Raw genomic sequence first — 288,358 nt, 5'->3', positions numbered from 1 at the left:
TCAAGTGTAAGTGAATTGATAATGGTGTAATAAGTAGTACTTATTGCCAAACAACCTCTCTGACACTGAAAATTAACCTGTACAAGTGTGCAGTTTCACCATTCAGATTTTATTTATTGCTGGAGATTTTTGAAAATTAAATTTGTTTTTTATGGTTCTTTTCTGTTTTTTTTTACCTCACTTTCTAGATCCCACCTTTTTTTGTTTACCTCTATTTCACATTCTGCACATAATTTTCCGACCAAATTGTTACGATCGGGTGAGGAAGAGTGTACCCACTCCTCGGTTTTCCCCACTCCTCGGTTGATCATAACAGGGCTTTTTGTTAGAATATTTAGGGATGAATATGCCAATTCAGCGCACGTACTTAACTGTTTACTTGCCGATTGCAAAGAACTCAGTCCAACAGGCTTTCTTGAGTTTAAGTGAAGTTAGTTTCTATTGTGCTAAAAAGCCACCCAAGTAAGATATTGAAAGGTAAACGTATATCCCGACTATTATGCCACATGTACAAGAATGCAAAAAGTGCAAGTGATGCAGTCCCGAAAGTTAAATTTTTGCTAAGTTGAATTTAAATGATAAGAGGCAAAGCTATACAGGGCAGAATTTCACCCTTGTTGGGAGGGCACAGGGGGCATGGGCAGATGGGAATCTGACCGCTGCCTGCTGATCGAGGCTGGAAGGTGATTTCACGCTGGCGGGTCAATTACAGCTGCCCATGTGGGTGCGGGGGTGGGTGAACAGGACAAGCACGAACTTTGCGCATGCACACCAGTGAATGCTTCATAATCTCCCTGAGGCACAGCGAGTTAAAGGAAGAGTTAAAGGAAATAATAATAAAGGAATTAAAAATGTTATAAAACATACACCCCCCCCCACCTCATGTGACTCTGTCACATGAGCAGGAACATGTTATTAATTACATTTCACATTTTTAAATTTTATTTTTATTTGTTTTAGGAAACCTCAACCTGCCTGTGGATGAGGTTTCTGAAAAAGTGCAAAGGCTGCTTGTCCTTTTCGCCTGCCCCGTCAACCCTAAGGTTGGATGAACAGCAAAAAATTCCATTTAATTGTTCCTTTAATGGCCTCAACAGGACTTTTAATTGCCGATGGGTGTGCTGCTGATTCCAGTGAGCGCCTGCCGAATGAAATATCGCGCAACTGCGTACCGAGGTTCTGACACTCGCCCGTCCTCAACATGCATCATTTTACGCTCAAGCGTGTCGGGTGCGCGCCCACTCGCTGTGCGAAAAATTTTGCCCTAATAGTCTGCTTACTATGAGTCATTCTCTGTTGCTCATGGCTGAGGCCATTCTTAAGCTGTAGGCCTTGGTTTCCCCCCGATAACATTGCTGTGGACCTTAACCATAACATGACAGAATTCTTCCTTAGCTTGGAAAGTGAAGTAGTCCAATCAGAAACTAAGGTCCTAAACCTAAACAAAGGAAATTACAAATGTATGAGGTTTGAGTTGGCTAAGAAAGATTAGGGAACTTCATTAAAAGGCACGATGCGAGATAAGCAATGGCTAATATTTTAAAAACAAATGTATGCATTTCAACTGTTATACATCCCTTTCTGAGGAAAAAAACACAGCAGGAAAAATGGCCCAACCTTGGCTAACAAAAGAAATTAAGGATAGTATTAGATCCAAAGAGGAGTCATATAAAGTTGCTGGAAAAAGTATCAAGCCTGAGGATTGGGAGAGGTTTAGAATTTGGCAAAGGAGGACCAAGAGATTGTCTAAGAGGGGAAAAATAGAGTATGAGGGTAAACTTGCAAAGAACATGGAAGAGGTCTGTAGAAGCTTCTGTAAGTATGAGGAGAGATTGGGCTGACTAGGCCTGTATTCACTGGAGTTTAGAAGATTGAGAGGGGATCTCATTGAAACATATAAAATTCTGCACAGTCTGGATGCGGTGATGGTATTTCCTCTGGCTGGTGGGGTTCCAGAATGAGGGGTCTCAGTCAGAGGATACGGGGTAGGCCGTTTGGGACTGAGATGAGGAGAAACTTCTTCACTCAGAGGGTGGTGAACCTGTGGAATTCTCTACCACAGAGGCTGTAGAGGCCAAGTCACTGAATATATTTAAGAAGGAAATAGATAGATTTCTAGACTCTAAGGGCATCAAGGGGTATGGTGAGAGAGCGGAGGTATGGCGTTAAGATAGAGGATCAGCCATGATCATAATGAATGGCGGAGCAGGCTCGAAGGGCCGAATGGCCTACTCCTGCTCCTATTCTCTATGTTGCTATGTATTTTGTCTCTGGGATTTCTTTGTCTGCTGCACACAGTCTGATATGTGAAACCCAGGATCCGGCTCAGTTGAAAGAAAGAGAGAGACAAGCAGCCTTTTTGCTGCTTTCAGATGTTCCTTCACAGATGACTCTAGAGGGGGAAATGATGTCGTAGTATCATCACTGGTCCAGTAATCTGGAGACCCAGGTTCATACTCTGGGGACCTGGGTTCGAATCCCACCACGGCAGATGCTGGAATTTGAAATCAGTAAAAATAATGACCATGAAACCATTGTTGATTGTCGGAAAAGCATCCTTTAGGGAAGGAAACCTACCATCCTTATCTGGTCTGGCCTACATGTGACTCCAGATCCACAGCAATATGGTTGACTTTTAAATGCCCTCTGAACAAGAGCAATTAGGGATGGGCCATAAATGCTGGCCGAGCCAGCACTGCCATCAGCCTGTGAATGAATTTTAAAAAGCAGCATTTTGTAATAAAAAAGAACATTTTGATGTGACCCTAATCACGTGACCTCTCTCTTGCCTATTCCACAGAAGGTAATCGATTAGTTCATGTCTGGACAGACCTTAGCTATTGTGTTATGGCCTGGGTGATTAATCTTTGAACATCCAAGTCATCACTTCTGGATGGCCCATTTTTCCACGTAATGAGCTAGGAAGAGTTGTCTCCGTAGGCTCCCTGCCTCCAGCCTGATAGAATTGGAATGTCGCTGTTGTAGTGATGCAAATGGCGGCAGACATTTTAAATTTTAGTCCATCTATGAAGCAATCCTTGATATCAGCAGGTGTGAAATTCCACAGAGGGGTCGCCTGGACATGTCTTAATCCATGTTGGAAATTTCAAGAAACTTGACAAAATTGTAGTTGCAGACACATCAGGTGACCTCTGGCAGCTATCTTAAGTCAGTGTCTTTATTTTAACAGTTGCAACTGCCTTTTAAAAAAAAACAAAATCCATATCTAAGTCCCGCGGGTGAAATTGAAATGTAATATTTGACATCAACATACTGTAACAAAATCAACCATTCTAACTTACACTGGTTTAGACTCTGCCTGTCTCAAGAATGATTCTTCCATCCGATTGGATGAGGAAACATGCCTTTGCTTGCCCATACAAGTCGCAAATGTCCTGCAGAGGATTTTGTAATTCCTGTAAATCACAGTATAATTCTCTGGGAAAGTTTAACTGCAAGGAACAGTGAGCACAATTGGTTTGCCACTGACCACAAAATTGGGCCCAATGTTTTACAGTTGTCAACATAACCATAGATCCAGTGCACCCCACCAATGCTTGTTCGTTTAAATAACAGTCCAGTTCTACTGATAATGTGGAACTCTGTTGCATCGTAGTTTCCTGTTTGACCTATAAAACAATCTGGCTTGAGCCCTTTCAATGTGGGAAAACTTGGATGAAATGGATCAAATATGCCATGATGAATGTTTTTACTATCAGTATTACATGAAAGGCAGCTTTGTTTTTACATTTTTGGAAACAAAATTTGTAAGATAGATTCAACCTGGTGTCTGGCATTGGAAATGATGCATTCAATGTGAAGGCTATGAATGTTCTAATTGATCTTTACATCTCCAAGAAAAATGCAACATATGAATGAATTCTATTTCAGAAGGATGCACAATGAAGGTTAAAATAAAAGCAAAAGACTGCAGATGCTGGAAATCTGAAATAAAAACAGAAACTTCTCTGAAGAAGCGTCACTCTGTTTCTCTCTCTACAGATGCTCCCAGACCTGTTGAATTTTTCCAGCATTTTCTGTTTTTCCTTCAGGAATGAAGGGTTATGTGCCGTTGACAGGTGCTCACACTGACAAGCAGAAACCCTGATTTCGCTGATGCAGTTTGTGAAATCACAGATTATTGAAATATATTAATGTAAAACTTCATATTACCAAACATTAAAGAAAATGTGCATCTGTGATATGCTGTTAGCCCTTCGAGCACTTCATCTAATTGAACATTTTGCTGTAGAAGTGGAAACCAAACTAAGCAAAGTGTATCTGTCATTGGACAAGTGCAAACTGCATGGATTCAGGGCAAAACTGCAATGAAGATAGTCAACTCCTATCATGGGCATTATTAGTGCAGTGGAATATCTTCCCCCTGCTGGTGATTGTCCAGCAAAGCAGGTGGCACATGGGAATCAAAATCACTTCTCACTGCGCTTTTAGTCATCCGACTATAGACCTTGATAAAATGTAAACATTTAAACATGGAAATGCAGATATCATTATTCTGGTATTAATCAGTGCACCCAGCGATGAATTTACTGTTTGTTGGTTCTTCATCTCAAATGAAGTTTCACCACACAGATTCAATTATTTCTGTTCGGTGTGTATAGACCTTCCCAATGCTTTGCCATCTCACCTGTGCCACCCACCCCCCCCAATTCTATACCTCCACTATCTGCCACCTCCCCACCCCCCCACCACAATCACCAGTCTGCCAATTAAAAGTCTCAGTCCGTGTGTTGATTGTGAAAGGAAAGCCTTGTTGTCTTCATTGGCCTACACTCCACTCAAGCACTATAAATCATTCCATTCAATGTTGGAGAACAATTGATGATGTTATCCTTGGGTCTCACCTCTCATAATCACACTCAGCTCAAGAATTTTAACAATAAATGCATTTTCCAAGACCAAGCAGAAAATGTAAAAAGGTATGAAAAATAATGTGCTTGAATCATAAATGAGATCCTCGCAGTGATAAATGGATCATAAATTTTCTCAAAGCAATGACAGAAACATTGGTATTAATAGTTTGAGCTGAACAAGCAGAAACACTACATTATATACATGTGTACATGGTTTTATGCTAATTTGCAGTATATTGTTAGCAGCTGAGATATGCATATGCAAACCATTAAAGGAATTCCAGTTTCCTTGATGTCACTCTTGAGCAGATGTCACTTGGTCTTTTTGTATTGTTTACTCAGTATCAGCCAGACTGATTGCTTTGATTTTGGAATTTTGACCATCGATATCCATGGATTCCTCAGTTGCTTTCATATAGCATTTGGTGGCCTCTGGATCAGGATGTGAGGGCATTCAGTTAGCAGGATTAATCTGCTCAAAGGTGATCGGTGATGATCCTGTCATCATATTGGCCTCTCTGTAACGAGAGCTGGACCAGAAGGTTCGCTCTGTGACCTGCAGCATATGAGGGGATTGCAAGTCTGTGATGTAAACACAGGTAAACTGTCAACCGCAGAATTGTTACACAGGCCATGCAACTGCTAATGCTTCGCACTCAGTCAGAAAGTTCCCTCACCTCTGAGCCAGAAGGTTGCAGTTCAAGTCCCATTGCAGTGGCTGGAGTGGAAATTCCAGACTTGATGATACTTCATGACAGTCCTTTTTTACCTGCATCCCCAAGCCTTAGCTGGTGACAAGGAGAAAAGCCTTACACTCAGACACAGGTGTGAATTTGGGGAGTACCATGCAGAATATTTTCACCTTGCCCTCACAAAAGAGAAATGCCATCTGCCCTCAAGAAGATGAACACAATCTACAATGATTCAGCCTGAAGTAATTCATCTGAATTCTTCAGTTTCGTAGACACACTTATTTTCTATTTGTTTTTATTCTCAATTTAGCTCCACTTATACAGTCATTGTGAGAAATAACAACCGAAAACAGTATTTTCAAGTGAAAAAACATGCTCTCACTGTATTTCAAATTAAGCAATCACTTTCTAATCTTACAGTGATGGCTTATATTGATACTAATTATCCTGATGTTATTCCTGTGTGCATAGAATACATCCCTGTGCAAAAAAGAGTATCAACCTATCAGTTATGCTAGCTAGTCACTCAATTCCACAGAGCAACACTATGAGGAAGAAAGTAAGAATTTGTACTTTCATAGCGCCTTTCACAACCGTGGGATGTCATGAAATACTTCACAGCCACTGATGCAATTTTGAAGTATAGTTGCTCTTTTAACATACAAAGCATGGCAACCGATTAGTGTACATGAAGCTTCTAACATTAGCAACGTGATAATGACCAGATAATCTGTATTTTTAGTGACAAAAACAGAATTACCTGGAAAAACTCAGCAGGTTTGGCAGCATCGGCGGAGAAGAAAAGAGTTGACGTTTCAAGTCCTCATGACCCTTCAACAGAACTCTTTTCTTCTCCGCTGATGCTGCCAGACCTGCTGAGTTTTTCCAGGTAATTCTGTTTTTGTTTTGGATTTCCAGTATCCGCAGTTTTTTGTTTTTATCTCTGTATTTTTAGTGATGTTGGTTGAGGATTAAATATTGGGTAGAGCACCAAGGAGGATTCCCTTCTTCAAAATACATTTTTTTTTAAATGTCATCCTGAGATGGTACATGGGGACTCAGACTAAAATTTTAACATGATAGCTAATAGTGCAGTATTACTCAGGACAGTATTGAAGCATCAGTCTGGATGTTCCACTCCAGTCACTGCAGTGGGACTTGAACTGCAACCTTCTGGCTCAGAGGTGAGAGAACTTTCCGATTGAGTGCAAAGCATTAGCAGTTTTGTGGCCTGTGTAACAATTCCACGGTTGACAGTTTACCTGTGTTTACATCACAAGCTGATGATTCCCTCATGCTGCAAGTCACAGAGCAAACCTTCTGGTCCAGCTTTCATTGTAGAAAGGTCAATCTGATGACAACACTCAAGAAATTTGACACCATCCAGGACAAAGCAGCCCACTTGATTGGCACCCCATCCACAAACATTCACTCCCTCCACCACCCCCAGTGGCAGCAGTATGTACCATCTACAAGATGCACTGCAGCTACTCACCAATGCTCCTTTGGCAGCACCTTCCAAACCCACGGCCTCTACCATCTAGAAGGACAAAGGCAGCAGATAGATGGGAACACCACCATCTAGAAGTTACCCTCCAAGCCACTCGCCATCTTGACTTGGAAATATATCGCTGTTCCTTCACTGTCGCTGGGTCAAAATCCTGGCACTCCCTCCCTAACAGTACTGTGGGTGTACCTACACCACATGGACTGCAGCGGTTCAAGAAGGCAGCTCACCACCATCTTCTCAAGGGTAACTAGGGATGGGCAATAAATGCTGGCCTAGACAGCAATGCCCACATCCCATAAATCAATAAATAAAAATGATCATCACCTTTAACGGAGATAATCCTGCTAACTGAATGCTGTCACATCCAGATCCAGAGGCCACCAAACCTTATATGAAAGCAGCTGAGGGATTCATGAATATTGCACATCACAATTCCAAAATCAAAGCAATCAGTCTGGCTGATACCGAGTAAGTGGATTCAGGGATAGAAGGTACTGTTGGTAAATTTGCAGATGACACCAAAATAGGTGGGAAAGTAAGTTGCAATGAAGAAATAAGAAATTTACAAATGGATATGGACAGGTTAGGTGAATGGGCCAAAATTTGGCAGATGGAGTTTAACGTGGATAAGTGTGAGGTTATCCATTTTGGTCAGAAGAATAAAAAGGCAACTTATTATTTAAGTAGAGAGAAACTTCAGAATGCTTCAGTGCAGAGGGATCTGGGTGTCCTCGTGCATGAGTTGCTGAAAGCTAGTATGCAGTTACAGCAGGTAATAAGGAAGGCAAATGGAATTTTGGCATTTATTGCTAAAGGAATAGAGTATAAAAATAGGGAAGTGTTGTTGCAACTGTACAAGGCATTGGTGAGACCGCACCTGGAGTACTGTGCACAGTTTTGGTCCCCTTACTTGAGGAAGGATGTATTTGCAAAGGAGATGGTTCAGAGGAGGTTCACTAGATTAATTCCAGAAATGTGGGGCTTGTCTTAAGAAGAGAGATTGAGCAGTTTAGGCCTATACTCACTAGAGTTTAGAAGGATGAGAGGAGATCTAATTGAGGTATATAAGAAGCTAAAGGGGATGGACAAAGTAGACATGGAGCAAAAAAAAAATAAAAACAAAAAACTGCGGATGCTGGAAATTCAAAACAAAAACAGAATTACCTGGAAAAACTCAGCAGGTCTGGCAGCATCAGCGGGAGAAGAAAAGAGTTGACGTTTCGAGTCCTCATGACCCTTCAACAGAACTAGTTGAATCCAAGGAGAGGGGTGAAATAGTGAAATATTTCACCCCTCTCCTTGGATTCACCTAGTTCTGTTGAAGGGTCATGAGGACTCGAAACGTCAACTCTTTTCTTCTCCCGCTGATGCTGCCAGACCTGCTGAGTTTTTCCAGGTAATTCTGTTTTTGCTTTAGACATGGAGTGGATGTTTCCCCTTCTGGGACATTCTGGAATGAGAGGCCATAGTTTTAGGCTAAGGGGTGGTAGATTTAAATCGGAGATGAGGAGGAATTACTTTTCTCAAAGGGTCGTGGAATTCACTACATCAGAGTGCACTGGATGCCGGGACGCTGAATAAATTTAAGGAGGAGAAAGACAGATTTTTAATTAGTAACGGGTTGAAAGCTTATAGGGAGAGGGCAGGAAATTGGAGTTGAGGCTGAAATGAGATCAGCCATGATCGTAATGAATGGTGGGGCAGGCTCGAGGGGCTGAAATGCCTACTCCTGCTCCTAGTTCTTACGTTCTTGTGTTCTTATGTCAGTGACACAAAAAAAAGACCAAGTGACATCTGCTCACAACCTCACCTTGAGGTAAAGGATACCCTTCCACACATTAGAATATTGCGATGTTTGAAAGCGTGTTTATGCTTTGGAAGGTCTGGGTATTTGTAATTATTTTTAACAAGAGAATATGTAGTCAGTTTATTGATTGAGATAAGATAGAGCTGAGAATTATTCATTATTTCCATACTTGGAGGGCAGAACTTGGATTTTAAGGTGCAGCATTGACACAGATGATGTGCTAGAAATTTGATCATACTACTCTTGCTTTCCAAATGTAAAGGTTCCAATATTCTGGGTCTGCTGCACACGCATATTGTAGCCCAGAAGTGTGCTGCTCTCTTTATTAGTGTACACATCTGTCGAAGGGGCCATGATCTGAAACAGGCATTAGGTCTTTTGCACATACGGATACGGGACTGAAGGTCTGTTTCATGCTGCTTTTAGCAAGTTGCTTTACCTGAATGCAGCTGGTGCCAGGCTGGCTGGGTTCAGTGAAACATGGGGCAGAATTTTCCCAGAATTGCACTATGTGAGGCAGCGGGAAGGTAAAATGGAGCCCTACCCGCCATTTTCAATGTTGGGTTTCCTCAGCTCGCCTCATTTTATTATTCATTCCTGGAAAACGTGCCGTCTCCATGGTGACCGGGCTCTCATTCACCCGCTCGCCGTCGCCCCCGCTGTTACATCACGCCGGCCGCCATCTTTAAAAGGCAGCCGCCAGCGAAGTGCTCATTGCCCATTGCCACCAGGAGATATGGCCAGCAAAGGAAAAAAGACTGCAGCCCCCTTCCCCCCCCGCCCCCGCTTCAACAACGGGTCCCTCGAGTGACTGCTAGTTACCATGGAGATGTGCCCTAGCCCCGCTCTGGCCGCAGGTTGGGTAGCAATGTCATCAACCCAGATCGGGAGGGAGTGGCGGTGGTGGTCAGTGCAAACACCCTGCAGAGGAGGACAGGCACCCAGTGCCACAAGAGGATGAATGATCTCCTCTGTTCCACCAGGGTAAGTTACTCTTCTCATCACTCCCAACTCACACACTCAAACCCATCACACATCACACAGGGCCCTCACTCACTGTCAATGCAAGGGACATCACCATTCACTCTTTCACACACACCAACATTATCCTCACCCTGTCCATGGGACCAGTCACCACCCACACAGGCCAGGCATACTTATCATCTGGCCAGGCAGGCGCCCTGATACACTCTCCCCATCTCTATCCATGCAGGGCAAACTGGCTCACAACAGGAGGGAAAGGTGGAGGGATGCCAGAAATTAAAGTTCTGACAGAATTCAAAAACAACCATCCGGCTGGCCAGCGATGACCAGGACTGTTCCTGTGCTGATGGTGAGGTCAGCGATGCTCTAGTAAATGAGGATCCAGCAGTGCAACATTCACCAGACAACCATGTGTCTTCTTTCACAGGCCCCTGCCAAACACTAATTATCTCTCCTTGCTTCCGCAGGCACATCTGCCAAACAGCTGACAGAGTCCATGACCCAGGGCCTCCAAACAGGTTCCAAAGAAACCTCGGAAGAGGAATCTGAAGGCACCCTCCCTGAAGTCCCGTCACAGCGCTCACCCACACCCTCCACCAGTGCAGAGACACACACCTCGGTGGGACCTGGCTTTAGAGTAGCCTCAGGATCACAATCTGGTGAGCACATCGCACTGTCTGATCCACAGCAGGTGGAGGCAGGGACTTCCCAGGTCCCCGGCACTTGGAGAATTGCTGGAGGCCAGAATGTTGCTGAGTCCGAGTCAGATGAGGAGCCTCTGGACTCAGTCATGTCACAGTTGCTGGAGCTGCAAAGGCAAGCTTGGGAACATCAGGAAGGGATGTCCACTGCACTCCTCAGATTGGGCCAGGATGTCGCTCCTGCACTGCTGCACGGGCTGAACTCCATCATTGATGCCGTACTTGGCCTCGAACAGTATGTATGCAAAAGGGGTGCCAGGGAGCTCGATCTCACTCCAGCTACCCCTTCCGCTCACGGAGTCAGCCAGGGGCCCCTCGGACACCCATAGGGAGGAGAATCAGCAGGTGTACACTCCGGGGCCATCCACTCAGGTGACTCTGGGAGTGACCGGCCCATCAGATTCCCCTCTTCCTGTGACCTCCACAGCTCCAGCTCCACAGGCTGAGGAGGGTGCCATTGCCACACAGCAGGACCCCATAAGCAGGCCAGGGCCCTCCAGGTCTTGGTCCTCCAGAGAACACCCACTAAAGTCATCACAGACAGGGCGTAACAGTCAGTAGGCTGCCTCCACCTCTGGGGAGCACCAAGAGATAGCAGCAGGGTTTCGAAAGTTAGGTAAAAGTAGTTGCACAACCTGGGCACGGGTGTTAATCACTTGTACATAATGTTCACAATTGTCAATAAACTTCTAAGAATGTCTCCCTGCCTGTGGCTCCTTGGTCTGATGAGCAGTGTTCTTGTCACTCAGATGTGAAACCTTTCTGCACAAGATAAAGGCAGGTGTCTCAGTCCAGGGCCTCTTCCCTGTGTCTGTGCAGCCTTCAGACCAAAGTGATGGTCCAGCCTCACACTCCCTGGAAACATTACTGATACCTGCACCTCGATGGTGCTGGTCATTGCTGCCAGAATGTCGTGGGCAGGCACCACAGGGTTCCATCATTCTCTCTGTGTGGCTCTCAGCACCTTTAAGATGGGGCTGGCCCCCATCACACCAGCTGACCAGTGATGCTGTGCACCAGCTCCTGAAGGGCTGAGGTGCTGAAGGCGGATACAGCATCAGATGCATCTAAAGTTTCATGGCTGCATTTCTGAGATGGGCCCGGATCATAGAACACAAATGAGATTTCCTTGGCCAGACAAGGGCCAGACATTCTCACAGCCTGTGTGAAAATCGATGGAGCATCCTCACTGCATGTCATCATCATCCTCCTGCAATCGAGCGACTATTAGGGCCTCCACTGTGTCTCCATGACAGGAGCATTTTTAAAGAGGGTATTGGTGCTGCCACAAGCCAGGCTGGAGTCAAACGTTCACAGATGCAATGTGAGCATCTATAGAGTCACCTCACTGCATGTTGTCATTATCCTCCACAAATATAGCAGGTATGAGGGCTTCCTGAACACACTTGCCTCATCGAACCAGTATGAGAGCCTGATACCTGTCATCATCACCATTGAGGACCCCTTCATCCTTATCCCTGTCAACATCCCCCTTTTTGGAGGAGACATACAGCTCCTCCATCTTTCCCTTCACCAGCTAATCTCCCTCTGCAGCGCCAGGTTGTAAAGGGCGCAGCAGGTGACGATGATGCATGACACCCTCTGCGGGCTGTATTGCAGGGCTCCACCCAATCAGTCCAGGCACCGGAACCACATCTTTAACATCCGAAATGGTCCTCCTGCAACTTGAAAGAGACAGAGAGACGTTTTTATCATGGCTGTACTTAGCACCTTTCCTGACCCCGTGTGACTACCCTGAAACGCTTTCCGATAAGTGCTGGTCACCGCTCGGATGGCCAGGGTTGAGTGCGCTCCATGGCTGCCCTGTCACCCTGCAATATGGGTGACGCTAGTCCAAGCCAGGATGCTGAGATTGCAAGGGGCTGTGAGCATCTCCAGCAGTGACTGCTACATGGCCAGCATCGGCGAGGAGATTGTACAACGTGTGCAGTCCAACTGCTCCGCAGTCCAATAAAGTAGTGGCAGACTCAAAATCTGTGCCGGAGGGGTGGGAGGGCAGTGGGGGGTATGGTATGGAGCACTTGGTGGCCCTTTGGTGCCTCTGCATTGCCTGCATGGGCGGGCAGACTGGGAACCCGACCCCAATCACATCACTGCGGCTGTGCATGATCTGTCTCAGTTACAGAGGAATGGTCAGTCTATACAGGTGTCCCTAAAGCGCAGCCACTTCTCTCACTCACCCTGATCCCACCTCAATTGCCTGTGCAGGGGGTGCAGCACCAGGGCAAGCACTTGACGCCTCCATTCCACCAACAACGGTTGCCTCCAAGGCCAGCCAGCACTTGCTACTAGACAGCCCCCCCACCCGTCAGCAGTCGCCTCCAAGACCAGGCATCAGTTTCCCCTCCGCCCGGCACACCTGAGGCGTGTAAACAATGGGCGAGCTGTGGAGAACGCTGCTGCCCACTCACCTCAGTTCCCCGCCTAGTGCATGTCACCTGCGTGCTGCTGTGAAACACGTTGGCGTGCTTTCCCACCAGTGTGGACGGACAGTGCAGCAGGGTTACCAGAGTCTGGTGGGATGCTCTTTTAATGATGTGCTTAGGTATTACAAATAGCTCCCCGCTGACTGATGGCTGGAAATGTGACCCGGCGTGGGTGGGCTGAGCAGACGATTGCGACCTGCCTTTCATGACGTTGTGAAGTGGGTCCGGCAATATTTTCTGCACAGGCCACCTATCACGCCCCCCCTGTTAGAGGCCTTGGAAAACTCTGCCCATGGTCCACAGGTGGCCAACTCAGTGACCCCACCATCAAAAGGATAGGTTTTGTAAAATGTACTTCGCTGAATGTGACGCTGGGAGGTGAAGTGGTTCTCCTCCCAGCTCCATTGCTGCTACAAGAATATTATCAGCTTCTGATGCTCCCAGCCACACAGCCACCTCCTGATGGCATCTCTTACAATCTCCACAGAGAGTGATAACTTTTAAAATTAAATTTGAACTTCCATCTAATAGCTGAAAGGATGAAATGACAAGATTCCACGTTTTAAGATGTTCACTTTAACAAAAAACTAAACACACTATTGGCTGAACAGTGGGTAGGGGCGGGTCCATAAAATGAGGCGAGCCATTAGAAAGTCCATTGATTTTGGTGAGACCGAAAAATCCCACCAGCAGGAGGGGCTGTAAAATTCTGCTCACTATCTTGGCAGACATCTTATTTTTTAAACCATCGAATGGAATGCCCAGCTTTGTGCTAAAATAAAAGAGCATGGAGAGTGGGGAGACTTCATTTTAAAAAAGCGAGACTTCATAAAGAGGCACGAGAGGGAGAGAGCAGTGAGACTTGATAAGAAGGGTGAGAGGAAGAGAGCAGTGAGACTGCATAAAGAGCGCGAGAGGGATAGAGCAGCGAGACTTCATAAAGAGGCATGAGAGGGGGAGAGCAGCGAGACTTCATGAAAGGGTGAAAGGGAGAGTACAGCGAAATTTCATAAAGAGGCATGAGAGGGGGAGAACAGCGAGACTTCAGAAAGGGTGTGAGACAGAGAAAGTGACGAGATTTCATAAAGTTTGTGAGAGGGAGAGAGCAGCGAGACTTCATAAATAGCAGGAGTAGGAAGGAGGAGACAATTGGTGAGTGACGGGTGAATAAACACTTCATATAAAGTTTAAGACATATCAATGCTGCTCGGTCTTGTGGAATGTGCATCCTGCAGGATGTGGGAAGCCGTGTAGGCATGAAGTGCTCCTGATGACTACATCTGCAGGAAGTGTCACCAGCTGCAGAAACTTGAGCTCTGATTTGTGGAACTAGAATGGTGGCTGGAGTCATTGTGGTGCATCCGCAAAGCTGAAGATTACATGGATAACACGTTTAGAGAGGTAGTCACACCACAGCTAAGAAGTACACGGGCGGAGAGGGAATGGGTGACTGCCAGATTATCTAAGAGAAGCAGGCAGGTAGCGCAGGAATTCCCTGAGGCTATCTCACTCTCTAACTGATTTTCCATTTTGAACACTGATGATTGAGGTGGTTCCTCAGAGGACGGTAGCAAGAGCCAAGTTCGTAGCACCACAGGTGGCTCAGCTAGACAGGAGGGGAGGTGGAATGTGGAAGTGCTACAGTGATAGGGGATTCCATAGTTAGAGGAGCATTCCTGCGGCTGAAGACATGACTCCAGGATGGTATATTGCCTCCTTGGTGCCAGGGTCAAGGATGTCACAGAGTGGCTGCAGGGCATTTTTTGGGGGGAGGGCGAACAGCCAGAGATTGAGGCCCACATTGGGACCAATGACATGTGCAAGGAAAGGGATGAGGTCCTGAAAGCAGATTTTAGGGAGTTAAGAAGGAAATTGAAAAGCAGGACCTCAAGAGCAATAATGTCAGGATTACTCCCAGTGCCATATGTTAGTGAGCATGAGAATAGGAAGGCTAAGCAGTTCAATACATGGCTGGAGAAATAGAGTAAGAGGCAGGGCTTTTGATTTGTGTGGCACCGGGACCGGCCCTGGGGCAGGTGGGGCCTGTACAAGAAGGACGGGTTACACCCTAACAGGGCTGGGACTCTGCCAACGCATCTCTTAAGGACTACCTGAAAGCTGCTGCTGGTGACCGAGCACCCTGATGATTGTGATCCTCTTCACCAGCGAGCTGCCTGGGGACACTCAGTCAGTGTCTGCCATCCACTGGACACACATTAATGAAGTTCGGGGCTTAATACTGGGTGTACCTCGAGCCTCCAGTTCCAGTGCAAGAATTGTTCCCTGGTCTAATTCCTAGATTGCTATCTTCTGGACTAAGCTTTAAACCAAGACCTTGTCTCATTGTTTAGGAGCATGTAACAGATCCAATTGCACTGTCCAAAGAGAAGCAGGGTTCTCGAGGTGTCCTGGCCAACATATATCCTCTGGCCAACATGATGAAAACACATTAACCTGTCAATAAATATCATTACTGTTTGTAGGCCTTGCTGTGCACTAATTGGTTTTTAATTTGCCTTCGAAAAAATATTCATTGGCTGTGAAGGGTTTGGAACATTCTGAAGAGATGGAACGTGTAATACAAATACAGCTTCCAGCCTTCACTATACACTGCCATGCTGGCATTGCAAAAATTGAGGATGTTTCCTGCAAATGAACATAAAAGTAAATAAATGAAGACCAAACACAACAACAATCATGTGCAATTCTGTTCTCATCTGATACCTGTGTCCAGCCACTTTGGTCGCAATCAGGTTTGTGATTGGAATGATTTGCAGCTCCTTTACTGAAGGTGCTGAGTTTAATTGCAACATTCATTCATTTTTTTATTCATTTTTTTTATTCATTCAAGAGATATGGATGTTTGTGGCAAGGCCAATATTTGTTGTCCATCCCTAGTTGCCCTTGTGAGCCGCCTTCTTGAACTACTACAGACCGTGCGGTAGATTCACTCCCACAGTGCTGTTCAGCAGGCAGTTCCGGGAATTTAACAAAGTGACATTGAGGGAAGGACAGTATATTTCCAGGTCAGGATGGTGTGTGACTTTGGAGGGGATCTTGCATCTGGTGGTGTTCCCATTTTCCTTCTGCCGTTGTCCTCCCAGGTGGTAGAGTTCAAAGGTTTGCGAGGTGCTGTGAAAGAAACCTTGGTGAGTTGTTGCTGCAGTGCATCTTATAAATCATACACACATCACCAAAGTGGAGGGAGTGATATTTATTGTTGTGGATGGGGTACCACCCAAGCAGCTGCTTTGTGTTGGAGGGTGTTGAGCTTCTTGAGTGTTGTGGGAGCTACACTCATCCAGGCAAGTGGAGAGTATTCCATCACACTCCTGACTTGTGCCTTGAAGATGGTGGAAAAGGTTTGAAGAGTCAGGAAGTAAGTCACTCTTTACAGAATACCCAGCCTCTGACTTGCTCTTGTAACCACATATCTTTGTGTGGATGGTTCATTTACGTTTCTGGTCTGACCACACTCCCCTCCCCCCAAATACCCTTCTGCCCAGAACTTCCGTGACATAATGGTAGGGAATTCAATTATGGCAATGTCAGTGGATGTTAAGAGGAGGAGACTTTCACTTTTGAAGATCATCATTACTAGGTTTTACCACATGTGGACACAGACTGCTTCATCAACTGAGTATCTGTGAGTGATACTGAACACTGCACAATCATCAGTGAACATCCCTACTTCTGACCTTAATGGTGAAGGGAAAATCATTTGTGAAGCAGCTGAAGATGGTTCAGCCAAGGACATGACCCTGAGGGACTCTTACAGATGTCCAGCTGAAATCATGTAACTTCACCACAGAGCAAAGATAAAACCAATCGCCTTCCTATTCATATTTCAGTAGCAAACCAGACATGGTCACTTAGACATTAAACCTTTGAGAACTTGCATCAAGAAGATATTAATATCTACTGCTGCCAGAAGATCTCTATATACATTTATATTTTATTTATGTATACATTCATTCATATTATATTTTAGTTTTATTTATTTATAAATTTATTTTACAATTATTTTATATTTACTGTTATATTATATTTATTTATTTTATTCCTATATACATTTATATTTATACAGCTCAAAGATATTAATATCTACTACTGTAAGTATATCGTCAATATCCTGGAAATGTGAAGTTCTCATTTTTATGTTAATTGCATTAATTCTTTAACAACATGAAGATATCGCCGATATAAAAGAGCTTAAAGTTGTTATCTGTATGTTAACAGGATGCGGATATCATTAGCATCATAAAAAAGCAAAATAATAGCCCAGCATCTTCATGATTAAACAGTTAATTTATTTCTTTAACTGCACATTGACTTAATTGATATAATTACAGTCTAACAATACCAATAATATAACAGCACAAAGATATCATTAAAAGAACTGCATAGAATAATTTCAGTTTACATAGCTCTTTTGAAATTAGAGTGTTCCCTGAGCTGCAGGGCTTCTCTTATTTGCATTTTAAGTTTGGAGCAAGGGGCTCTCGATAATTGCATTTTTCGTGCAGATGTCACCTCACTGCATAATCTTAGGATATGTGCAAAGCACTTGTTTAAATCGATGTCTGCTGCACATCTGGTGAAACCACTGAATGTGGCCGTGTGAGAATAAAAGTGAGGGGGAGGGGAGGAGGGGCAAATAGAAGAATTGAAAGCATGACCATAGACAAGAAGGCAGAGACAGCCAAGAAGAGAGAGGAGGGAGAGCGATGAAAAGGCAGTATTATGGAGGACAAGAAGAGACTAGGAGAATGCTACATTGTCGTCTGTGCTGTCATTTGGATGAGTTTTTAAATCAAAGAGTCAAGTATTGGTGTAAGTTGTTTTTTTTTAATTATTCATTCACGGGATATGGGCTTCACTGGCTGGGCCAGCATTTATTGCCCTTCCCTTGTTGCCCTTGAGAAGGTGGTGGTGAGATGCCTTCTTGAACTTCTACAGTTCCCCACCCACACCCACAGTGCTGTTAGGAAGGGAGTTCCAGGATTTTAACCCAGCAACAGTGAAGGAACAGTGATATATTTCCAAGTTAGGATGGTGAGTGACTTGGAGGGGAACTTCCAGGTGGTGGTGTTCCCATCTATCTACTGCCCTTGTCCTTCTAGATGGTAGTGGTCATGGGTTTGGAAGGTGCTGAGTAAAGAGCCTTGATGAATTCCTGCAGTGCATCTTGTAGATGGCACACACACTGCTGCCACTGTGCGTCACTGGCGGAAGGAGTGAATGTTTGTGGATGTGGTGCCAATCAAGCTGGCTGCTTTGTCCTGGATGGTGTTAAGCTTCTTGAGTGTTGTGGGAGCTGCACTCATCCAGGCAAGTGGAGAGTATTTCATCCCACTCCTGACTTGTGCCTTGTGGACAGACTTTGGGGAGTCAGGAGGTGAGTTACTCATCGCAGGATTCCTAGCCTCTGACCTGCTCTTGTAGTCACAGTATGTATGTGGCTAGTCCAGTTCATTTTCTGGTCAATGGTAACCCACAGGATGTTGATATTGGGGGATTCAGTGATGGTAATGCCATTTAATGTCAAGGGACGATGATTAGATTTTGTCTTATTGGAGATGGTCATTGCCTCCTCCACCATTGAGGATGGGGATATTTGTGGAGCCTCCTCCTCCACTGAGTTGTTTAATTGTCCACTACCATTCATGCCTGGATGAGGCAGGACTGCAGAGCTTAGATCTGATCTGTTGGCTGTGGGATCTCTTAGCTCTGTCTATCACTTGCTGCTTATACTGTTTGGCACACAAGTAATCCTGTGTTATAGCTTCACCATGTTGACATCTCATTTTTAGGTATGCCTGGTGCTGCTCCTGGCATGCCCTCCTGCACTCTTCAATGAACCATGGTTGATCCCCTGGCTTGATGGTAAAGGTAGAGTGGGGGATATGCCAGGCCATAAAGTTAAAGATTGTGGTTGAGTACAATTCTGCGGCTGCTAATGCCCCACAGTGCCTCATTGATGCCCAGTCTTGAGTTGCTAGATCTGTTCAAAATCTATCTCATTTAGCGTGGTGGTAGTGCCACACAACACGATGGAGCTCAATGTGAAGGCGAGACTTTGTCTCCACAGCGACTGTGCAGTGGTCACTCCTGCCGATACTGTCATGGACAGATGCATCTGTGGCAAGCAGGTTGATGAGGATGAGGTCAAGTATCTGTTCCCTCTTGTTGGTTCCCTCACCATAGTCTAGCAGCCACGTCCTTTAGAACTCGGCCAGCTCGATCGGTAGTGGTACTACCAAGTCACTCTTGGTGATAGACGTTGAAGTCCCTCACCCAGAGTACATTCTGCGCCCCTGTCGCCCTCAGTGCATCCTCCAAATGGCGCTCAACATGGAGGAGCACTAATTCGTCAGCTGAGGGAGGGCGGTACGTGTTAATCAGCAGGATGTTTCCTTACCCATATTTGACCTGATGCCATGAGATTTCATGGGGTCCTGAATCGATGTTGAGGACTCCCTGGGCAACTCCCACCTGCCTCTATAATACAGTGCCACCACCTCTGCTGGGTCTGTCCTGCCGGTGGGACATACCCAGGGATGGTGATGGTGGTGTCTGGGACATTATCTGTTGCTTGACTAGTCTGTGAGACAGCTCTCCCAATTTTGGCACTAGCCCCCAGGTGTTAGTAAGGAGGACTTTGCAGGGTCGACAGGGTTGAGCTTGCTGTTGTTGTTTCCGGTGCCTAAGTCGATGCCGGGTGGTACGTCTGGTTTCATTCCTTTTTTGAGGTTTTGTAGTGGTTTGTTACAACTGAGAGGCTTGATAGGCCTTTTTTAGGGCATTTAAGATTCAACCACCTTGCTGTGGGTCTGGAGTCACATGTAGGCCAGACCAGGTAAGGACAGCAGATTTCCTTCCCTAAAGGACATTAGTATTGAAGGAAGCAGATTAGAGATATAAGTGAAAAGAATGGTAAATACACTACTTACAGAATGTTTTAAAACATTGGGTTAAGCTTTGTATTTATTTGTCAGATTTCATTTATCACAAGAAATTATGATGAATGTGTTCCATCTGCATTTCCCTCTCGTTACTATGAACATATCGGTATCCACAGAATGAGTGAAAGCTTTATGCGAAATAGCTAGGGTATGAACCTTACTGGTAATGGCAGGTTCAAAATAGTCCAATACAAAGAAACAATTGACATTTAGTCCACATGTATCATAGTTATAACTAGACTTTGACAATGCTCTATGTTCAAAATCTTCACAGCTTCAAGATTTCTTTTACAATATGTCAAAAAAACAAAGTGGTTGCTAAAAGACTTGGATAGTCATAGGATGAAGATGTAAAGAAAAGAAAAGTGCACAAGAATAGCAGCCAGGAAAGAAAGCAAAGAGACTGAAGGAAAATAGACAAAAGAGGTAACACTTAATATTCAGTATTAGAATGTAATCTTGCATTTACATTTCTCTGGAGGGACATGAATCAGAAGCATTTTATACTCAATGTGTTTATGCTTGTGTCTACATAGCAAAGCTATCAAACAATGCAGGATATATGGGAAAAATCTTAATCGCTATACATGAGCACCGAGATGAATATTAACAGTTTAACATTTACAAAGGTTAAAGTCAATAGAGTGATTTGACTACTGTTTAGGCTAGCATAACGCAACATTAGAAACAGACAATATATTATCCTTTTAAAGAAAAAAGTTAAGAATTTTAGTCTTTAAATATTTATTTTTATATTTCTCCTTGATCCAATAATTTACTATTTTCCTCAGTTCAGGCAGTAGGGAAGTCCACTCCAAGAATGTTTCCATGGAGAGTCTCAGTGTGATTCCTGTTTTCCCACTGTACCATGAGGTCTTCTGAAGCAATTAGGGGTGAAAATTTCTTCCCTCTTAGGCACTTTCCCATCTTCCTTTAAGGGACTAAATTATTCATTCTGAAGTATACAAAATGCTTTCTCAATACTGTTATTGGAGTAGTGCAATCTTCATATTGAAGCTTCATTATGAAGGTCAAATAGTTTTATGTATTCATTATTGAATCGATTATAGCAGTCGTACGTGGTCAAATTTACAGATGTTCAGGGATAGCAGTTCAAAAACTATTGTATTGCATGAAGTAAATATCTGATAGGAACAATATAGACAAAATGTAACACAGATAAGTGCAAAGTATTGCACAGGGGTAGGAAAAATAGGGGCGAAGTACTCCTTTAATGATGTTGAAATCGCTTACAAAGAGGTTGAAAGAAATCACAAAGTCTTAGGGCAGAAATTTTTAGCTCGGCAGTTGGACGTGCGCCTGACCCGCTCGAGCGTGAAATGACGCACGCTGACATCGGCCGAGCCTGATGACGTCAACGCACAGCCACGCGATAGTTTGGTCGACGGGTGTGCGCCGGAACCAGCAGCGCGCTCGCTGACAATTAAAAGGCCTGTTAAGACCATTAAGTTATCGATTAAAGTTAAATTTCCGCTACCCATCCAACCTAACGGTAGGCTGGCAGGTGAAAAGGCCGAGCGGCCTTTGCATTTTTTTTTGGAAGCCTCATCCACGGGTGGGATGAGGTTTCCAAAAGCAAATAAAAATAAAATTAAAACTTTAATTTTCCATTGATCACATGTCCCTGCTCATAGGGGATGTGGTTCATTACAATTTTTTATTTTTTTTTTAATTACTTTTTATATCTCTTCATCTCCCAGAGGCAGCTCTGTGCCTCAGGGAGATTATGCAGCGTTCGCTCGCGGGTGTGCGCCAAGTTCACACTTGGCCCTCCTCCACCCCTCCCCTCCCCAAAGCTGCACTCAGCGCTGCCGCTCGTGTTTCACGCTGGGCGGGCCTTAATTGGCCTGCCAGCGTGAAATTGCGTAACGGTGCCGATCGCAGGCAGCTTCCTGACTGTCCCTGCCGAGCCCGCCCACCAAGGGCAAAATTCTGCCCTTAGTGCATTTATGCCTTAACATTCCCAATCAATGCACAGCCCGAGTGGAATATAATTCACAAGAAGCCACGATGAAACAGTACGGTGCTCTAGTTAGACTACACCTTGATTGACTGTAACATCCATTTCTGGTCACCAAGGCACAAGGGAGGCATTCAAACACTGAAGGCAGGTATGAGAAAAGTGATGAGGCTGTACCCTGGCGTGAACTATCCGCGTCAGTTAACGGAATGGGAAAAAGATAACCCTGGAATGTGCGCTAAATTAATTGTGAGATGTTACTGGGAGATGGAAGTTTAACGTTAGTAAAAAGTCAATTTAGAGCTGAGTTTGAAGCTTGTCTTCACACAAACGGTGATCAACACATGGGGCTGCATTTTACGGCCACCCGCTGGGCGTGTTTGCGGTGGGGGAGTGGGGGGGGTGGGGTGGGGTGGGGGGAGTCGGGTGGGGTGGGGGGGGTGCGGTGGGGGGGGTGGGAGTGGGGTGGGGGGGTGCAGTGGGGAAAGGGGGGTGGGGTGGGGGGGTGGTGGTGTGGGGTGGGGGGGGTGCGGTGGGGGTGGGGTGGGGGGGTTGCGGTGGGGAGAGGGTGGTGTGGGGGTGGGGTGTGGGGGTGTGGGGCATGGGGGTGGGGTGTGGTGTGTGGGGGGTGGTGTGTGGGGTGTGGGGGGGGTGTGGGGGTGGGGGTGTGGGGGGGTGGGGGTGTGGGGGTGGGGTGTGGGTGTGGGGTGTGGGGGTTTGGGGGGGTGGGGTGTGGTGTGTGGGGGGGTGGGGTGTGGGGGTGGGGTGTGGGGGGGGTGGGGTGTGGGGGGGTGGGGTGGGGGTGTGGGGGGGTGGGGTGTGGGGGGGTGGGGTGGGGGGGTGGGTGGGTGGGGGGTGGGGGTGTGTGTGTGGGGGGGTGGGGTGGGGGTGTGGGGGGGTGGGGTGTGGGGGGGGGGTGTGGGGGGGTGGGGTGGGGGTTGGGGGGGTGGGGTGTGGGGGTGTTGGGTTGGGGTGTCGGGTGTGGGGTGTCGGGGTGTTGGGGGTGGGGTGTGGGGGTGGGGTGTGGGGGTGTGGGGGTGTGGGGTGGGGGGGTGGTGTGGGGGTGGGGTGTGGGGGGTGTGGGGGGGTGGGGTGGGGGGGTGGTGTGTGGGGTGGTGGGGTGTGGGGGTGGGGTGTGGGGGTGGGGTGTGTGGGGGTGGGGTGGGGGGGTGGGGTGTGGGTGGGGTGGGGTGGGGAGAGGTGGGTGGGGTGGGGTGGTGTGGGGCGGGGGGGGTGCGGTGGGTAGAGGGTGGTGTGGGGCGGGGGTGCGGTGGGTAGAGGGTGGTGTGGGGCGGGGGGGGTGGTGTGGGGGTGGGGGTGCGGTGGGGAGACGATGGTGTGGGCATGTAGAATTGACAGGCGGCTCGCCCACAGCCTTCCCACGCACTCCAACCCATTCTCCATAAAATAGTAGGCGGGCTGACACCATAATCAGCAGCCCTGCTGCCATTTTTAAAAAGATAATTAATGGGCAACTGAGCCTGTTAACAAGCCAATTGATGTGAATCTTACTCTATCCTTGCCATGATACTGGTGGCATGGGCAGGCAGGAAGGAGTGGGTAGGCCAGAGTAGTGGTAATGTCACTGGACTAGTAATCCAGAGGCCCAGTCTTCTACGCTAGGGACATGGATTCAAATGGCAGCTGGTGGAATTTAAATTCAATTAATTACAAACAGTCTGGAATTGAAAGCTAGTCTCAGTGATGGTGACCATGAAACTATTGTTGGGTGTTGCAAAAAACCCATCTGTTCATTAATGTCCTTTAGGGAACAAAATCTTCTTACCTGGTCTGGGCCTACATGTGACTCCAGGCCCACAGCAATGTGGTTGACTCTTAAACCAAAACAGAAAATGTTGGAAAAACTCAGCAGCTCCAACTGCATTCATACAGACTCAAAACGTTAAACTCTGCTTTTCTTTCCGCGGATGCCGTTAGACCTGTTGAGTTTTTCCAGCGTTTTCTGTTTTCAGGTTTCTAGCACCTGCAGTATTTTGCTTTTATCTCAGTGGTTGACTCTTAACTGCCCTCTGAAATGGCCAGTTGAGCCACTCAGTTCAAGGGCAATTGGGGAAGGGAAACAAATGCTGGCCAGTGATGCCCACATCCCATGAAAACTTTACAAAAAATTGGCCGGCAGTTCTCGAGAGTGGGACCTCCTCCCTCTCAGCAGCAGAAGTCCCACTGTCACCTACTTAAAGCCACCCACAGTGCATTATTGCTGCGAGGTGGCCTTGTTTAACATGGGTCGCCTGGCGTCTGCCATTTCTTCCAGGGGTTGCGGGGGGGGGTCATCAGCAGTACAACCCCCTATAAAATACAGCCCATGGACCAGACTTCCAGATAGAATATTGGAGGCAGTAACCCTGAAACCATTTAAGAAGCAATCAGTGCTGCAAATAGGAGATGAGGATCTTGCCAGATGGATGAATTTAGGTGAGCCAAGAAGTGGTCTTCCTCATTCATATCTGTCTTCAGTTGAATCCTATCATTGCTCATGGCACAGTTTCTCCTGTTAGGTCATCCTAAGCCCTTATTGTGATTGTGCATCTTAGTATTTTCCCCACTGGGATGACACTACCAACTTTAAATGCATTTTCTGTGTAAAAAAAATACAAAGCAATTCTTGAGCTTTTATTACATGCAAGAATGCTTTCAGATTGTGTTGGCTATGATTAATCAGCATACAAACTGGGAATAGTTTTCCATTATGGTTCCACCTGATGTAGCAGTGCTACCTAAACATTTCTAATAAATAGAAAACTGAATACTGTTTGAAATCTTTGCAGTGAGTTTAAGGAAGGATCACATTGACAATTTTACGTTGAGAATTGTAGTTGATGGAGATTGTGTTTATATGAATCACATGAGGTAGACAATGGAGCTAGAAACTTCCAGTTCCTCTTGTTTTGCGCATCGAGAGATGGGGTATAACTTGTGAGATTTTATCACTGCGTGGGATGGTTGAGGCATATGGCATTGTTTCATTTAAAGGGCAGCTAGATAAGTACAAGAGGGAGAAAGGAATAGGAGGATAAACTGATAGAGTTAGATGGTGCAGAGTGGGTGGAGGTTTGTGTGGAGCATAAACATCCACGCAGACCAGTTGTATGAAATGACCTGGTTCTTTATGGTTAATTCTCTGGAATTCTGTCATTTTATTGGGTGTGTCCTAACTTGATGGTGTGAAAATAGACAAAAGTAAGGTTTTCTGTAAACAAAGGCTTACATTTACAACTTCATCCAAAAACAAAGTTTGAAGTATTTCACTTTCCGCAAATTCTCTCTCTGCAATTCCACCCCCCGCCCCACCCTCCCCTCCCCCCTCCCCTCCCCCGCTCCTTGTAATCTGAATGCTGAATTTTGTTCATTGGTTGAGCTTTTGTTGCAAATTCCAATTAATTAACTTCTTTTATCCTGTCTGAAAAATCTAACGTTTTCACCAGATTGTTTATCGGGTGAGAACTGTGTACGACATCACGCTTTGCTAAAACTGTGAGCTGTTGATTCGCTTTTCTATCAAGTTCCTGATCTTGTTCTTGCTGCTGAAGGGAGCAATTTCAGTCACAAACCTCTGAACAGTTAGCAGAAGAATGACATCAGAGAAACCCTGGAGTCAGATGGGTTGATCTCTCTCTCTCTCTCAACCATATGAAGTCTGTGGACCAACAACTGTTTGTACTTCATCAGCATTCAGTTCATAACCTTCTCCACGATCAGTGTACACATTTTGAAGAGATGATGGGTAGAGATGAGTGGAATATAACACTTAATTTCGCAGGGGCTAAATGTATAACACACCAAATCACCAAGAAAGTCAGATGCATGGGTAAATTATTATTTTAATCTCCATGGCTGGAAATGTACTGGTGCTCTGGAGATGAGAAAGGAGGTGAATGGGTTATTGAAATGTTGGCAAAAGGCATCAGGAGGGAAGGTTGACTTCTTCCTGCCACCATGGGATATTCCGGAAAACAAAAATGCAGCAGCTCGGCCACCTGCTGAATGGATGCCAATCTAGTCAATTAAGTGGCCTATTTATGGCCACTTTATGCCTCACCAGTATTTTCAGAATGGCCCCCTGCCCCATAGGGTGACTGGTAATACCACAGGCAGCCTCCCAGTGGCCTCCCCGGGCAGAACCTTGCTTCCCGGAGGCTCCCTACCCCACAAAGGGATCCTCACGACTCCAATGGCACCATTTCACTGACCCTTCGATGGCATCTCAACAAGGAGGCACCCACCCCATCTCCCTCAGGGGCAGCATCTTGTACAAGCAGGCCGTCGCCCTTAATTGGATAGCAGTCTCAGAGCTGCACCTTAATTGGTCAGTAAAGACCCATCTGGCATCCTGCCATCCCCTCTGGGATCCTGCTATTTGCCAGTGCAGGCTCAGGACCCACTTTTTGTCTCAGCATCGGGATTCATGGTGTGCCGGTAAAATTTAAGCATATGTGTCATGCACCCACGAGGCCTGGATTTGCCTGGTATTGAGTTGGAAAATTGGCCTTTACTCTGGATCTGTATCTTTGAAGATCTACCTGCTCACTGATTCAGCCAAGTGGGATTGAATTCTTAATTCAAACTGAAATAATTTATCTCATCCAATTATAACAAAATTCTAAGGCTGCATTCCTCCTAACAACCAGCGTTTTAAAAAAAATGTTACATTACTATATTCCCTTTTAATTCTGCCTCATAGAACTATCATCCTCAAATTAACCTCTGCCGGTGTGCGGCAGGTAAAATCAGAGCTGTGTGAAATAATTGGAAGGTGCTGAAATACTGCTGAACATGCATTTCAAACACAACGCCTCGGACAAGACAGATGTGCAGCGACCCTTTGTGTAGTTGGAATTTACACATGGTTTATCCAGGAGGATAATGTTTAATGGCAAAGTCTTGGCAGAATCATTAGCATTACTGGTCAACCCTAAGGTATTGAAGTTGGATCTCTAGTCCAGAATATAAATATAGAATATATTGCTGTTGCTACTCATTAAAACTTGTCCTTTAGTCAACCTGCATTTGAAAAGAAATGAATGGTAGAGAAAATGAAAAACAACATTCAAGAGCAATCAAAAGATGTGAAAAAAAATAGAAATTGCAGTTGAAGAATCCTCGTGTTGACAAACTCCCTCTCGCTGCCCTCGTCACAGGAAGCAAAGTCCAAAAGCAAAACGCAAACAAGAACTCTTACTGATGCAATAGTGAAAGGATGTAGAGACTATAAGTTCCATTGGAGCACATTGTTTGTTGCAACATCCAGCCAGGGCTCAGGTGATAATGAAAGAGGCTAGGAATCCTGTGGTGAGTAACTCACCTCCTGACTCCCCAAAGCCTGTCCACCATCCACAAGGCACAAGTCAGGAGTGTGATGGAACACTTCCCACTTGCCTGGATGAGTGCAGCTCCCACAACACTCAAGAAGCTCAACGCCATCCAAGACAAAGCAGCCCAGTTGATTGGCATCACATCCACAACATTTACTCCCTCCACCACTGACGCACAATAGCAGCAGTGTGTATCATCTACAAGATGCACTGAAGGAATTCACCAAGGCTCCTTCGACAGCACCTTCCAAACCCATAACCACTCATCTAGAAGGACAGGGGCAGCAGATAGATGGGAACACCACCACCTGGAAGTTCCCCTCCAGGTCACTCACCATCCTGACTTGGAAATATATTGGCCGTTCCTTCACTGTCGCTGGGTCAAAATCCTGGAACTCACTTCCTAACAGCACTGGGTGTACCTACACCACATGGGCTACAGCTGTTTAAGAAGGCAGCTCACCACCACATTCTCAAGGGCAACTAGGGATGGGCAATAAATGCTGCCCCAGCCAGCGAAGCCCACATCCTGTGAATGAATAAAAAAAAGAAATGCTGAAGCTTTACTCCTACAGTAAACAGTGTCACCTGATCACCTCAAGGTGTATTGCCACCTTAACATTGGCCTATGCATCCTTATTCTCTGTGTATAGCCACATACACAGGTCTTCTATATGTTATAATGACTCAGACCTCCAGGTCTCCGGATGGCTGGAGACCAGACATAACCTGGAAGATGCAGTACGGGGCTCTTTGGAATTCCCAACGCATGGACACCATAGGAATTGCCCAGGAAATTTAACTTCCGATGGGCAATTCCTCTCTCCCTGGGACCCTCTGAAAATCTCTCCAACTATGAGTTAGAGTTGGACACTTCAGGCAGTCCCAACTTAGTTACCTGGATAGTTACCCAGGAAATGTTCGGCAGGAAAAAGCTGAGTCTAACCCCTGCTTAACTACATAACTGGCCACCCAATCACTCACACTGACCACCACTCCCCCCCCCCCTCCCCATCATGCCTCGACCCCTGACTACTCACTGGACACCCCAATTACAGCCATGAACCTCAACTCCCTGCCCAACCTGACCAGAGTAGCCCCCAAAATGTCAACCCCTCTCAGCCCAAATACCTCCCTCACCCACCTGCCACTTACCCACCTGTCACCCTCCCCCTTTACCAATTTATCTCACCAAGCCTATTCCCTTATCTACCCAACTTCCTTACCCACCCTACCCTTTACCCATCCTACACCCTTACCCACCTGACCCCCTTACCTCTTACCTTCTACCTGTAGCTTTACAAAGAAGCTTTGGAACATTTAAACTCTTTACTTACCAGAACATGGAAACTAGTGCTGTAAAAATGGGGCATGGCTCCTGCATAGATTGTCTCCACTGCTCCCTCAGCAGTTTGCTGCACTGAGCCAGTTCTGTCGGATTCTCCATTAGAAGATGTTGCATTATTGGTTTATTTGGGGTCTCATTGATGAGATCTTGAGGCTTGTACGTTTAAACACAAACCGCTTATTAGTAATCCTTAACAATGTACAGATCCCAATTAATGCCATGCAGGGCGCTGCTCCCATGCTGGTACCTTCTAGATTGTTCTCTGAGTCTAATGCCATGTGACTCTATACATCATACTGTGGGCGGTGCTATTATCCAGTCCCACATTAACCCTTGCTCTGCCAAGCATATTTACAATACAGCGGCATGCAGACACACATAACAGAAGAATTGCCAGAAAAATCGGATGAAGGATGTGTGCATTTTTTTGTCTGACCAGGGCTGGAAACAGAGGTCCCGATTCTGATTGGAAGATTTGGGCCAATGTCTTTTAGCGCCGGTGAAAGGCTTATAGAGAGGAAACATATTTTACATGACCATATCAGAAATACTGAATATTAGAACAAGTCTCATTAAGTCTTAATTAAACGTAACGTAAAGATAAAACAGCAACAACAGATGCTGTTTGCAGACAAAATAAGGAAATGTTTTGTATGTGATGGCCTCATTTTACAAGTAAGTTATGGTCTCAACGTCTAGCGAAAGGAACTTCAGTTGGCATGAACGTGTTTATGGGAGTCATCACTCTTACTTGCACCCCCACCCTCCCCACCCACCACCCCCACAACCACACACCATCAACTGAATATTTCTCTCATCTCAGTTTACTCAGGGAACAGCAACTGAATTATCAGGATATTCTATGATTAAGACAGTGTTGCTTATGTCAGAATCCCTTGCGGAACACTGTGAATTTCAGCCTTTGTTCTAAGCCTTTGAACTAAAAGAAAGGAAATTAATATATTAATTTATTTACATCTGTTTACATTGATTTTAAGAACAATGAGACTAAAGCTAATTTATTTGCTAGGAAGGAATAATTTAACCTGGATATCTGGAACACACTCTGATGTATGTACAGCGGTTCAAGAAGGCAGCTCATCACCACCTTCTCAAGGACAATGGGCAATAAATGCTGGCCCAGCCAGCGAAGCCCACATCCTGTGAATGAATTTTTTAAAAATATAGACTGGGGTACAGAATAACTTATGGAAGTCATTTACGTAGGAACGGCTTGACAATACGCAGGCATCATATGAATGGTTAAGTTTTTTATGCAGTCCAATCAGCAGAAATGTGAACTAAAATTAATGATCACATTTAAAAACAGCTTTTAGAAACAGACCATGTAGCGACCATTAGCGTGACATTGTAAAAAGGTAAATGCTGATTGGATAACTCACAGGCGTTAGAATTACAAGTGGGTTATGATTACCTCGTTAGTCTGGCTGTTGAGCATTTTCATAATTAAATGCTTCTTGAATTTGTTTCTGATAACAATACATGGGCAGAACAATGGCAGGCAAAATTTATTATAGACAGCTGCATCAAGTGGAAAGGGAAAAGAGGTGGATGGTACTGACATAATTAACGATGAAGTTGAAAAAGACCTTGGAGTCTTTGTATACTCAGTGCCTAAAATGACTAACCAGCGCAGGACAGCAGTCAACAAAGCTAACTGAGCGTTGAATATCTAAGCAAACCAGTGCAATACAAGCCGCAAGAAGTCATAATCAAATTGTACAGTGCTTTGGCCACCGAAAACCTTGTACAGTGTATACTCAAGAAAGCCAGGTAGTGAAGGATGGAACTAGAGCCAAAACTTACTCATTTTGTAAGCTTTTATTTACAGAGATACACATTGCAAACATGCACCTCCAATCCTAATGATCACAGTTTCAGTCTGCTCTTTTACACAGGAGCACAAGTGAATCCCCACTTAATTCCCATCACCTACATACAATTAAGCATTCAATTACTTTGCAATTAACATCCAGTTTTGGTCAATATGACTGCCCAGGAGCAAAGAAGAACCACGGGGTGATCACCAGTCTTGGAGCTCTTAACTGTCAGTAAAGAGTAGAGAAACTTAGGCACTTTAGCCCTGAAATGAAATGTCTGAGAGGTGATATTTTAGAAGGATGCAATGTTGTAAATGGCACAGAAAAGTTAAATTCAGAAAATTAAATAAGTTTGTAAAACTAAGAGAAGGGCATCACAGATTTCAAATAGCATATGGTGAATTAGAAATAATATTAAGCAAGTTTTTTCTTCACATAGAGTGAGCAACATGTGTAATGGCTTTCCAGATGGAGTAATGGAAGCAAAAATCCTGCAATCACTTAAAGTCCAATTGGTGTTGCAATTGGGAGATTTTAGGGTTGTTCTGGATAGTTGAGCTAAGATTTCAGCAACAACTGGCGATAAGTTAGCTACTGAAAGATCAAAGCAAGAGAGAATACTACATGAGAAATGCAATGCATTGCTTATGTAATGTGTGCTTGTGTGTGTAAATAGTGTGGCGAGGTGTTTCTATTTTTTTTACACATTTGAAAGGAAGCTGATTAGAGAAGGAGATCTGTGTTGCTAGCGACCATCACCATATGCAACAGTCATGTTCATTGACATGAATAGTGAATAGGTGCAAGAAAGTATTTCAACTGTGGTTACAATGACGAGAAATTGACGTGTGCAAACCCACATTTAATGCTTGGCTGTTTTCAACACAATTAGCCACACAAAAAAATGTAAACTGAAGCATAGTTTTAATTTTATTTTAATTGAAAGTGGTGCTAATCAAGGTTCCTTAAATCAAAACCACCTAATCTTGGCTAATTTGTTCAGTTAATGAATTCAGATTGAAATTCTGCTTATAGACAAATCTTGATATAGCTTGATAATTGCATGTTTCATGAGAAAACATCTTCATTTAATCTTTAGAACAAATGTTCCTGTTATATTACAAAAAAACTTCATGAAATGAACACTAATAATTTAACTCTCCGCTTTTTAGATTGTGTATTTTGGACTCCTAATTCTCTAATGATTTATATGTTGTTTCAATACGATAGAGGAGATCTCCATCATTATAAATTATTTTGATTGGATAATGTAATCTATTGCACTTTTCCATGTGCATTTTTAAATTATTCCTTGCCAAGTTGGAAAATAATATTTGAACCCAATCAACTTTAGCTTGAAATAATCAGAAATAGCTCATTGACCCTTGCTGAAAAATGCTGATTTGAGCAAAGGCACATCACAGTCTCAGCATTCTATATATCAGAGAGCCACATCAAAATCCAGGATTCAACAAACTGCTATATTGACATACAGTGACCTCAAATAGTCTTGTCAGATCAGTAAAACCTTTTAGCATTTGAATTTGTCTGTTTTTATTAAATGAATGGATGTCACTAACTTCAGGATGGGGACATCTCGCAAGATTGTACATTCACCTGATATTGGGAATTGGGAAATTTCATACACCACTTATACCTAGTGCACATTTGGTTTCTGCATTTCTTTTTATTATAAAAAAATTCATGTTACAACTACCCCACATGCAGTGGCACACTCCCAGATAAAATTGGTCATTGTTGCAAGTTTTCACTAACTGTGCCCATTCTTGATTCATCAAGGAAGCTCTTGGAATTAAATTATTTTTTTTAGGTGCAAGGAAACTAATAGGCATATTTTTAAAACTTTTTCTTAAACATCTACTAAGAAACTGACTACTGAACACCACTGAAACTTTAAATGGGTCTGTATGTTTTTTTTTGTTTTTCAGTCATTTTCAGTAATTTAAAATTGGTTTAGTCAAAAGTGGTTTAACTGATGTTACAGCTTCAGTCTGTTGCTAGCCACGGGTTACATACACACCTGTGTATGATCTGCACAGAACATGCTAATGTCTCACGACAAAACCTGGCTTTGAATTATCTTGGAATAATCCCCATCCCCCCTCCCTCACGCTATTGGACCAAGTCCCTGCTCTGCCGAGACTGTCTTGTGGTCGGTGTGTAACGATCACCCCATTTTTTTTTTTAAATCACACACAGACATCTTCTGCTCGTCAAAATGAAATTTGGGATCTGGAACGTCAGCAGCCTCATAGACAGCTCCAACTGTGACAGACCTGAGCGCAGCACCAACATCATAGCTCGGGAAATCAGGCGCCTCGACACTGACATTGCTGCCCTAGGTCAGACATGACGTACAGGAGAAGGCTAGCTGAAGGAACAGAGCAATGGGGCACCTGTTCCTGGAAGGCCTTCCAGAAGAGGAACGATACTTCCACCGGTGGGCTTCACCTTCAAAATGAGCTTGTCTGGCACCTCAATGCCTCCCCCTGTGGGTAAGCGAGTGCTGATTGCCTAGCCCATCCTATGAGGAATCAGCATGTCACTATCATAAGCCCATATGCTCCTACACTTGAGGCAACAGACAAGGCCAAGGAAGGATTGTACACAGACCTTGAGTAATCCCTAGCCCAATCCCAGCGGCAAATAATCCTCCTCAGAGATTTCAATACCAGAGTAGGCAAGGATGCAAATCTCTGGAAGGGTGTAATAGGCAAGGGAGGAGTAGGGAAAGCAAACTCCAACAGAGTCCTCTTCTTGATGCAATGTCTAGAACATGACCTTGTGATAACCAACCAAGCACCTTCGAAGAGGTCCTTGGCCTTTCTACCTGGAAATATCGGGCAGAATTTTCTGCCTACCAGGTGGGCGGGCCCAACCCAATCTCCGGCGGGCGGGGAGCTGATCCCTGCCAGAGAAGCGGGCCCCGCCGCCATTTTAAGTGGGTGGGCCAATTAAGGCCCGCCCAGTGTGATGTCCGGTGGGAAGCGCTATGCGCTCCCTGTGCGGGCGGATTCCCCAAATGCGAGAGTGCGCTCTTTCATACATGTGCATGAAAGAGAGCACATCTCCCTGAGGCTAGGTGCTGCCTCAGGGAGATTGCTGGAAGTTTTTGAAACATTAAAAATAGAAAAATAAAAAAATCCTTAACATGTCCCCCTCATGTGACAATGTCAAACGAGATGGAACATGTTAATCAATTTCACTAAAAGTTTATTAAAGCTTTTTAAACCCTACATGAAACTTCATCCCGCCAGTGGATGAGGTTTCATGTTTTTTCAGAAGCCCCCTGTGGCTCCTGGCCTGCCCACCAGCCTTAAGGTTGGACGGGCAGGTCCTTTAATTGTTTTAATTATCCTGTCGATGGCCTCAATTGGCCGTTGACAGGTCGGTTGGTGCACAGCTGATTGCGCTGTGCCCCCACCTTCCTGAATATTTAAATGGGGCGGGATGACATTGGGGGTTCCCCCTGACATCATCCCGCATCGGCGAGTGGGCCCCACCCCCTGCCCGCCGACGGCAAAATTCAGCCCATCGTGACTGCTTTGACGGAAGTGAGCAAGAGATACAGGGATCTAATCAATTGTAAGTGCAGAGCTTTCACCAAGTGGAAACTTCACCACAGCTCCAGAGAAAGGCAGCAGTCCTCCAGGTGGCTGAAGGCAGTGTTGCAACATGAAAACCGTGGCACAAAGAACAAATGCTGGGTAGAAAGAGTGCAGGAGATCCAACAACCTGCAACACCAATGAGATGCACGGTTTCTTCAGTGCTTTAGAGACTATTTATGTTCCAAGCACCGAAGGGCCAACCTGCTGTGAGCCAAGCATGGAGGGGAGATTATGAAGGACAGAGAGGCAGTCAGTGCCCACTGGAAGGAACATTTTGAAGAACTTCTCAACAGAGACTCTGTCTTCAACTTGAATGTCCTCATCTTCATTCCTCAATACTGTGTCTGGCTCAATCTCAATGCTAGCCCAGTTGAAGTGAAGTTGAGAAAACCATTTTATGGCTGGAAAACTGGAGCAGATAGAATCCCTGCCAAAACTCTGAAACAACATGGAAATGCATTTCTGGCACAGCTGCACAACCTCATATCCCTCATCTGGGAAGAGGAGTTCATGCTGGGAAATCTCAGGGATGCTCTGATGGTGATTATATTCAAGAAGGGAGACAAACATGATTACAGTAACTACAGAGGAGTCTCCCTGCTGTCTACCACAGGTAAGATCATTGCAAGGATCCTCCTCAATTATCTCCTCCCAATGGCCGAAAAAATCCTTCCAGAGTCTCAGTGCAATTTTCGCCCATTGAGAGGCATCACAATGCATGGCAAATTCAAGGCCAAATGCAGGGAACACCACCAACCACTGAAGATGGCCATTTTCAATCTCACAAAAGCCTTCGACTGTCAACGGAAAAGGCTAATGGAGTATTCTCATATTTGGCTGCCTTTAGAAAAGTGTCCCAATCCTCCTCCGACTCCACGATGACACGTGGCATGATCCTCACAGCAGAACCAACACAAACCCATTCTCAGCGAAGACTGTGGTCAAACGAGGCTGTGTCATTGCACCAAAACAAAAACAAAAATACCTGGAAAAACTCAGCAGGTCTGGCAGCATCTGCGGAGAGGAACACAGTTAATGTTTCAAGTCCGAATGACCGTTCAGCAGAACTAAGTAAAAATAGAAAAGAGGTGAAATTTTGCTTTTATCTTTGTGTCATTGCACCAACTCTCTTTTCCACTTTTCTCACTGTAATACTGCCCCTCACCTCCAGCAAATTACCCACAGGCGTGGAGATAATCAGCACATCAGATGGGAAGCTGTTCAACCTGGGTCCCTTCAATCCAAAACCAAAATCACTCCAACCCCAGTCATTGAGCTTCAGGGTGCAGATGACGCCTGTGTGTGTGCTCACTCAGAAACTGAGCTCCAGGCCATTGTCAACTCCTTTGGAGCATATCGAAAAATGGGCCTTTTGTTAAACACCTTCCACAGCACAATGCCTGCCCAAATTGATTTACCATCAGTGGCAAAATCTTGGAAAAGTGGATCGTTTTCCGTACCTTGGGAATCTCTCACAATGAAGGCAGACATAGGCAACAAAATTTATCATCACCTCCAATGTGCCATCTCAGACTTTAGCTGACTGAAGAAAGAGTACTTGAGGATCAAGAGTTCAAACCCAAGACTAAGGTCATGGTTAACGAGGCAGCAGTGGTTCCCCACGCTCTTAAATGCTTCAGAGACTTGGACAACCTACAGCAGGAAGCTCAAAGCCTAGGAGAAGTATCATCAGCAATGCCTTATCGAGATGCTCCAAATCCAGTGCCAAGAAAGATGCTCCAACAGCAGTGTCCTCACCAAAGCCAACATGCCCAGTGTTGAGGTATGGATCGCTATTTGGGCAGATCTTGCCATTCATATGCCTGGCACCAGACTCATGAAGCAACTGCTCTGCTCAGAACTTGGTTGCAGCAGGAAGCTCCCAGGAGGACAGTGGAACACTTTATGGGTGCCCTCAAAGCATCTCTGGAGAGCTCAAACATCCCCACCGAGTCATGGTAGACCCTGGCTTGTGACCCACCAAAACGGAGAAGGCTCATTCGGGAAGGCACCGAACACATCAAGAGAATTCGTCAGGAACACACAGAGGTGAAGTCAAGGTGTGGGAGAGAGCACAAAAATCTCCAGGCAACTCATCTATCTGACCCTTCAAGTACCATCTGCATCATAAGTGGCAGGGTCTGCAGATCACACATTGGACTTATCAGCCCTCTCAGAACCTCTGGAACCGGAGTGATCTTGAGGGATTACCTGAGAAGAAGACTAGTTACTCAGATTAAAAGTGCTAATTTTTTATGGTAAACCCATTTTCAGCTGTATTCATGAATTGTGACAGGTTATGACTTGAAATCAAGGATATATTTTTAATACAAGTTATTGGTGTTGCAATGATGGCGAAACTGTGAACATTCATTGCTATTTTACTACGAAACTGACAGCAACTTCTTGAGTCCACCCAAGCACAGTTAACTGCAGAACAAAAGTTGCTGTTAATAATTCCTCACTCCTCCACAGAGAGCCCTGTTCAATTCCTGCATGTGTAAATCAATTAGCAATCACTGAATTGATGTGACCTTCAGCTTTGTACACCATTACTCTCTGTATAAAAACTCTTGAGGAAATTATGCCTTTCTTTGATGAGATGGATTTAAAAAAAATTATTCATGGGATGTGGGCTTCGCTGGCTGGGCCAGCATTTATTGCCCATCCCCAGTTGCCCTTGAGAAGGTGGTGGTGAGCTGCTTTCTTGAACCGCTGCAGTCCCTGTGGTGTAGGCTCACCCACACAGTGCTGTTAGGAAGGGAGTTCCAGGATTTTGACCCAGCAACAGTGAAGGAACAGTGATATATTTCCAAGTCAGGATGGTGAGTGACTTGGAGGGGAACTTCCTGGTGGTGGTGTTCCCATGTGTCTGCTGCCCTTATCCTTCTCGATGGTAGTGGTCACGGGTTTGGAAGGTGCTGTCTAAGGAGCCTTGGTGAGTTCCTGCAGTGGTATCATGAGTTTTTAATGGTATTCTAAGTCATAATTTACTATTCAACAACCACTCTGGTCCTGGAATTTTTTTTTACATTTGTGGAATGTTAGATTTGTTCTTCCATGATGTTAAAAAAAATCCATCAATGTTTTAAATAACAAGTTTCAACTTCATGATATTTTAGCTTCTACTTTTTTTCTGTATACCCCAATCTTTATTTCCTAATCTGTAAAATTATAAAGTGATAAAACTTGTCTATTACTTCTTGGTTTGCTGCCTATGAGGATTCATCAGTGTGGTCAGCGACTTAGCCTGCTTGATGACATCACTGTTTCTGGACACTAAAGATCCATGTAACTTGTGCCAGAACTAAATTAACATTGGCTCACTAGATCTTTGTGAGCCGCTTTTCTTCAAGGTCGATGGCAAACAACATCACTTAGCCGCTGGCTGCAAAAATCAGGACATAATTTGTTAACATTCTGTCCTAAAACATTGTCCAATTACTTTGGTTCATGGCAGAATTCATGTTTGATATGTAAATGAGACTGAGCAAAAGCGTCTTAAAACTGACACAGTTTTAAGCCTATTTCTTGCTCAGATCATTGATTACGCTCAAAGCAGGAAGTCTCGGGTCATTTATTTATGGTGATTTCAGGATCTCCCATGAACATATGAGACAACTTACGAGGTAGGATTATTCTACTTCAACAGAATGTGAGAGGAATGTAGTCACAACAGGAATTTTGATATTAACCAGAAGGGTTTGTTGGAAAGGAGAAACACACATCCCCCACCCAAGGAACTTTGAACATGAAGCCTTGAGCTATTAGCCAAGCATTAGTCCACAGTGGGATAAAATATTGTGTCAATCCAGCAAACCTCAAGTGTCTGACTGGGTAAAGATTCAGCTTCTATTCGGAAACCAAAAGTTTAGTTTTGAGGCATCATCTAAGATTCAACAGAATAAAAACCTGATCTGTGAAGTACACAGTGAGAGAGATTGACAGCCTTAAGGACATCCATGAAGATGGGATGCTCGGCTTTGTGTATAGAATTAATACAGGTTATTAGCGATTTTTTTTTTTGAGTGGCTAGCAATGAAGGTAAAAACAAAAAACTGCGGATGCTGGAAATCCAAAACAAAAACAGAATTACCTGGAAAAACTCAGCAGGTCTGGCAGCATCGGCAGAGAAGAAAAGAGTTGACGTTTCGAGTCCTCATGACCCTTCGACAGAACTATTTCCTACTTCTACATAGTTCTGTCGAAGGGTCATGAGGACTCGAAATGTCAACTCTTTTCTTCTCCGCTGATGCTGCCAGACCTGCTGAGTTTTTCCAGGTAATTCTAGCAATGAAGGTAACTTCATTGGAAGGTTGCTTTGACACTCAGCTGTGAATCTGAAGTTGAATTTGAAGGTTCAAACTTGTAAAATCAAATTAAAAACCTGTTCCTGAACCTGTCAGTCAATATATAAATCCTTTCAGAATGTCAAGAAGTATGAATATCTCTCCTCGTTGTAGAATCATTAGAATCATTACAGCCCAGGAGAAGGCCATTTGGCCCATCATGTCTGCACTAGCTCTTCTAAGTAGCAATTCACTCTTTGCCACTCTTCTGCCCCCTCTCCCCACATCCCTGTACATCCCCCCTCTCCAGGCCATTCTGCTCATCATGTTTGCATTGAAAAATGAGCCCCCGGTCCACACACCACCACCACCACCCCCCCCCACCCCACCGACTATCTCCCGAGACCCAACCTGACCTCCCACCCTGATCTGTAGAGGTTAGTGATCTGAGCATTTGTATTGTTTCAAATCAGGTACCTTAATGGACTGCACTGTAATTTTATTTTGTAAAGGTAGCAGTATGGGTATTATATTTTAGTATTAGCAGTGGAGAAAGGGAACAGATTTTTTAAAATTCATTTATGGAATGTGGGCATTGCTGTCTATGCCAACATTTATTGCCCAACCCTAATTGCCCTTGAGAAGGTGGGGGTGAGCTGCCTTCTTGAACCTCTGCAATCCACGTGGTGTAGGTACACCCACAGTGCTGTTAGGGAGGGAGTTCCAGGATTTTGACCCAGCAACAGTGAAGGATGGTGAGTGGTGTGAAGGGGAACTTCCAGGTGGTGGTGTTCCCATGTGTCTGCTGCCCTTGTCCTAGATGATAGTGGTCATGGGTTTGGAAGATGTTTGGCCTCCAGTTTAATAGGCACACCATTGGGGACAAACTGGTCAATACAAAGCCATGTTTGATTTAATTATTGAGTCTTTAAGTAAACAAGGCATTCATTTTAACTCATAACCACATTAGCATCAGTTGGAAACAAATCAATATATGCATGAACTATGTCCTTGTCTGCAAGCTATATAAATATTTTCCAGAATGGGATTTTTGGAAAACAAAAGGATTTGACAGACTGCAGAAAAACCAGCACAATTTTGTGCTTAACTTTTAATAGATCTCAGGAATCCATGAATGAATCTGGTAATATAGCAACATGCCAGTTTAAGTACAAAGCGCTTGGCAAAGTCACCAGACTAGTAGAAAACATAGAGGTTTATGAAAAGGACAGGTTGCATGAACTTAGCTTATATTTCTTTGAGTGTAGAAAATTGAGGGGTGATTTGATCAAGGTGCTTAAAATTTTTAAAGGATTTGATAGGGTGGATATGGAGAATTCCTCTGGTGGAGTATTAAGATGTTCATTTGCTCTTAAAGTTAGATCTAGGTTATTCAGACGCAAAATCAGGAAACACTTCTTCACAAAAAAGGATAATCGAAATCTGACATTCACTTCCCCAAAAGCCTGTGGATACTAGAACATTTGGGAGATTTTCAGACTGAGATGGGTAGTTTTCTGTTCAGTAAGGGATCAGGAATATGAAACAAAGGCAAATAAATGAAATTCAAGTGCACATCAGACAGGATCTAATTGAATAGCAGAGCAGGGTCAATGGGCTGAATGGCCTACTCCAGTTCCTAATGTTCCTTCGCTCAGAAAGCAGCTGAAACTCCTCCAGATTAGATGTTCGTGTTGCTGTAAGGAGATTCAGTCCGTATGTGGTTAAATTCCACATTTTGAGGTTACTACTGAAAACTGCTCTTGCATCAGAAGCTGCTGGCTTCCAATTCTGAACTTCCAGTCCTTCCGAAATGTCACTGTGCAATGTTGCTGAGACGACGCCCAGCTGAATATATGAAAGTTGACTGCAGATAGATTGAGTTCACGACGTCTGGTAGATTAAACATAGCTTTGGATTATAAAAAAAGAGTAAGGTTTTCATGTTGGTGTATTTTTATGAAGATCTGCCCTTCAGATCATCCAAAATTATATTTAATATAAAAATCACAACAGATTTGATCTGTCTGCTGTCATCTTCAATATTACTCTGTTAGCTGCTTTCTCAGCAACAACTTCATGATTTAATAAAATTTTGCAAACTGGAATATTTAGCTGGCAACCCATAATGTCCTGTTAAAACAGGAGTCTTTAAATTGCAGTGTCCTTTTTCCAGTCACCTGTCTTATTTTATTAACTTCATAAAATCTACCAGGAAGGAATCTCTTTATATTTTCGCATATTGCATTTATTCAATAATAGATGGCAGCAAAATTTACTTGGCTGAAAGATACCAGTATTATTTTTGATTCCCCCACTGAGATATGTTTCCATAGGTGCCAGGGAACCCCTCCCCCCTCCCCTCCACCGACCCCCACCACCACCCCCCCCCCCCCCCCCAACCCCCCTCCGCAATTCCATCTCTATGCGACTGTTCTTCGTTTATGCGTCTGAGTCGCAAACAGCTTGATGGGCCTTTTATATTAGAGAGTGTATCACAGCCAAGTAAGAACGTTCACACTTTTACACAGGCAATTTTCCCAGAAAATGAAGTCACTCATTAACAATCAGAAGAGGGATCCCTGGCTGATTCATCTCTTCCGCCACCCCCCCCCACCCCCGCACCACCCCACTCTGCCCAGTCTGAGGATACTAGACCATCTGCAATACACACACTGCTGCCCTCTTTTAAATAGCATGAACTAATGTGGATCAGGGATCAAACCTGGAGCATTTCACATTTGTATGCTTTGGTATCATACCAGGCAGTACATTTGCTGAAAATCTGGGAGAATCCCCGAGTCACTTCAGATCTGGCCAAAATCTTTTTCATCGCTATGTTTTAATTGACACCAATGGAAAACAGTTTTTTGCTGAATTATGCCAGTGGGTCAGAGAAGAGAGACTGCTGCCTGTTTTTCTTAAGAAACTCAGACGTCAGCATAGATTGAAATATTTCTTGGCTTAAACATCAACTTCATCCAAGTTTATAATAAAAGAAATATCAATCTTAATCAACCAAATGTTGGAAATACTCAACTGGGCAGCAGCTCCTGTGGAGAGAAGAAAAAAACAAAGTTAACACTGTTTGTCAGACAATGTAAGTAACAATGCATAGTTTTGGAATAAACCCATTTTCAGTTGTGTTAGTAAAACTGCACCATGTTTCCACTCTTAAATTAACCAAAGGATATTGTTGTAGAGTGGCCGAGTTATACTATTAGTAATAGAGTTGATCTGCAGACAACTTTCTAAGTGGAAGCGTTAGGTTTATTTATAATATACTCAGCAGCAGCGACACGTGTGCTTTCAACTCCAACTCTATCTCCACGCCGTCTGCTGAGGTAGCCCGTGCTACTCCCCTATTGGTTACTACCGATCATGTGATCCTTCCTAACACCTATTATTCTTAAAGGTACATCACACTGAGGCCAGGATTTCGCCCTTGGTCGGGCAAGCTCAGCGAGGGCAGGCGAGAGGGTTCAGGAAGCCGACCGTCACCCGCCATTGGGGGCCCAACCGCGGTTTCACGCTGGCGGATCAGTTAACGGCTGCCCAGCGTGAAACTCATGCTGCAGCGCTCAGCACTGCCTGTGTTGGGGTGGGAGTGGGGGTGGGTGGGGAGAGAAGGGCAAGCGGGGAACTTCGCACATGCGTGCAGGTGCACACAGGGGAAGCTGTCACTTGAGCAGGGAGATGTTATGAATTAAAGTTTAAAAATTTTATTTAATTTTTATTTGCTGTTGGAAGCCTCATCTCCACCTGCGGATGGGGTTTCCTGAAAAAAAACCCAAAGGCCGCTTGGCCTTTTCACCTACCCGCCAACTGTAAGGTTGGGCGGGCAGCGAAATATTGAAATGAATTATTACGTTAATGGCCTTAATAGGCCTTCTAATTGTCGGTGGGCGCGATGCCAACTCCCACGCAAGCGCCTGCTGACCGAAATATCTCGCAAATGCCTGCATTAAACGTTTGAAACGCCCTTTCAGCCAGTCAGTTTGAGGGAGGGTGGTACGGGCAGTTTTTACATGAGTGATACCATTGATGGCGATAAACTATTGAAACTCGGCATTTGTAGATACTGACCCGTTATCGGAAACGACTACTTCCGGTAGTCTGTGAATGGCAAAACTCTGACGTTGTTTCTCAGTCGTGGCGCCCGACATTGGTGACTTCACCTCACATATGTCCAACCATTTTGAATGGGCATCGACAATAAGCAGAAACATTGTTCCCAGGTAAGGTCCAATAGTCCATTTGTAACCGCACCCAGGGTCTACCTGGCCACTCCCATGAGTGTAATGGTGCGGCCACTGGCAATTTTTGTAGTTGCTGACATTTCACACAGTGCTTTACTAAACTCTCTATTTTGCCATCCATCCCAGGCCACCATAGATAGCTGCGTGCTATGGTCTTCATTTGGGAAATTACTGGAAGGGCACTGTATAGTTCAACTAAAAGTGGCTCTCTTCCCTTTGGAGGAACTATCACTCGTGCTCCCCACAATAAGATGCCATCCTGACTGGCTATTTCACGTCTCCTGATGAAGTACGGTTTCATTTCATCAGATATGGGCTCCTGTGACCAACAATGTAGCACTTGTTCTCGTGCTTGAGATAGGACTGGGTCCCAACTTCTCCAGTCTCTGATCGGTTGAGAACATACTGGCAAGGAATCTAAGAAATGTACCAGCAAAACAATTTCCTGTGGAACTGGGAGTGCTCATCATTTTCTTGTAAAGGCAAATGACTGAGGGCGTCGGTGTTTGCGAAGTGATAGCCAGAGCTGTGTACGGAAGTATATTCGTATGCTGCCGGAAATTAGTTTTCCTGTCTCTTCTTTCTAAGTGCCCTCTTCTTTCTAGAGTAGACTTTAATCTCGGCCGTCTTATTGTCTTCACTATTGGCCAGACTTGTCTCAGATGCCAGCTCAACTTGTCTAAGCTCAGTGGCTCAATCTCCCAGAATTTCATTATCTGTCGGCTTCTTGGAAAATTCTGTGAATTTTGCTGCCAAAGCCTCTTTGACTTCATTTAGCTGATTCTTCAGCTCTTCCGTCTCTTTTTTGTATTCGTTTGCTGCCTCCTGGAAAATTGAACATTGTTGTGTCTTCTCTGCCAACTCATTCTTCAGTTTGTTCAGAGAGGTGCTGAATTCTTTCTGTTTCTCTTCATACTTTTCCAGAAGTACAAACTTTGACTTGAGGGTATCTTGTAGTGTGTGCAGGTCTTTCAACAGGTTTTCTTTTTCCCTGCAAAGGTTGCTCACCTCGTCTCGAGCTCTGTCATCAAGCAAGGTCTTTTCAAGTTTTTTCTGCTGTTCTTCCAGGTTTTAGCTTAAGACAGCCCGCATTTCTTCAGGTTGTTGAGTCCTTACACACTCCTTTTTCAGAACAGGAAAGCTTCTAGCTTCCTTTTGGAATCTCAGTGACCAGCCAAGGTTGTTTTCCCTTTGCTAATTTCTCCCTAGAAGGCTTGGTCCCCTGCCTCTCAATACCGACACTGGTAGCTTTGCCAATTGGCTTCCATAATGGATGGTTACTCTGTTTATGCCCTTTACTTGAATGTCTTCACCCATGAATGTTTTTAACTTGATAGCTGTTTCTTCTAAACTTAATTGATGTTTACCATTATTCAGATATCTGAAGGTCTGTTCCCCAATTATTGTAGTGGAAGCTCCCATGTCCACTTCCAATTTAACAGGTTTGCCATTTACGTTCACTCTGACAAATAGTGGTTCTGTCTTCCCAACTTTCAGTTTAAAAATGAGTGAGTATCTGAATTTGTTGTTTCCGGCTCTTCTACGTTGTATATTTCATTGGGCTTCTTCTTTTATTTACAAACCTGCTCAAATCTTTCCTTGCACTGCATCATCATATGTCCATCCCAGTGACAATAGTAGCATTTGATTTTTATAAACTGCCAATCACTAAAAGACTGGTTGTTTCCACTTCTGTTAAAATTATTCTTCGATCTTGCTGCAAAGTTATTTTTCTTTATTTTTCGGCTAGCAGGGGCTATTTCCCGCTTCTCGGAGGCATTCTTGCTTTCTCACGTCACGTTTGCTTGAGGTTTTCCACCCAATGTGGAGGATGGCACCATTTTGCACACCTTGTTTTGCTTTTGAATCTCTTACTGCACTTTCCATGACCAGCGCCATCTCTAGCACCTTCTTGAAATCCAGATTCACTTTGGACAATAACCTTTTCTGAATAGGGTCCTCTTTCACACCACACACTAAACGATCTCTGACTATGTTGTTCAGAATTATACTGAACTCACAACATTCTGTTAAATGCTTCAAATTTGCCAAGCAGCATGTAATTGTCTCACCCGGGGTTCTATTTCGCGAATTATACCTGAACCTCTGCATTGTGACTGAGAACTTGGGTTGAAAGTGACCCTTTACAAGGTCCACCAATTCATCAAAGTTCTTCTAATCTGGGGCACTGGGTGCCATAAAACTTCAAATCAAACTGTAGGTTTTTCTCCCACAAGTACTCAAGAAGATTGCTCGCCTCATCTCTTCTCCTGAAATCTCTTTCACTTGAAAAAAGAACATGAGACATCCTATGTATTGAGAGCAATCATCTGTGGCTGGTTCAAAAGGATCAATTTTCCCAAATTGTGGCATTTTGAGAGGGGATAACTTCTTTAAATCTAACAGAGCTTGCTACTTACAATCACTGGGTGATATACAGTGTCAATTTCACTTTAACTTGTTTTCTTCTGTTCAATGCTGTTTTATCCTCATTACTAGTTTGTTGTTGGGTGGTTGTATTGTACTATTAGTAATAGAGTTGATTTGCAAACAACTTTCTAAGTGGAAACATTAAGTTTATTTACAATATACTCAGCAGCAACTACACATGTGCTTTCAACTCCAACTCTATCTCTACGCTCTCTGCTGAGGTAACCCGCGCTACTCTCTTATTGGTAACTACAGATCATGTGATCTTTCCTAACAAGGCACTGTACCTCAGTGAAAGGTAAATTACACACTAAATAAAACCATAATTACTGCAGATATATTTAATGCAACTTTATTTTAATGAAAATTATGTTTTAAAACACTGACTAATTGCACTGGTTCAGGAAGACTTTATGGTTGGTGAAATAAGTTGAGTGGAAACTTGAGTAAGCAAAGCATCTTTTAAAGCTAGCACAAGTTTGAGCATGATTTGTACCTGGATTAACTGATTATGTCCAAAGCGTAGTGATAATGTCACTGGATTAATCACCTAAAGCTCAGGCTGATGCTCTGGGAACTGGGTTCAAATCCCACCATGGCTGCTGGTAGAATTTAAATTCAATTAATTTTTTAAAAAATGAAAGTGGAAGCTAGTCTCAGTAATGGTGACCATGAAACTATCATTGGTTGTTGTATAAACACATCTGGTTCACTCATGTCCTTTAGGGAAGGAAATCTGCCATCCTTACCTGCTCTGGACTACATGTGACTCTGTATCGGCAGCAATGTGGTTGACTCTTAACTGCCCTCTGTTATGACCAGAGCAGGTGTTAATTGCTGCATGAACAACATCCCAGATGGAAACTGGCTTTTGGGCCATACATTTTTTTTGTACTCTGAGTACTGATCTCAGCAGCAAGAAGCCCAATAACACTTTTGGGATTCTTAAAAATTAAAAGTAGAAATGTTATTAACAGGAATAAAAGAAAACTTAAACACACAAGGCTACAGTTACACAGTTAAAATTAGTCTTACAAAACATTCCCTCAAAAGACTCGCTACTTGGTTAGTCCCACAAATAACTACCTTCCAGGCAACACTCCCTAATAAAAGTTTAACTATAAAAATCCAGTAATATTACAAGGCAAACTGCTGTAGCTTTGATAGAGGCATACCACATGACCTGTAACTATCTTCCACTCTGCTGGGGAACTCCAAACTTTACAATAAAACTGCTTGACTAGGTGGCTGATTGAAACCTGCATTTTTTCTTAGCCCAGAGCCACAGCTCCCAACCCAGCTCCAGCTCAACAGCAACTCTAAAATATATTTTTACCCTTTTTATCTCAGATTCTGTTGTTCTCACACCTCTTTGAAAATCAAATCTTTCCAAATATAAAATCTTTCATGTCTCTATTTAATCTTTGCTTTTGAGTCAATAAACTAAAATACCCCCACTTCTGTTTACCTATGGGGCTCCTGCAAGATGCAAACACGTTTCTTGTCACCTCTGACTTCCCTTAGATAAGTTAAGAATTTGTCTGAATATCACAAAATGTAAATTTTACATCTAACCTATTCACCAGTATCTCAAACCTAACATCTCCATTCTTTTCACATTTTAACCACCCCACCACCACCCAACCTGCCTCCTATTAATCTCTGCCCAGATTAATTAAATCATACGCACACACACACTTCACAGAATAACACAATATTACCCAAAAATATTTTTAAAAATAACATCCATTTCTCACACCTCTGAAATGGCCTAGCAAGCCACTCAGTTCTAGGGTAGTTAGGGACGGGCAACACATACTGGCATTGCCAGTGATGCTTACATTCCTTGAAAGAATAAATTTAAAAAATCAGGAACTCTTGGCTTGCATATTTAAGTGTGCAGGTGTAGACATATTTTGCTTTCTAACGTAACAGATTTTGATGCCATAGAAAGCATTAAAGATACAGGAAAGAGTGCAGGTCTCAGTGATAAAATACCAGAAACTGTGACATTTGGTTCTGCCGCTACTAAAATTTTGGGCGCAATTTAAACAATTTCAGAATGGTGTTAATGCAGGAAGCCTAAGTTCTTTTGACTTTTAGCTAGTGATTGGAGCTATGTTAATGAACCTTAACATCCCAAATTTCTTCACATCCAATGATTTGCTCTCTGATCTTGAGTTCCTGTTAAGTATTTGTGGCAGCTGAGTCATAATGAACCACAAATTGAAATAACTGGTCAATAACCTATATTCGATTATATTGATTGAGCGAGGAATGTTAACTGGGTGATCAGCTGAATCTGTGACTAATTCTCTCTCTCCTCTTTAAATAGTGCCATGGAATCTTTGCATCCACATTAGCAAGCAGACTGGACCTTTGCTTAATGTCTCTTTTGGGAGACAATATTCCCAAAAAAACATAGCGCTCTGTCAGTACAGCACCAGAGTGTCACCTGAGATTATGTGCTCAAGTCTAGGGGTGGGATCTTCTGACTCAATGGTGAGAATGCTACCAACTGACTCAAGCTGGCATTGCAAAGCTGTTGCATATTATTTGTGAGGAGAAAGGTCAAAGAGATGCAATTTATGCAACGTGCAAAAGGTGTAGCTGTGGTTTTCTGTTTATTTTTTCTGTGTTACGGAGACACTAGATCTGAATAAAGAACCAGAGTGGTCATACAAAAAAAATGCTAAGCCTTTAAGCTGTGAGAGAGCAACTGGAGGAACACCTTATATCAAAGAGATGTAAGTGGTGGAAAAAGAAATCACTTACCAATAAAAAAAACAAGAAAACGCGTTTGTAATATAATTTACTAATTTGCTTACTGATATTCTTGCTTTACCTGCAAGTTATTTTAACATCTAATCCAGCCACATGACTATTGTTGAACTTTATTTCAAACTATGTGAAATATGAGGTGCATTGGGAGGCATTCAAGAGAGCATTAGATGATTATTTGAATAGAAACAGGGGTACAGGGAAATGGCAGGACAATGGCTCAAAAGCATTACGCTCATTTGGAGAGCCGGTGCAGACATGATGGGCTGAATGGCCCCACTCTGTGCCGTTAAAATTCTGTGATTCTGTGAATCATACTCATTCCTTTTTTCTCATCATCTCGCTCTTGCCGCCCTCTCGCTATGTCTCATTGTAACTCTTAATTTTATTTCTTTCTCCTTCTCTCTGTCCTTCTTTGTTTCCTCTCATCAGATATCTCTCACATTCTGTTACTGCTATCCCACTTCCTCCCCTTCTCTCTATCATTGCTTCTGACTCTTGATCTCACTAACAATCTCCTCTTTAATCTCCCTTTCTTTCCTCTTTTCATTCCCTTTTTCCTATATTGGATGAGGAAGGCTTCAGTTATCCTTGATGGTATGCAATGAGGTCTCAGTGAAATAAGTGTCCATTGCCTATCGAAGGACATTTTTCCCCCGCATTAATTTATGTGATTACTGGATTTACCAACTCTTTATCCTGCCCAGTAAAATTTGGGGCCAGCAGTTGGCAATAGGCTGCATCGGTGATATTTGAGGGATCCTGCACTTGGTAAGATTCTAGCTAGTCTGTTTAGGATGCTTTTGGACTTGTAGATCTTCTTCTGTATACCTGTGAGATACTTTCCTGGCAATGGCCATTTACAACAAGAGGGGGTAGAATTTTCCAGTCTACCCACTACAAAAAACATCACTGGTGGGACAGAAAATTTGACAGGCCAGCAAAAAGTCCATTGACTTGTGCAGGACCAGATAATCCCACCTGGAGAGTCTAATCGGCTCAGTTGAGGTTAAATGGCATTACTGTCACAGAATCCCCGCTATCATAGAGGTTCAATTGACCAGAAACTTACCAGAGCCAGCTACATAGACACTGTGACCAAGCAGGTGAGAGGTTGGGAATTATGTGGCAAGTAACTTACCTTCCGACTTCCCAGAGCTCGTCCATCATCCTCATTTATTCTTTGATGGGATGTGGCAAGGCTAGCATTTGTTGCCCATCCATAATTGTTGTTGAACTGAGTGGGTAGCTAGGCCATTTCAGAGGACTGTTTAAAAGTCAGTCACATGTGGGCCAGTCCAGGCAAGGATGGCACATTTCCTTCTAGGAACCATGAAGGAAAGGAAATCAGGTGGGTTTTTGCAATCGTTTCAAAACTAGCTTTAAATTCCACCAGCTGCCATGAGTGGTTTTGAACCCATGTCTCCAGAGCATTCGTCTGGACCTCGGGATTACCAGTTCAATGGCATTACCACTAGTCCACCATCTCCCCAGGGAATGGTGTCAGATCACAGTCAGTGAATTGTGTGCAGATCTCCATAAAAGAACAATGATAATAATTCCATTCTTAAAGAAAATGAGCCATGAGGAGGTGTTAGAAAAACTGAATGTCTACAATATAGAGAGACAATTGTTAAGGGAAACCTAGTTGAAATGTATAAAATATTGAATGAGTTCAGACAAAATCAATTCAGAGTATTCCTTTAAAGTAAATTAACCTTGTAGGACCAGTGATCATAAATATAAATGAGCAGAATTAAATTTAGCTAAGACAAACTGTTTCCCCATTTTTGATAGGCATTGATGGATCTTGGAACAGGGGTGCAGAAACTCTTATCGACAAGAATATCCTTATCCTGAATGACACATTGGAAAACTGACGGAATCAGAAAGTCCACAGTATTTTACACGGTGTCTAATTTTCCTTTCTATTGAGTTGTATCGCTATTGGGTTATAAAATGGACAGTTTTTCTCAGCTCTAGACATGACTTTTCCTGTAGCCTCCAAGGTGCTTTCCCAAGCTCCACCTTCACAAGCTCCCGGTTCATTCAAACTCTACCGCTTGCATTCTGTACCGCAACGAATTGTGCTCATTCATCACCCTCACCTGCGCTGACCTCCACCGATGCACTGCGCTGCCATTGTGTTGAATTCAATATCCTCATTCTCAATTACAGGACTTCTATGAACTCTAACTGCCCTATCAGCTGTCACTATTGATCCTGGCCTTCTGCATCCCTGCCAAACTCAACTATTTTTTTCTTTTTATTCATTCATGGGATGTGGGCTTCGCTGGCTAGACTATCATTTATTGCCCATCCCTAATTGCCCTTGAGAAGGTAGTGGTGAGCTGCCTCCTTGAGCTGCTGCAGTCCATGTGGTGTAGGTACACCCACAGTGCTGTTAGGGAGGGAGTTCCAGGCTTTTGGCCCAATTACTGTGAAGGAACGGTGATATATTCCCAGGACAGGATGCTGTGTGACTTGGAGAACTTGCAGGTGGTGGTGTTCCCAAGCATCTGCTGCCCTTGTCCTTCAAGGTTGTAGAGTTTGTTGGTTTCGAAGGTACTGTCGCTGGAGCCTTGGTGAGTTGCTGCAGTGCATCTTGTAGATGGTACACACTGCTGCTACTATTCATCGGTGGTGGAGGGAATGAATGTTTGTGGATGGGGTGCCAATCAAGCAGGCTGCTTTGTCTTGGATGGTGTTGAGCTTCTTGAGTGTTGTTGGAGCTGCACTCATCCAGGCAAGTGGATAGAATCCCATCACACTCCTTACTTCTGCCTTGTAGATGGTGGACAGGCTTTGGGGAGTCAGGAGGTGAGTTACTCTCCACAGGATTCCCAACTTCTGACCTGCTCTTGTAGCCACAGTATTTATGCAGCTGGTCCAGTTCAGTTTCTGGTCAATGGTAAACCCCCGGGATGTTGATAGTGGGGAAGTCAGCGATGGTAATGTCATTGAATGTCAAGGGGATTCTCTCTTGTTGGAGATGGTCATTGCCTGACACTTGCGTGGCATGAATGTTACTTGACGTCATAACCTTCAATCACCTTGTGACTATTATCTTGAGCTTCATTCCTAAACTGCTTCAGCCTTACTACTTTTTCTCCATGGGAAGAATATTTCGCTGGGCACGCACCCGACATGCCTGAACATAAGGTGACGTGCAATATTTTGTTCGGCGGGCACACACCGGAGTCAGCTGCACACCCATCGGTAATTAAAAAGCCTATTAAGGCCCTTAACAATCTAAGTAAATTCAAATCTACGCTGTCCATCCAACCCAACGGTTGGCGGGCAGGCAAAAAAGCCAAGCGGCCTTTACATTTTTCCGAAAACTTCATCCACGGACAGGATGAAGTTTCCTAAAGCAAATAAACATTCGAAGAAACTTTATTTTGTAACTAAAAACATGTCCCATCTCATATGACAGAGTCACACGAGGGGACATGTTTTATTAAAATTTTACTGTCTTTATTCGTTTTTTTAAAAAAGCGCTTCAGTCTCCCTGACGCAACAGCTCCGTGCCTCAGGGAGATTGAAGTGCTCTTTCGTGCACATGTGTGAACTGCGCGCTAGGCCCGGTTCTCCCTCCTCCCCCCACTCGCACAGGCAGCGGTCAGCACTGCCACTCGCGATCCACGCAGGGCGGGCCTTAATTGGCCCACCCGCGTGAAATTGTGGTGCAGAGCCGATCCCAGGCGGCAGGCGGTTTTTTGCCCGCCCCCACCAAGGGCAAAATCTTTTCCCATGTTTCCACAAGACTCCTCAATGTTATGTTCAGTCACTTCCCTTAGCCCTCCAGCATCAACTTCTCCTCTGTGGGATGCTTTCTATATTAAAGATGCTAAATTGTTGCAGGTTTTTGTTACTGCAAATAGAAATGGATTTATAACCCAGTCATTGAGCAGAGCTCAATATCATACTTTCAGCTGAACAAAGTTTAGTGTATAAGATCACTTTTTGCAATAGTGGCAACAATAGCCATCAGCAATCGAGAATGTAGAAAGAGCAAACCACAGGTGTGAGACTAAACAAAGATTGCACAGATATCTGACTGTGAGTAATGAACTCCATCAATATTCTTCTCAAAATGCTAGGGGAGAACTCAAGTATAATGATGTTGACTTGCATCTGAACACAAAAGGGATTTGTGTTATGAACTTGAGTTAGTGGCACCAAAACAGTGCATAACTGAGATGATTGACTAACACCATTTAGAACACACTGTGTAGTATCGAGTGGCAACAAACACAAATGAGTCACACATCTACTTTAAAAAAAGGTGCATTTAGATTGAAAAAAAAGGGAAACGTTTTTGGAATATTGGATGAATATTGTCTGAAGTCCATTTTCCAAAATTTGAGTTTGTTCTGCAAACGTAAATATTGACCATGTGATCAGCACGGCACAGTTGTTGATAGCGAGTACTCTGTCAGTGATTTATTTACCTTGAGAGTTTTTGAACGCAGCTGAGTAAGTTGGTGTAAACGAAGGAGAAAAGTTATTGAATGAGTCAGGCTGCTCTTTTCTAATGTATTTCCTAGTGTTTGGCTAAAGAATAATATACATGAAGCTTGGCAGCAGTGACTACATAATCTCCAAAAAAGAAAATATATATTTCTCAAGGTAAGCACTGTTGACAGTGAGACTGACTCAGCAATGTTCCAGGAAGGCAACTACTAATTGGGCACCTCCAAGCCAGCCACCTTGTTAAGGAAGGCAGATTGAGTCCCTGCTGTAGGACCAATCAAGAGGGGGCCGGCAACCCTTGAGCCTTGGCAGCCTCATTGGACAGATCGATGCCCACAGAGTTACCTCCACCTCAAGATGGGAGATGCCCTTGTTGGCCTGCACAGCAGTGTGAAAATTAATGAGATCGAGGCCAGTAGGTCCATGGTGATGGGTGCGGAGGGGGGAAACCTCTCCACTGCAACAGGATTGGCTGGCAACTGTGGCCTTCCGTCAATGGGACATGGAGACTCCAGCTCTGATGCACCACCCCCCCCCCCCACCCCCATTCCAGCGTTCCGCAGCAAGGGTGCCTTCAATGAGCTGGCAGGCTACACATGCGGCCAGAGAGAGTACAATACCGACAGTGCCAAAATGCCAACGTAGCTGGTGTCAAGCTTCTTGAGTGTTATTGGAGCTGCACTCATCCAGGCAAGTGAAGAGTATTCCATCACACTTCTGATATGTACCTTGTTTTAGATGGTGGACAGGCTTTGGGGAGTCAGGAGGTGAGTTACTTGCCACAGGATTCCTAGCCTCTGACCTGCTTTTGTAGCCACAGTATTTATATGGCTAGTCCAGTTCAGTTTCTTGTCAATGGAAATCGCCAGGATTTTGACCGTGGGTGATTCAGTGATGGTAATGCCATTGAACGTCAAGGGGCAATGGTTAGACTCTCTCTTGTTGGAGATGGTCATTGCCTGGCACTTGTGTGGTGCAAATGTTACTTGCCATTTGTGGATATTGTCCAGGTCTTGCCGCATTTGGACATGTCTTCAGTATCTGAGGAGTCACGATTGCTGCTGAACACTGCACAATCATCAGCGAACATCCCTGCTTCTGCTCTTATGATGGAAGGAAGGTCATTGATGAAGCAGCTGAAGATGGCTGAGGAACTCCTGAAATGATGTCCCGGAGCTGAGATGACTGACCTCCAACAACCACAACCATCTTCCTTTGTGCTAGGTATGACTCTAACCAGTGGAGAGTTTTCCCCCTGATTCCCATTGACTCCAGTTTTGCTAGGGCTCCTTGATGCCACACTCGGTCAAATGCTGCCTTGATGTCAAGGGCAGTCACTCTCACCTCACCTTGGGAGTTCAGCTCTTTTGTCCATGTTTGAACCAAGGCTGTAATGAGGTCAGGAGCTGAGTGACCCTGGCAGAACCCAAACTGAGCATCAATGAGCAGGTTATTGCTAAGGAAGTACCGCTTGATAGCACTATTGATGACCCCTTCCCTTACTTTACTGATGAGCGAGAGTAGATTGATAGGGTGGCAATTGGCTGGGTTGGATTTGTCCTGCTTTTTGTGTACAGGACATACCTGGACAATTCTCCACATAGCTGGGTAGATGCCAGTGTTGTAGCTGTACTGGAACAGCTTGGCTAGGGGCATGGCAAGTTCTGGAGCACAAGTCTTCAGTACTATTTCTGGAATATTGTCAGGGCCCATAGCCTTTGCAGTATCCAGAGCCTTCTGCTGTTTCTTGATATCATATGGAGTGAATCGAATTGGCTGAAGACTGGCATCTGTGATCCTGGGGACCTCCAGAGGAGGCTGAGATGGATCATCCACTCGGCACTTCTGGCTGAACATTGTAGCAAATGCTTCAGCCTTATCTTTTGCACTGATGTGCTGGGCTCCTCCATCATTGAGGATGGGGATATTTGTGGAGCCTCCTCCTCCAGTCTATTGTTTAATTGTCCACCGCCATTCATGACTGGATGTGGCAGGACTGTAGAGCTTAGATCTGATCCATTGGTTGTAGAAACACTTAACTTTGTCTATCAATGGCTGCTTATGCTGCTTAGCATGCAAGTCATCCTGTGTTATAGCTTCATCAGGTTGACACCTCATTTTGAGGTATGCCTGGTGCTGCTCCTGACATGCCCTCCTGTACTCTTCATTGAACCAGGGTTGATCCCCTGGCCTGATGGCATGGTGGTAGTGCCACACAATACGATGGAGGGTATCCTCAATATGAAGCGGGACTTCGTCTCCACAATGACTGTGCAGTGGTCACTCCTACCGATACTGTCATGGACAGATGCATTTGTGGTAGGCAGGTTGGTGAGGATGAGGTCAAGTATGTTTTTCCCTCTTGTTGATTCCCTCACCATCTGCTGTAGACCCAGTCTAACAGTTATTTCCTTCAGGACTCGGCCAGCTCGGTCAGTAGTGGTGCTACCAAGCCACTCTTGGTGATGGACATTGAAGTCCCCCACCCAGAGTATATTCTGTGCCCTTGCCACCCTCAGTGCTGTCTCCAAGTGGTGTTCAACATGGAGGAGCACTGATTCATCAGCTGAGGAAGGGCAGTACATGGTAATCAGCAGGAGCTTTCCTTGCCCATGTTTTACCTGATGCCATGAGACGTCATGGGGTCCGGAGTCGATGTTCAGGACTCCCAGGGCAACTCCCTCCCCACTTTATACCACTGTACCACCACCTCTGCTGGGTCTGTCCTGCCAGTGGGACAGGACATACCCAGGAATGGCGATGGTGGTGTTTGGGACGTGACCTGTAACATATGACTCTGTGCGGACAACTATGGCTGTTGTCTGACTAGTCTGTGTTTAAACAGCTCTCCAAATTTTGGCACTAGCCCCAGTTGTTAGTAAGGAGGACTTTGCAGGGTCGACAGCGCTGTGATTGCTGTTGTTGTTTCTGGTGCCTAGTTTGATGCCGGGTGGTCCGTCCAGTTTAATTCCTTCTTTGAGACTTTGTGGCAGATTGGTACAACTGAGGGGCTTGCTCAGCCATTTCCGAGGGTATTTAAGAGTCAATGACATTGCTGTGGGTCTGGAGTCATACGTAGGCCAGGCCAGTTAAGGCCGGCAGATTTCCTTCCCGAAAGTACATTCGTGAAACAGATGGGTTTTTACAATGACCGACAATGGTTTCATCAACTTTTAATTCCAGATTTTTACTGAATTAAAATTCCACAATCTGCCCAAGTCCCCAGAGCATTACCCATGGTCTGTGGATTACTCGTCCAGTGACAATACCACTACGCCATCGCCTTCCTAATGCACTAATAAAACCCAACACTCTTGCTTTTGGCCCTCTGTCCACCACAATATTACTGCAGTGACTGAGCAGCTCAGCAACACCCCCTCCTCCACCTTAAAACCCAACACTCTCGCTTTTGGCCCTCTGTTCACCACAATATTACTGCAGTGACTGAGCAGCTCAGCAACACCCTCTCCTCCACCTTTGTTTCCTCAGTTGCCCATGAGAAACATTGTTCCATCTCACCTTGTTGCTCCATGTGGCCCTCATCTCTACTCCCTGGCTAGATCACAGGAAACACCTTTAGGCACCGCTCTCATCTGCTAAAATTGCTCCATCCTGGAAAGGAAACATAAACCCGGCTTCTTTTCATGACTATAAACCATCTTTTTAAACCTCTCTCCCTGTCTCTTCCACTCTCACCTCCAACAAGTGTCAGGAGCTCATAAATGTCTCCGTTGCTATGATTAAGAGCATCCCATCATCTACGTCTAACATCTCCCTCCTTTCCCTTAGCCCACTGGACCAAAACTTCTCCTCTGCCCCAACCCTGAACTCACATCATTCTCTGGCTTTTCTCCTATCTCCCCATCCCTCTCCAAGTTCATCCTGTCCATGAGTCCCACTGCTGCTCCCTTGGCCCTATTCCCAATACACTGCAGATGACCCAGCATCCCCTCCTGGCTCCTGATAATGTTAACAGTTCCCTCTCTTCAGGTACTGTCCTCCTCTCCTTCAAATCTGCTGTCACCACCTCACTCCTTAAAGGAAAACTTGAACTGCCCATCCTTGCAAACTACGACCTTATCTCCAACCTCGCTTTCATCTCCAAAGTTCTTGAACATGTTGATGCCTCTCAAATCTTTGCCCATTTTTCCCAGAACTCCATGTTTGAACACTTCCAACCATGTTTCCACCCTGCCGCAGTCCAAAACGACTTTTATCAAAGTTGCAAATAACAATCTACAAAGCTGTGACAAAGGTAAACAATACTTTTTCATCCTTCTCCATCTGTCTGGAGCCTTTCACATGGTTAACTACATCATCCTCCCCCAGTGTCTCTCCACCTTTGTCCAGCTGTGTGGGGCTACACACACCTGCTTCCATTCTGTCTATCTAATCGGAGCCAGAGAAGCAAAATGCAATGGCTTCTCTTTTTGCTTCCACACCGTTCTCTCTGGTTTCCCCCAAAGATCCCCTCTATTTCTCACTTACATGCTGTTTCTTGGCGACATCACCCAAAAACATAGCATCGGTTTCCACATGTACACTGACAACACCCAGTCTCCCTCACCATTGTCTCTAAATAGCCAGATTGGTTGTCCAACATCTAGCACTGGATCAGCCGAAATTTTCTCCAATTAAATGTTGGGAAGACTGATTATCTTCAGCCGCTCCTGAAAATCCCGTTCCCTAGCTACAGACTCCCTCCCCCTCCCTGTCGGTAGGTAGGTAGATAATGGGGTTATTGACAAACGATCATATGACAGTTGCTGAATTGTGATGATGATACGAATAAAACAATTAATCATAATTCATAAAAAATAAACTAAAATAATAAAAGGATTGCACAATTATGATCATTTCGGTATACAAATAACTACAACAGGTTGCAAAATGCAGATTTCCTTACTTTACAGAATAGAAATGGAAGGCACCTGCACTCTGTATTTTGTATTACAGCCCCTGGGACCTATGTTGTCAGTTTGAGTTCATTAAATTCTCAATCATTGATGTACTATTTATGAATTTTACAAAGTTAAGGATTGGGCTGCCTCATAGGCTATTCATTCTATATCTTATTTGTGGAATGGTGTCCTTTCTCCTTAATTCCATTGCACGTTTACTTTTGAGTGGTTGTGGCAAAAGATAGAGGCGATGGGAGATAGGATCCAAGAATATTCTAGAAAAATCCAGATATAAGACTGTTAGCAATGTTGGGGTCATATTTGACCCTGAGTTGAGTTTCCGACCACATATTCACACCAAACCTGAGACTAGTTACTTCCTCCTTCTTAACAATGCCCGACTCGCCTCAGCGGAGCAGGCTTGAGGGGCTGAGTGGCCTACTCCTGTTCCTGATTCGCATGTTCATATGTAGCTCACCTGCTGCTGAAACCCTCTTTCATGCCTTCATTACCTCCAGACTTGACTATTCCTTTGCCCTCCTAGCTGGTCTCCCACATTCAACCCTCATAAACACGAGGTCATCCAAACCTGTGCTGCCCTATCCCAAAATCCCAGAATCACAGTAAGTCCCAATTCCCCATCGCTCCTGTGCTCACTGACCGATTCTGGGTCCCAGTCCAACTACACCTTCATTTTAAAATTCTCACACTCATTATCAAATCCCTGCCTTCAGCTGCCTTGGTCCTAAGTTCCCAAATGTGTCCCCCCAACTGCCCCCAGCCTCTCTACCAATCTTTCCTCCTTTAAGACAATCTTTAAAATCAAACTTTAGCCAAGCTTTTTGTCATCTACTCGATTATTCCCTTTTGTAGTTCCATGTCAAATTCTGTTTATAACGCTCCTCTGAAGCACCTTGGGGAGGTTTTCTTCTGTAAAAGGTGGTATATAAATACAAGAGGTTGCTTTTGTTACTTGCATCACATAAAAGCAGTGTTGCTAGCATATTAATCGGGGGATTTTCTCTAATAAAGCTAAACTACATCAAACTAAAATAATTGCTACATAAATATTACTTGCTAAAACAAGAAGCTATTTGATCATGGAAGCTTTTTGCACCATAATCTATTCTGCTTTCTGAAACTGGGCTGGATCTTCCCATTCCCAAGAAGATGGGGTTGGAGGCAGCGAGGCCAGGAAATTACTGTGGGGAGTCACATCGGGCCTCTCCATGATTCCTTCGTGCATTCCCATCACCAGGGCATTTTCCAGGGATTAGGGGGTGGGTGGGGGTGGGGGGGTTGCTGGTTGTTTAGGAGGCGATCAACGACTTGCACCTGAGCAGAGGTAGGCATCCAGCTCAGGTGACTGAGACCCCAGTAAGGGATGCAAGTAGTTGATCGCCTCCTAAACAACCAGCAACCCCCCCACCCCCACCCACCCCCTAATCCCTGGAAAATGCCCTGGTGATGGGAATGCACGAAGGAATCATGGAGAGGCCCGATGTGACTCCCCACAGTAATTTCCTGGCCTCGCTGCCTCCAACCCCATCTTCTTGGGAATGGGAAGATCCAGCCCAGTTTCAGAAAGCAGAATAGATTATGGTGCAAAAAGCTTCCATGATCAAATAGCTTCTTGTTTTAGCAAGTAATATTTATGTAGCAATTATTTTAGTTTGATGTAGTTTAGCTTTATTAGAGAAAATCCCCCGATTAATATGCTAGCAACACTGCTTTTATGTGATGCAAGTAACAAAAGCAACCTCTTGTATTTATATACCACCTTTTACAGAAGAAAACCTCCCCAAGGTGCTTCAGAGGAGCGTTATAAACAGAATTTGACATGGAACTACAAAAGGGAATAATCGAGTAGATGACAAAAAGCTTGGCTAAAGTTTGATTTTAAAGATTGTCTTAAAGGAGGAAAGATTGGTAGAGAGGCTGGGGGCAGTTGGGGGGACACATTTGGGAACTTAGGACCAAGGCAGCTGAAGGCAGGGATTTGATAATGAGTGTGAGAATTTTAAAATGAAGGTGTAGTTGGACTGGGACCCAGAATCGGTCAGTGAGCACAGGAGCGATGGGGAATTGGGACTTACTGTGATTCTGGGATTTTGGGATAGGGCAGCACAGGTTTGGATGACCTCGTGTTTATGAGGGTTGAATGTGGGAGACCAGCTAGGAGGGCAAAGGAATAGTCAAGTCTGGAGGTAATGAAGGCATGAAAGAGGGTTTCAGCAGCAGGTGAGCTACATATGAACATGCGAATCAGGAACAGGAGTAGGCCACTCAGCCCCTCAAGCCTGCTCCGCTGAGGCGAGTCGGGCATTGTTAAGAAGGAGGAAGTAACTAGTCTCAGGTTTGGTGTGAATATGTGGTCGGAAACTCAACTCAGGGTCAAATATGACCCCAACATTGCTAACAGTCTTATATCTGGATTTTTCTAGAATATTCTTGGATCCTATCTCCCATCGCCTCTATCTTTTGCCACAACCACTCAAAAGTAAACGTGCAATGGAATTAAGGAGAAAGGACACCATTCCACAAATAAGATATAGAATGAATAGCCTATGAGGCAGCCCAATCCTTAACTTTGTAAAATTCATAAATAGTACATCAATGATTGAGAATTTAATGAACTCAAACTGACAACATAGGTCCCAGGGGCTGTAATACAAAATACAGAGTGCAGGTGCCTTCCATTTCTATTCTGTAAAGTAAGGAAATCTGCATTTTGCAACCTGTTGTAGTTATTTGTATACCGAAATGATCATAATTGTGCAATCCTTTTATTATTTTAGTTTATTTTTTATGAATTATGATTAATTGTTTTATTCGTATCATCATCACAATTCAGCAACTGTCATATGATCGTTTGTCAATAACCCCATTATCTACCTACCTACCGACAGGGAGGGGGAGGGAGTCTGTAGCTAGGGAACGGGATTTTCAGGAGCGGCTGAAGATAATCAGTCTTCCCAACATTTAATTGGAGAAAATTTCGGCTGATCCAGTGCTAGATGTTGGACAACCAATCTGGCTATTTAGAGACAATGGTGAGGGAGACTGGGTGTTGTCAGTGTACATGTGGAAACCGATGCTATGTTTTTGGGTGATGTCGCCAAGAAACAGCATGTAAGTGAGAAATAGAGGGGATCTTTGGGGGAAACCAGAGAGAACGGTGTGGAAGCAAAAAGAGAAGCCATTGCATTTTGCTTCTCTGGCTTCGATTAGATAGACAGAATGGAAGCAGGTGTGTGTAGCCCCACACAGCTGGACAAAGGTGGAGAGACACTGGGGGAGGATGATGTAGTTAACCATGTGAAAGGCTCCAGACAGATGGAGAAGGATGAGAAAGTATTGTTTACCTTTGTCACAGCTTTGTAGATTGTTATTTGCAACTTTGATAAAAGTCGTTTTGGACTGCGGCAGGGTGGAAACATGGTTGGAAGTGTTCAAACATGGAGTTCTGGGAAAAATGGGCAAAGATTTGAGAGGCATCAACATGTTCAAGAACTTTGGAGATGAAAGCGAGGTTGGAGATAAGGTCGTAGTTTGCAAGGATGGGCAGTTCAAGTTTTCCTTTAAGGAGTGAGGTGGTGACAGCAGATTTGAAGGAGAGGAGGACAGTACCTGAAGAGAGGGAACTGTTAACATTATCAGGAGCCAGGAGGGGATGCTGGGTCATCTGCAGTGTATTGGGAATAGGGCCAAGGGAGCAGCAGTGGGACTCATGGACAGGATGAACTTGGAGAGGGATGGGGAGATAGGAGAAAAGCCAGAGAATGATGTGAGTTCAGGGTTGGGGCAGAGGAGAAGTTTTGGTCCAGTGGGCTAAGGGAAAGGAGGGAGATGTTAGACGTAGATGATGGGATGCTCTTAATCATAGCAACGGAGACATTTATGAGCTCCTGACACTTGTTGGAGGTGAGAGTGGAAGAGACAGGGAGAGAGGTTTAAAAAGATGGTTTATAGTCATGAAAAGAAGCCGGGTTTATGTTTCCTTTCCAGGATGGAGCAATTTTAGCAGATGAGAGCGGTGCCTAAAGGTGTTTCCTGTGATCTAGCCAGGGAGTAGAGATGAGGGCCACATGGAGCAACAAGGTGAGATGGAACAATGTTTCTCATGGGCAACTGAGGAAACAAAGGTGGAGGAGAGGGTGTTGCTGAGCTGCTCAGTCACTGCAGTAATATTGTGGTGAACAGAGGGCCAAAAGCGAGAGTGTTGGGTTTTAAGGTGGAGGAGGGGGTGTTGCTGAGCTGCTCAGTCACTGCAGTAATATTGTGGTGGACAGAGGGCCAAAAGCAAGAGTGTTGGGTTTTATTAGTGCATTAGGAAGGCGATGGCGTAGTGGTATTGTCACTGGACGAGTAATCCACAGACCATGGGTAATGCTCTGGGGACTTGGGCAGATTGTGGAATTTTAATTCAGTAAAAATCTGGAATTAAAAGTTGATGAAACCATTGTCGGTCATTGTAAAAACCCATCTGTTTCACGAATGTACTTTCGGGAAGGAAATCTGCCGGCCTTAACTGGCCTGGCCTACGTATGACTCCAGACCCACAGCAATGTCATTGACTCTTAAATACCCTCGGAAATGGCTGAGCAAGCCCCTCAGTTGTACCAATCTGCCACAAAGTCTCAAAGAAGGAATTAAACTGGACGGACCACCCGGCATCAAACTAGGCACCAGAAACAACAACAGCAATCACAGCGCTGTCGACCCTGCAAAGTCCTCCTTACTAACAACTGGGGCTAGTGCCAAAATTTGGAGAGCTGTTTAAACACAGACTAGTCAGACAACAGCCATAGTTGTCCGCACAGAGTCATATGTTACAGGTCACGTCCCAAACACCACCATCGCCATTCCTGGGTATGTCCTGTCCCACTGGCAGGACAGACCCAGCAGAGGTGGTGGTACAGTGGTATAAAGTGGGGAGGGAGTTGCCCTGGGAGTCCTGAACATCGACTCCGGACCCCATGACGTCTCATGGCATCAGGTAAAACATGGGCAAGGAAAGCTCCTGCTGATTACCATGTACTGCCCTTCCTCAGCTGATGAATCAGTGCTCCTCCATGTTGAACACCACTTGGAGACAGCACTGAGGGTGGCAAGGGCACAGAATATACTCTGGGTGGGGGACTTCAATGTCCATCACCAAGAGTGGCTTGGTAGCACCACTACTGACCGAGCTGGCCGAGTCCTGAAGGAAATAACTGTTAGACTGGGTCTACAGCAGATGGTGAGGGAATCAACAAGAGGGAAAAACATACTTGACCTCATCCTCACCAACCTGCCTACCACAAATGCATCTGTCCATGACAGTATCGGTAGGAGTGACCACTGCACAGTCATTGTGGAGACGAAGTCCCGCTTCATATTGAGGATACCCTCCATCGTATTGTGTGGCACTACCACCATGCCATCAGGCCAGGGGATCAACCCTGGTTCAATGAAGAGTACAGGAGGGCATGTCAGGAGCAGCACCAGGCATACCTCAAAATGAGGTGTCAACCTGATGAAGCTATAACACAGGATGACTTGCATGCTAAGCAGCATAAGCAGCCATTGATAGACAAAGTTAAGTGTTTCTACAACCAATGGATCAGATCTAAGCTCTACAGTCCTGCCACATCCAGTCATGAATGGCGGTGGACAATTAAACAATAGACTGGAGGAGGAGGCTCCACAAATATCCCCATCCTCAATGATGGAGGAGCCCAGCACATCAGTGCAAAAGATAAGGCTGAAGCATTTGCTACAATGTTCAGCCAGAAGTGCCGAGTGGATGATCCATCTCAGCCTCCTCTGGAGGTCCCCAGGATCACAGATGCCAGTCTTCAGCCAATTCGATTCACTCCATATGATATCAAGAAACAGCAGAAGGCTCTGGATACTGCAAAGGCTATGGGCCCTGACAATATTCCAGAAATAGTACTGAAGACTTGTGCTCCAGAACTTGCCATGCCCCTAGCCAAGCTGTTCCAGTACAGCTACAACACTGGCATCTACCCAGCTATGTGGAGAATTGTCCAGGTATGTCCTGTACACAAAAAGCAGGACAAATCCAACCCAGCCAATTGCCACCCTATCAATCTACTCTCGCTCATCAGTAAAGTAAGGGAAGGGGTCATCAACAGTGCTATCAAGCGGTACTTCCTTAGCAATAACCTGCTCATTGATGCTCAGTTTGGGTTCTGCCAGGGTCACTCAGCTCCTGACCTCATTACAGCCTTGGTTCAAACATGGACAAAAGAGCTGAACTCCCAAGGTGAGGTGAGAGTGACTGCCCTTGACATCAAGGCAGCATTTGACCGAGTGTGGCATCAAGGAGCCCTAGCAAAACTAGAGTCAATGGGAATCAGGGGGAAAACTCTCCACTGGTTAGAGTCATACCTAGCACAAAGGAAGATGGTTGTGGTTGTTGGAGGTCAGTCATCTCAGCTCCGGGACATCATTTCAGGAGTTCCTCAGCCATCTTCAGCTGCTTCATCAATGACCTTCCTTCCATCATAAGAGCAGAAGCAGGGATGTTCGCTGATGATTGTGCAGTGTTCAGCAGCAATCGTGACTCCTCAGATACTGAAGACATGTCCAAATGCGGCAAGACCTGGACAATATCCACAAATGGCAAGTAACATTTGCACCACACAAGTGCCAGGCAATGACCATCTCCAACAAGAGAGAGTCTAACCATTGCCCCTTGACGTTCAATGGCATTACCATCACTGAATCACCCACGGTCAAAATCCTGGCGATTTCCATTGACAAGAAACTGAACTGGACTAGCCATATAAATACTGTGGCTACAAAAGCAGGTCAGAGGCTAGGAATCCTGTGGCAAGTAACTCACCTCCTGACTCCCCAAAGCCTGTCCACCATCTAAAACAAGGTACATATCAGAAGTGTGATGGAATACTCTTCACTTGCCTGGATGAGTGCAGCTCCAATAACACTCAAGAAGCTTGACACCATCCAAGACAAAGCAGCCGGTTTGATTGGCACCACATCCACAAACATTCACTCCCTCCACCACTGATGCACAGTAGCAGCAGTGTGTACCATCTACAAGATGCACTGCAGGAATTCTCCAAGGCTCCTAAGCACCTTCCAAACCCACGACCACTACTATCTAGAAGGACAAGGGCAGCAGAGAGATGGGAACACCACCATCTGGAAGTTCCCATCCAAGTCACTCACCATCCTGACTTGGAAATATATCGCCGTTCCTTCACTGTCAAAATCCTGGAACTCCCTCCCTAACAGCACTGTGGGTGTACCTACACCACATGGACTGCAGCGGTTCAAGATGGCAGCTCACCACCACCTCCTCAAGGGCAATTATGGATGGGCAATAAATCAGAATCACAGAGTGCAGACTGCACCAATATGTGAGAAATGATGGCCCAGCCAGCCAAGCCCACAACCCAAGAATGAATGAAAAAATAATACTTTCTAAGGATAGACACAGAAAGAAGGAGGGGGCAGGGAGTATCTGAGGAGAATAATCCAATGAAGTAATCTGAGATGGCTTTATTTGTAATTGATATGATAGTAATAGTGAGGCCACATGAAATGGCAAGGTCAAGGGAGTGGCCATGAAGATGAGTGGATGAGTCTACATCAAGGGAGAGACTGAACGAGGATAAGCGCAGTGAACTCAGAGGAGATAAAGTATGATGAGTTGAGATGGAGGTTGAAACACTGAAGATGAAAAGTCACTCAGTGCAGAGGCTGACAGAAGAAAGCAGCAAAAGGAATCAGTGAGAAACCTTTAATGGCATTTTGGTGGGTGGTAAAGAACCAGGATAGTAAATGAGGAGTGATACTAGGTGAGAAGCTCAACGGAGGACCAAGTGTCAGAGGAGTAAATGGACAGACCAAGATGTGATTTGTGCTAAGAACCAAATTGGTGCTGCAATTGGTGGAAGATACAGACAGGAAGAGAGTCTTTGTTTAAGGGAAAAGTATCATCGCCCCTCAGCCAGGTTTCTATCAAGGAATAGACAGTCGTTTGGTGGTACAAAACTTGGGTATTTCCAGGAAAAAAGAAGACTTGTTGAAGCCTTTTGTCTTGTACTAATCAGAACACTTCGCAAGAATACCAAAAAAGCAGAAAACAGCAATTTATACAGTATGAGAAGAGAATGCTGATTGGTTGGCAAGTGTACTCTTATTGGTAGAGACGTTGTCATGGAAAATGCACCAGTGATGGTGACTGACAGTTAACTCAAGCTTCAACGTATCTCTTTTTTCAGCAATACCCAAGGCATAGATGTTGATGCAATCATCACAAGCGAGGGAATGGTCAGACAATCTGGAGAGAGATGCAGAGAGGGGCAGTGATAGCTGAAACCCTGGCAGAGTCCACAGGGTCAGCACTGAGAGGGAAGAATTGGTTGGATAGGGAGAAGATTGGCAAGATTATCCACCAGTGGGCGCACTGGGTGGGATTGTCGGGTGAGAGAGTGGGATGGGAAGTTGGGTTGCTGCTTGGAAGGAAGAAGCACTGAGTTCTTTGAATGGTTTTTCAGAGGATGTCAAAGGAGACGCAGAAGGAAATTGTAGGCTTATCTGAGAGGTTGTCAAGTCTGGTATATGGCAGGAGGGCTGGAAGGTCAAACATTGTTGAAGGAATGGGGGAATGTTTGGGACGAGAGAGTACCTGATGGGAGAGAAATGAAAGGAGGGATTATAACAGGAGAGAGGGGTCTATGAGGGATAAAGCAAAAAAGTTTTTTTAAAAAGTGGGAGTGAAAAGAAGTGGAAATAGAATTATTAGGCTTGAAGCCAAAATCTACACATGAATGAACACAGGGAAAACTCAAGTTACAGAGGCCTGGTTGTGCAGTACATAGTATACATAAAACCTAATAGAAAAATAGAATAGACAGTCAACAATCGGAGGAATATTGAAGAGTGCTTACATTAAAAACAATGGGATCATGACTGTGTATGTAATGTTACACCAAACGAACCATACTTTTCCCATGCTTCTTACAGCATGCTGCTCATAAATCATCATCCTGAGAATGTATGAGTGTGGCGCGGTGTTAACTGATGCTCTGATTTTCCCACTATATGACTAGAGAAGGGTCTTGGCTTTGCTTTATGCTTTTGTATAAAAGCAGCAATTGTGTTGGGGGATAGAAAGACCTATCATGGGATCCTGCCTAAATAAATATTACTGCTACACTTAGCAAGGTTGTTCATTATATCAAAGTGAAAGGAATATAGAAATAGAAGCAGTTTTCCACAGGAAATTTCTACTCATGAAATATCTCTGTAGTTATAAAATGCTTTAACGGATCAGAGAAGTTCATATTTGTGCCCACTGGTTCGTTGGTTTCAACCATAAGTTAGAATGTCCCCAGAAATATATTTTGGGGAGCACAATTGTACCAACACCGTTTGATAAATTGCTAATGGTTCGTCTGTGTGTAATTCCCTCTATGGTGAATGTTACACAATACTGTCAATATTAAATTAATATTAAAAACTAACTAGTGATGATACAGAGGTTAAATATTACACAACTTTGGTGACTTGTAGTCTATTTATTTAACAAGCTCAGAGCCAATTTAAAGTGGTATCTTGTGTACAGGTGTCAGTACATCATTGTGGGTAGGGTATTGATTTAATTGTCAGTGTTTCAAATGTGCCGCTAATGCAGCGGGTGCAAATTAGGTCATTTGGACAGTGACTTGTTTTAAATAGTGATAAGAACAAGTTGCATGGTTCCTCGCTTAAGAATTCTGCAACAGTGACCTTTCTTTATGGTAAATAACAGGTAAAGAATATCCACTGAAATCTGTTTGACAAACAGTCATGTGTCATTTAAAAGGTCAATTTTTTTTTGCCCTTTTTCTTTCTTGAAGCTGAACTCACTGTTATGTAGGTATTTTGACCCATTTATACCTAGGACACCAGTTACATTAATTGGTCTCAATAGCAGATACCGGAATAGTTTAATTTTCCTAAATGTTCATTTGGACTTCCTGGTTTGGATGTTCTTTGTTTAATTGTTATTCCAATTATATGGGGACATTTTTTCAATAACAACAGTTTGTATTTATATAGCACCTTTAATAGAATAAAGTGTCCCAAGGCTTTTAACAGAGCCATTATAAAACAAGACATGAGACTGAGCCACATTAGAAGGACAGATGAACAAAAGCTTGGTCAAAGAGGTAGGTTTTAAGGAGTGTTTTAAATCAAAGCAAGGTAGAACTTAAGAACCCAAGAGAGGCCATGGAGGGATTTGAAAACCAGGATGAAAATTTAAAATTGAGGTGTCATTTAACAATGAGACAATGCAGGTCAGTGAGCACAGGACTTATGGATTAAATGGCATTTGGTGCAAGTTAGGACTGGAGTGATGGAGTTTTGGGTGACTTCAAGTCTACAGAGGCTGGCCAGGAATGTGTTGAAATAGCCAAGCCTGAAGGTTACAAAGGCCTAGGTGAGAGTTCCAGCAGTACAGGAGCTGTGGCAGGGGTGGGAATGGGTGATTTTAATGATAATGCAGATAGGTGGCTAAAAGCTCATCTTGGGGTTAGCTATGACACCAAGCTTTTACCTAACTACCGGGTGGAGAACCCATAAGTTTCAGTGGAATGCTGGTTTTTCATCCTGCTCGATATTACACTCTGTTAACCGCGATGCTTGGTACCAAGGATAAAAAAATTCACTTAGGTGGAGAGGCTGGAGAGGTTATCTTCCTTGAGGAAAATGAGAGCACGTGCTCTGTTCCTAGCAACAAGCCTTCTCTCTCTCTCTCTCCATGAAGCATCATCGTTTTCAGAGAGCTGCTGATGATGGGCCAGCATTGAAGGGTCTTCGGCCTGCAACACGAACTCTGTTTCTCTCTTCACAGCTGCTGCCTGACCTGCTGAGTATTTCCAGCGCTTTTTGTTTCTATTTGATAATGAACGTTATCGAAGCACCTCCCGTCTGTGGGAGTAATTAGATTACTCTGATTATTACTATTAAGAAAGAAAGGATTGTATTCATGTAGCACTTTTCATAACCTCAGGATGTCCCAAAATGCTTTACAGTCAATGAAGTCCTTGTGAAGTTTGGCCACTGTTGTCTGGAGGAAAGGTTTGCACAATAGCCATCACGGTTTGTCAGATGAATGTTTTTAGACATGATTTCTTTAACAATGTGTGTCATTAACTCTTTTTTTTGGTGGTGTTTGTTGACACTGTTCTTGCACACACAGCCTCATTGATTTTTGTTTCGAATGATCGTTTGCAGCAACAGCTTCCTTATTTCCTGCACACCCACCCAGCCAAAGTTAAGAACACACGGGGCAGGATTTTACAGCAGCGGGATTTTACGTTCCCGCCGTCGTCAGTGGGGTTTAGAATGTCTCGCCTCGTTTTACCGCCCCGTAAAATTCTGCCCATGGGGTGGGCGAGTGGGGGCGGGGCCCACTCGCCGACACGTAAAATGACACGCGGGAGACGTGGGGCGTGTGTCCCCACATCACCACGCGTCATTTAGATTTCCAGTTCGGCGGACGCGCAGCCAAATTGGCTGTGTGCCAGCTGAACTGTGAAAGGCCGATAAAGGCCTGGTAAAAACCATTAAAATAGTTAAATGAGCTGCCCGTCCAACTTTAAGGTTGGCAGGGGGGCAGGCAAAGAGCCCAGGCGGCCTTCGCATTTTTCATGGAACTTCATCCACGGGCGGGATAAGATTTCGTTAAGTTTTTATAAATTAAATAAAGTTTATCATTAATGTTTCTTGACATGTCCAGCTCACGCGACGCTGTCCCATGAGGGGACATGTCTTTAAATATTTTCTTTCCTTTATTTAGCTTTTAAAAACTTTAACTAATCTCCCTGAGGCCCCGACTCAGGTAACCACCCCCCCACCACCCCGCCCAGCCCACCCTGCCCACACAGGGAGCTCACAGCGCTTCCAGGAGCGCGTCACGCTGCGTGGACCTTAATTGGCCCGCCCACGTAAAATGGCGGCGCAGACCCGGGTTCAGCCCACTCCCGCCTGCTGCCTCACAAACCCCCCCAATGGGGGGGGAGCATTCTGCCCATGAAATGGGAATTGGAGTGGGCCACTTGCCCCTTTAAAGCTGCTCGAGCGTTCAATATGATCGTAGCTGATCCAGCTCAACTCCTGTACCATATCCTCAGATCTCATCATTCACTTAATACTCAAAGATTTATCGACCCCTGATATGACATGGTGCCTGAAGGTAGAGGAGGAGCATTTTTCCTACTGTTAGGTTAACTGGCCAAGAGCTTTCTGTTTTCTCTCTTCCTTCTTTTTTCAATAAAAGGGTTACGTTTGCTACTATCCAATCCTTGGGCACTGTTCTAGAATCAAAGCAATTCTGGAACATCAGAACAAATGCATCCACTAAACCTGCAGCTACCTCTTATAAAACCCTAGGATACAGGTCATCAGGTCCAAGAGATTCTTAGCCCTATTAACTTCTCCAGTACTATTTAATTATTTAAACTGATGTCTTTAAGTTTCTCATCCTCACTAGGTCTTTGGTTCCCTATTATTTCCAGAATGATTTTTGTGTCATGAAGACAGATACAAAGATCTGGATTCTTGGCAGGGACATGGGAAACAAGAGCCAGATCTGATTTTGGGTCAGAAACTCACCCCTAGCAATGATACCCTGCATCTGGGGGCATCCAGTGATGGAGTGAATCCCAATGCCGACTGTCCCTGCACACCATGTCTGTCATTAAAGGAATGCACTGCCCAGCTCTGCCAAAGAGGGTATCAGTGACCAGTGAGCCTGCAGTGGTGTGCAGCCATTTCTTGAGCAAGTCCACAGCTGATCATTGGCAGGAGGCAAAGTTCCTGCCTCCTTTAGTCACTGGCAGGACGTAGCGAGATTTCTGCAAGTTGTAAACTCTTCAGCGATGAGGGCACAGGTCTCTGAAAACCATCTGCTTGGAGAGTTACAGCCTTCTGGGCACTGGGCCTCAGTCACCTGCAGGTACGTCCGTCTTCGGGCGATCATTTTGGCCTCTGATTTGTTCCTGCTCCTGTGCACACCTGATGCCCAGGGTTCTGCCCTTCCTGTGAAGGGTGTTGAACTTCATTGCCAAAGAGCCCAAATCATTGCCAGCTGGAGCCATCCTTCTGACTGGGTGACTGCCAATGTCCTCTTTGTCCCACTAACCCACTTATGGTGTTGGGTTGATGCTCTGCTGCAGCCTTGACTGGCTTTCTACTGTGAAGCTGCCTTCCCGAAACTGACAGCTTCTACAACCTTCCATCACATTAAATACCCCACCACCTTCAAATAAATACCCCACCATCTTCAAATAAATACCCCACCACCTTCAAATAAATACCCCACCATCTTCAAATAAATACCCCACCACTTTCAAATAAATACCCCACCATCTTCAAATAAATACCCCACCACCTTCAAATAAATACCCCACCACCTTCAAATAAATACCCCACCACCTTCAAATAAATACCCCACCACATTCAAATAAATACCCCACCATCTTCAAATAAATACCCCACCATCTTCAAATAAATACCCCACCATTTTCAAATAAATACCCCACCACCTTCAAATAAATACCCCACCATCTTCAAATAAATACCCCACCATCTTCAAATAAATACCCCACGATCTTCAAATAAATACCTGCCACCTTCAAATAAATGCCCCATCACCTTCAAATAAATACCCCACCATCTTCAAATAAATACCCCACCACCTTCAAATAAATACCCCATCATCTTCAAATAAATACCCCAGCACCTTCAAATAAATACCCCACCACTTTCAAATAAATACCCCATCATCTTCAAATAAGTACCCCAGCACCTTCAAATAAATACTCCACCACCTTCAAATAAGTACCCCGCCACCTTCAAATAAATACCCCACCATCTTCAAATAAATACCCCAACACCTTCAAATAAATACCCCACCATCTTCAAATACCCCACCACCTACAAATAAATACCCCAACTTCAAATAAATATTGCACCACCTTCAATTAAATACCCCACCACCTTGAAATAAATACCCCACCACCTTCAAATAAATACCCACCACCTTCAAATAAATACCCCACCATCTTCAAATAAATACCCCACCACCTTCAAATAAATACCCCACCAACTTCAAATATCCCTTCCGAAGTTCTAAATGAGCTTGTAACAAGTATTTCTTTGTTTGGGATGAGATTGGTGTTCCTGTCCCACCCTTCCCCCACGCAGCTCTTTATTGCACTGGGATTGCCATCTTGAAATCGACATGCTGCCCAGAACTGGTATTTTCGGGCCCACCACCCCATTCACATCCTTTGTCATTATAACTTCACCTGTCTCGGCCTCGTGGCCACATATGTTTTCACTAATCTCTTCTTATTCACACCCCTGTAGAAATGTTTATTTTAAATTCCTTCATGAGATGTGGGCTTTGCTGGCTGGGCCACCATTTATTGCCCATCCCTAGTTGCCCTTGAGAAGGTGGTGGTGAGCTGCCTTCTTGAGCCGCTGCAGTCCATGTGGTGTAGGTACACCCACAGTGCTGTTAGGGAGGGAGTTCCAGGATTTTGACCCAGTGACAGTGAAGGAACGGCCGATATATTTCCAAGTCAGGATGGTGAGTGACTGCAGGGGAACTTCCATGTAGTGCTGTTCTCACCTATCTGCTACCCTTGTCCTTCTAGATGGCAGTGGTCGTGGGCTTGGAAAGTGCTGCCTGAGGTGCCTTGGTGAATTCCTACAGCGCTAGCAGATCATTGCTAGCAGTTGATGACCCCTTCCATTACTTTACTGATGATGGAGAATAGACTGATGGGACAGTAATTGGCTGGGTTGGATTTGACCTGCTTTTTGTGTACAGGACATACCTGGGTAATTTTCCACATAGCTGGGTAGATGCCAGTGTTGTTCGCTGTGCTGAAACAGCTTGACTAGGGGTGCGGCAAGTTCTGGAGCACAAAACTTCAGTACTATTGCCAGCATATTTGTCAGGGCCCATAGCTTTTGCACTATCCAGTGCCGTCAGCCATTTCTTGATATCAGGTGGAGTGAATTGAATTGGCTGAAGACTGGCACCTGTGATGCTGGGGACCTCCAGAGGATGAGGATGGATCATCCAATCGACACATCTGGCTGAAGATTGTAGAAAATGCTTCTTTTGCACTGCTGATCTGGGCTCCTCCATCATTGAGGATGCCGATACTTGTGGACCCTCCTCCTCCAGTGAGTTGTTTAATCGCCCACTACCATTCATGGCTGGATGTGGCAGGGCTGCAGAGCTTAGATCTGATCTATTGGTTGTGGGATTGCTTAGCCTCGTCTATCACTTGTTGCTTATGCTGTTTGGCATGCAAGTAGTCCTGTGGTATAGCTTCGCCAGGTTGACACCTCATTTTTAGGTATGCCTGGTGCTGCTCCTGGCATGCCCTCCTGCACTCTTCACTGGACCAGGGTTGATCCCCTGGCTTGGTGGTAATGGTAGAGTGGGGGATATGCTGGGCCATGAGGTTACAGATTGTGTTCGAGTACAATTCTGCTGCTGCTGATGGCCCACAGCGCCTCATGGATGCCCAGTCTTGAGTTGCTAGATCGGTTCAAAATCTATCCTATTTAGCACGGTGGTAGTGCCACACAACACGATGGAGGTTGTGCTCAATGTGAAGATGGGACTTTGTCTCCACAACGACTGTCCGGTGATCACTCCTACCAATACTGTCATGGACAGATGCATCTGCGGCAGGCAGGTTGGTGGGGATGAGGTCAAGTATGATTTTCCCTCTTGTTGGTTCCCTCACCACCTGCTGCACACCCACTCTAACAGCTATGTCATTTAGGAGTCTTGTGTCTCGGTCAGTAGTGGTGCTACCGAGCCACTCTTGGTGATGGACATTGAAGTCCCCCACCCAGAGTACATTCTTTGCCCATGCCACCCTCAGTGCTTCCTCCAAGCGGTGTTCAAAATGGAGGAGCACTGATTCATCAGCTGAAGTTGGGGGAGGTGGGTGTGAGTGGGGGGTGGTGGAGATGGCCGGGGCGGTATGTGATAATCAGCAGGAGGTTTCCTTGCCCATATTTGACCTGGTGCCATTAGACTTCATGGGATCCCCAGAGTTGATGTTGAAGACTCCCAGGGCAACTCCCTCCCGACTGTATACCACTGTGCTGCCACCTCTGCTGGGTCTGTCCTGCCTATGGGACAGGACATATCCAGTGATGATGATGGTGGTGTCGAGGACATGATCTTTAAGGTATGATTCCGTGGATGACTATGTCAGCTGTTGCTTGATTAGTCTGTGAGGCAGCTCCCCCAATGTTTGCAGTCTGTTTTTATATCTCTTGCCAGTTCACTCTCATTTTTTTCTTTCCTTATCAATTTCTTGGTTTTCCTTTACTGAATTGTAAAATTTTACCAATCCTCCTGACTGTTTTAGGCAACATTATAAATCTCATCCTTTGATCTACTCCTATCTTTAACTCTTCTCGTTAAGTTGCAACTATGGTCGAGTTGTTCCTGATGCTTGACCAATTAAGTCAGCAATGGCCATTTCGGTCCTACTTGTCCCCTGATTTACTGGTTTATCATTTTCCCCACTTGTTTAATTACCTGCATTGATAATGGGCCAAATCTTCCATGGAGTTGAATCACCGTCAGATTGCCACGCTCTTCCTATTTTCTGACCTTGGACTGGAACTGCACATTTCTTCCCTGGACCGGCTGAGAAATGTGGAGCACACCTGTTCAGTGCAGTCTAGGAGTGTCAGAGCAAACAAAGACATGCCCTCTTTTTGCAGCACAAGCTACTGTATTGTGGTAAGTTTAAATGTCCCTTTGTTTAAATGTCAATTTGAAGTTAGGAAAGAGTGTAAATGGGTGAGGGTTAGGGTGGGTTGGGGTTGGGTGGGTCAAGTGGCAGGGGTGTTGGGGGGGTTGCTGGATGGGGTCAGGCAGTTGTGAGGGGGGGGATGTTGAGTGGTGGAGTGGGTTAGGGGCAGGGGTTTGGGGGCTTATTCAGGATTGGATGGTTGGGAGGGGCAGGGGATGAGGGGGAGTCGTCGGAGAGTCGAGCCGGTAGTCACAGGGTAATTGCCAAATGAAAGTTGGAACTTCCTGGGCAATTCCTGTATAGTCTTTGCCTGGGGACACCTGAGGGGTATTTCAGAGTACCTCCAGGGTATGATCCTCTGGGGCCATTTCTCCCACAAGCATTCAGCTCTGGGACTAAATCATTTTCACAACAGAACTGCTTGTACTAAAACCCCAAACATTAGGCAAATCGTTAAAAATAATTGTTAGAATGGATTTGAAAGCAATGGCTTTTGAAAGAAAAATGAATTATTTTGAACTTAAGTGATCAATGTAAAGTACATTTTCATAAAACTTTAAATAGTTCCATTAGCTAATCAAAATGGATGAACCTGGTGAAATTATTCAAGCTTAGTGACTATATGGTGAAGGTAAATATTGTACTTTAACAATCCTGGCCTGAAGTCTTGCTTGCGGCAGTACAAAAGCAAAAGATATTAATATGTTATGTGATGCAATTTCTGTATTTGGGCATAAAATTATTTTACTGTCTTTCAATAAATTTAATAAGTTAACTTGTGCTACCTGTATTGCAAATAAATCGAGATGATGTTTTTATGAAAAAGAATGGGAATTCTTTGAAAGATAAAAAAAGAAAGACTTGCATTTACATAGCGCTTTTTTCATGGGTACCATACATCTCGAAGCACTTTACAATTCAAAAGTACTGCATTGGCTATAGTCAATAATGTAGGAAAGGCTGCAGCCAATTTCTGCACAGCAAGATCCCACAAATAGCAATGTGATCCAGATAATCAGTTTCTTTGTGATACTGACTGAGGAATAAATGTTGGCCAAAATACCAGGGATAACTCCTCTGCTCTTCTCCAAAATAGTGCCATGGGATCTTTTACAATCCATACAAGCAAGCAAAGGGGGCCCTCGGTTCAACTGAAGGATTTCACCTCCAACAGTGCAGCACCTGCTCAGTACTGCACTGAAGTGTCAGCCTTGACTTTTGCACTCAAACCCCAGAGTGGGACTTGAACCCAGAACTTTGTGACTCTGAGGCAAGACTGATAGCAGCAGCGCCACACCTTACCGAAGTGTTCTTTGGAGAAAGAATTTCATTTCATGTGCTGTGTGGAATGCTTATCTTTTGAATTACCAAAAAAAATTATAAAATGTGATTTTATTACTTTCATGCAACAGTAAGGGAGTGCATTACAGAAACGTAATAGCATGTGCACTCTCTCAATCGCACAGACACACATGGACATATGATCAATTCTGCATGATCACCATCATTGTATCAAATTTTGAACTTGTGCAGTAAAGTAGAAGCTGAGTGATTTTTATTTCATATATCATCATCAGCCCCAGTCCAGTGATCACTTGTGCAACTAATTACACCTTTGGAGGCTTTTAAAATACTAGAGAGGCAAATCTACAGTAATAAATTGTGCTGCACAGATCACTCTGAGTTTTAGCCCTGAAGTCAATATCTACACTCAAAAAGATGTACCACTGGAATTGAATGTCTAAATGGCAGGTGTAAAGGTTAAGTTGTTTAAAACAATGTTAACAATCTACTTATTAATAGGGAAAGTACATTTGGCTATTTTATTTTAATTTCCCATACTTACCCTTGAAGATAAAGGCTCATGGTGAGGCATTGTTTCATAAGCACCAACATTCCTTAACAGAGACTATTAATAATGAAATAAGCATCAAAAACAACAATGGTGAATGGCCCTTCTTCATAGAAAAGCCTGGACAGTTATTGTTGGTCGGCTTTCATGGAGACTATTGTCATCCAAACTAATCCAGCACTCGTTTTGTAAATAAACATGTACAATTAGAGCAAAGGTTTCTAAATAGTGATCCAGAACAGGAAGACTAATTACTGATCTTCCCCATACACTTTCAACTCTGAGAAAAAAATCAGTCAATCATATCACCCACCACTACACTAGCTTGTTACATTGCTTGTTACAACACAAGCCAGAAATGATATCAGGAAGCTCCCTGGTTTGCCTCGCTCATTGTCATACCATGTTGTATACTGAGCCAACAAAGGGGTCAACAAGGGCATATTAATAATGAGCCACAACATACATTGCAGTGGACTAGATGTAACAAAATGAAAAAAAAAATCAGTAGCTGAATCATCAAGGCCAAAATACTACATTTATCAATGTGTCATGTTGTTGGTATAACAGGTATGGAAAATAAAGCACCACTGGAAAACTTTGCATTTTTCACCAGTGCACATGCATATTGCATATTATCTGTATTAAGTACCTTGGATCGCTTTACCATGTTAAAGGTGCTATATAAATGCAAGTTATTGTTGGTCATGCTTATTTTATTAGATGTCTGTTATTTTTCAATTGAAAATTGATTTGAATACCAAATTATTTTCACTTTATAAAGACTAAGGTTTAATATTTTACACTGAATAAACATCAGAGACTGAAACAACTTCACAGAAACAACAGCAAATTTTCATAGCGCTTTTCAAATAGGAAACATCCCAAGAGGGCGAGAATGAACAATGAGCAAAAATGAGGAGCAGTAACTGCAGCTTAAAAAGCTTTGAAAAGACCTTTAAAGGTGAGGAGAAAGGAAGCGAAGCAGAAGGGTTTAGGGATGGAATTCCAGGACAGCAGCAAGATTTGCCGCTGGTTGTTTGACAGTGAAAGGGGGATTCACTAGAGACGAGCTTTATAGGAAAGTTAGGTACAGAATGACAGTAAACTGCCCACATCCTGTTTAGCTTTTCCTTTGCTCCTTCTTCCTCTTATCTGCCTCCCTACCCTAAACATATCAGGATCTTTATCTTTAGTTATCGATGCCAGCATTACCTTATCCCAGTCTTCCTCTGTAATGTCCTCCTTACTTGTTCACTGTGAGTTTGTACCTAACTCTCATATCTCTCTGGCCTTCAGCGCTAGTTATCCTGTCACATCCTCCTCCTCTTATCTACCCTCATGCCCTCTCTGAGTTCATCTTGTCCATGAGAACCTATCCTTACTAAACTGCTGACCACCCAACCCCCCTTCCTAGGTCCATGTTAGCGGACATTGTTCATGGTTCTCTCTTTTCAGATACTGTCCCACTCTCCTTGAAATCTGCCACCATGAGCCCCTCCTCGAAAAAACAACCCTTGACCCCCCTCCATCCTTGCAAACTACAATCTCATATCCAACTTTATTTTCTTCTCCAAAGCATTGGAACATTTGACATCCTGCAATTCCACTTTTGAATCCCTGCAGTCAGGTTTTTGACCCTGCCACAGTGCTGGAACTGCTATTATCAAGGTCACAAATGACATCCCATGTGACTCTGTCAAAGGTCAACTATCTCTCCCTGTCCTTCTTGATTTGTCTGGAGACTTTGATACTGCTGACCACACCATCCCCCTCCAATGCCTCTCCATCATTGTCCAGTTGGGTGGGACTATGCTAACCTGGTCCCATTGTTATCTGTTGAATCATACCCAGAGAATCACCTGGAATCTCCCAGCTCCCACAAAATTACTCCTGCGCCCCAAGCATCTATCCTTGGCTCTCTCCTATTTCTCAACTACCTGCTGCCCCTCGGTGACATCAACTGAAAACAAGTCAATTTTTACATGTGCTCTACTAACACCCAGCTCTACCCCACCACCACATCTCCCAACCCCTCCACTCTCTCTCAATATTTTCAGACTGCTTATCTGGCATCCTGTACTGGATGAGCAGAACTTTACCCTAAAAGTTATTGGGAAGACTGGAGCCATTGTCGTCAGTTCCCATAAAAAACTCAATTCTGATCTTTAACCACAAACTCCTCCCCTCTCTGGATGAAACCACTTGCAGACTTGGTGTTATACTTACACTATCACTAATACCACCTGTTTCTACCTCCATCATATCACTCGAATCCATGCCTGCCTCAGCTGCTGCTGAAACCCACATTTATGCCTTTGTTACCTGAGGATTTTGAGTGCTCCACTGCACTCTTGGCCAACCTGCAACATGTCACCCTCTGAAAATCTGATATCATCCAAACCTCTGCTGCTCATGTCTATACCGTGTATGAAATTTCATTCACCCATCACTCCAAAGCTCGCTCACCTGCATTGTCTTCCTGTTAAGCAATATCCTTGGTAAGCAAATTCTCATCCTTGTTACCAAATCCCTCCTCCCCACCCACCGCCCCCCCCCATCTCTGTAATCTGCGTTCTTCTAATTCTGACTATTTGACATTTCCCAATTTTATTGACACCAGCATCAACGGCCATGCCTTCAGCTGCTGGGCCCTAAGCTCTGGAATAACCACTGTTAACATCTCTGTCTCTCTTTCCCCCTTTAAGATCCACCTTAAAAACTCCTCATTGAATAAGGTTTTGGTCATCTGCCCTAATATCCAGAAACTCAGGGAAATGTTCTGGGGAACTGGGTTCGAATCCCATCACAGCAGGTGGTGGAATTTGAATTCAATAGAAATCTGGAATTAAAAGTCTAATGATGACCATGAAACCATTGTCGACTGTTGTAAAAATCCATCTGGTTCACTGCTGTCCTTTAGGAATTGAAATCTGCCGTCCTTACCTGGTCTGGCCTACATGTGACAGCAATGTGGTTGACTCTTAAATGCCCCCTGAAATGGCTGAGCAAGCCCCTCAGTCGTAACAAACCGCTGCAAAGTCACACCAAAGGAATGAAACTGGATGGACCACCTGGCATCGACCTAGGTACTGTGGGTGTACCTACACCACATGGACTGCAGCGGTTCAAGAAGGCAGCTAGGGATGGGCAATAAATGCTGGCCTAGCCAGCGAAACCCACATCACGTGAATGAATTTTATAAAAAATCTCCGAACGTGGCTGGCTGCTAGACTTTCTTTTATAGCGTCCAAGTGAAGCACCTTGGGACGCTTCACTGCATTAAGAGTGCTATATGAATACAAGTTGCTGTTGTCATCCTCTTCTATCCTCCCCTCGACCCTACACTTAGACTTAGATTTAGTTCCTCCAGCCCCATACAGGACAATGGGCAGCAAGACTCTGCCACCTGGCCCCTATCCATCGCAGTCTCTTTCGGTCCAGCCCAGGCTGGGTCCTGCTCCTGGAGGTCCACCTTCCATGTACTTCACCGGGGTCCTCTTTGACCTGCTGTTTTTTTTCCATCTGGAATGTGTCCATTCCACTGCCACTCTGGTACATCCAGGAGGCGAAACACGTGGCCCTTTGACCACACTGCTAATAAACTTGCTCGAACTCATACAGATCTTTTAAAATGGGTGGGTGGGTGGGTGGGGGGGAGTCCAGTAACCTGCGATTTAAAGGGAATGTGTCTTTTTTTCTCTCTCTAGATCCATTATTGTCCCCACCCTGTAGCTGCAAATCTCAGGAAGCCGCGGTGCTCCCCATTCCAACATTCTGCCTGTCTGAAGAGTAAAATGCGAGTTCCGCTCACATTGAGAGCAACAAGAAAATGGTCCATGAAAACGGCGGGAGGGAACCTAACTCGCGCGTTTTAATGTCAGCCTTAAATCCTGGCAGTCTTACAAAGAGCCTTGGAGGAGAGGTGGTGGGGGTAAGAGAGGAGGGAGGAAGAACTTCAAAGGCTCTTGGAATCCCGGGCTTCGAGTCTGTAAAGAGAATGGTGCCTCTGAAAGGACCTGCTCAGATTGCCAGCGAGGGGGCAGTAGTGACTCGGTGTTAGTGAGCCAAAAATCCCCTTGCCTGACGTCAAGTGCTAATACAATTGACCAATCAGTGCTAAGATGATGGGAGGTAATTGGATAATTGCATTTTTTTTAACCATCGCAAGGAGAGAGAGATAGAGAGAGAGAAAAGAAAGTGAGTGAAACGGGAATATTTTTTTTTAAAAAGGAGTGCAAACAGGCAAAGTGCACAGGGGACTTAAGACCTGGATTTAAATTTAAAACGTCGAAAATCCAGGGGCTGGAATTCCGTCTGTTTGCTAAGAATCGCAGTCCTTCTGGTTAGAGAGGGGTGCAGATTTGGAACTCTTTAGGTTATTTCTCTTCCATTCACCACCACCCCTCTCTCCTTCCCCCCCAACACCACCACCCCACCCCACCCCCATTCCATCCCATTCCATCCCATCCCATCCCATCCCATCCTATCCTTTGGAAAACTAATTGACATTTTAAAAGGTGTCAGGCAAAGTGATTATGTTCAGAGGAAAGATCAACTTGTAGATGACTGTCTGGGAGCATATACTGTGAGACAAGGACTGCAAAGAGAGAGATAGAGAGATGGGGGGGTTGAGCAGAGAAGTCGAAACCTTGAAGCGTGAAAAAAAGAGGGAAGGGAATTTTAGGATCGCGTTGAGCCTTGTGCACCCAGAGAGAGAGAGAGAGAGAGAGAATGGAAAAAAAGGAATGATGGGAATTAGATTGCTCTACAGCTGAGAGAGAGAGAGAGAAGAGAGGAGAGGAGAGGGGGGGGGGGGTGGAATAAACATCTCTGCAGTGGGCTGGCATTGAAAGCTGTGGGATACAGGACTGGAGGTTTCAGAGCCGGAAAAGAAGATGGATTCAGGATATATAGCGGTGGGGCGATCTGATCTGTGATCTGAAATGATAGGAAGGAGGGAGGAATCCCAAGGCAGCGAAGGAGAAAAGGAAATCTGACCGCACCGCTTTGTGATTGGAAAATATAATCAGCTCGGAGGAGGAAGGAGGAAGGAGAAGGAGGAGGAGGAGGAGAGGGAGGTGGGGTGGGGGGGGGGGGGGGGAAGGAAAAAAGTTATTCCGGCAGTCACATATTTTATCTATTTTTCTTGGGGTGTTTTTTTTTCCCTCTCTCTCTCTCTCTCTTTTTGAGAAGAGGCTTGTTAGGATTCCGAAATGAGCGGCTGGGATACCACGTTAAAAGAGCTTGATTGATCAGGTAGAAGAAATGTAGTTGAACGGTGACGCTTCTGAGTTTTTGGGGGGGAAGAGAAGAAATGGATATTTCTGTTCAACGCGAGAAAATTTAAGGTGAACGAGGTTGGGGGAGGGGGTTTGATTTTTTTTTTTTAAAAAAAAGAAGTGTCGATCGCCAGACAAGGACTGGAGTGAATGAAGAACGTGCCTTTTTGGATATTTCTGGGGGAAATGCCTTTGGCGGAAATTGATTCGAAATTGCAGATGTGCAATTTCGCTGAGCCGAGAGAAAATCCTGGGAACTTAAAAAGAGGATCGGGCAACGGGACCGGGGGGCAGTAACCTGTGAGTTCAGCTCGATGTTTCTGTTTCTGAATTTTGCTGTGTTTAGTTTATTTTCCCTCTTCCCCCGAAAAGGGGGGGGGAGGGGGGAGACGGAATTGGGATAAAAGATAAGTTTCATTTTCCACAACCCTGTCTCCCCGGGTTTTTTTTGGGGGGAGGGGGGATTTTGAGACACTGAGGGTGCGGGATGCACTTTCCCTCTCTGGGAATCCCGCAGGTTTACTGCAGTTTCCTAATGGGCTGCAGATAATGAGACCTATCGGCTGTGCTAAAGCCGGCTTTTCACTCTCTTAGGGCTGTTACTACACATAGGCGCCAACTCAAGCTGGAAGTCATCCCACAAAGCGTTAATGGAACAAAATAACTTGGCTTTCCAGTACCCCCCCCCCCCCCCCCAAACAAAAACTGAGATGCCTCCAGTGAGGGAGATGTTGTTTCGCATTTGTTGAAGTGTTCCTAATATTTTGGAGGTTTCACATGCGTGGGGCTGTCTTGTGTGTGTGTGTGTGTCTGTGCTGAGGGGAATTAAACATGAGCCTGTTGTGATATGAATATGTAAGGGGTGTGTGTGTGTGTGTGTGTGTGTGAACTGCGATAAACGGTTGAGTTTCAAAATACCATTACAGCACTTGGCCCTTAGCATCTCCCGATTGTTTCACAACACCCGAACGCAGACTTTCTCTATCACACCTAACACTGCAATATTTTCGGAGCCCGTACGGTATTTGCACTCCAGTTGAAATAAGCAACAATTCGAGTGCATGGGCGAAGCGAACACCCGGCCGTTTATTAAATATCAGTGGTCATCGCGGATTTGCTTTGAGTTTACATATACACTGGTGGGTGTGTAAGATCAGGTTTGAAACCGTACAGCGAGGGAATAATGACAGGCCTTCATTGGCACAGGACTGCTGTCTAGTTAATTAAGAATGTACCAGCCATAGGAAAAGATATGCAGTTTCTCCAAAGTCCGAGCCACAAACCATTGTTTCGAGTGCTCCAGGATTATGAGGAAATGAACATCACTAAATACCCATTAAGAAATATTTTACCTCAACAACTTTTCGAGTGTTCAAAGATTGAGAATGGCATTAACACTGTCAGGAGGTGCTGTGTGTGTCATAAACTGAAAATTGTGACTAAGTTCATACATGATTAGAAAAATTTTACGTTCCACATCTTTGCAGAAGGAAAGATTAGATATTAATGTAATACTTGGCAAGAATTAATCATATCTGGCAGTTCAGCTCATGAGATGCCAATGCAATTTAATAAAATTTATGATACTTTTAAATATTTTAAATACTTAATATACGAAAATTTAATAAGCGATAGCCAGAATATTTGTATTTGGTTGCACATTTGTGATTTTTTTAAAAAAATGTATTGGACTTTTAAAAATGGACAAGTCTTTGGTGTAATGTAAAAATTACTGCTGCTGAAGTTAATTTTGTAGTTATTTCCCAAGGGTATCCTGTTTTTCTTAATTATTCAGTGTCTTAAGAACTCTATTCTTTTTAGTATGTGTGCCTGATAGCGATTGTTATTGTATAATAATGAGACCAGTACCACAATATAATACTGTATATTCATAATGAACCCTTTAGGATCATTGTTCACCATTTTGCAGAAATGTGCAGAACTACATTATGAAAGAAATATAGAAATACAAGGTTATAATTAATCAGTATTTTTTCCCATAAAAAACATACAAATTAGGAGCAGGTCCAAGTCTTTTAATGAATTAATGAATGGGTGAGTGAGTGGCTAGGTGGGTGCATGTGTGACATGGATAGTTGGGTCAGGGGGTACTCAGGTCATGGGGGGCTAATTGAGTGGTCAGGGTGGGGGAGTTGTTTGGTTCGGGGGAGTAGTCAAGTGGTAGTCTGGTCGGACGAGGTAGTCTGGGGGTGTCGGTGGGGTAGTCAGGTGGCTGAGAGGGCATGGGTGATTGGAGCTGTGTCAGTTGTGGAGTTATCCAGCAGTTGGACCTGGTTTTAAATCGCCTAACATTTTCAGGGTAAATACACAGTTAAGATAGGTGTATTTCTGAAAAAAAAGAGAGATTTTCTGTTGAAGCTTTTCATTTTGCACTCATCAGACAAGACAAAAAGCTTAAAAAAAATTCTCTTTATTTCAGCAGTACTCAAGTTCCAAACTGCCAAACAACTATAAGTTACGGGGTGTCTGGCCGAGTCTCTGCCCTAAGCTCAGGGTTGGAGACATTCACAGAAAATCTTGGGAAATGGGAATCAGCCCATCAGAAGTTTAAAATTCCCAGGCGATTCCCACATCTGTCTACACATCAGGACTTCCAAAGGGTCCTGATGTGCATCTCCTGATATACTTCCCATCTCTGATAATCCTGAGACAGGAGGGTTTGGGTTTCTATCTCATATCCTTACAATAAAGTGAGCAACAGCATCCAATGGAATGAGGTGCTGTGGTCTCTGCATTTCAAGAGATTTGAACTCCAAGGCAGGATTATTAGAGAAATATATGGCAGGAATTTGGCAGCCAGATGAGGTGGGACCTGAGGTGGGTTGTTTGTAATTTCCCATCGCCAGCCATTGTGCCAGTTTCCAATGCCTTTCTGCCTGTCAGTGATTTTGCTGAGGGGGAGGGAGGTGGAACCTGGTAACCCCCACAATTCTGACAATCCAATTCAACCTGTTACCGAACTTCTTGTTAGCTTGTTAAGAGTGAGTCTGCAAGTTTTATGAGAATGCAAGGAATCCACACTGGATTGGGAACCAGCCAAGGGGATGGAGTTGGCACACAGCCATGTGGCCCCATTCAATGAGATGGGCTGATAAAAGGGTGCTTGTCTGAATGGGGCACTCGTCCATTGGCACACAGTTGCCATTGGGTGAGCAGAGTTAGTAGAGCAAGTGGCCTCTGTGCACTATGTCAGTTGAGGAGGTCGTAACCCTCTAGGGATCATGGGGCATTAGAGGGTGCAGTAAGCATTGTAAATGCAGTTGCCTGCAAGCAAGGCAACAGCTGGGTCTAGGCTTAAGGGACTCAGAGGTAAGGGTGCCATATATAAAAAAAAGTTGTTGTAGTAATATTTAAAGAAAAATCAAAGCATATCACAGGCACCCTGTTAGCAGCCTAAATATCACTGTCTTGGTTAAACATTGCTCTGATTTTGAATAGCTTTGAGTTTAAGATTAGAAAGCTTTCTGTCGGTAGGTCATGCTGCCTTCCTTGACCTTACCACCCTACTTCAGACCACTGTGTATACTTACCCTTCTGTTTTATACCTGGACATGATGTCAGAACATTTATCTCTGACTCCCTTTTCTGCTTTAGTTGTGTCAGCATCACATACTAATTTTCGTATTCCGCCAACGTTTATACGGTGGTTTAACCAGGAACGACCTCATAATGAAAACTTATGAATGGAAATAATTTAAAGATGGGTCCTGAAGATTTCCAGCGATGGGGCTGTGACTATTTCCCTTGGCAGCTCTTTCCATTATGGGACTGTCCTTAGAAAGAAAGACTGTTGATACACTGTCTTGGAAACAAATGGTTTTTGTAGTTTATGTGGATGGCTACCTTATGTTTTATCATTGCCGGAGGGCACCAGGAACTCGTTTCTGTCAGTTCTCACCATTCCATTCCATATTTCCATATTGCCTCCCTGTCCAGGGTTGGCAATTAAACTGGTCAAGGTTTCCTGGCAACTAATTCCCACTGAGCCTAAATGAATAGGGTTATCCCAATAGTAATAACTGTGGAAGATTACTGGGCTGTTAAATGAATTTCTTTCATCTCAAGCGATCTGGAAAGATGTTTCTTCTGGTTTCCAAATCACATTGTTCTGCCCTGCTGTTTGGATTTTAACCCTTGGAGCAAAATTTAGCTTACTAGTAATATTTTAAAGTAAAGTGTTTAAAATTCCTCCTGTGGCCACACACTGAAAAATGTCAAAACATGACAATGTAATTGAGGGGGTCCTGCGAACTCTCACAGCCTAGAGGAAGGTGAAATCTCCCATGGGTTTGGACACACTGGTTTTGACCCCAGAGTTTTAACTCACCCAGTAAAACTGTATTCATCAGCCAAGATTGAAAATCGAGTCATTGATTTTAGTTAAATGAACAGTTTAGATTCAGACAGGAAAAACCGGACTAAAACTGAATGATCTCCAAAGAAATTATTTGCATATTATTGAATTAAGATAGCTTGAACTAACGGGCTGAGATTATAACTTCACAGGATGAAGTACATTAGGAAAATCCTTCAGATTATGGGCAAATAAAACGCTCTGGCCTTCTTGCAGTATAATTGGCAGTTCTAAGAAGAGTTATGGAATCTTATAATGCCTGGGTTTTTGGGTCCAAAGAAGAACTACAGAGGTTAGCAATATGTAACAGATAATCATTGAAATTAATAACCTTTTCAGAAAGGGATTGTTTTGGGAGCAGATGTTTTTAATGGCTTTACATTACATGAGTTAAGGGTACATGCCCTGAAGTCTCAATATTCTAAGTACTGAACACAATCAACCATTGGATTATGTGATGTGGGTCTCAAGCATCTTAAAATGATTCAAACTGACTGTAGAAAGTGAATTTGATGAAAAGAGAGCCATGTTGTGAAGTTTCTCATCTTGCACTCATCAAACCAAATGCAAGAATGCAAATGATCGCAACAATTTTATACTACAGGAGAAAAGTGTGCTGATTGGTTGGCAAGTCAACTCTGATTGGTTGAGGCATTGCTATGGAGAAAGCAGTGCGTACATTCAGCTCCCCAAGCTCAAGGGTAATTCAAAAAGACACAAGCAGTGAACATATTCATTTTGGTTGCAAAGAACAGTTCCTGTGCATGAATGTATGTTCTTCTAGCAAGGGTGAATAAGCCAAGTTGCGAGCTCAACTGATTATCTTAAATTGGTTTGTTTGTGCAGCTATTAGCACAATCAGGATTGTTCAGCAAGTGTTGCTTAATCGCAGAATCATATCTCACATTAGATGTTTTGTTTTGGGTTTTGCAAGTTTGGGCTGGTTGAATACAGTCTGTTCTCTGCCTATTCCAAATAGCCGAAGGAACATGCAGTTTGGTTTGATCAGGCAATCGCTGGGACATAGGGTCTTTGTACCTGGCATCACACTGACACTGAAATTCATACACGACATTGCTCAATTGTGTGGTAGTCAGAATATTGTCTTGGACTGATGGCTGATGGAAAATGCCTCTCACATAGTAACAGTGCAAATTGGCTTTCTTAGCTTGCTGTTCACATTTTTGAGATGCTTTACTTTTCCAGCATAAGCACTTTTGGGGTTCAAATTGGTAGCCTTTGGCCTAAAGGCCACTGTTTTAAGCTGCTACTTTGCAGATAATCAACCGAGCTCATAACATGGCTCATTTACACTTGCTAGAAACAACATATATTCACATGCAGGGACCCAATCACTGCAAACAGAAGGAATATGTTCAAGCCTTGCACCTTTTTTGAATTACGTGGGAGGCTGAGGAGCCTAAGCTTCTCTATTCCTTTCTTCGTAGTAATGCCTGGGCCAATCAAAGTCGACTTGTCAACCAATCAGCACCCTTTCCTCCTGTAGTATAAATTGTTGTGAATGTTTAAAATTTGGTGTTCTTGTGTTTGTCCTGAAGAGTGCAAGATGAAAAGCTTCAGCAACATGTCTCTCTTTTCAGCAAGTTCAAGTTCTGTACTACCATATTAAGATAAATTAAAATGTAGGGCAAGATTTTGTATAACCAATGGCAAATTATCCAAAGAGTAAGTTAGTAGACAATGTGGTAAAGAAAACGAAGTTAGTAGAACATGGAAATTAAAACAAAAGGATATTACAAGGAACTTTAACTTCCATAGCTCAGTATGAAAGAGAAGATAAAGGAGTTAGCAATTTTCTCTGGACAGTTAATGAGAAAGAGGATTGTTTCTGAGGATCCTCTTGGAGGTCCTGAAAAATTAGCTCCAAATTTCAACTGTAGGGAAGTTCTGATTGATGGATTGCAACCCCAAAAGCTTGTCATCCACACACACACACACACACACACAGAGAGAGAGAGACAGAAAAAGCTGCCACATGAGCCAGCCACTTTGAACTTTCTGAGAATTTGTCAATGATGGATGAAAAGCTTTGGCACATTTTGAAGAATATCTTGAAGAAGCTCTTGAAATGTTGAGCATATGAATGCAAGAGCACCAAAACACTGTTGTTGAGTCATTCTTTTGAAGTAATCCTGGCATTACACGTGTATGGAAAGTGCAAATTTGATGAAGTTTTTGAATCTGCAACTTAAAAAAAAATGTACAAGAGAAACGAGCAGTAATCAGGAGTGGAAGAAATTGAGTGACTCTATAGAAAAATCATTAAAAGTATGGTGAAAGATGCTGGGGACCCACTTACAGCCTTAAAAATATAAAACAATGCAATGCATTAGTAACACCGCATTAACTATACTCTCCTGAATGCAAAATCTTATCAGAAATACCATTTTAAATTCTCTGGCTGTGAAATTCAATAACTCTTGAAAATTGTGTGTGGGGGTTCATGATGAGCAATTAACCCACACCCATTGCTTCTGTTGTAGGAAGCTTGTAAACTTTGCACTATCTATTCATTTAAATGAGTGTAGTATGCAACCAGGCTTAGTGCACTGCTAGGTGACTGCATGCCTGGGCAGGGTCTGCCAAGTGGTGAAAGGTGAGCACGGATTAAAACCAGCCTGTATCTCTTAAAGGATAGGTGCATTTTGGCTGGAGTAGGTGCTGCAAGTCATTTTACAACTGATTCTGACCTGGAAAAGACGCAAGTTGAGCAGAACATTGTATAAACCAGGCTCTATGATTTTCCAACATTACACTAGAAGCCTCGGAGGAGGAGAGATCATCTATCTACAAGGATCAAGGAGGCCCACCGGACAGCCTCTGCAATAACAATTGGGACCAGATAGCCCTGGGGATTAATCCAGGATTCTAGCCACAAGGATCTGGATGAGGTTTTGCAAGAAGTTTGATGGCTTCATACATTGTCAAGACCTGTGAATATACCTTCAATGCTATATCCTGTGAACTATAGCACAAATAAGCCACTGCTCAATCCACCACATCCAATCACTCACCTACCAACAATCTTATTGACCACAGTTCATACCTAGTGCTCCTAGCTTCAGCTCACCCTCATACTTAATAGCTTCACACCCATATCTCACACCTTGCACACAACTGACAGCTGTTTGACCAAGACAGTCACATCGCCCACACACGTTGCACCATACTCACTAACACACTTCCTCTCTCTTGCAAGATAAGGTAGAGCATAACCAGAGGCAGCAGCTAACTGGCAGGGTCAGGCCTGTTCTCAGCCTGATGGAAGAGATGGTGTTGGCCATCATTGGAGCAGCCATGACTGAAGCCTGAAGACTGAAATCATCAAAGGCGATGACATACTTATCCCGGACCTTCACTTTTACATCCCACTTTCCCTTCATCCCAAAATTCCTTCTGCCTTAGAAACTGCATTGCATCTCTTGCTTTTCCCCATGTCCTCATACCACAACCCTACCTTTGTACCTTTACATATACAAGAACGGCACCTGGCTAGGCACTGGTAGAAGAACAGGAAGACATTGATGATAAGGAAACACCATCACTGCTCTTACACTTGCAGCCACCAGTTCAGATACTGGCACTGCACAGGCGTGACCAGCATGTAGTGAGACAGGCTGAATGGCCGGCAACCAAAGCAGGGCAAGGATCATTTAGGTGCCAGTTCACCAGAGACTGAGGTCACACAGAAGATCGACTGCAGACAGATCAGCTGAGGACTTTGATGTGTAGAACATGCACCTTGCAAAGGAAGGCGCTAGAGCCAGTCTGTCTTCAACAGGTTTATTCTCAGTAGTGCAAACTACATTCCCTTTCCACCCACTATTTCCCCACACAGGTGGAAATGGGTTCTTATACCTGGGCCCTAACCTTTCCCCAATTAGAATCAGCTGTTCTTAATAACAGCTAGAGTATGCACTCAACTGTTGCAGCACTGGCAGTATTAACATAATGGGCTGGCTAACAGATAAAGGCAGATAGGGGTGCACAATGAAATGCTTGAGACTTTGACTGCAAGCATTCAGACAGGCCTATTAATGTCAAAGAGTATGGAGCAGCCTGATATCAACATGGCACAGGGCTTTGTGCAGAGGTTGGAGCCCAGTTCACATGGAAGTGGTGGCCAACTCCATTAACACACTTGCAGACCCAAACATGCAGCATCTGATGGCCGACATCTCAGCTCCAATTGCAGCATGAGCAGAAGCCCTCCCCCATGTCTGGGCTCTGCAGTGAAAGCTCAAAGTCCTGCATTTGTAGCAAGGAGCAGTCCAATCCTCTTTGGGTACGAATGCAAAATGATGTCACAAAATTGCAGAATTGTTATGGTGCAGAAAGAGGCCATTTGGCCCATCGTGTCTGTACCAGCTCTCCGAATCACCATTTCACCCGGTGTCCGAATCACCATTTCACCTAGTGTAAATCTCCTGTTCTCTCCCTGTAGCCCTGCACAATGTTTCTTTTCCAATAATCATCTAATTCCCTCTTGAATGCCTCAATTGAACCTGCCTCCACTGCACTCTCAGGCAGTGCATTCCAGACCTTAAACACTCACTGCGTGTAAAAGTTTTTTCTCATATCACTTTTGCTTTTTTATCAATCACCTTTAAATCTGTGCCCTCTGGTTCATGATCCTTCCACTGATGAGAACAATTTCCCCCTATCTACTCTGTCCAGGTCTCTCATGATTTTGAATATTTGTATCGAATCTCCTCTCAGCCTTCTTTTCTCCAAAAGTCCTAACTTCTCCAATCTATCTTCATAAATTAGGCTTCTCACCCCTGGAATCATTCTTGTATGATGAGTGTGAATTTAAGAAGTACAGGCTAGGGGAGAGGTAATTTGCTACTTCTGTAAGGATTCCAGTGCAATAAAATGTGTGAGGAATAAACAAGGAATTAAAATAATTCAGTCCTCCACAAAGGGATTTTCTCACAGATTTTACCTTGTGAACGGAATGCCTTTAATTAGTATTGACTATTTAAGTTTATAATTTTCAATTATCTGACAATGGTAAAGTAAGTCTAATCATTAATTATTAAGTCAAGCTTATTGGAATAACTGGTCATTGTGGACCTCACCTTCTGCCAGCATATTTTTGGAGGATTGTGGTGGATTTCTGATATTCAATAGACAAGGTTGTCCATTGCCAGTGCATATTTGGAAAATCATCCCATGGATATATTTTATCTATTTATATATATTGAAATAATGTGCAATATTGACTGCAAAATCTATTGCACCATTGTAATTTGCATGAAGTTTTAATGATGATATGCTGTATGTAACTCTTTCAATAAATGATGAATAGTTTACTTATTACATCCAGTCAAATGAATTCAGTCTACATTCTATGGAAGAACCAACATGAATAAACATATGGGGTGTAAAAGTATTCTGCAAACTTGTACCCATTAACAGTATGCTTACAGATAAGTGTGAATATGAAGTAGGACTGTCATTTAATTAATACATACTGTAGCAACAAAAAATGAGTATTCCAAGGACAATCTGAACCCTGACATTAGTTTGGTGCCATTTCTAATCTACCATTCAGAACTGTGTATGAGATATTTGCTAGGTTCTGATTCCTTTATAATTACCTTGTAGCAATGGAATTAGTTTCAAATCCTGTGCCAAAATTTCAGAAGAGCTCAGAGTTAGAGCATGTTATAATTTTTACTATAGGCCATCTAAATGTGATTTACATAAAATATGGAACATGAAATTATTGTGTAGGCTTCAACACATTTGTGGTATAGATAGAGGAAAAATTCAGAGTGAAAGTAGTAATTAAAACGCAGAACAGACTGGCATGACTGGCCCTAGGTTCTGTAGGCTCCACTGGATTTAAAGCCATGCCAATGGTATAAAATTATAAAATGTCTTGTTGAGGTGTGTTATCTGGAAGGTTCAACACTATTAAAAGGGTTTATGTGGCAAATGCGTTCAATGTCAATAAATATCAAAATTTAGAGTAGAAACAAGGAACTACAATTGAATAGAGCAGAGAGCACTAATTAGAAAAAGCAAACAAGTAATTGCATTGTATTAGCACTAAATGCAAATCAGAGGCGATGATGTTTAAAAAGAAACACTGCTTAGATCCCCATTTGGAAAACTCATCGCTCTGATAAACAAACATGGGAATTAAGTTTTATCCTTGAGAGAATAAAGCATAGGGAAGTTGCAACTGCTTCAGAGATGAGGAATTATAATTAGTTGATCCAGATTGTTCTAAAACTAGAATGTACGTTCTTCATTGGTTGGGCGAATTGATCACACCACTCACCCCCAACAAAGCTTCCTGGAAGACCCAAGCATTTTATTTGTAAAAACTGGAAATGCTCAGCAGGTTCGTCTCTCTCCACAGATGTTCCCTGATCTGCTGAGTATTTCCAGCATTTTCTGTTTTTATTTCAGATTTCCAGCATCCGCAATGTTTTGCTTTGGCAACCTTGGCTCATCTGCAGAGCGGAGCAAACATAATGTTGTGATGTGAGGGGCAGGGAGGGCTGGAGCATGGGTAGGACTATACAATAATGGCAACTTGCATTCAGGGATCGCCGTTAACATAGTGAAACATTCCAAGCTGCTGACTCTAAATTTACAATGTTGTAAAAAGCTTCAAATTAATTCCTGGTAACAGTACATGACAATGTCAATAGAGGGATATTTTAGTCTCGAGCAGAACACGCAGGCAGATAGATACTCCAGAACATGCAGTAGGGTGTCTGCCTCATTTCAGCAGCTGGGCCACAGCTACTAAATGGAATTGCCAAGCTGCTCACCCCAAATGGGTATCCAAAGGCTGCTGACCAGATTTGAACCAAGACAACATGGGACAATCTGGTATCTTATCTGAGGACTGCGGTGGGATTATTGGAAGGATTTCCGGTAGAGGTGAAATCCTAGCTGAACTTTTACGAAGGGGTTGGAACACCATTGCTGGGTCCCTTCGATAAGAAGGTTTCTGTTAACTCACATTCGAATCTGGCAGCTTCTGTTGACCCGAAAGTCCACAATGGACCCTCTGCCCATGAGGATATAAACCTAAATTTAAGGTCCTATGTCATTAATGTAGCCGCAGCGTGTTGAAAGAGCAGTTAGTGGAGTACTTTAATTTTTAACTCCTGACCACTTGGTTTCATCTGACTACCCAGTTATATTGAACACCAAATTTCTGCTTGTACCAATCAAGGTACAGTGGCATCTCTATATTATGAAAAAGACATCTGAAACCAAGACAGTTGCAGACAGATTTTACCACTCTAGACAGATGCGATGAGGCACTTAAAGAATCAAATGTGAAAAGGATTTGTAGCTGATAACCATGAAAAACTAATGGACTGCTAATATTTTAGATCAGAAATTCCCAAATTTTATTTATTGCATATCCCCTTCCAGATCTTCCAGAAGCCCGTATACTCCTACCAGCAAATAGATTTAATATTTTAACTCCTTTTAATATATAGAGTAAAATGTACAAATTACAATGCACATATACAGTTTAAACGATGATCTAATAGTACAAAAACAGAATTACCTGGAAAAACTCAGCAGGTCTGGCAGCATCGGCGGAGAAGAAAAGAGTTGACGTTTCGAGTCCTCATGACCCTTCGACAGAACAGATCTAATAGTACTACTGACTGTTATTGTGACAGGTGAAGATGTTTGTTCGCGCAATGCTGCATAACGTTTGGAGTGATAGTTTGAGTCGTTAGCTGTTATATACACAAAAGCACTGACAATACATTGATCTCATTTCAGTGAGTGGAGAACCACTTTCACACAGAAAAGTTGTAGCAAATCAGATCAAAACCATGGGTTACGAACTAACCGTGTGATTGTATGCAACAAATCCTGACTTAGTTCTGAGCTCAGTTACTCTAGACTTTTGCTGAGTAACTGAATCTATGCAGCAGCATATGGAGATTGGAGATGAGGGCTCTGTATGCCATCATTTCTGTGTATGTGATCTCAGTACATCTTGACGTAAATTAATTACTTGAAAATATATAACAAATGCCCACAGAGTTTTAAAACTTTGTCTGAGCAGCTTTTATAAAATAAAGCTGTAAATAAATAAAATCCACCCACCCCCCACCTCATGCCCCAATGTACCCCCAGCAATATTTCATATATTCCAAGGACTGTGTGTACTACAGCTTGGGAATCCTGTTTTAGATGAATTCCAATGACTGCCTTTCTTGTGTGAATCTTTGTACCAAACTGCATGCTTTCCTACATTAGCTGTTGGTTCCCAACTCCAAGATTAATTCCTGGAATTGAATTTATAACTATAGTACTGGAGCGCTTTGTGTCTGTGGGTGAGAATGCTTAGCCTATGCTTTTATCAATATTAACACTGTATGGTTTAAATTGGAAGAAGATTGAGTCAACTCACAATTTCTAAAAGGTGTTTGAAGTATTTGAAAGGGAAATCTTTGTATTGGAACTTCAGTGTTAAGCTTGTAATTTTGATAGTTTGCATGCACTGTATTTTGGTAAATATATCAGCTGATTTGTAGGCTTGTATTGACCTTGGCACACCTATTGGTCAGCAGCCGTCAATGGATTTAAACTCATGCGCGCCCCTGGCCCACAGATGTTGCCACTACACTGTCTCGCCACATAACACCATTAAGTTAACTCAATCTCGCAGCAGTTCTTGAGTTATGAACTACATCATCAACAACTTCTACTTTGTATAGTACGTTTAATGTTGAAAAATGTTCCAAGGCACTTTGCGAAACATTACGAGACTAGCCATTGACACCAAACCAAAGAAGTGCTGTTGGGGTTGGGGTTGGGGTTGGGCGGGGGGGGGGGGGGGGGGGGGGTGGGGGGGATGGGGTGGGGGGGCACTAAAGCTTAGTCAAAGAGGTAGGTTGTATGGGTAAAAACTGAAAATTTCTGGAAATAGCAGCTTAGACAACGTCTGTGGAGGAAAAAGCTGAGTTACAGAGTTAATGCTTCAGGTCAATAACCTGTCGTCACAAGTGAAAAGTTAGAAATGTCGAGATGTTTAAGCAGGCGAACTGGCGAAGGCAGGAAAAGAACGAAAGGGGAGCTCTGTGATCGGGTGGAAGGTGGGAGAGATTCAGGCCCGTATTTTCACCAGGATGTTCTCCATGGTGGCAAAAATCCCAGAAATGGCCCAGATTTAGAAGTCCTGCCCCCAAATCTGGCATTTCCGATCTTCATGGGGGGGGTGGGGGGGGAACTGGAGTCAGACTGGGATTCGCACTTGCGTGACTCACAGAGGTAGCTGACTATTAAATCACCAGCTGCCTCTACTGAAGTGGGATTTTTGGGAGGCCAGGAGTGTGGAATCTGGAGTGTACAGATTAAATCAGGTAAGAGGAGGTCTGAACTTGGTGGTTTTGTTTAGATAGCCAGGGTACCCCTTCGGAGGGGAAAGGTACTGTTTTGGATAGGGTCCCAGGACCCCTTCAGGAGATGTCAGGCACCCTTTGCTATTGTTAAAAGTGAACATGATTATACAGCTTTTACACGCAGACTCATTGGAGCTGTCCAGCTGTCATGGAATTGACCAGCTGTCGAGGAATTCTTAAAGAGCTGTCAACATTGTCCAGGAAGTGTCAAAGCTGTCCAGGAAGTATCGAAGCTGACAAAGAACTGGCCAAGGATAGATATTAGGTGAGTTGGCATGGAGGGGGTAAGGACAAAGGGGGATGGGTAGAGGGGCAAGTGTTGTCATAGGGGGTATGGGGCAATGAGGAGTGGGTAGAGGGGCATTGCATGGCATAGGTTATCAAGGGTGGGACATAGGGAGTGTTTGGGGCTGAGGGCCGGAGAGCTGCTTTTTGCTTTATTTTTCATTTCAACACAGCGCTGGAGCACAAATGAAGTCCTTGGGCCCAGCCTGCCTGCACGCCCAGCAGCCTTCGCACTCATTTTGGGGACATGTATCCCGACTCCTATTTCAGCCCATTTCCACCCCCCCACCTCTCGCCCACCCCACCAAAATTCCGACCTATGGGTGACCATTTTTAAAGGCTGGGCTCGTTGAGCTGGGAGCTCTCCCAACTCTGTGAGCCCAACCCGGGGACAAAAATTTGGGCCTAAATGTCAAAAGAGTAGCTGGTGCAGGACCAAAGGGAGTGGTGACAGGACAAGTAAAGGACGAAAGGTGTGTCTAGAGGAGGTGTGAATGGCAGAATAACCTGAAAGCAAAGACCAGAGAAAAACAAGAGGAATTCCAAAATAGGCAATGATGGGGAAACAAAATGGGAACAGGGTATATGGTCTGAAATTGTTCAATTCAACATTGAGTCTGCAAGGCTGTAAAATCACAGAATTGTTACAATGTAGAAGGAGGCCATTGGGCCCATCGTGTCTGCACTGGCTCTCTGAGCATTTTAACTTGGTGCCAATCTCCTGCCTTTTCCCCGGTAATCCTGCACATTGTTTCTATTTAAATAATCATCCAATGCCCTCTTGAATGCCTTAAGTGAACCTGCCTCCACCACACTTCCAGGCAGCGCATTCCAAACCCTAACTACTCGCTGTGTGAAAACACTTTTTCTCAGCTCACATTTGCTTCTTTTGCAAAATACTCTAAAACTGTGCCCTCTGGTTCTCGATCTGTTTACGAGCAGTTTCTCCCTATCGACTCTGTCCAGACCCCTCATAATTTTGTAAACTTCGATCAAGTCTCCTCTAAACCTTCTCCTCTTCAAGGAAAGCAGTCCCAACTACTCCAATCTTTCCTCATAACTGGTTCCAGGATGAGACACTTCATTCTCGTAAACCTCTTCTGCACTCTCTCCAATGCGTTCACATCCTTCCTATAGTGTGGTGCTCAGAACTGTACACAATATTCCAGCTGAGGTCTAACCAGTGTCTTATATAAGTTCATCAAAACTTCACTGTTCTTGTACCCTGTGTCTCTGTTAATGAAGCCTAGAATACTGTATGCTTTAGAAACAGCTCTCTCTACCTGTCCTGCCACCTTTAATGACTTATGTACACATACACCCAGGTCTCTGCTCTTGTACACCCTTTAGAATATTATCCTTTAGTTTATACTGTCTCTCCATGTTCTTTGTACAAAGTGCATCACCTCACACTTCTCCGAATTGAACTTCATCTGCCACCCATCTGCCCACTCCACCAGTGTGTCAATGTCCTTTTGAAGTTCTACACTGTCCTCCTCACAGTTTACAATTCTCCCAAGTTTTCTGTCATCCGCAAACTTTGAAATTGTTCCTTGCACACCAAGATCTAGATCATTTTTTTAATATATATCAGGAAAAGCAAGGGTCCCAATACCGACCCCTGGGGGATTCCACTACAAACCTTCTTCCAGTCCAAAATTACTCATTAACTATTACTCTGTTTCCTATCCCTCAGGCAATTTTGTATCCACTTTGTTGCTGTCCATTTTATTCCATGGCCTATAACTTTATTCACAAGTCTGTTGTGTGGCACTGTATCAAAATCCATTTATAAGACATCAACCATCTCTGTACCTCTTCAAAAAACTCCAAGTTAGTTAGACACGATTTTCCTTTAACAAATCCATGCTGACTCTTACGAATCAATCCACATTTTTCCGTGTGACTATTAATTCTTTCCCGAATAATTGCTTCTAGAAGTTTCCCCACCACGGAAGTTAAACTGATTGGTCAGTAATTGCAGGGCAGATCTTTACAACCTTTTTTGAACAAGGGTGTAATGTTTGCAATTTTCCAGTCCTCCGGCACCTCCCCCAAATCCAGGGAACATTGAAAAATTATTGCCAGTGTCTCTGCAATTTTAATTCTCATTTCCTTCAATATTCTTGGATGCATCTCATCCGGTCCTGGTGCCTTATCAACTTTAAGCACTGACAGCTTATCCAATACCTCCTCCTTATCGATTTTAAACCCTTCTAGTGACTGAGTTTCCTCTTCTGTCACCATGGCCTGGGCAGCATTACCTCATGGGTAAAGACAGATGTAAAGTATTTATTTAACACCTCAGCCATGCCTCTTGCCTCTAAATCACATTTTTGGTCCCTAATCAGCCCTATTCCTCCTTTTAACACCCTTTTACTATTGATGTGCTTATAGAATACTTTGGGATTTCCTTTTGTGTTAGCTGCCAGTTTTTTTTTCATTATCCCTCTTTGCTTCTCATATTTGCTTTTTCACATCCCTTCTGAACCTTCTGCAATCAGCTTGATTCTCAATTGTACTTGCTATCTGACACCTGTCGTAAGCACACTTTTTCTGCTTTAACTTAATTTCTATCTCATTTGTCATCCAAGGAACTCTGGCTTTGTTTGTCCTACCCTTCCCTTTTGAGGGAACATACCTTGACTGTGCCCAAACCATCACCTCTTTGAAGGTAGTTGTTCAGCTGTTCAACTATTGGTCAGCTACTTTTTCTCCCTGCAAACTTTCCAGTCTATCTGGCCCAGCTCCGTTCTTACCCCATTGAAGTCTGCTCTGTGCCAGTTGATTATTCTTACTCTGGATTGACCAATGTCATTTTTCACCGTCACCCTAAACCTTATGATACAATGATCACTTTCCATTAAATGCTCCCCCACTGTCACTTGACCTACCTCATTCCCAAGAACCAGGTCTAGCAGTGCCTCCTTTCTTGTTGGACTGCTGTAGGAAATTCTCTTGAACACAACCTAGGAACGCTTGCTCCTCACTGCCTGTTACACTACCTCTATCCCAGTCTGTATACAGGTAATTAAAGTTCCTCCATTACAACTACTCTGTTGTTTACACCTGTCTGTAATTTCCTTGCAGACTTGTTCCTCTATATCCTTCCCACTGGCTGGTGGTCCATATATTACACCGAGCAATGCAATTGTACCCTTCTTATTCCTTAGCTCTAGCCAAATCAGTTCTGTCCTTGAACCCTCTGACACATCCTCTTTCTCCAGTACTGCAATATTCTCCTTAACCAAAAATGCCACCCCTCCTCCTTTATTCCCTTTTCTGTCTTTTCTGAACACTTTGTAATCAGGAATATTTAACACCCAGATCTGCCCTTCCTTAAGCCAGGTCTCCATTATTGCCACAACATCATAATCCCACAAGGCAATCTGTGCCTGTAACTCCCCAATTTTATTAACTGTACTTTGCATTCACACACATGCAGTGTAACCCTGATTTAGACCTTAGTATTTACTCCCTTACTCCAACTCCCTCTATTAACTTACTATTCTCTATTTTAGTGCCATCTGCCTCTGTCAACATTCCGTGCACCCTGGTATTACTTTCTGATATTTTCTCCTGGTGCCCACACCCCTGCTGAATTAGTTTAAACCCTCCCCAACAGCACCAGCAAAATGACCCTCAAGGAACTCGGTCCCGGCTCTGTTCAGGTGCAACCCGTCCGGCTTGGACAGGTTCCATCTCCCCCAGAGCCAGTCCCAGAGTCCCAGGAAACTAAAGCCCTCCCTCCTGCACCATCTCTCCAATCACACATTCATCTGCCTTATCTTCCTATTTCTGTACTCACTTGCACTGTGGCACTCGGAATAATCTGGAGATTACTACTTTAGCTCTCCTGCTTGCTAATTCTCTACCTAGCTCCCTAAATTCCAATTGCAGGGCCACATCCCCCTCCCTACCTATCTCATTAGTACCAATGTGGACCATGACCTCTGGCTGTTCACCCTCCCCCACAACAATGTCCTGCAGCCTTCCTGTAAGACCCTTGACCCTAGCACCAGGGAGGCAACAAACCATCTTGGAGTCATATTGACGGCCGCAGAAACTGCAGCAGTTCAAGAAGGCAGTTCCCCACCACCTTCTCAAGGGCAACTAGGGATGGGCAATAAATGTTGGCCCAGCCAGTGAAGCCCACATCCCGTGAATGAATAAAAAAAAAGAAAAGTTCCCGCAACTAAAGAATCCCCAATCAGCACTGCCCTTCTGCTCTTCTTCCTCCCCTCATGTACAGCTGGGCCACCCATGGTGCCGCAGACTTGACTCTTGCTGCCCTCCTCCAAGGAGCCATCGTCCTCACTGAAATCCAGAAAGGAAAACCGGTTAGTGAGCGGGGGACCTCTGGGGTCTCCTGCGCTACCTGCCTGTTTCTCTTGGAGTGTCTGGTGGTTACCCATTCCCTATCTGCCTGTTTGCCCCTAACTTGAGGTGTGACCACCTCTCTGAATGTGCTATCCACGTAGCTCTCTGTCTCACGGATGCACCTCAGTGACTCCAGCCGCTGCTCAAGCTCTGAAACGTGGAGCCTAAGCTTGTGCAGCCGGTGAACTCTTCCTGCACATGGGATCGTCTGGGTCGCGAGAAATGTCCACGACCCCCCACATGTCACAGGACGGACATTCCACTCGGTGAGCTGTTCTGCCATGTCTTATCCTTAAACTTTTAAATCAATTTAATTACTTTGATTGTGGTTACTTTTACTTTAACCTTACTTTTGTACTATTAACTATAAACTGGAGATGAGTAGAAAGTAGAAATTCTTCACCCTTACTCACATATCAGCTCCCTCTTCTGTGCCTATAAATTCTTACTTTCCCTGTGTTTGTTTAGAAATTTACATTTCTGTACTCGCGCTGTCTTCAATTCCCAACTGTCTCTCCACTTGGCTGCTTCGTCCCCCCACCCACCCCCCCCACCCCCCCGGACGCTGGCTGTTTTATCCAAGTAGAAAATTATTTTAGTTGGCACTACTTAATCAACCTTACCAAAAAGTACAGTTCCTACTTTACTTTAAACGTTAGGAAAAGAATAAACCTTAAACAATGACCAGATGCTCACCAAACAACTAGCTTCTTCTCCAACCAATCAAATTGCTTCTATCCTGTAATATCACAATTTGTTTTTTTACAATCTCCTTTCGAACTCAGTGTGGGCCGGTTCCGAGCAGCTGACGGGTCCACCTTTCCGACCGGTGATGTATGCTGCGCTCCATGGGCTGTATTTATTCTCTCCTGGCTCCGTGTACCCTCCCGCAGGTCTGCCTCTCCGAATGCTCTTCCCGACGGCGAAATGGAAAGTTGTCCAGATTGTTCTAATTAAAGCGAGGTGAAAAGATGGGGATCTTGAGAGAGAAAATACCAGAGTTTACATTCTAGATGAATGAAGGAAGCTCCCCAATGTTGGAGTGAAGAGCGGGGTCCGGGGGGTTGGGGGGGGGGGTGGTTGGGGTGCGGTTGGTGTGTGGCCCAAGTTGGACAAATGCAGAGTTTTCAGATGTTCTAAATCTGGGAAAGATTACACAGACAGGGAGTGGAATGACAGAGACAGGGATTTGAAATATAGGAAGTGACCCCCAAGAAATAGATGCAATCTGGTTAAACTGTCATTTATTAAATGTCATGAATAAACTGCCATTTACTAATTTAAAATTAAACACATTTAGTTAATTCAATGATTAATAAATCCGGAATATAATGCTGGTCCGGGTAATGGTGATGATGAAACCATTGTCAATTGTCGTTCACTAATGTCCTTTAGGGACGGAATCCTGCCGTCCTTACCCAGCTTGGCCTGCATGTGACTCCAGACCCACAGCCATGTGGTTAACTCTTGACTGCCCCCTGAAATGGCCTAGCAAGTTACTCAGTTGTGCCAATTAGAGATGGGCAACAAATGCTGGCCTTGCCAAAGGTGCCTGCATCCCATGAAAGAATAAAAAAAATGTAAATGCAAATTTTTTTCTTCTCCATCTTGATTATTGTCACACAAAAAAAGAGGACCGAACAAAGTGGAAAATTAGAAAAATAGCTTTCTTTGTTCATAATCGGTTTCCGCTATGGAGTTTTTCATTGCACCTGGTTGATAATTTACTTTGAGGATGCTGCTAAGCGCAACATAAAGGATCATAGGTTACAGTGTCCTCTAGCACAGAAGGAAACCACTTGATTCATTGTGACTCTGTTGGTTCTTCCAAAAACCTGCTTGGTTAGTTCCACTCGCCTGCTCTTTCCCCAAAGCTCTGCAGCATTCCCCCTTCAATGTCCAATTTGCTTTTAAATCTTAATTTTAAATCTGTTTTCACCATCCTTCCAGGCTGTGCGTTCCTCATCATAGGAACTCATGGAGTGAACCAAGTTTTGTGTTTCTATTGAACTCCTGTGTTAAATCTCTCGTTATCCTTCTCTGCTCTAGGTAGAATAACCTCAGCTTCTCTGGACTTCCCACATACCTGAAGTCCCTCAATTATTGCAGTTCTGAGCAGTCGGCTTTCTCTTTAATTGAACATTCACCAATAGTGGAAGGAGGAAATAATAATGGAGAAGACTATATGTTGGGTCCTTTACTTGGCCTGCTTTTCAGTGTCTTGATCTAGTAAAGATGGAGTTGCCATGACTGTTCAATCACAGTTTGAACTGCAGGTCAGGTTTGGTCCTCTGCTTCTTAATAATTTCTCTGCTCGTGAACAACTTTCTATTGAAATGCTGAAGAGGGAATTGGTTAACACCCTATCATGAATTGAATTCCCTTTCTAAGGGTCTTCTGAATCAGGTTTGAATTTAGCATTTTCAGTCAGCAAGAAGACTATACTTTTAACTGCTGTAACCAAATATAATTGTGTATTTAAGACCGAGATAGATAGGTTCTTGATTGGCAAGGGAATCAAAGGTTACGGGGAGAAGGCGGGAGAATGAGGTTGAGAAACTTATCAGCCATGATTGAATGGCGGAGCAGACTCGATGGGCCGAATGGCTTAATTTCTGCTCCTATGTCTTATGGTCTAATTTCTAGCCTATAGTGAATGTTGAATTGTGGTTCCCTTCAGGTTTGTTCTGTTATTTGATGAACTGTATTACTCCTTTAAAAAAAACACTGATCTGTATGAATCCTCTGCACAGAAAAGCAAAAGCTGACTTAGTGTGTGCCTTAGTCAAATCTACTATAAGATCTGATACAAGATGTATACAAGCTAGACTTGCTTGCAGTAGAGGGATACCACTTGGTAGCAGGTAGGTTTTCACTGGGGTAGTATGGTGGAGGTGGTGCAGGGAAATTGATTTTTCGCCCACAAGAATGGTACTACTTGTTTATTGAACGGGGGCTGACAGTGACATGAGAGATCATTGCACCCAGCTTTGGTAGAATACTCATTTTGCACCATTTGTAAGGAAACCCCTGACAATTGCAGTTTCATCAGTATTCTATGAGCAAACAAACTGATTTGCTTTGCTCTGGATAAAATGAATGAAATTGCAGAACATGATTTGTCCCAAAGTGGTAATAATTTTGAGTCTTAATCTCATGCGATAAAAACAGCATTTGATTTATTTAGTCAGCATTAACCAGTGGGCTGAATTGCAGAATGCAATCCTCAAAGCACCAGTCAAAATAGAATCCTATGTAATCAAATGGATTTTGACTTGCTCTATCTCAGCAAAGCAATGACTCCGTTTTTGCATTATCAGACCTTCGGAAGTTGTGGAATTTATTCATTTACACGGGTTAGGAAAAGCAGCATCTTTCATTCAGTGAAGTATATTTTTTGTTAAGACTTTATTTTCTTTATGAACAGTGCATTGTTGGAAGTTGCAAACAACTACCAGCAGTTTTGCAGGGTCCCGTTGCAAGCTGTTGAAAATGATTTTACAGCTATCAGAGCAAGGAGTTCTGTTGAAGGGTCATGAGGACTCGAAACGTCAACTCTTTTCTTCTCCGCCGATGCTGCCAGACCTGCTGCTGAGTTTTTCCAGGTAATTCTGTTTTTGTTTTGGATTTCCAGCATCCGCAGTTTTTTGTTTTTATCAATTAAAATACTCACCATTCCCAGAAAACCCAATGAAACAATTCTCTCAGGCACCAGCGTCGAGGACAAAGAAGCAGCCCATACAAATCATGAACCTTAAGGCTATCTTATTCTGTAGGGCAATAATAATTCTTACCTCCATGTCAAACCCTTTCACCAGCTTTTAGAAATGCTGATATTTCTGTTTATTTTTAGTTGCTGCATTCCTTTAAAGCTCACTGACAAAAGCATATCACCAACCTATCCGTTGCACTATTTATCGTAATGACATGTAATTGTCCGGCACGTATTAATACTGTTGCTTGAGAAATGACTGAATCAGAAGTTAGTTGAGGATTGGTGAGGATTTGCTGTGTCAGGAATTTTGCAGGAATGGTTTGTATCAGAATTACATAGTGTGCGTATGTACTGCGCAAGCTATTTCTGTTAAACGTATTCATAGAGTTTTCCCCGCATCCTAATGACTCTGTCCTCCATTCATGATCTTTATCAAAGAGTAATGAATTGTCTGTTCAGTGCCTTTGGAGGGAATGTGTACAGTGCAAAGCTTTCTTAAAATAATGGGTTTGATTTAATGTTTCAAATTAAAGCTGTGCTGCTCAGGGTGATGAGCAAGTCAAGAATTAGATTGCTTCGAAAAGTGGCCACCAATGAGTAATTTTATCCCACTGTCCAAGGTAAGTGATTGAGCTATTATGGCCTTTAAACTGACTCTTTTAAGTTCTGCCTGAAGACATGTTATCAGGGGTAGGTGCTACAGTAATTGTTTTTTTTAAATTATCAAACAGTGTTGGAACATTTCTTGGGGACGACTTAAAGCAAAAAATATTATTTCCAATTTCCAAATGTCATTCTACGAACCCTAGGTTGTACGCAAGACTGTAACTGAACCCCCTGTACATTTGTTGCCATATTAAGTTTGTGCAGCTTCAGAAATCACCATCTCCATTCATTGAGGAAGATGAGGGCTAGAAGTTCCTCTAAGTAATAAAATGTATTGCTTTGTGTTGGAGTAGCAATAACAGCTGCCAGCATGTAAAAATGGTTTTCTTGCTGGTTTTAGCCTTGGCATTAATAATTTAGTACCAAACAGTTGGAGTCAAGAGCAGGTTTGTGAATTTTCAACAGTCTCAAGGCATCACCGTGTGGTGTAAGTTGTCTTTTTTTAGAACATCATGTTATTTCCTCTCAAAGCACAGCTGGAGTCCTTCAATCCTGCTGAGCATGACATGACTGCAGCCACACGTTCAAACAGCACTGGGAAGTTCTTGCAATAAAAGAGGTTTCATTTTTGCAACCTGACCCTCTGCTTTACCTGTTGGCTGAACGACCTACATTCTCCTTGCCTCCTAGCCTCATGTCCTGAGTTTCTGGTGCTACTGGTGGTTACTTAAATAATTTGAACTTCCAATGACTGAATATAGTGGAAATTATCTGGGACAGGGTCTGCACTCTATAATGAGAGGGAACAAGATAAGAGATTACAAAAAAAGAGGATAGACTATGAGACCTTCAACACCTCTTTGTCCTTTTGTCTATGACATCTTTTGGTTATCTCCACCTATCACTGGCCCTCTATCCAGCTCTACCTGTCCCACCCCCCCTTAAACCAGCTTATATTTCACCTCTTTTCTATTTTTTCTTAGTTCTGTTGAAGAGTCATATGGACTCAAAACATTAACTGTGTTCCTCTCTGCAGATACTGCCAGACCTGCTGAGTTTTTCCAGGTATTTTCATTTTTGTTCGGGATAGACCATCAAGCTGATACCCTCTGCAAATGATGTATAACTGTCCCTATTATACACCCTCCTGACCTACGTGAACAAATCTCCAAGAAGATAACGTCTGTGAGATTATTTGCTGACCCCAAAATTTAATTATCTGAAGCCTCAATATATTCATGCATGTTTACAAACCACACTATTCAACTGTGACATTGTATGGATGACACATGCATGGTACTGTCAGCCCGGGAGCCAGCACGCTCTCCAAAGTATTTGCACATAATTGCCTGTCCACATTGTTTAAAAGCTCAGTCCCATTTTTGAAAAGATAATTATGTAGCTCCTTTTTAAAGAATGTAGTTGACTAAGCTGTAACAGTTAAATCATTATTAATTGATTTTACTGTGTATCTGTACCTCATGTCCAATACTACATAGGAAGAGTTGAAAGACTCTTCAGTGCTTGAATCTTATTAATTGATGTTCTTATTGTACATGTTCACTGGCTCTGCAATCAGATTCCATGTTAAGTAAACAGCTTACAGCCACATCATGCATGTTCCTATGGATTTGTTATGCCTGCTTCATAATTCATGTAGCCATTTCTCCACTGAAAACAAATTTAATCCCATGAGTTTTTTTTTATAATTTAGAGCCCTCAATTTTCAAGTTATTCTTTCCATTTGGGGTGAAATCAGGAGGTACTTTGTCATAAAAATCATAGTAGAAATCTGGAACACACTGTCCCCGAAAAGATGCTAGTTCTGTTTAATGGCATGGATCAAGAAAGTTTTGTAGGGTCAGGTTATAGGTCAAGTTCTAGCATTGATCAGTCTTTCTCTTTAATGAGTGTTGCAACCAGATCCAAAGGCTGGTTGGCTTATGCCTGTTTCTATGTTATTGCACACACAGTGTTAGTAACACTTTATAAACTGTAGTTTCAAAAAAACTTGAAGTAAAAACAAAATATTGAGAATGTTGGAAACACTCAGCAAGTAAAGCAACATCGGTAGAAAAAGAAACAGAGTTAACGTTTCAAGTTGGTAAGCTTCCTCCACCCCTTTCTGCCTTGCACTATCATAACTTTTGTCATTTAATCATTCCTCTCTTCCACGCTTTCACAGACCTTTCCCTTTGTCCCTTCATCCTTTACTCTGTTTACCCAGCTCAGTACTTGTTATAAACTGTTGTAAATCTCTTAGTTTAGATAAATGGTTAGCGACCTGAAACATTAACTCGGTTTCCCTTGCCGCAAATGTTGCCTGACCTACCGACTGATTCCATCACGTTCTGTTTTTAAGGCAGATTATTTGTTAAACATTCCAGTTTGGAATGTGAAGCGTAGGGGAAATAGGTTAACAGTGTCCAACCTTCTCTTCAGAAGAATGAGTCTTTGTTGCTCAGCATTTCATAACTCACAAGAGATTTTGGTGAGGTTAAATACTGTACTTTACCCACAGCTTCCTGGATAAGCTAAAATCGTGGGGAATGGGCAAATATTTCTCACATGTCCACTTCCTTGTCCCACCTGCCATATAAAAAAAAAAGCAATTTTATAAGTTTCATTAGTTTCTGGCTGATGTTTTGCCACATCACATTGGTTGGGCAGAGGGGACACCCTCCACTTATCTGTGTAATGGGTCCATCAGCACACATCATTGACCTTCCGGTCTTGGATGTTAATTCTGGTGCTGCAATGTGAAACAGTCAGGACCTGGCTGTGTTTAATGGAACTGAAATGCCTGCCACAATGCTAAAATCTTGCCATTAAATATTGCCAGAATTTATGTTAAAATATTTGTGTTCCAAAAGGTCTGTAAGGTCAAGGCTGTCCTTCACTGTACTTTAAATGGGCTAAACATAACTGTATACCATGGGTAAATGTATTAAAATAATTGAAAATCAATTATGCATTTAACAGGAATTCAACTGCAGGAAAGAGCTTCAATCAAGAGCCTGAGCAGGGGTCAGGTCAAGTTGGTCTCTGACTTTTCATAAAGCTGCCACCAATTTTCCATTCAGATTATTTAGTACTGTTTTTGATACTCTCCAATGGGTTTTAGATTCTTTGAGTAGAGCTCTATTAATAATTCATTAGGAGTGATCCTGGGAGTGATCCCTCTGTGAAACTGACATGTGTCAGCAACATCTTGCTGCATTTTAATCATTCTTCAGACACTGCCGATTGACAGCTAGTTCTAGGTTGAAGGTAACTTGAAGGCTGCATGCGGCTTATGAAGGTAGTTTGTTTTCCATAGTTTTTATTTAATCTGGTGAGTTAGGCCCCCAAACACTAGAGACTAGTTTGCTTTATGAGACCTAAGGGTAACGGTAAAATAGATTGGAGATAATGGAATTGTCTGTATTCAATTAAATGTGGTGCACACAAATGACATGAGGATTGGTGGCTCTGCCAGCCTATTTGTGTGTAAGAAAATCTACCGTGTTTGTGGGAGCCTTTAGGTTCCAAAAAAGGAACCACAAAAGCTCATGTAAATCATCCGGAAGTAAGTTTAGGAAAATCAACATTGATCTAGGCTCTCAGTATTTTACCAGTCACATTCTGCGATTGCTTCTGTTAGTGTGGGATTCCATTCATTTTAATTAGGTTCTAATTAGGAAAATGAATAATAAGAATTTTATAATGAAAGTCTGTCATTTAATGTCATGGTTCACATGCAGACAGTAAACCATATGGCTTACTGTTAGGATTTCTGATGTCAGCTGAACTCTTAATTAGATGATAATGTTTTTACTTCCCTTTAGCCATATTTTTTTTTTAAATATTTATTGGGACATGAGTGTCATTGGCAAGGCCGGCATTTATTGTCAATCCCTAATTGCAGTTCAGAAGGTGGTGGTGAGCTGCCTTCTTGAACTGCTGCAGCCTATATGGTGTAGTTACACCCACTGTGCGTCAGGGAAAGATCCAGGATTTTGACTCAGCAACAGTGAAGGAATAGTGATATCGCTCCAAGTCAGGATGGCCTGTGGTTGAGAACTTACTGGTGCTGGTGTTCCTATGCATCTGCTGCCCTTGTTCTCCTAGGTGGTAGAGATCGCAGGTTTGGAAGGTGCTGTCAAAAGAGTGTTGTTGGTGAGTTGCTGAATGCATCTTGTATATGGTACACACTGCTGCGACTGTGCGTTGGTGGTGGAGGGAGTAAATGCTTCAGCTGGTGGATGGGGTGTCAATCAAATATGCTGTTTTATCCTGAATGGTATTGAGCTTATTGAGTGTTGTTGTAGCCGCCCTCAGCTAGGCAAGTGGAGTGTATACCATCACACTTCTGTCTTGCGCCTTGTAGATGGTGGACAGGTTTTGGGGAGTCAGGAGGTGAGTTACTCGCCGCAGAATTCCCAGCCTCTGACCTGCTTTTGTAGCCACAGTATTTATATGTCTGGTGCAATTCAGTTTCTGGTCAATGGATGTGAGGTGGTTAGATTCTCATTTGTTGGAGGTAGTCTTCACTTGGTACCTCTGAATATTGTCCAGTTTTTGCTGCATTTGGACATTAATGCTTCAGTATTGGAGGAGTTGTGAATGTTGCTGCACATTGTACATCATCAGCAATCATCCCCACCTCTACCTTTATGATGGAGGGAAGTTCATTGATGAAGCTGCTGAAGATGTTTGGGCCTAGGACACTACCCTGAGGAACTTCTGTAGCAACATCCTGGGACTGAGGCAATTGGCCTCCAACAAAAACAATCATTTTCCTTTATGCTGGGTATGACTCCAGCCAGTGGAGAACTTTCTCCCCTTTCACATAGAGCCTTAGCAAAATTAAGGTCAAAGGCTTAGTCAAATACTGTCTTGATGTCAAAAACAGTCACACTTACCTCGCCTCTTAAGCTCTGTTAACATGTGTTTTGAGACGTGATATCATTATGCAATAAATTGCTCAAAGCGAAACAGCAGAGTTTTCAAAGCAACACGTGACACAGAAAACTTGGAAGTTGAAGATGATCTACCTGATCACAAGATGCTTCAGTGCAGTAATGCAAGTACTGGTCCACTATTCATTTAATTGCACCATGTTAGATAGCGGTTGCACCTTGGCAGGTTGTGGAATGGATGGTTAAATGTTATTTAAACTCTTTGAGTAACGAGGATGAAAGTTAGGTCAAGGAATATGAAAGTTCCAACTGTTTCAGGTTCAGGGAAGACAACAGTTAATGTCACTGAAAAGTGTGGCGATTCCATGTAGAATAGCTGGAGTGACCCACTTTTCTAGCACAGATGTATTATCTAACCTTCCATGAAAAAGGCAAAAAGTGAAACTGGACGTGGAACATAATAAAGCGATTGTCTTTGGAAACTCAGTAGGTTTGTAATTTACTCAATCAGGACACTATTGTATTGGTTTAATTGAACTCAACATCTCTGATCAGAAAGTTAAAGAAGTGTTAATGGCATCGGACGATGGTCTGAAAGCAAAAAAACAAATTTGTGTCAAACTTATATCAACAATTTGCTCATCCCTCGTGTCACAGATTTAAAATACTACTAAAGGATGAGGAGGTGGTTCCTGATGAGTACACAAAGCTTATTGAAGAGATTAGTGAAAAATGTGAGAAATGCAAAACTATCAGAGGTCACCATCTCGGCCCATTGTAAATATCCTATGAGAACGAGACTTTAATGAAGTGGTAGCTGTGGAGTTAAAAGAGACAAGGATAGAAACGTTTTAATTTTATATTTTATAGAGATGGCAACAAGATTCAGCCTTTCTACAGTGACATATGGTGAAGACAAAAGAGTGATTGTGAATAAAATCATTGAAAAATGGATAGGAACCAGACAGAGCACTGGCTGAATTTCTGACTGGTATGGGTGGAGGGGGGTTGGAGAGAGAGGGGGAATGGGGCATGGAATTTGCCAATGATGAGTTTAGAAACATATACAAAATATGAACACTGTAATGATGAACATGGCAGCCAAAAGCCTTTTGGAAAAAAAAGGTCCTATGAAAGAAATCAAGCGGTGATCAATGGTCCAACCAACCGCATTACAAGCTAATATCTGCCTTGGTGTGGGCAGTCTAAGCAAAGCATTCGCTGCAGGTGGTTGGACCTATAGTCTCTATCAGCTGGTCTGTGGGAGGAATCCCAAAATGCCTTCCATGCTGTGTGATAATCCCCCTGCCCTAGAAGGGACTACAGTTAGTTCCACTTACTTTCCAAGTCAAATGCCCTACATGCAGGGGGAAGGGCATTCATCAAGGCAGATGCCTCAAAAGAAAATTCGTTGAGCCTTATGATTTTGTATAAGACCATCCGAGATAAACTTTAATCCTGGGGAGTTTAGTGTACTATAAAAGAGGGGTTTAGAAAGAGTGGAAAGGTCCGTGTAAGGTAATAGGGTTTGATGGGAAGACACTGGTTTTCCAACATGGTAGTCACACTGTTAGGGCCCATTCATCTTGGTTAATTGGGATTCATTACAGACTTTCAGAATCTGAGCAATTAATAGAAGGTAATGAGGCACACTGTACCACACATACTCATATTATGTCTGATGGTTATGAGGAACAGAATACAGTAGATTAAGGGCCGGATGATAAAGTGATAGCGACACACAGACCATGGCAATTGTATCCAAAGGACAACTGCTTTAAGTCAGCACTCGGGTGATGTACCTGCCGGCATAGTTCAGTGATTGGAGGGATGTGACCATTGTAGTGACAGCTGGGGAAGCTACTGGCAGGTTCAAAATATTGGCTTAATGTCAAGGATGATGGACAAGAGGTAAAAGTTAGGAATTGGCAAAATGTGGTGAAATGGTGGAAAGCAAGAAAATGTAATGCGAGTTGTCATAGTGGACCTGAGAGTGACTGTGGCATTAGGAAATGATCATGCATGGCAACAGAGCCTCTGATCTTGGGAGGGAGAAATCCTGCAGCAGTAATCCAGAAAGAGATAGGAGGGCAAATATCTTGACTGGGCTACGTGCTAGAACAAAGACGACACAGCAATGTAGGAATGCCACTGGCAGTAGAAGCCCTCATGATCGTTTTGATAGCAACCAACAAATTAGAAGATAAATCAATGAGAGGTGTGAAACAAAAAGAGTTGTATAGTTGGAAAGAATTTGGCATCTACTCTGAAGTGCTAGATAGGGGACTGCCAGTCTTATCACACTGGTGGATACGTACAAAAAACATACTTCCAGAAGGGACATATAAGTTCTGTTGAAGGGTCATGAGGACTCGAAACGTCAACTGTACTCTTCTCCGCCGATGCTGCCAGACCTGAGTTTTTCCAGGTATTTTTTATTTTTTGTTTTGGATTTCCAGCATCCGCAGTTTTTTGTTTTTATTTTTGTTTTTATCTTTTTGTTTTTATCTATGGTATTTCTCCGTTAGTTCTGTCTTGCTGAGAGTAGACTGTGCTTGACTGAAAGCAGATGCAGCAATGTTCTCCTGGTATCATAAAGAGAAACCCTCAGACATCTTTATGATGAATGTCAATGGTTTTCTCTGGGGAGATTCTGCAGAATTTAAGAAATTTGCTATAGAATTGCTGAAAAAAGAAACATGCTGTCAAAGCACACACACTGTGAATCGCTCATAAAGGCAACCCTGATCTGATCATTGCTTGCTGTGTATGGTACATAGTCACAGGTGGGCCTAAGGTCACCTTTTTTGGACCTGAAAATGCCCAGTCTATCTCAAGTTCCCCTGCAAGGGTAAAGTATCTCAACATTTTGAGCAACAGGTGAAGCTAGCTTTTTCACACCGCTGCTGTGCAGTGATGACTTGAGTGGTATTCTCCACTAACAGGATGCTACTGTCAAGACAAAAAGACTTTCTGTCCACCACACAAATAAGGAATGTGATATATGAACTTCAGTGCTGGTGCGATGCCAGATACGTAGGTCATAAATCTCAACAACTGGCAGCTAGTATCAAACGGTATGCCCCTTCAGTTGTTTGCAATAGATGGAGGTATTGACCTTACTCTACCAAACCATGCTTGCAAAACTCAGAACACAATGTCTAATGTTAGATGTTGTTCTGCATTTGAACAGCACTTGCTGAACAATCCCATGTGTGCTAAGAATTACATCACCCAATTTAAGATTATCTATCAGGCTCACAATGCGGCTCATTTATGCTTGCTAGAAGGTACATATGTTCATTATTCATGTGGCCTCTGCAGGCAAAGGGAATATGTTCAGTCATTGCAACTTTTTTTGAATAATAGCTCTGACTTGGCAATGTCTCAACCAATCAGAGCCAACTTTCCAACCAAACTGCGTCCCTTCTCTCATGCAGTGTAAATTGTTCCCTTTTCAAACTCGGCATTCTTGTGTCTGTCCTGATGGGTGCAACATGAAAAGATTTGACAGCATATCTTATTTTTCAGCAATACTTAAGTTCTGTACTACCAAACAACAGTTTGTTTTAGGTAAGATCAAAGGGGAAGTTAAGATTGCAAGTCAGGCTGTGGGGGTTACTAAGTACATAGGCTTAATCAGGCTCAGTTGGGAATAACCTTGAATCAACTATCATATCTAGAAAGTTTTAATTGTATCCCAAAAATCAGGCTGGGTCCTCACGGAAAGATGATCTTACATCCAAAGAGCAGTTAAGAAGTTTGTTTGGACAGTTAAACTGGCTATGCACTCAGCAAATATACCAGTTATGACATTTTGGACCTCAGAACTGTAAACCCGCTACAATTGAGGAAGTTTTGAGGGCAAATAAAATACCAAAGAAGTTAAATTTGGAGAAATGCACACACAAGTATCCAGCCTTTTTAGTTCTTTTTTGTGCTGTCCCCCATGTCAATTTCCTGGATGGCTATTCGAGTACGGCTGGGTTCATCATATTCTTGGTGGGTAAGAATGGAAAGTGTTGTCCGTTGGCCTGGGAAGAGAAGAAAATTAAACGGGTGGTTAAAAGTACTTTAGTGACAGAAACACTGGCTCTAATGGAAGCAGTAGATATGGGGCAGAATTTTGCCGTCAGCAAGCAGGGGGTGGGGCCTGCTCGCCGACGTGGGATGATGTCGGGCAGAGCCCCTGACGTCATCCTGCCCCATTTAAATTTTCAGGAAGGTGGGGGCGCAGCAAAATCCGCTGTAGGCCTGCTGACCTGTCAATGGCCAATTGAGGCCATTGACAGGATCATTTACATAATTAAAGGACCTGCCCGTCCAACCTTAAGGTCAGAGGGCAGGCCAGGAGCCCCGGCGGGAAATAGGGAAAACATTAAACCTCATCCAACGGCGGAGTGAGGTTTCATGCAGGGTTTCAAAAATTTTAATTATTATGTAAATTATAAACATGTCCCATCCCAAGTGACATTGTCACATGAGGGGGACAGGTTAGGGATTGTTTTTTCCTATTTTTAATATTTTTCAATGTGGAAGTGATCTCCCTGAGGCTGCACTTAGCCTCAGGGAGATGTGCGCTCTTCCGTGCGCATGTGCGAACAAGCACACTCTCGCTTTTAGGGATTCCCCCTGCCCGCACAGGCAGCACATAGCGCTTCTCGCCGGATGTCACGTTGGGCGGGCTTTAATTTGCCCGCCCACATAAAATGGCAGCGGGGCCCGCTTCTCCGGCAGGGATCAGCTCCCCGCCCATTGGAGATTTGGTCAGGTTCGCCTGCCCAGCAGGCAGAAAATTCTGCCCCATGGTGTTTTATTTATCAAATATTTTGAGGGAAATCCTATACAAGGGCCATTCTGAGAAGAGTTTGTCCATGCAATTCCATGCAGATAGCCATTCGCTGTGGGATAACGCACTTTCAAAAAAGAGTGTGACGGAGAAAAGGATTGACCTTAAGAAATGTTAGAGAGAAAAGAGGTATTTTTTATTCATTGGATGTGGGCGTCACTGGCTAGGTCAGTATTTATTGCCCACCCCTCATTGCCCTTGTTCAGAGTCAACCACGTTGCTGCGGGTCTGCAGTGATATGTAGGCCAGACCAGCTAAGGACAGCAGATTTCCTTTCCTAAAGGACATTAGTGAACCAGATGGTTTTTTACAACAATAATTTCATGGTCATCGTTAGACCTTTAATTCCAGATTTTTTTGAATTCAAATTCCACCATCTGCTGTGACAGGATTCGAACTCAGGTCCCCAGAGCATTACCCTGGGTCTCTGTTTTACTAGTCCAGCAACAATATTACTACGTCATCGCCTCCCCAAGATAAAATGGGCCAATGTAAGCCACTGAATATTGGACAGCTTTACAACAAGGCATTCTTGCTTGAAGAAATTCTTGGAGGTCCTAGAAGAGGGGTGGGTTATATAAAATATGGAAAAGCATTTTTTAAATTTGTTTTTGTTTAATGAAAAAAATGTGAATTTGTTAATTGTTTGTTAAATATATTGTCAAGATAAATAGATGAAGGGCATTGTTTAATTAAGTACCTGAAGCACATATAAATAGAGACTGCTACATATAAATTGATAAACAGATAATGGACACTGTGGAGGCAGGTGGGGATAGATAGGAAGCAAAGATTTACTATGTTGCATTCTGCAAATAAACCTATTATCAAGAAAATGATTGGTGCCTGGCTTCATGCTTCACCATTTGGCTTGGGATTCATTTAACACCTAGCAGCACTGTGGATGTACCTATACCATGTGGACCGCAGCAGTTCAAGAAGGTGGATCACCACCATCTTCTCAAGGGCAATTAGGGAGGGGCAGCAAATGCTGGCCTGGCCAACAATGCCCACACCCCATGACGAATAAAAATAAGAGTGAAGGAGAGGAAGAGAGTCAACTGGGGGCAGGGAATTGATTGTGAAGGAGAGAGGGTTCAGTTGGGGGAATGAAGGGACTCTATGGGGCCACGTTGATTGGCGATAAGATTGGAGGAGCTGCAGATCCAGAATGGAGGCTGGATCAGTGAGATCAGAGACACAAATGGTGGCGGTCGGAGGTTTGTGGTGGGGGAATTGTAGGCGATCATGTGGGAGTACCAGAGACTTGGGAGATTGTGAGAGATTGGAGCCCTGTAATGGAATTGGAGGTGTTGCTGGGAGTTGGGGGCGGGGGCACACAGAGTAAGGGTTAGATGATATGGTGCCTGATCACAAAGAATCACCTAGACCCAGGGAGTAGGTACAAAGGCACTCACCCCCTGAAAGCACCAAATCCTCACTTTGACAAATCTATGGTGTTTCCTGAGTCTCAGCTAACTGGAGTTAAAGTCAAAAACCTGAATGACAATAAAGCACGCCACCTCATTATCATACTCCAAATTTGATCCCACCTCCTTAGACCGAGTTGGCTTCCTACCCACTTTCTGATCTCAGTCAAAGCCAGAACTGGACAGGTAGCAGGTGGGTTTGAGTTTGGAAACTGGCTTCTCAGACTTTAATTCCCACGCCCCCACCCCACCACCACCACATGACCCATGCCCTCACTTTTTTTTCCTCCAACATCTCCTTCACTCTTTCTCCCCCTATTGTCTTTCTTTTATCCTCTTCGATGCTACAACTGATTTCCATTCTACTTCCCTTCCCCTCTGTCTGAATTCCTGTTTGTTGTTCAAACAATACTCTTTGCAGCCATCCTCTGCATCAGCTCTGACTTGGTCAAACTATTTTGTCAGCCTTTCTAAGTGACTGACACAAAATCCTGTGTGGCCTTTCTAATGAAGAGGAACAGAACAATGGGGTGCAGCGATCATCACATTTCAAGCAATTGGATCTTGTTTTGTTGCTCTCTCTCGTGCAGTTTGAAGATGATCAAATGTATTTATAAAAATGTTTTAATTAAAACAGGATCTGCTAATTGCGTAGATTCAAGTTGTTACTTTTATCAAAATTCTCATGAAACCTGAATGCACGGAGACATTTTGAAGTGAATGCATTCATGTCATTTTGACTTTGCTAAAGCCTTTAATCTTTTGTAGAAAATGACACATGGGGTAAGTTTTTAACTTGCCTCTGGGCGTTCAACTGGCCTTTCAGCTTGGCTACCTGTTATAGAAGCTGCCTGATGTTGATTTCCTTTGATGCTCCATAATCTGGAACAAAAAAAAAACAACTGCTAAATTGAGTAAAATGTGGCAGCCTACCAGGGTTAAGCAGAAAGCTGCAAACTCAGGTCATACCTCGCTGCCCTTGAACCCTGCATTACTTCTTTGCCAGTGCCTTCAGTAGGATAGTCATTTTACCTTATAAAAGTGGTAAAATCTGCCTTTGCATCTTTGTTTCTATTGCCGGCCTGCTTTGGAATGCTATCAAGCACTGCACTGCTTAAATAAAAGGCACATATAACAGATTTACTATCACACCCTGACTTTTAATTTTCCATTGTTATTGTTATGATTCAGTTAGGGACCAGTAACGTTTTGTTGTTTGAAATCCTAGCTACCTACTAAAGGAATAAGGACACAAGATGCCAGTTTTAAAACACATTTTAACCAAACAAAATAAACTCTACAAAACCAGAAAAGTAAAACAAATTACGATATCTTATACTCTCACGTTCAGAATTAACATGAGGTAAATATGAACTAATAGGCAAACTGTGGTCAGCCACACCACACTGAACATTAAATGGCAGATGCAACCAAGACAGATCCCAAGGTTTTCTCGGCAACCCCACAGACGTCAGTGACCACTGTGAATCTCAAAATCGTGTTAAAACTCGGTCTCCTTCATGAAGTATTTCTGTTCCTCACATTCAAATATATAGCTTCTGAATTCCCTCTAAACCCTCTCCTACCTCAAGAATGCTCACCTCTTGTTGGTTCAATCTCTTCTCCTGAGACTGTGTTCCATGGGATTCACAAAGCTGCACTCCTAATTACCAGCACAATTTCAACTTTGTCACAGACCATTAGCTTCACTAAGCAGGCACTGCCTGCATTTCTCCAAACCCCAGGCTTCTGGCTACACCAAGCTAAAAATGGCATACAGGGCTTTTCTGAGCCCTAACTGCCTGCAGCACAGAGCCAGCAACCCTCCACCACCCTCTCAGCTCCCCAGGTCTTCCCTGAGCCCTAACTGCTTGGAGCCTGTTAACAGCAGCACCTTTTCAGTATCCAGCCTCTTCCCCTACTGCAGAACATTCCCTCTCCTATCAAAAACACAGATAAATTAAGAGCATAGAATCTTCTTGAGGTCCACCTATCTCCATGATGACGTAACCTGCTCTGGTCGATCCTCAAACTCACCTGCAAGTCAATTATCCCTCCTCTGCAGCTAAGTAAGCCCACCTGCTGTTTTATGGCTCTTACCTCTCTAGCTGTTAACCCATTCATTCAATCTGGCCCCAACCTTTTATGGGTATAGACTCCAATCTGCTTTAGTTATTCCATTTTCTATAGTTAAACTTTAACCTTTCCTGAACTAAACATTTCCTCTAAAATATTAACATGAACCATTAACTAGATATTTGTCACATTAAAAGTACATAAAAATATATTTTTCTTCCATCCTTCGTCACACTTCGGGATCGAAACAGAAAATTTCCCCATGATCATCAACACTGTGCCCACTTAGCTACAGTGGTAGCCTTCCACTTCGTTAGGCACTGCCTGGCACTATGGTGGTCAGCTCTGTATTAAGCCTGTCTCCTGTGTTGTGTTAGCACTCTGCTGCGAAACTGAAGTGGCCTCACCAAGGCAGATTTGGGCTTCCCAAACATCAGGGTCCCCTCTCGACTGGCACGGTTGATTCCAAATGGAATGCAAAGCTCCACATCTGGCAACGGCTTGTTTGCAGGAGTTTCTGGAAAGATTACATATTTAAACATCAGTCTGCCTTTGGGTGTAATGTTATTGTCACTGGGCTAGTGATCCAGGGACCCAGTATAATGCTCTGGGGTCCCGGGTTCGAATCCTGACATGGCAGATGGTGGGATTTGAGTTCAATAAAAATCTGGAATTAAAACTGAGCAGCATCTAATGATGACCATGAACCCCATCTGGTTCACTAATGCCCCTTTAGGGAAGGGAATCTGCTGTCCTTACCTGGGTCTGGCCTACATGTGGTTGACAAGGGCACTTAGTGATGTGCAATAAATGCTTACCTAGCCAGTGATGCCCACATCCCATGAATGAAAGAAAAATATGGTTCCCAGTGATCTTAGCTTTCCTTCTCTGAATTACCTTGTTCCTGACCTGGCTTCATCATTCCCAGCCCCAACTCCAACTTCAGGAGCTTTTCAATTTAGCAATTCTAAGTTACCCTGTTTAAAAAAAAAAGCAGAGTACTGTGGATGATGCAAATTCTGTAATGAAAACAGAAGAGACTGAGCAGGTCTGGCAGCATCTGTGGAGGGTGAAACAGAGTTTATGGCCTGAATATTTCAGATGGCTGGGTTTCCCTTCCTGCCTTCTGAAGAGTGCCTGGCCGACCCTGACAGTCCTGCGGCCATTTCACACTTGGGTGAGTGCCGATTGGCTGCAGGTGGGACTTCTGCTCCTCACTTGGCAGGAAGTCCCTTGGCCGGCAGCCCTCCAGTCTCTGCAGCAATAGGAGCTGCAGTGCACAAGTATGGAAGTGCTTCAACGTATCAGAGCCTAAGTCCTGGGACTGGACGGCAAATAAGTTTTTGGGGTCCCAGGGTGAGGAGGGTAGGGAAGGCCTCGGGTGTGGAAAGTGAGCAATTAGGGTGTTTGGGGAGAGGCTGGGGGTGGAGGGAGGGAGAGAGAGAGGTCCAGCGGCCACCAGACCTTACGGTGAGTTGGTGGTGGGAGCTGTTCAAAATAGAAGGGGTTTTTTAATGGAGGCAACTCTTGCGCCCCCCCCCCCCCTCCCCTTCCTGACCAAGGTGTAAGACCAATCATTTTCAGGCCTCCCCCCCCCCCCCACCCCTCCTCCATGCCCAGGAAATTTACCTACCAGCCTAAAAATTGAGGCTGGGTGGGAAACAGCCTTAAGTGGCCAATAGTTGGACACTTGATGGCCTCAACTAGGCTGACGTTGGGCTTCCTGCCCAAGGCCTTGCCCACCCCAGTGTAAAATTGCTACAAGGTGGGGTGGGCGGGAACCCAGAGGGAAGGCCATTGCTTCAATTTCATGCTCTTCCTGCCCCCCCCCCCCCGCCCACCCACCACCACCTAAAGCCCCGCTGGAGGGGGAGCATGAAATTAAGGCCTATGTTTTGAGTCCAATCGGACTCTTTTTTTGGAACCAGTTTCAAAGAGTCATTTTGGACTCTGTTCTTCACTCCACAGATGCTGCCAGACCCGCTGAGATTTTCCAGCGCTTCCTGGCCATTTGAAGTTATTACTGCCTCGTGAACGCTCACCAAGCGATAACACATGACACTACCCCTCACCACATACCCCTGCTCTTCATTCCCACCCCTACCAACTGCAGTTCCTACTGCAACTCCCTGCTGCCCTCCAAGCTCAGGTTTCTTCACTTATTCCTAGGCATTGGTTCTGGTCCGAGCTTTCGCTCTCTTCAACTTGCTCGTTCTGACTTCCATGCTGAACTCCAGTTTCAGATTCCAACTGTCCAGCTCCTACACTCTCACTTCTTCCAAGGTCCCCAATATATTTCTTAACCCAAGCTGTGTTGCAGCAACTCCTGGCTATGAAGCAGTTGCTCTAGACCCACCATGACAACAATGTCAAGGCCATCTGTGTCGGGATGGGTCCATTCCCTGCCCAGGCTCCAATCCCTGCTTTCTTCCAGCAAGGGCCAACCTCCCATGTCCTCATGCTCCTTCCTAGGACCTGGCTCCCTGTGGTCATGACCCGCTCTCACCTTCAGATCTGTGCTTTGAGCAAAAGCAGGTTCTTTGTTGCCCATGTGTATGTCTCAGGAGTTCCTGGATGGCTTGTTCCCTTTTGTCCTCCTCACGTTTCCTGGCCTGGTCCCAGAAATTGCCACTAATTGTAAAACGACTTGCATTTTCAGGGCATTAAAGATGGGTTAAGTCTGCAAATTGACTAAATCAGTAAAAGTGCATTTGCGCAAGGTATAAAAGAAGTGGGGAGACCAAAGGTAAAGGGAGAAAACAGGAAAAGAGGAAGGAGGGATGGAAAAGAGAAAGTATGAAAATAAATCATTTGCTCATTTTCACCATAACCTTAGTGAGGCTGTTGGCATCATCCTGCTTCTTCCCTCAGTGTTATTATTGATATTTCTTTCTCCTCTTCAGTTTTTACCGTCAATTTCTTCTTCAATTGTTGCCAGGACAAGACTGTCAGTCCTTTGTTTCCAATGGTCCTACTTGGCTATTGTAGTAATTATAGTTCTGATAAATATAGGGTAAGTGATGGCGGAGTGACATTGTCATTGGGGTAGTAATCCAGAGACCCAGGATAATACTCTGGGGACCTGGGTTTAAATCTCGCCATGGCAGATGGTGGAATTTGAATTCAATAAAAATCTGGAATTAAAAGCCTAATGATGACCATGAAACCATTGTCAATCTGGTTCACTAATGTCCTTTGGGAAAGGAAATCTGCTGTCCTTACCTGGTCTGGCCTACATGTGACTCCAGATCCATGGCAATGTGGTTGGCTCTTAAATGCCCTCTGAACAAGGGCAATTAGATTTGGGTAAAAATTGCTGACCTAGTCAGCGATGCCCACATCCCATGAATATTTTTTAAAAAAAGGACTGTAGCCTTCAGAATAATCCTGTGTTGTTAGATCATATGACCTGTGTCAACCAATGAGTTATCAGTGTGGGGAATCTTGAGGAGTTCTTCTTTAGTTATATAGTTAGATGCACACATGTAGTTGTTGCTGTTCAATGTTTCCACCAAAAAAAGTTGCCTGGAAAATCAATTCTATTACAAGCTGTCCCATGCCCAGGGAAGTATTTAAGATAATTAAAAAGAAAGGAAGATGTACTCATCCAAGATGCCACAGTTTGGCAGAATTGATCCCTTTGATACAGTCACAGATGACTGGTCTCAATTTTTCGTACGTCTTGAGTTCTACTTTCAAGCCAACAAAGTCACGGGTGAAGAAAAGAGGAGAGCGATTCTCCCGAGTATTTGTGGGAGCAAAACCTACAGTTTAATTCAAAGCTTGATGGCCCTCACTGCCCCTGATTCTAAGACCTGCAGTGAATTAGTAAACCTCATTAAGGGACATTTCCAAGCCAAACCCGCAGTTACAATGCAAAGGCTCAGGTTCAATACATGGAATCGAGCCCCACAGGAGACCATTGCAACCTATGTGAAGAAATTAAAATAACTAACAGAATATTGTGATTTTGGTGAAACCCTGAATGATCTGCTCAAGGATCATTTGCTGTATGGCGTGCAAGAGGGTGCTACTTAGCAAAGATTGCTGGCTGAAGTGGATCTTGATTTTAAGAAAGCGTTAGAAATAGCGCCTGTGATGGAAAGCGCTGTAAGGGATGTACAAGTGATTCAAGGTGCTCAAAATGGCGCTGTATTCCTGGTTGGGTGGGAACAGTGAGCTGAAAGTGGCGCAAAAAGCCAGGACTCCGCCTCGAAGCCTGGAACAGCCCCCGTTAACCAAAAATTTAGAGGAAACAGTTTAGCTGCAAATTCGAAAGCTAATTTCTATTGAAAGGGAAACAATCATACTCCTAATGCTTGGCAATTTAAAAAAGGTGGAGTGTTAATTTTGTCACAAAAGTAGGCACATATTGAAACATTGCAAAGCGAGTTTTAAACAGGCTTCCAGGCAACAAACAAAGTCCAGTGAAGTATATAGTGTGTAAGAGCCAGAAACAACCAATTCTGACATTTATTCCTTATTCAACATGAAAGTTGGGAAGACAGAGCCAATTACTGTCATAGTGCAAGTGAATAGTAAACCCTTAATAATGGAAGTAGACACCAGTGCTTCTACCACTGTAGCAGAAGAACACACTTGCAGATATTTACATAAAGGTGCTCAACAATTAAATTTGGAACAAACCTTTGCCAAGGTGAAAATGTACACAAGCAAAGAAATCCAGGTAAAAGGTATCACCAGCGTACCTGTTTATTAGAGACACCAATCAGCACAACTCCCAGTGATGGTATTAGAAGGCAGAGGACCAAGCCTTCCAGGTCGAAATTGGTTGAGGGAAATTAACCTTGACTGGCCAGTGAGAAGAGTCCCAGAGTTGGAAAAGGAACAAGGCAAGGTACTTCAGAAAGAGCCTGGAGAGTCCAAGGACTACAACAGGATGAAAAAGGAATGTGTAGCCACTCAGCAACCTGAAGAAATGATGACTGTCTTAATGACATAGAAGAACAGCAGAAGAAACTCAAGGAGATGTTGATATATTATAAAATTCAAGATGAAGCGAGTGAGTTTTGCAAAAAAAAACCTGTTGAAAGATCTTCACACGCGGCAAGGAACCCTCAGGTCAATGCTTGTACCTTGGGAAAATTACAAAGAGAAACGAGAAGAATTTAAAGTCACTCTGAGCAAACTGAAGAACCAGTTGGCAGAGAAGACGCAGCAATGTTCAAGGTTCCAGGAGGAAGCCAACAAGCGACAGAAGAGCTGAAGAATCAACTGAATGAAGTTAAAGAGGCTTTGAAAGGAAAAGTCATAAAACTTTCCAAGATGTGAGTGGATAATGAAGACATGGGGAGCTCAATGACTGAATTAAGACAAGTTGAGATTTTGCCTGAGAGAAGTCTGGCCAACAGTGAAGTTTTAAAAAAAAAAGGCTGAGACTAAATTCTTTGGCGAACGAAGAAGACACAGAGGGAGAGGAAGCAGAATTACTGATGAGGCGCTGTCTTCAAACAAGACTAAGCCTCATACTTCCCAATTTGGAGAGGAAGGTGGAGAAAAGTCAAGGTAACCAAAAAGCGACTCATGGGGCAGAATCTTCAGTAAAATGATGTTCTGTGACGTTGGGCGTGTGTCCTGACATCACCACGTGTCATTCAGATATTCAGTTCAGTGGCTGCGCACCAGAGTCGGCTGCGCGCCTGCCGAACTGTCAAAGGCCTATTAAGGCCATTTAAATTTCAACTCAAATAATTAACATAGCTGTCCATCCGGCCTTAAGGTTGGAGGGGGGTGGGAGGGGGGTGGTGTGGTGGGGGAGGGGGGTAGGCGAGGAGTCAGGCGGCCTTTGCATTTATCAGGAAACCTCATCCACGGGCGGAATGAGGTTTCATGAGGGTTTTTAAACTTTAATAAAGTTTTTCAAAAAATTCATGGACAAGTCCCAGCTCATGTGATACTGTCACATGAGGGGACATGTCTTAAATTTTTTTTCCCTTTATTTAAATTTTGACATATCAAACTGATCTCCCTGAGGCAGTTCTGAGGTGCTTCAGGGTGACTTCTGTGCTTTTTTGAGCACATGCGTGAAAGAGCACAGGCCCTGACTTGGCCAATCCCCCCGTCCGCACAGGGAGCACTCAGCACTTCCAGGTGTGCATCATGCTGGGCGGGCCTTAATTGGCCTGCCCACGTAAAATGGCAGCGCGTAGCTGATGGCAGGCGGAGATCGACTGAGCGCCCGCCCACACTCACTCCTGCTCAACTTCCCCCACCCCCCCCCGACAGGGAGAGAATTCTCCCCATGATTTGCATAGTCATGAGCAAAAATTTACAGTTGGAGAAGCAATGTGTGTAATGAATTTCGGTGGAGGACTGAAATGGTTACCCGCTAAAGTAAGCTCTGTGACCAGACCATTATTGCCATACCACATGGAAGTGGAGACCTGATCACCCACAAACATGTGGATCGTTTGAGAGGAAAGGAGATACCCTAACAAAATGACATTCCACCTGAACCATTACTGAACCCGTGGTTCCTGTTGATGTTGCTCAACCACGGACAGACACACCCGATGTCTCTGTCGGAGTAGAAGACAGTGAACTGCCTGTGCCTAATGAGGTACCTGGTGTTAATGCATTTCTGGAGAACGTTGTTCTCACCAAAGAATCAGAAGTCGTGGAGCTATGATGTTCCACATGGATCAGGAAAGTACCTGAAAGATTGAACTTGTCATTCCATGACATGTGTAGACATTGTAATGTCATGGGATAAATATCCATGTAAATACAGAAAGTGCAAAAACGTTAAAGGGGGAGGAATGTAGTAATTATAGTTCTAGTAAAAGTTGGACTGTAGCTTTAAGAATAATCCTGTGTTGTAAGGTCAGATGACCTGTGTAAACCAATGGGTTAGCAGCATGGGGAACCTATAGGATGGAGTTCTTCCTTAGTTATCGAGTTAGATCTCTCTCTCTCTCTCCCTTCTCTCTCTCTCTCTCTCCCACTCTCTAAATGTACTTAGCAATTCATTTGATTCCTGAACTTCCACTTTTCATTTAATCCACTCATTCGGGGAGACAATGGCACAGTGATATTGTTGCTGGACTAGTAATCCAGAGTCCCTGCATTCACATCAGGTATCTGGGGACCTGGGTTTGAATCCTGCCAGACGGTGGAATTTGAATTCAATAAAAACCTGGAATTAAACCATTGTCATGGTACACTAATGACCTTTAGAGAAGGAAATCTGCTGTCCTTACCTGGTCCGGACTACATGTGACTCCAGACCCACTGCAATGTGGTTGACTCGTAACTGCCCCAGCAAGCCACCCCATGTCAAACCGCTATAAAGTCACAAAAAAGGAATGGAATGAAACTGGATGGACCACCTGGCATCGACCAACAAGTAATCTCAGCCCTGTTGATGCAGCAAAGTCCTCCTGACTAACATCTGGGAGCTAGTGCCAAAATTGGGACAGCCTGACATAGTGATCCTCATGGAATCATACCTTACAGACAATGTCCTAGACACCACCAGCACCATCCCTGGGTATGTCCTGTCCCACTGGCAGGATAGGAATCATACCTTACAAACAATGTCCCAGACACCACCAGCACCAATGTCCCACCAGCAGGATAGACCCAGGTGAGGTGGCATCACAGTAGTATACAGATGGCAAGGTGTTGCCCTGGGAGTATTCAACATGGACTTCGGACCCCATGAAGTCTCATTGCATCAGGTCAAACAGGGGATAGGAAACTTCCTGCTGATTATCATGTATCAGCTGATGAATCAGTGCTCTTCTATGTTGAACACCACTTGGAGGAAACACTGAGGATGTCAAGGGTGCAGTGTGTACTCTGGGTGGAGGACTTCAACATCCATCACCAAGAGTGGCTTGGTAGCACCACTACTGACCGAGCTGGCTGAGTCCTAAATGACATAGCTGCTAGACTGGGTCAGTGGCAGGTGGTGAAGAAACCAGCAAGAGGGAAAAACATGTTTGACCTCACCCTCACCAACCTGCCTGTCACAGATGCATCTGTCCATGACATTATCGGTAGGAGTGACCACCTCACAGTCATTGTGGAGACAAAGTCCTGCCTTCACATTGAGGATACTCTCCATCGTTTTGTGTGGCACTATAACCTTGCTCAATGAGTTGGATTTTGAACAGATCTAGCAACTCTAGACTGGGCATCCATGAGGCGCTGTGGGCCGTGAGCAGCAGCAGAATTGTACTTGAACACAACCTGTAACCTCATGGCCCGGCATATCCCCCACTCTACCATTACCATCAAGCGAGGGGATCAACCCTGGTTCAATGAAGAGTGCAGGAGGGCATGCCAGGAGCAGCACCAGGCACACCTAAAAATGAGATGTCAACCTGGTGAAGCTATAACACAGGACTACTTGCATGCCAAACAGCATAAGCAGCAAGTGATAGGCAAGCCTAAGTGATCCCACAACCAACAGATCAGATCTAAGCTCTACAGCCCTGTCACAGCCAGTTGTGAATGGTGGTGGACAAGTTAAATACCGACTGGAGGAGGAGGTTCCACAAATATCTCCATTGTCAATGATAATAGGAGCCTGGCACATCAATGCAAAAAGATAAGGCTGAAGCATTTGCTACAATCTTCAGCCAGAAATGCCAGTTTGGGTTCCGCCAAGGCCACTCAGCTCCTGACCTCATTACAGCCTTGGTTTAAACATTGACATAACATTGACATAACATTGACAGAATTCCCAAGGTGGGATGAGAGTGACTGCCCTTGACATCAAGGCTGCAGTTGACCGAGTGTGGCATCAAGGAGCCCTAGCAAAATTGGAGTCAATGGGAATCTGGGGTGAAACTCTTTGCTGGTTGGAGATACACCTAGCACAAAGGAAGATGGTTGTGGTTGTTGGAGGTCAGTCATCTCAGTTCAGGACATCACTGCAGGAGTTCCTCAGGGCAGTGTCCTTGGCCCAAACATCTTCAGCTGCTCCATCAATGACCATCCTGCCATGATAAGGTCAGAAGTGGGGATGTTCACTGATGATTACACAATGTTCAGCACCATTCGTGACTCCTCAGATACTGAAGTTGTCCATGTCCAAATGTAGCAAGACCTGGACAAAATCCAGGCTTGGGCTGATAAGTGGCAAGTAACATTCACGCCACACAAGTGCCAGGCAATGACCATCTCCAACAAGAGAGAATCTAACCTATCCCCTTGGCGTTCAATGGTATTACCATCACTGATTCCCTCACTATCAACATTCTGGGGGTTACCATTGATCAGAAACTGAACTGGACTAGCCATATAAATACTGTGGCTAGAAGAGCAGGTCAGAGGCTAGGAATTCCTGAGGCAGATAACTCACCTCCTGACTCCCCAAAGTCTGTCCACCATCTGCAAGGCACGAGTCAGGAGTGTGATGGAGTACTCCACACTTGCCTGGATGAGTGAATCTCCCACAGCACTCATGAAGGTTGACACCGTCCATGACTTGGTTGGCACCCCATCCACAAACATACACTCCCACCACCATCAACGCACAGTAGCAGCAGTGCCTACCGTCTACAATATGCATTGCAGGAATTCAGTAAGGCTCCTTGGACAGCACCTTCCAAACCCAGGACCACTGCTAACTAGAAGGACAAGTGCAGCCGATAGATGGGAACACCACCACCTGGAAGTTCCCCTCCAAGTCACTCACCATCCTGACTTGGAAAATATATCACCGTTCCTTCACTGTCACTGGGTCAAAATCCTGAAACTCCTTTCCTAACAGCACTGCGGATGTATCTACACCACATGGACTGCAGCGGTTCAAGAAGGCAGCTCACCACCACCTTCTCAAGAGCAACTAGGGAGGGGTAATGCTGGCCCAGCCAGCAAAGCCCACATCCTGTGAATTAATTTGAAACATTTTCTTTCTGTCCATCCAGCTGATTCTAAGCATCCTCCAAACTCACATCTCAAAAGCTGAAAGAGAAAGTACAACTTGAGAGGAGCAGAAGAGAATCACAGAAAGAAAGATAGACACAGGAATTTTACACGCTCCCTGCAGTAGAACGGACTGGCAGGCAGGGGTTGTGTAAAATCAGATGAGATGGTAAGGAGTGCTGTGAAGATCGCCTATCTGCCTATGCTTGTATTTAATGTGGTGGAGTAGATATCGGACGGTCCGCAACACCCACCCTTGGACCAAGGGCTACCCTGTACTCCAGCCTCCATGTCTCCTGCTTGGGGAATGGCATCCAAGCAGTGGCCACTGCTTCTAGCAGTTCCTGAAGGCAGGACCTCCTCTCTCATGGGGAGAGAAGCCAAGACGCCTGGTGACTAATTGCCTGACAACCAGAAAATCTGGTCATCGCTTCCAGCACTGGCAGAGACATGCTCACCTCCGACTGTGCAGCTAGTCAGCAGAGCCACCACCTCCACGTAGCCACTAATCCCCAAATTGCTTTCTTTTCAATCCATGAGCAACATTGTCAGAGATTAACAGATGTTCAGTAAAAGTACGTTCAAACTCTTCTGGTGATTTTAGCATAGCTACAATTTGGAGTTAATTTTGAAAATGGTTTCACCACTAATTGCTGATATCTTGCCTAAACTATTCCAGTAGTAATCAAACCCTACTCGAGAGGGCGGACGGGGGACCCAGGTTAACATCCCAGACGGGATTTCCTCTGCTCTCAGACAGAGATATGGGTCAGACAGCCGCGCTGTGGGAGAAACGGTCGCTCTCCGTGATGCCCCCTGGGCTGGCCAAATAATGACCAGAAGGTGGGCTCACATCAAATTAAGGAAGCTGAAGAGCCAATCAGAAGCAGCAGCATGAAGCAGTGAGAGGCAAGTGAGGGTGAGGGATGATTCAAGATGGAGATGCCCCCTCTGCGAAGTTCTTAAATTTAAATTGTGAAATGTTTTTTGCAGCCAGGTCACCAGCATGGGGGATGGGTGAGCGGTGAGCACTCTACAGCAGAGTGGGGGATAGGTGAGCACTTTACAGCAGGGTGGGGGATGGGTGAGCGGTGAGCACTCTACAGCAGGGTGGGGGATGGGTGAACGGTGAGCACTCTACAGCAGGGTGGGAGATGGGTGAACAGTGAGCACTCTACAGCAGGGTGGGAGATGGGTGAGCGGTGAGCACTGTACAGCAGGGTGGGGGATGTGTGTACGGTGAGCACTGTACAGCAGGTTGGGGAATGGGTGAACGGTGAGCACTCTACAGCAGGGTGGGGGATGGGTGAACGGTGAGCACTCTACAGCAGGGTGGGGGATGGGTGAACAGTGAGCACTCTACAGCAGGGTGGGAGATGGGTGAGCGGTGAGCACTCTACAGCAGGGTGGGAGATGGGTGAGCGGTGAGCACTCTACAGCAGGGTGGGGGATGGGTGAACAGTGAGCACTCTACAGCAGGGTGGGAGATGGGTGAGCGGTGAGCACTCTACAGCAGGGTGGGGGATGGGTGAACGGTGAGCACTCTACAGCAGGGTGGGAGATGGGTGAGCGGTGAGCACTCTACAGCAGGGTGGGCCTCCCTGCCTATCTGCCAGGGGCTCTAGGGTCCTGTTCTGCTACACCAAGAGGCTGCCTCCAGGCACCTAAACTGACCTTCGTTGCCTGTGGAAACACGGGGGCCGTATGGAAGATCCCACTCGACCTCATTTAATAGCTTTTTGTGGCCCTTAACAAGCCAGGTCCACATGTGGACTGGTAGCGCTGGACGGCATGGCTATTTTTAGCTCCCAGCTGCCCCCGTTCTCAGCCCTAGGACAGGCTGAAAATCCTTGCCCACATCCAAAAGCCAATGCGTCAGTCAGTGGAGGATGCAACACTGTCAACAGCTGTGCCGTCCTTTAGATGAATTGTTAAAACCAAGGCACCGTTTGCTTTCTGAGGAGGATGCACAAGATGGCTTGGCACTATCTGAGGAACAGCAGGGTAGTTCTCCTGGTGTACTGGCCAATTTTATCCCTCAGCAAATATTGAAAACAGATAAATCGGCTCAGCTATTTAATTGCTGTTTGTGGGAGCTCGTTGTGTGCAAATGTGCTGCTAAATTCTCCAAAACACATCAGTGACTATGCTTCAAAAGTTATTCATTGGCTGTAAGCGCTTTGGGATGTCTTGAGGTCATGAATAATACAATATGAATACAAATCTGACGCTTTCATTATTAGTGTAAAGAACGAACAATGCCTCTGTGTCACAGTCCTGATCGATCAGTTATGGAAGTTAGCTGTACTTGATTGCACTTATTTTTATAATCAGAATTAGAACATTTACTGCCCGTAATGAGAAAATATTAGCTGTCAGCAAAAAGATTACCTAACCTGAATACATGATGAGCGATGAAGTATTTTGAAGTACTGCAGCCTTTACAGGGAGGAGCATTGCAACAAATGCTTTCAAAACGATCAAATTCTGCATGCGACATAATGGTTCAGCTGTGATGTTGGAAATGATGTGCCCAGTTCAAGACCTGGTCAGCCTGAAACAATAGGTGTGAGATTAAATGAATATTCTGGAGTTTGGCTTTAATTTGTTTCTGGAGCTAGGATTTTCAGAGACTTTTCCCAGATGTTTGAAATTGAAATTCATTAGTGGAGCAGCTCTTTAAACAAATGGTTTAATGTTCTTGAATAACATTTCTGCGTTCCCTAACTCAGCAGTATTGCAACAGGTTAATAAAAATATTAAAATTGTTTAAAATAACATACAAACTTTTTTTTCTCTTCTATGGGATGTGGGCCTCACTGACTAGGCTAGTGTTTATTGCCTATCCCTAATTGCCCTTGAGTAGGTGGTGGAGAGCTATGTTCTTGAACCACTGCAGTCCATGTGGTGCAGGTCCATCCACAGTGATGTTGAGGAAGGAGTTCCAGGATTTTGACCCAGTGACAGTGAAGGAACGGCGATATATTTCCAAGTCAGGATGGTGAGCGGCTTGGAAGGGAAATTCCAGGTGGCGGTGTTCCGATGTGTCTGCTGCCCTTGTCCTTCTAGTTGTTGAGCTTGTGGGTTTGGCAGGTGCTGTCTAAGGAGCATTCGTGAGTTGCTGCAGTGCATTTTGTATATGGTACACAGTGCTAATACTGTGCGTCGGTGGTCGAAGGAGTGAATGTCGAAGGTGGTGGATAGGGTTTTAGCCAAGCGAGCTACTTTGTCCTGGATGGTGTCAAGCTTCCTGAGTGTGTTGGAGCTGCACTCACCCAGGCAAGTGGAGAGTATTCCATCACACTCCTGACTTGTGCCTTGTAGAAGGCAGACAGGCTTTGGGGAATCAGGATGTGTGTTACTCACCACAGAATTCGCAGCCTCTGACATGCTCTTGTAGCCACGGTATTGACATGGTTGGTACAGCAGTTTCTGGTAAATGGTAACCCCTGGGGCATTGATAGTGGGGGATTCAGTGATGGTAATGCCATTGAATGTCAAGGGGAGATGGTTAGATTCTCTCTTGTTGGAAATGGACATTACCTGGCACTTGTAAGGCACATATGTTACTTGCCGCTTAACAGCCCAAGCCTGACTATTGTCCAGGTCTTGCTGCATATAGTCAACGGACTGCTTCAGTATCTGAGGATCATAAATGGTGCTGAACTTGTGCAATCATCACTTCTGACTTTATGATGGAAGGAAGGTCATTAATGAAGCAGCTGAAGATGGTTGGGTCTAGGACACTACCCTGAGGAACTCCTGCAGTGATGTCCTGGGGGACTGAGATGACTTTAAAAAAAAATTTGTTCAAGGGATGTGGACATCGCTGTCTAGGCCAGCATTTATTGCCCACCCTTATTTGCCCTTCAGAAGGTGGTGGTGAGCTGCCTTCTTGAACTGCTGCAGTCCATGTGATGTAGGTGCATGCACTGTGTTGTTAGGGAGGGATTTCCAGGATCTTGACCCAATGACAGTGAAGGAACGGCGATATATTTCCAAGTCAGGATGGTGAGAGACTTGGAGGGAAACTTCCAGGTGGTGGTGTTCCTATCTATCTGCTGCCCTTGTCCATCTAGATGGTAGTGGGCATGGGTTTAGAAGGTACTGTCTAAGGAGGCTTGGTGAGTTCCTACAGTGCATCTTGTAGATGGTACACACTCTTACCACTGTGCATCGGTGGTGGAGGGAATGAATGGTTGTGGATAGGGCGCTAATCAAGCGGGCTGCTTTGTCCTGGATGGTGTCAAGCTTCATGAATCTTGTTGGAGCTGCACTCATCCAGGCATGTGGAGAGTATCCCATCACACTCCCGATCTGTGCCTAGTAGATGGCACATGGTGGACAGGCTTTGGGGAGTCAAAGGTGAGTTACTCGCCGCAGGATTGCTAGCCTTCAACAACCTCCAAAAACCCCAACCATCTTCCTTTGTGCTAGGTATGGCTCTAACCAGTGAAGCATTTTCCCCCAGATTCCCCTTGACTCCAGTTTTGCTAGGGCTCCTTGATGCCACACTCGGTCAAATGCTGCCTTGATATCAAGTGCAGTCACTCTCTCCTCTCATTCAAACTCACTACCTGAATAAAGTGAATGAATCTTTGACCTGAGAATGAAATTTGCTCAGCTACCTTTTGTCACTCTGAGCCTTCTTTTGTTATTTTGTTGCAGTCATCAAAATAAGTACTTTCATGGAAAAAAGGGCTTTTGTGGAATCAAGGATCAGCAGGTCATAGTAAAATTAGTTGAATGTTCATCTTCTGTACAGGTTTTTATCTTTTCTAATGCATGCTTTGCCTGGGGATTATCGTAATTATTGTAAATTAATTTATTGAAAGTGCTGGAAAATACATGTTTCCTCTGAAATGATCTATCCTTGCATCTGAATGATGCATTTGTGTTTGAAAACTTAAATACTCTCCTCTTCCCCTCCCCACCCTGACCCACCATTTATTTGTCAGTCATGCACCAGGATGTATTTGCAAATCGGATCTCACGGCTTTCCCGTTTGCAAGTATGAAGTATTCTCTTGCGTACACCTTGCTGCTCTTTTGTAAATTTTGGTCACAGATGGAATTTCTCCACATGAATTCTGAACTCATGCATGATCTGTCTTTCTGGACTGATATCCTGATGAGCACAAAATGTATTAATTAACAGAAATGTCAAATAACATCCTTTTTACACTCTTTCAAATTGGAATTTGTGAAGCCAATTCTGCCTTCGATACAAATTCTTTTGGAATCACTTGATTCTTGAAATCCATGGCAGAGGTGTGAAAGTCTGATATTGAGAGAGGTATAAACATATTGAGAGAGCAATATGCCCTAAAACGCTGGAATGTTTTGTTGGCATCACTGACAAGGCCAACATTTATTGCCCACACCTATTTGCCCTTAACTGAGTGGCTTGCTAAGCTATTTCAGGGGGCAGTTAAGAGTCAATCACGTTATTCTGGGTCTGGAGTCACATATAGGCTAGACCGGATAAGGATGGTAGATTTCTTTCCCTAAAGCCTGTTGTTGAAGCAGGTGGGATTTTACGACAATTGGTAAGCTGCATGGTCACTGTTACTGAGCCTAACCTTTCTCCACCGGACTTATTTATTAGCCGGATTTAAATTCCCCAGTGGTCATGGTGGGACTTGAACTCACATCTCTGATCATATCTCTGATCTCTGGATCTGGTTCAGGCCTCTGGATGATGTAACATAACCACTACGCGATCATTTTCTTATTCATAGGAAGGCCACTCTTGTCCAGTCTGTCTAAAGACTGAGCCAAACCTGGCTGCGACTGAATCCAGATCGGGAGCTGGATTTTACACCTCACTTCATGGTAATGAGAAGTGCAGCTTCCATTTACCGCAGTGATACAATTTTCTTGATGTGAGGTACTGTGTCATTTTCTTTTTCAAGCAAAAGTGCAATATTGTCATCCACATATGTCCAAATCACACTAGAAGCAACGCTCTTCTGTTTTCACAATGATAACATGCATGTGTTACAGTGAATGACTGAGGAATCCTGATTGAATTTAAGGGACTGATCACTTATGTTATATCCAGCGATTTGTTTGTTCCAGGGTCCCAATTCAAATGATTCTTGATTATATTCTCCATATCATAAAATCATTGCTAAAATGATACTAGCTGCTGGCTTTTCTCAGAATCACAGAATTACTATGGCGCAGAAGGAGATCTTTTGGCCCATCATGTCTGCACTGGCTCTTCAAATGAGCAACTTACCTGGTGCCATTCTCCCCATAACCCTGCACGTTCTCCCATTTCTGATAACAGTCTAATTCCCCTTTGAATGCTTTGGTTGAACCTGTCTCCATCCCACGCTCAGGCAGTGCATTCCAGACCTTAACCACTTGCTGCGTGAAAATGCTTTTCTACATATCGCTTTTGATTCTTTTACTAATTACTTTAAATCTTTGCCCCCCTCATTCTTGGTCTTTTTATGAGTGGGAACAGCTTCTCCCTATCTATTGTCTCCAGGCCCCTCATGATTTGAAATACCTCTGTCAAATCTCCTCTCAGTCTTCTTTCCTCCAAGGAAAACAGTCCTAACTTCTCCAATTTATCCTCATAACTGAAATGAACTCTTTCTTTGGTTAGTCATATTGGGATCATCATAAAACTCCTGAACAGCAAGTTTAAGTAAATAAAATATGTTTAGGACCATATTATTGGCATTTCTTATTTCATTCACCCTCCTTTATTTGCTACAGGACAAAGCTGCGCAGTTGGACAGCATATTGCATTTTCACTTCTAGAGCTATTTATTGAAGTAGATTAATGCAAATCCCTCTCTATGTATAAATGTTCCTCCAATGAAGCATCTTTGACGTATTTACATTCAGCAGTGCTATTGGGAAGCTGATACTTAAATTTTCAACTGAGTTTCAGAGACTTTCGAACATAAGAACAAAAGAAATAGGAGCTAGAGGAGGCCACTCACCCACTCGATCCTGCTCCGCACTTCAGTAGCCTTCACTTCATTTTCTGCCTGTCCTCTGTAACCCTTGACTCCCTGGTAGATCAAAAATCTGCCTAACTCAGCCTTGCATATATTCAGTGCTCCAGCCTCCACTGCTGTCTAGGGAAGAGAATTCCAATAACTAACGACCCTCTGAAAAAAGAAATTCTCCCTCATCTCTGTCTTAAATGAGAGACCCCTTATTTTGGAACTGTCTCCCCCTAGTCCTAGATTCCCCCACAGGGGGAAATAACCTCTCAGCATTGACCCTGTCAAGCTCCCTCAGATTCTCAAATGTTTCACTCAGATCACCTCTCATTCTTCTAAACCCCAATGGTTAATGGGCAAAACCTGCTCAACTTTTTCTCATAAGACAACCCCTTCATCCCTGAAATCAGTCCAGTGAACCTTCTCTGAACTGCCTCCAATGCAAGTATATCCCTCTTTAAGCAAGGAGACCAAAACTGTACACAACACACCAGGTGTGCTCTCACCAATGCCCTGTATGGGTGCAACAAGACTTCCCTACTTTTCCACCCCCGCCTTATAATAAAGGCCAATTTTCCATTTGCCTTCCTAACTACTTGCTGTTCCCGCATGCTGACTTTTTTGTAATTCATGTACGAGGAAGGCCAGACCCCTCTGCACCGCAGCATCCTGCACTCTCACTCCATTTAAATAATAATCTGCTTGTTTGTACATCCGATTGAAGTAGACAACCTCACATTGTCCCACGTTGTACTCCCATCTGCCAAATTTTTGCCCGCTCACTGAGCCTATCTCTATCCCTTTGCAGACTCTTTGGCTTGAATTTTCACACAGACAGAAAGGCTCTCTGCCTTTGCAAACATGGCAGCGGGGGCACGGATCTAGAAACCCCCCCCTCCACCCACCCCCCCTGAACCTGGGCCCCGCCATCTTCACGCCTGGTTCTAATTTAATTTAAACATCTGTGGTTCGTGGAGGCAACTGCACATGTTACAGTACAGGTGCCTCAGTCAGACCTGATTTTTGGAGAGTGGTATGTCGAAAACGCAATGGCCTGAGTTTCACCTTTGGCGGGCGAATGCAATTGGCAGGTCCAAGAAATGGACCGCCAACCACGATCGCCTCGCCCCACCCCCCCCCCACACACACCACCCCCAACCGCCATTTTGTGCTGGCGGGCCAATAAAACGTCAGCCAGCGTGAAGCACTTGCTGAAAAGCTCAGAGCTGCTGGGGTGGGTGGGGGGGGAGGGGGGGCGGACAGCAAGAGGGTGGGCGATGACTTCTCTGCGGGCATAGGCGAGCGCTGTGGATCTGCAGACTTTCAAATGATCAAAATCGCTGCAAAAAAAAATGTCCATGCATCACAATCACGCCACCTGATAAAATGCTGCCCCCAGATATTCAATTTTGCTTTATTTCATCATAGAGATTCCAACCCGCCCTTGGGTGAGGTTTAATGAAAAATCTCAAGGCCGGTTTGCCAGTCCGCCAACCTTAATGTTGGCCGGGCCATGAATAATCGAAGACTATTGCGCCATTAATGGGCTTAATTGCCCCCTTAATTGTTGGTGGGGCACTTCTGTCTTTTGCGTGTGTGTCCCCCGAGCGAAACATCGCACTTGCGACATCATCTCCCAATGTTATCTCGTGCAATTTTGCGCCAGATTGAGTTGGGCATGCGCCCGCCCATGGGATGTAAAATTCTGCGCAATGTATGCACTTTAGACCAGGCAGGAGAAAATCTAAAGCTGTCAGAGTTCCTTGGAGAGGTAGGATACACTCTTGGAGGTGGTCCCTGGACTTCCTTTGGGAGAAGTAAGATACCCTTTGGGAGTGGTCAGGTGTCCTTTTGGACTGATAAAAGTAAATACGAATGTGCATAAACTAATTGGAACTGTCAAGAGAATATTCAAGAAAACTGTCAAGTTAGCTGTAAAACTGTCAAGGGATTTAATATCCCCTGTGTTAAACTTACTGTCTGCAGTGTTTGAAAATTAATCAGTGCTTGCTATTTCACTCTGTCTGTAGACAAAAGCTTGAGGGTTATCACAACAGGATTTGTGCTGCATGACTGATTACACAACCTTTCATTATCACAGTGGGGTGCCTGTGAGTTCACAGTTTGGTGACGGCTCCACATGGTTATAAACTGCTTGCTTTCATACGGGATTAGAGGAATTTAAATGTATTGAATGGGCCTGACCAATTATGAAATAGTGAATTTATCAGTAAATTTTAAGAACTTCACTTAATCACAGCATGTGTCCTGAGCTCTGCCCAAGGTATTTGTAAGGTAAAGGGTGCTGATTGGGGGTGGATTGGCGTGTTGGCACCAAGTTGGCATGGGGGTAAATGGAGGGACATGGGTTGCCATGGAAGGTATGGGGGGGCCATGAGGGGGAAGTGGGGGTAGGTGGGCAGAGTGACATACGTTGACAGAGGGTCTAAAAGGGCCATGTGCAATGGTGAGAGGGGCATGGGAGTGGGTGGAGGGCATAGGTTGGAATTCAGAAATCTGGAGTGCAAACAGACTTGGGAGTCCTAGTCCAGGATTCTCTTAAGGTTAACTTGAGGTTGAGTCGGTAGTTAGGAAGGCAAATGCAATGTTGGCATTTATTTCGAGAGGACTGGAATATAAAAGCAGGGATGTGCTGCTGAGGCTTTATAAGGCTCTGGTCAGACCACATTTAGAATACTGTGAGCAATTTTGGGCCCCATATCTCAGGAAGGACATGCTGGCCCTGGAGAGAGTCCAGAGGAGGTTCACGAGAATGATCCCAGGAATGAAAGGCTTAACGTATGAGGAACGTTTGAGGACTCTGGGTCTATACTTGATGGAGTTTAGAAGGATGAGGGGGGATCTGATTAAAACTTACAGAATACTGAAAGGCCTGGTTAGAGTGGACGTGGGGAAGATGTTTCCATTAGTAGGAGAGACTAGGACCCGAGGGCACAGCCTCAGAGTAAAGGGAAGACCTTTTAGAACAGAGATGAGGAGAAACTTCTTTAGCCAGAGAGTGGTGAATCTATTGAATTCATTGCCACAGAAGGCTGTGGAGGCCAGGTCATTGAATGTATTTAAGACCGAGATAGATAGGTTCTTGATTGGTAAGGGGGTCAAAGGTTATGGGGAGAAGGCGGGAGAATGGGGTTGAGAAACTTATCAGTCATGATTGAATGGCGGAGCAGACTCGATGGGCCAAATGGCCTAATTTCTGCTCCTATGTCTTATGATCTTATGGTTAGCATAGGAGATATAAAGGGCCATGATGAGTGGGTGGAGGGACGTAAGTTGGCGTGGTGGGTATGAGGGTCCATGCGGGGTGGGTGGGAGACATGAGGTGGCATAGGTTGGCATGGATAGGCCATGGAGAGTGTGTGGGGGTGTGAGTGGGTGTGGGGGTTGAGGGCTTTTTTTTTAATTTATTCTTTCACAGGATGTGGGTCTTGCTGGCTAGGCCAGCATTTATTGCCCGTACTTAATTTCCCTTGAGAAGGTGGGGGTGAGCTACCTTCTTGAATCACTGCAGTCCATGTGGTGTCGGTATACCCACAGAGCTGTTCAGAAAGGTTTTGACTCAGCAACAATGAAGGAATGATGATGTAGTTGCAAGCCAGGATGGTGTGTGATCTGGAGGGGATCTTGCAGGTTGTGGTGGTCCCATGCATCTGCAGCCCTTGTCCTTCTAGCTGGTAGAGGTTAGGGGTCTGGAAAGTGCTGTTGTTTAGCCCAGCCCATCTCAGCGCCCGGCTGCCTCCGGCTTTCTTCCAGGATCGCCTGCGATGAATACCCCAGACCAAAAGTCCAACCTTCTGTGGTAATTTTTCCTGGGTCATGTTTGAGGAGCCCGGAATTGTCCCACGCTTGCACTCCCAACTTGGGAACAAAAATTCAGGCCTTGTGTCTTCTTTGTGTCTCCTTGGTCAGTGCAAGGAACCAAGTGCTATTTACTTTTGATGAAACTGCATGCAAGCAAAGCAAAGCTTCAACACAATTTGCATCAAACAGTTTTTCCAGGTAATTCTGTTTTTGTTTTGGACACCCTAAGGAAGGTGTTTATCAATGTGGTCAGCAACTGAGATTGTTTCCTGTCATAACTAAAAAAAATGCTTGATTTTGGGTTGGGCAGTTCAGGCCGTGGGCGGTTCGGGTTAACCCAGACCAGGTGGGGTCAAGGGTTGCTGGAAGTGTGGGAATAGACTGGCGCAAAAGGGGCAAAAGAGATAACTAGCCTGGCATCACACCATGCTAGTGCAGTGCCGAGCCAAATTGTCTAGGTAATTTTTTTATTTTACTCAGTTAAGATTGATGCCTGGCACATTCTAAAGATGTCCAGGCTTTGAATAATTCTGGTATTTGGGCAGTCAGATTTGACATGCTACTGTATTCCCCCTTTCCAATGGTTTGTACACACTTTCCCCAAACTATATTCTACGTTTCTCTTTGGCTGTTAATAGTGTCCCTTATTACTGGGCAGCAAGAAATCTATTTTAATATAAAATCAAAAACAAAAACAAAAATAAAAATACCTGGAAAAACTCAGCAGGTCTGACAGCATCTCCGGAGAGGAACACTGTTAACTTTTCAAGTCCATATGACTCTTCAACAGAACTAAGGAAAAATAGAAGCGAGGTGAAATATAAGCTGGTTTAAGGAGGGGGGTGGGACAAGTAGAGCTGGTTAGAGGACTAGTGATAGCTGGAGATAACCAAAAGATGTCACAGACAAAAGGAGAAAGAGCTGTTGACGGTGGTGATATTAACTAAGAAATGTGCTAATAGATGACATTAAGGGTAGAAAGCAGGATAAGCAAGGTACAGATAGCCCTAGTGGGGGTGCGGTGGGGGGAAGGGATCGAAATAGGCTAAAAGGTAGAGATAAAACAATGGATGGAAATACATTTAAAAATAATGCAAATAGGTGGGAAAAGAAAAATCTATATAAATTATTGAAAAAAGGGGGGATCGGAAAGGGGATGGGGAGGAGAGAATTCATGATCAAAAATTGTTGAACTCAATACTAAGTGCCTAGTCGGAAGATGAGGTGCTGTTCCTCCAGTTTGCGTTGGGTTTCACTGGAACAATGCAGCAGGCCAAGGATGGACATGTAGGCATGAGAGCAGTGTGGTGTGTTGAAATGGCAAGTGACAGGGAGGTCTAGGTCATGCTTGCGGACCCCCAGTCTGCGTTTGGTCTCTCCAATGTAGAGGAAACCACATTGGGAGCAGCGAATGCAGTAGACTAAGTTGAGGGAAGTGCAAGTGAAATGCTGCTTCACTTGAAAGGAGTGTTTGGGCCTTTGGACTGTGAGGAGAGGGGAAGTAAAGGGGCAGGTGTTGCACCTTCTGCGGTTGCATGGGAAGGTGCTGTGGGAGGGGGTTGAGGTGTGTGGGGTGATGGAGAAGTGGACCAGGGTGTCCTGGATGGAACGATCCCTGTGGAATGCTGCCAGCCGGTGTGGGGTGGGGGGGGGGCGGGGGTGGGGGGGGTTGGGGGGGATGGTGGATGAAGGGTAGATGTGTTTGGTGGTGGCATCATGCTGGAGTTGTCGGAAATGGCGGAGGAAATCTATTTTCCTGGATGGTATAAGTGCTATCTTCCCCCCACCACCCCCCCACCTTCCCCTCTCTGATGCAAATGGGACATTATACTTTATGAAGTCCTCCATTGCAACTTGGCAAAGGAATAGTGGAACCTATTGATTTAGAATGGACAAGTTTGAATGCCAGTCAAGACTGAAGCTTGAGAGTGAGAGTATGAGCTGTTTATGTACGAGTTTAATCTGTTGCCCCCATATCACCATTTTAATGTCTCTTACAAAGAACTGAGTCACTACCAGGGGTGAAAACCCAAAGGGCTAATTCACAGAAGTGAATTAATATCCTCGTGCTCTTTTAACTCATTTAAAGCTGCGTTTGAGATTGTTGGCCAATAGGATTAATAGTTTTTCTTTTACTGTGGTGAGATTTTTTGTCCTTTGACTCGAAGGGGGGGGGGCGGAAAGGACATTTTCACTTGCTTCTGACTGCAATGCTCATGAGTTACAGATTGCATCACAGCGGCAAAGCAAGTGCTGTAGTTAGTCACCTCTTCATGGTGCCGACTATAGTAATGTCCAACTGTCATAATACATTAATGCTGAAAATCACAGACCCAGATAGTCTGCTGCAAAACATTAGATGTCTGTATTTAGTAGATTTCAAAACAAGCACAACGCGATTATCAATTGAGAGATTCCCACCCCCTCCAAAGATATATTTGTTTTTCACAGTAGCATAATGAACTGCATGGTTAATCTTTACACCATCACCACTAGCTGACGAAACGTCTTACTTAGCCAATTAACAAACTTGGGTTGCGGGAGAAAAAAAATGTTTATGGCAGGTGACTACTTGGTGTGGTCAGATCAAGGGCCAGTTTTGTGCTGTATATGAGGATCCTGCAGCATTTTAATTCAGTAGAAAACTAGCTCTGTGCTGCCAAGAGATTTCTCTAGTGTCCAGGTTTGAGAACATTTAAATTCTTGGCAGCAAATGGATGTTTGAAACACTTAAAAGTATTTGTATGATGTTCCTCTGTCTACTGTTTTACAGAGGCATGAAAATAGCAGAGGAAGGTGGATAATCCCACTAATCCGCTAATATTACCATCCGTTATTCAGTTTAAATATGAATATATTCCATTATGAACAATACTTAAGTAAGTTCTGAAGGAAGAGTCCTACGGGCTCCAAATGCTAATTCCGTTTCTCTCTCCACAGATGCTGCCAAACCTGCTGAGCTCTTCCGGCATTTTCTGTTTTTATTTAAGAAAATAATTTAATGCTGAATTACAGATTTCCAAATGAAACTGTGCAAAAACCGTGAAATTTGGTAAAGATGTGCATCAATATGCCCGGATCAAATTGAGTCTATATTCTGGCTCTGTTCTGGGTGATTGTTGCAGTGATGTCACCAGCTGATTGACCGCTGAACCTATATGAAAGCAACATATGTAGATGCTGAAAATTGGAAATAGAAAGTGGAAATTGTTGGAAATAGTCAACAGGTCTGGCAGCATCTGTGGAGAGAGGAACAGGGTTAATGTTTCGGGTCAATTACCTTTCGTCTGTTCTGAGTGTTTCCAGTATTTTCTGGGGTTTTTTTTGACAGCTGGGCTTCTTGCATTATCAGTTCTGTTATGGAGAGGAGAGAGAGAAACTGAACTACTCTAAGCTCTCCCGTCTGTCCGTAAGCAGAGGTGTTTTTGAATTATTTTTAAAGTAGACAGTGGCGTGTTTCCCCAAACCCTCAGTTTGTGCGATCTAGTTTGCTAATAATTCACCGCAAACTTGCGTTATGATTAACTCAGAAGGTTAGTTTATTCACATTCAAACTGGGGGGTGGGGGGGTGTTCGTAACCTGGCACACACTCAAATAGAGTAAGGAGGGACAGAAAAGAGGAAGATTTACATATATGGACAACAACAATTTTTAAAAAAACACAGAAATGAATATTAGTTCACGTGATTTCCAGAGTCCAAGAAGTCAAAGCCCAGAGAATGTTTCCTTCGTGGCAGAGTTCAGCCCAGGTAAATTCCTGGTTGGAGACAGCAGCATGAAAATCCTTGAAATGAATGATGCTGCAGCACGATGGGCTTTCTGTGCTTAGACAGGTTGACAAATAATAATCAGAGACTTTTAAAATCAATCAGGCTTCAAAAGGTTGAGAGATGGTGACCAGCTGCTTGGTCAGCCAGGAGCTACTGGAATTCTTTCCGGTTGTTGTTAAAATAGCAGTTTGAAGCTTTCTCAGTTCACAAAGGAATATAGAAACTTTCAAATGGACACTCAAGTCATGTGACCTTCTTTCTCCACAATGACTCAAAAGAGGTGTTTACCTATTGTCTGGAATTGGTTTTGGTTCCTGGACTGACAATATCCCGGCCATTAGCTTTTGAAAGAGTTATCATCCATATTGAGGATCTGTTAGTAAGCCATTGTCTAGGCAGACCCTCTGACTCCACTGGAGGAGTAAGCTTATCAAAATGCAAATTACATCCTTTGCCCTCTCAGTGGTCCCCTTTTGAAATGGAATTGAAGTCCCAACTGTGAGATGGATCTGTTAACATCTGCAAGAATGACGAGTTGTGAAACGTGAGTCCTCCAGTTTGATGATTATAATTGAATGTGAGGTTGCACGATGATAAGAGGAGGATTATTTTGTTGTTGTAACTTCTGTTGGTCATGTGACTTGTGGCAGCCATCTTTTTGATTCAGCAGGAAGTCCATTTTAAAAATAGCAAAAATCAATTAAGTTTTGATATATATAGTTTTGGATTTCTTTTCAGTCTTGTTGACATAACAGCCGAGAGGGTGGGACATATCACGGGCAGCACAGAAAATGTGGAGAGGCAGCCAAATGCCTATTGACTTTGGACAGGAGTTTGCAGTCTGACCTGACCAACAGTTCAGTCAATGGTACCTGGCATTATGGCTCACTTTGTAACAGAAAAGCACAACTGTGGCAGTAAATGTTGGAAATGTATATGTTTTAGATTTTAAACATTATCTCTGGACAAGTACCCATTAGTCACTAGCATTTGAAAAAGTGTCCTATTCCCTTGGGGAGATGATTTGAACAGTACATGGGAATGGCCAAACAAATGCTGCAGGTTCTGTTCTACTGTTATTGAAACAATAATATTTACTGCTGACCTGAGCCAAAATTGGGAATAGACAATTACGTGCATCTGCCAGATTTCAATTCCACAGGAAATGATAAACGGCTGCCTTTAAGCTTTAGGATTAGAAGTAGAAAAAAAAACAACCTGAAAATTAAAATTATATGAATTCCAGTTTGAAAACCACTATTGCAGATAAACAATATGCACAACAGTATTCAGCATCTTGTATGTTGGCTGCCACCCCTGCACATTTACCCCCTGCACCCCCCACCCCCCCAGCCCCATTGTGTCATGAGACTGGAAGTCAATCAGAAAATTTCAGTCGGCTTCCTAAATCCCTGCTTAAGACTCTTAATGAGCCCAATTTCCTGCCAGCCTCAAGGGCCTGGGCAGCTTTCCTGGGCCCCAGCTTACAATGTTGGGAACAGGAAAGCTACGTGCCAGCTGGTCTCTTAGCTTTCAGGCCCTGTTTGGCTCCCTTGATGTCAGCTGGGCCTGAAAATTTAGTCGGACAACTATATGACGTTATGTCTCCCATTAAACTAACAAGCAAGAGTAGCTTGAAGCATATATTCTTAATCAGAAGTTGTTGTGAACTTGGGCCAGAGTTTTACGCCCCCACCACTGCACCCCCCCCCACCCCCGCCGAGGTGAGTTCTGAGGTAGGGATCTCACCTGGCCCAACGTGGTCGTGATATTACACTGGGGTGGGCAAGGCCTGGGACAGGAAGCCCACCCTTGCCTCAGTTAAAGCCCTTGAGTGGCCACTTAATGGCCTTATCCCACCCAGCCTCAGCTTTGGGGGCAGGCTGGAAATAAACTGAGTTCAATCTTGGGCGGGAGGGGTGGGTGGGGGGTTGGCAGGGGTGCGCCTCCATCAGAAGGGCCTTTCTGATTGGGGGCACCCTCCCCTTAGGGCCCAGTGACCTCTGGCCCTCCTTCCTCTCTTAACCCCCGGCCTATCACCCAAGACCCCGATCGCCCTCCACGCGAGCCCCCAGATGTTGCCTACCCCAGCCTGGGACCCCTGCCACTTACCTTGGCCTCCATGTCGTGGGACTTAATTCCAGGCAGCCCCCTGCAGTACCCCTTCCGGCCACTACAGCCCTGTGCCTGGAGGGACTGGGGAAATGGCCGGCAGCTCTCCAAGGTGGGTCTTCCTCCCAAGTGAGGGCAGAAGTCCCACCTTATGCCAATCAACGCCCATCTGAGTGTAATATGGCATGGCGGCTGTTGGAGTCAGTGGGGATGTGTTCTCTGCCAAGCCCCCCACCATCCTGAAAATTCTGGCCTTGTGATTTTAGAAAACCTGTGCTGCTGAAAATCTCGAACAGACAGTGTGGATTAATTTTAACATTCTGACCGGCCTGTTACAGAGCAGGTTGGCAGTGGGTCAGGAATTTTCAACAACATGCCTCTTAATGGCTTTTTAACTCAGCCACTGGATTCACATCTGGCTTCCGGGTTTCCCAGCCTATCAGTGCAGCCTGGTGTGATGACCACCCACCCGCAGTCTGTTTCAGCTCCGTTATTTAAAGGGACCCCGTGACGGTCCGAATGGAACCTTCCAGAAGTGCTGGAACTGAGTCTGCAGCTGGACAAATGGAGGGTCAATGTGCAAAGTCTGCACCACGATTCTCAGACATGGCCCTGGAATTCAGGCTGCGGCTGTGAGGACCCACAAGGAGGTTCTGTTCCCCATGGACAGGAGGAGGAAGGAAGCCACAGGGAATAATCAGGCATGGCTGGAAGTGACAGAGTAGATCAGCACCAGGAATACTGTTCCATGCTCCTGGATATAACGCCGGAAGAGGATTAATGAACTGACCAGGGCAGGAAAAGTGAGTGACATCCCAGATTCAACTACAAACCCCCTCACTCTGTCTCCCCTGCCTTCTCCTGCACATCACTCCTCAGACCAGCACGATTTAGGTGAATCCATCCCACTTTCTCACTTCCCCATCTGACCAGCCAGAACTGACAATCACACTCATCTTATTGCAATGTTAAACCCACCCCTCACAGTGACCACCACCCCCCCACCACCCCAACCCACAAATATTGTCCTTCTTTCCTTTCACAGCATTCTGCAGCTCACTCACACAGGCCTCTCCTCTCTAATCTCACAGGAAAAGAGAGCAGAGAACCTCAGGGAGAGGCAGAGAGCAGGGGTGACCCACCATCGTAGACACCCTGACAGCAGCGGAGGTGCAGCATTGGAGATAAGCTGGGTTTTCACATGCCCGGCCATTGGTGATGGTGAGATGGGGTCTCCCTTGCTCCTGGTGACAGAATTATCTGTCATACAGTCACATGGCAGACAACGCTCACTCACTCATGTTGAATTGACATCAGCAGCCACTGAACTATGGTGAGCTGTGCAAAGATGATTTAGAACTCTCTCACCTTGTCAATTCTAATTCACGTCTCTCATCTCCCACAGGTTCCACAAGTGTCCCTCAGCAGCTGCTACTGCCAAACATCAGTGGTAGGAAAATGCTAGAACCTATTATAAAGTATGTGATAATAGGACACATAGAAAATATCAACGGGATTAGGCAAAGTCAACATGGATTTATGAAAGGAAAATCTTGTTTGACGAGATTACTGGAGTTTCTTGAGGCTGTAACCAGCAGACTAAATAAGGGAGCACCTGTGGATGTGGTGTATTTGGATTTTCAAGAAGCTTTTAATAAAGTCCCATATAAGAGGTTCGTGTGCAAAATCAAAGCACATGGGATTGGAAGTAGTATACTGGCATGGATTGAAAATTGGTTAGCAGACAGGAAGAGAGAGTAAGAATAAATGGGTCTTTTTCAGAATGGCAGGCAGTGACTAGCGGTGTATTGTGGGGATCAGTGCTTGGGCCCCAGCTATTCACAATATATACCAATGATTTGGATGAGGGAACCAAATGTAATATTTGCAAGTTTGCTGATGACACAAAACTCGGTGGGAATGTAAGCGATGAGGAGGGTGTTAAGAGGCTTCACGGAGATTTAGACAATTTGAATGAGTGAACAAATACATGGCAGATGCAGTATAATGTGGATAAATGTGAAGTTATCCACTTTGGTAGGGAAAACAGAATGGCAGAGTATTATTTAAATGGTGATAGATTGGGAAATGTTGATGTACAATGGGACCTGAGTGTCCTTGTACACCAATTACTGAAAGCAAGCATGCAGGTGCAGCAAGCAGTTAGGAAAGCAAATGATATGTTGGCCTTCATTGAAAGAGGACTTGAGTACAGGAGCAAGGATGTCTTACTGCAGCTGTAGAGGGCCTTGACGAGATCACAGCTGGAGTACTGTGTGCAGTTATTGTTTCCCCACCTAAGAAAGGATATGCTTGCCATAGAGAGAGTGCAGCAAAGGTTCACCAGGCTAATGATTCTTGGGATGGCAGGATTGTCGTACAAGGAGTAATTGGGTCTAGTAGGCCTGTATTCACTGGAGCTTAGAAGAATGCAAATGTGTAAATTCTGACAGCAATGAACAGACTGGATCCGGGGATGACGTTTTCTCTGGCTGGGGGTGTCTAGAACAAGGAGTCACAGTCTCAGAACATGGGGTAGGCCCTTTAGGACTGAGATGAGGAGAAACCTCTTCACACAAAGGGTAGTGAACCTGTGGAATTCTCTACCACGGAGGACTGTGGAGGCCAAGTCACTGAATATATTTAAGAGAGAAATAAATAGATTTCTAGACTCTAAGGGTATCAAGGGGTAGGGGGAGAGAGTGGGAGTATGGCGTTGAGATCGAGGATCAGCTGTGATCATATTGAATGCTGGAGCAGGCTCAAATGACCTACTCCTATTTCTATTTTCTATGTTTCCATCTATGTTTCTAAGGCTCCTCAGGGGAGTTGCATGACTCCATCAACTCGGATAGAGAGTTCAGTGAGGCTTCAAAGGCAGAGAGCCGTGTTGTCAAAGGTGAGCATCTTTTGAAGTCAAGGAAAGCCATGGAGAGTCCCTGCCAATGGGTGGAGGAACCTCCAAACTGTGCTCAGCTGGAAGCAGCTATTAGTTTCTTCAATGAAGAGGACTATTCTGGAACAGCAACTTTCTGTGAGATCAATTTTTCCAGAGACATAATGCACCATTCAGGGGAGATTGGAGGAATCTGCCTCCAAGATGAGTGCCCTGATATTTCAGTCCTGCAGGCTGATGTCTGTGTCCATGGAAGGTTTGGCATGGAGCGTTAGATATGACAGGCAACCGAGTGTATGCTTGACTTCACCAATGGCCTGCACACTCACAATGTCACCTCAAAGGGAATGGAGGAAAATCTCACCTTAGGCGTTCAGCACCTCATGTCAGCTCTTGGCTGGCCAAGCAGTGTGGGTTGCCCATGAGAGAGAAGATGGTGAAAGGAAATGGACACTCTGCTCAAAATCTTCCTACTCCTGATCCCTTGCCCTCAGTCATAGCTTCGCATTCTGCCTCGTGTTCTGATGGCTGAGTCAACCCCTGTACAGGTCACAGGTGCAGGTGAGGCTGCCTTTGATGGTGCCTCCATAGGCTCAAAAACTATAGGCCAAGAGCATCTGAACAATCCGAGCAAGGGAAAGAGCAGCCTGTCTCTAGCTCTGCTAAAGACACAGGAGTTGCACCACGTTGGAGTAATTGGGAAAAGGAGAAGCTCCTTTCAGGTGGTAGAGGGTGTATGATGTGGAAGGGGCAGTCGAAGGAGACTTGGCAGGTGCTCTGTGGCTTTAGTTGCATTTTTCCTGGGTGTCCATGGTAAATCTCCTCAGGGGTTTCATTAACCACATCCTTAGTGTAGGCCTTGTCTTCAAGAAGCGGTTCACTGACTCTGCTTGAAGGTGCAACAATTTTTAAAATTCATTTACGAGATGTGGGCATCGCTGGTGAGGCCAGCATTTCTTGCCCATCCCTAACTGCCATTCAGAAAGAGGTGGTGAGCTGCCTTCTTGAACCACTGCATTTAATGTGGTGTAGATACATCAACAGCGCTGTTAGGGAGGGAGTTCCAGGATTTTGACCCAGCGACAGTGAAGGAACGCTGATATATTTCCAAGTCAGGATGGTGAGTGACTTGGAGGGGATCTTCCAGATGATGATGTTCCCATGGGCCTACTGCCCTTGTCCTTCTAGATGGTAGTGGTCATGGGTTTGGAAGGTGCTGTCTAAGGAGCCTTGGTGAGTTTCTGCAGTGCATCTTGTAGATGGTACACACGTTGCTACTGTGCGTTGGTGGTGGAGGGAGTGAATGTTTGTGGATGTGGTGCCAGTCAAATGGGCTGCTTTGTCCTGTGGGGTGTTAAGCTTCCTGAATGTTGTGGGAGCTGCACTCATCCAGGCAAGTGGAGAATATTCCATCACACTCCTGACTTGTGCCATGCAGATGGTTGATAGGCTTGGGGAGTCAGGAGGTGGGTTACTCTGCAGGATTCCCAGCCTCTGGCCTGCTCTTGTAGCCACAGCATTTATATGGCTAGTCCAGTTCAGTTTCTGATCAATGGTAAACACCACAACCACCACCCCCCCCACCCCCGACCCCACCCCCAGGATGTTGATAGTGGGGGATTCAGTGATGGTAATGCCATAGAATGTCAAGGGGCGAGGTTAAATTCTCTCTTGTTGGAGATGGTCATTGCCTGACACTTGTGTGACATGAATGTTAATTGCCACTTGTCCCAAGCCTGCATGTTGTCCAGGTCTTGCTGCATGTGGACATGGACTGCTTCAGTATCTGAGGAATCATGAACGGTGCTGAACATTGTGCAAGTGGGAGACGTAACTGTCCAGGATGAAGGCATCATGGCAGTCTACTGGGTATCTTGTACAGACATGCACGATAATCTTTCAGTGGTTCTGTACCAGTTGAACATTAATGTGACAGAATTCCTTTGAATACTGTGGTGAATACTGCTGGAAAACCTGAGGCCTTGATTGCCAAATATGTGCAATTTCTGTACCTATGGAAATGCAGCCAGGGCAGCAGTCCAAGGACCATGCCATCCTAGCTGGACACTCCACGAGTGAAGTGGACAAAGCTGGTGACCCCAGCAAATATGGCACTCGTCACCTAGAAGCCACAGTTTCTCCATACTAGATTGTGATATTCTACAGATGTCACCATGACACCCCTGAAAGGAACCATGGTGAAGAATTTCAGGTAAAAGCAAAATACTGCGGATGCAGTTGAAGAATTTCAGGGCTGTTATGACCTCCGCAACCAAAAGCAGTGGGTGCCCACCTGATCCATTTGGCAGGAGATCTTCTATCCAGAAGGCTGCCAATGTCAGCAACCACTTGACAAGAAAGTCCGCACCTCCTGAGGGGCTGGTACCGAGTCATGTCTCGTATACCCTGTGCTGGGAGTATTGCTTCCTGCTAGAGCTCCGTGCTCTTGCTGTCTGTCCTGTGGAATGGCAGGTGATTGAAGAGAATGCTGCTGCTGTTGCTGCTGCTCCTCCTCTTGCTCATCAGAGTCCCAGGCTCTGAATGATGTTGGTCATAAGCTGCTCCAATGCTGCAGTGAAAGCTGACGGCAGGAAACTGCAGATCCTAGACAAAAAAACCCAAAGGTAGCAGAAATGTCCCCCTGAGAATTGGAAATCACCATCAAAACACTGAAAGCACACTCTCACAACATGTCCTGTGAGGAAAAGCTTTTCACTTAGACAAAGAAGCAGGTGTCAGATCTCAGTGCTCAAGTCTTTTCATGCCTATCCGTCGCTCAAGCCCATCAATCCTTACTGTGCTGTTGCTTTGTTTACTTTGTGAGTTCCAGGAAGCCCAGGAATTCGTGCACTGAGAGGTAAAGACAGAATCCAGGGTTAAAACTGCTCTTGATTGACTTTTAACATATTCAAATGTCAGACCGACCTGTCCCTTGGGGGTTTTTCAGATGCTAATGAATGTCCTCGAGTTAAATACTGAAGTTGGCAAGTTCCTGCAGGCTTTCTGATATGCTGATATTTTTTGCTCTTTTAACCTGGCATCTGCACAGGCACCCACCCACCCTGGCAGGTTAAAATTCCCTCCTACAGATTTCTTAGAAGCTTAGCTTCCATTAATTTTACACATTTCACAATTGTAGTTGTTTTTAGGTCAATTATAAATATTGCTGCTGGACCAAGGTAAAAGCACATAGAGAAGATTAATCCCTTGGGACATATTAATATTCATTTGGTTAATCACACTGTTAAATATTCAGCCCCAAAAGGACTGTAGTTAACCTTAATATCCCCTTATTTTTGGAAAAATGGCAGAAAGACAAAATATAATTGACTAATGATGAGGTTTGTGCTGATCCTAAGCTTTTATACCTCAGGAGCACCTAGTTGTCTGCAGTTGTAGCAGAAATATGAAAAGCAAATGGCACACATAGGCCTAAGATAGAATTTCATCTACCACCACACATACTATTTTTTCCTAAGAAGAAAGAATCATATCCCATTTTGTAAAGCAAAACAAGGTTACTGTAGAATCTGGGTTGTGTGTAGTTTGTCATTTGTTTAGTTAGCTCTTTGTCAAATTCTGGTTTGAAAGAGGTCCTTGATAAACTCATGGCCTCCCTCCTTCTATTGTTGTGCGTTAGAGCAGTTGTTGTGAAATCACAAGATTTGCAGGCAATGATGAAAGGGAATAAAAAAATTGTATTAAAAATATGTTTGGCAGCGATGGCTCAAAAAAGTCAGTAGGTTCATCTTGTAGCATAAGATTTATTTCTGCGCTTAGCCCTTCACGGACTTGGTCTGTTCCTTTTGTTCCATGATATTTTCAATTGAAAAGCTGCATATTTTCCCTACTGGTCCCACATTTGAATGGAACTCTGCTGTGTTTTTCTCCAATTGAATCCCTCATTTATCCTGTTCCCTGGCTGGCGGAAAGCGATTGCCAACAATCTTGCAAGTGTGGTGTGCTGAAACTGGGCCTGATTTCAACTCTCTGTACACAGCTAGGTTTTGAATGAGTTAAAAATCCTGCCTAACGTGTCTCAGGGACTAAGGTCCCATTCTCTTGACTTGAATGAAGGGCAATGCAACAAAAATAAAATAGGAAAAATAAAGTAGGAGATTCAGTTTACATTTTTGAATATTTTTTACCATCAGTCAAACATTTTTTTTTAACATTCAGAAATGGTTCAAAAAATATCCAGCTTTGTTAACTGACTTTTACTGTTCAATTGTGCAAACCTGTATTAAAGTTTCAATACCTTCTGGAAATACTTTGACTACTTTTATATCATCAATGTCACTTGGAAACTGGTAGCTACAGAATTGACTGCCTCTAGGCAGAGCCTGATTTATTCTATGTGCTAGGAATGAACTCTCAGTTCCTTCCATCTATACCTTGTGTATTTATATTGAATTCTGTTCCCAGACATTACATTTTAAATGCATTGAAAGCATTAGTTGGAGTTTCTTCACTCTCAAAGCATTTAAAGCGTCTCAGCACATCCTTACAACATAAAACTCTATTGTTTTGGTTTAAAAAAATTGGAGAAGAGTGGATGTTTTAATCTATGTAAATTGGATTTGCCACGATCTTGGAGTTATGCTAAATGTGATGTCAAGCCCAATTGGTTTGAGATGGGAGAATTAAACAACTCTACTCAATGGTAAGCTTTGTTAGGACCCAAATTTCTAATGAGTGAAGTTTTATTGTTCAATGAGTTTTTCTCCCAATTTAAGTTTGATTTACAGAAACGAAATTGGGCTATTGTAAGAAGACTTCAAAAAAATCGCATTTAGTTAAAATGTCAAATCACCTCATTTCAGCTGGAGTATGTCAAGCAAAACAAGGTCATATTGCAAATCTCGGTTGTGTGCATTGTGACACCTTGATGATCTTATTGGCAATTTTTTCTGTTTTTTAAGAAAGAGACCAGATACAACAAAAATAAATTCTCACACTATAAACATATGCCTCTATCTAGACTAACACACATAAGTCTAACAGGTATAAACACAAGAACACAAGTAACAGGAGCAAAAGTGGACCATATGGCCCTGCACCGCTGTTCAATATGATCATGGTTGACCTTAGGCTTCAGCTTTACTTCTTCACCCATTCCACATGTCCTCTGATTCCCTGAGAGAACATAAATCTGTCTATCCCAGTCTTAAATATATTCAGCGATGGAGCATCCACATCCCTCTGGGCAAAGAATTCCAAAGATTCACAACCCTTTGAGTGAAGTATTTTCCCTTTATCTCAGTCCTAAATGATTGGCCCTTTATCCTGAGACTGTGACTCTGTGTTTTAGATTCCCCAACCAGCAGAAACAATCTCTCAGCATCCAGCCAATCAAGCCCCTTCAGAATCTTTTATGTTTCAATGAGGTCACTTCCCAATTCCTCTAAACTCCAGAGAAAATAGTCCCAATTTACTCAGCCATTCATCATAGGACAACCACTCATTCCAGGGACAAATTTAGTGAATCTCCGCTGTACTGTCTCCAATGCAAGTATACCGTTTAAACATGGAGACCAAAACTGTACAAAGTACTCAAGATGTGGTCGCACCAAAATCCTGTACAACTAGAGCAAGACTTTTTTATCCTTGTACTATCCCCTAGCATTAAAGGCCAACATGCCATTTGTTTTCCTAATTGCTTGCTGCACTTGCACGTTAACTTTCTGTGTTCTGTGTTCCTTGAATGAGCAGTCTCTTTCAGCATCCACACTTACAAGTTTCTCACCTTTTAAAAAATATTCAGCACTTCTATTATTTTGACCAACATGAATAACTTCATAACTCCCTACATTATAATCCATCTGCTATCTTGTTGCCTACTCACTTAACTTGTCTATATCCCTTTGCCGCCTCTCTGTGTCCTCCCCACAGCTTACCTTTCCATCTAACTTTGTATGGTCAGCAAACCTAGATACATTACTCTCTGTCTCTTTATCTAGGTCATTAATGTAGATTGTAAATAACTGAGGCTCCAGCACTAACCCTTGTGGCACTCCAGTATTCACTACCTGCCAACTTGACAAAGTCCCATTTATGCCAGTCTCTGCTTCCTATCTGTTAACTAGTCATCTATCCATGCTAATATAGTACCTCCAATTCCATGTGCACTTATCTTGCCTATTAACCTTTTGTGTGGCACCGTATCGAAAGCCTTTTGTTCCAGGACCGTGGGGTTCCCTGGGAGTTGGACTGGCAACCCCAGAATGAGTACAGAGGATTCGGGTGCAGAGGCGGGCTGGGTAGAAGGACAATTGTGAAATCAGTCATGCAGCACCAATCCAGTATTAGGAGCCCTAGCGCTATGTGAACAGACAGAATGAAATGGCAAGCAATCATATTTTGACACTCCAGACTGTTTTATTTTCAAAGAGTTAAAAGGCATTAGTTTTAAATGTCTTGACTGTTCCCTTTGACAGTTCATCTTGACACTTTGACAGTTTTTGTTTTTGTTTTTGACAGTTTCAATGAGCTTCAAGATTGCAATGAGTTTATCCACTTTTTACGCAATTCATGTCTAATTTTAGGAATTCCCAAAAGGCACTTTACTTCTCCAAATAGCACCTGAAGTCCCCCAAAGATGTCCCACGGGTTATATCCAAATGGGTATCTTACCTCTCCTGGCTATCCAAATGAATCTATAAAGTTCAGATCTGCTCCTACCAGGTCTAATCTGCACACTTTGGATTTCAAACACCTCTCACACCAAAATCACACATGAATGCAGACAGCTGCTGATATCTATGTTCTGCTGCCTCCGTGAAAAGCAGATGGGTGAATCCCAATACAGGCCCATTCCTGCCGCTGTGAAAATGATAGGTGCTGTGTTCAGGAGCTGGATGTCTGGATTTGGGTCTCTTTGCCATATCTGCAGCAACAGAGAGTCTCTCTGTTGCTGCAAAAATCTAGGCTTCGCTGTTTGTGGGTGGGCTACAGAGATGTGTAAAGCTGCATTCGGTAAATAAACCTACTATCAAGAAAAGGTTTTGTGCCTAGTTTGGTATTTCACTATCTGGTTTGGAATACTTTTAATGGGTCAGGCAGCCTCTGTGGAGAGAGAAACAGTTAATGTTTCAGATCTCTGACCTTTCATCAGAAGCAGGATAAATTAGAAATGTATTAGTTTTTGAGCAAGGGGTGAGTGGGACAAGGACAAAAGGAAGGATTGTGAAAGGGTGGAAGACAGAAGGGATTAAATGACAGAAGAGTATAAAATATCATAACAAAAACAAAAAAAGCTGGGAAAACTCAGCAGGTCTGACAGCATCAGCGGAGAGGAACACAGTTAACATTTCGAGTCCGTATGACTCTTCTTCAGCCTCCGCAGATCCTGTCAGACCTGTTGAGTTTTTCCAGCTATTTTTGTTTTTGTTTCAGATTTCCAGCATCCGCAGTATTTTGCTTTTATAAAATATCATAAGTTGTGAACCAAATGTTTCAATACCCTTTGAATATCAAGTTCAAAAGTCCTGCTCACGAAAAAAAAAGAGAAAGGAATACTAGGTGGACACATATATGTTAATTGCTTTCAGAACTATTAATGTTGATTTATGCAGCTGAGTGTGTCACCAGTACTCTTGCAAGGCTGTGAATTTACTTTGTCACTATATTGTCAAAGTAACAAAATTACAATGTACAGACATCTTCGCCATTCTTCTGACACAATTAGCTGCTCATCTTTTGTAATCTCTTCATCATGTTACGGACAGGAAGCGGTTTAATTTAAGCAGCACTAATTTTCACCCAACTTCTGGAATGCTCTATTCAAAAAATGCAAATACATGCTATCTCTCTTACATATCAAAACTGGTACCCACCAAAGCACCCAGACTAGTTGGCTTTAATCCATTTAAGACACACCCGCTGACTAAACCTCTCTTTTAAAAGAAAGTATTCCCAAAATATTATATACATTAATAGCTTCATGACAGCTAGAGATAAGAAAGATTTACAATGCAGAGACCTCAGAGAAAATAAATAGTGTTTCACATGGGTTTGAGAGTCCAGAATCAAATTCCAATGAGGTTTTCCTTCATGGAGTTTGGCAGGTTGAAAACCAATGCTGAATGATTAATTTTTATGGTGGTGTTGAGTTCACACGTTGAGGTAGGCATGCAGAGAAGAATCAGTCTTATAAGTAATGATACCGAATTTCCAGCAGAAGCAGTATAGATGGGGACAGGTATCCAGCCATAGCCAGAGCTCCTTGTCTGTGATGCTGCTAGTCAGATGGTAAAAAGGCAGACGGATTTTGCAGTTCAGCAAGGCAATATTACTGGTTGCACAGTCAGAAACCCATGTCACATGACTCTCACCTCTCCACATTACCTTTGACAAAGGACATGTATCCCTCGTCTGGGTCCCCGAGATTGTGAAACGTCTCAACCATTAAGAAATGAAGGAAAGATTGTGGGGTCCTTTGTCTTAGCAGTCCAGCAGACTCCTGTTAACCAGCCTGCGTTATGAAATGCAGCTGACCTTTTTTATAGTTCCCTTTGAATTTGGTCTGCGCAGCCTACAGTGGGTTATTACTGGATCTTCAGGGATAACACTCTGCAAGTTTCCACAAGACTGCCAGGTAGCTTCATTTGTTTCGGGTCGCAGACAGGCATAGATTCAGCCATTTTAGGTCTTTGTCCAGTTCGCAATTTTTAGAGATAGCAATGAGCATATCTCTATATATGATTTAAAAAATAGATACAGGGTCAAGTTTTCACCCCTCACAATCGTTGTGAGCCAGGAGCAAACTTTGAGGTCAGTTGCAGAGGTGGAGAACCCCAAAGATCATTCAGTTGGCCAGAGGTTCATGAATGCCACCCTCTGTGTTCTCAAATACATGTGATGAGTCCATGTGATCCATTTGTCTCCAAAAGTGGATCGCCACACAAGATAGTTTTATTTGGGGGAGAGAGATGAATGTGGGATAAACTTCTTTCTCTGGCTGAATCTCGCTTTCTGTCATTTGATCAAAGAGAAGTAGTCATACCATTTGCAGAAACATCTATATATGCCCTGGCCAACCTGGTGATGGTAATTAACAGTGTCAGGGAGAAAATCGAGGAGGTGAATAATAATTTCAGATGTAAGTTTGCAAATCGTAACAGATGGTGAGGGATAGATACCTTATAGGAGGCTAATCTTGCAGTAAATTTTCCAATTTATTTGCATAAAATCTTGCTTTCTGCTCTCCCTTGTCAGACATCAATATATTAGTGAATAAAGGCACAGCTTTGTGAATGTCAACAGACCAGCAAATCAGCCCATTAAAGGATAATAAGTTGTCTCTGCCTTGTATAATATGTCCATTCTTGAAGCACAGAACAAAGTGAGAGTTGTACTTACCCCTGTATGGAATTCATCATCCTATGAATATGGCAATTCCAAATGGGCTACCTAAAAAAAAAAAACAGCAGCTAGCATCAGCAAAATAACAAATAAGAAATTGGTTCCCACTTCATAATAAAAAGTTCTGTTTTTTTTGGAAATCAGCTTTACTTCCACAATCTTTTTTTTAAAAACATTATCCACAGTAAAACTATAGATGGCTTTCACCGATTGTTATGGCAGCTCGCCTCAAGAATGTGGCTTAAGCACTCAAATAGTTACCTGACAGTCCTATTTATCGACAAGAAATAAGAGCTCCAAGCCGATGACCATTATAACGTGCAAGAATATGCTCAACAAACTGCCTTTTTAAGAAGCTGGATGTAAATTACAGTCTTTCCCATGCTTTACTAGATTTTCTGCACTTGCCTAAGTCCTTTTTTTTCACTAAAATGTAATCTCTTTGTGTTTTGTGTATATAAGTAATAACTATACACTTGTATCTATAAAATACTAAGCTAACTATCTATGTCACATATTCCTTATTTGGGTATCACCAGTTCCTCTCATATCTTGGGCTAATAACTTAATCGGATTCCAAGTCACGCTTCCAGCTGCACTTCCACAACTGGATGGAGTTTTGGAAACTCCCATTCTGAACCTTCACTGCTCCAGGACACCACCATTACCCCAGCTTCCTCCTGAGACAACACTAACAATGGAGCAAATACTTTCTCCCGTTCTAACTTCAGTTTCCCACAGTGTGCTTTTAAGTTCTTTTTAAAAATTATTGTTAATCCAACATGAAACTTTTACAGGTTGGGCCTCAATGGCTCTACTCAACCCATTGAGCCTATCACCAGTTTGTGTATGTAAACTTGTTTCCTGCCTCTGGCCTCTTTCAAGTTATTGTTAAATTTCTCAAGCTCTTTGGGCCCTTGCAGGTTCCTCATATAGCTGTTATGATACTTGGCCAAGCCTTGAGCAACGCAAGATCAGGTCTCTGGTCTCACCTCCTCCCATGCTATGGTTACCACCCCTCCAGGATTGGTCTGGAGTCTCGAGGAGTTGAAGATCAGTCTCCAGGATACTGGAGATTCTGTTGAAGGGTCATGAGGACTTGAAACGTCAACTGTGCTCTTCTCCGCTGATGCTGCCAGACCTGCTGAGTTTTTCCAGGTATTTCTGTGTCCGTTTTTGTCCAGGATACTGTTGTGTGCAACCGTGGGGAAAGCTCAGAGGGACATTGAAAAAGATTGTTTTATTTTAATTTTCTTTGAATATTCCTTTATACCAAAAATAAAAATATTGAAAATTGTTTAAGAAAAAAACTGTTTGGCTGTCAGTCAAACATCATGCAATAAGGTAATCCGTCCTTTTGCTTTCCAATTGGCATAGCAAGTCACAAGGATGGTTGTGTTGGCTGACTAGTGGCTGAAGCATGGGGTCAAGTCTCGTGATAAAATCTCCAGGCACAGATTTAATCATTGTTGGCACCCACACCCCATACTATCTCCCAGGACTTCACAACTCCAATTTCTTGCATTTAAACTTTTTTTTTCCCTCACCTTTCATTCCCTCCACCCCACCACACACAAGACCTTCAACTTTCTGCCTTTTCATAAGTTTAAAAATCCTTCCAAACATCAGGTGTCCAGCCCACCCCTGTATCTGCCCACCTCCCAGATGTGACCATCTCACTCCACTTGATCTTGCCTGCAGAGCCACACTCTCTCTCTCTTCACGTCACTCAGTCTTTCACTGGACTATTGCAACTCACTGATGGTGCTAATTGCGTGATATTTGTTTCCTTTCCCTGCTGCTTCTCCACTGAATAGATCTCTCAAAATTCCGTCAGACTTGATTCATCCACTCCACCCTTCACCAAATGGCCAGACCACAAACTGCCTCCCCAGCGGCAGGCAGGGGTGAACTCAATCACTGCTCTGTGTCCATGGCATTCAGTACAGCTGCTGCACTGGGTGTTACCCTGTCACAGCCACCACAGAATCATGGATTCAGAAGCCAGATGAGCTTCACCCACCGTTGCTAGGTGACCGAGTGTGGTTGCCAACCCTCTACATTTGCGGCGGAGTCTCTAGGAATGGAAGATTAATCACCTGGACACGGCAGTGAGCAACGCCTGGAGAAAAACAACATTGAACAACCCTAAAAACAAATGGTGCTTTTTTTTTAAAAATTCAATTTCTTTGAACATTTTTGTTTCCTAATGATAAAAGTGTCGGAAAAGACTGTTTACAGATTGCAGCAGTTGGAGGTAAGTGGTCAGGTGGTGAAATCTCCAGGAATACATCCAACAAAATTGGCAACTCTATGACTGAGGTAATTAGGCCCCTGACTTTGGGGCTTCTCCTATAATTTATTTTCAATGTTTCCTGCAGAACAATCTGAAGTGATGCACATGTTAGCCTCAGACTTAGTGGTCAGTAAATCTAATCTTATCCTTTTCTAATTCCTGTCAGTGCGATTCTGAAATATGAAATTGGCCTCTTTTATTGTTGAAATTTATATTTCATCGTTTCATAACTGTAAAGCCTTTTTATGGTATACTTGCATCAGGGATGTTGGCAATGCTGCCAAGGCTGTAACTGTTGACTCGTCCTGAGAAGGTAGAGGTGAATCATCTTCATCAATCACTGGCGCCCTTGTGCTATTGGTGCCGCTGTGGGCTCGGCAGGAAATTCTCGAATTTTGGCCCTGAACAATGAAGGAATGAAGATAAATGCCTAGGTCAAGATAATGTTTGCCTTGGAAAGGAACCTGGAGGTCACTGTGTTCCCATAACCTTGCTGCTCTTGTCCTTCTTGGTGGTAATATTTGTGTCAAGTTAACCTTGAAGAAGTTGGACCATGGGACACCCATTTTCCAAGTGGAAGATCAGAGTGGATTAGACAGTTTTTAAGTTGTTCCTAGCCACCATCTAAATCGGATGTTATGCCGCTCTGGAAATTTTAATGAAAGGCCTAATGCCTGGATCATTCTGGAAATTTACCGGTGCTAAGATAGGCAATGAGGCGGTGACATGTTTCCAGGGTGATTGACATCAATGAGTCTTATGTATGAACAAAGAGAAGAGGACGTTTAGCAGACGTGTTTTCCTGATGGTAGCGCCACTTTACGTGCCCAGGCAACAATGTGCTTGGTTAGCTAATCAGAAAGTTCTAGCTGGAAGAAGACAAATCATCTTGTCTAAATCTCAGTCGAGCAGTTTACACGGCAGGTTGGAAACAAGCACTTGGTGATTGACACTGTGAGTTACAACCCATTCCAAATATTGAAGATGACCTATGGGTGTCATTTTCCTTAAACTTATTGATTCTGATCACTTACTCAGCCAGTTAACCTTGACGGAAAAGCTTCTTCGCAGCTACAAGCACAGCTGTTGTCCCACATTTATGCAACAAGAACTGTTTGGCAGTTTTACCAGGAGCTAAATTAACGTTTAAGGGAGGCCAGCAGATGCAATGAGATTCTCTTTATCAAAATACTTTGTCTGATTGCACAATGGCCTTTAGATATATTTTGAAACAGTACCAGCAAGCCACTGGCCAGTTTAAAATGCGTATTCTTTTTAAAAATGTTTGCAGGTTTCAATTAATTCCCAGTTTATATGACTAATAAGATACTTTACAAACTGATGGATTGTTGATTTAAAGTAGTAATGTTCAGATGTTTGAAATCCTCAACTTATGCACCAGTTTTATTGTTCATCTCACTGTTACAGTGCTGACATCAACAGCTGATTCTCCTTTTCTGCTTATCTTATCAATGCCTGCAGATAATTATGTCATAAATCAGGGAAGCTCTATAATATTAACGACTGGAGCCATTAATTGTTAGAATTTTCAAAGCATTCCAGCAGGTCTGGTATTTACTTCATCCCCTTTTATTTGAGCTAATTATTATGATTATGGGCGATTGGTTTGATTGTGTAGTAGAGTAAATAAAGATGGCAAATAATCCTGGTCTTTGCATATCAGGGTGCTGTGACAATCCTAACGCATTGTGATGGGCATGTATTATTGCTAGCTTCATTTGAATATTGAAAAGAAATTCATATGAAATTTAGAGTAAGTTAGGTCCAAAAACTGCTGGTTCTAAATTGCTGCACATCTTTTGCATAATGTTGCTGCAATGAATGAGCCCTTCTCTGCTGTGATATGCAATCACTCCTAATCATCCCCTTCCAGTTGCAATGAGGACTAAATGAAACACAGTATGGCTAGTTTTCACACAATAAATAGGACCCAGGGGGGTTGGGGTTGATTTTCCAAATCCCTAACATGGAGGGGAAATCTCTCTCTGCTGACGAACATATTGGAAAATTGCATGTGGGTTGCCATGATCGTCCAGCTGCTAATTTTAACAGATTAAAAAAAAATCAGCAGCAACGCAACAGTGCACTCCCAGTTTGTACAGCCGATAGACATGGGGTGAAGTTGTCCCTGCCCGCGGGCATTAGGTGTGTTCAGTGGCCTGAGCAGATAATATGGCGAGAAGGCCAAGAATCGGTTTCATGCTGTCGTGAGACCAGTTTGTGGTCGTCCCCTCAGCCCATCGATGGCGGGTAGTGTTTCCTGCTATCGGATGTTGGGAACCTCGTTGTAATTCATCAGCCCATCAGGCTCATTGCCCCCACTGGATCGGCCAGCCATGTGTTTCACAGCAGCATATAAAAGGCGTGCACTTGAACAGGCTGCACTTTGAGGGGAGCTCAGAGGTGAGTGCACAGTAACGTTACGGAGCGCTGGCGAGGGACGCCGATTTGGCTTCAAGGTTAAGGTGCGTTGTGGAGGGGGGTTAAGGGCTGCCCTGTGTTTGAAGCAGCACACAAGCTCGTGTGGAGGGGTGGGCGAGGGAAGCGGCCACACATTAGGGAAACCTTGTATAAAGTCACCATTCCTCAGCAGCTGAGACTGTTCAGGTGCAGCCACGTTGATACGATTGGAGTTAGGCCTCTACCTGCCCACTCAGAGGCGTGAAAGTGCCACCAAATGTTCCAGAACTTTTCACCCCTTGGGTACAGACTGCAAAATAATGAGCATTTACATTGCAGAACAGTTGGATGACTGGGCGCGTTGTACAATCTCCTTGCTAAATCTGGCCATGGAGCAGTCACTGGTGGAGGTGCTCACAGCCTCTTGCAATGTCAGCATCCCTGTTTGGACCCGTCTCCCCCATGGTTGAAGCTAACAGTGCAGCCTTGCAGTGTGGGTTAGGAGAATGTCTGTGCCTGAGCTGAGAGCACAGCCTGCAGTCCAATGGGCAAAGCTGCTGCCAATTGGTCAGGTGGAGTGGGGCAGAGGTGGGTGAGGTTTCGGGCAGTCATGCAGGGCACTAAACTCTGGGCAGCACTCTCCGGGATGTGTTAAGGGGCCTTCAGACTTAGCCAAGAGTCGTTCTGAGAACACCCAGCTAACTCACGCGACTCTCTCTCTCTTTCATCCTGCAGGAGGAGTTCATCAGGAACATGGAGCCTGGTGAAATAGCTGTATGCCTCGTGGCTTACAGAGAGTGAAAAGATGGAGAAGAAGGGACTGAAGACCCTGGCTGTGCAGAGGGAGGAGTAGCATCCTCTGGAAGAAGGGGTGGCTGGGGGTCCCATACAAGCAGTTGACAAGCCACAGCGAGCTGTCGCTGGTCGGTGCCTAGCTAGACCCAGCATCTATAGATGCTGCCTTTTATTCCTGCAGATGACCGAGAACCAGAGTAGCCAAAGACTGCATTTGTCTAGGGACCTGGTTGGTCACATCTGCCAGCTACTGCAGGATTTGGCGCCATGGTAACATGGAGGGCATTCACTGCCAGTGGCCGTGATAGTGACGCTACATTTCTACACCAGTGGCTCTTTTCAGGGCTCCACAGGTGACCTCTGTGGGATATCACCAGCCTCCACCCACAATTGCATTCATAAAGTCACAGGTACCACCTTCGTGAGGTCACACAACTTTGTGCATTTCGCCGGGACCAGGAGAGCCAGGATGCAAGAGCAATTGGGTTTGTCCAAATCTCCACAGGTGCAGGGTGTCATTGACTGCACTCACATAGCTCTCAGATCTCCATCACAACATGTGGTCAACTATATCATCTGCAAGGGCTTCCATTCGCTGAATGTGCAGCTGGTGTGTGACCACCACAAACGCATCCTGCAGCTCTGCGCACGGTTCCCAGGGAGGGTTCACAACTCCTACATCCTCAGTCGGTCAGAGACCCCTCGAGTCTTCCAGAGCCTACAGAGGCTGCAGGCATGGTTCCCCAGGGACAAGAGCTGCCCACAGAGGCCGTGGCTAATGACACCCGTGCAGCGGCCTCAGACTGCAGCAGAGCGACGCTATAACGAGGCTCAGACTGCAACTCACAACTTGGTGGAGCCGACCATCGGGATGCTGAAAATGAGGTTCCAGTGCCTGGACCGGTCTGGTGGAACCCTGCAATACAGTCCGCAGAGGGTGTCACACATCATCATCATCTACTTTACAACCTGGCCCTGCAACAGGGAGAGGAACTGGCTGAGGAGGAGCTGCAGGTCTCCTCCGATGAGGAGGAAGTTGATGATGATGAGGGTGAGGAGGTCCTTGAAAGTGACAATGACGGTGATGAGGCCCTCGCATTGGCCAGACGAGGCAGGCTTGCTGGGGAGGCCCTCATTGCTGCTAGATTTATGGGGGGTGATGATGGCATGCAGTGAAGAGACACCATAAGATCCTCATGTTGCATCTATGAACATTTGACTCCAGTCTGGATTTTGGCACATACCCTCTGTGAGAATGCTCCTGCCATGGAGATGCAGTGGAGGCCCTAATAGTGACTCGATTGCAGGAGGATGATGATGACCTGCAGTGAGGACACTCCATAGATCTTCACATAGTCCCTGAGAATGTCTGACTCTTGTCTGGCTGAGGGCAGCTCATTTGTGCTCTGTGATCAGGTTTATATCAGAGACGCAGCCATGAAACTTTAAAAGCATCTGAACCTTTGTCCACCTTCAGCACCTGAGACCTTCAGGAGCACAGCGTCACTGGTCACAGATGCTGAAGAGATGGAGGCTGGTGCCACCTTAAAGGGGCTGAGAGCACACAGGGAGAATGATGGAACTCTGTGATGCCTGCCCACGACATTCTGGCAGCGATGACAAGCACCAGTGAGGTGCAGGCATCAGTAATGTGTCCGGGAAGTGTGAGGATGGACCATCGCTTAGGACTGAAGGCTGCACAAAGCACAGGGAAGAGGCCCGGGACGAAGACAGCTGCCTTTATCTTATGCAGAAAGGTTTCACATCACTTGAACTCTTATCAGGGTCATACGGCAAACGGAGTGCAGCCAGCTAACTGGGTGAAGATTGGGAGTTTGGTGGAGGGGGAGAAGGAATTGTTTGTTTCCTCTTTCTAGCTTTCTCACCCCATAGAAACTGGTTCTTGTTCAGGGGAAGGAGCTAGTGCTTGGTGAGTATCTGGTAAGTGGTTAAGTTCTATTCTATCCTTAAGGTTTAAAATAGTGCACAATTTGGTGGTAAAGTTCATACTTTTGTTGCTTTGTGATATAATTTAAGTGATTAATATAATTAAGTAATTATTTAGAACACATCAAGGATGGCAGGACAGGTGATGTGCCAAGGCTACAGCATGTGGGAGCTCCTGGATAACATTGTAATCCAGGGAAAACACGTCTGCAGTAAGTCTTTGCGGTTCGAGGAACTTTAGCTCAGAGTCATTGAGCTGGAGGCTGATCTGCAGATACCGTGACACATCAGAGAGGGTGAAAGTTACCTGGGCGATTTGTACCAGGAAGCAGTCACACCACTTAGGATAAGGTCTTCTGATCTGGAAGGTGGTCAGGGACAGGAGGGTTTGACTGTGAGTGAGGCAGGAGTGTGCAGGACTGTGAGCCTCTGCAATTGTCCAACAGGTTTGAGGTTCTCTCAGCTTGTCTGGATGAGAGTAGGGGCTGCAGGGTGGACGAGCAAATGACCATGGCACCATGGTACAGGAAGCCATCCAAGTAGGGGGAGCAAAAGCAAATGAAGTGGTAGTAGGGGACAGTATAGTAAGGTGGAGTGACACTGTTCTCTGTAGCAAAGAGCGAGAGTCCAAATGGTTTTGTTGCCTGCCCAGTGCAAGAGTTCAGGACATCTGCTCAGGACTGAAGAGGAACTTGCAGTGGGAGGGGGACGATCCTGTGGTTGTGGTCCATGTAGGTACCAACAACATAGGCAGGATGAGGAAGGAGGGTCTGCATTGTCAATATGAGGAGCTAGGCACCAAATTAAGAAGCAGAACCTCAAAGGTAATAATTTCCGGATTATTACCTGAGCCACGTGCAAACTGGCATAGGACAAATAAGATTAGAGAGATGAATGTGTGGCTCAAAGCCTGGTGTGGGAGAAATAGGTTTCAGTCTGTGGGCATTGGTGCATTGGTTTATATCAGAGACGCAGCCATGAAACTTTAAAAGCATCTGATCCTTTGTCCACCTTCAGCACCTGAGCACCTCAAGAGCACAGTATTTGTACTCTTGGGATGGTCTACACCTGAACCATGCTGGGGCTCATGTCTTTGTGAGCCACCTAACTAGAGAAGTACAGAGGGTTTTAAACTGAATAGTGGGGGCAAGGGATCAAACATGGGAAGATGTGGTATAACAAGAAGTTGAGACAAGGCAAGAGAGACAGTTATTAGTGTGGGAAATGATAAACAGGCTGTAGTAGGGGTGGACAGGGAGTACAAATCTCAGAGTAAATCAGCAGATAAGGCTAGATGCTGAAAAAATAATGAAAAGGACAAAACTAAAGGCTCTGTATCTAAACACATGTAGCATTCAAAACAAAACAGATGAACCGACAGTGCAAATAGAAATAAGTAAGTCCGATCTGATAGCCATTACAGAGACGTGGTTACAGAATGACATAGACTGGGACCTGGATATTGAAGAGTATGTGACATTTGGGAAGGACAGGAATTTAGGAAAAGGTGAAGGGGTGGCTCGGTTTGGGTTGAGATGAGGAATGCTAAAGACAAGAAGTCACTTGTGGGAGTGGTGTACAGGCCCCCTAATTGTAACTACACAGAAGAGATAATGGCAGCTTACCAGAAAAGTATGGCAATAATCAGGGGGGATTTTAATCGATGTATAGTTTGGAAAAATCAGATAGAAAAGGTAACTTAGATGAGGAGTTCATAGAATATTTGCAGGATAGTTTCTTAGAATATCATGTTCTGGAGCCAACCAGAGAGCAAGCTCTTCTAGACCTGGTATTGTGCAACAAGATTAGATTAATTGATAAGCTCCTAGTGAAGGCACCCCTAGGTGGCAGTGATCATAATATGATTAAATTTTACATTCATATTGAGGGAGAAATGAGTGTGTCCAAGACAAGTATTTTAAACTCAAATAAAGGCAATTATGAGGGCATGAAAGCAGAGCTAGCTAAAGTGAACTGGAAAATAAGGTTAAGGGATATGTCAAGAGAAGCTCAGTGGCTGACATTGAAAGGGATATTTCAGAATACACAGAATAGATACATTCCAATGAGAAGGAAACATTCCAAGGGGAGGGCCCACCATCCATGGTTAACTAAAAAAAGTTAAAGACAGTATCAAACTTAAAGAAAAAGCATATCATTACGCAAAGACAGGTGACAGGTCAGAAGATTGGAAAGAATATAAAGAACAGCAAGGAATGTCAAAAAGATTAATAAGGAGGGAAAAATTAGAGTATGGGAGAAAGCTAGCGAGTAACATAAAGACGGATAGTAAGAGTTTCTATAGACATTTAAATAAGAAAAGAGTTAATAAAGTGAGTGTTGGTCCTGTAGAGAGTGTGTCTGGGGAATTGATAATGGAAAGTAACGAGTTAGTGGATGAATTAAACAAGTATTTTGCTTTGATCTTCACTATCGAGGACACAAGTAACAGAGGATTGTGAGTCTTTGGAATGGTCTTCCTCAAAAGGTGGTGGAAGCAGAGCCTTTGAATATTTTTAAGGCAGAGCTGGATAGTCTCTTGGTTAATAAGGGGGTGAAAGTTTATTGGAGAGAGACAGGAATGTGGGGTTGAGGTTATAGTCAGATCAGCCATGATCTTATTGAATGGCGGAGCAGGCTCGAGAGGCTGAGTGGCCTACTCCTGCTCTCAATTTGTATGTTCGTTTTTATAAAGATGCAGCCATGAAACTTTAAAAGCACCTGATCCTCTGTTTGTCTTCAGCACCTGAGCCCTTCAGGAGCACAGCATCACTGGTCACAGGTGATGAAGAGATGGGGGCCAGACCACCTTAAAGATGCTGAGAGCACACAGAGAGAATGAGGGAACTCTGTGACACCTGCCCATGACATTCTGGCATCAATGACCAGCACCGTCGAGGTGCAGGCATCAGTAATGTGTCCAGGGAGTGTGAGGCTGGACCATCACTTTGGCCTGAAGGCTGCACAGACACAGGGAAGAGGCCCTGGACTGAGACACCTGCCTTTATCTTGTGCAGAAAGGTTTCACATCTGAGTGACATGAACACTGCTCATCAGAACAAGGAGCCAGAGGCAGGGAGACATTCTTGGGAGTTTATTGACAATAGTGAACAGTGTGTAAAAGTGATTAACACCCAAGCCCAGGCTGTGCAACTACATCTTCTTAACCGTCCTAACCCTGCCCAGACATCCACAGCAGAGGTGGAGGCAGCCTGCTGATTGTGACGCCCTGCCTGTGATGACCTTGGCAGGTGTCATCTGGAGGGCAGAGACCTGGAGGGCCCTGGCCTGCTTTTGGGATCCTGCTATGTGGCAGTGGCAGCCTCCTCCAGCTGTGGAGCTGGAGCTGCTGAGGTCACAGGAAGAGGGGGCCCAGATGGGCCAGACACTCTCAGAGTTACCTGGATCGATGGCCCTGGAGTGTGCACCTGCTGATCCTCCTCCCTATGGGTGCCCGAGGGTCCCTGGCTGACTTCCTAGAGCAGAAGGGGTAGCTGGAGTGAGATCAAGCTGCCCCACACCTCTCTCGGGTACACAGTGTTGGAGGCCAACTATGGTGTCATATGACATCGGTGATAGAGGTCGGCCCGTGCAGCAGTGCAGGAGTGAAGCCCTGGAACAAGGTCTCCATGCTACCAGTGTTGACCTCGCTGTCTTGGCATGCCGGCGCTACCACCTCATCCTGAAGGTGGATGGACTCCTCCATCGTGCCTTGCAATCTGAGGAGTGCAGTGGACATCCCTTCCTGATGTTCTCGAGCTTGCTTTTGCAGCTCCAGCAACTGTGACATGACCGAGTCCAGAGGCTTGTCACCTGACTCGGACTCAGCAACGTTCTGGCCTCCAACAGTCCTACGAGTGCCAGGGACCTGGGAAGTCCCTGCCTCCACCTGCTGTGGATCAGAAAGTGCGATGTGCTCACCAGATTGTGATCCCAGGGCTACTGTAAAGCTAGGAGCCACTGAGGTGTGTGTCTCTGCGCTGGTGGAGCGTGTGAGTGAGCGCTGTGATGGGACTTCAAGGAAGGTGCTGTCAGCTTCATCTTCCGAGGTTTCTTCAGGGCCTGATTGGAGGCCTTGGGTTGTGGACTCAATGGCTGTTTGGCAGATGTGTCTGCGGAAGAAACAAGAGATAATTGGTGCATGGCAGTGGCCTGCGAAACAGGACACATCACTCACAGCATGGTTGTCTGATGGATGTTGCACTGCTGGATCCTCACTTGGTAGAGCAAGGCTGACCTCACCATCAGCACAGGAAGAGTCCAGATCCTCACTGGCCAGCTGGATGGCTCTGTTTTCATAGTCCATGAGAACCTTGATTTCAGGTATTCCTCCAGCAGATTGTGACCTCTCCCTCTTGTGTGCCAGCTTGATCTGCATAAATAGAGGTGGAGAGAGTGTAAGCAGGATGCCTGCCAACCCAGATAATAAGTAGGCCTGGCATTTGAGGGTGGTGAGTGGTCCCATGGACAGGATGAGGACAATGAAGCTGATTGTGAGAGAGTGAGTGGTGATGTCCCTTGAACTGGCAGTGAGTGAGGGCCCTGTGGATGTGTGATGGGTTTGTGAGTGTGTGAGTTGAGAGTGATGAGAAGAGTGACTTACCCTGGCGGAACAGAGGAGATCATTCATCCTCTTGTGGCACTGGGTGGCTGTTCTTTTTTGCAGGGCGTTGACGCTGACCACCACTGCCACCGCCTCCCAAGCCAGATTGGTTCTCGTAACATTCAAGGCTAAGGGCCAAGTGCTGGTAAATGGGATTAGGTAGGTAGGTCAGGTGTTTCTCATGTGTCGGTGCAGACTCGATGGGCCGAAGGGCCTCTTCTGCACTGTGATTCTGTGATAGTGAGATTGCTGCCCAGAGAGGGGGGGTAGAGGACATCATGGGCAGCCTCCATTGTGTCCATAAGGTGCTCAAGAGACGTGTCATTGAACCTGGGGGCTGCAGCCTTTTTGCCTTTCAGGGCCATTTCGTCTTTGTAGCAGTCGTTGGCTGGAAGCACTGAGAGGTCTGTGTGCGGCTGGACTTTAAATGCGTGCCATGAGCATTTTACATTTGACTGACTGAAAGCCTAGTCTTTGGGGTATTTTTTTAAAACCAATCCCCTGGAGTCACAGAGTCATTTAAAGCATACCAACACTCTCATAAGCTACAAGGTCATTACCGCTCCTGACATTTAAAAACAAATGTTCTTCTTCACTTTCGCCCGTTTCTCTTTCCCAAAGTCTTAAATTTGCTTCCTCTAAGCCTTCAATCATCAGTTCATGGGAACAACTTTTCTTTGTCTAACCTTATTTAAACCTGTCATAATCTTGTACGTTTCTATCAAATCTCTCCTCAGCCTCCGTTACTGCATGGAGAACAAGCCCAGCTTCCCTAACCTCTCCGCCCCCCACACACACACCTTAAACCAGCTTATATTTCAACTCTTTCTTGGACTCGAACTCAAGTTCTGTCGAAGGGTCATGAGGATTCGAAACGTCAACTCTTTTCTTCTCCGCCGATGCTGCCAGACCTGCTGAGTTTTTCCAGGTAATTCTGTTTTTGTTTTTGTTTTGTGTTCCCTAACCAAGCCTTGTCGGCTAAATTCCCTCACCTCTGGAATCGTTCTGGTAAATGTCCTCTGTACCCACTCTAGGGCCTTCATACCATTCCATAGCAGTTCACTCGTCTTTGTTCCCACCTCCACTGTGAACATTTTAAGAGGGGCAGATAAAGGAAGGTAACTAACAATGAAGAGCAAACAGATAGAATATACTGTAGCAGTTACAGAAATGAAGTTGGAATTAAAGTAAGAAGTGACAGAACATTAGAGTAAAAGAGGGATGCAGGATGTCCACAACAACAACTGGCTTTTATGTAACAAAGCATTTCACATAGGAAAAACAAACCATGGTGTTTCTCAGGAACAGAATTTGACAATGAGCTACATTAGGAGAGACGAGGTCAAAATGGTCATTTCTAAGGAACATATTAAAGGAGGCGAGAGGGATAGGGAGGCGGAGATAGGGAGGGAGTTACACAGCTTGGGACCTGGGCACCTAAAGGCATCGCTGCCAGTGATTGGGGGGGGGGGGGGATGAAAATCAAGGATATGCAATAGGCCAGAATTGGAGGAGCGCAGAGATCCCAGAGGATTGTAAGGCTGAAGGAGGCTGAAAGCAGAATATATTTTAAAAATGTATTTAAAATAATGCTTTTAATGGATCACGGTTATTCCTGACATTTGAACCATTGTGCAGTAATTATAAGCACATTTTCCAGTGTTCTTGAATTGAAAACTTAACAAGCTGGCCAGCCTACGGACAAACGTTCTGTTACTTGCCAACAGTCCAGGAACGTATGTTACTGATGGGCAGACAGACATGAAAATAAATATATAAAAACTAAAAAACTGCGGATGCTGGAAATCCAAAACAAAAAACAGAATTACCTGGAAAAACTCAGCAAGTCTGGCAGCATCGGCGGAGAAGAAAAGAGTTGAGTTTTCGAGTCCTCATGACCCTTCGACAGAACGGCAGAGAAGAAAAGAGTTGACGTTTCGAGTCCTCATGACCCTTCGACAGAACTAGAGTTCTGTCGAAGGGTCATGAGGACTCGAAATGTCAACTCTTTTCTTCTCCGCCGATGCTGCCAGACCTGCTGAGTTTTTCCAGGTAATTCTGTTTTTGTTATGAAAATAAATACATTGCCTTGCCCGGGAATTGCATAAATCTAGTGGTCTGAGGGTAACTATTGATTTTTCAGTGTTCTCCAGGGGATTAGCAATGTGAAGCAGAACTGGCCCTCTTGGAGTTGTACCGTGTTCCACCTATTTTGAAGGGGAAACTAATTTGTAAAACCCACTGCATGAAGCATCTTAGCAAAGTTGGAAAGAGCTGAGGAAATGTGTAAAATTAGGAAGTCACAAGCTACACAGCAAATGGCACTGACAGCAAGTAAAGTCTAGCAGTTACGATCTTTTAATATCTCTGCATCTGTGCTTATTGAGCTGGTCCGGATGGAGGACTTTTCATTCAGTGACTGCATGAACAATCTCAAACTAAGTACTCTTAGGAGATGAATACAATGCAAAACTCATGATGCATATCTGGCATTGCACCGAAGTGCCAGCCTTTTTAGCAGTACTCCCTACAACACTAACATAACTTCTAATTTCCTCGCTTCCCATGTCTCGAGGGCCTCTCTTGACCAAGATGGCTGATTGTCTTGAATGCCAGTTTGTGCTGACACTTGAGCAGTTTTATGTTGTTGACATGTGGACTGTGAACTGTTTTCTGTTAGATTGCCAAGATTTATATCACGCGGATCCCAATATTTCTGATAGCAGCTTAAGGGCCTTGTACCCTTATCCCAGGTATTTCATGCTGATGGTCGCACCGTATTGAAGTTAACAGAGATCTTATTTTGTCTCTGCCGTGAATAAGTCAAAAATAACACTTTTTTAAAAAAATTGGCTGCAACTCTTAATCGTCAAGGACTAGAATTGCTTTCACTCTGCCAGCAAAGTGACAGTGTCATTGGGGGATGGGGAAAATAAAGTCAGTAGTAGGGAGTTTTGCTTCCATGGTTTGTCTGCCTCCCATGAAATCCTTATAGCCATTTTTTGGGTTTTGCTGCTGGAACTTTATCACACTGCAAGGGACAGTCTCTCCTTAAGCGATTTTGACGGCTGCAGGGAACAGAAGAAACTCTACCCTCCGCGATTCAAAAGCCATCATTGCAGCATTTCTTATGATAGTTGATTCATCTTACTTCATATTTATTCAATGCTGACTACAATAGTGTGACAATGTAACTAACAAAAATTAGGAGTATTAAGAGGGGGAATGACTACTTGAGTGTTCATTAACCATTAAGGACAGTTGGTTAACGAATCAGAAAAGGTGGTTGTTTGATAGTGCAGAGCTTGAGCATTGCTGAAAAAAGAGAGATGTTGAAGATTTTCGCCTTGCATTCATCAGAACACTTCGCAAGAATACCAATATAAGGGGAAACAACCAACAATTTATTCTGTTTGTGAAGAGAGTGCTGATTGGTTAGCAAGTGTACTCTGATTGGTAGAGGCGTTGCCATGGAGAGTGCACAAGTTAACTGTCAGTCACCATCACTGCTCCTGATGAGTGGAAAAGGTATGTAGAACTGTCAATTATTTAAGTGGCCACCATTTTGAACATTGAAAAAGTCTGCCTGCCTGTGTCTGTGCGACTTGGAAAAGAAATGTAACAGTTACCACAGAGATTGTTGACATAACTCTAAGCGCTGTCATCATTGTATTATTAATGCTTGGCTGCTTTCCACAACCTATCATCATATCTAAGGGGAGGTGCATTGTAAGTTCACAGTTCAATTGACAGCTGAAAGAGGTTAGTAACTGAGTAGATGTCTTTGAAGTGGGGCTATGAATATAAGTCTGTTTTGATAAGGGATAAAGGACTTGAGCGGATCTAAATGTTTTGAATGGGCTTTCATGAATGGGGGTCTTTTAATGTAGTGAACCCTAATAGATATTTACAACTTTATTTTAATTCAACTCAGAATGACCTGAAGTCTGCCCATGGTGGAAACTGAATGAGTTGGCATAGACGGTGTAAGGGCAAAGGTTGGTGGGTGGGGGAGGTCATGAGTTGACAATGAGTTCACATAGAGTTTTGGTATGGGGCTTGAAGGGACCATGAAGATGGCTGAAGGTCATGCATTGGCATGAAAGGTAAAGGGCCATTGGGGGTAGATGGCAAGGATTGACGTGTTGGCATGGGGGGTGGGTGGTGGTTTGAGGGTCAAGGGCTAGAGGACTAGAGTTTATGGAAAACAACAGAGTCAAAATCCCAGAGAACCAAGGTGGACCTTTTAAACAGGCAGCTTCAGGACTCGACAGCCTCTGTGACTGCCTCCACACTGGCAGTGGGCCGTATTCTGTCTTGCTTCCACACACCCACCCACCCCCATGCCACCACCCGCCAGTCGGGGGAGCTTTTCCTGAGGCAGGTGTGGCTAGCCAGGAAATTTTCTGGCTTTCGCTAGCTGACTTGGGAACAAATATCCAAGCCTATGTAAAGGAGCACTGGCAGTGAACCAAAGAATTTGAAGGGGTTGCAGGGGTAGGAATATAAAGTTGGAGAAAATTGAAGAGAAAGGGCACATGAAGGGCAAGGTCAAAGATAAATCTTTGTTGCGCCCGGAGTGACTGTAGAGACAGAAAGTGAAGCTATTATTGGAAGTTCCTATTATAGGAATTCACCAAGGCTCCTTAGACAGCACCTTCCAAACCCAAGACCAGTACCAATTAGAAGGACAAGGGCAGCAGATACATGGGAACACCACCACCTGGAAATTCCCCTCTGGGTCACTCACCATCCCCACTTGGAAATATATCACAGTTCCTTCGCTGTCGCTGGGTCAAAATCCAGGAACTCCCTTCCTTACAGCACTGTGGGTGTACCCACACCATAGCGGTTCCAGAAGGCAGCTCACCACCACCTTCTCAAGGGCAACTAGAAATGGGTAATTAATGCTGGCCTGGCCAGTGATGCCCATATCCTGCGAATGAATAAAGAAATGCATTAATTGTATTTGGGCAAGTGGGGTTGGAAACATGAAAGGGCAGGTCCTCCTGAACTGTGCAGTTGAGAGGCGATGGAGAAGGACACCATGCCAACAGTTTTGAAAACTGTGGAGTTTGAGCTGGACAAAAGCCACACCGTTATTTACAGTCACAGAGGATGTCACTCATGATTTTGGCAGTATGATTGCATTGCCGCGCTTGGAAAGCCACACTGAATTAATTTTTATTTTCAAAGAGTAACAATCTCACCATTGCAGTCATTGTGTGTATTCTTGCAGTTTCTGGCAGGGCCACCGATCTGGTCGTTCTGCAGCAGACTTTTAGGGCTGGAAATGCCAGGAGCTGATCCTCTGCAAATTCCCTCACGGGACACTAGGATCCATTTGACATGAATTCATCTGGAACTATGTCAGTACTTAGATAAATGCTGGAAGCAAATGAGCAAATTTGTCCTTGATAAGATGGCTTGATTCAATAAACGTAACCTCAAAGGACCCGAATAAATAATACTGTAGCTGCCGAATTCAAAGGAAATTTTGAAAATATTTCTTGTCCTACAGCAAGCCTGGTATATCATTAATTTGTGTCAGAAGAGTGGTGTGCAGTTGCATGACTCAGTGGAACTTTAATCGATTGTGCCACTGAAAACCAATAATCTTCCTTCCATTGTCAAATCTCAAGAAGCCAATTCTGCAGAGAGAGTCACACTCTGAAGCGTCAATGTGCCTGAAATTCCAGGCCAGAGAGAGCACGTCACATTTATGTGAGTGGGAGGGCAGAATCCAACCTGTAGCAGGATTGTACCCCAATTAGTTCAGACCTTTAAATTCCATTAGGGAGACCGTGGATGGAGCGTCTTTCCATGATGCCTTCGAAATGCTTCGGTGGATCTGCTGCCAGTTAAGAACTGGGCTGGATCTTTTAAAGACTGTTTTAAAGTCCAAAACTACCTTCTCTAGTTGGAGTAGTTAGAATAGTGTGCCCTTGCAGTCACCCCAGTTACGCAAGTGAACCCACCACCCAGAATTTAAGATGTGGATCAGGATTTTCATGCAGCTGTGGAGACTGCAACAGAACTTCTAAAATGGCCAGCAGGCCCGGATGTGGAAGTCCCACCCATTTACGATGGGTCACATTTTCCTAGATTTAGGTTAGAATTGGGCTGGAGTTTTTCTTTGAAGGTGTAACTAGCAAACTTGATGGGAGAAACCCAGTGGATGTAATATATTCGGGTTCTCAGAAGGCATTCAATGAGGCTGTTGCATAAAGTTAGGGCTTTCGGAATTAGCATGGATTGAAGACTCTTTAATGGTCAGAAAGCAGAGTGGGAATAAACAGGTCTTTTTTATAGGTTGCCACGAGGAGGAGTGCCTGGACCTCAGTTAATGTATGGACTCTTCAAAGTAGAGAATTCCAAGAATTTGCAACCTTCTGAGTGAAGAAATTTCTCCTCATCTCAGTCATAAATGGTTGACCTCTTATCCTGAGGCTATGACCCTTGGTTCTAAACTTTTGCACCACCCTGTCAATTTCTCTAAGGCATTTCCTGTAGCGTTTAGCCTTCTGTGTCTTTATTTATCTTTCAAACCACGAGCCTCATTCCTAACCAGGTAATCACCCAGCTGTCTGTCGACGGAGTTACTTGACACAGCGCTGGTTGCTCTGGCTAGAAGTTAAAACCTTTCATTGATGAGGGACAAAAGCTCAAGAATTCACCTGTTGGGTTCACTTCCTCTTATTCTATTCATTGCTGAGCAGCTCAGGTGAAGCTGACTTTCCCACTGCGTCAAATATGTGGATTGCTGGTGTTCTGAGTTTGCCCAGCCGACAGGGAAATTAGTTCCCCAATTACACACAGCAGCAAATCACAGACGCATCCTTGTCGATTTTCTTTCCATGACTGAAAAAACAGGCCAAGCGCACCAACAATTGTCCAAAGGCCATTACCAAGAGTAAGGCTCCCGACCGATGTTGCAAATGTAGTGAATGGCCTCCCTAGCCATGTGGTTAAGGTTGGCAACTCAGGCTGGACATGTTCCTGGAGTTTTCTTCGCTTCTACCCAACCCACCCGACCATTGGGACTTTTTCTCCATCTCCATTTTTTTTCTAATAACAGGTAAACAAAAGCGTTCGAGAAAATGGGAAAATGATGATTTAATGCCTCCGTGTTTTATCTCCTAAGATTTTCCTCGTGGTCAATCATTAATTCCTGGGGGGTTGGCAACCCCACTTATGGTTTAATTGAAACAAAAACAAAAATTGCTGGAAAACTCAGCAGGTCTGACAAAATCAATGGAGAGGAAAACAGAGTTAACGTTTCAAGTCCATATGACTCTTCATCAGAACCTATAGTTTAGTTGATATTTATAAACATGTGAATTAGGCCAAAAGCAGGCCATTCGGTCCCTTGAGCCTGCCAATCCTTTTTACTTTTGGCTGCCAAGGTTCACTTCCTGATGCTCTTGAGAGCATTACAGAGCTGCAACCTGAGGTGATGCTTTGTAGATGTACTTATGACAGCTTTTAGTAACAGGTGAGATGCTAGCATCAAGCAACAGCGACACATGGCAGTCTTCATGGGTTGTAAGATATTTATTAACACATATTAATATAATTACTTCTCCCAGTGGATTCAGAATCACTCACAATTGCAATTTAAAGCATGGTTTGGGAAACAGTTAGCAAGTTGGGAAGTGTGAAAAGGGTTGCAGAATGTACTGCTGTTTTGTTGAAGGTTTCCTTAGCAACCAAGGTGGAGAATTTTGCCAGTCAGGTTAGTCAGAAGAGCAGCCTTCTGTCATGCCTCAAGTCAATGTCTATTAACATCTCCACAGAGCCTTTTAGTTGTGTAAATTTGGAACTCTCCAAGGTATTACTCTGCCACTGCCACTCCCTCCCTCGTAATTACAGTCAAAAGCCACAATTACTCAAGTGTCCTTATTGTGTTATTGAGAGGAAACTAATACTGGATTGTGACAAATCGATGCACTGTCAGTCACAAAACAATTCTATTGACATTTTGCCTATGTATGCATTAAAGGAAACTTATTTTTTTCCAAAGATTCATTTATTCCGAAGGTTCGATATTCTTTTTAAGAAATCTGCATCGGGTTGCTGTGCATCACCCGGTCGTTTAGGCCTTTGTTTGAGTGTGGTGGAGTAGCAATCGTAATGGTGAACTTGGCACATGTGGGCTGTGCCATGGGAATGCTGTCAGATTTTGCCAGATTGATAGCTGGAGGGAGTGCAGAGTGCAGAGCCGCAGCCTGTCCTGACTGAACATAAAATAGGATACTGTAACTCCAGCTATTCTAGAACTTGCAGTATTGGTGATTGTACTATCGAAAAGGTCATTTCAAGAACATTGGCCCTTTAAGAGCTGCATTAGCACTTGTTGCAATGGAAAATATGGGGAGGTGGTGGCATAATGATATTGTCACTGGACTAGTATTCCAGAGACCCAGGGTAATTCTCTGGAGACCTGGGTTTGAATCCCACCATGGCGGATGGTGAAATTTGAATTCAATTTTTAAAAATCTGCAATTGTCAGGAAAACCCATCTGGTTCACCAATGTCCTTTAGGGAAGGAAATTTGCTATCCTTACCTGGTCTGGCCTAATGTGGCTTCAGACCCACAGCAATGTGGCTAAATGGCCTAGCAAGCCATTCAGTTCTCAAAGGCAATTAGGGATAGGCAATAAATTGCAACCCAGTGACAGCCCACATTCCATGAACAAATATAAAAAAGGATGATGCCTCAGTCCTTTTTTTAAATCAGCTTTACACATAAAATAACAGGACCTTGCAAATGTTCGTTCTGAGCAACCAACTTTTAAATGTGTTTGTACTAAATTCATAGTGAGTTAATTTTGACTACAAGCCAGAATAAGCTAAATGTGGTTTGTGATTTGTTTTTATGTGGAGTAAGGTTTATTTGGATAAAAGTGAAATAATTTTGGAACAAACTTTTGCAGTATTGTTACTCGTATTGTCCACATGTCACTGTTGGAGGTCCAGGCTGTAAGTTAAATCAAACCCTTATTTCATTTTTTCAGGCTGTCAAGCATAGATTATTTTTAATTCATTCTCAAGGTGTGAATGGAATTGATTTTCCATCCCTAGTGGTGGACATTTTACTTGAACCACTGCTAATGGTTTTTGGTACAACCGAGTGGCTAGGCTACTTCAGAAGAGACACACGTAGGCCAGACCAGGTATGGACAGCTTGTTTTCTTCCCTAAAGTAATGACCCAGCTGGATCTTTACAACAATTCAACAGGCTCATGACTTTAATGTGCGCTAGCTTTTTAATTTCCAGATTTAAAAAAAAAATCTGAATTCAATTTCGCAAGGGTTTTCACATTGGTTTTTAATGTTGCATTCTGCTTATCACACCGGTGTACTTTGACCACTGTTCCATGCATTTTCACGACAAATTAACTGTGAACTGTAGAAGTGTAGCAACGGGGCCTGATAGAGATTTTTTTTTACTGAAAACTGCAATATTCATAATTTTAAAATGCAGGGAAAGTCCTCATCTGTAATCATCATTTGCTATTCTTTTTACTAAGCTCTACTGATATGACAATGCTGCATATTCAATGCCATAAAGGATACTGTTGTCACCTTGGAGATTTTTATCAGAACGCTTGCTGTATGCTGATTGTGACATGGAATCAGCTTCAATTAAATTTACTCAATGCGTTTTCTTTTGAGATATTTAACTATTTTTGCATTTATATTTAAAAATAAAATGTTGGTTCAATGTAGCCATTGAAAATCCCATATTTATAAAGTTAAAAAGAGAGTGTTGACAATCGGTGTTCACAATTGTTGTAGTGTTTGCAAAAGATACAGGGGATGAAATTCATCAAGAGCTGTAGAGCAAAGGGGGTAAAATTATAGGCAAGAATTTCCCAGTCGGCAAGCGGAGCTGGGACTCACTCACCGACGTCTAAAGTGGCGTGGGATAACATCGGGCGGGCATTGGAAAAAGCATCAAACCTCATCCACGGGTGGGGTGAGGTTTCATGAGGGTTTTTAAAAATTTAATAAAAGTGTAACTAAAAGTGATGGACATGTCCCAACTCATGTGACAGTGTCGCATGAGGCGTCATGTCAGGGAATTTTTTTTTCTCTGTTTTTAACAATTTTTAATGTGGAGCTGATCTCCCTGAGGCAGCACTTAGCCTCAGGACGCTTGAAAGAGTGAACTCTAGGCTCAGGGAATCCACCCCCGCCCCCCCCCCCCCACCAGCCACTGTCCACACAGGGAGCTTCCTTGCGGATGTCACACTGGGCAGGCCTTAATTGGCCCGCCCACGTAAAGTGGCAGCGCACCCCCAATCGAGGGCGCCTATCGGAGGTGCGCTCGCTCCTGAACTTCCCCCCCCCAAAGGTGGGGGCTGGGGTTGGGTGGGAGAATTCTGCCCATGGAGAAAAATTGACTTCAATTGAAGAGATTGAGTGGAGCATAAAACCTGCTATCATCACATTATCACCTTCCTTTGTGCTGTTACTCAAGGTGATTTCAACCAGAGAGTTGGTCTGAATTTGTACTGAAATAATTAATGCAAGATCCTGATATCCTATTATATGTATTTACACATGAGGCACACACTCCCATGATTGTCTTCGGTATGTTTCATTGATGAATGAAACTAACTAGCAGTGGATCATTAGGACCTGCATCATTTGTGCTTCTTTGTCTTATAAGCCATAATAAGTATGACTGATTAATCCAAATGGAATTCCAACTCTAAATGCATCAGCTGTATTTCTATTGTTTAATTTTAAATAATTTGAATGAATGTGGAACTGTTCAGTGCACAGGGTTTACTTCTATTGGGACCAGATATAATTTCATTAGGGGCCAACTGGAATACATTCTCTACATCAATTGGGGCAAAACACAGTAGAGACAATTTTAACTGAGGGTGGAAATCGTTGCAGAGGCTGGGTGAGGGTGACACACATCCGAAGCAAGCCAGGGATCCTCCTGGCCCTGCAGAGTAGGAGGCCCAGCTGCTTGTTAATTCTTGGGCCTCACTCACTACCCCGACATCAACTCCCACCTGAGCCCAGTGGCAATTACTTCACCAACCAAGGGTGGAAGTCAAAAATGGTGAGTGGTCCAACGGGCATTGGAGGTACATGGAAACTGGCCCAAGCATGCAGCATAAAGATTTGAGGGCAGTCGAGGTGGGTAGTGAATGGGTCAGCAAATTCACAATTCACACAGGGGTGGTGGTTGGGGTTGAATTCTAGGGGGAAGCCTTGCTGTTCTTGTTGGGACACCAGGTGCACACTTGCTTCTCCTGACCCCCAAGGAACCTTTCAAGAATAGCATTTAAGAAAACACTCACCTAAGCCTCCTGTGACTATGCCCCTGACCACGGCTCCTTTGCCCAGTAGATTAGTGACTGAGTTATGGTTTCAGATGTGATGCCAAGTGGTAATCAATGTCTCATTTATTAATTGTTATATGTAACATGAGAAAAGTGTCAAAAATTAAAGACAATAAAAATACCAAGATCAAAACAACATTAGGCTTCTGCAGAAATATGAGAGATGAAAACAATATTTTTCTGTTTGATGGCTGGGCAGTGTCGGAATTAAGTTAAGTGCTATAGTCATTGCTGGTTTTCTGATAGCAAGGTATTGGTCCAGTAGTTGGATGTTCTTCCAACAGCTGTGTAGCCTTCAGGCAGTTAGATACACTGACGGCTGGGTGGTTTCCCCTGATATTTCAGCCCCAAGCTTAAACTATACTGTGTTTTAATACCCACCTCCACCTCCAGTCAGGAACCTCAGACAGTTTTGATTGTTATTCACAAGAATGAAAATCCTGGACCTCCCTTCCTAACAGCACTGTGGGTATACCTACACCACATGGACTGCAGCGGCTCAAGATGGCAGCTCAGCACCACCTTCTCAAGGGCAATTAGGGATGGGAACTAAATGATGGCCTAGCCAGTGAATCCACAACCCTTGAAAGAATAAAAAAAAAATAACCTTACAGATTAATAACGTTGGTCTGCATGCTACAAGACCTGGATAACATTCAGGCTTGGGCTGATAAGTGGCAAGTAACATTCGTGCCACATAAGTGCCAGGCAATGATCATCTTCCACAAGGAAGAATCTAACCATCTTCCCTTGATGTTCAATGGCATTACCATTACTGAATTCCCCACTATCAACATCCTGGGGATAACCATTGACCAGGAATTGAACTGGACTAGCTACATAAACACTGTGGCTACATAAGCAAGTTAGGGGCTCTGAATTCTGCAGCAAGTATCTCATCTCCTGACTCCCCAAAGCCTGTCCAGCATCTACAAGGCACAGGTCAGCAATATGATAGCATACTCTCCACTTGCCTGGATGAATGCAGCTCCACCAACACTCAACAACCTCAACACCATCAAGGACAAAGCAGCCTGCTTAATTGACCCTCCACCTTAAATATTAATTTCCTTCACTACCAGTGTAGTGTTCAATTGTTCTGTTTGATTATGTGAGTCTATTACTATTGATGCTCAATGTGCTTAACTAGTTAAGCCTGGGTGTGGACTCAGGGAAAAGTAAACAAAGCTCTAGAAAGAGCTAGAAACCAGAGCTGGAAAGATATAGTAGACATTTTAAAGCATTGTATAAAACTTTTGTAAATTTCCTACACTCATAGAAACTAGTGTCATCACTGCATAGATCCAAGATATAACATGTACAACAAAGTGGCAACAAGAATGATAGAGAAACTTTTAAATTTACAAATGCCTAGGCTTTTCCTTTCTTTACCGGGAGATCCACCCATGACGTTGGATCATTATTCCCACCTACTTCCATTATTTTTAAATGTATTTCCATCCCTTGTTTTATCTCTACCTTTTAGCTTATTTCGATCCCTTCCCCCCATTCCACCCCCACTAGGTCTGTCTGTACTTTGCTTGTCCTGTTTTCTACCCTTAATTAGCACATTCCTTTGATAACATCACCACCTTCAACACCTCTTTGTCCTTTTGTCTATGACATCTTTTGGTTATCTCCACCTATCACTGGCCCTCTATCCAGCTCTACTTGTCCCACTCCCCCCCTTAAACCAGCTTATATTTCACCTCTCTTCTATTTTTACTTAGTTCTGTTGAAGGGTCATTCGGACTCGAAACGTTAACTGTGTTCCTCTCCGCAGATGCTGTCAGACCTGCTGAGTTTTTCCAGGTATTTTTGTTTTTGTTTTGGATTTCCAGCATCCGCAGTTTTTCGCTTTTATCCTAGTGTATAAAATGCTGGTTAGGCCACAACTGGAGTACTGCATGCAGTTCTGGTCATTGCACTGGAGAGGGGGCAGAAGAGATTTACCAGGATGCTGTCTGGGCTGGAGGGTCTGAGCTATGAGGAAAGATTGGATAGGCTGGGATTGTTTTCCTTGAAGCAGTGAAGGTTGAGAGGGGACCTGATAGAGATGTATAAGATTATGACGGCCATGGATAGGGTGGATAGGGAGGCATTTTGTCATCAGTAGAAGGGTCAATAACCAGGGGGCTAAGATTTAAAGTAAAAGGTCGAAGGCTAAGAGGGGTGTTGAGGGGAATTTTTTTCACCCAGAGTGTGGTGGAAGTCTGGAACTCAGTGCCTGAAAGGGTTGTTGAATCAGAGGCTCTTGTAACATTTAAGAAGTATATAGATATTCACTTGTGTTGTCATAGCCTCCAGGGCTATGGGCCAGGTGCTGGAAAATGAGATTAATGTGGTCAGATCTTTGTTGACTGGTGCAGACACAATGGGCCGAATGGCCTTCTTCTGTGCTGCGAGTCTATGAGATGCCATTTACAATCTATGGCGAAGTATCACAGGGGTTGAAATGACTAGAAGCATATAGTATAATTGAGTGAATCAACTAATTCTACTGAATACCAAATCTAGTCATTGTACCACACAAAAATGGTGATCTTAGGCTATGTGTCGACCTTAGAGCAGTCATTAAAGCTATCATTCCAGGAAAATGTCTACTCCCTCCAACCCAAGAACAGTCGGTATCATTTCATGACTCCATAGTCTTCACAATGCCTAATATGTGATGGATACCTCTAGAACAGCAAAGCCAATATCTCACAGCTTTTGGTATTCATGATGGTTTGTTTCAGGAGTGCAGGATGCCAAATGGACTAAGTTCATCACCAAGCACAATCCAGAAAATTGTTTCTTCAGTCTTGTCAGATGTTATGGGGACACTCAGCCTACATGATGACATCATTGTCCATGGAAGGTACAAAGCAGGACATGATCAGTGATTATCAGCAGTACTCACTCGACTCGCACAACACAATTTGACACTCAATGAGTGCAAATGAGATTGACTTTCTAGAGTACAGAGTGACAACAGTGGAAGTAAAGCGTACTCACGACAATGTCAAAGTGATTCGTGCACTTCTGACCCCTTCTATTGTGAAAGAGTTGGCATTGTTCCTCGGTCCTACCAACTTTTCTGACTCATTTATTCCTAATTACGCAGAGATTGTGGAGCCTCTTCAGAAACTACAGTTCAAAGATGCCCAATGAGAACAGACAATCGCACAGCAAACAGCATTTGATAGGTTAAAGGCAAAGATAGCATCTCTACCAGTCCTCGTGCATTTCAACCCACATATGGAAATGCCACAAAAGATGTGTCAGGAAATGCAATTGGAGCTGTTCTCTCAATATGTAGAAGGAAATGAACAACCAATCACTTAAGCGTCAAGTTGCTGGAAACTGAATGCAAATAGTTGATCGGAGAACGGGAACAGTTATCTATTTCTATTGGCACTTGTATCTCTACAATAGAAAATTCACTCTCCGCACCAATCACCAAGCACTGACTACATTTTTAGCTACATCAAGATCAGATCATCGACCTTTACCCATCTACAGGTGGTCAGATTGTCGTCTTCAGTATAAGTTTGAGGTTGAGTGTCTCACCAGGTCACGCAATTGAGTGGCCGACATGCTGAGCTACACTACTGTCACAGATGGTCTTAGCGATATCGAAGCAACTTGCGACATTGAAGACTACTTGGTCATGGTGATTTTGCACGGGACCCCTAATCTTGTTACGGTGAGAGGAGTTGGAGGTAATATCAGTGACAGACAGCATCCTGCAGAAAGTAAGCCAGTACCTAAAAGCCAGTGACCTTGCGAAGTACAGGAACAATGATCCAGCCCTACAGTGCATGCAGTGAACTGGCATTGTTTGATGACAGCTGTATCGCACACAAAATGCTGTATCCACTGCAGCGACTTGTATTACATCTTGCCCAGGGAGGAGGTCCCGGTGTTGTTAAGAAGATACAATGATCCCATGCAGCAGTCTGGTGGCTAGTTCATTAATAATTCTGGAATAAAATAGTACTCTCATTAATAATGATCATAAAACTATTGGATTGTCATAAAAAGAGATTGTATACAGAAGAGTTCATTAGAACCGAGTAGCTTGTACACTCAGTGTCAAATCAGTTAAACCGCGTCCTGCACCTCTACAACCAACCTCATGGCTAAAAAAACCTTGATAACAACCCCAAGTTGATGATCTTGTAGAAGTGGAACGCAGGATGCTTGATGGGGAACAGACCAGGATATTTCGAGGACAGTGATTATGAGGATATATCTCCTTTTCCAATGAATGACTGTGATGTTGATCATTTACCTCATCAAGTGGATCATGCAGAACCGTTCGTACATCTTGGTGTAGTCATCAGAGCTCTTCATACCTCAAAGACCATTTCTGTACTTAGAGAAAACTGATAAGCTGAATTTTAAGAAATGACTCTTCTATCCCCCTTTATGTGTTTCCCCTTAAATGCATTTATGCTATTTTTTTCTCAACTACCCATGATGGTAGCAGCTCCTACTTTCTAGCCACTCCCGGAGTAAAGCGGTTTCTGCTGAATTCCGATTTGAATGAATTAGTGGCTATCTTATAAACTTATATCGATGACACTTTCTGTGTATTGTAATGCAAATCAACATTTGTGCAAATGGTACAGGGTAAGAAATAGAGAACTGCAACTGCAGGGGAAGCCATGGCATAATGGAATTGTCACTGGGCTAATAATCCAGATACCCAGGGTAATTCTCTAGGGATCTGGGTTCAAATCCCACCATAGCAGATGGTGGAATTTGAATTCAATAATGATGACCATGAAACCATTCATTAATGTCCTTTCCAGAAGGGAATCTGCTGTCCTTACTTGGTCTGGCCGACATGTGACTCCAGACCCATAGCAATATGTTTGACTCTTAAATGCCCCCTGAAAAAGGACAATTAGGGATGGGCAAAATAAATGCTGGCCTAGCCAGCGATGCCCGCATCGAATGAATGAAGAAAATAAATTTATGTAGCATAATTTCAGGAAACTACAACACTTGCCATTCAGTGAATTATTTTTGAAGCACTGTTATCATGATCCTATCAACTGATGTTTTAAATGGTGTTAGTTGATGTCAGGACGCTGTTTATATACCCTCATGGCTAATTTCTAATTTTTTTTAAAACTGGAGAATGACCTTTTAAAATGGCTAACACAATGTCTGGCTGTGACCCTATACAAAAAGGAGCTATTTGGCAGTATTAAAGAAATTTTCACCTCGTTATCTCTGAAGAAACCCTAACAACCCCCTGTGGACTGCAGAGACCAAATTTAAAGGGAAGTATACAGAAGCCATCTACATTTTATAAGCCAGGCCTGGCCAAATGGACCAAAGTGGAGAGGTGGGAGTCATGTGATATGGCTCCCTAGCTAGTGAAACCAGTAATGTTCCCTTGTGGAGCTGCAAAGCTCAGTCTGCTACCTTTCCATCTACTAAGCAGCAGCACAGAAAGGGGGCTCTGTCCAGGGGTTTGTATGCTTGGCATCATCTACACTGTTTCTACTGGAACTTCTGAACCTCTGTACCATTGCCTATAAGACTGATTGATCTCTGTGTGCCTATCCCATTGTGGAAGTCAACTCTATTTGGATAAGGGAATTATCTCGTATCAGTTTTCAACCTGCCAACCTCTGTGAAGGAATACACCACTGGACTTTTGATTCTGGACTCTGGACACACGTGAAGCAATAATTATTTTCTCAGTGTCTTTGTCCTGCAAATCTTTCTCTGCCCCTTCCTTTACTGTATGAGCGCACAGGGTCTACAAAGCGACCGCCACCACCACCCCCTTCCCCCCACCCCCACCTATCCACTCCAGCTCTTCACATTGTGAGGGTGTACAAATAAATTTGAGTTCATCCTATCTCGAGTTTGCTGTCGGGTTATTAACAGAAATTAGATCACACCAAAACTGACGGGTTGGGAAATACGCTACCGCTTATAAAAGGATAAATCAAAATCAAAAATCCCTTTCTGTATACAGACAGGTAGCGAGAGGAGAAATCAGGGCTGTTTAAATTAACCCTCCTCCTGTCCGTAACAGTTGGGGAAAGTTAAGTTTGGACAGTGGGAGAATTCTCTGATTTTCTTAGCACCATGGAATCCTTCATCTGCCTGAATGGATAGGACTTCTGTTTAACACTCATTTGAAATGTAACACAGCCACCAATGCAACACTCCCTCAGTACTGCACTAAAAAGTGTCATCTTGGATAACGATCGAGTAGAACTTAAATGTATAAAATCTAACTCACGTGAGAATGCTATAAACGGAGCCAATCTGCTACTTGAGTACAACCATGCAAATGAGTTAAAATAAGAATTGAAACCCATTCTTAGCACTGGCACTGTAACATTTTTAAGATTCTCCAGCACTCTTACAGGAAGTGTAGTCAGCCTTCATTGTGATTTTGTTTTTCCATAATTGATATCATAATACATTTTTGTGAAATTATAGCAAGAGTCATGGGGCAGGGCTGAAAGCAGAATTCAACAGCAAAAACAAAAATTGCTGGACAATTTTTGTTTTTGTTTCAGATTTCCAGCATCCGCAGTATTTTGCTTTTATCTTAGAATTCAATAGCACCCTGGTTTAGTTAGGATTAGCACCCTTTACTTTCAGTTGCCTTTTTCATTGTTTGTTGTTTATTGTTCTCATTGAAAGCAATGGAAGTACAAGGCACACATCTTGATGAATGCAGAGTTAATTTGCAATGAACGTAATGCTTGGATCAAGGATTATGTTTGGACTTGCATTGTTGCAAATTAAAGATTTTTTAAACAATCTGGCTGATTTGCGTCATATTTGCACTTCAGTTTAGCCACTTATTCATCTTGCAACTTAATCTAAACATTTTGTAACTATCTATCTATATATATATATATATATATATGTATATATAAAAACAAAAAAACTGCGGATGCTGGAAATCCAAAACAAAAACAGAATTACCTGGAAAAACTCAGCAGGTCTGGCAGCGTCGGCGGAGAAGAAAAGAGTTGACGTTTCGAGTCCTCATGACCCTTCAACAGAACTCAGTTCAGTCGAAGGGTCATGAGGACTCGAAACGTCAACTCTTTTCTTCTCCGCCGATGCTGCCAGACCTGCTGAGTTTTTCCAGGTAATTCTGTTTTTGTTTTATATATATATATATATATATATATATATATATACACACACATGTATATGTGTGTGTGTGTATGTGTGTGTGTGTGCATCTTTTATATAATATACAAATCCAGACTTTGTCCCACCAAAGATGATTGATGTATTTTTATTCATTAATATGGTGAAAATGTTGCACAGTGAGGAAAGATTTTAAAGATCAGTCCAAATGTCTGTTTAGCAGCAGAGGTTAGGGCCTGGAATTTTGCAGAGTTGGATCGACTCGGGAGGCTGGTAGGACCCGATTCCAGGATTCCCTCCCCACGTACCTGTTTACAGTTTTTGCTGGTGCAGGACAAGGGTGTGGGTAGCCAGCCCTGCATAAAGCAATCCTGCCCTTCCTGGTTCCATTTCAGGGGTGGACAGTTCAGACCCACTCTTTTCAGCCTTTTTTTTGTTCATACGGTTCTCAGATGGGCTTATTATAAATGCCTGGCTCACTTCCATAAATAGGTAATCAGCTTTGATTTCAGCAAGCACTACAGCTTATACAGCTGCAGAGGGGAGGGAACTTTGTTTGGTTGACATCTCCATTACCCTGTAATAACCTGCTGTTTCTTTGAAGAGCTTTTTCACTGTCTGTGTGTTTATTTACATATAATTAAGAGGATAAAAGCTTCTGACATTGATACTATGAATGGCTATTGTTGATTGACACTTTTAGGAGGTTGTAATTTGGGAATAATTTTTCAAAAGATTTTTTCAAACCTTCTTATTGTATCAGTTTCAGGGCCATTTCAATGATGTGTCAGATTTACCAATTGGTTCTATACTTAGTGGATACTGGGAGAGTGTGTATGGAAGCTAAATTGTGGGGCACGGAATGGACATGGGAGATATGAGGGGACATTGCAGAGGGAACTAGGGTATAAGGTGGCTTAGGAACAGGCAGATTGTGTGGGGGGGGGTTTGAGGGGTGAGGGTTTGAGGGCCTGACATTCATTTTTATAACTATGTCGATGACGCAGGAAAGGGAGGCAGGAGTTTCAGTCTGCTGGCCTCACCATCCACTCGCCTCTGCCTCCAACCTCCCTGGAATGAAAATATGGTGGAAGTGGTTCTCCTTAATGGGTACAGGTTTGTGGAGTCGGGAACTTTCCCAATTCCTGATACTCCATCACGAAAATCTGGCCCTAGAAAGAGTCTTGATGCAATGGAATTCTGAGTTTGGATTGCATTTATTCAGAGTTGGATAGTCCACATAATATGTGCAGACTGATATATCCTATATGATTTTGCACGTTGTGTTTGTTTTGGTCTACAGGACAACAGCTTAGCACTGATAAAATCTCAGTGCTTTTTAGTTTAAATAATTTCAGGAGGAACGGTAGCATAGTTGTAATGTCACTGGACGAGTGACACGGAAACACAGACGAATGCTGTGGACACGTGGTTTCAACTCCCACCTTGGTAGGAGGGAATATCTGGTTTGCTGCTGCCCTTGAGAGAAGGAAACGCAACATTCCTACCCGGCCTAGTCTACACGTGAATCCACACCCACAGCAGTAACTGCCCTCCGAAATGATGTAGCTAGCCATTCAGTTGTTTTAAACTGCTGCAGAAAAGTTTTGCCGAGTCAATATCCTGGAACTCCCTCCCGAACAGCGCAGTGGGTGTACCTACGTCTCATGGTCTGGCATGGTTCAAAAGGTTGGCCTATCACCAACTGCTGAAGGGCAATTAGGGATGGGCAATGAATGCTGGCTTACCCAGTGATGCCCACATCCTGTGAGAAAATAAAGGAAAGCTGGATAAGAGGCTGGCCAAAATTCTAATTTATGAGAATATCCTATTTTGTTATCCTTCCAACACATTGCTGGAGCTTATAGGCACCAAAAGCATCTGCTTTGGTTTCTCTTCCTGCTTCCACATGGGTTACCTCTGGTACACCCAAGGATCTATCCTTGACCCCCTCCTGTTTCTCATCTGTATGCTGTCCCAACATCATCTGTAAGCACAGTGTCACTTTCCATACGTCTGCTGATGACACCCCGCTTTACCTCGCCTTTCTCGATCTCTCCACTGTCTCTAAATTAACGGACTGTTTGTTTGACATCCAGTACTGGAAAAGCAGAAATTTCCTCCAATTAAGTATTGGGAAGACCAAAACAACAGTCCACAGTTCTTGTGACAAACTCCTTTCTATAGTCACTGGCTCCATCCTTCTCCCTAACAACTGTCTGAGGCTGAACCAAACTGTTCACAACTTCCATATCATGTTTGACCCGGGGAGATGAGCTTCTGACCACCTAACTCAGACCGCCTATTTCCATCTCCATAGCATCACGTGCCTCTGCCCCTGTCTCAAGCCCATCTGCTGAATGCCTCATCCATGCCTTTGGTAGCTCTGGGTTTGACTATTTCAACACACTCCTGACCAGCCTCCCACATTCTACCTTCTGGAGACTTGAGGTTGTCTAAAACTCTGCTGCCCATGTTGTGACTTGGCCCTGATTCTTTTAAATCTCAGGCACTTCATTCTAAAGTTTGTTCACTGGCGAGGTATGGGTGGGAGTGGGTAGAGTAGAGAACAATTGTCAGAGTATACTAGAACTTTTTGTAATACATGACGGAAAACTTCTATTTGTAATGATTGGTTAGTTGAAATGCAGCCAATCACAAAGGATTCAATCCATTAAATCTGATAGTGGACACAAATGGAGACACTAAAGGTCATCTTGATATTCCAAACACAAAGACTATGCAAAATTTCCAGTTTGGTAAACCTGAATTTCAAATGTGTTTTAAAAAAAAATAAATTAATTTCTACTGACATTAAACCATAAAAGTTGTTAATTCTATAAAATAGTGGCAGATCTATTCAGCAGCACATAATAACTCATAATGTGTGGAGACAGATTTATCCAGCACTTGTATTGTGTGGTGTACATGATGCCAATGCACAGCTATTGTGAAAGTTTTAACATGGGCAAGTGAGGGAGGGGGTGTGGATTAATGATCGGGAAGTCAGCTCTATCCCACCAAATTCCAGGTTTTACTGAGGTGAGACAAATAGTGGGAAACCAATCCACTCCCAGGAATGCTAATTTGACTGTAAGCCTCGAATCTAACCTGTTTTGCCGGCAGGGTTTCCTACATATGAGGAAACTGACAGCTTCAGGCAGACAAGGACATGCTTGGCGAGAAGACAAATGCCTTTACAGCACTCTGTGGGCCAAGAGGAGCAGGTCACCCAAGGTCCTCCAGGCGATATGGTGGCATAGTGACAATGTCATTGGACTAGCAATTCAGAGGCCCAGGATAATGCTCTTGGGACTTGGATTCAAATCCCATCACGGCAGCTGGTGGAATTTAAATTGGATTTAAATTCATCTGGATTTGAAAGCTAGTCTCAGTAACAGTGACCATGAAACTATCATTGATTGTTGTAAAAAAAAAAAACATCTGGTTCACTAATGTCCTTTAGGGAAGGAAATCTGCCATCCTTACCTGGTCTGGCCGACATGTGACTCCAGACTCACCATAATGTGGCTGACTCCTAACTGCCCTCTGAAAAGTCCCAGCGAGCCACTCAGTTCATAGGGATGCACAATAAATGCTGGCCAGCATTGCCCAAGTCCCTTGAATGAATAAAAAACACTGTCAGATTTCCCCTTCCAATACAACTCTTTAAAATTGACTGATCTGACAAGCTTTTGCTCACATACACTAATATTTCCTTACGTGACTCAGTGTCAAATTTTGATTTTCATAATGCATCAGTGAAGCCCCTTGGGATGTTTTATGGCATTAAAGATGCTATGTAATTACAAGCGGTTGCTGAAATTAAACAGCTAGCAAACAAATGCTTAAGTGATTTTTCTAACTTCAAGCACATCAGATAAAGGGACGACAATGAGAAATACAGGACTGAAGGTGTTGTATCTGAATGCACACAGTATACGAAATAAGGTAAATGAGCCTGTGGTGCAGATTGAAATTGGCAGGTATGATGTGGTGGGCATCACGGAGACATGGCTGCAAGGGGATCAGGACTGGGAGCTAAATATCCAAGGATATACATCCTATCGAAAAGATAGGCAGGTTGGCAGAGGGGGTGGGGTTGCTTTGTTAGTAAGAAATGAAATTAAATTGATAGCAAGAAATAATGTAGGGTCAGATGATGTAGAATCTGTGTGGGTAGAGTTGAGGAAGCGCAAAGGTTAAAAAACCATAATGGGAGTTATGTACAGGCCTCCGAACAGTAGTCAGGATGTGGGGCACAAGATACACCAGGAGATAGAAAAGGTGTGTAAGAAAGGCAAGGTTACAGTGATCATGGGGGATTTCAATATGCAGGTAGACTGGGAAAATCAGGTTGGTAGTGGATCCCAAGAAAAGGAATTTGTGGAATGTCTACGAGATGGCTTTTTGGAGCAGCTTGTGGTGGAGCCACTAGGGAACAGGCAATTCTAGATTTAGTGATGTGTAATGAGGCAGATTTGATAAGGGAGCTTAAGGTGAAGGAACCCTTAGGAGGAAGTGACCATAATATGATAGAATTTACCCTGCAATTTGAGAGGAAAAAGCTGCAATCAGATGTAACGGTATTACAGTTGAATAAAGGCAACTACAGAGGCATGAGGGAGGAGCTGGCCAGAATTGACTGGGAGATGAGCCTAGCAGGAAAGACAGTGGAACAGCAATGGCAGGAGTTTCTGGGAGTAATTTGGGAGACACGGCAAAAATTCATCCCTAGGCAGAAGAAGCATACTAAAGGGAGGACGAGGCAACCATGGCTGACAAGGGAAGTCAGGGACAGCATAAAAGCTAAAGAGAAAGCATACAATGTGGTGAAGAGCAGTGGAAAACCAGGGGACTGGGAAGCCTACAAATACCAACAGAGGACAACTAAAAAAGAAATAAGGAAGGAGAAGATTAAATATGAGGGTAAACTAGCCAGTAATATAAAAGAAGATTGCAAGAGTTTTTTTTAGATATATAAAGGGTAAGAGAGAGCCAAAAGTGGACATTGAGCCACTGGAAAATGATGCTGGCTAAGTTTGCAGATGATACAAAGATAGGTGGAGGGACAGGTAGTATTGAAGAGCGGGGAGGCTGCAGAAGGATTTGGATAGGTTAGGAGAATGGGCAAAGAAGTGGCAGATGGAATACAACGTGGGGAACTGTGAGGTCATGCACTTTGGTAAGAAGAATAGAGGCATAGACTATTTTCTAAATGGGGAGAGACTTCAGAAATCTGGAGTGCAGAGGGACTTGGGAGTCCTAGTCCAGGATTCTCTTAAGGTTAACTTGCAGGTTGAGTTGGTAGTTAGGAAGGCAAATGCAATGTTGGCATTTATTTCGAGAGGACTAGAATATAAAAGCAGGGATGTGCTGCTGAGGCTTTATAAGGCTCTGGTCAGACCACATTTAGAATATTGTGAGCAATTTTGGGCCCCGTATCTCAGGAAGGATGTTCTGGCCCTGGAGAGGGTCCAGAGGAGGTTCACAAGAATGATCCCAGGAATGAAAGGCTTAAATATGAGGAATGTTTGAGGACTCTGGGTCCATACTTAATGGAGTTTAGAACGATGAGGGGGGATCTGATTGAAACTTACAGAATACTGAAAGGCCTGGTTAGAGTGGACTTGGGGAAGATGTTTCCATTAGTAGGAGAGACTAGGACCCGAGGGCACAGCCTCAGAGTAAAGGGAAGACCTTTTAGAACAGAGATGAGGAGAAACTTCTTTAGCCAGAGAGTGATGAATCTATGGAATTCATTGCCACAGAAGCCTGTGGAGGCCAGGTCATTGAGTGTATTTAAGACCGAGATAGATAGGTTCTTGATTGGTAAGGGGATCAAAGGTTACGGGGAGAAGGCGGGAGAATGGGGTTGAGAAACTTAGCAGCCATGATTGAATGGCAGAGCAGACCTGATGGGCCGAATGGCCTAATTTCTGCTCCTATGTCTTATGGTCTTATGGAAATTCCTCTCTGCTATTTTTATTCAAGGTGTTACTCCATATAGAATAATTGTATGCTGCAGCATTTCAGAGCCACAAGGTATGCAGTTTGTATACACCAGATTATACCAGATATGGTTGGAAAAACACAGAGGGCAGAATTTTGCCCTTGGCATGCGGGATCGGCGGGCGGAGGTGGGCTTCCCAGCTGACTGTCGCCCACAATCAGCAGCGCTCCGCGATTTTACGCGGGTGGGCCCATTAAGACCAGCCCAGCGTGATACGCGAGTGGCAGCACTGAGTGCTGCCTGTGCAGTGAGTTGGTGGGGGGTGGGGGGGGGCAGTGGGGTGGGGGGAAGGGGAGTGCAAGCAGGTCTAGCACGAACTTCACGCATGCGTGGGAGAGAGCGCTGAATAATCTCGTGCCTCAGGGAGATGAAGAGATATTTTAAAAAATAATAAAGAGCAGAAAAATGTAATGAAACACGTCTCCTCATGTGACTCTGCCGCATGAGCAGGGGCGTGTTTTTAATTGAAAAAAATAAAGTTGTTATTTTATTTGCATTTCCTTTTGGAAACCTCATCCCGCCTGTGGATGAGTTTTCCAAACGCTTGGCCTTTTTGGCTGCCCGCCAGCTGCTAGGTTGAATGGGCAGCAAAAAATTAAAGTCAGTTGGTAACTTAATGGCCTAAATTGGCCTTTTAATTGTCCGCGGGTGCGCTGCCAGCTCAGGCGTGTGCCCGCCAACTGAACTGTCGAGATACTGCGCAGTGATGTCAGCACGCTCGGCCCATGTCATCATGTGTCATTTTACGCTGGGTCAGGTTGGGCGCGCGCCCACCCACCAAGCTAAAAATTCTGGCCTGAAAGACGTCACAAAATTAAGGGGTACAATTCCAAAGGGGGGGTGCAGGAAAAAATGAAGGACGACCCAACAATACCAAAGGATGTAGAGAACATTACACAGTAGTGGGTGCAGGAATACACCAGGCAAACGTTTTTGTGGAAAACTGACTTCTCTCTGTGGAGCCTACTTTAATAGGTCAAATCCCTGCAACTCCATAAGCCCAATTTTTCTCAGCAAGGCCTGAGCTTTTGTGGAACTATGCTTGGAGACATACAACTTGGCATAAGAACTTGACCAGGTATTAATTTAGCATGAGGACAAAAATCACTTTTCCAATATTGGGATGAACTAGGAATTCTGCCCTAGGAACTTAAAAGGTGGGCCTCACAGAATAATCTAGTTCACCCCTCTCCTAATATTCACCTAGTTCTGTCGAAGGGTCACGAGGACTCGAAACGTCAACTCTTTTCTTCTCCACCGATGCTGCCAGACCTGCTGAGTTTTTCCAGGTTATTCTGTTTTTGTCTCACAGAATAAGCCACATGTTCTTTCTCTATAAAATTGCTAACCACATTACCCATTTGAAAAGTCCTACAGGATTCCATTAACTCTTCAGTTCTTTGGGATCAATTTTAAATAATGTTTTCAGTGAGGAAATGTTTGTGGGAAGACAGTAGAGAAGTGGTGATGTCACTGAACTAATAATCCAGGGGCCCGGACTAACTTTTTTTCTTTCATGGGATGCGAGCATCACTGGTAAGGCCAGCATTTGTTGCCCATCCCTAATTGCCCTTGAACTGAGTGGCTTGCTCAGTCATTTCACAGGGCAGTTAAGAGTCAGCCTCACTGCAGTGGGTCTGCAGTCACATGTAGGCCAGACCAGGTAAGGGCAGCAGATTTCCTTACCTGAAGGGCAGACGGGTTTTTACAACAATCGATTATAGTTTCATGGTCAACATCGCTAAGATCGGTGTTTAATTCCAGATTTTATTTATTAAGCTCCACAGCCTGCCATGGTGGGGATTAGAATCCCACGTCCCCAGAGAATTCACCGGGCCTCTTGGTTAGTAGTCCAGTGACCGTGCCACTGTGTCATCATTTCCCACCACAGCACCTGGGGGAATTTGAATTCATTTAATAAATCTGGAATTTAAAACAAACTAGCATTGATTGTTATTAAAAAACACACCTGGTTCACCAATGTCCTTTAGAGAGTGAAATCTGCCAGATTTGCCTGGTTTGGCCGACATGTGACCCTGTGGTGGATCCTTAACTGCCCTCTGCAATGGCCTAGCAAGCCATTCAGTTCAAGCCAATTAGGGATGGGCAACAAATACTGGCCTTGCCAGCGACACCCACATCCCATTCATGAATAAAGAAAAATAAGTTAGAGTAATTAATCAATTACTCTTTCTCTTTGACTGAGTAGGCCCATTAGTGCAACATTTCACATCGATGTTTAAACCCTGAAAGATGATCGATCTGAAATGTTGGGCAGAATCTTCTGCTCTGAAGTGTAAATTTGGTGGCAGCCATGGAATTGTGAGTGATTATTGCTGGGGTTGGGGGAGATTGGGGGTGAGGACTGGCTGGACGTGTACAATCTTGTGCTGCTCAGCTCGTTACTTATGCATCCACGCGGAGCATGGCGAATCCTCTGGCGAGGCCGGCAGGAAGTCGCCCTTCTCGCCATCACATCACGAGCTCAAAGGGCCGGACGCTATATTTAAAGGGCAACCAGATAGCCTCCCTCCCTCACAAACCCTCCGCCCTCCACCGCTTGCTACCCAGGTCCAGCCTCTGCTTCACCCTATATCCCACCACCACCCCCCCCCACCCCCACCACCCCACCCCTTTCGGTCTGCACACGATTTGCCCTACCAGCACCTGATGTGAGTGAGGTTATGAATGGTCCCCAGGAAGGCAAAAGCAGAGTCTACTGACCTCAAAGTCATCGGGGAAGTGAAGCTTGCTAGGTGCACACCATTTATAGCCAGTCGTAAAACTGAACATTCTCATTTTCCGCTGGCAAGGAACTTAACTTGGTGGGGGGAAGCTTGATTCCAGTCAGGTGGCCTTTTACTGAGCATGCATGACACACTAATGCATACTAAAGGCCTTCCCAGCATTGTTCCTCAGGGAGCTGGACCCTCCCTGAACCCGCCTTTAAAGTCCTGAGAACAGAATTCCAGCAGTTCATCCCAATGTTGGGAAGCTGATTTTGTCCTCGTGCTAAGTTCCTCCACCTGCCTCGGTTCCCGTTATCAGCGGGACTGGTAGATTCTGCCCATTGATTCTGTTCCTCTCTCCACCATTGCTGCCTGACCTGCTGAGTGTTTTCCAGCACTTCCCTGGTGCAGCTTTCCAGACCCTACGGCATTTTGCGTTGATCCTAATATTCTCCCATGCCCAGTTACCTTATTGTTTTTCAAATTCTCTAAAGGTTTTTTTTGTAATTTGGGATGCTTTCCCATTCAAATTTTGTCATTCGAATTTAGATCTTTCATTAAAGGCAATAACTTTCCATTTATTGACATCATGGGCAGAATTTTGCTGTCGGCGAGCAGGAGGCGGGGCCTGCTCGCCGACGCGGGATGATGCTGGGCGGAACCCCCGACGTCATCTCGCCCCATTTCAATTTTCAGGGAGGTGGGGGCACAGCAAAATCAGCTGCGGGCCCGCCGACCTGTCAATGGCCACTTGAGGCCATTGACAGGATCATTGAGACAATTAAAGGACTTGCCCGTCCAACCTTAAGGCTGGTGGGTCGGCCAGGAGCCCCGGCGATAAATAGAGAAAACATGAAACCTCATCCAGCGGCGGGACGAGGTTTTATGCAGGGTTTTAAAAGGGTTAATAAAATTATTATGTAAATTATGAACATGTCCCATCTCATGCGACATTGTCACATTGAGGGGGACATGTTAGGGAATTTTGTTTTTCTATTTTTCATATTTTTAAAAGTGTCAGCGATCTCCCTGAGGCTGCACTTAGCCTCAGGGAGACATGCGCTCTGTCATGCGCATGTGTGAAAGAGCACACTCTCGCTTTAGGGCAATCCTCCCCCCCCCACCCCCAGCCCACACAGGGAGCGCATAGCGCTTCCTGCTGGATGTCAAGTTGGGCGAGCCTTAATTGGCCCACCCATGTAAAATGGCGGCGGGGTCCGCTTCTCCGGCAGGGATCAGCTCCCCACCCGCTGGAGATTGGGTCAGGCCCACCCGCCTGGCAGACAGGAAACTCTGCCCCATGTTTCTGAATATTTTTGGCTGTGCAACTTTATAATTTTGCCTAGTTGAACTGATTTTTTTTTTCAGGAAGATATGATAGTCCGAAGTTACAATAGCGTGGTTAAGTTTTATTTTACTGCGTTACGTCATTTTCTCAAAGGGGGAGAGGGAAGAGGGGCAATTTTACACCACATTTTGAGAGAAGTTACTTGCTATGTGAAGACCTGGAGCAAGTCAATATGGAGTAAAGTTTGACTAATATTAGGTAGGAGGGTGGGTAAGAAGGAGTGTAAAGTTTGGCTAAGTTAAACAGCAGAATAAAGCAGGAAAAATGCCTTATTCCGGCATACTATGACTTCACAGTGAAGCAATGTTGAGAAAGAATTGCCCTAGTCCCTAGAAGCCTCATAAATGCTTTGAAGAGAATTGATTACCAATACCACTAAACATAGTGGCTAAAGCAGTTTTAACTATGTCTCAGGCAGGTAATGGTGACCTCACAGTGTGAGTGCACTGATAACCAACAATGTTCGTGTATGGTACAAGAAGTAACTTGTCCACATTCCCTAGGTTAAACCATTTTCCAGAGTGAAGATAGTTTAAGCTTTTTGATTGACAGGAACCTGGGTGAGTTTCTCAATTCCAATGTGGAGGATGCTCAGTAATCTGACTAGATATTTCATAATACCAACTTTACCATCCTTACTGATGCCAACAGAGCTAATAAATTCTGCCACTCAGACTTCAACATAGAACTTTCTCTGTCAGATTAAGATTTGATGTAATGTCAAAATTCGAAAAAAAGTGACTTTGTTCCATTGCGTACACCATTTAATTCCAAGTCCTGTGAAGTGACAAGTTGAGAGGGCAGTGAAAATATAGTTCCTGCAGTGTAAGTTGCCACACTGACCCTGTTAACTATCTCCATGTAAGCTTTTTTTTCCCCCTAAAACACCTCTAATTTGATAAAATACTTTCAGCTCATCAGGGCAGACAAACTAATTTAAATTTCAGACAGATCTCTCTGCGGAAATTATTTTTTCATCTGACAGTCGGGTGTTCCCCACGGTAACACATCATTATTAAACTGTCAATTCTTTTATGGGCTCTGCCTCATGTTTAATAAAAATCTCAGCATTTGTAAATGAGTGACTATTCAGCAATGCTTTACAAAAGAAAATTATGCATAAGGTCCTGTAACCAGCTGAGTAGTTCAATAATTTCTCATATGTGCACTGTGCAAAAGTCTGCTAAAACTACAAAACTCACCATGATCTGATTTCCTCTCCACTGCACTGCATTTGTTAAAAGGCCCCTGTATGAACATTGTGCTCATGATATCACTCCAGAAATGTACAGAGGAAACGTCATTTTCCAGTGACCCCCAACCCCACCACCTCACCACCACCGCCCCCCCACAATAATCCCACACACAAAGTGGTGATGATATTGCACAAGCTAATTCAGCAGCTCTACGTTCCAAGTCACCTAGGGTGTTTCCCTATTGGCATTTTGTGGGAAGACCTTTGGATAAGGATTAGGGGCATAGAGGGTAAGTCAAAGATTACATCAAGACATGTGTATTTCAACCATTGGTATCTTTATGATCATTTTTAAAAATAAATATTGTTCTCAAGATGTGGGTGACACTGACAACGAGACGTTAATTGTCAATTCCTACCTTCCCTGAGGAGGTGATGTGGGTTTTTCACCTTGAATCGCAGCTTGGGCTGATGATGCACTCACAATGGTGTTACGTGGGAAATTCCAGAATTTTTACATTGATATGCGGTGCATTCATTTTAATGGGGTCTCTCTCTTTCTCTCTCTTACTCCTTTTTTTTAAGTGATATTTTCCCAGTTCCTGTCTCTTTGCCAAATGCGTTTGGATGCCGTATACCTTAGTGTTCAGTGTATTTCTGTTGTATTTTGTATGAACCCCTGTTTACATCCCCCCCGTTTCCCTGTTACTCTGTATGATAATGGGGTATCCCTGAAAAAGGACAGGTGGGTCAGAATGTTCACCTCAACTGGTGGGCACCTGCCTGACCCGCACGAGCGCGAAATGACGCGCGTTGACCTCGGGCGAGCGTTCCGATGCCAGCGCGCGGTCACGCGATAGTTCAGGCAGCAGGCCCGCACGTGGGAATCGACAGCCCGCCAACAATTAAAAGGCCGGTTTAGGCCATTAAAGTATCGATTGACTTCAACTTTTTACTGCCCGTCCAACCTCACGGTTGCCAGGCAGGCGAAAAGGCCCAAGCGGCCTTTGCATTTTTGTGGAATCCGCGGGCGGGTTGAGGGTTCCAACAGCAAGGGCAGAATTATGCCCTCGGATGGCGCGTGGGCCCCACCGGCTCAGCGGCGGCAGGTGGACAGCTGACCTCCGCCGCCAAAACAGGTCCCGCCGCCATTTTGAGTGGGGGGGGGGGCAATTAAGGCTCGACCAGTGTCCTGTCCGACGGGAAGCTATGCATTCCCTGTTCCGGGGGGGAGGGAATCCCCATCTGTCAAAGTGCGTACTGCTCCCTCAGGCTAAGTCCTGTCTCAGGGAGATTGGTGACAGGTAAGAAAAGTCAAAAAATAGAAAAATTTTAAAAATTATTGACATGTCCCCCTCATGGGACAATGTCACACGCGATGGGACATGTGAATAAAAAGGGCGTAAACTTTATTAGACTTTTAAAAAACTGACATGAAACCTCGTCCCTCTGGTGGATGAGGTTTCATGTATTGTCAGAAGCCCCCTGGGGCTCCTGGTCTGCCCGCCAGCCTTAAGCCTGGACAGGCAGGTCTTTAATTACTTTAATTAGCCTGTCAAAGGCCTTAATTGGCCATTGACAGATCGGTGGGCGGACAGCTGATTTTGTTGTCCACCCACCTTCCTAAAAATTTAAAGGGACCGGGATGACGTGGGGGGGGGGGTTCCTCCCGATGTCCTTCCGCGTCATTTTCCCCTCGGTGAGCAGGCCCCGCCCCCAAATCGCCAACGGGAAAATTCAGGCCCAAATAAAAAGAAAATTTTTTTTTTTTAAATTTCACTTATAACATGAGGGGACATGTTGTGCAGCATTTTTCAAATCTTTATTTTTCATTTTGAAAACTTCATCTCCCTGAAGCAGCTCCGTGCCTCAGGGAGATTCTCAAGCGCGCACGTGCGCGTGAAGCTCGCACTTGCCCTGCTCGCCCTTCTCCCCCTCCCCCACCCCCGATCGCACAGGCAGTCCTGAGCACTGCCATTCACATTTCACGCATGAAATCGCCTTCCGGTCTCGATTGCGGCCGGTGACCAGCTTCCTGACCGCCGCTGCCCATCCCTGCCAAAGCCCCCCCCACCCGCCGAGGTCAAAATTCTACCCCTGTTGTCAAAGCTTTTCATCCTGCACTCATCAGGACAATTTGCAGGAGTACCAAATGGAACAGCAACAACGATTTATATTTCATGAGAAGAGAGTGCTGATTGTTTGGCAAGTGACTTCGCCATGGCAATGCCTCTACCAATCAGAGTCCACTTGCCAACCAATCGGCACTCTCTTCTCATGATTTTTTTTTTAGTCATCGAATGTGGGCGTTGCTGGCTAGACCAGCATTTATTGCCTATCCCTAATTGCCCTTGTTCAGAGGGCAGTTAAGAGTCAACCACATCCCTGTGGGCCTGGAGTCATGTGTTGTTGTTCCCGTTACATCTGGTATTCTTGCTAACTGTCCTGATGAGTGTAAGGCAAAAAGCTTCAGCAACTTGTGTCCTTTTGAAGCAATATTCAACTTTGTACTGCCAAATGACTATTTGCAAGATATTTACTTGACTTTGTTTCCTCCTTTTTTATAATTGGATCTGGCTACATGTTCTTTCTCCTGCTAATGGCTATGATCTTTAGTTCAAGGCTCTCCTGATTTTGCAGCAGTTGGAATAATTTAAATCACTCTGATTTTAATGTTTTGCTGATAAAGTCACAATACTAGACATCCAAACTGCAAAAAAAAGCAGACAAGCGACTGCTGGTGTTTAATTTGAAGGAGTATGATAAATTTAGTTATAGAGCATTTTTCTTATGCTGTAAGAATTGACTTCCAGAAAACCAGACGCTGATGCTGAATTTACATTAAAATTAAATATGCACTGCTTGGGCAAAACCAGAGTGGGGACAGCCCTACTCCGAATCTGTTTTACAGTTCTCTACTGGTTGTGCAAACAGATTGTACTTGTCAAATATGGAGAATTCTACCTAACAGTCGGGAACAGACCTGTTCAAAGCTTAAACCTTCCATCAAACTGAAGCTGCACTGAGGTGATTGCTGCAAAATGCAAGTGAACAAAACATAATGCACTTCACTGTCCTGGAAAGCAAGTAGACAACAGTCTCCATCATTAACTAGCCGGCTGCTGCATGCCAAGGAACGTAACGGTACTCGTGTGAGGTGCTGGAAAACACTCAGCACCTATGGAACCACCTTCTCAAGGGTAATTAGGGATGGGCAGTAAATGCTGCTCTAGCGAGTGCCACCCCAAATCCCATGAAATAAGCATTGAATTTACAGCACAGAAACAGGCCATTCAGCCCAACTGATCCATCTAACCATTTCTGCATTTCCTCCTATTCCCGTCTCCCTCATAGGCTTCCCCTTAAAGGCCCCAGTGCTATTTGGCTCAATTTTCCATGTGGTGGTTGGATCTGGATCCACCACCTAACCACTCAGGGCAAAGGAGTTACTCCTGAATTCTGTACCGGATTTGTTTGTGACGTTCTTGTATTTATTGCCCCCTTTCCCCCCCCCACCCCCTCATCCCGGTTTTGAACTCCCCACGAGTGAAATTATCATCGCCCCCACGTGTACCTCGTGTAATCATTTCACCAAGGAGTCGAAACGTTCAAAAGAGATGGGGAGAAAATTGTCAAAATTTTTAAAAAATAACCCAGGCAGATACAGAGTTCAATATAAGTCATACAGTGCAATCAGTTTTGGGAACATTTGCTGCATATGCTTTTTGTCAATCTGATATTAGACAGCTTTGCATTTGTAGCCCAAGTGGTTTAGAGCTCACCGTAAAAAGCCAAATAAAAGCATGTGTAGGGTTCTTGCTTCATCTGGCTTCAAATCTTTGGGAAGCGATGGCTGCAAGAGCTGCTAATCTGGAAAGCACGCAGCTGTAAGGATGCTGTTAAAAGTTGGGTCCCATACCATTGCAAACACTGAAGGGAGAAAGGGAATGTGTGGTGAAGTGAAACGAGGCCTGGAATTGTTTCTCAGAATTCCACCAGCTGGATCAGGTAGAACATAAGACATTGGTGACAGAAAAGAATAACTCACTTTATGTAAAGCCTGCCAATTATATTTTGCTAAGCTTTTAACTCAGTGATTTAGGATGCAGAGTTACATAACAACAACATTTTACCCTGTTTCTTGTGAGCTATTATCATAAAATAAACATAAAAGAGCTTAATAAATATCTGCTTTAAGGACTGTGTGCCCCCAGTCAGACGTACATAATCACAGCCGGGGAGACACCTGTTAAGCTGCCTGGCAGTAAATCGCAGTCCTACCACAGAGAGAGAATTTCAGTGCTAACTGTTAAATGTTTTAAGAGTGCCGAAGGGAGTGCACACTTTCTGGAAACATTTAAAAGGACTCAGCTGAAATTTATGAAGTTCCCAGGGGGTCCCTAAACATTTCAAACTGGCTTGATATTGCACTGGGATATACAGCATACATTGTCGAGCCAAAATGGTGTGTGCTCAATGGCCTCCCTCAGGTCATCTCCCAGCGCTGTGTCCCAGAATCAGAGCAAGACGTGACTCTCGAGTTAGACCGACGCTTCTGTGAAAGAAAAACGGCTTTGAAAAAATGCAAAAGCCATCAGGACCACTCTACACTTATGCTCAATTGCACGAGTTTGTCCAATGAGTAACTTCATTCAAATTCTTATTTTACTTACCTGACCCCTGTTGACAGGCTTGGTTTCAATGAACCAAGAGCTGGGAAATGGGGTTAGGTTGGGGCGGAGGGGAGGGGGGTTGCTGGGGGTCTCATTTTCCAGCCAGCACAGCCACGATGGACAGAGTGGCCTCCTTCTGTGCCGTCAATCTTTCCACGGCCTGGATTTTTCCTATGGCGGGCGAGCTGGGTGGGAGCGGGTGGAGGCGGGCACGCAGCCGCCATCTTACACGGGTGGGCCAATTAAGGCCCGCCCAGCATGATGTGCGGCTGGTAGTGTTCAGCGCTAGCTGTGCGGGCGGTGGGGGGGAGGAGGGAGAGTCGGAGCCTGCGCTCTTTCACACATGCGCACGAAAGAGCACACAATCTCCCTGAGGCACGGAGCTGCCTCGGGGAGATTGAATAGATCATAAAACACTTTCATTAATGAAGTAAAAATTTATTTCAACATATCCCCTTTGGGACATGTTGGTGAAGTTGGGAAAACGTATTTATTTATTTTATAAAAGCTTCAGAAAACCTCATCCCTCCCGTGCTTAAGGTTTCCTGAAAAACACAAAGGCTGCTTGGGCTTTTCACCTGCCCACCAACCTTAGGTTGGCGCGTACTCGCCAAATGAAATATCGCGAGGACACACGCCCGATGTCATCGCGCATCATTTTATGCGTTGGCGTGTCGTGCCCACCCACACACGCCAACTGGAAGACTCAGCCACACGTTTTCTAAATATCTGAAAAGGAAGATTGTGTAGGGTTGTGGGGAGAGGGCGAGGCAATGACAGACATCGAAAGAAATTATTTTAAAACCTTCTTCAGTGTTTATTTCTTACTGCTGAAGCAACGCGTTTTGAAATGTTTGTAAAAATTATATCCAATTAATTTTTAAAAAAATAAGTTGTTGATAAAATTCACTTCAATTTTATTAAAAACCTAAACAGTGTTGCATGCTAAAACTTACCCTTTATCTTAGTCTGGAAATTCTGCGGTGTAATGTTATCTCACACATGGAGAGAATTTTAACCGAAAAAAAACACCAGGCAAGTTTGTGGCAATTGGGAGTTAGAGTCTTAAGAAATCAGATTTCCAACACAAATCCACCTCCAACCAGCCCACTTACAGCTTTAATTGGGGCAGGAAGGTAGCGATGCACTGACCTGCTCTAAAGCGACAAGTTGGCTTGTTAAATATGCTGATGAGCTTGTGAGCCTCATTGTCATTCAACTTTGTGTTTAACTATGGACGGGCAAGTTTACCGAGGGAATCCAGTAACTACGTCCAGATGAGAGCTTGCTGGATCCAGCAGGTGAGTATCTTTACAACTACCTCCATGACTCAGAAAGAGTGCCTGCCGAAGGGACCCCCTTGATCTGGCAGCACCCCCACCCTTTGACCTTCCCCTTGAGGCAGCCAAAGCTCCCCCCCAACCAGGGCTCTGATTTCCATCACAGGCGTCCAAACTCAATTTACACCTCTGAATTCCCACCCCACCACCACCACCTGCCCACCAAGGCCTCCAATCCCACCCTCTCCCGCCTTTAATTCCCCTCACCCCACCCCAACACCTGAGGCCTTTGACCTTACCCTTCCAGAAGGCCTCCAGTGCTGAAAGGCCCCTTGACCTCCCACCAGGCCTCTAATTGTGCTGCGTCCCCTGGCCTCTGATCTCCTCTGCTCTACCCCAAAATGATTCCTTGACCCCCCCTCCGTAAACCACTCCCCAAAACCTTTCACACCTCTTCCTCCCCCTAGCACTGTGCACCTACCTGCTCTTGCCACCTTCCCCAACTGGTTTCCCATCGGGCTGGAATCATAGAATCATAAAATCGTTACAGCTCAGAAGGAGGTCATTCGGCCCATCGTGCCCATACTGGCTCTCCTAAGAAGTAATCCACGTTGTCACTGTCCTGCCCTCTCCCCACATCCCTACACAATCCTTTTCAGGTATTTAGAAAATGTGGAAAAATTTACGGCACAGAAAGAGGCCATTCTGTCCATCGTGGCTGTACTGGCCAGAAAAAGAGCTCCCCCCCCCCCATACCCCAACCTAATCCCGTTTCGCAGCGACTGGTCCGTAGAAGCCAAGTCTGTCAATCAGGGTCAGGTAAATAAAAACCCAGGACGTTGTGTTGGCTTTTTTATTTTTACAAGGACTATTTTTTTTTACAGATGGTTAATGTCTCTTTTAAAATGACAGAGAAATGTGAGATAAATACATAGTGTGTTTGTGCGATAATCTTACCATGGTATTTCCAGTCTTAAAGGTATTGAATTATTTAATTGCAGTTTGAAATAGCCGATATACCTTAAAATTGTATGATTGTAAACATTATTTGATTCAAACAGCTACGAGCATTTCGGAAAAGAAAAGCACTAGTGGGTAATTTCTGAGCCTCCTAGAGATGTGTCTTGCCTGCCGGGAGTGAGTATTACCCTAGTCACAGAATCATAGAATCACAGAATTTTAACGGCACAGAAGGAGACCGTTCTACCCATCATGCCTGCACCGGCTCTCCAAATGAGCATTATGACTTAGTGCCATTGTCCTGCCTTTTCTCTGTACCCTTGCATATTGTTTTATTCAAATAATAATCGAATGCCCTCTTGAATGCCTCAAAGGGAGGTTAACACTGGGCTTCAGATCATCTTTATCCAGCCCACCTCCAAATGTTATTATTTCCCATTTGTTTGAGTTATCACGCCTCCTAATACCATGGCAACTGTGGACTAGTTTGGTCCGTGAGTACTGCAGTGGTTAGCTGTTGCCTTCTGCAGTACGGCTGACTCAGAAACTCTCCCACTGTTGACCAAGTGAGCCCATTTTCCCTTGGCCATTCAGCCCTGAAGCGGGGGCTTCCGGCCCAGAGATAAGGCTGCTACCCACTGCACCAATGGTCCTGTTTTTGAAACTGAGGCATCAACTTAAAGAACAGAAAGAACACTTTGGGGGGTTTTTTTTGGAAGTTTTAAAGCCCTGTTTGTGTATTTTATGGAATTATAATGTGGTCAAGTGTCAGAAATTGGAGCAGGACTTAAAGGCAGCTCATTATATTTTATTAGAAGATAATGGGAAATGATCCAGGAATATTATAAAAACACTGAGAAGGGAAAGCACGAAACAGAAAATGAATCATGAGACGAGGTTACAACATGATTTAGTGATATGCTGATTGAGTACTAATAGCTTTTTTTTCTCCCTTTTTTCTTCAGATTACAATAATAAATTGAACTCAAGAAAACAAACACCCAATAAATTATGAATGTTGAACAAGATGACATTGCATCCACAGCAGATGATGATAGGTCCAAAGTTTAACAGGGCCATACTCGACCCCTTATTTGTGCTGCTGTTGGCTCTACAACTTCTTGTGGTGGCCGGTTTGGTCAGAGCCCAGACGTGTCCTTCTGTGTGCTCCTGTAGTAACCAGTTCAGCAAAGTGATCTGTACACGACGGAACTTGAGGGAAGTACCGGACAGCATCTCTATCAACACGCGCTACTTGAACTTGCAAGAGAACGGGATCCAGGTCATCAAAGCTGACAGCTTCAAGCACTTACGGCATCTAGAGATTCTACAGCTAAGTAAGAACCATATTCGACAGATTGAAGTCGGGGCCTTCAATGGTCTGACAAATCTCAACACCCTGGAGCTGTTTGACAATCGCCTTTCCACGATCCCTAGTGGAGCATTTGAGTACCTCTCCAAGCTGAAGGAACTGTGGTTGAGGAATAATCCAATTGAAAGTATACCATCATATGCTTTCAATCGAGTTCCTTCTCTTAGGAGATTAGATTTAGGTGAACTGAAGAGACTTGAATATATCTCTGATAGAGCCTTTGAAGGTCTGTCAAATTTAAGATATTTGAACCTCGGTATGTGTAATCTTCGAGAAATCCCAAACCTCACACCTCTGACAAAACTGGAGGAACTGGAACTATCAGGGAATCGGCTTTCACTAATCCAACCAGGCTCTTTTCAGGGCTTGACTAACCTGCAAAAACTGTGGATGATGCATGCTCAAATCCAGGTGATTGAGAGGAATGCTATCGATGACCTTCAGTCACTAATAGAGCTTAACTTGGCGCACAATAACCTGACTTTGCTGCCTCATGACCTCTTCACCCCCCTTCACCACCTTGAACGGGTCCACTTGCATCACAACCCGTGGAACTGCAACTGTGACATCTTGTGGCTGAGCTGGTGGCTGAAGGAGATTGTGCCCTCCAATACAACATGTTGTGCTCGTTGTCATGCACCCCCAAGTTTAAAAGGGAATTATATTGGGGAACTGGACCAGAACAAATTTAATTGCTATGCTCCAGTAATTGTAGAGGCTCCTACAGATCTCAATCTGACTGAGGGAATGGCTGCAGAATTAAAATGTCGAGCATCAACCTCCATGACCTCAGTGAGTTGGATTACTCCAAATGGCACAATAATGACTCATGGAGCTTACAAAGTTCGGATATCTGTGCTTAATGATGGCACATTAAATTTTACAAATGTGACTGCCCAGGACACGGGGTTGTATACGTGTTTGGTGAGTAATTCGGCAGGGAATACAACAGCTTCAGCTACATTAAATGTGACTGCTACAGAAAACAGCACCTTCACTTATTTCACGACTGTCACAGTGGAGACTATGGAACCGTCTGTACAGGTACACACGACAGATGACAGATTTAGGCCCACACCTTTCAGTGACTGGGATACCACATTTGTGACGACCTCCTTGACTCCGCGGAGCACAAAGTCAACGGAGAAAACGATCACTGTTGCTATTACTGATGCGGGAGGGAATCTCATGCCGGGCTTGGATGAGGTGATGAAAACCACAAAGATCATTATTGGTTGTTTTGTAGCCATCACACTGATGGCTGCGGTGATGTTGATCATTTTTTACAAAATGCGCAAGCAGCACCACCACCAGAATCATCATGCTCCCACCAGGACCATCGAGATCATCAATGTAGATGATGACATCGCAGGAAGTGCTGCCGTGGAGAGTCACCTGAACGTGCCTGCATTAGAGCATGAGCATATGAACCACTATAACTCTTATAAAGCTCCGTTCAACCACACCACCACAGTAAACACAATAAACTCACTACACAGCTCTGTGCATGAACCATTATTGATGCGAGTGAACTCTAAGGACAATGTACAAGAGACACAAATATGAGTTGGGGGAGGGGGGGGGAAACACACAAAATTTACAAATGACAAACAGGACAAGGCTGATTCTACTGTTTAAAAGAAGTGTCTTTAAAGAGGTTTATTTATTAAAAAAATAATTCTATTGTGATCTAAAATAGAGACAATTATGTGTATTCTAAACACTGATTTGACATACAATGCTGCGCCCATTAATTTAATCATCACCATGTTTTTCATAGGGGATTTTGATTCTCTAAGGGACTATTCAGATATTTTGTAAGAATTATGTTTCACATGGGGTTTTTAATGGTGAATTCTAGTGGTGAGATTCGGTCTGTTTTGTCTCTTTCTGTTATTTCATGAGCTCTTACAACTGGTAATGACAGGGAATGCAGTATTAGAGGTAGATTTATATTAAATCTTTTATTTTCCATGAATCATCTTGTTCTATATTTACAAACAGAATCATTCTGTGAAGATTGCTTGTATAAAAAAAACAAAAAAAAAATCCACATACCCATGATCTTTTAAACAATTCTAGATCCAGAATTTGTAGCTCAAATACTAAATAAGATTATAAATAAACTATTGTTGGTTTTCAGTACCTTCAAATATCTAAATTAATGATTCCAAAGACAGAGTTCGGCAACGATGTATTTGCAGTATTTTGTAATGTATTGACCTAAATCTGAGGGAGCCAGTAGAATGAATTTGGATAAGTCAAATCTAATTTAATCAACAGGATAGCTGGATTATCTTCTTTATTTTGTTCAAGATGTCACAAGGTTATGAAAATGTAGCAATAGTCATTCTAGTCATAAGAGATGTTTTGGGAAAATATGGTGTGAAAACATTATAATTTCCTCTCCATACTTACCCAATGTTTAATTCTGGGTGTTCAGTACAGCGTTGCTGTCGAGCTCTCTGAGGGAGCTTTCAGCAAGTCAAACAGGGCCCATATGAAGATATTAAACAAAAACAAGCTTACTTTACATTAAAGATTATTCCGTTGAAAACTCAGTGAGGTGGCTGGACTTGTCATGCTGTCACATCTGGATGAGAAGATTGTGTATGTAACCTCTTTATCAAGGATCATACTTAACACTGCTGCTATTCATAATTACTATTGAGAAACAACACACTATTTGAAAAACTATATTTTGTTGCAACCTAAACATTTCTGTCTATCCTGATGGACTGTAAAAGTCTAATTGTTCTAATCTATGTTAACCCAGCTTCCTGCAAGATAGTTCTCCAAGAAAATGTCTGAAGTCTATTGTGTTTTCCAGAGTTTTTCAGAGTGTGGCAATCTTAGATAAATACTATCAATGCCATTGAGATATCATCACCCCCAAGTTCTCCTTTAAAATCATTTATCACCCTGACTTGGATGTATATTGTTATAGTTCATTGTTATTCAGTCAATATCCTGGAATTGGCTACCTCACAGCATCATGGCAGTACTATATTGAGAAGGCCTGTTGCGGTTTAAGGAGGTGGTCCACCCTCATCACCATCTCCACCATCAACATCTCCACCATCATCTCCATGATCACCATGAATACCACCACTGACATCACCATTTCCACCATCACCTTCACCACCACTGCCACCATCACCACCACTGCCACCATCACCAATACTGTCACCATCACCACCACTGCCACCATCAACATCTCCACCATCACCAACACTGCCACCATCACCAACACTGCCACCATCACCACCTCCACCATCACCAACACTGCCACCATCACCACCTCCACCATCACCAACACTGCCACCATCACCAACACTGCCACCATCACCACCTCCATCACCAACACTGCCATCACCATTTCCACCATCACTACCACTGCCACCACCACAGCCACCATCACCACCACTGCCACCATCACCAACACTGCCACTATCACCACCACTGCCACTGCCACCATCACCACCTCCACCATCACGATCACTGCCACTGTCACCACCACTGTCACCATCATGACCATCACCAACTGCCACCATCACCACCTCCACCATCACCACCTCCATCACCACCACTGTCACCATCAGCAACACTGCCACCATCACCTCCACCGTCACCACTTCCATCACCACCGTCACCATCACGACCATCACCAACACTGCCACCATCACCATCTCCACCATCACCATCTCCACCATCACCATCACCACCACTGCCAACATCACCACCTTCAGCATCACCATCACCACCTCCACCATCACCACCACGGTCACCATCACGGCCATCACCAACACTGCCACCATCAACATCTCCTCCATCACCACTACTATCACCATCACTACCACTATCATCACTATGATCACCACCTCAGGGCAACTAGGGATGGGCCCATCCTGCAAGCAAAATAATAAGAAAGCAATTAATTTATGGCTGCATAAATAATGGCCACTAGCTCCATAAGGGCATTGGAGATCATAAATTGCATCTGTGTTGTTTGTGTAACAAATATAATTGAAGGACAATGTGTTACCTTGACCCCCTTGATGTAAAATGAAGGTAATTAATTTCCTATTTTCCCAAAGTAATGTGAGGTAAATGTAATATATTGAGTGAAAGAATGGCTTGGCAAACATTCAGACCTAAGAATTTCTCTTTCACCAGCCTCTCATTGAAAGAACAGGAAAGCCATTATAATGTAAAAGGACAATAGCTGTTCCAGAGAATAGTCATCAGCATGCCACATAATCTCTCATCTATTCCAACAAAGAGACTTTTGCCCTTTTCAAGGTACTAAAAGCAATTTCCTTGGTAACCGGAATGAGAGTGGAAGAAAGGCCTGAGCGAAGACTATTTTAATTCAATTGTTTTCTGTAAAGAAAGAAAGTCTGTCCTTAATGTAATAAAATTACAGCATTTTCTCTAAAGGAGGCAGTTACATTTACTGTGACTAGCTTTGCATTAACATTGAGAGCTCATTTTTAAAAGAATCGTGATGAGGTTTGGAGAAGTTCTGAGTGATATTCCATTAAGAAGTGTTATAACACGTTGACAAATCACTTGGTATTATAACCAGATAAGTTCCGTGTCCAGTGCTTTAATCGTAATCTGTTTTGGGGTGGCATTCCATCCTGATGTTTTTGGTATTTCAGAATGGGTTGATATCAGAGAGATATGGAACTGCTTGGCCTTCGGTTTCATTCTTTTTGTACAACTCCAACTTGTGCGGAAACTCTAAAAGGTTAGAGGGTGCTAGTTATGTTTGAGCATATTTATTGTAAATTAAATTATGTTGATTCTTTTGGTTTTGCAGGCAGGCCTTAATGGATGTTGTTTAGTATCTGATTTCAATATTCAAACAAGCTTTAAGAACCGAAGCATGCTGCAGGTTAGACTTGAAAAACAATGGGGAAGCTAAGGGACAGCATTATAAACATGAAGACACAGTAGGTGCATTCTTAGGGAGCAAGATCAAGATCAAATATAGAGGAAGCTCACAGCCTGGTGGAGCCCCTTTAGAGGAACAAGGGAAGGATAATAACGCGTTAAAACTGAGTTTGGATTTACATTCCCTGAAATCTGACACTCCCATCCCTCTAAAGTATGACTTAGGACATTGAACCAGCAGGAAAATAGGTGGTATAGAATGCTGGCTGCTTTTCTTTCAGGGGAATAAATCTTTTCAGATGCAATTGAAAGTAGATGTCTCAGACGCTCAAATACATAGAACTTCAACATTCAAGTGAAGAGGGGAAACAGCAATGAAGAACTGTGTGCCTCAGGTTTGTCCAGTGACATCTATGCAAGCAACATATTGTCAGTATTTGATGCAATTTACATTACTGAGGTCTATGAAATCTGCAAAAATGTAACCAAGCAACTTCCCCATAGTAACAGTGCACTCCAAGAATTATATTTCCAGGCATTACAACAGCTTATTAAAAGATATAGGTGAATACCAGAGGTTAGCAATGTGACCTTATGGCTCAGAATACAGAATAAATGTCACCAAATACAAAACAAAAACAGCGAAAAAACGGGCTGAAGAGGGAGTGCTCAGAGCAAATTGTTCTGGAACACTAATTGAATAAAAGTGATAACAGTAACAATTATATTTATCAGGTTTTAAAGCTCTGAACATTTTAGTAGGAAGGGTATGGGCAAAGAAACATCTAGTGTGTTTATTCAAGAACTGATTTCTACTGTGTTTTGTTTAAACATATATAACCTGATGGTCATGATTGTCTTGTTACTTTGAAAATGGTTGTGCCGATTAATGAAATTTGGATCGTCTTATCTATTATGAATCAGCCTTTTCTGTATTATTGACAATTCTATGTCGGGTTCTTCTGAGTTCAGACCAAGTATGGCTCCTGCTAACCAGTCCGTTGGAATACAGCTCATTGTCCTAGCCAAATTCTACTGTGAAAGAAAATACACGAGAGATCTCAGATTCTTTTCCATGATTCTGTTTGGTACTATCAAGACTTGTGGGGAAATTGCCATGTGTGTGTGACTGAATGGTATAATTATACTCATGAATTTTCTTTAGTGTTTTTTTGAGAGGGCTCACTTTGACTTCTCCCGTTTACTAAATATGGATTTCCCTGAATAAAGTCCTTAAATTGGAGGCCGAGAACTTATGTCCATCAAGCCCTTCCAGCCCTTGCAAGGGAAAGGCAATACTGATGTTCAATTATGCTTTACTAATTAAAATTCTCTACTCCAGCAAAGGAAACCAGACCAATCCTGGGCCTCGTTTTGGTGTGTATATGTAGTAAAGAACTTTGATAAATTGTGTTGATCCAGATTTGAGCCTTGAACAAGTTCTGGCTAATTTTATGCAAAGAGTTGGATTCCAGTATTCATTGAAAACAAGATGGGAACAAGGCACAATAACTATTTATTGAAAGAAATTGTTTCAATTACCAATGATAGAATAACTGTGTAATGCAAGTTTGCTCTGAAGTTCTACAAACTAAATAAAATACAGGTAAGTCACCTCTGAAAAATAAACCAAATCCTGCACTGACTAGAAGACATCTTCTATGTTGCAATGGAATCCTCATGAAGTAGTAATGTTAGTTAAGTTTAAAAATAGCCTTTAATAAAGAATAGTTATGGGAATTTAAGGTAGAAGTGGTCAGTTTAAAGTGCTAATTAAGTATATGCCCATGGTCATACTACTCTAAGGATTCCTACCCTCCAAAAGAGGGGTAAAAAGGGCTGGCAAAAGGTAAAAAGATTGATTTTATGCTGTTTAAAAAGCCTTTTTACAGGTCACTGGTGATGAACTCATTCAGTTTGTTATATTTGAAGCAAAATGAAAATTATGTCTGGAGCTAGTTGCTTGGAATTTCCATAGGGGCTCTTCCCAGATCTGTCTCCCCAGGACGGTTCACCATCTACCACTCAGTAACAGTGACAGTCATCGCTCTCCTTCCGATGGAAAGGTGAAACTAGACATAATTCACTTCCCATGATGAATACTGTAAAGCGCAAGTGAGTACATAAATAAAAGTTGCCTTTTATCACTACCTTGAATTACCAGCTGAGGTCAGTTACAGGACAATGATGTAATATCATAACCTGTGGATTTTGTTGTACATAAAACAATGTGAAGCTCAACACAAACTGAACAGTACAACCAGCTTGTATTCATCGGTACAAACAGCAGGGGAAACAGGTTTCATGCAACTGAGTCTCATATATTCACATGATTACTGAAGCAGATCACTAGAAGTAGATTCCACAACATATCCACTATTATGCCTGGCATATTGTGCAGATCATGTAGGTCATGGAAATGGCATCAGTAGTTCTGTATTTCCTTCCAATATCCTTTGACGTTCCCAAAATCTTCCTGGTTCCCTCCCAAACGATTCAGTGAAAGCTTCTCCACATGGAGTGAGCTGCTTAATGTCATAGGCACCACCACCTGTGACTTGGCATGAATACTGTAATTTGCACAACCCTGCTGTTCATCCTTCTAATCTGTTGCTAGCTACGTCTTAGCTAAATTTTCGTTGTGTCAGTACGGTAGTCTTTACATATATCTTTAATTACTACTTTCCACAAGAATTGCAATAGGGGCACCACTGGAGTTTAACCAGCAGCAATGCACTGATGAGCATCCCTGTAATGTTAGATATTTTTATCTTGCTTTGATTTGATAACTGTTCTTTAAAATCCAGTGAGAGTGCGTAAGCTGTTTAAAACATATAACAGTTCGGATTCAATATCCATATATGCTTGCACTACTACTTCACAATAATGCACCTTAGCATTAGACTTTAATTGTGCAACTTCTTCTACTCCTGTAAGTAGTTGAGATGTTTGTTCTTGGTATAGTATTCTTCCACACTTTCCGTGTTTGGTGGTTGCCATCATTCACCAAAAAGATATCGTGTTTGCTGGACCATAAGACACTTTCTTCCAAAAAAAACGTCACCTGAATTTGCCACATATCCTAAGGTCCGAAGGTTATAGCCAAATATTTCCTAAATGTTTCCTTTTAAAATCCTGATGTGTCTTATGGTTTTGGTGCACTTCAAGGTCTGGCGAATACGGTGCTTATATTTTTCTGTAATGAAGTTACCAAATTGTATTGATACTGATGCTGATGGCATCAGGGAATCCCATCCCAAGCTCTTTTTTGTCAAAAACCCCACATTTGCACCTGTAAAAGGATTCCCCACCATCTCAATTTCCTTCCCAATGGTTTGCACAGGGGGCAGATCCCAAGACAAAGGAAATTCAGGGCCTTTAACTTGAAGTCACCCATCAGGGAACATGCTTGAGAGGAAGAGCCAAGTAAAGACAACATGCCTGACATGGGCAATGATCCTGGTGCATTGCTGAAAAGAGAGACATGTTGCTGAAACTTTTCATCTTGCGCTCATCAGGACAAATGCAAGAATGCCAAATTTCAAACAACATGTCCTGATGAGTGAAAGATGAAAAGTTTCAGCAACATGTTTCTCTTTTCAGCAATATTCAAGCTCTGTACTACCAATTGACGAACCCTAGTGTTGCAAATACTTCAGGTCCCCAGTGCTGCTGCAGGCAGGACCTCTGTGAATTGGTCCATCAACTTCATTTGGATAATACCAGCCAGGAACAGGAGTTAGGCAGCAAGATCAGCCAGTTCAGATGCTAGCCAAGAGCCAGAGGAAAATCTGGAAGGTACGGGTCACGCGATCAGAGGAGGATGATTGTACAGGAGGGTTAAGAGGTTCTAAAGTGGAGAACTCACCTTGGGCTCCACAAGAAGGTAAGTAACAGAATGAGGAACTTGGATTTCAGATGGCAGCCTCCAGTTGGCCTCTTCGAGATTGCTAGTACAGCTGGTGTCCTCTTGAAAAACTGATGGGGTGGGCTGCAACTTGCATGTTTTCAGTAGGGTGGCACGTATAATAGGGGGGGTACCCACCCCCTTACCTTTCCAATCACCCCCATAATACGGGGTGGGGTGTAGAGGGGGTTGGTGGGTGTGTGCTGAAATTGGCAGCCCGCCTGCTATATTTAAATAGGTAATCAAGGGTCATTTAGGCTTCATACCGAGCCAACTGACCCTTTTAATACACTGTCCACGCCATAAAATGTTTGACATGGGCAGTCCGGTATGGATGGGCAGTCCGATTTTTTAAAGTAAATTCTTCAAAGGGCGGGAAGGAAGGAAGTGTTCTATTTTCTGGAGCTGCCCTTTGTGGATTGGGGCGTGAGGCCTGGTTTAGCCTGTCCTCAGTGTGTTATGGCCACGGGGTGGGGTACTGGGTCAGCCCGGTGCCGTACTTGCTTCCGGAGGGCCAAGCTGTCTGCACCCCCGTAATACTCAGCTCCGTGTGTGCGTCAATCAGTAACAAACCAGTTTCACAAAGGGGCCTGGGGCTGGGCCATAAATTTGCTGGTGAAGTGGACCTAATGTCAGTTTCAGGCAGGTGTCCTGAATGCTGGCTGAGCATCCCGATCCAACACGGCAGACAGCGCTGTCCCAATGCATGTGTCAATCTCAAGGCCTTTGACCCACAATGTTTTCCTTGGTATAAGGTCACTGAGGTAGTTGCTCAAGTCTAGCCCCATTTCTGTCAACAACAGGTAAGAATTTCACACCTGACGGGTACACCCATTCGGAACATAGGAACAGGAGAAGGCCGTTCAGCTTGGAGAGGCTGCTCTGGCATTCAATACGATCATGGCTGCTCGAACGCTTCAATACCCTTTAACCACACTATCCCCAAAATCCTTTATGTTATTGTTAATCAGAAATCCATCAATCTCCACCTTAAACAGACTCAATGACAGAGCTTCCATGGCCCTCTGAGGTATAGATTTCCAAAGATTGACAACCCTCTGAGTAAATAAATGTCTCCTCATCTTGGTCCTAAGTGGCTTCCCCCTTATTTTGAAATTTTGCCCCCTGGTTCTAGACTCCCCAACCAGGGAACACATCTTACCTACATCTACCCTGTCCATCCCTTTAAGTATTCTGTAGGTTTCAATTAAAACACCTCTCTTGCTTTGAAACTCTGGAGAATACAGGACCAGTTTGCCCAATCTATCTTCAGAAGACAGTCCCACCATTCCCAGAATACGTCTGGTGAACCTTCACTGAGCTCCCTCTGTGGCAATAATATATTTTCTGAGGTGAGGGGACTAAAACTGCTCATAGCACTCCAGGTGCTGTCTAACCAAGGTTCTATACAACTGAAGCAAGACTTCACTACTCCTGTACTCAAATCCTCTTGTGATAATGGCTAACATTCCATTAGCCTTCCTAATTGCCTGCTGCACCTGCATGTTAGTTTTCAGTGACTTAAGGACAAGGACACCCAGGTCCCTTTGTGCATCTACACTTTCTAATCTCTTACCATTTAGGAAACATTCTGCACATCTGTTCCTTCTAACAAAGTGGATAACCTCATATTTTTCCACATTATATTCCATCTGCCATGTTCTTGCCCACTCACTAAGTCTGTCCAAATCCTCCTGTAGTCGCTTTACATCTTCCTCACAACACACATTCCTGTCTAGCTTTGTATCATCCGTGAACTTGGAAATATTACATTTGGTCCCCACATCCAAATCATTGATATATATTGTGAACAGCTGGGATGCAAGTACTGATCCTTGTGGTATCCCACTAGTCACAGCCTGCCAACATGAGAATGACCTGTTTATTCCTACTCTCTGTTTTCTGCCTGTTAGCCAATCCTTAATCCATGCCAGTATATTGCCTCCTATCACATGAGGTTTTATTTTATCAACCTCCTGTGGGGGACTTTATCAAAAGCCTTCAGAAAATCCAAGTATTCTATGTCCATCGACTATCCTTTATCAATTTTGTTAGTAACACCCTCAAAAAACTCCAACAAGTTCATCAAACATGATTTCCAATTCGCAAATCCGTGCTGACTATGCCCAATCAGATCATGATTATCCAAGTATCCATTTATCACATCCTTTAGAACAGATCCTAGCATTTTCCCTACTATTCATATAAGGCTCACAGGTCTGTAATTCCCTGCTTTCTTTCTCCCTCCCTTCTTAAATAGTTGAGTGAATGTTTATGAAAATAAATTTTATCCAAAAGCCTTGCAGCTATCCAGACGATGTCAGAAATACTCAAGGAGATACATTAACCTTTTGTATACTGATTCTACCTTTGTTGTATCCTAATTATTTGTACCATCAGTGACTAATACTTTTAGCTTTAATTTTGGAATAGACAGGAGCACATTCTGAGCATCTGCAGTGTGAGAAACTGTGGTTGGAGGACAATTGATAGTTATGATTCATGCTATACCATTCATGAAATGCACAAAAGGTGCATATTCTAATGATCTCCTTGCCATTGTTCTACCTTTCACCATCTATAAACCTGAGCTCTTGCAAAACACAGCTGTTCTTATACTGACTCACACCATGTCCCAATCATCCATCACCCTGGCATTCATTGGCCCCCAGTTTAACAACACCTTAATTTTAAAATTCTCATCTTGATTTTCTAATGTCTCAACAGCTTTTCCCCTCCCTTTCTCTGTAACCCCTTCCAGCCCTCCAATCCCCAAATCTCTGCATTCCTCTAATTCCGACCTCTTCCTTGAATTTCATCGTTCACCATTGGTGGCTGGGCCTTTGGGTGCCTTAAGCTCTGGAGTTCCATCCCTATACCTTTCTGATTCTCTACCTTTCCCTCGCCCTTTCAGATATTCCTTAACAATGGTACCTCATTGTCAAAGCCTTTCATTACCTGCCCTGATGTAAGATTTGGTGTCAAATGTTTTTTCATAATGTTCCTATGAAGCACCTTGTGGTGTTTTAAGACATAAAAAGTGTTGTGTCACTTTAATTTATTGTGGTCTTTGGTGCACAGGAGATGGTGCCTGAAACTGTCACCTTGATGCCCTATGGGAAAGAATGAGGCTTAAAATGATAGCCGAGAACAATCTGTTCTGTTCCTCGTCATTGCCATGGTAGCTCTAGTTTTGGGGTTGGTGGGTAGCCTCATGAATATTGAAATGTTGAAGTCTGATGATGTCAGTCAAGTTTTTTTTCTGGGCCAAGAAGGGCAGGAGTGCTCCTCCCATCACCTCGAGCAAAATTTCAGCATCCTGTGGCGTGGGCCTCCCTTCTTTCGGTCCCCCTCACACACCCCGGCCTCCATCTTTGAGTCCTATCTCTGCCATTGAAACGGGGCTTGGTGGTTAAAATTGCCCCTGCTGCACACTGGCCCGATAACTGGGGCTTTCGTCCTGTTCCAGGCCTCGCACACCCGATTCCCACCTCAGGCATTTCTGACATGAATACAGCTGGAGAGCCTGCATCTTAACAGACTTCTCTCTCAATCTGCCTATCATCACACAGGAGATTCTGTAGGCGATTGGAAGACAGAATTGTCAGCAATTCCATTCTCATGCCAGTTGATTCACCTGTGTGAACTTGGTTCGAAAATACATGTTTTTAGTTCAAATCGTTCACCGGTGCATCAAACCCACACTGATGGAGCCATGTAGCAAACTAATAGTTCCAAACTGCTGGACTCAGCATATTTAACTGGACAAATCCAGTGAATAATAAAATAATCCCTTCCCATTTTACAACTGTATCGTTGCCACAGGAATGAAGGGAGGGTTTAAGAAAATATCTGTCTTAAGTAGCCATGTATTTTTGAATGTGGAATACCTGACCAGAAACAGTGGTGGAGGCAAATTCCACAAGAAGGTAAGTAGATAACTGTTAGAAAAAGAAAGAAAGTTATATTATTGGAAAAAGCAGGAGCATTGGAATAAGTGGACTGCTCTTTCAGAGCTGACATGGATACGGGTGTACCAAATGGCCTTGTGTTTTGCTATAAAATTCAACAGTTCTAGCGATGCAGTGTCTCATTAGTAAATCAAGATCCCCTTGCTTGTCATTCGGTCATTTTTTTTAACAAAATCTGCATTCCACAGCTGGAGTGGCAAAAGCTTTTAATATTTAAACCTATAACTGACATGTCAACTACATTATTTATAATTCAGTGTCATTATTTCGTGAATAGCTTGAGCATTTTGTTACTCCACGTGAAATTACATTGCATGTTCCTGCATTTTTGTTAATGATGTGAAAAATGAATGTGTTCCATCGCCAGTGCTAACAAAACTAACTGGAAAAGGAAGGGAAAAAAAAGAACTATGGCCAGGATTTTACGTCTCCTCTCCCACCCGCTGGGATGTTACAGTCCCGCTGAACTAAATGGAGATTTAAATGGCTCACCACATCCACAGGGGGAGACATGCCGCAGCGGGGCCATAAAATCCAGGCTTATGTCGGATGTTTTATTTCATGTATAGATTTTTTTTTGTAGAACCAGGAAAGATCCGTTTGTATAAATAGTCGTAAAAAATGAAAAAACGAACAATCACTGAAAGGAAAATTCTTTCTGCCTCACTGGAATTCCATCGTTCATGCTTTTATTCACCACTGAAGTTGCTGGCTTTCCAAAAAGTGGCTCTCAAATCAAGGCAAACAACCAGGCCTGCACGATGTGTTGTTGAATTGAGACCTGCACCACATGCATACGTCCACAATGCAAATACCCATAACACATGCAGCTTCAAAGAGTGGAACACTTCTTTAGCTTCAAACACATGCCAAACCTTATTTTTATTTATTTATTCTATCATGGGATTTGGGCATTGCAGGCTAGGCCAGTGTTGGGACTTGTGAATCCCAGTTGCACACTTGTGGGATGGCTGAGTTGGTGCTATAGACAGAGTTGATCAACAGACACTTCTTAGGTGGGACACATTCTGTTTACTTACAAGGTACTCAGCAGCTACAAGTGTGCTTCTACATCAAACTCTACCTCCATACTTCTCCTTCTAACAACAGATTACTGACTACAGAGGTAGCCTGTGCTTACTCCTCTATTGGTTACACAAGATCATGTGATCTTCCTTTATGACATCATTCTTAAAGGTATACTACACATTACATAAAACCATAATTACACATCCCCTCCCCCCTTTACTCAGAAACACATTTTACATTTACAATTACAATGTTCCCAAAATAATAAATTATTTACACAGGTTAGTAATTTACAGATTCAGTCTTTCTGGGGGTTTCCTTTGGCGTGTAGAATGTTTCAGCTCTACAACTTCAGATGCTTTGTTAGGAACCTCATTTTCTGGAGTTATCTGAACATCAGGTTCTTTGGTGGGTATCTGCAGGTCTGTTTCCTCAGCTCTTGTAGGTACAACCGACACATCAGATGCATCTGTACTAGACTGAGTTCTCGCAGTAAGAAACATCGACCTGGTCGTGAACACTGGTGGAATCATTTCTTGGTGAATTGTTTCTCTCTTCCTTAGATGTTCCACATTTCTCTGTATAACTTGGCCTTCCACCTTCACATGGTAAAATAGACTAAAATAGACCAATCACTACACTTGCTTCACCTAGTAACCACTTTGGTCCTTCTCCAAAGTTCTTCACATATACTGTCCCTCCCACGGTAAATTTCCTCTCGCGACTATGCCAGTCATGTCCAGTTTTCTGACTTCCCTGACTCCTTTCCACCTTCCCCCCCCCCCCTAAATTCGGCATTATTAAGCTCAATCTCATCCTGAGACGGCGTTTCATCAATAATTCTGCAGGTGTGACACCTGTTGTTGTGAGAGGGGTGGCCCTATAATGAAAAAGAAAGCGTGCTAGCTTGGTTGCTAGGGAATCTCCAATTAACTATTTCATGCCTGACTTGAACGTTTGAACCACTCTTATGGTCAGTGCATTTGAGGAAGGGTGAAATGGTACAGTTTTCATGCGAGTGATATCATTGAGGCTGAAAAACCGCTGAAACTCAGCACCCATTAATGCCGTGCAGTTATCAGAAACAACCACTTTTGGCAGCCTAATAATTGCAAAAATTTGATGTAGCTTCTCAATTGTAGCAGAAGGCATTCGTGACTTCACCTCATTTATGTCCATCTGCTTTGAGTGGACATCTACACTGAGCAGAAACAGTGGGCAAAGTTTTACGGCAGTGGGATTTTACGTTCCCACTGTCGTCAATGAGGTTTAGAATGTCCCACCACATTTTATGGCCCCTGCCCCATCCCCATCAAAACGGGGCTGTAAAATTCTGCCCATTGTTCCCATGAAGGTCCCATATAATCAATATGTAACCGCACCCAAGGTCTTCCTGGCCACTCCCAAGGGTGTAACGGAGCTGTTGAAGGTAACTTTTGCAATTGCTGACACTGCATAAAATTCTTCACTAAGCTCTGTATTTCTCCATCCATCTCAGGCCACCACAGATAGCTGCATGCTATGGCCTTCATTCAGGAAATTCCTGGATGAGCACTGTGTAGTTTGATTAACAATGATTCTCTCCCCTTTGGAGGAACTATCACTTGTGCTCTCCACAATAAGATACCATCCTGGCTGGTTATTTCATGCATCCTGTTAAAGTACAATTTCATTTCATCAAATACAGGTTCTTGTGACCAACCATGAAGCACTTGTTCTCGTACTTGAGATAGGACTGGGTCCCTACTTGTCCAGTATCTGATCTGTCTAGCACATATCGATGATGAATCTAAGAAATTTAACAATAACACAAGTTCTTGTGGAACTGGGACATCTTCATCATTTTCTTGTAAAGACAAACGACTAAGTGCCTCAGTATTTGCAATTTGATTTCCAAGCCTATGGATAAAAGTACACTCGAATGCTGCCAGAGTTAGTGCCTTATTTGTGTTTCTGTGTCTTTTTAACACTGACTTTAATCTCGGCCTCCTTTTCGACTTCCATATTGGCCAGACTACTCTCAGATGCAAGCTCGACTTGAGTGAACTCAGTGATTGAGTCTCCCAGAATTTAGACATCTGTCTGCTTCTTAGAAAATTCTGTGACTTTTGCCTCCAAAACCTCTTTGACTTCACAAAGCTGGTCCGCCAGCTCTTCCATCTCTTTCTGTATTTGTTTGCTGTCTCCTGGAAAAGTGAGCACTGTTGTGTTTTCTCTGCCAACTCATCCTTCAGTTCATTCAGAGAAGTGTTAAATTCTTTCTGTTTCTCTTCATACTTTTCCAGGGGTACAAACTTTGACCTGAGGGAATCTTCTTGTGTGTGAAGGTCTTTAAACAGGTTTTCTTCTTCCTTTTGGAGGTTGTTCACCTCATTTCGAACTCTGTTGTTGAGCATGTCTGTTCGAGTTCTTTCTTCTATTCTACAATGTTTTGACTTAAGATAGCCTGCTTCTCTTCAGGTTGTTAAGTCCTCACACACTCCTTATCCAAAACAGGAACATTTTCAGCTTCCTTTTGGAACCTCAGTGGCCAATCAAGGTTGATTTCCCTCAGCCAGTTTCACCCCAGGAGGCTTGGTCCTCTGCCACCAATAACAACACTAGTAGTTTGACCAATTGACTTCTGTAATGGACAGTAACTTTGCTTATGTCATTGACTTGGATGTCTTCACCTGTGTAAGGTCTTAATTTATGTTCACCATAATTCAGGTGTTTGAAGGTCTGTTCACCAATTACTGTAGTTGTAGCTCCTGTGCCCACTTCCATTCTAACAGCTCTGCCATTCTGTCTTACTGTTACATTTATTGGTTCTGTCTTTCCAACCTTCAAATTAAATAACAAATAAATATTTGAATTTGTTGCTTCAGGCTCTTCTACACTGTAGATCCCACAGGATTTTCTCTTTTGTTTGGAAGTCTGCCTGATTCTTTCCCCGCACTGCCCCATAATGTGTCCATTTCGATGACAACAAAAACATTTGATTTTTTTTAAACTGTTATGTAAGTTATAAGACTGCTTGTTTCCACCTCTGTTGCAGTTATTCCTAGGCCAGGATATTGAAATCGGCGAGCGGGGGCTGGGGTGGGGCCCACTTGCCGACGAGTAAAATGACGCAGGATGACGTTGGGCGGAAATCCCGACATTGCCCGACGTCATTTCCATTTTCAGGTCGGCGGGGGTTCAGCCGAATCTGCTGTGCACCCGTCGACCTGTCAACGGCCAATTGAGGCCATTCAAAAAGTAATTGCAGTAATTAATGGACCTGCCCGTCCAACCTTAAGGTTGGCAGGCAGGCTGGGTGCCCTGGTGGCTTCAGAGAAAGCATCAAACCCCATCCACGGGTGGGATGAGGTTTCATGAGGGTTTTTAAAAATTTAATAAAAGTTTAACTAAAAGTGATGGACGTGTCCCAACTCATGTGACAGTGTCGCATGAGGGGACATGTCAGGGAAATTTTGTCCATTGACCATTTTTGAATTTGGCGCCGAACTCCCTGAGGCAGCACTTAGCTCATGAGCGCACTCACGGCTTAGGGAATACCGCCCCCCCCCCCATCCCCGGCCCACACAGGGAGCGTATGGCGTTTCCTGGCGGTCGACATGCCTTAATTGGCCCGCCCATGCAAAATGGCGGTGTGCCCCCGATTGGGAACGCCAATCGGAGGTGCGCCTGCACGCGCCCGCTCCTGCACTCCCCCCACAACAGGGAAAATTCTTCCCTGTGTTTTTGTTGCTAAGCCATTTCTTTTTATTTTTCTGTTAGCTGCTTCCGGCTTCTCGGCAGAGTCTTGCATTTTTGCTCCCCTTTTGGCTGAGGATTCCTGTCCAATGTGGAGGACGGTACCATTTTGCGCTCCCTGTGTGGCTTTCGAATCCTTTACTGTGCTTTCCATGTCCAGTGCTCTCTCTTAGCCCCTTTCTGAAAGTCCAGATTTGTTTTGGGTGGTAATCTCTTCCGAACTGCCTCCTCATTCAGACCACACGCTGAACGATCTCTGAACATATCATTTAAAGATATACCAGATGTGCAATGTTTTGTTAGCTGTTTCAAGCTTGCTACATAACAAGCGACTGTCGTCCCACGGCTTCTAATCCTCAAATCAAACTTCAATTGTGCATCATTACCGAGGGCTTTGGCTGGTAGTGACCCTTCACAAGGTTCACCAATTCATCAACATTTTTTCGCATCCGGAGCACTGGGTGCCATCAAACTTTGAATTAAGCCATAGGCTATATTCCCACATATAGGCAAGAGGATAACCCGCTTCTTCACTTCCCCTGTAATGTTGCTCACTCGGAATTAAAATGTGAGGTGGTCAATATAATGAGACCAATTGTCCGCGGTTGGATCGATAGGAGCTATTCTTCCAAATTGTGGCATTCTGTGAGGGCATTGCTTCGACAATTTGGAAATTCTACTTACAATTACTGTGCGAGGTACAGCCCGATTTTGTTCCTCTTGATTTCTTCCGTTAAGTGATTTTACTGTTGATGCTAATTCGTTGCATCTTCCTTCTACCCTCGCTTTTGCCTTGCCACCAGTTTGTAGTGTCCTCATCGCAAGTTTGTTGGGGCTTTGTTTTATCCTCATCTTACCCTCGCTTTATCCTCGTTGCCAGTTTGCTGGGACTTGTGGATCAAAGCTTCATGCTTGTTGTGGGATGGCCGAGTTGGTACTATAGATAGAGTTGATCAGCAGAGGACTTCTTAGGTGGAACAAATTCTGTTTATTTACCAGATACTCAGCAGCTCCACATGTGTGTTTCTGCACCAAACTCTTATCTACATACTTCTCCTAACTACAGACTGTTGACTACAGAGGTAGATTGTGCTTACTCCTCTATGGTTACACAAGATCATGTGACCTTCCTTCGAACATCCCTCTTAAAGGTATACCACACGTGACATAAAACCATAATTACCACAGCCAGCATTTATTTCCCATCCCTAATTGCCCTTGAGAAGGTGGTGGTGAACTTGCCTTCTTGAACCGCTGCTGTCCATGTGTTGTAGGTGTACCCACCATGCTGTTAGGGAGCGAGTGCCAGGATTTTGACCCAGCGACGGTGAAGGAATGGTGATATAGTTCCAAGTCAGGATGGTGTGTAGACTGGAGGGGAACTTGAAGTTAAAATAATAATATGGCAAGTGTAACTTGGTCCTGGACCGAGCTGCACAGAAGTAATTTCAAGCAAGCTCAAAATCCTTTTGTGCACCATTTCACATGCACATGTAACACAAGACTGACTCACATGCTGAGTGTCACCTTTCACATTTGTGACAATGAAACTATCAGATAAATTCATGGATAAATGGAGCTTAAGAATGGCAGAAGTTTTCAGTTTTTAGATGTATATGTTATGCTATTCATAGAATACATAGCAGAAGATTAGTAATATATGCTCAATGAAATGTATCCTTGTAGCATCACAGAAAGATAAACTTTGCATAAACGATTAAAGGTAGCATTGTGATGAAGAAAAAAAGAAATGCTAAAATGAAGGAACGTTGACTTGGAAAGTAAAATACTTGGGATAATATGCCCCATCTCATTTAAGTCCTTCTACTTTATGGTTGAACAACAGTTCCATAATTTCCAAATTTAATTTAATCTTCAGCCAGCTAGACAATAGCTTTATTAGCATTAAGGCAGGTCATTTAGAATTTTTGACTATGTTTATCGTCTTATTCGCATTTACCACTCGTTTCTGATTGTCATCCTTCCAAATACATCTTGGTGAGGACTGGCACAGGCAACCTTCAGTATAATTGAAACCCTCACTCAATGCAGCCAAGTGTGCATTCATCATGAAAATTCATCCTTGCCAACATGCTAATAGAAGTGAACTTGACACATACCCATCCCCTTATGTTTAAAAGCAGAATGGAAAAGCGAGAGAACAAAAACTATAGGGAGCAAATTGAACACCCACTGCTTAGCTCCGGGCCACAATACTAATAGGAAGAATATTTCTCCCCAACTCTTATTTCAGACACGGGTACAGACGCAATGTAACAACTCAGAGAACAGGAGGAAGGACAGTGGGACAACAGAGAGAGACTATTTGAGGAGAGGACACTTGACTGAGGTAGTGTTAACGTGGCATCTAATTTTGAACTGTTACAAAGAGAATTTTAATTAAAAGTAGAATAAGCTAGTAAGACAAAGAGATATAAGGTTAATGTAGCAAAACCTGATAAAATACATTTTATGAAGAAATTATTTGTATAAACGTTGATAAATGCCCAGAACAATCTGCTAAATACAGCTGATACTAGATTGTGAAAGATAAGGTATTGAAAGGATGCGGGTAGTAGGGCCAAATAGTCTTTTACCATCCTATACTTAAGCTTTCATGTAAGCCACATGAATGAAACGACATTTCCAAAATCCTTTGTACTTTAGACGTGCAACTGCAAAGAGGATCAGAAAGTAACAGACAGGTTAAATGAATTCTTCATATGGAGAGAATGTAACCAAATTGTAAGACTAGTTATTTATAGTTCAGCAAGAGGTACACTACAAAGAAACTTAGATATTACAAGGTGCTTACACACCATGCAGCGTCCACATTAGTATCTTCAAGGACTTGAATGAGGAAATCAGTAATCTCTGAATCATATTAATGTGAGCTCAATGAGTACAGGAACATTCTCAGAAAAGTAGAAAATACATCCTGATGTAGAAAACAAAATAAATAAACCAGTCAACCAATGAATTGTGTTCAAACTGCAATGATGGTTCATCTGTAGATCACAGAGACTAGAAGAAGCAATTAAAAATAACCTAGAAACAGGTTATTTCTCCTCCATGGGAATTCTTTGGGGAAGTAACTAAATTAGCAGATGATTGCTATTTAGTTGATATCTTATAAATTTCTTCGACTGGTAAAAGTAACAGAATTGAAGTTTTCAAAGATGGTTTGGGCTTGTAGAATTAATGGCAGATTAAAAACTGGCTTGGCAGGAAAAGTTGAAGATAAATGATAAAAGCTCTAACACACAAACATAACCAAAGGCTCCATACTTCATTCCTACTCACTGTTCATAAATGATGTTGAAAGGAATATTTCCTGCCAGAGAAATTATTTAATGAGGTTAAGAGGGTTAATAAGGGTTAATTTGATGAGGCACAGCTTCTCAAGTTGCAAGTGGCTAAATGGTAATTGTGAAATTTGGATGAAAGATCTGTGCATGGGGAATGGGGCCGTAGAGGCAAAATTGGACTGTACCTCTCAGCTGTACCAGTATCTGGAAGCTTATTCACATTGATCTCTCCGTGTATAAAAATAAAAATTCCAATCTTGCTGGCTGAAAAGAGAGATGCTGCCAAAGCTTTTCATCTTACACTCATCACGACAAATGAAAGAATGCCAAATTTCAAATGATCACGACAATTTATACTACAGGAACAAAGGTTGCTGATTGGCTGGTAAGTCCACTCTGATTGACTGAGGCGTTGGCATAGAGAAAGCAACGGGGAACTCTTGGCTCATCAAACTCCCGAGTAATTCAAGAGAGGCACAAGGCTTGAACATATTCCTTTTCTTTGCAGAGAATCAGTCCCTGTGTATGGATGTATGTCACTTCTAGCAGTATAAAAAGCCACATTATGAGCTTGACTGAGTATCCTAAATTGGTTGTTAGTGTAGCTATTAGCACTAGGATGACACTCCTAAAATTACCTTATACTTGAACCTATGTCCCCTTAGTCCACTCCCACGGTTCAATTTAAAAAAATATTATGGGTTAATTTTCACAGTTCCGTTAAACATTTTGCATGTCTCTATAGGATCATCCCTCAGTTGCCTCTTTCCAAGCTAAAAACTTGTTTATATTCAGTCCTTCCTCATAGTTCAGACCTGGAAATATTAAGAAGCAGCCTAATTGGTACTTCTCTATTGCTACCTCCAAAGCTTCATTACCTCTCCTCTTTCTTGCCAATCAGAGTTGGACACAGTGTTCAAGGTGCAGGGTGACCAGAGTACCGTAACATTTGATCATTAGCTTGTCTGATGTATATATTCTACTGTTTTAGCCATGCAGTTCAATATCCCGTTGGTTGCTTTGCTTCGGTTGAATATACCAAGCATTATGATTTTACTCGTCCTGCAAATTCAGGGCTGTACAGTAAAGATATCACTCAACTACCAGCCCACTGAGGGCCGATTACTGCAGCTAAAAGTGTCATACAGACAAGAAAGTGCTTTAGTTCCAATGTTTGGCCTTGAGAATATGGAGGGGTTGATGAAAGTCAATTTGGGGTTATCCAGCCATGAAGCTGCTAAGTGTCTTTTCTTCAGTGTTATGTTGTCTATCTCACTTGAATAAACATGAAGCTTAGTCCATAAAAATACCAATAATTACTTGCTTTATGTTCTGCATTGTCTGTTTGCTAATGCCTGAACAAAAGCAACATTTTGACTGTGAGATCTCTTTAATAGCGTATTTAAATATATTCTTTTTCTCTTCACAGATTAACTTGAACTCTCTGGATTGGAGAGGACTATTGCACCAGATTCCATGCAGACATCCAGCACACTTGTCTCAAATGTCATTACAGATACAGATACACCTACACCTCAAGATTTAACATGGACGAGGCATCAGTTTCAGTTGATGAGTATATCAGAAAAAAAAGTAGGGAATCACAGTTCTTCTTGATAAAAACTCTGCAGAGAGAAGATCAGTGGCCTGTGTTCAAAGAGCATAGTGGAGCAGCAGGAATACATCCAAAATGTTGTGACTGACCTGCAAAGCAGACCAGAGACACTGAGATGCATCACAAGGGTTACATTTCCATAAGGGATCTCAGGATCACCTGCTACAACCTTGGCAGGATATCTACAGAAATCGAGGAACAAAAGCATAACTGCTACTGAAATTCAACCCTGTTATTTGTTGCATCAACAAATGGCTGTGGAACAGTTTACAGAGAAGAGGATAGCAACCAATATAGTGGCTGGAATAAATTTATCTGTGACACAGGGCTTAGCAATGTAAAGGCTTGGCTTGAAAATGCTGTGCTTACTTGGGAAGACTGTGCACTCCTCAATTGGTGCAAAACCATGATTACCAATGCTCCCAGATCCAAAGGGCCTCCCAGATTGCATGGAAACCTGTCTGAGAGACACACACCACTTTGACCCTGTGACTTCTAACACATTGTAAAAGTTGAACATGTTGCACGGTGGGGTTTGCCACACTGTCTCGTGAGTCCCGAATTGCCTGTGCAGTCCATTCAACGAGACCACTCTGCCATCAGCCTCCCCTACACCATCTCAGGATGCCAGCTGGGTATTGCTCCTACATTCTGCCAATAGCTGCCTGTTCTTGTCCATCCACTAAGACTAGGCAGCCATGCTCAATGAACAGTTTGCCCCATTCTAGATGGGCAATGAACCACTTGGCCCCTTGTGTGTCCTTTTGGGTAGGTAAGCCACACTATATCATCCTGTGAGGTAAGGTACAGGCCTGCCAAAACCCGGTGTCAGTTTCTATCCTACCTGCCAGGTGCAAACTTGGCTGATGCGTTGTTAAAAGTGAGCAGGTTACTTTACCTGCTCAAATCTTTGCACCACTTTCCATTTTGTCCTACAGGCTCTCCTGTAAACAGATGAGCTGTGCACCTAAACAGTAATGTGCCTTATTAATTTATACAAATGAGGCTTCTATTATGTCAAAAGGATCCTGATTGCATTTTAACTGAAATCCAAGTGGGAGGCTGATGTGGCTTTATTAAAAGGTGAGGGAGGTGGGAAAGATTAGGTGGAAGGAGTAATAAAATACCATAGTTTAAAAACAAACAATAGGGATGAGAGTATCAGGCATAAACTGTGTTTTAGACATGTAAAGGAAAGCTAAAAGATGTAAAGTGATTAAACCAGGACAGAGAAATAAAAAAACATGTGAGTAAAATGTTAGAGCAGAAAGGCAGGTTAGATCATGTGGCCCAAATAGATGTTCTTTATCCAAACGCACAGCATATAAGGACAAAGTGAATGGATTGCAGGTCGCACTCTCAAGAGTACGGTAGCCATTACTTACATGTAACTGCTGTAGTATTAGGGTGTTCAAAACTGCAAGGGTTAATCTGGGACTGGAGAAACAGTGCCAGCCGCGTTATGATGTAGAGAGTTACATGGGAGCAGCAGAGTGTAGGAGTGAGTCTGGTAAAAGTTGGCATGAAGATAGCACCTTGTCAGGACTGTATCCTCTATATGTGTATGCTGTATAGTTACACGTTATTAATAAACAGTTATTGTACAACCATACAAACTCCTAGACCTCTTCATGAGACAACATACAACCTTACAACAGCTGCAAGATGGATCAGGGCTGGGAACTAAAAACACCAGCTTTAAGGTTTACAGGACGGATAGAGAAAATAGTAGGACAAGAATAGTCTTAGTGATTAAGGATAAAATCACTTCAATGATAAAAAGGATATTATGATGCCCTGGAGAGTTTAGTGGTAAAATTAAGAAATAGAAAAGGATTTAAGACTGTAATGGGAGTTGGAAATAGGCCCCCTGGTAGCAGCTGTGAAGTGGTAAATTTGAAATGTGCAGCAATTTAACATGCCTGTAGCAAAGGCAGCGTGTTTTTAATGGGCAACTTTAATTTTAGTTTTGTTTTAGATTGAGATAAGCAGACGAGCACATGTGAGGAAGGTAGTGAGTGTCTTGAGTGTGTCTGGGATAGTTTCCTGTGTAAAAAAGATGGGTAGAATTTTAACTATCAAGGTTGCCTGTGGGGATTTAAACCCCTGAAAAATGGCGTCAGGACAGGACCATAGAACATCTGAATTAGGAGCAGGAATAGGCCATTTGGCCCCTTGAGCCTGCTTTCCCATTCAATAAGATCATGGCCGATCCGATTCTGGCCTCATGGCCACTTTCCTACCTGCCTCCAATACCCTTTGACTCCCTTGTTAGTCAAGAGTCCATCTACTTCTGCCTTAAAAATATTCAAAGACCGTGCCTCTTCCCCTGCCTGGGGAGGAGAGTTGCACAGACACATGACCCTCTGAGAGAAAAAAAACTCTCCTCATCTCCAGCTTAAATGGGACAGCCCTCATTTTTAAATCGTGTCCCCTAGTTCTAGTCTCTCCAACAAGGGGAAACACCCATTCAGCATCCAGCCTGTCAACCTCCCTCGGAATCTTATATGTTTCAATAGGATCACCCCTCATACCTCTGACTTGACTTCACCCACTTCCTGGTTTATGCCTGGTTGGCTTATAGTTGAGCAGGAAGCCCCTGTGAAACTGTCAAGTGAGTAAATAATTATTTAAATCCCCAATTAACAGGATTAACCCAGGATTCTAGATTTGCTTTTCCCAGGTTGTCTGTAACTCACCATGGTCTAGTTGGCAAGGGCACAGCTGGGAGTGCTTGCTCAGTGAAACTGACAGGCTGGAAAGCCTTCAAACAGTGAAACTGAATAGCCGCAGCCATGCCTAAGTTAAAAGGCTGGCAATCACAACTCTTTTGAAAGTGTGCTGATAGCTGTTTTCCAACCTCTTGGAAGTGAGTTTACCTGTCTTAGAATCCACTCGCCTTGATTTTTACTTTGATGTCAGCTTTCACTGCAGCATGGGAGTAGATTATCCAGCTCTGCTTTGCACCCCTGATGAGGAACGAGAGCCGCACTGGCAACACCATCAGAACCAGAGCCACGGGACAGAGGGGATGGACACAGAGGTCCAGTTGGAAGGAGGTGAGGACCCCAGCACAGGGTGTACAGGCAGAGGATGAGCTCTTTCAACACGTCTGAGCGCCAGTGCCTCAAGACTCTCAGGTTTACACAGCAGGTTATTTCTGTCATCTGCAGCCTCCTCGCTCCCAGTGGACCAGGTGGACGTGCATTGCCAGTGCCCGTCGACGTGTCAATCACCCCACTCCCCCAACCCCAGCCCCACCCAGTTCCCTGTCTCACGCTGGAACTCTGCAAGGAGAGAAAGCAGTGAGTTGTGACATGAGAAATGAATTGTGTGGAGAGGAGAGAAGGGCAGCATTTTGTGCGGAGGGTGGTGGTGGGGGGGGGTGGTGGGGGGTGACTATAAGGCATGGGTGTGGGTTGAGAACATGAGAAATAGGAGCAGGGGTAGGTCATTTGGCCCCTCGAGCCTGCTCCACCTTTCATGGCTGGTCTGATTGTGGCCTCAGCTCCACTTTCCTGCCTGTCCCCTCCCAACCCCCCCCCCACAACCTTTGCGTCCCTCACAGATCAAAAATCTGCCAAGCTCAGCCACAGGATTGGTGGCTGTTGGTTCCTTGGTCAATAATTTGGTTGGACTAATGGATTCGGGTTGCATGCTTGTTCCAGAATGACCGAGGTGGTTCTTATGTAGAAAACATTCTATTTATTTACAAAGGAACTCAGCCCTACACTTGTGTACTTACAGCTAAAACCCTGTCTCTACATACAGACTCCTACACCAGACTACTCACTACTGACTACAGGTTACTCAGGTAACCCGCGCTACTTTGCCATTGGATAATACGATCATGTGATCTTCTATTATAACAATCTTCTTGAAGGTGCATTACCTATCAGATTACCACAGTAGCATAGCGGTAGTGTTAGTGGACTCATAGGGCAGAATTTTGTCCTCGATGGGTGGGTGGGCCTCAGCGTCGGGCGGGTAGCCGATCACCACCGCCGAAGCGGCCCCCGCCGCCATTTTGAGTGGGCAGGCCAATTAGGGCCCATCCAGCAAGCCACCCAACAGGAAGCGCTATGCACTTCCAGTGTGGGGGGTGGGGAGGGATTCCCCAGCTGTCAGAGTTCACTCTCTCACACATGCACACATCTCCCTGAGACTAAGTGCTGCCTCAGGGAGATCACTGACAGTGTTTTTAACATTAAAAATAGAATAATAAAAAAACTATTAATATGCACCCCTCATGTGACAATGTCACACGACATGGGACATGTTAATAAATATCACAAAAACTTTATGAAACTTTTTAAAAACAGACATGAAACCTTCTCCCGCTGGTGGCTGAGGTTTCATGTTGTTTCAGAAGCCCCCTGGGTCTCCTGGCCTGCCCACCAACCTTAAGGTTGGACGGACAGGGCATTAAACAAGCTTAATTAGTGCTTGTTTGTCCCTACAACCACACCAACCCCCTTCACTTCTCTCCCCCCACCCAACCACCCCCCCACCCCACACACACACCTTAAACCAGCTGATATTTCAACTCTTTCTTGGACTCGAACTCAAGTTCTGTCGAAGGGTCATGAGGACTCGAAACGTCAACTCTTTTCTTCTCCCGCTGATGCTGCCAGACCTGCTGAGTTTTTCCAGGTAATTCTGTTTTTGTTTTGAATTATCCTGTCAATGGCCTCAACTGGCCACTGACAGTTCGGCGGGTGGACAGCCGATTTCACTGTGCCACCCGCCTTCCAGAAGATTTAAATGGAGCGGGATGATGGGGGTTCCTCCCGACATCATCCCGCGTCACTTTTGTGTCAGCGAGCGGGCCCCGCCTCCAACTCGCCGATGGAAAAATTTTGGCCATAATCTTGAGGCCCAGGTTAATACTTTAGAGACTTGAGTTCAAATCCCAACTGGAGGGAATCAAATTCAACTAATTAATAAATCTGGAATAAAAGCATTGTCTTATTAATAAATAAATTAGTTTGTTGTAAAAATGCATTTGGTTTATTAATGTCCTTTAGGGGAAGGAATCTGCTGTCCTTACCTGGTCTGGTCTGCTGATGACTCCAGGCCCACAGTTTTGTGGTTGACTCTTAACTGCCCTCTGAAATGGCCCAGCAAACCACTTAGTTGTAGACAGCTCATGAACAGCTATTCAAGGGTAATTAGGGTTGGGGAATAAATGTTGGCCTTGCCAGCAAAACTCACATCCCAAGAATGAGTGGAAAAAGGAACATTATCAATGATCCAGTCTCCACTGCTCCCTGGTGCAGAGAATTCCAAAGATTAACAATGTCTGAGAGATGACATTTTAAATGGGAGACCTTATTTTAAACTGTGCCCCCTAGCTTTTGATAAAGTCCCACATAAGAGACTCTTAGCTAAAATTAATGCTCATGGAATTGAAGAAAAATTATTGACCTGTTTAAGAGCTAATGTGAGTGGCAGCAGACAGAGAGTCGGGACAATGGGTATACACTCTAGTCGGCAGGGTGTGACTAGTGGTGTCCGGCAAGGATCTGTGTTGGGGCCTCAACTATTCACTGTACTTATTAATGAATTAGATAACGAAGGAAAAGGCCACACATACAAATTTGTTGATGACACAAAGATAAGCAGCATTGTCAATAGTGTAGACGGAAGCGTAACATTACAAAGAGTTACTTTAGTAGCTTAAGCAAATGGATAAAACAGTGGCAAATTGATATCATTGTAGGCAAATGTGAGGTCATCCACCTTGGATCTTAAAAGGTTGCAGCAGAGTACTTTCTAAATGGTGAAAAGCTAGAAACAGCGCAAGTCCAAAGAGACGTGGGAGCCCAGGACACGGTTCATTAAAATGTCATTAACAGGAACAGAAAACGGTCGAAAAGGCCAATTGTTCTGACCACAGCCGGTGTTAATCGCTGCGCAAACCAATTCCCAGAGGCAAACTTGGCTTATGGGTCATGTCCTTTTTTTTCTGTATTCTGAAAACGAGAAGAAGACATACCGATCTTAGCAGCAAGAAATCCAGTAACACTTCTGGAATTATAAAATTAAAGTAAAAGTTTTATTAACAAAAATAAAGCAAAACTTAAGCACACAAGATTACAGATACACCAGTAAAATTAGCCTTACTAAATAATCCCCCAAAAGACTCCCTACTTGGTCAGTCCCACAGGTAAACACCTTCCAGGTAATGCTCCCTTATAGATGTTTAACTCCAAAATCTGGCAATATTACCCCAGAGCAACTGAAGTAGCTTTATTAAAGGCATACCATATGACCTCTAACCCATCCACTCTGCTGTAGAAAGCCAGGACTTCAGAACAAGCCTGCTGACAAGGGTGGTGCTGTTGTTGTCTGGCGTACTGACCTCTCCCTCACAGAGGCTGAGCGCCAACTCTCAGACACTTCCTCCTCCCTCCCCCTGGACCAAGACCTCACCACTGAACATCAACCCATTGTTTCAAGAATTGTCACTGACCTCATACCCTCTGGAGATATTCCCTCCACAGCTTCCAACCTCATACTCTCCCAGTCTTGGACAGCCCACTTCTACCTCCTCCCCAAAATCCACAAACAGGGCTGTCTGGGTAGACCTATCATATCAGCCTGTTTATGCCCCACGGAACTCATTTCTTCCTATCTTGACTCCGTTCTCTCTCCCCTTGACCAGTCTCTTCCCATCTATGTCTGCGATTGCTCTGTTGCCCTACACCATTTCAACAATTTCTAGTTCCCTGGCCCTAACCACCTCCCTTCACCATGGACGTCCAATCCCTCTACACCTCCATCTCCACCAGGATGGTCTGAGGCCTCTCAGCTTCTTCCTTGAATAGAGGACTGAACAATCCCCACCCACCACCACTCCTCCGTCTGGCTAAACTTGTTCGCTCACTGAAAAATTTATCCTTAAACTTGTCTCACTTCCTCCAAATAAAAGGTGTGGTTATGGGTACATGTGTGGGCCTCAGTTATGCCTGTCTCTTTATGGGGTGTGTGGAACATTCCTTGTTCCAGTCCTACTCAGGCCCCCTCCCTCAACTCTTTCTCCAGTACATCCATGACTGTTTCAGTGCCGTTTCATGCTCTCGTCTGGTCCTGGAAAAATGTATTAGTTTTGCATCCAATTTCCACCCCTCCATCATTTTCACATGGTCCATCACTGACACTTCCCTTCCCTTCCTTGACCTCTCTGTTTCAATTTCTGGTGAAAGACTGTCCGCCAATATTCATTACAAGCCCACCAACCACCACAGCTACCTCGGTTACAGCTCCTCACACCTTGCTTCCTGTAAGGACTCCATCCCATTCTCTCAGTTCCTTTGCCTGTATCACATCTGTTCCGATGATGCCACTTTCCAAAACAGTGCTTCTGACATGTCTTCCTTCTTCCTCAACCGAGGTTTCCCACCATGGTGGTTGACAGGGCCCTCAACCATGTCCGGCCCATCTCCCACGTCTCTGCCTTCATACCTTCCTCTCCATCCCAGAACCATGACAGGGTCCCCATTGTCCTCATTTTTCACCTCACCAGCCTCCGCATACAAAGGATCATCCTCCGCCATTTCTGCCAACTCCAGCATGATGCCACCACCAAACACATCTTCCTTTCACCACCCCCCCGTTGGCATTCCGTAGGGACTGTTCCCTCTGGGACACCCTGGTCCACCCATCCATCACCCCCAATACCTCAATCCCCTCCCACGGCACCTTCCCATGCAACCGCAGAAGGTACAACACCTGCCCCTTTACTTCCCCCCTCCTCACCATACAAGGGCCCAAACACTCCTTTCAAATGAAGCAGCCCTTCACTTGCACCTCCTTCAATTTGGCCTACTGCATTCACTGCTCCCAATGTGGTCTCCTCTACATTGGAGTGTCCAAACGCAGACTGGGTGACCGCTTTGTGGAACACATTCGGTCTGTCCGTAAGCATGACCCAGACCTCCCTGTCGCTTGCCATTTCAACATACTACCCTGCTCTCATGCCCACATGTCCATCCTTGGCCTGCTGCAATGTTCCAGTGAAGCTCAACGCAAACTGGAGGAACAGCACCTCATCTTCCAACCAGGCACTTTACAGCCTTCCGGACTGAATATTGAGTTCAACAACTTCAGACCATGAACTCTCTCCTCTAACCCCACCCCCTTTCCAATCCCCTTTTTTCTTATTCATTTTTATTTTGAATTTATTTATTTTTCCCACTTATTTTCATTGTTATTATTTTTTAATTTATTTCCATTTTTATTCATTGTTTTATCCCCAGCTTTTAGCATTTTCGATCTTTTTTCCCATCACCGTCCCCTCCCCCCATCCCACACCCACTAGGGTCGTCTGTCACTTTCCAGAGTTCTTACCCTGGCCCTGCCATTACCAAATTCTGCTTTCCACTCTTAATGTCACCATTAGCACCTCCTTTAGCCGGTACCACCACTATTACCAACTCTTTGACCTTTTGTTTATGACATTTTTCGCAATCTGTCTTTTCCCTCACCTATCGCTGGCCTTCCAGCTTCACCTGTTCCACCCCCTTAAGCAGTCTATATTTCACCACATTTCCACATTTTGCTCTGAAGAAAAGTCATACGGACTCAAAATGTTAACTCTGTCTTTCTCTCCACAGATGCTGTCAGACCTGCTGAGTCTTTCCAGCATTTTTTGTTTTTTGTTTCAGATTTCCAGTACCCACAGTATTTTGCTTTTACTTCAGAATCAACTGCTTTTTGCAGCCCAAGACATTTCTGGCTTGACTGGATGGCTGATTCAAATTGCATTTTCTCCCAGCCTCGAGCAATAGCTAACAGCTCCCAGCTCAGCTAACCACTACATACCACAGATTTCCACAGTAAATCTAAAATACCTTTTATCCCCCTTTCATCTTGGGTTCCATTGTTCTCACACCTTTTTGAAACTCACATCCTTCCAAATATAAAATCTTTCATGTTTCTATTTGTTCCCTCTGCTTTTGTGTCAATAAAATGTAATATACCCACTTCTAGTTACCTAGGGAACTCCTGCAAGATGCAAGCATGTTTCTTGTTGCCTCTGACTTCCCTTTGATATACAAACAAACTCTCAACTTATGTAAAAATGAAAATGTTAGATCCAACCTATTCACTTGTATCTCAAACCTAACACTTCTATCCTCTTCCTGTTTTAAACCCCCAGACAACCTGTCACCTGGTAACCTCTGCCCAGCTTAATTAAATCATTTACACACACAGACATACAGACACACAGCTTTCTTTGTAGAATAACACAATATTCCCCCAAAATATTAAAAAGAATAACCTTCATTTCTCACACCTCCCTCCTTGTAAAAAAACGAACCATCATAATTTCGAAAAGATGGTTTCATTTTTCAACCCATTTCATATTCCTTACTACATTTATCTATGAAAGCAAAACTATTACATTAAAGTGCACATGCATCTAGCATGAAAATATATACAAGTTTATTTAAATAAATAGTTAATTTCAGTTCATTTGCCAATATCCAAGTTTTAATTTTAAGCTCTTGACAATGCATCTGCAATTAAATTTTCTCATTCAGCTGCATATATAATTTGTAAATTGAATGGCTGCAATAATAAACTCCACCAAAACAGTAGTTTTAAAATTCATTCATGGGATGTGGGCTTTGCTGGCTGGGCCAGTATGTATTGCCTATCCCTAGTTGCTCTTGAGAAGGTGGTGGTGAGCTGCCTTCTTGAGCCGCTGCAGTCCATGTGGTGTAGGTACACCCACAGTGCTGTTAGGGAGGGAGTTCCAGGATTTTGACCCAGTGACAGTGAAGGAACGGTGATATATTTCCAAGTCAGGATGGTGAGTGGCTTGGAAGGGAACTTCCGGGTGGTGGTTTTCCCAACTATCTGCTGCCCTTGTCCTTCTAGATTGTAGTGACCTTGGGTTTCAAAGGTGCTGTCGAAGGAGCCTTGGCAAATTCTACATGTGACACTATTCCTAGCCTCTGACCAGCTCTTTGTAGCCACAGTATTTATATGGCTAGTGCAATTTAGTTTCTGGTCAATGGTAACCCCCAGGACATTGAGAGTGAGGGATTCAGTGATGGTAATATCATTCAACATCAAGGGGGTTTTTTGGATTCTATCTTGTTGGAGATGGTCAATGCCTGACATTTGCGTGGTGCGAATGTTACTTACCGCTTGTCAGCCCAAGCCTGGATATTGTCCAGGTCTTGCTGCATTTAGACATGGACCGCTTCATTATCTGAAGAGTCGCGAATGATGCTGAACATTGTGCAATCATCAGCAAACATCCCCACTTCTGACCTTATGATGGAAGGAAGGTCATTGATGAAGCAGCTGAAGATGGTTGGGCCAAGGGCACTACACTGAGGAACTCCTGCAGTGATGACCTGGATCTGAGATGACTGACCTCCAACAACCATAACCATCTTCCTTTGTGCTGGGTATGACTCCAACTAACGGAGAGTTTTCCCCCTGATTCCCATTGACTCCAGTGTTGCTAGGGCTCCTTGATGCCACACTCGGTCAAATGCTGCCTTGATGCCAAGGGCAGTCACTCTCACCTCAGCTCGAGAGTTCAGCTCTTTCGTCCATGTTTGAACCAAGGCTGTATTGAGGTCAGGAGCTGAGTGGTCCTGGTGGAACCCAAACTGGGCATCAGTGAGCTGGTTATTGCTAAGCAAGTGCTGCTTGATAGCACTGTTGATGACACCTTCAATTACTTTACTGATGATGGAGAGTAGACTGATGGGGCAGTAATTGATCTGGTTGAAATTGTCCTGCTTTTTGTGTACAGGGCATACCTGGGCAATTTTCCACATAGCCAGGTAGATGCGAGTGTCGTAGCTGTACTGGAACAGCTTGGCTAGGGGCATGGCAAGTTCTGGAGCACAAGTCTTCAGTAATATTCCTGGAATATTATCAGGGCCCTTAGCCTTTGCACTATCCAGTGCCTTCAGCCATTTCTTGATATCACGTGGAGTGAATTGAATTGGCTGAAGACTGGCAGCTGTGATGCTGGGGACCTCCAGAGGAGGCCAAGATGGATCATCCACTCGGCACTTCTGGCTGAAGATTGCAGCAAATGCCTCAGCCTTATCTTTTGCACTGATGTGCTGGGCTCCCCCATCATTAAGGATGGGGATATTTGTGGAGCCTCCTCTCCCATGAGTTGTTTAAATGTCCATTCATGACTCGATGTAGCAGGACTGCTGAGCTTAAATCTGATCCGTTGGCTGTGGGATCGCTTAGCTCTGTCTATCACTTGCATCTTATGTTGTTTGGCATGCAAGTGGTCCTGTGTTCACCAGATTGACACCTCATTTCTTGGAATGCCTGGTGCTGCTCCTGGCATGCCCCCCTGCACTCTTCGTTGAACCAAGGTTGATCCCTTGGGTTGATGGTAATGGTAGAGTGGGGGATATGCTGGGCCATGAGGTTACAGATTGCGTTCCAGTACAATTCTGCTGCTGCTGATGGCCCACAGCACCTCATGGATGCCCAGTCTTGAGTTGCTAGATCTATTCAAAATCTATCCCATTTAGCATGGGTGAAAGTGCCAAACAACACAATGGAGGGTATCCTTAATGTGAAGGCGTGACTTCGTCTCCACAACGACTGTCCGGTGGTCACTCCTACCAATACTGTCATGGACAGATGCATCTGCAGCAGGTAGTTTGGTGAGGATGAGGTCAAGTATCTTCTTCCCTCTTTTGGTTCCCTCAATGCCTGCCGCAGACCCAGAATAGCAACCATCTCCTTTAGGATTTGGCCAGTTTGGTCAGTAGTGGTGCTACCGAGCCAATCTTTGTGATGGACATTTTGGTACCCCAGTCAGATCACATTGTGTGTCCTTTTCTCCCTCAGGGCTTTCTCCAAGTGGTGCCCACCATGGCGGAGCACTGATCCATCAGCTGAGAGACGGCGGTACATGGTAATCAGCAGGAGGTTTCCTGCTGCCTGATTATTTAACCTAATTCCATGAGACGTCATCAGGTCCGGAGTCGATGTTGGGGACTCCTTAGGCAACTCCATCCCAACTGTATACCACTGTGCTGCCACCTCTGCTGGGATATCCTGCTGTTGGGACAGGACATAACCAGGGATGATGATGGTGGTGTCTGGAACATTATCTTTAAGGTATGATTCCATGAGGATGACTATGTCAGGCTGTTGCTTGACTAGTCTGTGAGACAGCTCTCCCAATTTTGGCCCTAGCCCCCAGATGTTAGTAAGGAGGACTTTGCAGGGCTGAGGTTGCTGTTCAAAAACAAAAACAGAATTACCTGGAAAAACTCAGCAGGTCTGGCAGCATCGGCGGAGAAGAAAAGAGTTGACGTTTCGAGTCCTCATGACCCTTCGACAGAACTTGAGTTCGAGTCCAAGAAAGAGTTGAAATATAAGCTGGTTTAAGGTGTGTGTGTGTGGGGGCGGAGAGAGAGAGAGAGAGAGAGAGAGAGGAGTGGGGGTGTGGTTGTAGGGACAAACAAGCAGTGATAGGAGCAGATCATCAAAAGATGCTTCTATCACTGCTTGTTTGTCCCTACAACCACACCCCCACTCCTCTCTCTCTCTCTTTCTCTCTCCGCCCCCCACACACACACCTTAAACCAGCTTATATTTCAACTCTTTCTTGGACTCGAACTCAAATTCTGTCGAAGGGTCATGAGGACTCGAAACGTCAACTATTTTCTTCTCTGCCGATGCTGCCAGACCTGCTGAGTTTTTCCAGGTAATTCTGTTTTTGTTTTTGTTTTGGATTTCCAGCATCTGCAGTTTTTTTGTTTTTATCTCTGAGGTTGCTGTTGTCGTTTCCGGTGCCTAGGTCGATGCTGGGTGGTCCATCTGATTTCATTCCTTTGTGTGACTTTTTACCAGTTTGGTGCAACGGTGTTGCTTGCTAGGCCATTTCAGAGGCCATTTCAGAGTCAACCAGATTGCTGTGGGTCTGGAGTCGCATGTAGGCCAGACTTGGTAAGGATGACAGATTTCCTTCCCTAAAGGACATTAGTGAATGAGATGGGTTTTTACAGCAATTGAGAATAGTTTCATGGTCATTATTAGATTTTTAATTGTAGATTTTTATTGAATTCAAATTCTACCATCTGCCGTGACGTTTTTCTTTTGAAATTTTTCCAGAAGCTTCAAAGGACTGCGGTTAGTATATATGTAGTTGCTCTGAAGAATTGTTTGCCACATATAGTTCAAAATACTGCAAAGCTAACACCAAACTTAAAGTCTCCATTTCTATAGTTGAATATTTCTTCTGATGTACATTCAACCTTCTGTGAGAAATACCCTATCGGCTTCTCAATACCCAGTTCATCTTCTTGTAGCAACACAGCAACAACACCCACATCACTAGCATCAATAGTCAAATTAAACTGCGTTGTATAATCAGGTGCTGATAGAACAGGTGCAGTTGCTAGTACAGCTTTTAAGCTGTCAAATGCATTCTGACACTCCTGTGTCCATTGCAATTTTCTGTTCTATTTTAGCATCCAGTCAGCGGAGTAACCATACTGCTGAAATTTGGCACAAATTTCCGATAAAATCCACTTATGCCTAGAAATCTCAAAACTTCCTGTTTTGGTGTCGGCCCTGGGAACTCGGCAATATCTTCTACTTTTGTATCTCGGGGGGGGGCACCTGACCATGTCCAACAGTGTGGCCTAAATATGTAACTTGAGCTTTCGCAAATTCACTTTTTAGCCAAATCTACAACCAAATTGGCTTCCTGCAGGCAAATAGTTCCTTTAAATGTAAATGTCCCTCCCACATTTGACTGAATACTATTCAGTCATCAGTATAAACAGCATAATTGCTCAGTTCCTTAATCACTTTGTTAATCTCTAAAATGTTGCTGGTGCATGTTTCATACCAAAGAGTATTACGTTGCATTGGTATAGACCATCTGGTGTCAAAAAAGTTGATATCTCTTTTGCCTTTCCCAATAAGGGTACTTGCCAATATCCTTGTAGCAAGTCATTTTTTGTGATAAACATTGACTATGCCACTTTCTCAATATAATCCTCCAATCTTGGAATTAGATATGAATCTGCCTTTGTTACTGCGTTCACTTTTTGGTAATCAGTACATAGTCTTATTGTGACTTGTCTCTATGATGTCATTTTGGTGCATAAATTCAATTTCTTTCTACACTTGAGCTGATTTTACTAGACTTAACCTACAAGGGTGTTGCATTATTGAAGCTGAATTCCGCAAATAAACATCATGTACGTCTAGATCCATTTCCCCCCATTTATTTCCACAAATTATTTTGTGTGACTTTTAAATCACTCCGATGCTTTTCTGGAAAATAATCAAACATCACATTTAGACTCTAAAGCATTCCCTCATTGTCCAATTTAATCAGAGGAAGGTCAGTTTTAGAATCCTCACTTCCTATCCTAATTTCCTTCCTTGTAACTAACTGTACCTCCTCCTTTTTATCCTTTCTGTCTAAGTATGTTTTGAGCATATTTACATGGCACACTCGCTGACTTTTCCTTCTATCTGGGGCCTTCACTATGTAGTTTACTTCACTCAGTCTCTTTTTGATCTGGTAAGATCCATTAAACCTTGCCTTCAATGGTTCACCTGACACTGGCAACTGTTTCCTAGCTGGGCCACATGCCTTACTTAACATTTCTCTGAATTTTGTCACATAACCCAGGAGAGTCATTCCAGAACTTTGACACAGTAATTTCTCCTGAATCAGTTTGAGTGGTCCCCTTACTTCGTGACCATAAATTAACTTGAAAGGACTGAACCCTATTGACTTATTAGGAGCATCTCTAATAGCAAGCAACAAGAATGGAATCCCCCGATTCCAATTATGCAGATAGTCTTGACTATATGCTCTAATCATAATCTTTTAAGTCTGGTACCACCTTTTTAGGCATCTAGTGAATCAGGGTGATAGGCTAATGACATAAATTGCTTTATTCCTAGACTGTTCATTACTTCTTTAAACAGCAGTGAACGAAATTCCATCCCTGAACTGACTGTTTTTCTTTTGGTAATCCATACGTTGTAAAGAATTTGGTTAACTCCTCTATAATCACCTTTGCTATAATTTTCCTTAAAGGTATTACTTCTGGAAATCTTGTGGATACATCCATGATTGTCAGTAAGTACTAATTACCACTTTTAGTCTTAGGGAGGGGTCCTACACAATCAATGAGGGCCCTGTTGAAAGGTTCCTCAAATGCTGGGTTTGGAATTAAAGGTGCGGCTTTGATGACTGCATGACATTTTCTTACCTGCTAATGTGTGTGGCATGTTTGACAAAGTTTGACTACACCTTTATGTAGTTCAGGCCTATAGAAATGTTTTTATATCTTAGCTTGAGTTTACCTAATATCCAGCCATTGGAATTTCATGACCCACTCTCAAAATTTCATTTTGGTACTGAGATGGTATCACCTCTTGGTGCATTACTGCCCACTTCTCATCCACCGGAACATGAGGCAGTCTCCAATTCCCCATTAACACATTGCTCTTAATGTAATAACACTCTGGAATGTATCCTACTTCTGTTTCAGAAAAAGCTGTCTGGTATAACTGCTTCAGGTCTGAATCCTCCTGCTGCAACTCCACTAACATCAATGACCTAAACACCTCAACCTCTTCCTTTCTAATCTCTTCTTTCTGAGTAACATTTTGAAAGATTGATCCAGCCAATGAATTTCAGTATCCTTCCTCTGTCTTTTAGTTTCCTCCTCTTCCCGTTTAAACTTGTGCATTTGTGACATCGTCACCACACAATCTGGAAACAATCCAGGATGCTCTTTCTGTAAAACCTCTGTTGACTGTGTGTCAACAGGCTGCTCTACTACAGTAGGCATAGTCAATATCTGTGGTCCCACTATATAATTCCCTAGAATATATTGAATCCCTGCAATGGGAAATTGCTCTACTATCCCAACAATCACTTCCCCTGTTTTCAAATCACTTTTAAAATTTACTTTGTATAATGAAATAGGTTTGACTCCTCCATGAATCCCCTTGATTAAGGCTTTTTCCCGCAATAATACTTCTGGACAACAGGTGGCACTATCCCATAACATTAAGGACTGGCTAACACCTGTAGCCCTTAAAATTGTGACATCCTTTCCTGCTCTTCGCTATACATATGGATATAGTCTTCCTTCGCATATAAAATCTTTAAGCATCACTGCAACCTGTTCTTCAGAACTTCCTTGGGCAGGTTCTGAACACATTCCCACTTCTCTAGCTACCACTGATTCTTCCAGCACCTATTATAGGTGCTGCTATAGGTTTGTCTTACCCCTGAATCTCAGACACCACAGTACTCTTACTTCCAGACCTCTTCTGAGTTCCTACCACCACAACCGGTCACCCATTTAACCTTCAACAACTTGATCTCATATGTCCAGTCTCATTACAATGGCAACATATCCAGTTTCCTTCCTTCAACTCTACTTTCCACATTTTCATCTTTAATAGACTGGTGTCCTTCACCTTGATCCTTATTACTAACAGCTTTATCATCACAAGGCTTTCTAAACCTCCAATTTCCTAGTTGATTTCCACATGACCCTTTTCCTACATTTAACTATTTGTGTGAAATCTCATGTGTATTGGTTAAAACCACAGATTCACTGATCTTTTTGCTTTGACTTTCATCTAAATATGTCTTGGTATTTACTGGAATCCTATATCTAAATTCTTCCATAGTCATAACCTCTCTTATATCTTCAAAAGTCTTATCTAATTTTAATGCCCTGAATCATTGATCCCAGATAATTTATTTTTCTCTTGCAAAGTCCACAAATGTCTGATGAGGTCTCATCCTTAAGGTTCGAAACTTCAACTGATAAACTTCAGGGACAAGCTCATATGTATTTAATATTGCCTACTTTACTATCTTGTAATCTGCAGACTGTTCGTCTGATAAACTGGCATACACATTCATTGTGGAAATCTTTACATTACTGAAAATTCAGTCAAATCTATTCTTTTGTTCATTCTTACCTTTAGACCAAAATATGGCTAACAGGAACAATCTCAGATGCATTTACTTCTGTTTATCTCACACTGACCATCTGGTTGGTCCAATGATTTTTCCTTCCTTTTCAGCAGATGTAGGTGCCCTGTGTCATGTTTCAATAAATACCAACGATGCTGTCATCCTTTGTGTGCCACTCAAATTACCACAAAATCTAACCTAGCATTGAAATACACTTAGCAAAAAGTATAAAATATTAATGTGAATTACCAAAGGGCATTACCTTGCATTGGTATAAACCATCTGGCGTCAAAAAAGTTGATATCTCTTTTGCCAACAAGGGTACTTGCCCATATCCTTGCAGCAAGTGGTTAGTGACAGTGGTTAGACATTGTGCACAAGAGTTACAACTTCGTCTTGAGAGTCCAACTCTGGTGCCCCTAATTCATCTGCTTTCTCTTTTTCAGCTGGAAGTGGAATGTCATTTATCTATCAGCCTGCAAATTTGCACTTGTGTATTTTTATTGTCATTTAATTCTGTTCTGATTGTATCATGTATTCAAGAGAAATATTTAAATATTCTGAGTGTACACAGCATAACTGATCAGAAGAGATAGAATTAATCAAACCAGCTTATTCAGTAATAGGTTTAACACTATTTTCAACCCATTAAAAGTAAAGTGTCACCACTGTCTTGAACAAATGTCAAAAAAATGAGAACTCATCCTGATAACTTGATTACATTGAGGACTTAAGCACGTTACTAAATTTAGTCCGTAGGGAACTGAAGGATGAAAGTACAAGATTAACATGCCTCAAGCATGTAGTGGGTACGTGGAAAAGCAAGTGATCTCATGTCTGTTAATGTTTGCAAGATAAAATTGAAGATGCGTCATCAGTGGAAGGTCAATCAGTCTGTGTTGAATGGTTGAATGGTGGCATGGTAATGATGGATATTTCATTGTTTTGGAGTTTTGCCTGGTTAACTTTGCTGTCGAGAAATTCTGCAAAACTTTCACCCAGAAGATTAATTAAGAAGAATCAAATATATGACACCACGGGTTGTGCAGGGCACTGTGATACCAGAATTCAGATGTTATACCTGTGAGGAAAGATTGGGGCTGGGGTTTTCTCTCTAGAAAAGTGATTGATGAGGGGGTGACCTAATGGAGATCTGGATTATGAAAGGGTTTGTCAAGGTAGACATGGAGAAAATGTTTCCACTTGTGGAAAACTAGGAGCCATTGGTATAAAATAGACCCAAATTAATCCAATAAGGAATTAAGGAGAAACTTCTTTTCTCAGAGAGTGATTAGATGGTGGAACACGCTACCACAAGGAGGAGTCAAGGCAAATAGCATTGATGTATTTAAGGGGAAGTTAGATAAACACATGACGAGGAAAGGAATGACATGTTTTGCTGATGGCATTAGATGAAAAGAGGTTGGATGAGGTTTGTGTGAAGATTAAATACCGGTATGGACCAGTTGGATCGATCAATGATCTATTTCTGTGCTCTTTGTTCTGTCTAATCCTGTTTCTGTAAAACAGTGAGTTGACGAAGCAAATGGTCTTTTCTCATTTTGTGATTTCTTATCTTTATACAAACATTACCTGCTGACCTTGAGCGGAGAAAGCAGACCACTGTACACAGATGGTAAACTGCTGCTTACAATCCTCTGACTGAAAGCAGCTAGCAGGGCAGATATTTTTTTTTCAGTTGGTAGGATTATTTGATTTGCCTAAGTTGAAAGACAGGTTTATTTTTTTTTAGAAACAGTCACATTAAAATCTGCAGGGGTGGATGGAGGAGAGGAGAGGTGGAGGATTTTCATAGATTCCACCTGCAGACGATAGTAACTGGCCATGTGACTTTAACTGTCAGGGTCTCATTAACATGCTCCAAGCCCCACCACTAGCCAGAACTGGTAGAACATATCGCACAGAAACAGCTCATTCAGCCCGACTGGTCCATCCTGGTATTTCTGCTTCACATGAGCAGCCTCAGGCCTCCAGGAAGTCAGAGGCCAAGATCCGTCTACCAGCATTGAGGTAAGTGAGGGAGTCATGAGGGATTTGAGGAGGAGTAGGGACAGGGGAGCCCTAAAACCTTTCTTGTGGGGCCTGGAGGCATGGTCCTCCTCCTCTTAAAGTAAAAATTTACAGGGCCTCTTCAGCTTTCTGATCCTTATTACACTCGTCCTTGCAGGTGGAAAGCTACCTGGCCTCTGCAACCAGTCTGATGTTAATATTTCTGTGGGGACCCAATGGCATCCGATCCCAATTAGTATTGTTATGATCCAAGCTGGGGTTACCTCTGGACAAGCTGATCCCAGAGTAGAACCCAGCTTGATAGATCCTAACTTGTATTTTGTTTGTGTTGATACGTGGAGAGTAGCTACAGAAAAGAGGCACAGGAGCCAGCTGAGAAACTTTTCACAACAAAATAAAACATTTAGTCAAGCAGAAAAGATGAACTATGTTGCAATACTCCTTCACTCACAACCATACCATGACAGATGTAAACAGTTTTGTAAGAATAACACAAGTTACAAAAGCTATCTTATACTCTAACGTTCACAGTAAATACACAATCCATGTAAACCTATGGCACCTTGTGGTCAGGCACACCACACTCTGAAACCAAGGAACAGAGTCCACCTCAAACAGATGCTATGGGTCTTTCCTCAACTCCCCCCAGATGCTTGTCACACTGTGAGCCAACCAATCTCACTGAATTCTGTCCTTCACACAAGGATTTCCAATTTTCACTCACTAAAATCTCACCTTGGAATCTCCTCCCATTCCTAACACCTACAAATACAAACAAAACATACTTAGGCTACCTCTATTTCCTTACAACATATATGAACTAGGACCCCTCTAGCTTTGGGCAGACTGCAGGCATCTGTTGTAATTGGAAACTGCTGGATCAGGATAGGTTTTAAGGTGAGTAAGTAAGCCAGGACATATGGTGTCTGCTGGATGAGTAGGATTAAAATCTTCCACCGGATTTCATTGTTAAAACTCCCACAAAAAAAGCATTTGAAGCAAGGTCACCTCTTTGAGGCATCCTCACTTCCAGCCTTCACTGGAGTCTATATTATGCTCATAAAAATCTCTGATGCCAAAAGTGCAGTATAATCCTTGTATTAGTCAGCCTATCATTCTGCCAAGACAATTATAGTTAATTCATCTGTGAGCAAAATGGAATCATATTTAGTTTGAAAATTATTTTCTCAGAGATCAAATTATTTTTTTTGTAATGCATATTCTTTAACTAAAAATAATCAAAAAGGGGTGGAAAGTTTAGTAATGCACTTAAATTTCTATGGTTGCATTTGCCCTTCAAAGAACATTCTTGCCCAGACACCATACAAGACTGCACAAATTCTGCAAGTGAATCCCAGGCATAATTCAACATTCACACTTACTGTGATAACTGCTACTTATGTAACATCAATCGTTGTGACCCTAATCTTTTGTAGTCAAGATTATTTCGAGAACAAAAAGGTCTTGGGAGAGACTCAATGATGCCTATAGGAGCTTAAGAAGACTAGTATTTGTGAAGCATAGCCACAGTATCATATTCACCAGTGGAACAATTATTTGGGGAGTAGAGACAATTATTCAGGATCTAGATACAATTATTCGGGATAGAATTAGTAGTCACATGGAAAAATGTGGGGTGATTAGGAAGAGCTAGCATGAATTTCTAAAGGGGAAATCATGTTTAACTAACTTGCTGGAGTTCTTTTGAAGAGGTAACAAAGAAGGTTGATGAGGGTAATTCTGTTGATGTGGTGCACATGGACTTCCCGATGGAATTTGATAGAGTGCCATACAACAGACTTGTGAGAAAAGCATTAGCTCATGGAATAAAAGGGACAGTAGCAACATGGATACAAAATTGGCTGAGTAATAGGAAACCGAGGGTAATGGTCAATGGATATTTTTCAGGCTGGAGGAAGATTTGTAGTGGAATTCCCCAGAGGTCAGTATTGGGACCTTTGCTTTTCTTAATAAATATTAATGATCTAGTCCTTGGTGTGCAGGGGATAACTTCAAGGTTTGTGGATGATACAATAGTTGGAAGCATTGTAAACTGTGAGGAGGACAGTGTGGAACTTCAAAAGGACATAGACAAGTTGGTGGAGTGGGCAGATAAGTGGCAGATGAAGTTCAATGTGGAGAAGCATGAGGTGATGCATTTTGGTAGGAAAAACATGGAGAGACAATACAGATAAGGCATACAATTCTTAAGGGAGTGCAAGAGCAGAGGGACCTGGGTGTAAATGTGCATAGATCATTGAAGGTGGCAGGACAGGTGGAGAGAGCAATAAAGCATACAGTATCTTGGGCTTTATTAATATGGGTATAGAGTACAAGAGCAGGGAGGTTATGCTGAGCTTATATAAGGCACTAGTTAGATCTCAGCTGGAGTATTGTGTACAGTTCTGGGTGCCACACTGTAGGAAGGGTGTGAACACATTGAAGAGAGTACAGAAGAGTTTTACAAGAATGGTTTCAGGGATGAGAAATTTGAGATATGAAGATAGATTGGAGAGGTTAGGACTGTTTTCCTTGGAGAGAAGGCTAAGAGGTGATTTGATAGAGGTATTCGGAATCATGAGGGGGCTGGATAGGGTAGATAGGAAGAAACTGTTCCCACTCGTAAAAGGATCAAGAATGAGGGGGAACTGATTTAAAGTGATTTGCAAAAGAAGCAAATACGATGTGAGAAAAAACTTATTCAAACAGCAAGTGGTTTGAGTCTGGGGTGCGCTGCCTGGAAGTGTGGTGGAGGCAGGTCCAACTGAGGCATTCAAGAGGGCATTAGAATATTATTTAAATAGAAATAATGTGTAGGGTTATGGGGAAAAGGCAGGAGAATGGCACTAAGTCATAATACTCATTCAGAGAGTTGGTGCAGACATGTTGGGCCAAATGGCCTCCTTCTGGGCCATTAAAATTCTGTGATTCTGTGATGGTTAAAGAAAATGGTAAATGCTTTGAACATTCAACCATTAGCAATGCTCAAAATATGATAATTTTCTTTTTTTTTCAAATAAAAGTAACGGAAGACAGATGGGACATCGGTCAAGTTAAAATGTGTTTTGCTTGACAAAGTTCCAGGGTTATGAATAAAAAGAAACTGAAGTAATCATGCTTTAACAACACTTATGGTAAGCAGACTTTCAGATCAGATCATTGCACAAAGTGAGTCCTGATTAGCAAGCGCATTTGGAAATCATTCAAATTGGGCATTGTAAGAGAATATGTGCTTTACTTACCATAAAGAAGAAACTGAGGAAAAATACCTAGTAAGGAATCCAAATGGTTGAATACAGCCATATCAATACTGTGGCTCCAAGAGAAGGTCAGAGGCTGGGATTTCTGCGGAGAGTAACTCACCTTTTGACTCCCCAAAGCCTATCCACCATCGACAAAGCACATGTCAGAAGTGTGGTCGAATACTCTCCACTTGCCTGGGTGACTGCAGCTGCAACAAGATGCAAGAACTTGATACCATCCAGGAGGAAGCAGCCTGGTTGCTTGGCGTGCCATCCACCAGCTTAAATGCTCACCCCCTCCACCACTGACACACAGTAGCATCAATGTGTACCATCTACAAGATGCACTTCAGCAACTCATGAAGGCTCCTTTGACAGCACCTTCCAAACCCGTAACCTCTACCACCTAGAAGGACAAGGACAGCAGATGCATGGGAACACCACCATCTGCAAGTTCCCCTCCAAGTCACTCACTGACCTAGCTTAAAAATATATCACCGTTCCTTTACTGTCACTGTGTTAAAAAGCTGGAACTCCTGCCCAAAAGCACTGTTAAAGTACTTACACCTTCCTGCAGCAGCCCAAGAAGTCAGCTCACCACCACCTTCTCAAGGACAATAAGAATGGGCATAGATGCTGGCCTAGCCGGCGATGTCCACATCCTGTGAAAGAATAAAGAAATATTTTTATAGGTTCATCCACTATCCATAAATTTCAAAACCTCTTGTTAAATTATATGTCGTGGTGCTACCCCTGTATTTGCGCACAGAGACGGGTAAAATCTTGACACAATCCATTTATGCGGCTTAAAAGATTGTGGAATTTTGGAAGTGTGAGTCATGGCAGGTTTGGTGCTTCCCTTAGGCTTTGATTGTTTATGCTAATTTATGCCCACTTAGACCATTTGAAATTGGCTCTAATCCAATTAAATTGGAAGGATACTCGGGCATAACAACATCAGCAAATTCTTTTGATCTAAATACCAGATTACAGCTACAGGCCTATGTGAATATATAACTTTCGGAACTTTATTGAACATCATTATCTCCTTTATACAAAATCTTTCTTCTTTATTTATGATGACCAGAATTCAAAAATGTAAAACTCTTGTGTGAAATGTATGACATGGCATGCTGACAAGTTACTTTCCACATTCCGTTTAAAATGTATCACCTCCTGTGATGGGAGGTCATAAAAGGAACACAAGTTGCAGTGTATATATTGCTAACTCCACTGGTAGTTTACTAAATGACCTTTTGTATCCTATGTAACAATTTGGTTATCAATTGTAAATATTGCTGTACCTAAATGATTAAATGTTACTGTACCTAACTGTTCAACTTGAGGTCAATATGATAATTGCAAGCAAAACCATTCTTGATCAACTGGTAACTAATATTACAAAGGTCAAATAATTAGAAGTTCGCATCCTGTGCTAGTGCCCTGTCCTCTATTCCTGATCCTTTGTATCTTTTGTTGTATTCATTCACGAGATGTGAGCGTCGCTGGCTAAGCCATCATTTATTACCCAGCCCTAAATGCCCTCGAAAAGGCCTTCTTGAACTGCTCCATGCCATGTAGCGTATGTGCACCTACAGTGCTGTTAAAAAGGGAGTTCCAGGATTTTGGCCCAGTGACAGTGGTAGAAGGCGTGGGTTTGGAAGACGCTGTTGAAGGAGCCTTGGTGAGTTGCTGCACTGCATCTTGTAGATGGTACGCACTGCTGCCAGTGTGCATCAGTGGTGGAGATAGTGAATATTGAAGGTGATGCAGGCTGCTTTGTCCTGGATGGCTTTGCACTTCTTGAGTGTTGTTGGGGATGCATTCCAGCTTGTGCCTTGTAGATGGTGGACATGTTTTGGGGAGACAGGAGGTGAGTTAATCTCTGCAGAATTTCTAGCCTCCGACCTGCTCTTCTAACCACAGTATTTATATGGCTGGTCCAGGTCAGTTTCTGGCCAATAGTAACCGCCCACCCTCCGGATGTTGATTGGGGATTCAGCTATGGTAATGCCAATGAATGTCATGGGGAGATGGTTATATTCTCTCTTGTTGGAGGTGGTCATTGTCTGGCACTTGTGTGGTGCAAATATTACTTTCCACTTATCAGCCCAAGCCTGAATATTGCCCATATCTTGCTGCATCTGGACACGTACTGTTTCAGTACCTCAGAAGCCACAAATGGTGCTATTTGTGAAATGCCTTGCAATGATAAGAATAATTCTATGGTCAGCAAAAAAAAAATCTGTCAGTTCCAGTTCTGCTGAGTAACAGGGTTGTAGATTGACAGCCTAGCCCAGGGTCTGTTGATATCTGTGGGCTCAGCTAATTCACAAATTTTAAAATAAGCTGCCTGCATACTCTTCCCCAAGGCACAGAGATTATCATGTAACCAGTCTGGAGTTGGGGGCAGCCGGCAGTAAATCAGTAGTGTAGCAACTCTTAAAGTGAAGCACCAGTGTTTTAGAAGCTGATGTACTGGGCAGTCTGTGCTGGAGGAGCTCCCGGAACTGCATCCTTCACAGAAACAAGAGCCTGGGGATAATGTTGGTCCCGAGGAAAAGGACAAATTTGGATCAGAGGGAAATCCCTCAAATCGAGTTGATGTAAAAGCACAACAGGGCTTGGCCATTTCTTCAGTATAATGCTCATGGGGACAGAAGGTTTTCTGGGCTGAGGAAGAATTCCAAAGTAGGTGTGAATTTACCCAGGAAAAGCAAGGGATGGTGTTATCTGGTCTGCAGCAGGCCCTCAGCCCATAGTATCCAGCACCTGTTATGATCCATGGCCAGACCCCAGAACATAGGGAGGAGATCCAGTTAAGGACCAATAATGTTTTGTTTAAAGGTTGAAATTCAAGGCACCTGCATTTGGAATTAAGCCACAAGATTCCATGGGTTTTGAACAAATGAAAACAAACGTTACTGCACAAGGTCAGAAAGATAAAACAATTTACAGCATTATCTTATGCTCTAACATTCAGGGTCAGTTTGAGGTACATGTGAATTAACAGACAAACTGTGGCCAACCACATCCCAATGTCCTTTAGGGAAGGAAATCTGCTGTCCTTACCTGGTCTGGCCTACATGTGACTCCAGACCCACAGCAATGTGGTTAACCCTTAAATTCCCTCTAAGTGAGGGCAGTTAGGGATGGGCGATCAATCACAGAGATAAAAACAAAAAACAGCATCCAGTTCTGTTGAAGGGTCATGAGGACTTGAAACGTCAACTCTTTTCTTCTCCGCCGATGCTGCCAGACCTGCTGAGTTTTTCCAGGTAATTCTGTTTTTGTTATGGACAATCAATGCTGGCCAAGCCAGCTACATCCACATCCCATGAATGAATAAAAAAAACACACTATAAAGTAAATGACAGATGCAACCAAGACAGAATCCATGGATTTCTCAAGAACCCACCCAGACATCAGTAAACACTAAATCAAACAATCTCGAGTATTGCTGAAAAAAGAGACAATTTTTGTTGAAACTTTTCATCTTGCACTCATCAGGAGAATTGGCAAGAGTGCTGATCGGTAGAGGCATTGCCATGGAGAATGCACCAGTTAATGGTAATTCACAATTAACTGCCAAATATTGTTTGGAATTTAAACCACGCAGCTTAAATCTGATCAGTCAATCACCAAGAGTAACGTGGTAGCACTGCCACAGACTGAGCTGGCTGAGTCCTAAATGACATAGCTGCTAGACTGGGTCTGTAACAGGTGATGAAGGAACCAACAAGAGGGAAAAACATACTTGACCTCATCAACCTGCCTGGTGCAAATGCATTTGTCCATGATAGTATTGGTAGGAGTGACCACTGCACCGTCTATGTGGAGATGAAGTCCCGTCTTCACATTGAGGATACCCTCAATCATGTTGTGTGGCACTGCCATTTGTGCTAAATGGAACAGATTTTGAACAGATTTAGCAACTCAAAACTGGACATCCATGAGGTGCTGTGGGCCATCAGCAGCAGCAGAATTGTGCTTAGACTGTAACCTCATGCCCCGGCATATCCCCCACTCTACCATTACCATCAAGCCAGAGGAAAAGCCAGGTTCAATGAAGAGTGCAGGAATGTATACAGGAGCAGCACCAGGTATAGCTAAAAATGAGGTGTCAACCTAGTGAAGCTACAACACTGGACTGCTTGCATGCCAAACAGCGTAAGTAGCAAGTGATACACAGAGCTAAGTGATTCCTCAACCAATGGATCAGTTCTAAGCTCTGCAATCCAGTCACATGCAGTCAAGAATAGTGGTGGACAATTAAACAACTCGCTGGAGGAGGAGGGTCCACAAATATCCCCATCCTCAATGATATGGGAAACTAGCACATCAGTGCAAAAGGCTAGGCTGAAGCATTTGCTACAATCTCCAGCCAGAAGTGCTGAGTGGATAATTTATTTCAGCCTCCCCCAGAGGTCTCCAGCATCACAGATACCAGTCTTCAGCCAATTTGATTCATGTTCATAATATCGAGAAACAGCTGAAGGCACTGGATAGTGCAAAGGCTATGACAATATTCTGGCAATAGTAATGAAGACTTGTGCTCCAGAACTTGCCACGCCCCTAGCCAAGCTGCTCCAGTACAGTTACAACACTCGCATCTACCTGGCTAGGTGGAAAATTGTCCAGGTAATTCACGTATACAAAAAGCAGGACAAATCCAACCCGGCCAATTACCACCTAATCAGTCTTCTTTCAATCATCAGTAAAGTAATGGAAGGGGTCATAAACAGTGCTATCAAGCAGCACTTGCTTAGCAATAACCTGCTTACTGATGCTCAGTTTGGGTCCCGCTAGGACCACTCAGCTCCTGACCTCATTACAGCCTTGGTTCAAACATGGACAAAAGAGCTGAACTCCTGAGGTGAGGTGAGAGTGACTGCCCTTAACATCAAGGCAGCATTTGACTGAGTGTGGCATCAAGGAGCCTGAAAAACAGGAGTCAATGGGAATCGGGGGAAAACTTTCTGCTGTTTGGAGTCATACTTAGCACAAAGGAAGATGGTTGTGGTTGCTGGAGGTCAGTCACCTCAGCTCCAGGACATCACTGCAGGAGTTCCTCAGGGTAGTGTCCTAGGCCCAACCATCTTCAGCTGCTTCATCAATGACCTTCCCTCCATCATAAGTTCAGAAGTGGGGATGTTTGGTGATGATTGCACAATGTTCAGCACCATTCGTGACTCCTCAGATACTGAAGCAGTCCACGTCCAAAAGCAGCAAGGTCTGGACAATATCCAGGCTTGAGCTGACAAGGGGCAAGTAACATTCACGCCACACAAGTGGCAGGCAATGACTATCTCCAACAAGAAATAATCTAATCATCTCCCCTTGATGTTCAATGGCATTACCATCACTGAATCCCCCAATATCAACATCCTGGGGGTTACCATTGTCCAGAAACTGAATTGGACTAGCCATATAAAGGCTGTGGCTACAAGAGCAGGTCAGAGGCTAGGAATCCTGTGATGAGTAACTCACCTCCTGACTCCCCAAAGCCTGTCCACCATCTACAAGGCACAAGTCAGGAGTGTGATGGAATATTCCCCACTTTCCTGGATGAGTGCAGTTCCCACAACACTCAAGAAGCTTGACACCATCCAGAACAAGGCCTACTTGATTGGCACCACATCCACAAACATTCACTCCCTCCACTATCGACGCACAGTAGCAGCAGTGTGTACCATCTACAAGATGCACTGCAGGAATTCACCAAGGCTCCTTTGACAGCAGCTTCCCAACCCATGACCACTACCATCTAGAAAGACAAGGACTGCAGACACATGGGAACATCACCACCTGGGAGTTCCCCTCCAAGTCACTCACCATCCTGACTTGGAAATATATCGCCGTTCCTTCACTGTCGCGGGGTCAAAATCCTAGAACTCCCTCCCTAACTGTGGGTGTACCTACACCACATGGGACTGCAGCGGTTCAAGAAGGCAGCTCACCACCACCATCTCAAGGGCAACTAAGGATGGGCAATAAATGCTGGCCCAGCCAGCGAAGCCCACATCCCATAAATGAATAAAAACACACTGATCTGATAACCTATCAAAACAATCCCAGAGGGTCTCACCCTTGTTACTAGGTAGGAACCAATATAACAAGCATTGGACTATTCTGTACCTTTAAAGTTACAATCTCCACAGACTGCTGATTTAACTGACAGGGGCACAAAGGCCAATGGATTTCATAACAATCTGTTAGCTTGGAACCCACCACAGGAGTGTCTGAAACTAAAGCAAAATGCTGCAGATGCTGGAAATCTGAAATAAAAACTGAAGATGTGAGAAACACTCAACACATCAGGCAGCATCCTTGGAAAGAGAAATATATGGTTCAATGTTGCAGACAGATGAATTTTCAACAGAACTGACAAATGTAAGAGATGAATACATTGCAGAGCCAGAAAAAGAACAAAAGGGAAAAGTTTGTGATGGGGTGGAGACAGATGGTTTCAGCATTTTCTGTCATTATTACCACTGCAGGTGTATTGTACCTCCAAACTGGTGACTGCCAAAAGGGCAGGCTTCCTTTCATTTGCTCAGCAATGCATGGTTTCTCACTAACTCACTGTGGCATTCTGTGAATTGCTGTTTATTAAATGCTTCACGCCAAGCTAAAGGTCGGCTTCTCATCAGAACCCTTTTTATGTTGTATCCTAACGTTCAAATTGGCTTTGCTCTCTTTTCAAAGTGGAAAGCAGTCCATAACCATACCAGAGAGCCTGCACTGGTGACGAGCCAATCTCTGACCAATTTGGTACAAGGGACAAGTCCTCCAAATAATTGAGTTGGATGCCATCAAGGGAGCAGGCGAGTGGAGGGTTGGTGGTTTTATTCTTGCCCAATACAATAATGGTTCCTTTGAACTAGTTTTTGACTAAAAAGCAGCAATATCTGCCCCTGTATTGCAAGATACTGTAGTTGACACTGGCTTGATACCCTTGCCAGGGGTACTCCTCAGGATAAGGAAGCTGGCACCAGGGCACATTTCTCACATTAGCAGCCAACAAACCCTGCAGATCCATGCCATTTTCCTGGCAAAGTTATTCAGCAGGTTTTGGAGTGATATGCCTGACCTTGACGGGATTACTGCCACTGGAGGGAGCGAAGGGAGGTCTTGCTGCATGCATTGCTGCAGCTGAGTAATGCGACCAACACTTTGGCAAAGCTAGACTTACAAGAGAAAAGAGAAAAAAAATGAAGACTGCTGGAAAGAGGAGCATCTACGAAAGGCTTTACTGTTGGAAAAGCTCCCAGATCTTTAGGTGCCTTGCTGGACGTCTTACTGTTGGGAATAAGAAGGAGAGAACCTTTCCCAAGGGATAAGGGATAACTAGTTCCAAAAGTGGGCAAGTCCAGTCATCATGAAGGATGATAAATAAGTGCTATTTCCATCAGCCCATAGATATTCACACAATGCTAAAACTGGTTTAATGATCCTAAGGAGTTGCCAACATTAGTGAAGCCATGAGTACTTAGGCATACCTGAAAGATTGCTAGCAGCATAACGACAACAACAGTTTGCACTTATATAGCACATTTAATGTAGTTTTAAAACATCCCAAGATACTTCACAGGAGTGCTACTGAATAAAATCTGGAGATATCCGCATAAGGAGGTATTACACTAGAATTGGAGCAGTGTAGAGATCAAGAAAGGCGATTGGAGGTTAGAGAAAAGGGAGCGGTAAATTCACAGAGAGATTTTAAAACAATTATAAGAACTTTCAAATTGAGCTGTTGCCAGAGCAGAAGCCAACATAGGTCAGTGAGCACAGGGGTGATGGACGAATGGATTTTATATGAGTTAGGATATGGGGAGCAGAATTTTGAATGAGTTGAAGTTTGTGAAGGATGCAAAGTGGGAATCTGGCCAAGCGGGCATTGCATTAGTATAGTTAAGTCTAGAGGTGGTGGAGGAAGAGGTAAGTATTTCAGTACCAGGCAAGCTGCGACAGGGCACAGGCAGACAATGTTTCAAAGGTATCGATGTATGTGGCCTTGGTGAATCAAATTCATTCCTACCATTCATAATGTGAGTGATGAACTGAATATGACAGTTAATATTCACAGGCATGTCAAGCACTGAACACCTATACGTACTCTGTATCTTCTCCCAGTATGTGAGACAATGTGTGGCAGTGTTATATTCAAAAGGAAAAGGATTTCTACATAATCTACACCCAAACTCATTCACAACATCATGGAATAGTTTCAGAAACGTCAGTGAGTTTAAATGTTGTCGATTATGCAAATGTATCCATCTAAATTTTCCCAGCAAAGGAAACCAAATTGCCAAAGAAGAGGAATAGTGATTATCAAATCCAGAATTGCACAGGAGGAGAAAATACCACAGAGGCAGTAAGAGGTGACTTGTGAAGAACAGGTTGGCAAAGGCAGAAATCTTATGCAATACCGTTACTTGTTTCTCCAACCTTTCCAGTAAGGCCTCGTTATCATTGCTTGGTTACTTCTTCCAAGTCACATTTTAGGATTCATGCTTCCAAATGTATTTCTCTTTGTAATCCCCCCTAGGTGACTCATCATGAAGTTGAAGAAGGTCTCTTGAGCAGCCTGCTGCTTCCGCCTTAACACATTCATTACTTCAATGAGCACCAAGCGAGATGCCCTGACTCACGAATATTCAATTATTAAATTTGAGCTAATGAGGGAATGGCAAAGAATTATAGTTGTTAGCTTTGATATTATACAGTGAGTAAAATCTTTAAGGGAAGACATCACAGAATGCACCTACATGCAGCCGACTAGTAAGAGCACACACAATGGGGTTTCCTGGTCCCGATGGTCTTATCTGGATATTTCTGACTCCATTATGGAACAAGGTTGCTCCCCTTCACAGGGAAATCATAGGAAAATTGCTGGAATCCATTATTCAGGTGGTTAAAGTGGGGAACTTAGAACATATTAATGCAATCACGCAGAATCAACATGGTTTGTGAAAGGGAAATCAAGTTTGACTAATTTATTGCAGTTATTTTTGGAAGTAACAAGCAACTTGGTTAAAGGGGAATGTTGGACGTGCTGTACTTAGAGATCCGGAAAGCATTTGATAAGATGTCTCATCAAAGGTTCCAAGGCTAAATAAGAGCTCATGGTTCCTTCGCTGTCGCTGGGTCAAAATCCTGGAACTCTCTTCCTAACCGCACTGTGGATGTACCTACGCCACATGGACTGAAGCAGTTCAAGAAGGCACCTCACCACCAACTTCTCAAGGACAATTAGGGATATGCAATAAATTCTGGCCTAGCCAGCAATGCCCACATCCCATGAATGAAGAAAAAAAAATTTAAAAAGGGTGTGGGAGCAGCATATTAGCACGGATAATGGATTGGTTAGCTAACAGGAGCAGAGAGTAAGGAAAAATTGGTCTTATACGCATTGGTAAAATGTGTCACGTGCAGTGCTACAGGGATCAGTGCTGGAGCCTCAACTACTTACAATTTATATGAATGACTTGGATAAAGGGATCGAATGTCTGGTTGCGAAATTTGCTGATGATACACAGTTGGAGAGGAAAATAATTTGTGAAGAGGACATAAGGAGCCTGCAAAGGGGCATGGACAGGTTAAGTGAGTGGGCAAAATTTAGCAGATGGAGTATAATGTGGGATAATGTGAACCTTTCCACTTTGGCAGGAAGAATAGAAAAGCAGAATATTATTCAAATGGGGAGAGATTGCAGAACCCTGAGGTACAGAGGGACCTGGTTGTCCTGGTACTTTAAAAAAATTCATTCATGGGTTTGGATGCTTGGTGAGTTTCTGCAGAGCATCTTGTATATCGTACACACCTTCTGCCACTGTGCATCGATGGTGGAGAGAGTGAGTATTTGTGGATGAGGTGCCAATCAAGCGGGCTGCTTTGTCTTGGATGGTGTCAAGCTTCTTGAGTGTTGTTGGAGCTGCACTCATCCAGGGAAGTGGAGAGTATCCCATCACACTCCTGACTTGTGCCTTGTAGATGGTGGACAGGCTTTGGGGAGTCAGGAGGTGAGTTACTCATTACATGATTCCTAGTCTCTGACCTGCCCTTGTACCCACAGTATCTACATCACAGAATCACAAAATCTTTACAGTGCAGAAGGAGGACATTCAGCCCATCAAGTCTGCACTGGATCTCTGAACGAGCATTCTACCTAACCTCATTCCCCTCTCTTATCCCTGTAACCTTGCACATTAGTTATTTTCAGACAGCAATCCAATTCCATTTTGATTATCTTGATCTAACCTGCCTTCACCACCCTCTCTGGAAGTTCATTTCAGACTCCAAGCACCCTCTGGGTGAAAACCTCTTTCCTCACATCATATTTACTCCTTTTGCCAATTATTTTGAATCTGTGCCCTTTGGTCCTTGATGCTTTCTTGAGTGGGAACAGTTTCTACTACTTAGCCTGTCCATGCCCCTTAGGATCTTAAGTACCTCTATCAAGTCTCCTCTCAGCCTTCTTTTCTCCAAGAAAAACAGTCCTGACATCTCCAATCTATCCTCACAGCTACAGTTCTTCATCCTGGGAATCGGTATTGTGAATCTCCTCTGCACTCTCTCAAACGCCTTCTCATCTGTCCTCAAGTATGGCGCCCAGGACTGGACGCAGTACTACAGATGAGACTAGTGTCTCATACAAGTTCAACGTGACCTCCTTTCTCCTGTACTCAATGCCCCTATTAATAAATCTTAAGATACTATATACTTTATTAACTGGTCTCTCAACATGCCCTGTCATCTTCAATGATTTGTGTACATATACACTGAGGTTCTTCCTGAACCTCCTTTAGAATTTCTCCCTTTATTTTATACTGTCTCTCCATATTCTTCTTGCCAAAATGAATCACCTCACACTTCTCTGCATTGAACTTCATCTGCCACTTGTCTGCCCACTCTACCAACATGTCCATGTCCTTTTGAAGTTCAAGACTACTCCATCACAGTTGACAACATTTCTGATCTTCGTATCATCTGCAAATTGTAAAATCATGCCCTGCACACCACAGTCTAGGTCATTAATAGATATCAGGAAGAACAAGGGTCCCAACACTGACCCCTGAGGATCTCCACTACAGAACTTCCTCCAATCTAAAAGACAATCATTCTGTTTCCTGTCACTCAGCCAAATTTTTATCCAAGTGTCTACTATCCTTTTTATTTCATGAGCTAGAATTTTACTCAAGACTGTTGTGTTGCACTGCATTAAATGCCTTTTGCAAATCCATATACACCACATCAACAGGGTTGCCCTTATCAACCTTCTCTGTTACCTCCTCAAAAAACTTCAGCAAGTTAGTTAAACATCATTTTTTTTCTTAGTGAGTCCATGCTGGCTTTCCTTAATTATCTTGCACTTGTTAAAGTGACTATTGATTTTGTCCCAAACTATAGTTTCCAGAAGTTTCCCTACCACTGAAGTCAAACTGACTTGCCTGTAGTCAATGGCTTTATCCTTGCACCCCTTTTGAACAAGGGTGTAACATTCACAATTCTCCAATCCTCTGGTACCACCCCTGTGCCTAAGGAAGACTGGAAGATTTTCATTAGTGCCTCTGCAATTTCCATTCTCATTTCCCCCAGTATCCTTGGATGCATCTCATCCAGTCCTAGTACCTTATCAATGTTAAGTAAAGATAGCCTTTCTAACACCTCCTCCTTCTCAATTGTAAGTTATTTTAGTGTACCAGTTACCTCCTCTCTCACTTTGGCCTGGGTAGCATCTTCTTCCTTTGTAAAGACTGATGCAATGTATTGGTTTAACACTTCCACTATTTCACCTGCCTTCACATGCAAGTCCTCTTTTTTATCCCTAATTGGCCCTACAATTTCTTTTATCATCCTTTCCTTATTTATATGCTTATAGAAAGCCTTGGGAACCCCTTTTATATTAGCTGCCAGTCTCATTTCATGCTCTCAAATTGCTTTTCTTATTTATTTTTTCACTTCCTCTCTGGTCCTTCTATACTCAGTCTGATTTTACATTGTATTTTCTGCCTGGCTGGTCTAGTTCAGTTTCTGGTGAATGGTGACCCCCAGAATGTTAATAGTTGGGGATTCAGTGATGGTAATGCCATTGAATGTCAAGGGGTAATGGTTAGATTCCCTCTTTTTGGAGATTGTCATTGCCTGGCACTTGTGTGATGCAAATATTACTTGCTACTAATCAGCCCAAGCTTGGATATTGTCCAGGTCTTGCTGCATTTGGACATGGACTGCTTCAGAATCTGAAGAGTCACGAATGGTGCTGAACATTGTGCAATCATGGGCAGAATTTTGCAGTCAGTGTGTGGGGATGGGCCAGACACACTGACGCATAAAATGACACGCCATTATTAAGGCCATTATAAATGTAATTAAACTTGTTAGGAACGCTGTCCGTCCAACCTTAAGGTTGGCGGGCAGGCGAAGAGCCCAATCAACCTTTATATTTTTCAGGAAACCTCATCTACAGGCAGGATCAGGTTTCCTGAAGGTTTTATAAAATGATGAAATTAATTTTCCCACCTTCACAAACATATCCTAGTTCATGTGACACATGCGCTGTTTTGCGCGCAGGCATGAAAGAGCACAGGCCCCGCCTCTCCCTCCTCTCCCCGCCCACACAAGTAGCAATTACTGGCCGCAAGTTACGCTGGGCAGGCCTTAGTTGGCCAGCCCACCTAAAATGGCGGTGCATAGCCGATCGCCGGCAGTGATTGGCTCCATGCCCACACACGCCCACTCCCGCGCAGTCCGCCTGCCATGGGAAAAATTCTCCCCCATGAATCACAGAAAAAGTTATATGCAGGTAATGCAAGTGATCAGGAAGGCAAGTGGAATGTTGTTATTTATTGCAAGGAGAATGGAATGTAAACGTAGGGATGTTTTGCTACAATTGTACAGGGTGTGGGCAGCATGGTGGAGCAGTGGCTGGTGCTGCTGCCTCATAGCTCTTGTGACCTGGGTTCAACCCTGACCTCAGGTGTGTATCTGTGTGGAACCCCTTCTCCATGTGGTTTCTGCTGGATGCCCTGGTTTCCTTGCACTGTCCAAAGACATGCTCCTTAGGTGGATTGGCTGTAGTAAATTGTCCCCCAGGATGTGAGTTTGTGTGAGTGTGTGTCCTGTGATGGACTAGTGCCCATTGCCTTTTGGGAATGCCAATCAGGCACTTACCTGTTGCTGATGTTCTTGTCATCGTGGTCAAGGAGGAGAGCCTGCCTCCAAGAGTGGCAGCCAATCAAAGGTCAGTGCGTCTCCAGTACTGGCAGTATGAGTGATGGGCACTGTCAGTACTGCAGTAGGTCCAGGCTCCAGGATCACTGTTGGAGCCTGAAGTGAAGCTAGGTGAGGTGAGATCACTGGGACTAGTCAGGGAGATCCTGGCGAGGTGGAGAGAGGGGGATTAGTTTTAAGGGCAGGCAGGGGCCTTCACCCTTGCCACCGGCAGGTCTCTCTTTTGGGCATGGGCTGCCCAAGTAGGAGGGGCTCCCTCACCATGATACAGGCATACCTGTCAGTGTTTACCTGGCCACTTGGTGCGATCCCCTGGCCACCATTGCTGTATATCAGTAGCAGTGGGATGAGGCCCTAAAAGGCTTTTGAGTGAGCACTTAAGGGTCTCAGTTGGCCTCTGAACAGAAAGGCCATCCTCGACCCAGATTTAACTGCCTCCAGGGAGACAATAAATTCTGCCTAATGTCTACTTTGTGAAATGGTCAGAGTTGAGAAGGCTTGGGGTATAATTTTCATAATTGGACAATGGACTGAGCTCATTCAGAATTTCTTGCACCTAGGTATTTTTCAAAATTTATCTTGGTTGAAAGCAGTTGGTATGAATTCCTTGGCATCTCTCAATTACTGCAAGCAATGCATTTTCCTGAAGCCTGAAAATCCCCCTCTAGCACAGAAAACACATAATCTGGCAACAATAGGTCCTGATCCTCTTCCTGCTTTGTAATTCTCAACCACATCTGGAAGGATTAAATCTATTTACGTTGCAGAGCTGTGCACTAAGCAGCAGCCCAACATTACTCTTACTAACTTTTCCATGTGGTATTGCAGGCTTCGGACACAAACACAAGGCACCTGAAGAGTTTTTCCAGCGTTTTCTGTTTTTATTTATTTTAAGTGTTATGATACGGCAAATGGTATTTGCCAGGCTGACCAAATCCACAAGGGAAATTTGGCCACGCTACCACAATGGTTTTGCAATTTGTATTTATTGCGCAAAGGTTTGGGCACTCATTTTAGAAGTAATGAGTTCACTAACACCTTTAGAGATTTTAAAAATTAAATGAAATATTAATTAACAAAAGAAAACAATTAAAACGCATACACAAGATTACAGTTACACTGTTACTTAATATTATAACAAATCCCAAAATTCCTAATTAACCTGACTCCCAGCTATACACCCCCTTAAGCCAACAGCCAAAAATAGATTGTAAATTTAGAGAGGCATCCAGCAAGGTTACCACAGTGCCCGCTCGACAGTGGAATTCCAAAGGCTTTTAACACAACTTTGGTTACTGGAACAGCTGGTTCTGCAAAGTGGCTAGAGGCGGTTCCCCCAAGTCTGTTTTACATGGTGTATCTTTTAGATCTTACACAGCCACCCCTGATGCAACCATCTTTAAATAGATTTCTTCCTCTTTAATGAGTAAATCCCATTGTTCCCATATGTCTTTGACATTTACTTTATGTATAATAGAATCTTTCCTGTTGTCAATATGGATTTTTCCTTTTGGGGAATACATATAACAACCTTGCCCTATTTATCCTGTCAGTTGTAAAAGTTTATCATATTTCTTTGAAAACCAAACACTTCTCCACTTATCTTAACATGCAAATTTCATTCACACCCTATCTGCTGAGATTTTTATGCTAGCTCACTCATCAGCATCTTTTTACACCCAACTCTTTTGATAATTTCAACCTTGCAGTCTATCCAACTCCAACTGAATTAAATCAGCCAAATGCAGAGCCCCTCACACACAAACCTACCTTACAATATCCCACAATAATATTATGAAAAATAGGATAGTTTTTTGACCTAAAAAACAGACTCCTCACTTGCTTTGCTTCCTGGGATCTGTAGAGAATATGATTAATTGAGGCTCAACCAGATCAGAGAATCCAATTAGTATCGTGAGGCACAGCTGACTGACTGTTGCAACTGAGATCACCCGAGACAGTCTGGAAGACCCAGTTACATAAAATTTCAAGGCTGTACTCACTTGTGCAGCTTCTTACTAAGACTATGCTCTTTGTTAATATGGGCTGCTTATCTTACGGTCATTGGTTGGTATCATTCCACAATAGCCTTGGAGGGGGAAGAGGGACAGTCTTCTTACTCATTGTCAGTATGAGGTCGAGGTATATACCCTTTATATACCATTTGAGGCTGGTAAACCCTGTTGAGTGGGTAGAATTTGGCTCTAGTTGTCTTCTGTGATGTCTTATCTTAATCCAATTCTTTACTCCTCTAGATCTTTGCTAACCTCTTTGCAATATAGGAACTATTATTTCATTTTTTTTTATCCTTTCATGGGATGTGGGTGTCGCTGGCTGGGCCAGAATTTATTGACCATCCCTAATTGCCCTTGAGAAGATAGTGGTGAGCCGCCTTCTTGAACTGCTGTAGTCCATGTGGTGTAGGTACACCCACAGTGCTGTTGGGGAGGTGGGGGAAGTTCCAGAATTTTGATCCCATGACAGTGAGGAATTTCCTATCTTACAACAGTGACTGCACTTCAAAAAGTACTTAATTGGCTATACGGCGCTTTGAGTTGACCAATGGTTATGAAGGCACTATATAAATGCAAGTCTTTCTTTTCATTAATTTATTGGGCCTCATTTTCTTGGGAACCACCTTTGTTCTAATGATGCATCAAATTATATGGACACTGGAATGGCACAAAATATCGAGGAACTCATGGAGAAAATGCCTTACATTATTAATTATGCTATTCTATTTTTCTGAGATTTTTGTAGTGTTCCACTCTTATCCACACCGATAATTATCATGATCTTGCCCCCATTCAAATCAATGGCAATCGCAATTTTTCCAGTGTTTAAAGCTGTTTTCGTGCCAAACCACCTTAGATTTAAAAGGATTGGTCCTGGTGACCTGACAGTGGTCCGATTAATTGACTGAGACGATAGTGCATGTGAAAATGCTTGTAATCATTGTGTATTAAAAGAGCCATTTTTGTGTGAGTTTAAATTCAGAAACAGAGCAAACTCAGACTGTCTGTGTTAGGAAGGATGAGACCACTCACTCATGCACACTCAGTATTGTCCGTTCCTTCTCCAAACAAACAAATGGGCACATCTTCTGATAACATGATGTGTACAACTAGCTGAATGTTGCACACGTTTCGCTACAGTGAACCTTTTGAGTTATAAAATGCAGAATTAGACGTTTCTGCTTTCCAGTTTAAATGTTCATCCCTTCAACACACTCCACAGGATTTAATCACATTGTGCCCTCCAGCCACCAGCCTGCCAGTTCTGTAAAGCCGGTAGCAAGCAAATAAAATGAAGCAGGACATTCCTTTCCATTTAGCCTGATTAAATTTCAATGAGGGATAACAGACTCATCTGATTTGATTTAAGTTTAGCAGAAGTTTGCCACAGATGTTCTTGTGCAGACGCACATTGAAGAAAGAAAGAGGTTGCATTTATTTAGCACCTTTCATGGCCTCATGACATCCAAAGTGCTTCACAACCAATTAAATCCTTTGGAAGTGCAGTCACTGTTGTAATGCAGGAAACACAGGAGCAAATTTGTGCACAGCAAGCTCCTACAAACACCAATGTGATAATAACTTGTCTTTCGTAATGTTGGTCGATGGCCAAAGGTCAGGCCATTGGGAAAAATCCTGGATCTGTATCAGAAATGGGAAACAGTTCATGTTTGTAAGTGGATACTAACTTTTTCACTTATGCTTTACTGGTAATCTTGTTGCAATAAATCCAAATTAGAAAACTAGCAAGTTACAGGGTGACTTTGCAACGATGAGACCAGCATGCAAGATGACAGAACTTCCGATGTAAGTCACCAATATTGTTGCTACAGGAAAATTTGAGCTGCTATTTTTCACTATTACTTTAAGGTTTAGAATTGTTAAGTGCCGAGGAAATAAGAGGACTCCAGAAACTGCAGTTACTCCTTAGACTGTAAAAGATCTGAAGGCAAGGATGTTTTCCAGAAACCAGAGTTTCCAATTCAGCTCTATTGACTCTGGGGCAAGGTCATGGGATAATGCCATGTCTGATGTGACATTGCATCTTATTGGTGGTAAAAGTCAGAAACTGAGGAAAATACAGGGAGGACCTATTTATCTTCATCCATCTGCTGCTAAGTGGCTTTGCAGGAAGAACTATTGACTGTTTTTGGAGTTACAGCAGAATGCAGAATTTTTCTCTATTTATCGGTGCAAAGCTGCGCAGGCTGTCATTGCTTCACTGCGTTATTAGACCAGGATTACGAGACCAGTAACATAACCACGATACGATTACACACAAAGATGGATCAGTTTATGAAACGTCACAGTTTATAATCTACTTCAAACTGATCCAATAGTTCCCTTGGCCCATGAGCTGGGATTGCTCACTTACTTGCAGGGCAGCAAATATTTTCCTTAAATTCATATCCCAAGGAAGAAGGAGAGGTCATCATTTTATTAGCATGTCTCTTCAGTGAATCTGATGTGACATTGCATCTTATTGGTGGTAAAGATCAGAAACTGAGGAAAATACAGGGAGGACCTATTTATCCTCATCCATCTGCTGCTACGTCCATGCAATGGAGCAAGTGTTGGATGGACAGCCTAAGTGGCTTTGCAGGAAGAACTATTGACTGTTTTTGGAGTTACAGCAGAATGCTGAGGAGCAAAGCAGCGTCACATCCTGTCCTTAGTTCAGAACACCAAGCAAGGGAACACATATACAATTAGATTTTAAATGATGTTTGGCGAGACAATCCTTGTCTTGGGGCCTGGATGCTAAAACCTGGCAGATCATCGTGCATCATTGGAAGTTGCCTGGGGAGAAAATAAATCAGCCCGACAAAGGGCTAACTTTGTTGTTTACTTTTTCCCATTTTTCAAAACAAAAAATGAAATAAAATTAAGTAGGTGGAACTTCCTTTGACTGTTATTCCACCTGTTCATTTGTCTATGAAATAAAGCAGCTTAATGAGTTGTATCTGGGATCTCGGCTCATATCAGCAAGTGTTTCATTCCACCTTCAAAAAGATTAAACCTCAACTTCCCCATAGCTCGCATCTTGCACACAACATCTGTATTATTCCACCCTCACAGGCTGATTTTTGAAATAGCTCAGCTAAAACAGCTGGTCATTGATATAATCCCTACTTTCATGATTTCGATAGTAGGACCTAATGAATTTGGAAAGCTGGTCTGGTACAGAGCTCCTCCTGAGTGGTCCAAGCAACGTTTGAATATGTCGATAAAAACAAAAAACTGCGGATGCTGGAAATCCAAAACAAAAAACAGAATTACCTGGGAAAACTCAGCAGGTCTGGCAGCATCGGCGGAGAAGAAAAGAGTTGACGTTTCGAGTCCTCATGACCCTTCGACAGAACTGGGTTCTGTTGAAGGGTCATAAGGACTCGAAACGTCAACTCTTTTCTTCTCTGCCGATGCTGCCAGACCTGCTGAGTTTTTCCAGGTAATTCTATTTTTGAATATGTCGATGTTGATTTCAGATGGTGGTATTGGTCTTATTGGAGGCCAGTATTGTGATTTAGCCTGGCAGAAGTCATGAAGCAGGTTGAAATAGGACATTCCTTGTTATCCAGTAACCAACTGCTTGTTAGAGAAGGGGAGGGACAGAGAGGCGATAGGAACACAGGAACAGGAGAAGGCCTTAAAACCCATTGAGCCTGCGCCACCATTCAATACGATCATGGCTGATCGAACTCTTCAATGCCTTTTACCTGCACTATCCCCATAACTCTTTATGTTACTATTAATCAGAAATCTATCTATTTCTACTTTAAACATACTCATTGACTGAGCTTCCACAGCCTCTGGGGTAGAGAATTCCAAAGACTCACAACCCTCTGAGTAAAGAAATTTCTCCTCATCTCAGTACCAAATGGTTTCCCCCTTATTTTGAAATTGTGTCCCCCAGTTCTAGACTCCCCAACCAGGGGAAACATCTGACCTGCATCTACCCTGTCTATTCCTTAAGTATTTTATAGGTTTCAGTGAAATCACCTCTCATTCTTCGAAGCTCTAGGGAATACAGGCCCAGTTTGCCCAGTCTCTCTTCATAAGATAGTCCCACTGTCCGCGGGACAAGTCTGGTGGATCTATGTTGTACTCCCTCTGTGGAGATATAGGATGCATCAGTCACAGCTGCTTCAGGAAACCGGGCACAGAGCAGCATTATGCATTGCTGATGGCTACACGAGTTGCATGTTGAAGGAGCGTACTCTTTTTCGATCAAGGAAGATGCCGGGCTCATGTTGGAGATCACGCATATTAATGTGAGTGCAGTCTATGACCCCTTTAACCCTGTTGGAAGCCTGTGTGCCTCGCAAAGCTCTTTGTTCTGCTTATCTTGATCCGTTGGGAAGGTCTTCCTCCTATAATAGAGAGTGTTTGTCAATTCCCTGATGCAGTAGTAGCACGTGCCATTGCTGACCTGACCAGCCACAGACAGTAAGATAAAAGCAAAATACTGCGGATGCTGGAAACCAAAAACATGCTGGAAAAACTCAGCAGGTCTAGCAGCATCGGTAGAGAGAAACAGTTAACGTTTTGTGACCGTATGAAGAGGGGTCCACTCGGAAAAAGGCTCATACGGACTGGAAACGTTAACTTTGTTTCTCTCTACAGATGCTGCTAGACCTGCTGAGTTTTTCCAGCATTTTCTGTTTGTGTAACCACAGACAGTGTTGTCCATGCTGTGGTTCGAGGCTCCCGTGGTCACTGCAGCAAGTGATTTAAGTTTGTTGATAGCCTCCTTGCTAGGCCTAGGTGCCTCATACATTGCTGGTCGGCAACGTTAAAGTATGAAAAATGTTTCATCAGACTTGCTATGGGTATATGTTCCTGCTCAGTGTTCCTCCTACCTTTTATTCCATCTGCCCCTGATCATTTCTCTCTTGTTTGTTGCTGCCCCTCCTCTTCCAGATTTTAAAAAATTCATTCATGGGATGTGGGTGTCGCTGGCTAGGCCAGCATTTATTGTTCATCCCTAATTGCCTTTGTTCAGAGGGCATTTAAGAGTCAACTGCATTGCTGTGAGTCTGGAGTCACATGTAGGCCAGACCAGGTAAGGACAGCAGATTGCCTTCCCTATAGGACATCAGTGAATCAGATGGGTTTTTACAATGGTTTCATGGTTTCCGGTTCCAAAGATAAACCCAAGAGACAACCCATGAGTGAATTAAAATAATTTCAAAGCAGGCATAGAACCCATCACTAGCAAAATGTTATTCCCAACTCTCACAAATCAACAGTGGAATGGAGTAAAAGCCAAACAGGGCTCAGAGGTTAACCAATTGTCTAAAAGTAAAGACCAACAACTAACTTGTGCGGAAGGGCTGACCATCCCAGCAGAATCCTACATAGCTGTGAGCATCGTGGTTGGCTAGGTGGTTTTACCATGTACTGAGTCAGATGCTGGGCAGACCAATTTTATAAAAGGCTGCTGCAGCCAGCATAGGATCCTTATTTTAATAATATAATGAGCTTTTCCAATAATTCAGGGGTGTGCCCATGGTGTCAAAGGGTTACCAGATCTAATACAGCCTCAGGTTATGCTATTGTGTAATTAAATATTTGGAAGTACAGGCACACTGTTGAATGTTAGGCATTAAGATTGCTTACAGAAATAACAGGCACCTCTATAGTAAAGTGAACATCTAAGGCAGATTGGAAACCTGTAACAACTGTCTTTATCTATTCATTGTTTTTCACTTGAGTTAATGCTTACCCACCCCACCAGTTAACGCTGCAATGATTCCAACAACAATTTGCATTTATACAGTGCCTTTAATGTAGTGACGCATGTCTCAGACAAGAAGTAAGCTGCTAGGGAGCACTTGGAGAGATGATCAAAGATTTTGAGGAGGATTTTCAAAAATGAAAAGCAAAGTAGTAAGCTGATGATCTTAAGGAGTGAATAATACAGAGTTCAAAGGGCCTGAATGTTGTACCTACACCACAGGAACTGCAATGGTTCAGGAAGGCAGCTCACCACCACCTTCTCAAGGGCAATTAGGGGTGGGCAATAAATGCTGCCCTAGTCAGCGATGCCCACATCCAATAAATGACTAATGCAAATGCAGAGAAAACCTGTGTCAGAAAGCTGGAGGTCATGTGTGGGAACATGAGGCAGAAAAGAGGTTGTATAATCAAGGTAGAGTGAGGGTATGGGGAGATTTTATAAGCGATTTCAAGGATTTTATGTTCAATTCATTGTGGGATATCGAATCAGCAAGGTTCATGAGTACAGGGTGATGAGCAGACCGGACCTAGCTTGGAATGGTGTTGCAAAGTCTTAGGATGACTTTGAATCTGAGTGGTCAGTAAGGAAAACTTGATGGAAAGAAAAACATGGATTAGGATTTCAGCAGGAGTGGATAAAAGTGTCAATAGTTAAAATGTCTTTGATGGATTTCTTTAGATCAAAATTGATCCTCACTTAGTGACAAGTAGGAAAGGTAGCCTCACAGATAATGCTGCACGGATAGCCTGAAAGTGACTGGTGAGAATGTTTGTATGAAACTTCAATGCCCCTTCAGTGGTGATGTGGGTGATGTGGAGGCAGAGGTGAGTGAGGTCATTGTGGCATGCACTGCAATCTCTCACTTGAAGTTTTCAGGTGAAACTTTAATCAAAACAAGCCAAGAATAAATAAAATTGAGTGAACTAAGGACAGATAGAATTAAGAGAGAAAACAAAAACAAAAATACCTGGAAAAACTCAGCAGGTCTGGCAGCATCTGCAGAGAGGAACACAGTTAACGTTTCAGGTCAGTATGACTCTTCAACAGAACTAAGGAAAAATAGAAAAGAGGTGAAATATAAGCTGGTTTAACGGGGGGGTGGGGGGGTGGGACAGGTAGAGCTGGATAGAGGGCCAGTGATAGGTGGAGATAACCAAAAGATGTCATAGACAAAAGGACAAAGAGGTATTGAAACTGGTGATATTATCTAAGGAATGTGATAATAAAGGTACAGATAGCCCGAGTGGGGGTGGGGTGAGGGGAAGTGATCGAAATAGGCTAAAAGGTAGAGATAAAACAATGGATGGAAATACATTTAAAAATAATGGAAATAGGTGGGAAAAGAAAAATGTATATATATTATTGGAAAAAAGGGGGATCGGAAAGGGGGTGGGGTTGGAGGAGAGAGTTCATGATCTAAAATTGTTGAACTCAATGTTAAATCCGGAAGGCTGTAAATTGCCTAGTCAGAAGATGAGATGCTGTTCCTCCAGTTTGCCTTGAGCTTCACTGGAACATTGCAGCAGGCCAAGGATGGACATGTGGGCATGAGAGCAGTGTGGTGTGTTGAAATGGCAAGCGACAGGGAGGTCTGGGTCATGCTTGCGGACAGACAGAAGGTGTTCCGCAAAGTGGTCACCCAGTCTGCGTTTGGTCTCTCCAATGTAGAGGAAACCGCATTGGGAGCAGCGAATGCAGTAGACTAAATTGAGGGAAGTGCAAGTGAAATGCTTCTTCATTTGAAAGGAGTGTTTGGGCCTTTGGACGGTGAGGAGAGGGGAAGTAAAGGGGCAGGTATTGCACCTTCTGTGGTTGCATAGGGAGGTGCCATGGGAGGGTGTTGAGGTGTAGGGGGTGATGGAGGAGTGGACCAGGGTGTCATGGAGGGAAGGATTCCTGTAGAATGCCGCTGGGGGTAGTGAGGGGGGGGGGGGGGTGAAGGGAAGATGTGTTTGGTGTGGCATCATGCTGGAGTTGGCGGAAATGGCAGAGGATGATCAAGAGATGATTAAGAGAGCTTGGGCTCAGAGTTTGGAGGCAATAACAATCAAGGTGGATCACAAACACAGAGTAGAAGCTGAGAATTTGGTGATAATTTTGAATTCAGTGGAGAGGAAGAACGTGATTTCTCACATCAAACTCAAAAGAAATGGAGCTGCAGAACCTGCAATTCAGGGATTCTAAGATAAGCATCAATGTTAGGCATCTAGGTTCTTTGTATTTAGTATCTCAGTTGTTCTCTATAAGCTTGAATAAATAATTTAGTCTTTAATTAATTCTCTTTGATAAGTGAAAAGAAAAATAACAATGCAGTTTAGACCCAATTAACAGCAAGAGTAGACCACTTGGCCCTTCAAGGTTGCTTCACCATTCAATAGGATCCTGGCTGATCTGGTGTGGTCTCAACTCCACTATCCAGTCTGCTCCCCATAACCCATGATTCCTTTGTCAATCAAAAACCTGTCCAACTCATCTTGAATAGATTCAATGACCCAGCCTCCACTGCTTTCTGGGGAAGAGAGTTCCACAGGCAAACGACCCTCTGAGAGAAAAATATTCTCCTCATCTCCATCTTAAAACGAAGACTCCTTATTCTTAAACTTTGTTCTCTAGCTCTAGAATCTCCCACAAGTGGAAACATCTTCCTGCTATCTACCCTATCAAGTCCTATCAATATATATACACACATATATATATCAATTTGCAGAAATTTTAAGGTGCTTCATTGTGTCCTCGAGTCCCATGTTTCCATGAAGAGCCTCGCTGTTCAAAATCACGCTAAGGGATTTCTAAGCTTGAGGGGCACCTTGATTCACTACCGAGCGTACATATTGCTGAATGTTTCCTGGATTGCAAGTTTTAGCAGCTCGTCACTCTAGTCACCTAGAGTTATGAATAGCAAGTGGGTGACCACCCAAAAGTGGGGTGCAGGTAGCGAGAGGCAGGCAGTGCAGAAATCCTGTGAGAGTCGGGAATAATCACAGTGATATTCAGTATTGAGTACCAGTGAGGGTGATGACAATGGGGAGGCAATGGTGTAGTGGATTGTCACTGGGCTAATAATCCAGAGACCCAGGTTAATGCTCTGGGATCTGGGTTCAAATACCACTGCAGGATAAAAATCTGGAACTAAGAAGTCTAATGATGACCATGAAATCATTGTTGATTGTTTTAAAAACCCATCTGGTTCACTAATGCCCATTTAGGGAAGGAAATCTGCCATCCTAACTGGTCTAGCCGACATATGATTCCAGACCCACAGGAATGTGGTTGACTCTTAAATGGCCTAGCAAGCCACTTAGTTGTACCAAACAGTTACAAAGCCTCTAAAAAGAAATGAAACTGGATGGACCACTCGCATTCACCAAGGCACCGGAAAGGGCAAATGCAAACACAGCCCAGCCGACTAACATCTGGGGGGTAGTACCAAAACTAGGAGAGCTGCCTCACAGACTAAGCAAGCTACAGCCTGACATATTTATCCTTACAGATAATGTATCAGACACCACCATCACCATCCCTGGGTATGTCCTGTCCCACCGGCCAGACAGAGCCAGCAGAGGTGGTGGCACATTGGTATACAGTGGGGAGGGAGTGGCCTTAGGACTCCACAACATCAAACCCATGATTCCATGAGACCCCAGGAAGTCTCATGACATCAGGTCAACCATGGGCAAGGAAACCTCCTGCTGATGCCCTCGCTCAGCTCATGAATCAGTGCTCCTCCATGTTGAACACCACTTCGAGGAAGCACTAAAGGTGGCAAGGGTGCAGAATGTACTCTGAGTGGGGCACTTCAATGTCCATCACCAAGAGTGGCTCGGCAGCACCTCTCCTGATCGAACTGGCCGAGTCCTAAAGGGCAGGTGATGAGGGAACCAACAAGAGGGAAAAACACACTTGAACTCATCTTCACCAACCTGCCCGCCACAGATGCATCTGTCCATGACCACCACACAGTCATTGTGGAGATGATCTCCCACCCTCACATTAAGGATATCCTCCATCTTGTTGTGTGGCACTATCACTGTGCTAAATGGGATAGATTTTGAACAGATCTAGCAACTCAAGACTGGGCATCCATGAGGCACTGTGGGCCAACAGCAGCAGCAGAATTGTACTCGAACACAACCTGTAACCTCATGGCCCGGCATATTCCCCCCCACTCTACCATTACCATCAAGCGAGGGGATCAACCCTGGTTCAATGAAGAGTGCAGGAGGACATGCCAGGAGCAGCACCAGGCATACCTAAAAATGAGGTGTCAACCTGGTGAAGCTATAACACAGGACTACTTGCATGCCAAACAATATAAGCAGCAAGTGATAGACAGAGCTAAGCGATCCCACAGCCAACAGATCAGATCTAAGCTCTGCAGTCCTGCCACATCCAGCCATGAATGATGGTGGACAATTAAACAACTCACTGGAGAAGGAGGATCTACAAGTCTCCCCATTCTCAATGATGGGGGAGCCCAGCACATCAGTGCAAAATATAAGGCTGAAGCATTTGCTACAATCTTCAGATAGAAGTGTCAAGTGCATAACCCATCTCGGCTTCCTCTGGAGGTCCCCCTCATCACAGATGCCAGTTTTCAGCTAATTCAATTCACTCCATGTGATATCAATAAATGGCTGAAGGTACTGGATGGTGCAAAGGCTATGGGCCCTGTGTCATGAAAATATAATAATTATCATAGTATTTTTCTGGTTTATTGTGAAGTAGGTTTATGGGAGTAAGTATAGTTGGGTCTGTCTGTGTGTGATCGAATTACATTTGGAGTCAAGTAATCACCGCCCTCTGGGTGAAAAGGTTTTTCCTTACATCCCCCCTAAACCTCCTGCCTCTCACTTTGAACTTATGTCCCCTTGTGACTGACCCTTCAACTAAGGGGAACAGCTGCTCCCTATCCACCCTGCCCATGCCCCTTATAATCTTGTACACCTCGATCAGGTCGCCCCTCAGTCTTCTCTGCTCCAACAAAAACAACCTAAGTCTATCCAACCTGTCCTCATAACTTAAATGTTTCATCCCAGGCAACATCCTGGTGAATCTCCTCTGCACCCCCTCCAATGCAATCACATCTTTCCTATAATGTGGCGACCAGAACTGCACACAGTACTCCAGCTGTGGCCTCACCAAAGTTCTATACCACTCCAACGTGACCTCCCTACTTTTCTAATCCATGCCTCGATTGATAAAGGCAAGTGTCCCATATGCCTTTTTCACCACCCCACTAACATGCCCCTCTGCCTTCAGAGATCTTTGGACACACAAGGTCCCTTTGTTCCTCAGAACTTCCTAGTATCATGCCGTTCATTGAATACTTCCTTCTCAAATTACTCCTTCCAAAGTGTATCGCCTCACACTTTTCAGGGTTAAATTCCATCTGCCACTTATCTGCCGATTTGACCATCCCGTCTATATCTTCCTGTAGCCCAAGACACTCAACCTCACGGTTAACCACCCGGTCAATCTTTGTGTCATCCGCAAACTTACTAATCTTAGCCCCCGCATAATCATCTATGTCGTTTATATAAATGACAAATAATAGGGGACCCAACACAGATCCCTGTGATACGCCACTGGACATTGGCTTCCAGTCACTAAAGCATCCTTTTGTCATCACCCTGTGCCTCTTACAACTAAGCCAAGTGAGGTTGAGTGTCTTGGGCTACAGGAAGATATAAATGGGATGGTCAAATGGGCAGATAAGTTGCAGATGAATTTAACCCTGAAAAGTGTGAGGTGATACACTTCGGAAGGAGTAATTTGACAAGGAAGTATTCAATGAATGGCATGACACTAGGAAGTTCTGAGGAACAAAGGGACCTTGGCGTGTGTGTCCATAGATCTCTGAAGGCAGAGGGGCATGTTAGTGGGGTGGTGAAAAAGAATATGGGACACTTGCCTTTATCAATCGAGGCATAGTTTACAACTCGTTTTACAACTAGCCAGATAAGCATGACTAAGGAATGGGTTTATTTTTCCCAAAGGTTACTGATAATAAATAGTAGCAACATGCAAGTTTTATATTGTGAGGAAGATACAGTTTCAAAGACATATGAAATAATAGAATTTACATTGTTAAAAGAGAGAAACGTATATAAAGGAGAATGAGGCTATGTGTCAGGAGAAGGCCATGTGAGATCTAACAGAAGAGTGTGAAATAGCTTTAATGAAGCCTCCAGCATTTATGCATAAGAACATAACATAAGAACTAGGAGCAGGAGTAGGCAATTCAGCCCCTTGAGCCTGCCCCTTCATTCATTACGATCATGGCTGATCTCATTTCAGCCTCAACTCCTATTTCCCGCCCTCTCCCCATAACCTTTCAACCCATTACTAATTAAAAATCTGTCTGTCTCCTCCTTAAATTTATTTAGTGTCCCGGCATCCACTGCATTCTGAGGTAGTGAATTCCATAGATTCACGACCCTTTGAGAAAAGTAATTCCTCCTCATCTTTGATTTAAATCCACCACCCCTTAGCCTAAAACTATGGCCTCTCATTCCAGAATGCCCCACAAGGGGAAACATCTGCTTCACATCTATTTTGTCTATCTCCTTTAGCTTCTTATAAACCTCAGTTAGATCTCCTCTCACCCTTCTAAACTCTAGTGAGTATAGGCCTAAACTGCTCAATCTCTTCTCATAAGACAAGCCCCACATCTCTGGAATCAATCTAGTGAACCAACTCTGAACCACCTCCAATGCAACTACATCCTTCCACAAGTAAGGGGACCAAAACTGTGCACAGAGCTCCAGGTGCGGTCTCACCAATGCCTTGTACAGTTGCCACAACACTTCCCTATTTTTATACTCTATTCCTTTAGCAATAAATGCCAAAATTCCATTTGCCTTCCTTATTACCTGCTGTACTTGCATACTAGCTTTCAGCGATTCATGCACGAGGACACACAGATCCCTCTGCACTGAATCATTCTGAAGTTTCTCTCCATTTAAATAATAAGTCGCCTTTTTATTCCACCGACCAAAATTGATAACCTCACACTTATTCGCGTTAAACTCCATCTGCCAAATTTTGGCTCATTCACCTAACCTGTCCAAATCCATTTATAAATTTCTTATTTCGTCATTACTACTTAATTTCCCACCTACTTTGGTGTCATCTGAAAATTTATCTATAGGACCTTCTATCCCGGAATCCAAGTCATTAATATAGATTGTAAATAGTTGGGGCCCAAGGACTGAACCCTGTGGCACCCCACTAGTTACAGCTTGCCATCCTGAAAAAGACCCATTATCCCAAATCTCTGCTTTCTGTTGGTTAGCCAATGCTCTATCCAAACTAATATATTACCCCTAACTCCGTGTGATCTTATCTTGTGTATTAATCTTTTGTGCGGCACCTTATCAAAGGCCTTCTGGAAGTCCAGATATACTACATCTACAGGATCCCCATTATCCATTTTGCTTGTCACGTCTTCAAAGAACTCCAGCAAATCAGTCAAACACGATTTACTCATAAAACCATGCTGACTCTGATGGATTGCATTTTGACTTTCCAAATGCCCCATTACTACTTCTTTAATAATGGATTCCAACAATTTCCCAACGACAGACGTTAAACTAACTGGTCTATAGTTTCCTACTTTCTGCCCCCCACCCCCCCTTCTTGAATAAGGGTGTTATATTAGCATTTTACCAATCCACTGGAACCTTTCCAGAATCCAGGGACTTTTGGAATATTATAGCCAATGCATCCATGATCTCCACTGCCACTTCCTTTAAGACCCTGGGGTGTAGCCATCAGGTCCTGGGGACTTGTCACCTTTTAATCCCAATAGATTGCTCAGCACTTTTTCTCTAGTGATGGTGATTTTTCTAGGTTTCTCCTTCTCTATATCCTCTGCACTACCTATTGGGGTGGTACTAGTGTCCTCCACTGTGAAAACGGAGGCAAAATATTGATTAAGCATCTCTGCCATTTTTGTGTTCCCCACTATTGACTCCCCAGTCTCGTCCTCCAAGGGACCAACATTCACTTTAGCGACCCTCTTTCCTTTTATATACTTGTAGAAGCTTTTGCTATCAGTTTTTTTACATTTTGCACTAGTTTTCTTTCATAATTTACCTTTGCTCTTTTTATTATTTTTTTAGTAACCTTCTGTTGATCTTTAAAAGTTTCCCAATCTTCCAGCCTGCCTCTGACCTTTGCAATCTGGTATGCCTTAGTTTTTGCCTTTATGTTACCTTTAACTTGCTTGCTTAGCCATGGGTGCTTTTCCCCCTCTTACCATCTTTCTTCCTCATTGGGATATATTTTACTTGGGAGGAATTGAATATCTCCTTCAATATCTGCCACTGTTCATCAATGTCCTACCTTGTAGTCTTCCTGCCCAGTCCACTAGGGCTAAATCTGCCCTCATACCTATGTAGTTATCTTTGTTTAACTCCAGAACACTAATGTGGGACTCAAGTTTCTCACTTTCAAACTGAGCTTGAAATTCCATCATGCTTTGATCACTCTTCCCTAGTGGATCCTTTACTATGAGATCATTAATTAATTCCATCTCATTACACAAAATCAAATCCAGAATAGCCTGCTCCCTGGTTGGTTCCACAACATATTGCTCCAAGAAACATCTCTAATACACACTATGAACCCTCCATCAAGGCTATCCTTGTCAATTTGATTAGTCCTGTCTATATGCATATTAAAATCACCTATGATTATTGCTGTGCCTTTCTTACATGCTCCTAGTATTTCCTGGTTTAAACTGTGCCCAACTGCTAAACTACTGTTTGGGGACCTATAGATTACTGCTACCAGGGACCTTTTTCCCTTGCTATTTCTTATTTCTTCCAAACTGACTCTACTTGCTCTCCAGTGCCTATATAATTCCTCACTAGAGCACTGATCTCTTCCTTTACTAACAAAGCTACACCACCTCCTTTTCTTTCCTGCCTATCCTTCCAAAACACTGAGTACCCTTGGATATTCAACTCCCAAACCTGTTCTCCCTGTAACCATGTCTCAGTAATCGCCACCAAATCATACGTATTTATATCTATTTGCGCTGTTAACTCATTAGTTTTATTCTGAATGCTACATTCATTCAGATACAAAGCCTTTAAGTCTGCAGTCTACCGAAACTGAAGCTGGAGAATAGCCATTTAGAGTTCCACTGTCCAGGGTATTGTGTTCATTTGCTGGATTTGTTTAAAATTTAAAATCTATTTTGGACAGTTGCCTTAAAGTGGGTGTAACTGGGAATCAGTTTAATTTGAAATTTTAGGAGTTATTATAGTAGAAAATTGTATAAGTATGTAGTGCTTGAAATCTTTTCTTTTGTTAATAAATATTTTAATTTAATTTATAAAAAATCTCTAAAAAAAGTCTAGTGGACTTATTACTTCTGAATTCAGTGCATGCATCTCAAAAGAAATACAAATTGCAAAACCATTGTGATAGTGCAACCAAGTTTCCCTCGTGGATATGATCTGCCTGACATACATCATCTGCCGCGTAATAACACCAGACAATGTTCCAGCAATAGTGCTGAAGACATGTGCTCCAGAACTTGATGCACCCCTAGCCAAGTTGCCCCAGTATAGCTCCAACACTGGCATCTACCTGGCTATGTAGAAAATTGCCCAGGTATGTCCTGTGCACAAGAAGCAGGACAAATCCAACCTGACCAATTACCACCCCATTAGTCAACTCTCAATTTTCAGTAAAGCAATGGAAGGGGTCATCAACAATGCTATCAAGCAGCACTTGCTTAGCAGTAACCTACTCACTGATGCCTAGTTTGGATTCTGCCAGGGCATCTCAGCTCTAGACCTCATTACAGCCTTGGTTCAGACATGGGCAAAAGAGCTGAACTCCTGAACTGAAGTGAGTTGAGAGTACCCTTGACATCAAGGCAGCATTTGAACGAGTGTCGCATCAAGGAACCCTAGCAAAATTGGAGTCAATGGAAATCTGAGGCAAAACTCTCCATTGGTTATAGTCATACCTAGCACATAGGAAGATGATTGTGGTTGTTGAAGGTCAGTCATCTCAGCTCCAGGACATCACTGCAGGAGCTCCTCAGGGTAGTGTCCTCAGCCTAACCATCTTCAGCTACTTCATCAATGACCTTCCTTCCATCATAAGGTCAGAAGTGGGGATGTTCGCTGATGATTGCACAATGTTCAGCACCATTCGCGACTCCTCAGATACTGAAGCAGCTCATGTCCAAATGCTGCAAGACCTGGACAATATCCAGGCCACTCACCACTCTGACTTGCAAATACATCGCTGTTCCTTCACTGCCACTGGGTCAAAACCCTGGAACTCCCTTCCTAACAGCACTGTGGGTGTACCTACTCCATATGGACTGCAGCAGTTCAAGAAAGCAGCTCACCACCACCTTTGCAAAGGCAACTGGAAATAAATGCTGGGCCAGCTATCGAAGTTCACATCCTGTGAATATGCAAAAAGAAAATGAGCGCAGTTCCGAGCTTGGTGCTGTAAGGCAAAGGTCTACACAGGGAGACACAGCAAGGTGTAGGAATATAGTAGGAATTGGGGATTCAATAGTTAGGGGACAGACAGGCCGTACAGCCCTCATTGGTGTGAGACTTGTATGGTATTTTGCCTTCCTGCTATGGGATATAATGGAGTGAGTACAGAACATTCTATAGGAGGAAGAGGAAGAACTGGTAGCTATCGTACATGTCAGAATCAATGACATAAAAAGAGGGTTGATGCCCTGCTGTCTGAGTTTAAGGAGTTCAGTGCGACAGTTAAAAAGCAAGAACTGAAAGGTAGCACTTTACTCCTAGGGCCACATCCTGGTGAGAAGAAATAGGAGGATATGGCAGATTGTTGCAGGGCTAGAGACATGGTGCCATTTAGAGAGCTTCAGATTTCTGAGACATTGGGACCAGTATTATGGCCGGAGTATCCTGTTCAAGATGGATGAGTTGCGCCCGGACAGAATTGGGGCCAATATTGGTGCAGGCAAGTTAAAACTAATGCTTTGGGAGATGGTTTAAACTAATTTGGCAGGGAGAAGTGAACTATAATATAAAATCAAACAGTAGGAAAAAGAGGACTTGGCAAGACGATGTTCCAAAAGTACATAATTCGGTGGGATCAGAAGAGCTACAAAGAGGTCTAATTTAGATTTGGAGTGCACGTGAGTAAATGTGTCAAGTGTGGTTAATAAGGTTGGTGAGCTGTAGGCATAAATCACATCTGAGAATATGATGTAGTAGCAGTAAATGAGACTTTGTTCAAAAAATGACAAACGATTGGATATGCACTAAGTATTCAGAAAAGACAGGGGAGGAGAAAGGAGGAGGGATGGAAGATTTAATTATGGACAATATTATTATGCTGCAAAGTTAAAATGTATTGATGGTCAAAGACAGAACCTATTTAGTTGGAGGCAGGAAATAAAAAAGAACCTTTTATTCTAATTGATATATTTCATTGACTAGCAGATAGTGGGAAGACGATAGAGGAGCAGATTTGCAAATAAATTACTGAGAGATGCAAGACGATGGGATATTGATAATGGGAAACTTTATCCTAATATCAAATGTGTTTTTTTTTATTCATTCACTGGATGTGGGTCTCATTGGCTGGGCCAACATTTATTGTCCATCCCTAATTGCCCTTGAGAAAATGGTGGTGAGCTGCCTTCTTGAACCGCTGCAGTCCATGTGGTGTAGGTGCACCCACAGTGTGTTGGGGAGGGAGTATTAGGATTTTGACCCAGCGACAGTGAAGGAACAGCAATTCTTCCAAATCAGGATGTTGAGTGATTTGGAGGGGAACATACAGGTGATGGTGTTCCCATCTATTGCTGCCCTTGTCCTTCTAGATGGTAGTGGGCATAGGTTTGGAGGGTGCTGTGGAAGGAACTCTTGGTGAATTGCTGCAGTGCATCTTGTAGATGGTACGTAGTGCTGCTACTGTGCGTTGATGGTGAAGGGAGTGAATGTTTGTGGATGCACTGCCAGTCAAACGGACTGCTTTATCCTGGACTGCGTCAAGCTTCTTGAGCGTTGTGGGAGCTGCACTTATCCAGACAAGTGGGGAGTATTCCATCACACTCCTGACTTGTGCCTTGTAGATGGTGGACAGGCTTTGGGGAGTCAGGAGGTGAGTTACTTGTCGTAGGATTCCTAGCCTCTGACTTGCTCCTGTAGCCACAGTATTTATGTGGCTAGCACAGTTTAGTTTCTGGTCAATGGTAACCCCCTGGACGTTGATATTGGGAGATTCAGTGATGGTAATGCCATTGAACATCAAGGGATGATGGTTGGATTTTCCCTTCTTGGAGGCGGTCAATGCCTGACACTTGTGCGGCATGAATGTTACTTGCCAGTTGTAAGCCCAAGCCTGGATATTTTCTAGGTATTGCTGCATTTGGACATTGACTGCTTCAGTATCTGAGGAGTCATGACTGGCGCTGAACATTGGGCAATCATCAGCAAATGTCCCCACTTCTGACCTTATGTTGGAAGGAAGTTCATTGATGAAGCAGCTGAAGATGGTTGGGTCAAGGACATTACACTGAGGAACTCCTGCAGTGATGTCTTGGAGCTGAGATGACTGACCTCCAACAATCACAACCTTCTTGCTTTGTGCTAGGTATGACTCTAACCAGTGGAGAGTTTTCCCCCTGATTCTCATTGACTCCAGTTTTGCTAGTGCTCCTTGATACCACACTCGGTCAAATACTGCCTTGATGTCAAGGGCAGTCACTCTCACCTCGTCTCGGGAGTTCAGCTCTTTTGCCCATGTTCGAGCCAAAGCTGTAGCCAAGTGTGTTAAGACATAGAAGGGGACGAATTTCTGAAGTGTGTTCAAGAGAATTTTCCTGTTCCATATGTTCCCGGTCCTCAATGAAGAAAGCATTGCTGGATCTAGGAATTAAGTGAGTCAAGTGGAGAATGTCGCCATGCTCTCGGGCAGAGCATTCCAGACCTTAACCACTCGCTGTGTGAAAAAAAAAATTCATAATGCTTTTTCCTCTTTTACCGATTACCTTAAATCTGTGCCCTTCGGTTCTCGATTGTCCTGCCAATGGGAACAGTTTCCTCCGATCTACTCTGACCAGGCCCCTCATGATTTTGAATGCTTCTATCAAATCTCCTGTAAGCCTTCTTTTCTCCGAGGAAAAGAATCCCAAACTCTCTTATCTATCTTCATAACTGAAGTTTCTCATCCTTGGAATCATTTTTGTAAACCTCTTCTGCACTCTCTCCAATGCATTCACATACCTCCTACAATGTGATGCCCAGAACTGTACACAGTACTCCAGCTGAGGTCTGCCTATTGTCTTATACAAGGTCAACATATCCCCCTTGCTCTTGTACTCTCTGTCCCTATTAATAAAGCCTAGGATACTATACGCTTTATTAACTGCTCTCTCAACCTGTCCTGCCACCTTTAATGACTTATGCACATATATACGCAGGTCCCTCTGCTCCTGCACCCTTTTTGAATTGTACCCTTTACTTTATACAGTATCCCCATGTTCTTCCTACCAAGATGTATCACATCACATTCCTCTGCATTGAACTTCATCTGTCACATGTCCACCCATTCCACCAACTTTTGAAGTTCTACACTGTCCTTCTCACAGTTTACAATGCTTCCAAGTTTTGTATTGTCTGCAAATTTTACATCAGGAATAGTAATTTTAGTAAATAGATTAGTTACGGAGAAATTTAGAATAAAAATACTTAACAGAAGAAGGGATTATTTCAGCAAATTGAAGAAGGATCTGGCCTGGGTAAACTGGATGGAAAGACTGGCAGAAATCTAATGGGACAATTGGTAGCCTTTAAAGAGGAGATTGTTGGGGGCTGTCTGCATGCATTACCACAAGGAAGAACAGGAGGGAAATCAAAGCTCCCTGGATGCTGAAGGGACTGAGAGTAGGATGAATTGGAATGACAGTGCATACGGCAGATGTCAACTTGATAATACAAGTGAGAATCAGATTTAATATAAACTACACAGAGACAAGTGAAAAAGGAAGTGAGAAGCAGGGCAGACAGATGGTATTAGAATAGATTGGCAGTTAACATAAAAGGGAATCAAAAGGTCTTCTATAGGCATAGCAATGTTAAAAGAGTTGCCATAGGAGCAGAGAGGCTAATTAAGGGATCATATGGAGATCTGTTGGTGGATGGCTGAGATAATAAATTAGAACTTTGCATCAGTGTTTACCAAAGAAAAAAACTTTTCCAAAGCTAGGAGGTTGTCAAGAAATTGGATGAGATAAAAATCAATGAAGAGACGGTACAAGAAAGACTGGCAGTACTTAAAGTAGAGAAGTCACCTGGTCTGGAATGGATGCATCCTAGATTACTAAGGGAAATAGGGGTAGAAATTGCAGTCTCCCTATCAACCTTAGATACTGTGCTGGTGGTAGTGGACTGGAATTTGTCACAAGCTTGTTCAAAAAGGGACAGAAGGTTAAATGTAGCAATTACAGGTCAGTCAGCTTTTAGAAACAACAACTGGGAGAAAATTAACAGCCACTTGGACAAGCATGGACTAATAAAGCAGACCCAACATGGATTTGTTAAGAGCAAATTGTGTTTGACTAACTTGAATGAGTTTTTCGATGAGATGATGGGTGGTTGAGGGCAGTGTAGTTGATGAACATATGGAGTTTCAAAAGGAATTTGATTTGTGTGATTCATGTTCAAGATACCCAGGTCATTCTGAATACCAGCCTTTCAAAGTCTCTGACTTTTTGGAAGATATTCTACTTTCCTATTTTTCCTACCAGCGTGGATAACTTCACACTTCCCCGTGTTATATTATTTCTGCCACATTCTTTCCCACTCATTAAAACTGTCTGTATTCCTGCACTGCCTCTTTGCGTCCTCCTCACAGTTTACTTTCCCACCTAACTTTGTAACATCGACAAGCTTGGATACATTCCATTCGGTCCCCTCATCTAAAGCATTGATATAGTTTAATAGCTGAAGTGCAAGCACTGACCCTTGCTGTATCCAGCTAGTTATATCCTGCTGACCTGAGAATTACCCATTTATTCCTACTCTCTGTTTTCTGTCCATTAACCAATCCCCAATCCATACTAATACTTTATGCCCATCCCACGAGACCTAATTTGCTTTAATAACTTCTTGTGTGGCACCTTATTGAATGTTTTTTTTGAAAATCCAAATGCACTGCATTCACTGGTTCCCTCTTATCTACCCTGCTAGTTACAGCCTCAAAAAAACTCTAAATAGATTGTCAAACATGATTTCCCTTTCATAAATCCATGTTGCTCTGTTACGTTATAATTTTCTATGTGCCCCCATTCTCATATCCTAATGATAGCTTTAGCATTTTCCCTACTATTGATATTAGGCTAATTTGCTTAGCATTACCTGCTTTCTCTACTCCTTCTTTCTTGAATAGTGGGATTACATTTGCTACCTTTCAGCCTATGGGGACCATTCTAAAAAAATTATCTGAGTAACATACCAATTGCAAAATACTAAGACCCTAATAAGGATAAAGCAAGAGGGAGAGCACAGTGAAGCGATGTTTATATTTTGATATATATAAATATATTTATATATATCATTTGTAATTTGCATACATAAATATTTCATCTTATTCCACAATTTATTACATTAATAGAACTAAATTAATGAGCTTTGACAGAAGGAATTTATTAAGTGATACATGAATGATCAAAAGCTATTTTCTTTCAAAAATGCTCATCAGCCAATATTCTTTTAACAGATGCACCAAATAAAAACATTTTAAATCACAAATTATCCACATGTTATTTGTTCCCAATGTGACATTTCATTCCTTGTTTGGATCGCTTTTAGACTCTTTGACTGTGCAGTTACCAGATGACATTTAACGGAGGATCATTTCTAGAGGCTGTTGTCAACTGAAAGTGGTATTTGCTTTATCTGTTAAATTACATTGTGCACCAAGTAATTTAATTGATTTTATTTCACTTGCGCAATGTAAGTATATTCCATGGAGTAAATGTTTCATTGAAGTCTGAAAATAAAGTTTAAGCAGATAGTTTGTGAATAGAAAATATATTGCCCTCTTTAATAGTCCTTATTTATTTGCTTCAGCCAGTTAATATATCTTGGTATATTCAAAATGATCTATCACTTATTTTAGATATTGATTTGTGCTGAGATTCACTTTCATTCCACAGTTAATTCTATTTTGTTTTGCTCTTACTTAAAGGGCATGAAGGGAACTGTTCAATGGGCCAACAACAAATACTTTTATCCATGTCATAGATTATGGTGAGGTGCTGCCCTGAAATTATCCAGTCAGGCTGACATTTCTGTTCAGGTTTTAGTTCCACACCACAAGTTGATGTGTGCCATGTTATGACTCTTTCCAATGGACAATCTGTTTGATTTCCTGAAAAAAATGCTATTTTCAAATGGTGCAGTGAATAGCAAAGGGTTCAATTCGTT

The 288,358-nt window shown here is 43.6% G+C and overlaps 1 protein-coding gene across 1 annotated transcript; it reads left to right on the top strand.

Moving 5' to 3' along the window:
- The first annotated feature begins 81,051 nt into the window (after window positions 1-81,051).
- lrrc4ca (leucine rich repeat containing 4C, genome duplicate a) lies at window positions 81,052-208,072 on the top strand. The gene is made up of 2 exons (XM_041198303.1): window positions 81,052-81,508; window positions 205,792-208,072. Exon 2 carries the CDS (start codon window positions 205,842-205,844, stop codon window positions 207,762-207,764), a length of 1,923 nt encoding a protein of 640 aa, XP_041054237.1. The 5' UTR covers window positions 81,052-81,508; window positions 205,792-205,841; the 3' UTR covers window positions 207,765-208,072.
- The last annotated feature ends 80,286 nt before the right edge of the window (window positions 208,073-288,358 follow it).

Source organism: Carcharodon carcharias, chromosome 10 (assembly GCF_017639515.1).
Source record: "Carcharodon carcharias isolate sCarCar2 chromosome 10, sCarCar2.pri, whole genome shotgun sequence".
In the NCBI taxonomy this organism is placed as follows: domain Eukaryota; kingdom Metazoa; phylum Chordata; class Chondrichthyes; order Lamniformes; family Lamnidae; genus Carcharodon; species Carcharodon carcharias.
The sequence above is the reverse complement of the archived record's forward strand: the minus strand, read 5'-3'. Positions and strand labels throughout refer to the sequence as shown.

Bases quoted from the DNA above. Each gene is read 5' to 3' on its own strand.
- lrrc4ca (XM_041198303.1), top strand. From the start codon at position 205,842: ATGTTGAACAAGATGACATTGCATCCACAGCAGATGATGATAGGTCCA.